This window comes from Phascolarctos cinereus, unplaced genomic scaffold (assembly GCF_003287225.1).
Source record: "Phascolarctos cinereus isolate Bilbo 61053 unplaced genomic scaffold, phaCin_HiC Scaffold_4;HRSCAF=312, whole genome shotgun sequence".
Lineage (NCBI taxonomy): Eukaryota > Metazoa > Chordata > Mammalia > Diprotodontia > Phascolarctidae > Phascolarctos > Phascolarctos cinereus.
The window spans coordinates 669,359,568-669,646,559 of record NW_027555847.1 but is presented as its reverse complement, the minus strand read 5'-3'; the positions used below and the strand labels follow the sequence as shown (position 1 = coordinate 669,646,559).

The 286,992-nt window shown below is 43.5% G+C and overlaps 7 protein-coding genes and 1 long non-coding RNA gene across 29 annotated transcripts in view; 5 read left to right on the top strand and 3 right to left on the bottom strand.

Moving 5' to 3' along the window:
• LOC110196136 (ultra-long-chain fatty acid omega-hydroxylase-like) overlaps nucleotides 1-43,185 on the bottom strand; it is a 53,949-nt gene extending 10,764 nt beyond the window's left edge. The window contains 9 exon segments of the mRNA XM_020969271.2: nucleotides 1-36; nucleotides 590-857; nucleotides 1,323-1,444; nucleotides 1,835-1,962; nucleotides 2,144-2,197; nucleotides 8,866-9,010; nucleotides 20,778-20,890; nucleotides 20,893-20,999; nucleotides 43,097-43,185. The exon segment at nucleotides 1-36 is cut by the window's left edge and continues 31 nt beyond it. Coding sequence (XP_020824930.2) covers nucleotides 1-36; nucleotides 590-857; nucleotides 1,323-1,444; nucleotides 1,835-1,962; nucleotides 2,144-2,197; nucleotides 8,866-9,010; nucleotides 20,778-20,890; nucleotides 20,893-20,998 — 972 coding nt within the window. The 5' untranslated portion in view covers nucleotide 20,999; nucleotides 43,097-43,185.
• Nucleotides 43,186-44,030: 845 nt separating this feature from the next.
• On the bottom strand, nucleotides 44,031-105,911 carry LOC110196138 (uncharacterized). Of its 2 annotated transcripts, none has more exons than XR_013486425.1 (3): nucleotides 105,821-105,911; nucleotides 50,207-50,383; nucleotides 44,031-47,076 (listed from the first exon to the last, which is right to left on the bottom strand). It is a non-coding gene; the product is annotated as an uncharacterized LOC110196138 (long non-coding RNA). The 2 variants fall into 2 exon arrangements; XR_002321137.2 differs by lacking the exon at nucleotides 44,031-47,076 and adding an exon at nucleotides 47,087-48,418.
• On the bottom strand, nucleotides 81,710-82,226 carry LOC110196137 (cytochrome c oxidase subunit 5B, mitochondrial-like). The gene is given in 2 exon segments (XM_078151960.1): nucleotides 81,710-82,118; nucleotides 82,120-82,226. Coding segments are annotated over 2 exon segments (378 nt in total). The 5' UTR covers nucleotides 82,155-82,226; the 3' UTR covers nucleotides 81,710-81,775.
• Nucleotides 99,692-107,409, top strand: PGLYRP2 (peptidoglycan recognition protein 2). Of its 12 annotated transcripts, none has more exons than XM_020969262.2 (8): nucleotides 99,692-99,792; nucleotides 99,909-100,013; nucleotides 101,397-101,499; nucleotides 102,133-103,128; nucleotides 104,319-104,529; nucleotides 105,921-106,129; nucleotides 106,533-106,742; nucleotides 106,841-107,409. In XM_020969262.2, exons 3-8 carry the CDS (start codon nucleotides 101,436-101,438, stop codon nucleotides 106,894-106,896), a joined length of 1,746 nt encoding a protein of 581 aa, XP_020824921.1. In that variant the 5' UTR covers nucleotides 99,692-99,792; nucleotides 99,909-100,013; nucleotides 101,397-101,435; the 3' UTR covers nucleotides 106,897-107,409. The 12 variants fall into 12 exon arrangements, with proteins under 12 accessions (XP_020824921.1, XP_020824923.1, XP_020824920.1 ...); XM_020969264.2 differs by having other exon boundaries at nucleotides 99,718-99,732; XM_020969261.2 differs by having other exon boundaries at nucleotides 99,734-99,821.
• Nucleotides 107,410-126,998: 19,589 nt separating this feature from the next.
• Nucleotides 126,999-146,274, top strand: RASAL3 (RAS protein activator like 3). Of its 5 annotated transcripts, XM_020969360.2 has the most exons (18): nucleotides 126,999-127,068; nucleotides 127,323-127,665; nucleotides 134,895-135,019; nucleotides 135,216-135,300; nucleotides 135,484-135,545; nucleotides 135,641-135,702; nucleotides 137,218-137,353; nucleotides 137,506-137,604; nucleotides 138,585-139,097; nucleotides 141,996-142,140; nucleotides 142,311-142,455; nucleotides 142,791-143,027; nucleotides 143,472-143,673; nucleotides 143,975-144,099; nucleotides 144,441-144,813; nucleotides 144,933-145,096; nucleotides 145,276-145,354; nucleotides 145,852-146,274. In XM_020969360.2, the coding sequence occupies exons 2-18, from the start codon at nucleotides 127,326-127,328 to the stop codon at nucleotides 145,978-145,980; spliced, it is 3,021 nt and encodes a 1,006-aa protein (XP_020825019.1). In that variant the 5' UTR covers nucleotides 126,999-127,068; nucleotides 127,323-127,325; the 3' UTR covers nucleotides 145,981-146,274. The 5 variants fall into 5 exon arrangements, with proteins under 5 accessions (XP_020825019.1, XP_078010167.1, XP_020825021.1 ...); XM_078154041.1 differs by lacking the exon at nucleotides 126,999-127,068 and having other exon boundaries at nucleotides 127,075-127,665; nucleotides 134,895-135,013; nucleotides 145,279-145,354; XM_020969362.2 differs by lacking the exon at nucleotides 126,999-127,068 and having other exon boundaries at nucleotides 127,075-127,665; nucleotides 134,895-135,013.
• A 7,905-nt stretch (nucleotides 146,275-154,179) lies between these two features.
• Nucleotides 154,180-198,012, top strand: WIZ (WIZ zinc finger). 5 transcript variants are annotated; one of them, XM_020969229.2, is made up of 13 exons: nucleotides 154,180-154,286; nucleotides 157,204-157,477; nucleotides 174,034-174,112; nucleotides 176,597-179,094; nucleotides 179,849-180,211; nucleotides 186,868-187,038; nucleotides 187,454-187,963; nucleotides 189,591-189,989; nucleotides 190,909-191,451; nucleotides 192,080-192,595; nucleotides 193,305-193,727; nucleotides 194,301-194,493; nucleotides 195,858-198,012. In XM_020969229.2, the coding sequence occupies exons 2-13, from the start codon at nucleotides 157,261-157,263 to the stop codon at nucleotides 196,012-196,014; spliced, it is 6,069 nt and encodes a 2,022-aa protein (XP_020824888.1). In that variant the 5' UTR covers nucleotides 154,180-154,286; nucleotides 157,204-157,260; the 3' UTR covers nucleotides 196,015-198,012. The 5 variants fall into 5 exon arrangements, with proteins under 5 accessions (XP_020824888.1, XP_020824885.1, XP_078010164.1 ...); XM_020969226.2 differs by lacking the exon at nucleotides 154,180-154,286 and adding an exon at nucleotides 156,478-156,808; XM_078154036.1 differs by lacking the exons at nucleotides 154,180-154,286; nucleotides 157,204-157,477; nucleotides 174,034-174,112; nucleotides 176,597-179,094; nucleotides 179,849-180,211 and adding an exon at nucleotides 184,542-184,836.
• A 1,978-nt stretch (nucleotides 198,013-199,990) lies between these two features.
• On the top strand, nucleotides 199,991-224,229 carry AKAP8L (A-kinase anchoring protein 8 like). The gene is made up of 14 exons (XM_020969383.2): nucleotides 199,991-200,385; nucleotides 205,012-205,086; nucleotides 213,429-213,461; nucleotides 213,960-214,200; nucleotides 216,672-217,110; nucleotides 217,348-217,444; nucleotides 217,541-217,611; nucleotides 217,903-217,966; nucleotides 219,125-219,233; nucleotides 221,046-221,187; nucleotides 221,524-221,629; nucleotides 222,041-222,171; nucleotides 222,875-222,970; nucleotides 223,297-224,229. Exons 1-14 carry the CDS (start codon nucleotides 200,373-200,375, stop codon nucleotides 223,663-223,665), a joined length of 1,986 nt encoding a protein of 661 aa, XP_020825042.1. The 5' UTR covers nucleotides 199,991-200,372; the 3' UTR covers nucleotides 223,666-224,229.
• Nucleotides 224,230-225,613: 1,384 nt separating this feature from the next.
• AKAP8 (A-kinase anchoring protein 8) lies at nucleotides 225,614-286,444 on the top strand. Of its 2 annotated transcripts, none has more exons than XM_020969382.2 (14): nucleotides 225,614-225,701; nucleotides 237,628-237,666; nucleotides 238,487-238,519; nucleotides 239,753-240,032; nucleotides 240,734-241,202; nucleotides 241,366-241,495; nucleotides 257,303-257,349; nucleotides 260,252-260,285; nucleotides 262,611-262,698; nucleotides 281,812-281,953; nucleotides 282,362-282,455; nucleotides 282,921-283,051; nucleotides 284,170-284,265; nucleotides 285,691-286,444. In XM_020969382.2, exons 1-14 carry the CDS (start codon nucleotides 225,629-225,631, stop codon nucleotides 286,114-286,116), a joined length of 2,082 nt encoding a protein of 693 aa, XP_020825041.1. In that variant the 5' UTR covers nucleotides 225,614-225,628; the 3' UTR covers nucleotides 286,117-286,444. The 2 variants fall into 2 exon arrangements, with proteins under 2 accessions (XP_020825041.1, XP_078010165.1); XM_078154039.1 differs by having other exon boundaries at nucleotides 257,300-257,349.
• Nucleotides 286,445-286,992: the final 548 nt, after the last annotated feature.

Below are 286,992 nucleotides of genomic sequence, written 5' to 3'. Positions count from 1 at the left end.
GATGTCCTCATCTGACAGCTGCTTCCCATCTTCATCCTAAAAGGGGTTCCAGTTGTGAGTGCTTAGCCCCACCTCCGCCCAGCACAGGTAAAGGCAATTCCAGGAGCAGACACCTGGCCTGCCCTCTAGAACCACCCTCCAAACCCCCGGGGAAGGGAGGACTCTACCCAGTGCCTTGTTGAGGAACCACAGAGAAGGAAGGGAAGGTAGGAATCTATCCACAAGCAATTGTTCAGAGCCACTGTGTGTCAGGCTGTGAGCAAAGACAAAGGCAAAACAACCCTTGACTTCAAGCAGATTAGATTTTAATGCGGGACAATGTACCTATACATAGGACAAAAATAAAAATGAAAGAGAAGTAGCATGGAAGGAAAGCTAGAAAAGGAAGAAGGGGGAAGGGAAGAGAAGAGGAATAAGGAAGAAGAGAAGGGAAAGAAAAGACAAAGGCAAAGGGGGGAGAGGCATGGAGAGAGGGGAGGAGGAAGAAAGAGGACTTGCTAGGAGATGATGAGTGAGGGATGGTTCAGAGAAATGACTTTGACCATGACTCCAGGCCCTTCTTCACCCCGCCTCAGCCTCCCTTGTTCACCTTGGCCAGCAATAGCACATCAATGAAGTCCAAGGTCTTGCCCTGCTTGGACTTGAGCCAGGCCTCTGCCCCCTGCTTGTTTAGGGACCGTCGTCTCTCCTGTATGACCTCGGTAGTGAAGTGGTGCACCGTTTCACAAGCCTCCTTAAAGCGCCGCCCATCCACTGTCCGGTAATAGATGAAGTCCAGATGGTGGTGGATACGGTACTGGCGCTTCACTACCAGGGCACTCAGCTCAATAATGGCCGTGATGTAATCACTCATCTTCCTGCAGGGCAGAGGAAGCACAAGGTTACAGCCTCAAGCATGAGGGGCAAGATAAGCTAAACTCTCCCAAACTGGTCATTCTGCCCTAAACCTATTCTAATCCATGAATCAGAACCATGAAATGTAGAATGTCAGAGCTGGGAGGACACTTAGAACACAGAATGTCAGAGCTGAGAGGGACCAGCAGGGAGGGGCTAGACTAAATGACTTCTAAGATCCCTTTCCATTCTAGAGTCATATATGATCCTATTTTCCTCCTTCCTTGAAGGGCCGGGGTGGGGAGGTGGGGGTTGGGGCGGGTGGGGAGGATAGGAAGAGCAATCCTGAACTCACATCTAAGGAGATACCTAAAGAGATGGAGTAAGCTTCAGGTTGCTGATGGTTTCCTTCTCCCCACCAGTCTTCATTCCCAATCATCAAGGCCCCCCCTGGGACAGGTGAGACAAAAAACTAACTAACAACTCACTCCTGGCAGTCACTGTTATAGCTGAAAACACATTTCTGTAAACTGTCCAAGGTCATGAGACTGACATGCTCAAACATGTCCAGGGAGACCACGGCTCCAGCAGCCAGACGATTCCACTTGACCTGTCCAAGAGAAAGGCAATATCATCAGTAAGGGATGGCATGCCTCCTGCCAACAGCGGTGCCCCAAGCCCAGTTGGCAGCAAGCCAAAGCATAACAGTATCCTCCGAGACCCAAAAAGTGTGAAAGGGATGGTACAGGAGAGAGCAGAAAGAAGAGATCTGAAAGACAGGATCGCAGAATCCTAGGTTTAGAACTGGGAGAGAACTTAAAAAGAAATCATCAGGTTCACAGACACTCCCATTTGGCAGAGTAGGAAACTGAGGCCCAGAGATGAGAAGGGACTACCCAAAGTTGCACACGTTGAACGGGTAGAGCCAACATTCAAACACAGGTCCTCGGGCTTCAAATCCAACATGTCAATGCTCCCAGGGAACAGGAAGAAAACTCACGTGCATGATGTCTGTGCATTGGTTGTAGATTTTCATGTAGGGCTTAAGGATATCAAAGTGGAAAGCCGGGGTCAGCAGGCGCCGGTGCCGGCTCCATTTTTCTCCTTTGCTCAGCAGCAGCCCATCTCCTGGTAAGAGAGAAGGTGATGGAAACAGACCAGTGTCAAGCAATTCAGTCGCCCTAAGGGGCACCTGCCACCATCTTGAGTCAGGAATATGTCAACATACCTGTCCCTCCCCTAAAACCCATTATTGTCCCGCCCAATCACATTGTCCTGAGTCAGAGGCCCAAACCTGCCCCCTACTCACCCAGCCAGGGTGTCAGGAAGCCATAGAAGAGCTTGTCCTTTGGAGCAATGGCCGCTGTGGAGAAAGAATAAGAAGTGTCTAAGGATTTTGTCACAGGTCTATGATCACACTCCTGTGGCTTCCAAGTCCCCCGTCTTCACCGGACGTGTGGCCTTTGCCAGCTCTGCTGGAGCAGGTTTGCCCTCCTTGACAACAGTCTCTGTATCCATCTCCAGACTGACTCCCTCAATCTTCACTCACCCAATCCTCCTTCCCCCCAAAAGAAATCCACGCCCTTAAATCCAAGCTGATAGTTTGACTCAGATCACCAGCAAATCTTAAAATTCAGCTGAACGTTTAGATCCCAAGATGGAGTGTACAGAACTGCAAGGCAGAAATTACATGTTGATTTCATCAATGGAGTGGATGCAACAGTGAGCAATGATTTTTAAAATTCTGTAGTATCATTTTAGTCATGTTTTTCTGATAAGAAAAATAGCATTTTCATTTTAAATAAAATAATGCAATTCAGGGAATCTTTGGTGGAGAAAAAATGTACCTGTGTGTGATACCATTTTAGGAAACAGTGTTTTGTTTTTTCAAAGGAAGGTAAAAAGATGTTTCGGATTTCCATTTAACGCTTGTAGTAATCAACAGGAACCCCATAGGGTTGCTTCTTCTCCCTTCCAGTGCTGATGGTAACATCAAATTTGCCTTTAGACTGGCCCCAGCATATGAAGCCACCAGCCATAAAGAATGCTGGGCAGATTCAGAAAAGCTATTTGGAACCATGCCCCCAAAGTTACTAAACCTTTGACCCAGTTATATCACAACTAGGCCAATATCCCCAAAGAGATCAAAGAAAGAGAAAAAATGCCCTATATGTACCAAAATAGTTCTAGTGGCCCTTTAAATATTTTATATTTATAGCATCTCTTTTGTGGTAGCAAAGAATTAGAAACTAAGGGGACGCGCATTGGCTGGGCAATGGCTAAATGAATTATGGTCTATGAATATAATGGATCATGGTTATGCTGTAAAAAAGGATGAAAGGGGCAGTTTCACAGAAAACTGGAAAGACTTGTACGAACCAATGCAGAATGAAGGGAGCAGAACCAGGAGAATAATTAAGATAACATTTGTAAAATGCTTGGCAAAACCTTAGAGGGCAGCTAGGTGGCGCAGTGGATAGAGCACCAGCCCTGAAGTCAGGAGGACCTGAGTTCAAATCCTGCCTCAGACCAAACATTTGACACTTACTAGCTGTGTGACCCTGGGCAAGTCACTTAACCCCAATTGCCTAAAAAAAAAAAAAACTTGAAGCACTATATAAATGCTACTTATTATTACATGCCAGGTACTATGCTAGGTGCTAGAACTATAAGTATAAAGGGAAAAAAAATCTCTACTAGAAAGAAGCTTATATTCTAGTGGATAAGACCATAAGAGGAGAGAAAGATACATATATACGCATATGCATATGCACATTTATATATATGGCATATATAATATATATTATATATGCAATAAACATAGTAAAGAGTGCTAAATCTATGATCCTATGACCTCTTCAAACTCAGTTTACCCATCTATAAAAAAGGGATCATGTATTTTTGTATACACAGACACACACATACTAGCAAGTGAATCAGAAAAAGACTTCATGCAGAAAGTCATGGCTGAACCTGCATCTTGAAGGAAGGAGGCAACAAGGTGATTCACTACAGGTATGAAGGATGGCCAGTGCAAAGGCATGGAGACAAAAGAAGAGGGTTTGTGTGTGAGGAACAGAGAGGAGGCAAATTGGGCTGGATCGCAAAGTATTGGAAGGGGGCAATGCCCAGTGAGGCTGGTGAGGTAGGTTGGGACCAGGTTGTAAAGGACTTTAAAAGCAAAACAGAGGAATTTACATTTGATCCTAAAACTGCCAATCCTAGAGGCAGTAGGAAACCATGGCAATTGACTGAATGAAGGTATCACTGGGGTTTTTTGGGGTTTCGGGGGGCAGTTGGGGTTAAGTGACTTGCCCAGAGTCACACTGCTAGTAAGTGTCAAGTGTTTGGTCTGAGGTCGCATTTGAACTCAGGTCCTCCTGACTTCAGGGCCAGTGCCCTGTGCCACCTAGCTGCCCCAAGGTATCACTGTTCTTATCCATGCTTAAGAAAAATTACTTTTTGTAGCAGTTGGTATGACAGACCAGGCAGCTAAGTGGCACAGGGGATAGAGCACCAGGCCTGGAATCAGGAAGATTCATCTTCCTGAGTTCAAATCTGGCCTCAGAAACTTACTTACTGGCTGTATGACCCTGGGCAAGTCACTTAACCCTGTTTGCCTTAGTTTCCTCATTCATAAAATGAACTAGAGAAGGAAATGGCAAATCGCTCCAGTATCTTTGCCAAGAAAACCCCAAATTGGGTCACAAAAAGTCAAAAATGACTGAACAACAACAGGATGGACTGGAGTGGGGAGGAACTGAGGCCAGGAGGCCAGTTAAAAAGCTGTCGTAATAGTCTGTGTGAGAGGTGAAGAAGGCCTGAACTAAGTTGGCAGCTGTAAGAGTAGAGAGGAGGCATCAGATACAAGAGATATCATGGAAGTGGAAATGGCAAGATTTTTCTGAACCTAAGGATAAGACTTTGTATTTATCCCGATTCAGTTTCATTACAAGTTTCCCAATTTTCACCTCTCTGCCTCTAGGACCCTGAATTGCTCGGAGACACGGGACCCAGATTTCCAGCAGGTTGGGGCAACTTTATCTCTAAGATTTTCCATCCTGACTCTTATCCATGGTGGCTATCTATCCCAGAAGTTAGTCATCTGCAGATGTGGTGAGGCTGACCTCTATGCCTAGGGTTCATCACTTCTTTTGTTTCACGAACCCCTTTGACAGTCTGTGGTGAAGCCTAGGGACTCCTTCTAAGAACATTTTGTTGCCTGTATTCTATAATTGAAGTCAATGCCAAATTGTATTACAGAGGTTAGTGAAAATAAAGATATCATTTTTTCTCTCATATAAGTTCAGAGACATCTTGAAAGCTAACTATAGACCTTATCATCTATAGATTAAAAATTGCCTCCATTGAAGTCATTGATGAAAATGTTAAACAGCACAGGGACAAACAAGGACCCTTGGTGCACTTTACTAAAGACTTCTTTTCAAGTTCATGATCCTTCCTGCTGCCATATACATTGTATATGTGTATGGCCCAAAGGACCTAAGGATAATCCCAGATGAAAACAATAATAATAACAAAAAAAAAAAAAGATCAGAACAGAGCTAGAGAAGATCTTCCCCAATGATTTGAGAAAATATGACTTGTGGACGTGATGGTGCTGGTCTGTGAACCCAGTTCCTGTCTGACTAGTGTCTGTCCCTGGAGCCAGCTAGGACCTGAGCTGAGCATTTGGAGGGCGGGGTTTTGGATGGTTGGCTCCACAGTAGGCTTAAGGCACTGTGCACAGAAGCCTCCGGACAGGACACCCAGACTTCATTCCTGTTCCCAGTGCTGACTCACTGGGACTTCAAGCAGGCCCACCCAGCAGATCTCTCTGGTTCTGGATTGCTCCATCAGTTTGAGAATATACTCACCCCAACACACCCAGTCCCACTGAGTCAACAGTGAGGCACAAATAGCTGGTAGAAGCAGTGAGTATAGAGAAATAATGTCTTGTCCACAGGAGGTGCTTAATAATTGCTTGGTAAGCCCAGTTCTAGCGCTGGAGGTGACTTAGTCTATGACCTTGGACAAGGTCCATCATCTCTCTGAGCTCATCTATAAAATGAAGACAGAATTCCTTGCCAGCTACTTCAGGAGTCCATTGTGAGGATCTGATAGGCAATAGTTCCAATTCAGCTGTTGCTTTAAGGTTTGCAAGATGCATTCCTCAAAACAACCTCACAATGGGAGATGATCTAGGATTTTTTTAGTTCCAAGTTGGAGATGAGAAAAGTGAGGCACTGAAAAATATTAAACGACTTGGAGTAGCCCCATAGCCAGTAAGTGTCTAAAGAAGGATTTCAATTCAGCACCCTTCTATGCTATGTGCGCTATGTGTATGGTATGTATATATGTGTATTTTATGTGTATAGCACTGTGCCATACCACGTGCACTCTTGTTTCATGTCATGAAGATGAAGTAGAGGGGAGGAGGACCTGAAATTTGTTAACATGGACCCAAAAACAGGATTATAGATGGCTGGTGCCAGAAAGCACCGTGAAACATAGAATATTGAGGCTCGGAGGGCCCTTAGAACAGAGAATATCGGGGCTAGGAGGGCCCCTGGAACCCAGAATGTTAAAGCTGAGAGGGTTCTTAGAACACAGAATGTCAGAACTAGGAGGACTCTTAGAACACACAATGCAGAGCTGGGAGGGCCCTTAGAACTTAGACTGTCAGAGCTAAAATGGATTTTAGAATACAGAATGTCAGAACTGAAATCAATCAATAGCATTTATCAACTAGGTGTCGGGCACTGAGTTAGACGTTAGTGATCCAAACAGAAAGAATGAAACAACCCTTCCTCTCCCTCCACAAGTTTGCATTCTAACAGGACAGGGCATAAAAACAATGTCCGAGGTAGGATTTAAACCAAGCATCCTGTCTACCATGCACAGTCCTCTTATAGAACATCGGAGCCAGAAGGGATGTTCAAACACAAAAGAAAATCCAGAATGTCAGGGCCAAGAGGGGCCTTTGAACACAGAGCATCGGGACTAGTGGGGCCCTTAGGAAAGACTGTCAAAGCTGCAAGGGAGAGAATCTAATCCCATCACCATTTTACAGTTGAGAATCCAGAAAGTTTCAAGAAGGTTAGTTTTACCCCAAAGTCACAGAACTAATACAGAGTGGTGTTCTCCATACTTCTAGCCCACAGCACCTCACTGTTTTCCCTGTAGCTGGGGAATGGGGGTGCAGTGGTCTAGAATGAAGCAGAATAAGTACAATATTATAACACAAAATAATTTCCAAGAAAGGAACAGCACAACCAGGAAAAGCCTCTCAGAGGAGATGGCCCTTGAGTCAAGCCTTGAAGGGATCTAGTTCCTTCTAAAACGTGGGATTCCAGACCTATGAAATAGGAAGCAAATGAGTAGACTGCCCAGTCAGGCCCAAGAAGGGGGAAGGCAGTTCCTTCTCAACAATGTGGCTGAACAACATGGGACACAAAACAACCATCTTGGGCAACAGCTCTCCATTGAGACACTTCCTGTGGCCTGGCCCAGAATTTCTAGTAGGTGGAGAGGCCCTAGGAACAGAGGCCCCAGGGGCTCACAGTCTACTCTGCCAGCAGGGTTCAAGGTCAACCCAATTTGACCATGGCCCTTGTACGTTAACCACAAAGTAGGGAGGGGGTGGAGGGAAGAGGTAAGGGGATGATTGGAAGACAGAAGGGGGAGTATAGAGAGCCTAGGCCTTTGGGAGGAGGAGACACTGGGCAATAGGGCAATACTATCTCCTTCCCTCTCCTACGGCACCTTCAGAGAAATGGGAAATTACCTCCAATGAGTCACATAAGACCCTCAAGCAGAAAATGAACCAGAACCCTGAAATATGTCCTACAGGTCCAATTCACACTCTATTAAGGTTCCCTTAGTACAACCAAGAGAAAAGACAGGCCCATTAATACACTTCATGGGATGATAGATTAAGACCTGGGAAAAACCTGAAAGACCATCCTGTTAGGATGACCTAGGTTGAAATCCTACTTACTACACTTATTAGTGTGACTCTGTACCTGTGTCTTCATCTCTAGAAGGAGGGGGTGGACTGGATACCCTCTAAGAGCATTAAATCTATGATCCTATAACCTCTCTGAGACTCAGTTTCCCCATCTGTAAAATAGGGGTAATCAGACTCATACCTTCACAGGATTGTCATGGGGAAAGCATTTGGAAAAATGTAAAGCACTAGAAGAAGGGTTTTTAAACCAGGATACGTGGATAGATTTCAGGGGATCCACAAACTTGGATGGAAAAAATACATATCTATTTCTCTTTTTTGTTTTATTTTTAATTTATGGGATAAAACAAGCATTCCCATAATTTACACATGAAACTGCCAATCTACTGTGCACAACTTGCTTTTCCTTTCAAATATATGATGAAATTATCATGTAAATTTCTTTTTTTTTTCTTCCCTCCCTCCCAACCCCCCACCCTGGAGATGGCTACCATTAGATCAATTGGGGAATGGTTGAATAAGTTGGAGTATAGGACTGTGATGGAATACTACTATGCTATAAGAAATGATGAACCCAATGATTTTAGGAAAACATGGAAAGACTTGCACTAAATAATGAAGAGTGAAATGAGCAGAACTAAGAGAACATTGTATAGAATAACAGCAACATTAACCATAAAGGACATATGAAGAAAGATACTATCTGCATCCAGAGAAAGAATTGATAAATAGAAATGTAGAATAATTTTACATACATACATACATACACACACACATATGTGTATATGTATACATATGTGTGTGTATAATTGGTTTCCTTCGTGATCCTTCGTGTTTTATTTTATGCATTTAAAGACTTTATTCTGAGGGGTCCATAGGCTGCATCAGACTGACTGCCAAAGGGCCATGCTGCAGAGAAGATGAAGAATGTCTGCACTAGAGGAACGGGGGCTTGTCGTAGGAAGCATAAAGGGAAGAGACAGCAAAGCTGGAGAATGAAGAGAGCAGGATCCCCCCTGGCCCTGGCCCTGAGCTTGCTAGATGAGGGCGGTTGTACTTACCTGAAGCTCCCAGGAGTGGTTTGATGTAGTCAGGATGCACCAGGACCAGCAGGGGCAGGAAGGGCCCTATCCAGACAAGGACAACATGGTGCATTTTGTTGAGGACCTGCATTTCGTCTCGGAGGCCCGTCTCATTGGGCAGGTACTGCAATCAATCACACAAATGGCCACCAGCTCCCCCAGGCCTCAAGGCTTAGGGGACTGGGGCTAACTCCAGTCTTCCCTTCCCATCCCTCCGCTTCTTACCCGGGCTCATCAGAGAAGCCTGGAATTGGACCAGGCTTTGGAAGGCATCCAAACCAAACTCCCACCCAATTCCATACATACTGTCATCTAGTTTCTCAAGGCACCAAGGTGGCCCATTGGATAGAGTGCTGGGCCTGGAGTCAGGACGACTTGAGTTCAAATCCATCCTCAAATATTTACTAGCTATGTGACCCTAGGTAAGTCACTTATTTGCCTCAGTTTCTTCAATTATAAAATGAGGGTAATAGTAGCACCTACTTTCCAGAATTGCTGTGAGAATCAAGTGAGGTAATACATAGTAAGTACTTAATAAATGCTTGTCTCCTTTCTTCCTACCTTCCTTGAATACTTCCAAGGAATGGGAGCTCACTACAGAACCATGGCAACTAATGAGATTTAAAACTGGGAAGGACCTTAGAAATTGTCTATGGCAAAGATTCCCAAACTTATTTGGCCTACCTCCACCTTTTCAAAAACAAAATTACTCAGCACCCCCCTGGAAATCTACTTTCTTTAACTCTTTAATGGTTTTCTTGAAATTTGCATCATTTCAAAAAATATATACATAATGTTTTTAAATGACGCATATTGTAAACAAGTCATTACACGCACATATTCCTGCCTATGCATGCTGGACTTCCCAACAATGCCTGACACCCTCACCTGCCAATACTTGCTTGTTAAGACCTGTCAGTGGACTTGACCACTGATCAGTTATAACTTGCATTTTGTGTGTTTATTTGGAAAATAATGTAATCACTATGACTTCAACTCTGGTGCACAACAGATGAAACATGTATGAATGCTTTTTCAAAATTTTCTTCTCTTTTCTTTCCTTATGCTTCTACCACCCCCTTATTTTTATTCAATACCCCCCCAATTATACCCAAGGCTACTACTGCCCCTCTTCCATTCTAGCACCCCATATCTATGGAAGGCCTCTCTGCAATTCATTCCATTGTCTAATTAATTTAGCCTTTAGAAAGTACTTCCTTGACTGTGATTGGTGATTCAAAACAGAATCTGAAGTCAGAGGACCTGGGTACAGATCTCATTTAGGCTTCTTATTACCTGTGTGACGTTTGCTCACTCACTTCCCTTTTCTGAACTTCCTCATCTGTAAAATGAGGGTCACTGGACAAATTGATTGCTAAGGTCCCTTTCAGCCCTACATCTTCCCAGTGCTACAGAGAATAAGTTTATCCCTTCTTCCATATGACAGTCCTGTAAATGTTTTAGGAGAGGTCTTATGTGCCCTCCCCAACCCCTAGGCTAAACCATACCCAAGTCCTCCTCATCTGTTCCTCATAGGCAGAGAATCTTTGATTTTGTCAGTTTCAGTAACTCCTGGTGTTAGAATGCCCTCCAGAATACAGATTACAACCACCTAGCAGAAAAGAGAAGTTATTTGGGGTGCTTGCCCAGGGATCCACAAGTAGTAAACATTGAGTAGGATTTGAACCCAGGTCTTCCTGACTCTAAACCTAGCACTCTATCCTCTATACCACCTGTCTTTCGTATTTGTATTTATTCAGCACCTGCAGTCTTCTGCCACGGGCCAATGCCAATGCTAAATAGAAGTTTGTTGAATGGAGAATTTACAGACTCCCCATTGTCACCCTCTTCTGAGGATTCATGCCTGGAGGGCACTCCTCTATCACCTCCATCCCTTAGAATACATAATTTCCTTCAAAAGCTCAGCCACAATCTATTTTGTATATATATCTGTAACATACCCATTGTCTCTCCTAGCTAGAGTAAGTTCCTGTAGAGTAGGGAATGTTTCATTTTGGTTTTGTATTCCTAAGGTCTAGCACAGTTTCTTGCACATAGCAGGTACTTAATAAATGTTTGTTGCTCAATGAGTGGTGCCTCTTACTAAAATGTAACATCCAGAACTGAATATAATATTCCAGGCTTCACTAGCACAGAGTACTAAGTAGAGTGGTTGAACCAAATCACCTATGATTGGGCTCCCCACCCCAGCTCGTAATGACCTTTCCCCTCTTGACTTTGCATCAGTCTTTGGCCAGGCTTCTTCTATGTATATATCACATATTACACATACTTCAGGAACCATGAATTAATCTACATGGCTCCATCCCTACACAAACACAGACAGCAGTTCGCCCATGTCTTGAGGCAAAAACGTCAAACTCAAATAGAAACGGGGCCACTAAACCACACACAAAGCTTCCTGCAGCACATATTAACATTATCTATGTTTTACTGTCTTTTTGTTTATTTTGTTAAATATTTCCCAATTAAATTTCAATCTGGTTTCTGCCAAGGGGAGGGAAGAGTTCATATTGCATGTTTGACACCTGTGCCTTAAGGGACATGAGTGACTGGAGCCATCATCAGGTGGATAGCTTCCTAGTGAGAACTTGCTCTGAATTGAGTTCATCCTATCCTTAGCTGACTGACATACAGTCATCTCCCAGCCCATCCTCAAAGGCTTTCTAGGTTGGAAGAACCTGCCAGCATCTGATCTCTGCTGACATAACCAGAAAGCACAGTGTCCCCTCAATACCCAAGGAGGCATCAGAGTAGGATTTAGGGGACTTCCTTCCTGTTATTTTGTATTATACTTAAGTATGTATCCTATCCCCCTACTAGAATGTAAGCTCCATGAGGGCAAGATCCATGGAAGAGCACTGAGCTTAGAGCCATAGGACCTTAATCCAAATTCCAACCCATTTATTTTACAGACAAGGAAACTGAGAGCTAGAAGGTTAAGTGACTTGCCTAAAGTCATACAGGGCAAGTCACTTAATTTTCTGGCTCTCAGTTTCCTTGTCTGTAAAATAAATGGGTTGAAATAGATGACCTCTAAAAAGGGTTGTTATTCTATGATCTTATGATCTCCAAAGCAAGAAAATAATATGTGCCCTACATGATGTGATGAATAGAGCTCTGGGCCTGGAGGCAGGAAGACCTGAGTTCAAATCCAGTCCCAGTCACTTAGTAGCAATATGGCCCTGAACAAGTCACTTAACCTCTGTCTGCCTCAGTTTCCTCAACTTTAAAAATGGGGATACTAATGGCACCTGCCTCCCAGGGTTGTTGTGAGGATCAAATGAGATGATATTTGTAAAGCACTTAGAAAAATGCCTGGCACATAGTAGGCATTTAATAAATGCTTGCTCTCTTCCTCCAGCCTCTAATACAACACTCTGTATATTAGAGGCACTTAACGTTTCTCAAATTGAATTAATACCCAAACATTCAAAGAGATCTGTGAGCTCAACGATTCTGGATACAGGTCACGACCCTTCTACACCTTCCTGTCCTGTACAACTCTGACTTAAAAGCTAGCCATAGGAGAGCCACCAAATGTGCTAGAGACCTTCCTTCCTTTTTCTCAACATTGTAAGGTTACCAGTGGAGCACTCTAGCTTTCCAACCGTCATTCCCTGCCTTTGCCACAAGGCCAGCCTATGTCTCTTCCTGTCCCCCAACTCCTCCTTATTGTCCTTTATTCCAGTTCTTCTCTGGAGTTCCAAGATTGCCCTCACTTGCCACATGCCCTTCCTTTGCCCTGTGGGTGATGCCCATCTTACATTCTACAGGACAGTGATATTCCACATCTTACTGCCATATAGCAATGTTGTCAATATGTTAGATTGTGAATACAGGCCTCTGCTTTTTGTACCCTGGGGCTCTAGCCTGGGCATTTCCATGATATTCTCCATATTTATGGAAAAAAAATGATTATTCTAGGCCTATGCGAAGGTTGAGCATGTGAGAACTTAGGAAAAAAGAGTTGCTTTTTTCCTGGCTTCTAAGGACATAAGCTATTTTGAGTCTTCTTCAATGAAAGGACCCTGGAGAAAGAGAAAAACTTGGGGAAGAAGCCCCAGCCAGCATGCCTTCAGCATCTTCCTATTTTCAGCTTTCCATATTAGAGAATTTGGAGAATTTCCCCTTGAGTACGATTGGAGACTCTTACTTGAGCTAAAATGTCTCACCTCCAAGAGAGTCCATGCACTCTGTGTATTGTCTGCTATATTCTAATCTGTAAAACTTCTCTGGTTTCTATTTGCTATTGTCTTTGAAAAGGGGTTTATCCTCTACTCATTCTTTTGATATTGTGTAACTAGCATTTGGTGGGAGGTGTGCCAAGCCTTTGGATATAGCTTGAGGAACTCCTTTCTGGTTGAGAGATGGAAATCAAGAAAGCAGCGTGAAGCTAAAAATTATCGTCCCTAGTTTAGTAATATTTGGGTGGGCAGAGAGATATAATTCTAGTCAGTATCCCCTCTCTGAGGAGGGCAGAAAGCTTCCAATCTCCTACATCCATGCCTCCCTACGGCTGCACTTTTTTTTCTTGCTTCACTTTTTTCCACTTCAAAGTATTTTATTTTTTCCAATTACATGTAAAGATAGTTTTCAACATTCATTTTTATAAGATTTTGAGTTCCAAATTTTTCTCCCTCCCCAAGATAGCAAACACTCTGATATAGGTTATACATGTACAATTAGGTTAAACCTATTTCCACATTAGTTATATTGTGAAAGAAGAATCAGAACAAAAGGGAAAAACCACAAGAAAACAAAAAACAAACAAAAGTGAAAATAATATGCTTCAATCTGCATTCAGACTCCACAGCTCTTTCTCTGGATGTAGATAGCGTTTTCCGACACGAGTCTTTTGGACACGTCTTGGATCATTGTATTGTGCAGCTGTACCATTGACAAATTCACAGGAACATACACATAAGCAATACCTGGAACCTTTCTCTAATAACAACAGCAATAACAAAAACAAAAATCTGGGTGTGGCACACACACACACACACACACACACACACACAAACGCACACATACATGCCCTCATTATACTTTCATGGGAAGCTTAGGGTCCGTAAAAGACCTTGCAATTTCCTGAAAGCCATTCAGCCTGCTCCCCTCCTCCTTCTCAACTCTGGACCCAGATCATCATCTACATATAGTGTCTGTCCAGAATATATACACAAGTTCTATAAGGTGTCCGTCCAAATGCACATTGAAATCCGAACAATAGGCATTCTTTATGCAGTTGGTGCTTTTGTTTGTTTGTTTTTTCCCTGCGTGGATGGACAGGCTTCAAGTTCTTTTGAGTGAACAATTATAAATCTCTTCCAGAAGACCGTGATATCCTGTGCTTTGCTGTCATTAGCCACAAAGTCATTAGCAAATATGTGCATAGTCTAGAGGACACCACCACCCACAGATAATCAATCCCTCTTTGACCTGAATTTTGTGCCAGATTGCCTTTGACGAGCATACATCTCTCTGCTATGTCTCACCTGCTATTTATTAGAAAGGGCCATTGGACAGGATAATTTTTGTTGCTACATCTTTGAAAGAAGTCTAAATGATTTTGATGCATGAATGGGAAGCATACCATTGGGTCTGATTTGTTTGGTTTTTTTAAGTCTCTAAGGCAATTCTACTGAATCAAATGCTTTCTAAAAATCCACAAGCAATACACACAATGGAATTTTATGTTCTCTACGTCTCTCAGATAATTGTGAAATGGTAAAAATGTTGTCTATCATTGTTTATTGCTTTTGAAAGCTTGCCTCTTCCCTACTAATATTCTTATTGAGAATGCCCTGGATTCATCTATGGATGATTCTCTTAAAGATTTTGGGTAGATGGGAGAGTAGGCACATGGGTCGGCAGTTATCAATGTCCAATTGGTTGCTTTTTTTTAAAATTCTCAAGATCCAAGAGACAAAATATAACAGTCTCAGCTCTGAGGGAGCTCACGGTCATGGCTCACAGGCTCATAGACACACAACTGGAAGGGCCTCAGAGCTCATCTAGTTCAGCCCCTTTATCATATTTATTAAGCTTTGATTTATATAAAAAAGTTTTTATTAAGTGCCTATTAATGTGCCCGACGTTTTGCACATAAGTGTTTAATAAATCTTTATTGAACTGAATTAGAATTCTCTCCACAAGACTGAAACTCCCATCTGTTCCCTGAGAAAATCACTGGCATCCACTTAATTACTGTTGAATTGAAAAAATAATAATAGGTCCCACCTACTAGACTGTAAGCTCTTTGAGGGCAGGAAACTGTTTCTTAGACATTTGGTATCCCCCACATCTTGCTCAGTGCTTTGCACAAGGTATATAAACATTAGTTGAATGAAAAAAAAGTCCCCGACCATCGGAAAGATCAGAGGCAACAGACCTGCTCATCTTGACAGTCCCTCCAGCATAAAACTATCATTGATAATATCAATGTCATTCACATCTACCGCAAGGTTTACAAGGTTCTCCTCCCACAGTACAGGATCATAGACATGGATCTGGACCGTACCTCAGTGACCATCCAGGCCAACTCCCTCATTTTACAGAAGCAGATGGAGGGAGGTGAAGTGACTTGCCCAAAGTGACACAGGTATTAGGCCTCTGAGACAGGATCCAAACCTAGGTCCTCCTCTTGAGCCAAGAGTCTTGGCACTGTACTATGCAGCCTATCTCCTGTACTTCCTATAATAATCCTTTATCAATAGAGACCATAGAATTCAAAAGGCCTTTAGAAGGTATTTAATAAAGCCTCCCTTTCAATACACAGTCCTTTCTTAGAGTATCCCTGCCAGCCAGTCTTCTGGTCTCTAGCTTGAGTACCTCTAGTTCCAAAGGGATCAATGGAAGGAAGGAAGGAAGGAAGGAAGGAAGGAAGGAAGGAAGGAAGGAAGGAAGGAAGGAAATAAACATTTAGATTACCCCTCCTACATGCCAGGCACAGTGCAAAGCAATTTATAAATATTATCTCATTTGATCCTCACAAAATCCTGCAAAGTAGGTACAGTTAATATGCTCACTTTACAGTTGAGGAAATTGAGGCGAGTAGACATTAAGTGACTTGCCCAGGGTCACACAGCTGTTAAGAGTCTGAGGCTGCATTTGAACTCGGGTCTTCCTTACTCCAGGCCCAGTGCTATATCTACCGTGCCAACTAGTTGCCTCTACTTCAACAAAACAACCTATCTATGTATTGCTAGAAAGCTCATTTTTGTGTTGAGTCTAAATTTGCCTCCCTTTATAACTCATGTGTTCATCTGCTTTGGGGATTTCATGTCAAGGACCTGTGATTTCATTGGTGTGGACACTCTGCTTCAATTATGTCAATAGCAACCCGTCCACACCTTAGTAGCTGGTCTTGGTGAGGTATTGTGGCTGGAAAAAAAACCCAAACAAACACATGAACTGGTGCTCAACCTTCTGATGCTGAGCATCCCTGCAATTATCAAGGCTGAGCCTCTGGTGACAGACACAAGCTCAACACCAGCTCAATGCTCAAAACCATTTGGCGAGGTCGGATTTGAAAGAGCTTAGGCAGCTGCTGACACAGCCTTTAATGAGCCAGGCTCAATTCCAAGCCCCGTGAGGCAGTCAGTGGATAGAGAAGTGGGATCTGGGATCCAAAAGTTTATCCAAAGTTTATCGACTCAGTGAAGAAATAATTCTTTTTCTTACTCTTGGTAGGGACTGTATGACTTTAGGTTGCCCTACGTGTAGAATTAAGGAATTAATCTTAGAATCTTAGAGCTTGGAAGGGCTGGGCATCTATCCCAACATATCTGTATCTGAATGGGAAGCCCCTCTACCTATACTCTATGGCTACCAAGTAGTCATTCTCCAGGGGTCGGGAGCCCACCACCTTCCAAAGAAGTCTATTACACTTCTGTACAGTTTTGCTTGTTAGGAAATTTCCCCCTTATGTTAAGGGTTCTTAACCAAGGGACCATGATAGATTTCAGGGAGTCCATGAGCTTGTATGGGGGAAAAAAATAACATCTTTCTTTTCACTAATTCTAACTGAAAGTTTTTTAATTAACTTCTAACTGAAATTTAGCATTTCCATCAGTTTTGATTTTTTAAAAGAAACATGATTCATGGGGCAGCTAGGTGGCACAGTGGATAGAGCACTGGCCCTGAAGTCAGGAGGACCTGAGTTCAAATCCGACCTCAGACCAAACACTTGATACTTACTAGCTGTGTGACCTTGGGCAAGTCACTTAATCCCAATTGCCTCACTAACAAAAAAAAAAAAAGAAAGAAACATGATTCTAAGAAGGGTTTCCAAAGAGGTCCAGTACACAAGGTTGAAAATACTAGCTTCATGTCAGTCTAAACCTTCTTCTCTGCAACTTATTCATTTGCCTCCTGATTTAGTCCTCTGGGGCCAAGCAGAACAATCTGCTTTCTGATCTACTCCACCATCTTCCAGAATCCTCTCCCCCAATAGTCTCCTAACAGGTTTCCCCATATCTACTCTTCTCCATTTTCCTAAATCATAAACAAGTATGATGTAGAAGAAACAGTGATGAATTTGGAGTCAGACAGTGTTGGTTTGAAATCCAGGTTGGTTACATGTGTATCTTTGGATAAATCACTTAACTTGACACTCACTTTCCTCATCTGTAAGGCTAAAACCAATGAATAACACCCTCTTCCATTCTGCTACCATCTGTGTGAGCTTGTCCCATTGAATCAAATTAGACAGGATGCTTCAATAAAACAGAACTTTTCCAAATGGGGTAGGGTTGATCAGAACTCTTTCTACCTGCCCCCATTTCCACTTCTTATTATATGTAGAGAAAAGTGTGATCATTTATCAGAATGTGCAGGAAAAGAACATTTCCACCAGGAGGGGTCAGGGCAGACCTTGTGAAGGAGCTGTATCCCCTGAAGTTGACCCTCGAAGGAAGATAAGGATTTTGACAGGGCAAGAAGGGAGTGCCTTCCCAACTTAGGAGGTGGTACATCCCTGTCCATTACAGGAACACATTTTGTAGCGGAATAAGGTAAGGTGATGTTAGAAATGTAAGGTAGTAATTGATAAATGGTCAAAGGATACGAATAGGCAGTTTTCAGATGAAGAAATTAAAGCTATCTATAGTCATGTAAAAAAATGCTCTAAATCACAATTGATTAGAGAAATATAAATTAAAACAACTCTGAAGAATCACCTCACACCTATCAGATTGGCTAATGTGACAAAAAAAGAAAATGATAAACATTGGAGAAGATATGGGAAAATTGGAATGCTAATGTACTCATTGTTGGTGGGATTGTGAACTGATCCCACCATTCTGGAGAGCGGTTCGGAACTATACCCAAAGGGCTATAAAACCATGCATACCCTTGACCTAGCAATACCACTACTAGGTCTGTACCCCAAGGAGATCATATAAAAAGGAAAAGGATCCACACGGACAAAAATATTTACAGCAGCTCTCTTTGTGGTGGCCAAGAAGTGGAAATTGAAGGGATGCCCATCCACTGGGGAATGACTGACCAATTTGTGTTATATGAATGTAATGGAATACTACTGTTTTATAAGAAATGATTATAAGAAATGATGAGCAGGCAGATTTCAGAAAAACCTAGAAAAGACTTGTATGGCCTGATGCTGAGTGAAGTAAGCAGAACCAGGAGAATGTTGGATATAGTAGCAGCAACACTGTGCAATAACCACCTCTGACAGACTTAGCTCTTCTCAGCAATACAACGTTCTAAGACAGTTCCAAAAGACTCAAGCTGAAATATGCTGTCTACATCCAGAGAAAGAACTATGGAGTGTGAATGCAGATCAAAGCACACTGTTTTCCCTTTTCTTTTTCTTTCTTAGGGTTTTCCCCTCTTGTTCTGATTCTTCTTTCACAACATGACTGATGTGGAAATATGTTTAATATGATTGGACATATATAGCCTATATCAGATTGCATGCTATCTTGGGGAGGGGAAAAAGGGAAAAAGGGAGGGAGAAAAAAAATTGGAACTCAAAATCTTATAAAAGTGAATGTTGAAAACTATATTTACGTGTAACTGGAAAAAATAAAATAGTATTAAGGAAAAGAACTGTAAGATAGTGCCAGATTGCAGAAGGCCTTGAGTGCCAGACTGAAGAGTAAATAATAGGGGGACATTGTAAGAGTTTTGAGCAGAAGAGGGCCGTGATGGGTCTGTGTCTGGCAGTGTATGGAAAAAAAGACTGGCAGTAAGTGAAAGATGAATTGAAAAGCGACGGAGAAAGGGGGTTCCAAGCAACCTACTTATAAAGGGGCTTTCAGAAACAGGTAACTGGAGAGGGCCTCCACATGATCAGGCTTGGGGTCTGGGCCCTCACTGGCCAGGATGGGAAAAGGCACTTCAGAAGCACATCAACCTGGAGTGCTAGTCCCCAGAATACGGAGAAATGATGGTTAACAGCTCCATGCTCTAATAACCTGTCATTATAACTTTCATCACCAGTCCATTCATCACTTACTAAAGCGTGTGTACATTTTATTAAAATGCCCTCTATAATGAATATCAATAACATAATAATGATTTGCCTTGGCTGGCTGCCTTCTGGCTGGCTGCCTAGCCACTTCCAGGCAGCTGGCCATGGCAAGACCTGAGCTTGTCTCCTGCATCCATTCTCTGAACACCCCTAGGGGAAATTCTCCCTCCCCCCCCACAACTTGACTCAGACCAGCCTCCAGTTTGGTCCCTTTCCCTCTGGGGCCCTTGAGACCAGCCAACAAGGCTAATCCTCTAGCCGGCCCTTAAGGGATAACAAGCCTATGGTGTTCCCAGCTCATTCCCCCTCGTGCCAAAGCCTAGCCATCAATCAGCAAGTATCAATTAGCTACCAATTACGTGCCAAGCTCTGTGCTGAGGGTCGCTGGAGCTACAGAGACTTTACACATGGACATAAAGTATCTACCGAATGTATAGAGAACGAGAAAAAAAATCATCTGTGAAGGCAAAGCCCCCGCAGCTGGAATGAGATGGCTGGATTTCAAGACAGGTCCTTAATTACTCAGCAGGCATCATAGAATGTGAGGCACGTCTGGGACCTTAAAGATTATGCAGCCCAACCCCCTTCTCACTTTACAGGGAAGAAGGCTGAGGCTCACAGGAAGGGATTTGGCCAACATCGGGTCAGCATAAGGTTAAAGAATGAACTGGGTTTTTTTCCAAGGAGGTGGTCTGAATGTGTTATTTCACTTGTGTCCTGAGCTCAGGGTGAGACATTTCTCTACAGGAATGCACATCAGCAACTGTTCTGCCACTCAGTGGGGCATTGAGAGGGTGAGAGACTTTCCAAGGGCCATACAGCCAGTAGGTGTCAGCAATGGGACTTGAAACCCACCCCCACTTCTCCCTTCCTGACTCCAAGACAAACTTTCCATCTCCATACTGCCTCTTACTAAAGGTCATAGGACAATCGATTTATAATTAGAAGAGATCCTGGAAGGCGCCTGATCTGACTACATCATTTTACAAATGAGGAAATTGAGGCCCAAAGAGATCAAGTGACTTTCCAAAAGGTAGTAAAGGGGAGAGGCAGGATTGGAACCAAACCCAACAGTTTTTTCCACTCTACCATCATTGTCCTCTAACCCATCCTCTAGTCCTACCCTTATGCTAGAGGGGAGAAGGGGGGGGGAGGTGTCTAGTCCTGGACTACACTGGTGAATTATAAAACATGAAGATGCTCATTTGAACCAGATCAAGGTAGTACCATAGAAATAAAGCCATGCCATTTGGGGCTGTGGAGGATAGGCAAGTGGGAGGCTTGGCTTAAGATTTGGGTGAATTCCAAAGGATACAGCTGCCTAACCTTTTCTTGGATGGGCATCCCCTTTCCCTATCCCAAGAGCAGCACTTACCATCCCCAAATGGCCCAAGAGCCAGTTCCTCCGGGGAGGTTGAGGGAAGCATCGTAATCGTTGGCAGGTGACATGAAATTGGTGGCATGCCTGGAAGACCTTCATGAGGAGGCGAAGAAGATGAAAAGCAGGGATAGGAGCAGTGCAGAGATGACATAGGTGCGAAAGGAGGTCTTCTCCAGCCTCAGCACCCTCAGTACTTGGTCCATGATGGGCAACATCCTGGAAAAGAGACACATGCAGGGGCAGCTAGGTGGTTCAGTGGATAGAGCACCGGCCCTGAAGTCAAGAGGACCTAAGTTCAAATCTGGCCTCAGACCAAACACTTGACACTTTTTAGCTGTGTGACCCTGGGCAAGTCACTTAACCCCAATTGCCTAAAAAATTAAAAAAAAGAAAAAAAAGAAAAGAGACACATGCAAGCATAAGGGATGCACAGAATTAATTAGCAGGCACGAACATGCCGGCTTTGTGATCCAGCCCAAGCAAGAAGAGGGCTCAGAGATCTCCAGAGTTCCCTTCCCTCCCCCCTCTCCCCACCAAAGAGCACTGAACAATCGATCTAGAGCACATTTCCAATGGCTCCCCAGGGCACACAGAGCTGTCTCCCTCCAGAAATTAGTTTGTAATTACTTCAAGAAAGCCTGGCATAGAAGCCAGAGATCTGGCCTCAGAGCCAGAAAGACCTGGCTTAATGTCTCCCTTTTGACACATACTGACTGTGTGACCCTGGCCAAGTCAATTAATTTCTCAGGGCTCCAGGCAATTATTTAAGACTCTACACAGAGAAAATACTGCCTTGTATTGGTAGAAATGGTTTCCTCACCTGGGAGTTCCTAGGCTAATAGTTCTCAAAGTGTGGTCTAGGGACCCCTGAGGTTCCTGAGACTCTTTCAGGTAGGGTCCACAAGGTCAAGACTTTTAATAATAATCATAAGATATTTTAATTTCTAATATGGTAAATATAACTAGATAAAACCTGAATAATCAAATTAATAACTTTTAAAAGTATATAGGGATTCTGAGACCAAAAAGACTGATGACTGCTGCCCCAGACCAATGAAATCACAGATCCAGTCCCAGAATCCAGTCCCTGCATCCCCTAGAATTTGTATTTACTTCTCTGGGTACTTTTTGTATCCTCCTCAAACCTCTCCTAGTAGACTTAAAGCACTTTATGTCCCCAGAACCTAGTACAATACCCTGCAAATAATAGGCGTTTAATAGATGTTTGTTGAATTTCATTTCATTGAGATGACCCAGACTCCTTAGCCTGGTATTTTAGGCTCCCCAAATTCTGGTCCCCATCTACCTCTCCACTTTTAGCTCCTACTACTCTACAGTATGTAGCTTCTGGACTGCTGCCTAGCCACATCCTGGCAGCTGGCCAGGCCCAAGCTCCTACATCTGCTTTCTGAACTTCGTAGGACACAGACCTGACCCTTCAGCCCCAAACTTCTCTGGGGCCCTGGGAGGACAGCCAGCATGGCTAATCCTGAACTTAAGATGCTTCAAGTCCTATGAGGTATGGATATATCATGGTGTTGCCATGTGTGAACAATCCATCATCTCCTGCTATCCCTACCACTGAACCTATTCTCACTCCCATTCTCTGCTCCCCAAATATCTCTCTCCCATAGAGGTTGGGTCCATCCTTCAAAGATCAGATCCAGTCCCACCTCCTTCACTAATTCTCCCTCCTAACAAGAAGCATGACTTATTTCGTTGGAATTCTCAAAGCCTTTATTTTCTCTATCATGCACCGGCCACAGAAACCAACAAAGCTGACAAGTTATGGATAGCTCTTTCAGGTTTTACAAACATTGGCATCATTATTTCACTTGATCCTTACAACAACCTTTAAGGCGGTAGATACAAAATTATTATCTGCATCTAACAAATGAAGAACCTGAGTCTAAGAGAATGTAAGTGACTTGTCCATGGTCAAGGAGCTAGTTAAGTGCACTAATGCTGGTGCCTTCCCTCTGCTGATTATCTCCAATTTACCTGTATATGGCTCCTTTGTGTGTAGTTTGCATTTTATCTCCCCGTTAGACTGGGAGCTCCCTGAGGGTAGAGATGAAGCTTTGCCTTTTTTCATATCCCTAGTGCCTGACACATAGTTGGTGCTTAATAAATTTTTATTGACTGACTGAACCCAGGTCTCTCCTGACTCCAAGTTCAGTGTCCTGTGTGGTGTGGTGAAGAAGCTCTGGCATTAGAGGAAGTGCGTTCAAACACCACCCATGACACTCACTACCTGTATGGCCAGTTGCCTCCATGGGCCTCAGTTTCCTTATCTGTAAAATAAAGAGATTGGGCTAGGATGACCTTTGATCAACTCCATTTCTACATGTATAATAATGATGATTACCACCACTAATGAGATTTCTAATTACCAGGGTTATAATTAGGGCAGGGCAACCCCACCCTCTCCCTGCCCCATCATAGCTTTTGCAATGGACCTGGAATCAACTGAATTTAGCACCAGCTTAGCAAGAATAATTAGTTAAAATAGGATACTAGCAAATATCCTACTTCCTTTCCTTTTCCAGGCAGTTTGGGTTAAGTGACTTGCCCAGAGGTCACACAGCTAATAAATATCTGAGGGCAGGTTTGAACTCAGGTCTTCCTGACTCCAGGCAGGATGCTGTACCTACTGCCCCATGTGGCTGCCCTAGCCTGCTTTCTTTCTCAAAACCATAGGCACTCTCTCAGCTCAATTGCTCCAGGTACAAAGTGGCTAGTTACAATCCTGCTGTTCAGAATTAAGTGTCCCAATCCATAAGATTGCAAACTCCCTGCCAGTACCTAGAATGCGCATGCACATACACAAATACACAGTATCAATTTGTTCTTATTTTGCATACATTAGTATCATCTTTCCACCCAGACTGAGCAGGGATTGAATTGTAGGGTGCCCAGATATCCCTCTCAGTAGCAACCAAAGTGCTGATTTAATAGGAAAAGGCTGGATACAAGGACCACTAGGCCTACCACTAACTAACTGTGTGACCTCAGGCAAAGTCCTTTCCCCTCTCAGGGCCTGAGTTTTGTCTCTCATGAAATGAAGTTTAATTAGATGGTTTTTCTGGTCTCTTCATTTGAGGATTCTGCATGCTTAAGAGGCAACAGAGGATCTGGGCTCAAACATATTGCACAAAGCACAACCCTGTTGGGCCTTAGTTTCTCGATCTTTAAAATGAGATGTGACTACAATAGGTGGCCTCTGAGGTCTCTTCCTACTCAAAATATATCATCCTATGAGCCGCAGTGGAAACCCAGTCATAGAAGGACCCTAGTTCAAATCCTAACTCTGACACTCACTATCTGTATAACGTTGGGCAAGTCCCATAACTTCCCTGGGACAATGTTTTCTCTCTTGTGAAATGAAAAGATTGGCCTTCATGGCCTCTGAGGTTCTTGCCAGCTCTAAATCTTTGATGCTATCATTACATCAGCCTCCCTTTCATTTCAAAGGACTCCCAGGCAATGATTCTCGGGGACTAGAGTTTTGGAAAACAGAATTGGTCAGGGCAGTTGTACAGAATCAGTTAATCCAGCTAGAGGAATAACCTTTACTGTAATCCTCAACAACTCAAAGGCACTGGCTACACTGGGTCAGGTAGATAGTGTGGATTCAGTGGAATGGAACCACAGGACAGACATATCTATGAATAAATAAGCAGATCGAATAAACAATATATATCTAGGCAATAAAACACTGCCCTTTGCATACTAAATATGGAGCACATTGGCCCACCTCCAAAAGGACAGGCTGTCAATTTTTCTAGGAGTAGAAAGAACACAAAAGAAATCTTCCTACCCCTTCCTACCCCTACTTTGTGACCACCAGCATCATTGATCCGCAGGCACGCTAAGAACACATTCTGGAGTGGGAAACTCAGCCCCAACTAACTTGCTGTAGTGGATGGAGTGCTGAAACTCGGAGTTAGGAAAACCTGGATTCAGATTTCACCTCTGACTTTTACTGGATAAGTCACCTAAGTCACTTAATCATTCTGAGGTTCGATTTCCTCATCTGTAAAATGGGGAAAATAATACCAGGAACATGTACCTCGCAGGGCTTTTGTGAGAACCAGATGTATGTAAGGTACTCTGCAAACTTGAAAGCTTTTATCTTGTGGGAGTCAATTAACATCCTTTCTTAAGTCCAGGCGGTGTGAAGAGAACTGATCTCAATGCCTTGGGTGAGATCTAACCAAAAGACGTCCATAGATACATGGGCAACGTGGTGTAGTGGTAAGGGTGCTAGCTGTAGGGCCAGAGCTCAAGATTCAAATCCTGGTTCTCCCACTTATTAGCCATATGAGGGAAAGTCACATTGGAACTCCCTCAACCTCAGTTTCCTCATCTGTAAAATGAAAAGGTCTGACTAAATGGGTTCCTAAATTTTTTGGACTATGAGGACTGCTTGAAGGTATTGTTTCATTCTTTGTTTTGTATTCTCCAACCTCTAACACAATGTCTGGCACACAGTAGGTGCTTATTGCATGCGTATTAGTTGACTGAAACTATTTCATGGACTCCCCACAGAAGCGTGAGATCACACATCTAGCAATGGAAAGGGCTTCAGTGGTCTCACCACTATACTATACTGCCTTCTCATGCTTCATATTGTTTGATTGACCTTGCACAAGTCACCTAACCTCTTACTGCCTAAGACTACAGTTTGAAGGAAATTTTTACATCCTTTATTTCTGGCATTAATAAAACCTCAGGACCAGATGAAAAAGTTTAAAAATTCAGCCCAATGTCCTAGACCTACCAAGATCTCCCTCCCACCCAGCAGTTCTTAACCTAGGGTCTGGGAATCTGGTTCCTTTTTAATTTTTTAATTTTTTAAAATGTTTTGATAAATATAAGAATTAGTCCCCTATGCTTTTTGAAATCAACTCAGCAAAAATTGCACACTTAGGTAAAGATTGGCAGTTTATAAAGAACTTTCTTCACAACAACCCTGCGAGGTAGAGGTATCTCTACTTCACAAATGCAATCTACCTCACAAGTTTAAACAATATTATACTCATTCTACAGATGACAGAAGGAAGATACTTCCAGAGCACCCATGCATGGGATTCAAGTTGGGGAAAAAAAAAAAAGAAGTTTGCAAGATAATGCTACAGAATTTATCTTAATGGCATCAATAAAACAATGAACCAGAGTTTTATTTTCCATTCTGGGAGCCACATTTTCAGGTTGAGTTAGAAAGCATTCAGATGAGAACAGCTAGAATAAAGAGTGCATGTCCCATGGAAACCAGTCGATGGAGCTGAAGATGCTGGGCCTGAAGAAGAGAACGCTTTCAGGTGAGTCTGATCACTATCTCCATATTAATGCAAGGAATATTACATAAACAATTCTTAGGTATAGGGCTCCTGGGCAAACATAGAAAACCATCTGAAGGGCTGTCAGGATAATTAGACTTGGTCCCAGAGAGCAGTGCAAGTTGTAGGAGAACCGATTTCAACTCAATTTGTAATGAGGAGAAATTTCCTATCAATTTGGGCTGTCCAGAAGTCAAATGGACTGGCTTATAAAGTAGTGAATCCTCTGCCACTGGAAGTCTTCTAATAAGATCACAGAAATGTCAGATGTAGGCAGGGGCCATCCAGACTAACCCAAATATGGACAAGAATCTTCTCTACAAATGCTTATCCAGCTATCACTTGAAGATTTCCACTGGGGAACCCATTCCTTCATGAAACAGCTCCCTAGACTTGTGGATGGCTCCATTTATCAAGGTTGTTTTGGTTTTGGTTTTTATATTAAGTGTAGATTAACTTCTTTGCAATAGCCACCTCCTGTTTCTAGTACAGCCTTTTGAGGCTAAACTGAACTTATCAAATCCCTCTTCCAGGTAAGTAAAATTATCATATTCTCTACTGCCTTTGAGTGTCCTCTTCTACAGGTCTTTCAAATGACTCACCTTCTACATTTTGTAGATACTTAGAGATGTACTTCTATATGTGCATGTTTTCCCTTTTAGAATGTAAACCCCTTGAGGGCAGAGATTGCTTCCCTTTTGTCTTTGCAACTAAAAAAAAAATAATTTGTTGATTGGCTGATTTGGCAGGAAGTAAACTAATTGACTTGTCAATTGTGTTGCAGAGGAGACTTATTTCAGGTGGGGATGTGGTCTAGACTCAGAGGACACGCATCCAGAACTGGAAGGGATCTCAGAAGCCGTCTAGTCCAATTCCTCATTTTGTAGTTGACAAAACTGAGGTCCAGGGATAATAAGTTACTGGCCCAAGATCTAACAGGTCAGAAGCATAGAGCTGAGCTTTGAACCCAGGTCCTTTGACTTCAGAACCAGTTCTTTCCCATCCCTAAATGCCACGCTAGATGACTTCTGAGGCTTCCTTCTAGCTCTGAGAATCTTCAGTTCTTCCTCTCCACTTCTTCCACATTCCTTCCAGTTACAATGTTTGTCATTTCTCCTTTCAAGTTCCCAGTTTGTCTTCCTGTGGGGCTTAGGAAAGACCCCTGATCAAAGAATAAAATTTGGGAAGGTGAACTTCAAGATACCGTCACTACAAAGAAGCCAGTGCCCTCTCCTACAGGCCAAGGTCAGGGCCTAATTCAATGACTGAGCATTCATCTCTCTGTGCCCTGGATTAATCTGCCTGGCAGACAGCCTTAAATGAAGAAAAAAGGTAACTTAGTGGACAGGAATGGGAAGACATTCCAAACAATGGTTAAGACCTAAAAGCCAGAGGCAAGAATTTAGCAAGAGAGATTTGCTTTCATTGGGCCAAGGGGAGTCTGTAAAAGAGGGGCCACTGTGTGGACTCTTATCTAATCCTCATGTCACTCACACATCGACTTCTGGGTATGTGTATATACTTAAATGGGTGACACATAAACACTCTCATACCTGCACACATGCGGGCAAGCATGCATTTGTGCACACAAACAAGAATAACACATTGTTATAATAGATGGGAAATGGAAATAGGCATTTATTAAGCATATATGTGCCAGGAAATGTGCCAAGTGTTCAAAATATTATCTCATTTGGGTTTCACAATAACCCAGGAGCTAAGTGCTGTTACTAACCTCATTTTACAATTGAGGAAACTGAGGTAGTCAGCAGTTAATTGCTGACATGCCTGGGATCCCACAGCTAGTAAGTGACCAAGATTCTAGGTTTAAACTCAAGACTTCCTGACTCCAGGCCCAGCACTCTATCTGCTGGGACACCTAGCTGCCTCTCTCATCTAAGACTAATAGCCCCAATGCTGCTAGCCCATTATCAGGGATAGAACCTACCACCTCAAGATTGCTGCCACCTTCATAAAAAAGGAAAAGGTCCCTCTTTTAATATCTAAAGCAGATCTTTCTATGGTGGCAAAAAAATTGGAAATTGAGGGGATGCCTATCAATTTGGGAATGGCTGAACAAGTTATGGTATATGAATGAAATGGAATATTATATTGTATTTTAAGAAATGATGAACAGGCTGACTTCAGAAAAACCTGGAAAGACTTGTATGGACTGATGCTGAGTGAAGTGAGCAGAACCAAAACATCACGCACACCACGCACAGTAATAGCAACATTGTGCAATACCAACTATGAATGACTTAGCCCTTCTCAGCAATTACAATGATCCAAGACAATGCCAAAGGATGGAAAATGCTATCCAACTCCAGAGAAAGAACTGAGAGAGTCTGAATGAAGATCAAAGCACACTATTTTCACTTTATTTTTTTCATGATTTTTTTCATTTTGTTCTAGTTTTTTTTCACAATGTGACTAATACTGAAACATGTTTTACATGATTTCATATATATAATCTATATCAAATTGCTTAGCATCTGGGGGGAGGGGAGAAAAATTGAAACTAAAAATTTTTTTAAATGAATGTAAAAAATCGTCTTTACATGTAACTGGAAAAAATAAAATACCATTTTCTAAAGAAAAGATTGCATTGCCAGTGAGCAAGTGAGAGAGGAGAGAATCTTCCTGCTCTTTAGGGGTATAAAACTTATGTGAGGGCTCTCTGCCTCAACTTCTTTGTCAAGGAAAGGTACAGCACAGAGAAGGAGTATTGGTCTATAAGACAGGAGACCCCAGGTGTGATTCTGGTTCTGCCAATAACTTGCAATGTGACCTTAGGTAAATCATTTCTCCCCTCTGAGCCTTCATTCCTTTCTTTAGAAAGAAGGGGTTCTTAGATAACTGGATATTTAAGGTTTCCCCAGCTCTAATATCTACGGTTTCATGTATGCCTCAGCCAAACAGGTCAGAATACTGCTAGCAGACATGACTGTGGGTCAGTACTTCACTGCTCCTCAAGACCCATGAGTTCATCCGTTTGAGTGCTCCTTCCACATTCCATGAATTGTCAGGGGCCCAAAAATGTCACTTCATGGCCAACTTTCTGGTGATGTCTTCCAATGCTTGACTAGGCAAGTCAATGTCCCCAACATGTATAAAGTAATCACTATGTTATGACAAAATATTTACTATGTTAGATATTCAGGAGATAAAAATGAAAAACACATGGTCAAAGTCTCAGGACAATGGACATAAGCAGTCCATCTCCAGGTCTATACTGCAAGCTTTCTCTGTTTGCAGGGCCCTGCCTGCTACAGCTTGTGTCCCACTGGCATAGACTCAACCACTTATGAATTGTGAGAACTTGAGCATATCAATCCACTTCTCTGGGCCTCAGTTCTCTTATCTGTAAAACGATGGAACTGGGCACAAAGTTTTTAATCTCGGGCCCCCAAGGATTATGTGGATAGATTTCAAAGGGTCCACAAACTTGGATAAGAAAAAAATCTTGACATTCATTGACCTTTGGTTTCCTTTGTAGTGTCTAGGTTTCTTGTAATCCCTTATGTGTTTTGCATTAGAAATTTTAAAATATTATTCTGAGAAAGGGTCCATAGGTTTCACCAGACTGCCAAAGGGAAGCATGACACAAAAAAGATTAGAAACCCCTGCATTAGATGATGTCTGAGGTCTCTTTCAGCTCTAAATCCATGATCCTAAGAACCTCAGGTCAATGCCCTGCCATGATGCGTGATCTATAGGAAACCTTTAATAGAAGCACAACCGCATGGTACAATGGATAGAATTCTGAACTTGGGGTCAGAACAACTTGAGTTTAAAGCCAAACACCTACTATCTGTGTGACCCTGGGCAAGTGACTAAACCTCTCTAGACCTCACTTTCTTCATCTGTAAAGTGAAAGTGTTGGACCCAATGGATTCTATGGTCCCTTAGAGCTCTAAAAATCTATGACTCTGCATCACAAGGTTTGCAGCTAACAGGGCATGCTCCTCAAATTGACAGATGACAACAACTTGTTGGATGGAGAGTCAGGATCCAAAAAGATCTTGACAAGCTAGAATATTGGGTCAAATCTTTTTTTGTTTTTGTTTTTAACTTTTTCATCTAGACCTGAGATTTCATCGGTTTCAGGAGCTAAGGATGGGGAGCCTCTCTCCAAACTACTTATAGTCTTATAGCACTACCCAGGACCTTGAAAGGTTAGGTGATTTCCCCAAGGCCAAACAAGATGAAATATAATGAGGTACCTCTCTTGACCTCAATTGCTTCAATTATTAAATGGGAAACATAATACTTGCACTGTTTTCACAAGGTTGTTAGGAAGACATCACTCTCCAACAACAATAAAACATTGTATTAATGAAAGTCATTAGGGAGAGGGACTAGACCTCTGATTTATTGGCATACAGAACTCCCACATGAAGAAATTCTTTGTATGCACATAGGTCCACACCTTTAATATAATTTATAGTCTTAAAGAGATTCCTCAAGCACTGATTGTCATTAGCCATTTCATGTAAAAGGCAGGATTTGAACTGGGATCTCCCTAGCTCCAGGATCTGCCCTCTATCCACTAGTACTCACTGCATCTCATGCAGTATTATGATAAGAAATGTCTGATCCAAATGGTACTTATCCGCATGGCCAGCAGGGTCATTTCAATTAGAGATTGCTAAGCCAAGATGCTACATGGAAAACATTTCTTTCTGGTCCCTGAAATCCTAGCAGACAGCCTAAAATAGAAACATCTGGCAGATTATAATAACTAACAGTAAAAAAAAAAAGCTATTGTTCCCTATTTCCTCATAAGTAAAGTTCAAGCTGTTTAACCTGGGATTCAATGTGCCACAACCATCCATTCCTTTACCTTTCTCTTATATTCTTATATGCACGTTGCTGTTGTTTAGCCATTTTAGTTGTGTCTGACTCTTCATGACCCCATTTGGGGTTTTCTTGGCAAAGATACTGGAGCGGTTTGCCATTTCCTTCTCCAGCTCTTACAGGTGAGGAAACTGAAGCAAACAGAGTTAGATGATTTGCCCAGGGTCACACAACTAGGAAGTCTCTGAAGGCAGATTCGAACTCAGGAAGATGAGTCTTCCCAACTCTAGGTTTGACACTCTATCCACTGCCACCAAGCTGATCCAAATTCCACCCAGTTTAGGACCTAACTCTAGGCCAAAGCAGCTGAGACTTCCATGACTTTTTCCTTAGCTACTCTGAGAGGCAGAATAGCGCAAGGGAGAGAGAGGGGCTAGTCTTTGACACTGATATTGACTATCTGGGTGACCTGGAGCTAGGTCTCCTAGCTGCACATCCAATGCTCTTTTCACTGTACCAAGCTGAATCTTCTACCACATTAATTTATGAGTGGCCCCAGTCTAGAGAGCTGATGAGAGTATCACGTGGAGATTCATCAACTCAGACTTCAACCCTTGTTAGGAGCCCATAAGATCTCATATTATAAATATCCATCTTTTTGAAAATAGAGCACTAAACTTGAGAAATTCTCTTTGCAGTGTCAGAAAATAGACAACCAGAGAGAGACTAAAGAGTTCCTCCTCTTTAATTCCACTGACATCCATCACAAGTGAACAGCTAAGATTTCAGTCCAGTAGCCACCCTGCTGAAACTTTGGCCCTGGCTTCATACCTTATTTGGTGCTCCGGGTTACCTGCCCAAGACCCAGAGTAGACCTGAGCTTTTCCATAAGGACACCAGACATCCTAGATCAGTAATCTTATGGCTATTCATGGTACATGGGCCAAATGTGGTACTCAAGTGGATTTCCATTGACAGCTGGATCCCACTTCCATACCCTCTCTTCCCACCATCTGTTCTTGTTGTTGTTGTTGTTGTTGTGGTTGTTGTTGAATTATTTCAGTCATTGGTTCTTTGTCACTCCATGTGGGATTTTTTGGGCAAAGATACTGGAGCAGTTTGCCATTTCCTTCTCCAGCTTATTTTACAGATGAAGAACCAAGGCAAATAGGGTTAAGTGTCTTGCCCAGGGTCCCATAGCAAGTAAGTATCTGAGACCAGCTTTGAACTCATAAAGGTAAGTCTTAATGTAGAAATATGTTTAATATGATTGTACATGTATAGCCTATATCAGATTGCATGCCATCTTGGGGAGGAGGGAGAGGAAGGAGGGAGAAAAAATTTGGAATTCAAAATCTTGTAAAAGTGAATGTCGAAAACTATCTTTGTATGTAATTGGAAAAAAAAAAAGAAAGTACTATTAAGTGGGGGGAAAAAAGAAAAGTGAATCTTCCTGACTCCAGGCCTGGTACTCTATTTACTATACCATCTAACTTCTGGATATCCTTTGCCATTTGCCCAGTTCTGCTTCTTAAGGCATTCTTCTCCTCATTGACTTTTTAGACCTCTTTTGCCATTTGGGTTCGTCTATTTTTTAAGGTGTTATTTTCTTCAGTATTTTTTGAGGTCTCCTTTAGCAAGCTGTTGACTCATTTTTCATTATTTTCTTGCATCACTCTCATTCCTCTTCCCAATTTCTCCTCTCCTTCTCTTACTTGCCTTTCAAAACCCTTTTTGAGCTCTCCATGGCCTGGCACTAATTCAAATTTTCTTAGAAGTTTTGGATGTGGGAGCTTTAACTTTGTCATCTTCTTCTGATTGTGTGTTTTGATCTTCTTTGTCACCAAAGGAAGAGTCTATAGTCTGAGGTTTTTTTCCACTGTTTGCTCATGTTCCCAGACAATTACTTGACTTTTAAACTCTTTGTTAAGGTAGGGGTCTGCTTCCAGTGTGGAGGATGTATTGTCCCTAGCTTTGGGGGTTTTGTGCAGCTGTTTTCAGAGATATTTCTAGGGACCTGTAAATTTTCAGTTCCTCCAAGGTGGTATGATCAAAGGAAAGGTGTTTACTCCTTTCTTGGCCTGTGCTCTGGTCTATGAGTGACCACAAGCACTCTTTTCTGCCTTGAAACTATGAGGATATCTCTTTACTGCTACCACAAGCTCTACCACACCAGTGCTCTTCTTAGCCCCAGGATCACCACCCAGGACTGTGACCCAAATCCAAGCATGGGCAAAGCAAGAGAATCCTGCTCAGCACCAGCAAAGAGATCCCTGCAATTTCCCTCTGATCAGCTTGATCCCTCCACCTTCTGTGGGCCAAGAGCTCCAGAAGCAACCACTGCCACTGTGGCCACTGCCTGAGCCTGTGCTAGGGCTGGGCCATGCTTTTCTCTCACCCAGGTCCTACAGACCTTTCCTATTGACCTTCTAACTTGTCTTTGGTATGTGTGGAAACTGCCACAGCTGCCCATGATTCAATCCCCTGAGACCTACTCCAGGTTCCCTGAGGCCAGGTCTTTGCCTGCACGACCATGCTGAACTGCATTCCTCTCCCAGCTCAAGCACAACAGACCTTTCCCTTCTACCATCCAGGTTGTCTTGGGCTGGAAATTTATTTCACTCTGTCTTTTTGTGGGTTCTGCTGCTCTAGAATTTGTGTAGAGTCATTTTTGCAGGTATTTAGAGGGGTTTGGGGGAGAGCTCAAGCCAGTCACTGCTTTTTCTCTGCCATCTTGTCTCTGACCCCACCTCAAATCAATTTTTTAAGACAATCTCAGATGAGCATGTGGGATATCACAAGACCTTCTAGAGTAAAGAGACCCCAAGACACTGCCTTTTGGGGCTGGGGCAAATAGCCAGAGACCATAAAATACCACTTAGCTGAAGACCCCAGACTACTGAGGGGCTGTTGCCAATCAAGCTTCTCCTGAAGGAGGAAGAAGAAAGGACCCAGCTGGACAGCTTACTTGTGCATGGCTAACATCCCCCAGTCTGGTAGCTTCCTGTTTTAATCAATTATTCATGCTAAACTCGATTGTTTCTATCTGATAAAAAACATTACAAGTGCTGTCAGCACCCTCTAAATTTTTACACCCTGATCGTTCCATCCTAGCCACAGCTCTGTTCCCTACCACTACAGTCATCTCCCTTGTTTTGGAGCTATTTGTGGACATCCCTTCCCCCTCCCCTAGGACAAACTCTCTGAGAACTGGAATTGTGTCTGACTTCCACTCTTCATCCCCAGAATTTAGCACAGAGCTTGGCACTGGATGCCTTGTTCGACTTCAGTATCTGCTATGTTTAAGCAACTATACTAATCAGTGGGGATACGGGAATGAATTACGACACCGTCCTTGCATCAGGAAACTACCAGTCTATTTGGGGGATACGTCAAGCCCACCAACGTTGAGGACTTTGTAGAGGGGATTTCTGTTCACACCCAGAGTGGACTATCTAACCCTCTGAAGACGCTTCTCATTGAGCACTATTCTGAGTGATTCTGAGTTAGTCCTTCTAGGAAACTCACAAGGAAACAGACTCACTAAGTGCAGGCAAAAGCAAACAGCCCACTCATGTCCCACTAACTGAATAGTTGAATGAGAAGATCAAAGCCTTGCTCCTTGATTCCTACAAACACATCCCTGGCAGGTGCCTCTCCCCGTGACCAACCAGGCTGCCGTTCCCTTTGTAGTCAGTGGTGCAGTTTAGTGGGTTACGTGCAGGTGAACTTCTGGAAAAACAAGTTTGGTTTGTTTGCCTCAGCCTCTGGTAGAGAAATCACACTCTGCTTCCAAGGCCCCAGAAAAAAACACCACAGGCCCTCCTTCTCAGGAGCGGAGCTGAACCAAAAATGAGCGCTTCTTGCTAAGAATTTGAGCAGTGCCGCCCACAGCACAGTCATGGAGTCTCCAGGGATGAGGCCACCCAGCCCCCTAATTCCTGTGATCCTCCAGGAGGGGGTCCATAAAATACTTAGGTTAGAGCTGGCTCCAGCTGGCCCTCATTCCCACTCTGACTCCAACCCCAGTTAACCATCGAGTCAACCTTCCCGACTAAGGGAGTGTAGAAACCTGGCTTCCATTTCTGCAACTGGGAAGAATTGGGCTGTGTGAACTTTCAGTTCAATTAATTGTTATTAAGCGCCTCCTAGGCACCAGGTGGATCAACTCTAGTGCCTGGCGCATAGTGGGTATTATATAAATGTTTTTATCCCCTTCTTCCTTCCCCCACTTACGCATGATAGCAGATGATATTTACATATATCGCCCTTCTTAATTTGCAAAATGCTTCTTCCCTCACAGCAATATTATAAGGAAATTCTTTACATCCTGTCCACATGAGTTATTATGTTCATTTTACAGGAGAGGAAACAAGTTCAGAGAGGGAAAGTGATTTACCCCTGTATCACACAGCTAGTAAGTAGCAGAGCTAAGATAAAAGCCCAAGCCTGGCATTCTTTCTATGAGTGTACACTGCCTCCCTCCCCCCACAACATCTAGCTGTGTTCTTCATTAACTTAAAATCACACAGGTGCAAACTCCCTCTCTTTTCAATGACTTGACTTCCTCCCTCTAACAGAGCACTTACCAGGTTTGGGGAACGTGCAGACTTGAGGTTATAATGTGGCCTTCTAGGTCCTTAAATGCAACCTGCATTGTGACCTCCAAGCCATAGGTTCCCCACCCCTGGCATGCACATGGATTTGTTGGGAAAGAAGGCCAAAATGCTTTCATCTCACCTCATCTCATCTCATCTCATCTCATCTCATCTCATCTCATCTCATCTCATCTCATCTCATCTCATCTCATCTCATCTCATCTCATCTCATCTGAGTCACAGGGTTTTTCATCTTTTTAGTGTCAGGCGTCCTTTGGGCAGACTGGTAAAGCCTATGGGCCCCTTGCCAAAGTAACGCTTTTATATGTATAAAGTAAAATACAGAGGCTTACAAAGGAAACCAATTATATTGAAATTAAGATGTCATTTTTTTCCCCATTCAATTTCACAAACCTCAATCTACTTCCTCACCAGCAGCCACTTTCCCTCCTGTTTTCTCCCTTTCTTATGAAGTCCACCTTTTCATCTCCCCTTTGTTTTATCTCCTACTATTAGAATGTGAACTTCTTAACAATAGTGATTTAGGTAGTGAGCTTACTAGAAGTACAAGAGCCAGGTTCACCAGGTACTGTAAATAGATAGCCAGGATCTAAGATGAGAATTTCAGTCTGTTGGAATACAAGTCTAGTACTCCCGCAACTTAGGGTGATAGGACCCCTTGCTCTGTTCACCCCATCAGGCAGGTATCTGGCAAAATTAACTAATTGGTTATGGAAGGGTGAAGTCATCCCCACCACACCTCCAAACCAAGAGCTCCGCTGCTATGAGGAGTTGCCGAATTGGCCCATTTGGCCCAGCCCAGGAATGGGCCTGGCATGACTAGGTCCTCAGGGAAAGCTAGGTGGGGTCATCTGGCCCCTAGCCAAGAGCACCCCTTCTCGGCCAGGCCCCCGGCCAGAGTCAGATGTTATCAGCCCATTCTGCATGCCCGTGCACAATGAAACAGCCCAGCCTTGCTAGGGATGCAGGGTAACACCCAAAGGGATCCATCTGGTCTGGCAGGTCAGGTACTCTAGCTTGTAAGAACACCAGTTGTACAAGGTGTTTGGAGCCATGCAGACAGGTGAAGGAGCAGGAATTCCGGGTATTCTTGTGTCCCCTGGCACAGAGACACATATTTCTTATTTAATAGGAGGCAGTGAGGGGGTGTGTAAAAAAGCTTTGGATTTGTAGTTAGAGAAGCTGGACTCAATGCCAGTTCTTCCATTTCAGTCTCCTTGGACAGGCCAATTCCCTTCCCTCCCCCGCAAACACACACACTTTGGGTCTTGGTTTCCTCATCTTTTAAATGGGGCAGGCAGGGGAGGGGGGGCGGCTAGATGATCTCTGAAATTTCTTCCAGCTCCAGATCTAAGATCCTGCAACCTTTGCTGCATTTAAGACCCCAGCCTTATAGTAAACCCGCTCTGCTCCAATCAGACAGCTCTGGTCTTCGCCCAGGTATATTCCTTGCATATTCTCATGGCAAGGCCATTCAGTCCAATACAAAAAAAAATTTATTAAGCACCTACTATGTACAAGGCACCAGGGATATGAGATGAAAAGCCAATCCTGCCTGTCCTCAAGGAGTTCATGTTCTCCAGGAGCATTTGTTCATTTTGGTCCCCAACTTAAAAAATACTTTCACTTACTTCACCACAATCTGAACTTTCTGCATCCTTCAAGGCCTGACACACTATCTAACTCCTCTAGGAAATCCCAATAATGCCCTGATTATATGTATTGGTGTCTTAACTCTCTGCCAGACTGTAAGCTCCATAAGTGCAGGCACTGTGTCTTACCTAAACTTTGTATTTCCCCTAGAACCCAGCACAGTGCTTTTGGCCTAAAGCCATTTAAAAAATAGTTGTTACCTGTACAGAACAGAAATTCTGTTCATTTACAATTCTTTTTTTTGGGGGGGTTGTATACTGAAATGTTGGTGATTAGTAATAGTTAACAATACCAACTGGAATTAATATAGCACTTTAAGGTTTGCAAAGCACTTTAGAAATATTATCTAGGGGCAGCTAGATGGCTCAGTGGATAGAGCACCAGCCCTGGATTCAGGAGGACCTAAGTTCAAATCTGGTCTTAGCCAATAATACTTCCTAGCTGTGTGACCCTGGGCAAGTTATTTAACCCTATTGCCTAGCTGGGGGGAGAAAAAAGAAAAAGAAATCCTCTACAAATATTATCTCATTTGATCCTCACAATAACCCCAGGAAGTAGACACTATTGTTAGCCTCATTTTACAGATGTAGACACTAGGGCAATTAGAGGTTAAGTGACTTGTTCAGGATCACCACAGTTAACAGGAGTCTAAGGCTGGAATTGAACTCAGGTCTCTCTGACTCCAAGTCCAGCATTCTATGAGCAAATGAATAAATGGCAACCCAAGCCCACCATGATCTCTTCTCTCCCTGAACCCTGCTAGCAATCATTGTCTGCCTTGTTTTGCTGGTTAAATTTTGGATAACAAGCATAGTAATAGCTTACTTTGGCTTTAAGGTTTACATAGTGCTTTGCATTCATTATTTCATTTGGGTCTTAAAGCAATCCTCTGAGATAGGTGGTATCAGTCCTGTTTTACAGATGAGGAATATGAGATTCCAAGAAGGGAAGGACCTCAGCCAAGATAACACTAGCTGCAAGTGGCAGAGTTGAGTATCAAGAGCGAGTATTTAAGATTCCAAGTACAACTCTCTTTCTCCTACATATAGCTGCTGAGCGCCCACTCTCACTCTCTCCAAACAAGATTGTAAATATCATATCCCAAGGCTAAATATGGCCCATGAGAGGTATTCAATCATGTAACCAACATGAAGTGGAAAAGAACGTCCAAGAACATCTGTCCAATCTCTAACCAGGCTCAACAAACATTACCTACTATGGGAAACAGTACCTACTATGGGAAAGGCACTGTTGGGTACTGTGTATAAAAAGATAAAAAATGGGTGGCAGCTAGGTGGTACAGTGGATAGAGCACTGGTCCTGGAGTCAGGAGAACCTGAGTTCCAATCCAGCCTCAGACACATAACTTCCTAGCTGTGTGACTCTGGGCAAGTCACTTAACCCCAATTGCCTCACCAAAAAACAAAAAACAAAAAAGATAAAAAATGAAACATTCCTTGTCCTCCAGAAGCTTGCATTCTATAGAGGAGAAACAATGCAGATAAGCAAGTACAAAGCATATACAAAGTTAATACAATGTAATTTCTGGAGAGAGACAGTACTAATGGGGAATCAGGAAAGGGGGCACTGCATCTGAGTCTGGAAGGAAACTAGGAATTCTAAAATGAGACAGAGGTGCGAGGAGGGAGTGTATTCCATACATGGGGGACAGCCTATGCGAAGGAATGGAGGTGGGAAATGAAATGACAAATGTGCTCGTTTGGCTGGAAAATAGGGAATGTGAGGAGGAATAATGTAAAATAAGCCTGGAAAGTAAGTCTGGAACCAGATTGTGTAATGCCTTAAATATCAAACAGGGGTGTCTGTAATTGATCCTAAAGGCAATAGGAGACACTGAAGATTCTTCGGGTGGGAAATGCCTCAGGCATATCTGAGCTTTAGGAATATAAATTCAGCAATAGTGTGGAGAATGGATTGAAGAAGGGAAAGTCTGGAAGCTAAGGGAAGTTATCATCTGTCCTGGAAGAATGGTCCGCTTGGAGGCTTAGCCTTACTAAGATTATACAAGTATCTCTTCCTCCAGGAAGTCTTCCATGGCTAGCCACCCACTGACCAGATCCCATGGGGATCTGATCCTCTGAACATAGTCTATTAGATCATGCCACTGGACACTTAGCAAATGGTGCCTTGAGTAATTAAATTTTTTTTTTTGTCACTATGTCTGATCTTCCCAACCAGCTCCTCCTTTAAGGTTATGGAAAGTAAAAAGTAGCATGGATTTTACAACATAGAATAGAACTCTAAGAAAATAGAATGTCAGGCACACAGTTCCTTAGAACATAGGATGTCAAAGCCAGAAGGCACCTTAGAACACAGAATGCATCTTGCACCATGCTGAGCACACAGCAAACTCTTTGTACACACTGGCTGAGTCAGACAAGTGAATAGATTCTCCTCCATGTATTCTGCCCTGAAAACAATTGAGATTATCCTCTCTCCCTGAAATTGCACTGCACTCTCACTTCCCTGTGCTTTTTATTCATTCATTCAACAAGCATTTATTCATTCATTTCAGTCATTTTTTAGCCTACTTCTTATGCCTGGAATCTCCTCTTCTTCTCTGTCTTTGTGGACTTCTTCCTACCCGTCATTTGAAGCCCAACTCAAACGTTACCTTCTCTGGGAAGTCTTCATGGATCTCCTGAGGTTGATAAGGTCCTTCTTCAAGACTTCATCTTATTTGGTGGTACAGTGGAAAGGGCACTGTACTCTGGACTCCTCTGGAGTCAGAAGACCAGGATTCAAAACTCTGCTTTGGATACTAACTTTGTGACCCTGGGTAAGTAATTAAACCTGTCTGGACCTTAATTGCCTCATCTATCAATGAGGAGTTGGGCTAGATAAACTCTAGGATCTCATCCTATTCTAAATTTACTATCCTACTGGATTGTAAATTCCTTGAGGGCAGGAACCAAATTTATGTCTTATCTAAACCTTATATCTTCCCGGTACCTTGCACACAACAGACCTTTGATAAATGATTGTATTATAACAGAAAGACAGGTAATACACCTTGTGAATAAGCAAAGGCACCAGCTAGAACCACCCTTTCTGGATTGAACTCTTGTTCTCTAAAGTAGCATGGGTAGAGGAAGTGGGATGGAGATTGGGATCACCAGCCACCCCTGACACAACTGGCCACCATCCAAAGCCGTATTAAATCCCATGACCCAAAGGAATAGATTCTGCCCTCCGGAGTCCCCCAGAGTCTCTCTGTGTGCGACCCACATTGGCAGCTCTTCCTGCTACCTCCCTTTAACCCGCAGACTTCTCTCCAAGAGTCACTAAAATGAGATGCATACAAACAGGTGGAAGACAGTCTGAGACCTTCCAGGGGGTTGTACACTCTGACTAGTGCTAGGCTGCAGAATCCACCAAGGGCAGTGTCATATAATGAAAAGAGTGCTAACTTTGAAATCAGAAGACATAGGAACATACATGTAAGGAACCTCAGAGGAAATGAAGCCTAACATCTTTATTTTACAGTTGAGGAAACTGAGGCACAGAGAAGTTAAGTGACTTGGCCACCATCACACAGCTAAGTGTCTGAGACAGGATTTGAACCCAGGTCTTCCTGACTCCCAAGTCCATACCCAACTACTATAAAACTCTGGCTCTCAGCCTGGGTTCAAGTCTGGCTGTTGACTCTGACACATACTAGCTATGCAGTCCTCTGAGCCTCACTTTCTTTCTATGTAAAATAGAGAACAATATTCATATTATCCACCTCACAAGGTTGTTCTGAGGAAAGTGCTTTATAACATTAACGTACCATAGAAGCGTGAGTTATTATTATCCAGAAAATGGATAGGCCCTAGTTGGCAAGCATCTCTAGAGCCCACCGTGGTGAATGGGACACCAAGTTGTACTTTGACCTATCTGGATTAACTGGTGGCTATTAAAGCCAGCTTTTAATAGTTAATGTCTAGGCTGAACCCCAAGAGACTTGGAAAAATCTCACTCTCTGAAACTGATCAACTGACCAGCCTAAGCCCCAGCTACATGAATGTCACAGAAGGTCACCTCTTCTGCACAGAAAAGGAGACTGTATGCTCCTCAGTCTGAATAACCCTTCCCTCACCCCTCTCCCCCATTAGTGAGCATCTCATCCACTCACACATTCGACACTCAAGCATCATCATTGGAGCAGCCACCAGGCAGCCACCCCAAACATAAGCCACCGGCAGCTGGCTTGGCCTGGGACACCCCCATTGCCCAGGGGCCTGCAGTAGAGATGCAGTTGATTCTGGGGGGATATTTGAGCCCTGTGAGATCTCTCTGATTACAAGTGATACCTGGGTTCATTGAGATCTCTCAGATTACATGTCATGGCAAGACAGGGAGAGTTTTCTCTTTCCTTATTTCTCCTCCTTTGTCTTTTTGCTCTCTCTTCCTCCCACTGTCCCTTTCCCTCCCATCACCAAAGGATTTTAGAGAAGCACCCTTCTGAGGGATAATCTCTAGTGGACTGGAGATGAGAGGTTGGGTGGATACTGGTCCCTTAAAGTTAGGTCAAGAAGGGAAAGAGACCTAAGGAATAGAGGGTGTGTGGGTGTGTGTGTGTGTGTGTGTGTGTCTGTGTGTCTGTGTCTGTGTCTGTGTCTGTGTGTCTGTGTGTGTGTGTGTGTGTGTGTGTGTGTGTGTATCTGTGCGCTGGAGGATGGGGGACATTTGAAGGGAAGCCTTGGACCTCTCCCTCCACACATACGGCCACCTCCTTCTTTAGACTTAACCCTCATCTCTACCCTCCAGCCCTGCCACCTAGTTTCTGAGAGTTCCCCCTACTCACCCCTCTTTCTTCAGCAATGCACCAAACTCCTGATTGCACCCCTTCTGCCACAGGAGAACTGACAGACTGGGTTTTTTAAGATGTCAGAAGGTGCCCTAGGAAGCTGTCTGCTCCACCCAGCAGTGACTTAGGCACTGAGCATTGGGACTGCAAACCCCAGGCTATAACCCCTTCCACTCACCATGCTGTGTCACCAACCTACACAGCCACCCCCAAGTCTGCTCACCAAGGGCACACCTTCCCCTGAAGGACACACCTACAATCCTACTCACTGGGATCAACCACCACTCCAGCTTCCTTGGCCAGGATTACAAATGGGCACCATCCCAACCTGATCCTGCTCCCAACAAAGAAAAAAACCTTTTCTGGGTCACATTCTTCTGCTTTGTGATATCAGGAGAAGTATATTGGAAGAGTGGAAAGTACCTCGGATTTAGAGTTTTGGAAGACTGGGGTCCAAATTCCAGTTCAGATATTTACTGTAAAATGAGGGTAGTAAAAATGTCTATGCTATTTACATCTAACAGTTGTGAGGAAAGTGCTTTATAAACTGTAAGGTATTATAAAAAGAGACCTATTATTATTATTATTATTATTATTATATCTGTGCTTCTCCCAACCCAGCCCTGACCCCACCCCATTAGGCATCTTGCCCCACCCCTCATCACCTGAACACCAACCTTCCGATCTCAGAGATCACAGCCTCACACCCTAAGCTGCCATCCCCACTCCTCTTACCACATTCTCCCTAAACTCCACCAACCACTGTTTTCACTGCATACGCCCTAACAAGAAATCTTCTCTCACACTCACTCATTGACTTCTCTAAAGAGAACTCTCAGGTGTTAACAGTGCTTCTTGCCTATAACACACTGAGGCCAGCAAGAATGCTTACAGGGGCCGGGATCCCCCCTCCACCAGAGGGTAGGAGTTAAGACCCTTTGTAACTATGCTCAGGTTGTCAATCAGCAATCCTCCACCCATCCTCATCCCCATCCCCATCCCTATCTCCACCTTCATCCCCATCCCCACCTCCAACCCCATCTTATTGGGCCCATAGGTGAGGATGGAGGAAGGCAGGAAGCCTACCTTGGCTGGTCTCCCACACCCAGTCCTGTCCGGAACTCCACAGCCTTATTGAAACTCACACCCCAGCTTTCCCACCCTCTCCTCCAGATGTAATTCCAAGCATGCGCAGCTGCACCAGTGTCCCCAGGGCATCGTCTCCCGTGAAAGGCTCTGGGACGCTCCTGCCCCCTGGTGACTTCCCAACATCACAGCTTCCTGGCTGTTGTCTTTGACCACAATGGCTGATCAGGTGTGCAGACCTGCACACTTCAACATTGCCTCCCCATTGGGCAGAGACCAGTAACAAATCTTCCTAACTGTGGGACAACATGATTCATTAATGAGTAAGTGACCTCAGACCTTACTCTAAACAACACACAGATCAATGGTGCCAGCTGGATAGACAAATCATGAGCCCAGATCAGCTTAAAGAGGCCAGGTCACATGAACTCATCCAAAAGAGAAAATTGTTGGCAAGGGTGACTGGCATGGAGTCCAAGAGAGAGTGGGATATGAACTCTCTACTGGAGCAGCAAAGTTGAATGGACCTATATGGGCCGTACCAGGAAGGGTCCTTTGAATCTTCTTCGAATTCCAAGGATGTGGTGATTCATTGCCAATGAATTAGCTGGCTGCTTCTAATATGTGGTGGTCCAGTGGTAAAAGAAAAAGGCTTGGCATTTTAGAATGAGTTATATATAACTAGCTATTTACATGATGCCTCCCCCATTAGAATGTTTTGAATAAATAAGTCATTTTGACTATTATAAATACCCAAATTAACTACAAAGAACGTATGAAGGAAGATGCTATCTGAATCCAGAAAAAGAGCTGATAAATAGAAGTATATATAGAATGATTTTATACACACACACACACACACACACACACACACACATTTGTGTCTAAAGGTAGCCATCTCTGGAGGGGGTGGATAGGGAAGAAAAAAACAAAATTTACATGATAACTTTATTATATACAGAAGAGGAATGGAAAGTTACATATAACAGATATGCAGTTTCGTGTGTAATCATCTTGTTCTTTTATTATACTATGTTATGGAAATGCTTGTTTCATTCCATAAATTAAAAATAAAACAAATTAACATCTTTTTAAAAGAATGTTAAAAATGTTTAAAAATGAATGTTTAAAAGCTTCCTGAGGGCAAGAACTACATCTTTGCCTTTCTTTGTGTCCCCCAGTGCTTAGCACAGGGCCTGGCTCATAATAACCAAGCCAGCATCTCCTAGGCAAACTTGTGCTGAGGAGGGGGCTGCCTCCAGTTTTTATCTTCTTTTCTCTGGTACATGACTTTGAGAGATTGCTTGAGGTAGCTGGGATCTTTCTCTTCCCAGGCATTTAAGCATCAGGGTAGGGGCTACTGGGAAAGTTGTGGTGGCCACAGAAGCAGACAGGCCTACAGAGAAAGAAAGAGGGAACAGCAGAAAGAAGGATCCCTGGGACTGACTGTATGCAATGGAAATGAGAAATTATTTGTCTGATACCATGACTGAAACTCTTGATGGGAGGGGGGGTGGATGTATTTGATACAGAAGCAAATTTTGTTTCAGCCTCTCATTTTGATTTTGTTTCTTATAAGCAAGACATGGCGAGGTTTTGTTTTCTTATCCTTTGTCACTCTCTTTGATTTTATTGGATGATTTAATCTATTCACATTGAAAATTGTGAGAGTGAAGTTTATGGTTTTCTCCATTTGAGAATCTAATTCTTTAAAATTGGAATTTTTTTGTTCTCCTGTCTCTTTTAGGTCAGTACATTGCCCCTTTGATTAATTTTGCTTAATCTGCTTTGATGCAACCCTATTCCACAAACTCCTTTGACCCAATTTTCATCCTCAATTGTCAATCCTTTCCCAAGTTTTGGAGCTTTATCTTTTTCTTTTTCCTTTTATGTAATTATTCTTCCCTCTTTTTCCTTTCTTTTCCCACTCTTAGTTAAATGGTTAGTTCAAAATCATTCTCCTCTCTTCTCCAACTTTTTGTTTGCTAGGTTTTTTTTTCTTTTTCTGTGCCTTTTCTAAGGAGGACTCCTTTGTTTTTTTCATTAATTCACTTCCCCTTCTGCCTGTTCTGAAGTTTTATTTTTTGATTCATGTTCTATATCTTTTCTTATTCCTTTTTTGGCCTCTTTATGCCTCAAATGGAGGTAAAGCTTCTAAAGTACCAAGTTTGGTTTCCTTCTCTTAATCAATTTTAGTTTTATTGACTTTGTAGATCTACAAAGAAACTGCTTGCAACTGATCCTATGATACTTGGCTATTAGCCTTGCAACTGAATGTTCTAGCATGGATAAGTTAGTAGATTCTGTTCTAATTATTCTATGGCTCTTTACTGCTTGGCAATTCCTTTTTCTATGTAGGAATAAAACTCCCTGTTCCATGGACCTGATTTACATGGGTGCTCTGGGTAACATTTTTATTTTCTTCTATTTTGGGTACTATAAAAATATGATAAAATATCCTGTTATTGGTAGTGTTATGGACAACTAAGCAGAAGTTAGAAACCCTGGAGGGAGGTGGGGAGAGGCCCAGGGGGTGGGTATTCTGAACCAATCTGGGTCTTCAACAAGGAAGTCAATGTCCCTGCACAAGGCAGATATCAGATAGCATGCTGGGTGGATCCTGAGTCTATCTCCCATGTGTAACACGAAGGTGTCTTTATGTGGTGTGAAGGGAGGCAGAATAGCTATCTCTGGTGACTCTTCTATTGTCTCCCTACATGGGCTTCTCAAAATGAGTCACACCTGACTTCACAGGTTGCTAGAGTCAGAGCTAGATTAGGATTTGAGAGATTATTTAGTTCAGCCCCTTTGTTTTGCAGGCAAGACAAGGGCAAGGCAGAGAAGAGAAGGGATTTGCCCAACATCACTGAAGTGCAGTTAGTTATTCCTTCCACATTTCACCTTTCCCCATTGTGGGTTTCCAATATATCGTGGGCCAGCAAGATGACACAGAAAAGTTTAGAAATGCATAAAACATGTGTGTAATACTATATAATATCAACATATTTTATGTTTTAATACTATAGTAATTCAGACTTCTTCTCTGGTATGAAGGGAGAGCCAAAAATTTTTATTTGAATTTTCTAAATCTTGGGGTGCGGCACCTTTGCCCCAAGATATGGAACGGATAATTGTAATTAAATAGAAAGGGCAGAATTTGAACCCAAGTCCTCTGACTCCAAATCCAGCATTCTTTCCATTGCATCACACTATCTCTCTTACAGAAAAGTACTATGTCGTAGGTAAAAGGGATCTTGTGACTGATTCAAGGCCAAGGCCAGGATTAAGTGTCCCTAGAGGAGGGGCCTCATGATTGTCCATTTGTTCACTCTTCCCTCTTGCAACTCCTCTGCCCTATCTTGCCCTGGATTCACTAGAAACAAGCCAGGAATGGCCTCTTCCTTTGCCCCAGGTCACCATGATGCCCCAGGGCTGCCAGGTATGTATGTCTTCAGAGGTAGTGAGCACAGCTTTATTTCTGACCCCAACACTATCAGGGACCAGAGAGCCCTGGGAGGCAGAGCAGGGGGAAGAGAGACTCAGAAAGGAAAGAGCACCCCAAATATCAGGCTCTTGGATTTTAGAAGTAGAGAACTGGCAGTAAAAAAACGGAGGGTCTAGCAGGGATGGGGAACCTGCAGCCTTGAGGCGACTTGTGGCCCTCTAAGTCTTCAAGTGTGGCCCTTTGACTGAATCCAAACTTCACAGAACAAATCTCCTTAATAAAAGGATTTGTTCTGTAAAACTTGGACTTAGTCAAAAGGCCATACCCAAGGACCTAGAAGGCCACAATTCTTGTTCTTCCAAATTACACCTTTGATATTCCTTCAGGATAGTGCTTACCTGGCTTCAAAAGTCCTCCAAATGGAAAGGGTGCTCAGACAGATAGTCAAGAGAGTGAGAGTCGATTCTTGACTCTTACACCCACCAAACTGGTGATTCTCAACAACAAAGTCCCCCTTCAACTTCAGCTTCTCCATCTGTAAAAGGGGGGTAATGCATAATCCCACAATTGGCCTGGGGAATATCCCTTGTAAACCTTGAAGTCCTTATAAAGATATGTCATGAGGACTTTTTTGTAGGCATGGATATTCCTCCAAGAGAATGATTCCTTCCACCTCTACCTCTAAGCCCCCCCAACCCACCAGAGGTAACAAGGCCCCTTCCAATTTGGAGATTCTACAGTTCTATGGATGATTCATTATCATAGGTTTATAGATGGAAGAGATGTCAAAGGTCATCAAGTCCACTCCCTCATTTTACAGATCAGGGGACAGGTCCAGAAATTAAGTCACTTGCCTAAAGTCACAGAATGGTGTCAACCCAAGTCTTAGATTCATCATTCTTTTTATTTTTCTTTGTTGTTATACGTTATTGTTGTTATTGCTAGCCTGGTACAGTGGACAGATCTTTGGATTTGGACTGAGGAGATATGAGGGTAAATTCCTATTCACTCTGATACTTACTATCTTTGTGGCCTTGAAACATCATTTCACCTTTCTGAGTCAGTCTCCTTATATTAGTTAAGCTTTATACACCTCTGTGTCTTCTGTAAAATGGGAACACTGGCCCTTGCAACACCTCCCTTACAGCATTGGTAAGAGGTAAGCCCATAAACCTTAAAGGGATATGGAGAAATGTGAGTCATCCTCATCCCCAGGACCATAATAATCCTAATTCTGACTCCTTCAAAACCATCAATTCATTCTTTCATTCAATAAACATTTATTAAAGGACTACTATATGCCAGGCACAGTGCTAATCAATGAGAACACAAATAAAGGCAAAAGACACTCCTTGCCCTCAAGGAGTTTACAATCTAATGCGTGGAGACAGCACAAAACCAAATATATACAAAGCAAACTATGTACGGGGATAAATAGGACATAATGAACAGAAGGAAGGCCCTGGAATCAAGGGACTGGGGAAGGCTTCCTCAAGGATATGGGGGTTCTGCCTGGAGCTGAGAGATGGAGTGTCTTGTTCTTGGACCAGCCAGGAGGATACTTCTGTCACCACATACTCAAGATTCATAGACTTAAAGGGACTCATCTAGTCCTGCTTCTCATTTTACATATAAGGGAGCTGTTGCCCAAGGTCCCACAACTCTTAAGTGTCAAATGGGACTTGAACTCAAGGTCCTTTGACTTCAAATCCAGCCATCACTTTTTTTCCCCACCATGCTTGGCTTTTCTTCTCCTTCCTTCCTCTTTCACTTTCAAGGACAAAGGCCAACTTTTGCTTTCCTCCTTAAATCTCACTTATCTTTCTCTTCAGGCCTGAGGGAGGTGAGGGAGGTTTCCAGGGTCTCCGTGCTGAAGGCTGGGAATGGGGAAGATAGAATCAAGGTCAAGGACAGGGGCAGGGATAGAGCCACTGGCTCCTTTGATTAAGAGTCAGAATAGATCTTTAAAATCATCTAGTAAAGTTTAACCTTCTTGTTTTACAAATGAGGAAACTGAGGCCCAGAGAAGGAAAGGAATTTGGCAGAAGCAACACAACACAGCACCATCAGTGGTAGAGCATAGGATTCTAAGCCAAATTCTCAGACTCAAAAGCTTGTGCTTTCTCCACTGAAGTATATTGCTCCTCCCACACCACACTCGCTCTCAAGCCCTGAGAGCCCAGAGCTGCCTGATATCCACGTAGCCTGCTCAGGTTAGGGCTGGCTCTACAATGGGGATGCAGAGAAGCTGTTCTCCAGTCTTGCCCCATAGCTATGTGACTCATTGGGACAGCTAGGTGGTACAGTAGATACAGGGCCAGGCCTGCACTCAGGAAGATCTAAATTCAAATCTGGCCTTACTATACAGGACACTTTACTAGCTGTGTGACTCTAGGCAAGTCATTGAACTCTGTTTGCCTCAGTTTCCTCATCTGTAAAATGAGCCATAGAAGGAAATGGCAAAATACTCCAGACTCTTTGTCAAGAAAACCCTAAACGGGGCCACAAAGAGTCAGGCGCAAAAACTAAACAACACGTGATTCAAAGCACTCCCCCAATTGCCTTAGTTGTTCCATTTATAAAATGAGAATAATGATCCCTGGGTTTTCTGAGTGTTTAGGAGTAATGAGGGAACCCTTGATTGATCTGGGTTTCTCAAAATGAGAGTGACACCTGACCACAGGCTCTTAGATTTAGAAGAGGATTGGGATTTTTAGAAATCAACCCCTTAGCTTTACAGGTGAGAAAATGGCAGAGAGGAGATGGGATTTGCCCAAGTTCATAGAAATAGTAAAGTGAGGTAAGATTTAAACCAAGTTTCTCTGCCTCTGAATCCAGCACTCTTTTCACTGTACCGGGCTAAGAAGCTCCACCTATCTACTTGATGAGATTACTCAGCATGGCTCATTGTTAGACTGGAATTCCTCCCTGTATGAGGGAAATGCTCCTCTAATCATCCCCAGTTACTGGAGCTGTCTCCTGGTGATCGATTGACTGGGGTGGGGAGGACAGATTCTAGTTGGAGGAACAAGACCCTTTGTGACCTTTAAAGAGATACTCTCTTTTTTCTTTTGGACTCTGCCAAATGCTTTCGTGTCTCTCTCTCTCTCTCTCTCTTCTCTCTCTCTCTCTCTCTCTCTCTCTTCTCTCTCTCTCTCTTTTTTAGGCAATTGGGGTTAAGTGACTTGCCCAGGGTCACACAGCTAGTAAGTGTCAAGTGTTTGGTCTGAGGCCGGATTTGAACTCAGGTCTTCCCGACTTCAGGGCCGGTGCTCTCTCCACTGCGCCACCTAGCTGCCCCCCTTCGTCTCTTTCAACAAAGTAGAAGAGGAGATCTCTTTCACCAAGCTCCATTTTTACCAGGAAGAGCCGTATCAGCTTGCAGCATAACCACATGGCCCTGGAGAACACTTTCTGTCACTTATTTCCTTTTCTCACAGAAGACAACACAAGCAATCTTTGGCAGCTTCCATGTTCTCATATGAATTGAAAGTTCTTAAGTTCAGAATTAGGATATCAACCCTCCAGAGGAATGAGATTTCTGTAGTAACACACTTCTCTGAGGAGAACACCAGCAGCACCACCTATACCCTTTACCCAAAAGCCGTGATCCTGGATCCTGGATCCTGGATCGGCGGGAGATCTGGAACCTTTATGTTATTTACCTTGAGCTGCTTGGCCAATTCGGATCTTCGGTAAATTCAAAATGTCTGTTCAGCAGTTCCGTACAGGGTCTTTACCTTCTGCAGACAGTATACTGAATAGAATGGGCTGACAGCGTAGTTTATGTTTTCTACACTTCTACCTGCATGCCGGTGGGTCCTTTGCATCTTGGATAGTTTCTGTGGAGAAGAACATAAATAGCATTTTGAGTACCTTTTCTGGAAAGGGCCCCACATTCTGGGAAGACTGAAGACAGGAACCATACCTAAGCTTTGTTTTAGAATAGGAATTCTTAACCTTTTGTTTCCCTATCCCTGGAATACTGTACCTCTTCCTCCCCCTCCTCTTGATTTCACTAGTTTCTTTCAAGTCCTAAATAAAATCCCATCTTCTACAAGAAGTCTTTCCTGATCCTCTTAATGCTAGTGTCTTCCCCACTCCCACCCCCATTGATTATCTCCAACTTATCCATATATAGCTTGTTTTATACCGAGCTGTTTGTCTGTTATTTCCCCACTTTAGACTCCTTAAAAGCAGGAGCTGTCTTTGCCCTTTCTTTGTATTCCCCGTGCTTAGCACCGTGCCTGCCACAAAGTAGACACCTAGTAAATTCTTAGTAAGAACCAATAAGCATTTATTGGTAGTCTGGTGAAGCCTAGGAATCTTATATCACAAATAATGTTTTTAAAAACACAAAAGATTACCAAGAAAACAAAGTAAAATGAAATACATTCTACAAAATAATTTTTAATACAAGTTTACAGACCCCTAAGGTTAAGAACCCTTGTAAGAGATTCCCCAGGATTGATTTACTCCTGAGCAGGGACAAAGACAGAGAAAGAGAACCTGATCTTCCAGGGGGATGGACCAGGATCTGTCTGAGCCCAGAGCCTGCGCTCTCAGCCACAGGCAACATAAGAAAAAAATACTTTGTAAACCTTAAACCCTAAGAGAAATGGGAGCTGCCACTATTATTCTTGCTACGTATAAAGAATTAACATGGTGTATAGTGAATGGAAGACTGGCCCTGGAATCTGCAGGAACTGAGTTCCAGGACTGCCTCTGACCCATACTAGCTATGTGAGTGACCATATGCAAGTCACTTTTACCCCTCAGGGTCCACAAAAGTCTCAAAGAATAGAAATAGAAGACAGTTGCTAATTTGCATGGGGGCAGGGAGTTTCCACACTGACGACCTGATAGACAAAAGGAAAAAAAAAAAGAATGATTATTGGCAAGTATGGAACACTGCTTTATTTCTAATACTGATGTCTGATGAAAGGGAAGAAATTTCCTTTTGTATCCTCCTGGAAGTAAAGAACAGTCCCCCAAATGAATATTAACCTGTTTCCACAATCTATTTAGCAGATTTTAAAGTTGAGAGAGTATCTCCAGAAATTTAAGTTAAATAGAACAGCTTAAAGACATCTTTGTTCTTTGTTGCTACTGCGACCCTGACCTCTGGCAAGACCCAGATGATAATATGTCACAGACTGGGCCCAAGGCCGTGGGATGAGCCATAGTCTTCTTACGGGCTTCCTTTTCTTCCTCTTTTAGCCCATCTCTACACCCCCAACTCATTGGAATGATCAAAACTGCTGAATCATAAATCTAAGAATGGAAGCCACAGACACCCCTACTCTCCTCAACATTCATTGCCCTGAAATCCCTGAGAATCAGGAGAACTGAGGAAACATCATTTTGTTTGCTTGTTGTCTCCCCAGTTAGATTGTGAGTTCCTTGAGGTCAGAGGCTCTTGCTTCTTTTTGTAACCCCAACACTCAACATAGTGCCTGACATACAGTAGGTCTTTAATAAATGTTTATTGGCTAAGTATCACCTGCCCGTGTCAATTTAATTCAATTTAACAAGCACTTATTGAAAGCCTACTTTGCGCTAGGTGCTAGGGCTACCAAGATAAAACAAGCCATCTCTTCAGGACTTTGCTTTCTAATGGAGGATTCAGCCACTGCTGTTCAGTCAGTCATTTTCAACTCTTCGTGACCCCCTTTGAGATTTTCTAGGCAGAACTACCAGAGTGTTTTGCCATTTCCTTCTCCAGTTCATTTTACAGATGAAGAAATAGAGGCAAACAAGGTTAAGTGACTTGCCCAGGGTTGCACAGATAGTAAGAGTCTGAGGTTGGATTTGAACTCAGGAAGGTGAGTCTTCCTGATTCCAGGCCCAGTGCTCTATCTACTGGAGCAGCTAGCTGCCGTTCTAATGGAAGACAGGGCATAGCTAAGTGACACAGTGCATAGAAACCTGGACTTGGAGTCAGAAGATGAGGAGGGTTTTTTTGTTTTGTTTTGTTTTCTGCCAAAAGCATGGTTTATTGAAGATTTGACATATTAGCCAGACTCTTAAGGAATCTGAGCATCTGTGGGCTATAGATTGTGAAAATCTGAGCCATGGCTTATTATAAGAATCCAAGCAGTGGCTAGATTATAAGAATCTGGCATCTTTTTTTTTAATCTGAGCATCTTTTTTTGCATATTTTATTAATTTTTTGATTTATCAACAATCACTCCAATATGCTTTTGAGTTTAAAACTTTTCTCCCCCTTCCTCCCCATCTCCCTCCCCAAAATGGTGCACAATCTGATATAGGCCATAATCCACATTCCTACCAAACACATTTTCACATTAGTGAAGTTGTAAGTAAAAATTAAACCAACAGGAGGAACCATCAGAAAGAGGAAACAAAACTCAACAGAAGAGAAAAAAAAGATAGCAATTCAACTTTCACAGTTATGATTACTATCTGTGTCTTTTTCTCCATCCTTTTCCCCGTTTATGCTTTCTTTCTCCTCTCTCCTTCCCCGTCACCAGTGCTTTGCTTTTGACACTACCTCCTCAGTCTCTCCTCCCTTCTATTTCCCCTCCCCCCCTTCCCCTTCACCCCCACTGCTTCTTCCCTCCCTTCCATCCCCCCTTTCATTTCTTTCCCCCCTTCCCTCCCACTGCCCACAGGGCAAGCTAGACTCCATACCCAACCAACTACATTATTCCCTTCTTGAGCCAAATCCCATGAGAGCAAGATTCAAACAATGCTCACTCCCCTCCCTTCTTTCCCTCTGCTGTAATAGGACTTTCTGTCTTTTCCTGTAATGTAATTTACCCTGTGCCTCCTCCTTTCTCAGTACATTTTCTAAGATCAGACTAATCCACTTACTTGGATCCATTTAACCCACTTGATTAGATTTTTTATCATTACATCAAAGTCAACTAATATCCACCCTTATGTATACTCCTTTAACATGGTGTAATAACAATACAGTTCTCAAGAGTTGCAAGTGTCATCTTCCTTGTAGGGATGTAAACAGTCCGCCCTTATTAACAACATTTGTATCTTTCTGTCCCATTTACCTTTTTATGTCTTTCTTGAATCTTGACTTGAAGATCAAATTTTGTTGAGCTCTGGTCTTTTTATGAGGAAGGTTTGGAAGTCCCCTATTTCATTGAATATCCATCTTCTCCCTTGAAAAATCATGCTCATTTTTGCAGGGTAGTTGATCCTTGGCTGCAATCCAAGCTCCTTTGCCTTACGGAATATCATGTTCCACGCCCTGCATCTTTTAATGTAGAAGCTGCAAGGTCCTTGTAATCCTGACTGTGGTTCCATGATATTTAAATTGTTTCTTTCTGGCTGCTTGCAGCACCTTCTCTTTCATCTGGTAATTTTGGAATTTTGCTATTATATTCCTTGGCATTGTCAATTTGGGATCTCTTTCAAGTGGAAGATGAGGAGTTTGAAATATGCCTCAGACACTTAATAGCTGTACCATCTTGAGCAAGTGTCTTAACTGATGTTGGCCTCAGTTTCCTCATTTGTAAAAATGGGGCTAATAATAACAGTTCCTTCACTAGGTTGTTGTGAGAATCAAATGATATTATATATTATACATATGTCTATATCACTTCGCAAACCTTGAAGTGTCATATACTATACGACACTTTTTTATATGGAGATTTTATAAGGAGAAAAAGGGAGGCTACTTTTTGTCAAAGTAAAAACTGGATCCATATGTTGTACTTCACAAGAACAGGGTCGCTATAGGCTGCAGGAACCTCACAGTCTAAGAAAGAACATCTCTCCCATGAAGAAGGCTAGATGAACCTATTACCACACTGTGGCAAGTTACTGTCCATGGTCCAGTCATTTGTGACTCCAAATATCCTTCAGTAAACTTGGTTCTAGTTACCTAAGTTGTCTTTCATTTCTCTGGCTTACCACAAAACCACCCATTTAGAAATCACTGCTGTGAACCCCTAAGCTAAATACAAAGAAAATGAAATCGTTTTCACTTCTTTATCCCTTAAAGGTAATACAAAGACCTTTAATTTAATTGATGGAATTGCAGGTTGGCTAGCCAATAGCTAGCTGACAAGTAAGCCATACCCCTTGGGCCAATAGGAAAAAGCAAGCTAGATAGCTCTGCAGACAGTAGACAGTCAATCATCTCTAGCACTCTAGAAGAGAGTTAGCTAGCTACTTCCTGTTTTGTCTACTTAAGATTTTAGCTTGAAAAGGCCAAGGTCCCCCACTGCATCCTGGGCCATCTCTGATTGTCTTGATCTATATCTGGCCACTTGGACCCAGATGACTCTGGAGGTGAAAGTGAGGCTGGTGGCTTTAAACTGCCCTCCCTCACTTAAATCTGGTTCGTTTGCATGTCATGGAACCACCTCTCCGATGTCATGGTCCTCTTCAAGGACGAAGGACAAACAACAACAAACTAGCTACAGGGAGAGAGATTCTCTCTTGAGAGGGAATGCTTCTTCCACTTGAACTTTTCCTTTATCCCTCTTCCAGATCACAGCAGGGGAAAGGACTCCTCTCTCCACCTTCTTCTACCCCATTGACAATGGCAACCTACCTAGTAGGAAATGCTGCTCTCAGCACAGAGCAAGCCCAGAGGGTCCTGTGGAGAAGCCACTCCGGCTGCCAAGGAGAACAACCTAAGGAGTCCAGTGGAATGGTCTGCCCAGTAGGACACTACAAGAAGAGAAAGACATGGGGGCTCTCCATGGTTGGAGGTGTGAGTTGCCTTGGCTGTGTGCCCTCGCTACACATATGTCTCTCTCCTAGAAGATTCCACGCATGCACCTATTCTTCCCACTGATGCTATGTGTAATTGTGGAAGATTGTTCCCTAGGCTTATGGGGGTAGTGTTTTGTAACTAGTATTGTTTACCTCAGTTTCCACATCTGTAAAATGAGCTGGAGAAGGAAATGGCAAATCATTCCAGTATCTTTGCCAAGAAAACCCAAATGGATTCACGAAGAGTCACACACAACTGAAATGACTGAACAACAACAATATTCATGCTATACCATTTAAAAATTTTTTAATTGTCTTTATTGATATATTTTGGTTTTATATCCTCTTCGCTTCTAAATATATCTTTCCCCAGAAATCCATTCATTGTAACAAAGTTTTTTTTTTTAATAATCTTTTTTTTTTCCTTCTAAGCAATGGGGTTAAATGACTTGCCCAGGGTCACACAGCTAGTAAGTGTTATGTGTCTGAGGCAGATTTGAACTCAGGTCCTCCTGACTCCAGGGCTGGTGCTCTATCCACTGAGCCACCTAGCTGCCCCTGTAACAAAGACTTTTAAGGGGTGGGGGGGGTAGGGGAAAGAGAAGCATTTCAGCAAAACAAACCAAGACATCAATTGTGTCTGGTAATATATGAAATAGTCCTGTGGTCTCAGCCCTCCTGGAAAGATGTGAAGGCGAATTTTCTTTCTTTTTCTTCACATCTTTCTTCCATCCTTGCTTCTCTTCTTCCCACCTCCTTCTTTCCTATCTTTTCTTCTTCTCTTTCTCTAATTTCTATTTTTACCAACACGTATTATCTCTCCCTCCAACTACCCCTACTGAACAATTAAAAAAAAAAACCTCATAACAAATATTCATGGTCCAGCAAAAGAAATCCACAATAGCCACATCCAAAAATGTATTCCTCATTCTGTATCTTAAGGCCATTACTTCTCTGGCTGGAAGTGGTTAGCAAGTTGTCTCTTCAGTCCTCTGGACTCATGGCTCATCATTGCGAAGATCAGAGTTCTGAAGTCTTTCCAAGTTTTATTTTATAATGTTGTCATTATAGAAATTGTTCCCCTTATTTGGATTAGTTCACTCCGCATCAGTTCAAAGATGCCTTCCAGGGTTCCTTTGAATCTGTCCACTTCATCATTTCTTATGGCACAATAACATTCCATTACAATTATGGCATACTCTATAATTTGTACAATACTATAATTTTAATGTTCAGTACTATAATTTCCTCAATAAGAAGGTACCCTTTAATTCTAGTTTTTTGACTACTATGAAAAGACTTGCTATAAATATTTTTATACATTTTACAAGTCCTTTTCCTCTGATCTCTTTGGGTATAAGCCTAGTAGTGGTTCAGCTGAGTCAAAGTATACATAATTTATTAGCACTTGGGAAATAGTTCCAAACTGCTTTCCAGAATGGCTGAATCAATTCACAGCTACACCAATAATGCACCAGCCTGCCTGTTTTCCCACAGCCCCTTAAAAATATGTCATTTTCTTCTTTTGTTATCAAGGACTGAGAAGTCATTTTTCACATACCTAATAGATGACAGAACTAGGACCTAAATCTAGGTTTCCTTTCCTTCCTCTGAATTCCTACATTGTATTATAGCTATTAGGGTAAATATCTCGCTAAGCTCCAAACTCTATAGGGACAAATAGTGTGATTACTTCCTTATTTTATCCTCAACAGTGTCCAGTATATAGTAAGTTTCTGCTCTTTTATCTCTATCTGCTGACATACAGGGCTTTAAAGTTTGCAAAACATTTTACATATACTATCTCATTTTATCCTCACAATAACCCCTTGAGGAAAATACTATATTATTCCCATTTACAGTTGATGAAACAAGACTCCGAGAGGTTAGAGGACTTACTGATGAGTCTGATGTAATGGATGGAACACTTCAGGGCACACCCTAACTCTCACATCAGTCTCCCTCAGACAAGCCACTCAAGCTTTAAGGTACTCTATAAGTCTACAGCCACACCTGCAAAGAACACACAAAGGCAGGTCGTATAAATAGAGAGGTCCGTCACACTGCTAATGGTTTCTGGTGATGACATTGTGATGCTTCCTATAGGTCTCATGGAACATGTTGTCTGTGCCAAGGGTGTAGTCTTGGCAAGGGTGGGCACATGTAATATGACCTTTTCCAGGCATTACAAGGTACAAGAAGAAGACAAGAAAAAGAAACTGAGGGAAGGATCACAGGCAAACAAGAAACATAAGTGTCCATTTTTGTACTCGATATGATGGTTCAATTAGAGAAGCCTAGAGCGTCAACTAAAAATTAATTGAAGTGACTAATAATTTCAATAAAGTTGCAGGATATAAAATAAATTCATATAAATTTCTGCATGTTACCAACAAAATCCAACAATAAAAGACAGAAAGAGAAAATGCATTTACAGAAAATTTAAAATACTTGGGAGTCTACCTGCCAAGACACACACAGAAACTATATTAACATAATGATAAAGCACTCTGCATACAAATAAAGTCTTAACTGTTTAGCACTGGCTATCTAGGCACCCCTAGTTTAAGGTTAAGACCACTGGTCTGGTGACCTTTACCTACCCCTGTTCTTTTCTCTTTTAATTTATTTAGTATTCTTGTCCAGTTACATATAAAAACAATTTTTAACATTTGTTTTTAAAACTTTGAGTTCCAAATTTTCTCTCTTCCTCCCTCCCCACCCCCCATTGAGAAGGCAAGCAATTCGATATACCTACTACCCCTGTTCTTTACCTGACCTTATCGTTTCATTGCTCTGGGGGACTACATTTCCCAGTACAACAATCCCACCTGCCCCCTACCCCAGATCCCAGAGGAACAATTCTATTAGGGGCTCTACTTTAAGAGATTCTCAAAAGCAAGGGAGAAAGAAGTGTAAAAAAAATTCCAGATTAATCAGATATGCAATAGGCATATTCCTACACAGGAGAAGAAACTGTTAAACAATAAAGAATCATAGAGTGATTACAATCAGTTGAGAGGCTGTGCACAAGACTCTGCAACATCTGTAATCACTCATTAGCCAATCTACATTTCACCTTCACTGAGTACAGCAGAATCAGGGGCTCTTTTCTTTCTGGTGTTTTCCTCACTGTCACAACCGCTCTGAAATCAGATACTCAATTGCTGTGTGGCCAGGAGAGAGGAAGATATCAACTGCCTTTTGAGATCTCATAATGCCCACCCTACCTGATACTAAGACACAGACAGGAGGTGGCCCATCCCAGACACAGGCTTGCCTAGAAAGGCATGCACGTGCTCCCACCTCAAGGTCAGCAGAAAGGAAAGACCTAAGGGGCAGAGGTTGCCCCTTTACATCCATGGAATTCTGACTCAGTAGCAAATTAAATCAGTTCTAATGGTGAACAGAAAAGACCCTTCCATTATATATCCCAAAGAGGGGTACTACACTTGAAAGAGAAAGAGTGGGTTCTCTCATCTGTTTTAGCTTCAAGGTCAGAGGTTTATACTACAGTTTTTTTAGGAAGGTATTAGACTAGGAAAAAAACTCTCACTTACTCTCTCTCTAAGGAAAGTCTGTAAGTCCTTCAAAGCCTTGGCTGTGATGGGCTTTTCCTCCCCCCAAATAAGAGTCCTCATGATGAGGGACAGGCTGTATGAAAGCTGAACAGCCACAACTGTGGTAAGGTTAAGTCACACCTATAGGTTTTAAGTCCTTTTTTTTAATCCTTAAGTTCCTGATTATAAGGGCAGTGTTTTTGTCCAAAGCTGTATCTGATTCAAGTTTGGAAAGAAAGTCCTGGTAACTCCCTGCTTAATGTCTGATTGCCAAACTGGAACCATTTAATGTCATTTTAGAGACTATCCTTCTCATACCTCTGAGTGCTATCTGGGTCTGACCCCATTCCCTCCAAGATTCTGTTGACTTCTCCTTGGAAGAAGAAAGTCAGAGGCATCAGAGCCCCTAGGTAAATCTACTCAGTGGCATCTCCACCTTCCTGTTAATACTTTACTATAAATTTCTGCCCTTATTATATGTACATGTGGCTAGCCTCAAACATTTTCAGGCATTGAACTGGACTCTAAACTAGTTTCAGAGGTAGGATTTGAGCCTGGTTCTCCTTATTCCAAAAAAAAGCACTCTATTCCTAATCTCTCTACCAAATTCCAGTCTCACATGGTCATTTCAACATCTCCAGCTGGATATTCTATGGACGTCTTGGACACATATTCAAAATAAACTCATTGTATTTCCTCCAAAATGCATTCCAAACTTTCCTGTTTCTTTTGATGACACTGCCATCTTCCCAGTAACCCAGGTTTGCACTCTGGGAGTCACCCTCGCCTCCTCATTCTTCCTGCACTCCCTCATCTAACCAGTTTCCAAGTCTTACTAATTCTACTAATACAACACCTCTGGTATCCAGCAATCAGTCCACAAGCCTTCAACCCTTCACTCACATACCTCCTACCCTAGTTCGGGCTTTTACCACCTCTCATCTGAATTTTTGTAATGACTACCTAATTGATCCTCTTGCCTCCTACTTCTTTTCTCCACTCTACACTCCACATACCTGCCAAATTGATATTCATAAAATCTGACTGTCACCTCCTACTCACAAAAAATCTTCAATGGCTCCCTATTGCCTCTAGATTTAAGTACAAAATCCTCATCATGACATTTAAAGCCCTCACCTTTACTTTTCCAGTCTTCTTTTGTGTTACTCCCCTTAGCATTCAGTCCATTCAACCTGCTGACTGCTCCCTCAACACAACATTCCTCCAAACTCAGGATCTTTGCATAAACATTACTACCCCATCCTATGTGTAGAACACATTCCCTCCTTACTTTCACCTCCTAAATTCCTAATTTCCTTCAAAACTTAGCTCTAGCATCACCTCCATCAAAAGGCCTTATCTCTTTCTATTGAGGGTACAACCAATATTCCAGTCATACAAGTTTGAAACCTATGAGTCACCCTTAGCTCTTCACTCCCAGTATTCCCCATATCCAATCAATTACCAATTTTTATTGATTCTACCTCTGCAACATCTCTCAAAGTGTTCCCTTCTCACCACCCACACCACAAGCAGCCAAAATGCAGGTCCAGATCACCTCCAGCATAGACTATTACCACTAATCTTCCAATCAGTCTCCCTGCCTCAAATCTCTTCCACCTCCAATGTGTCCTCCACCCAACTGCTATATGGATATTGCTGAAGGACGTGTGTGACCATCTCACTCCCCGGCTTAAAAAAGCTTCCATGGCTCCCTGTCGCCTCTAGGATCAAGTACAAACTCCTCTGTTTGGCACTTGCCAGCAAGTGCCAGCTACATGCCAGGCACTGCGCGAAACCGGTCACTGTCTTGTTCTGGTCCCTTTTCCAGTCTGGCTGCACATTACTTCCTGTTGCATATTCTACACTCCAGCCAAACTGACCTGTTTTCTAGCTGCAGCATTTCATATATAGTACCATGTCCATTTGAAAGACTCTCCCTAATGCCTTCCCCTTCACCTCACAGGATCATACATTTAGAGCAGGAAGGGGCCATAGAGGCCCTCATTTTTACAGATGAGGAAACTGAGACACCTCCACCTAGCTCACTTCAGAGCTACCTACTACAAGAGGCTTTGCCTAATTCCCCAAATTGTTAGCGTGCCTCATAATTCTCTTGCATTTTTTTCTGTGTATTGAATCAGATAGTATTTGTATAAAGCACATATCACAGTGCCTCACACACAGGAGGCACTATATAATATTTATTCAGCTAGGAGGCATAATAGATAGAGTGCTAAGCCTGAAGTCAGGAAGATCTGAATTCAAATCCAGCCTCAGAGATTTTCTAACTCTGTGAAGCTGGGTAAGTCACTTAACTTCTATTTGCCTCAGTTTCCTCATCTACAAAATGAGGAGAATAATAGTATCTACCTCAAAGAGTTCTAATGATGATTGGATGAGATAACATTTGTAAAGCACTTAACACTTCGGACACATAGTTAAGCACTATATAAATGTTAAGTATGATTATTATTCCCTTCTCTTTTCCCTTCACTATTTTGTATTTACTAATCTGTGAACTGCTATTTACAGGTAACATTGATTTTTCTAGATTTTCTGTAGATTTGTTGTTTTACAGCAGAACATCCAACATAGATCATAACTGCCAAATGTTTAGCTATGTAAGATAGCATATATCGTGCTGAGGTACAAATGGGAGACCTGATTTTGATAATAATAACAGCTAGCATTTATAAAATGCCTACTATGTGCCAGGCACTGTACTAAGTACTTTACAAATATTATTGCAATTGATTCTCACAACAACCCTGAAAGGTAGGTGCTGTTATTATCTCTATTTTATAGTTGAGGAAACTGAGGCAGACAGAGGCTAAGTGACTTGCCAGGGTCACACGGCTCGTAAGTGTCTGAGACTTGAATTCAGGTCTTCCTGACTTCAGGCCCAGTGCTCTATTCATTGTACCACAGGGCACTTAAACACAAATGTATAGTCCTACAAAATAGCGTTTAAATTAGATATTCTGAGTTAATCTTTCTTAGACACACAAGAACTATTATTTTCTCAAAGTCAATAGACTCAACCTACCAAACAATCAATTTTATTGTATTAATAATGGATCACAATAAATGAGTCCTTTTTTCTGGCTCTATACAAAAATGATGCAGATACCACTGTGCTGATTGCATGAAGCCCAGGACTTTGTAGAGCCTCCTGAAAGAAATCTGTAATCATTCAAAAGAGCTTGGCTTTTCCATCCACATAGGAAAGACCAAGTGGATCAAAAATGTCTATTGCCCAAATTTCAATATGCATTTGGGTGGACACCAGATACATAGATAGACAGACAGACAGACAGATAGATAGATCTATAGCTATAATAATACGTAGACATAGACATAGGACAGACAGTAAAGATGGACAATGAGTAAGGTCCAGTGTTGAAAAGGTAGAGGTAGAGAAAGGGAAAGGGAAAGAAGACGATTGCCTGCAGGAAATCGCAAAGCTCTTTTACTGGACTCCAAGCTTCCCACAAAGACAAAGGTTCCACTTTCCAGTGCTAACATTTTACTGCTGTTGTTTTATGGTGACTGGTACCAAAGATGAGCATTACACAAAAGCCAATGGAGAGGCCCATGGTGGGTGTGAGCAGACTTCACTATAGAACCAAAGAGGAACTCTGAATAAGTACTAGAGTAAAGGAAATTATCAAGGATTTGTATGACAGGAAGAAAAGATGAATTGGGTACATGGCAAAGACAGGGGATGATGAGTACAGAGCTAGAGTGCTCTACTGTTACCTTTGCAATGTTGAGAGGAAATGAAGGCCTCCAGCAAAATGTGTGGCTATTATGCGGCCAACCTTTAGATAAGAATTGCATAGGATGGGCAAGCATGGGGTGGATTTCAATTTCCATCAGGGAAGGGAACTCCTGAATTGGTGACATCAGACATCCAACTGAGCTTTTTTTTTTTAAAGCACATGTTTCCTGCAATAAAATCTAAGCTCTGAGAGGGCAAGAATTATTTTATTGCTGTCTTGCACATAGTAGACTCTTAAATGCTTGTTCAATTTAACTTTGCACGGCCCTGCCTCACTTAAATCCAATTCACTTGTAAGTCAAGGTATCACCCTCCTGATGTCATTGGTCCTCTTCAATAGTGAAGTACGAACAACAAGTTTCTCACAAATGGATACTAATAGACACAGAGAGAAATAGCAAGAGAACATTCGAACCTATCCCAATTCCTCAGCATAATAACTGAAAACATATATTCAAGGAGAACCAAAGCAGTTCAGGTATTTCCTAGTATTATCCTCTTCTATTCCTCAAATTCAGGGGCTCTTAATCTGGGATCTCTGAACTTTTTAAAAAAAATTATATTTCAGTATAATTGATTTCCTTTGTAAACTTATGTATTTTATTTTATTTGGGAGTGGGGGTGGGGAGGCAGTTAGGGTGAAGTGACTTGCCCAGGGTCATACTAGTCAGTGTCGGAGGCTGGATTTGAATTCAGGTCCTCCTGATTCCAAGGCTGGTGCTCTACTGTGCCACTTTGTTGCCCCTAGTATTTTATTTTCTATATTTAAAAATATTATTTTGAGAAGGGACCTAAAGAATTCACCAGACTGACTGCCAAAAAGGTCCATTACACACGCAAAAAAATTGAGAACCCTGCTCTAATTCCTTTCTTTTTATAAGGAAAAATCCTTTCTGACAAAGTCTCCAACACCCACACTGCTCTGCCCTGTACCCACCTCAGAAAGGAATTCCTTCAATATTTATTCCAAACAATCAATAGAAGAGATCACAACCTCTCCACATCTCAATAAACTGTCTTCAAAGGCTCTCTTCCCGGGGCAGATAGGTGGTACAGTGGATAGAGCTCCAGCCTTAGAATCACGAGGACCTGGATTCAAATCCTGCCTCAGACACTTGACACTTACTAGCTGTGTGACCCTGGGCAAGTCACTTAATCCCGATTGCCTCACCAAAAAACAAACAAAAATAATTAAAAACAACAACAATAGGCTGTCTTCCTGGGATGTTCCATACAACTCTCCCTAACTCAAAAAAAAAAATCATTACCTCTTAGTTAATCCTGATGATAAGACAGCCTCTCCTATTTGAGCTAGGCTTGTCCTTGGATGACAGACATGCTGCCCCTATTCAGGACAATCTTAAAAGCCCTGTCAGACCTTGGGCTTCACTGGCTCACCCTGGCCACCGAGGTCCCTTCCAGCCTGAGATCTGGGATGTCTTCTCAAGATAATACAAAGAAAGATGATCCTTAAGTACAGAGCCTTTAAGAGTCTGGGTCATCTCCCCACCACAGTGATGCATCAAAAGAGGATGTCATTGAAAGATGAAGAAATTAAAGGGATGGAGTGTGAGGAACAGACAAACAGAATCATACAACCTCCTCCAACACTGACTATTCCCTTTTTTGTCATCTTTGTCAATTTTCTAGTGTGAGATGAACCCCGAGTTTTTTAAATTTGTATTTCTGTTATTATTAGTGACGTAGAGCAATACATCATATAGCTGTTAATGGCTTTTGGTTTTATATATATATGTATGTATGTATATGTATATATGTGTGTATGCATGTATATATGTGTATGTATGTACGTATACATAGACATGTACATATACATGTACATGTACATGTACGTATACATATACATGTACATGTACGTATACATATACATGTACATGTACGTATACATGTACATGTACATATACGTATACATATACATATACATATATATACATATACATATACATATACATATACATATACATATACATATACATATACATATACATATACATATACATATACATATACATGCATTTGTTTCCTATAGAGCTTATATGTCAGACCCTTGTCAGAAATAATTGATGCAATGATTTTTGTCCCCTTTCTTATCTTAGTTGCATTAATTGTGTTTGTGTAAAAGCTTTTCAGTCTCATTTAATGAAAATTATGTATTTTATCTTTTGTGATTGTCTTTGTCCCTTTTGGGGTTAAACATTCTCCCACTAACCATTGCTGCAAAAAAGTATCTGACTGATCTGGTTCTCTTCTCATTTTTTTCTAATGGTATGACCTTTAATATTCAAGACACATATCCATCTCAAATGTATTATATCACATGTGTAAGCAGTTTGTTTAAATCTGGTTTCTGCCAAACTGGCTTCTAGTTTCCCAGCAATACTTGTCAAATAGGGAATTCTTCTCCAAGTAATTTATGTTCTCAAGTTTTCCTTGAACACTGGGTTGTTGAGCTAAATAATTTCTATTTTCTCCTTATCTAGTCTGTTCCCTTAATCTGTTTTCCTTTTTTTTTTTTTAAACCAATACCAAATAGATTTGTAGTATAATTTAAGGTCTGGGGGGAAAAACTGTTTCCCCTTTATTCCTACTGTTTTCATTATTTCCTTTAAGATTCTAGATAGAGGAAGGGGGTGGGAACCTGTGCCCTCAAGGCCACATGTGGCCCTCTAGGTCCTTGGATGCAGCCTTTTGCCTGAGTCCAAGTTTTACAGAACAAATCCTTTTATTAAGGAGATTGGTGCTGTGAAGTTTGGATTCAGTCAAAGGGCTGCACTTGAGGACCCAGAGGGCCACACATGGCCTTGAGGCTGCAGGTTCCCCATCCCTCTTCTAGGTCTTCTATCCTTCTAAATGAATTTTATTTTCATACAGATCTACAAGATTTCCCCTTGGGAGTTTGATTGGTATAGTACTAAGCCTGTAAATTTATTTAACTAGTATTATCATTATTCTTATTATCCCATGAGGAAGAAAGTATGTGCCTGACGTGGAATGCAGGGAATTCATGATAGATTTAGTCTGAGGGAATCTTATTCATTGAGAGGTCACCTTTTCTGAGAAAGCATTGTACCTTCCTGGAGAGTACCTTTCCACAAGAAAAGAGATTTGTGAATTTCTGCAGGAAGATGATTCCAAGAGTGAAGAGGATGAGAACATAAAGCCACAAATGAGATGGCACAAACTTTGGGAAGGAGACTAACCATGGGAAGGGCAGAGAGAAGGTCAGCTTGGTTGGATCACAATAAAGGAGAGGGAGTAATGTCTAGTAAAGGTGGGGAAAGAGGTTGGAGCCTGTTTTTAAGGGCTTTGAAAGCTAAATAGAACTTACATTTGATCTTAGAGGCAACAGGCAGTCACTGGCATTGATTGAGTAGGGGAGTGACCTGGTCAAATCGACGCTTAAGGAAAATCACTTTGGCAGCAGACAAACTGGAAACTAGAGGCAAGGAGACCTACTAGGAAGCTATTGCAATCATCTAGGTGAGAAGTAAGGAGAGGCTAAATTAAGGCAGTAGTTGCATGAGTAGAAGGAAGGGGTTAGATATGAATGATGCTGTGCAGGTAGAATGTACAAGATTTAACGATTGATAGATAGGTGAGGAGAGTGAAGAGTCGAGGAGAATTCCAAAGAGACAAACCTGGAAAACTGAAAGGCTAATGGTTTCTTTGACAGAAATAGGGGAGTTTGGAAGAGATGGAGGTTTGGAGATGAAGACAATGAGTTTAGTTTTGGAAATGTTTAGTTTGAGGTATATCCTGTATGTCCAGTTTGAAATGCCCAATAAGCACTTGGAGTAAGGGACTGAAGCTCAGAGGAGTGGCTGTAGCTGTATATATAGGCCTGGGAGTCACGTGTACAAAGCTAATAGTTAAACCCAAAGGGGAAAGTGAAGTTACTAAGAGAGAGAATGTAGAGGGAGAAGAGAAGGGAACTACAACAGAACCTTGGGGTATACTCACAGTTGGAGGGTTTGTATGATGAGCCAGCCAATGAGATGAAGGAATGGTCAGAGAGGTGGAAGGAGACCCAGAATAGAGCAGTACAACTAAAACCCAGAGAAGAGAGAGTATCCAGGAAAAGAAAGTGGTCAGTGGTGACAAAAGCAAGCAAATCAAGAAAAACAAGGAATTGGTATCTTTGAAGAAAGCAATTTTGACTGAGAGATAGGTCACAAACAAGTCACAAAGGGTTGAAGAGTAAGAAACAGAAGAGGAAGGGGAAACAGAGTCAATCAGTCAATCAATAAACATTTATTATGCACCTTTGTGCCACCGAGGACAGCTAGACAGTGCTGTGGATAGAGTGCTGGGCCTGGAGTCAAGAAGACATGATTTCAAATTCCTACTCAGACAATTATTAGCTGTATGACCCTGGGCAAGTCACTTAACCCTGTTTGCCTCCATTTCCTCATTTGTAAAATGAGCTGGGGGAGGAAAAGGCAAATCATTCCAGTATCTTTGCCAAGAAAACCTCAAATTGGGTCACAAAGAGTCAGAAACTGCTGAAAAAATGACTGAACTGACCGATATGCCACACAGTGTGCTAATTGATGAGGTTACAAAGAAAGGCGAAAGATAGTCCCTGCTCTCAGGAAGTTACCTGGAAAACGACATGCAAACAACTATGTATGATTAAGATATACACAGGATAAAGTAGAGGAATCAACAGAGGGAAGGCACTAGTATGAAGGGAATCTGGAAGACTTCTCCAAGACGGGGAGATTTTAGCTAGGACTTGAAGAAAGCCAGGGAAAGCAAAAGGCATGTGAGGAGGGAGAGAATTCTAGGCCTGGGGAGCCAGAGTCAAGAAATGGAGCGTCTTGAATAAGGAACAACAAAGAAGCCAATGTCAGTGAATCTGAGAGTACTTGGGGGATGGGGCGAGGGCTCTCGGGCAGGGAGTAAGGTTTAAGAAGATTGGAAGGGTACAGAGAGACCAGATTCTAAAGGGTTTTGAATACCAAACAAAGGATTTTATGTTCGATCCTGGAGGTGAAGGGGACCCCCGTAAAGGGAGGTGGTGATGATGACATGATCAGACCTGTGCTTTACGAAGACCTTTTTGGCAACCGAGTACAGTACGTACTACAGCAGGAAAAATTTGAATCAACCAGCAGGCAACAGTCTGGGCACGAGGTAATGAAAACCTGGACCAGGGTGGTGGCAGTGTCAGAGGAGAGAAGGGGACGTTTATGAGAGATGTTATGAAGGAAAAATCAACCGATTTAGCAACAGATTAGATATTGGGGGGAGGGGGGAGAACAAGGTAAGAGATAGCGAGTAGTTGAAAATGACACCTAGATTGTGAGCCTGAGTGATTGGGAGGATGGTGGTACTCTCAACAGTAATAAGGAAGTTAGAGTTCAGTTTTGGATACATTGACATACAAGATGTCCATGGGACATGCAATCTGAGATTTCCAACAGACAGCTGGAGATGTGAGACTGTAGGTCAGTGAGAGATGTTAGGACTGGATAAGCAGATTTGAGAATCATCAACATAGAGATGATAATTAAATATTATAGGAGCTAATGAGATCGGCATATGAAATAGTATAGAGGGAGATGAGAAGAGAAGGCACAGAGGAGAGCCCTGGGGGACATCCACAGCTGGTGAGCATGACCCGGATGGAGATCTAGCAAAGAAGACTGAGAAGCAGCAGTCAGATAGGCAGAAGGAGAAACAGGAGAAAGTAGTGCCATGAACACCTAGACGGTAGAAAGCATCAGGGAGAAGAGGATGATCAACAGTGCCAAATGCTGCGAAAAGGTCAAGGAGGATGAGGATTGAAAAGAATCTAATGGAATTGGCAATTAAAAGATCATTGGCAACTGGAGGGAGCAGTTTCAGTTGAACAATGAGATGGAAGCCAGACTGCAGAGAATTGAGGAGACAATGAGAGAAAAGGAAGTGGAAGCAATTCTTTTAGATGACCTTCTCAAGGAGTTCAGCCTAAAAATGGAGGAGAGATATGGAACTTAGCCAGCCAGCTGACAGGGGTGGATGGATCAAGTGACAGCTTTATGAACAGCAGAGAAAGATGGCAATGTTTATAGATAGTAAAGGAGCAGCAAGTAGACAGGGAATGATTGAATATGGGTGAAAGAGTGGGGATAATAGAAGGAGCAATCTGCTGGAGAAGACAGGATGGAATGTGATCATTTGTGCATGGAGAGGGGTTTGCCTTGGCAAGGAGAAGGGTCACCTCTTCATGTGTGACAGGGGTACAGGCAAAGATTAGTGAAAGAAGAGATGTGAATCTGAGAGGTGTGAAATGAGGAGAAAGAAAGAAGAGGAAGCTCTCAGTGAATGGTCCCATTTTTTTCCCTGTAAAATATGAGGCAAGTTTCTCAGCTGAGAAGGTGGAAGAAGGGAAGCTATGAGAGGTTAGAGGAGGGATTAAAGGATTTGGAAAAGATGTTGTGGTGAGTAGAACATGAGTCAATTAGGGAGGTATGAAAGGATTGTCTCTTGCTTCAGGGAGGATCCAGTTGAGATTATATACCACAAATTTGCAGTGGACTCACTCAGCACAGTTTCATTCTTTTCTCCAGTCTGAATTATCAGTGAATGATTAGGCCCCAAGGCAGTAGAGGGAGGAATGATCCCAAGACTGTGGCTTGGCTGGGTAAGACTGGTGATAAGATAAGGTGGCATGGGATTCAATAGAAGAACACCTGGTAGAAAGTAGAGTGAAGTTAGCTTTTTCAAAAACTTTGAATGAGAAATAGAGGAGAAAGATATAGAACAATTGTCTCAGATAGATATGGCATAATGAAGGCTTTTTTTTAAAGTATAAAATAGATGAGCATATTTGAAGGCAGTAGGGAAGGAACCAGAAGATGGGGCAAAGTTGAAAATTTGAGAAAAAGTGGAGATAATTGAGGTTGCAGTATGCTAGAGAAGATGGGAGAGGATGGCCCCAGGCACACATGTAGACAGAGGTTGGCTTTGGCCAGGAGAAGAGTTACCTCATTGACAGAGACTGGGAGAAAGGAAGAAGAGAGTGGGAGATGATGTCAAAGGATCTTGAGTTGAAGAAAATAAGAGAAGATAGAGCTCACATCAAAAGACCTCCATTTTCTCAGTACAAATGCCTTGACAAAGTACAACACTCATTTATGCTAAAAAAAAAAAACCACAGTAACAACAAAAACCTTTAGAAAGCATAGGCATAAAGGGTCTTTTTTAATATGATGAAAATATCTATCTGAAATGAAAAGCAAGCATTATATATAGCAAGGGATCACTAGAAGCTTTCACAACAAATAAAGGAGTAAAGTAAGGATCCCTTTTACCCCAACTATTACTTAACATAGTTCTAGAATGCTAGCAATAGCAATGACAAGAGAAAGAAATGGAAGGCATAAAGATAGGCAAAGTAGAGACAAAACTCTCCCATTATTTGAAGATAGGATGATTTGCTTTGAAAGTCCTAGATAATCAACAAAGACACTAATTGAGACAATCACTTTATTTTAAAAAAAGGGGGATACAAAATAAACCAACACAAATTAATATTTCCATGCAGCAATAACAAACCCAGGAAGAAGTAATAGAAATGAAAGTCCCATTCAAAATTAAAATGTAAAATCATCAATGTAGCCTTTCAATCCTGCCACTCTCTGGCTCCCATTTTCTAGTCTGATTCATTTTATTCCCCTTCACCTACACTCTCTTCAAGTCAAATTTGCCTGCTAACTGTTCCCCATACATACCATTCTATCTCCCTTCTCTGTACTCCCACTCCTTCCTTACTTCTATCTCATAGAATTTTTAGCTCTCTTCAAAACATAATTCAGGTGCTCCCAATTATTACCACTCCAGTCTCTCTTAAAATTAGTTTGTATTACTTTTCTATAACTTTTGTATTCACTTGTGTCCAAGTCTTTTCTCCAGTCAAATGCAAGCTGCTGTTTCCTTCTTAGGACTAACAATATCTTGTACGTGGTTCATTTGTTGTTGTCCTTCCAAATGAAAGAGTTCCAAAATGACATCGCGATGTTGGAGTCAATGTGCAGTATATCGGACTGTGACTGATCAAACCAACATGAGTTTGGAAGGCTCGAAGGCAGGTCAGAAACAAATAGTTGACATGAACATTTCAGAAGGAGATGTCTCTAAGTTTGTACATCTCACGTTTCTTTTGAGTTATTGCAATTCTGCTTTGCTCATAGAGCATAGTGCCCTCTTTGATGGGGGCATGCCATGCTGGATGGTCCTGTGCCAACATCTCCCATGTCTCACAATCAATTCCAAAGTTCTTCAGTGAGACCTTAAGAGTGTCCTTCTGACCTCCATATGAGCACTTGCCTCGTGTGAATTCTCTGTAAAATAATCTTTTAGGCAAACATTTGGTGTTCAGACTACATGGACAGCCCACCAGAATTGCGCTCTCTGCAGTAGAGTTTGAATGCTTGGCAATTTGGCTCAGGAAAAGACCACAGCGTCAAGTACCTTATCCTGCTAAGTGGTCTTCAGAATTTTCCTAAGACAATTCAAATGAAAGAGATTCAGTTTCCTGGCATGGAGCTGTTACACTGTGCAGGTTTCACAGGCATACAGCAATGAAGTCAGCACAACAGCTCTGTAGACCTTCAGTTTGGTAGGCAGCCTAATACCTCTTCTCTCACATACTTTCCTTTGGAGCCTCTCAAAAACTGAGCTAGCTCTGGCAATGTGTTTGTCAACCTCATCGTCTATATGTATATCCCTAAAAAGTATACTGCCAAAGTAAGTGAACTTATCCATAACATTCAGAATTTCTCCATTTGCTGTAACCAGTGGTTCCACCTATGGATGGTACAATTCTGGCTGGTGAAGAACTTCTGGTTGTTTTTTTTAAAGTTAATTGTCAGGCCAAAATTAGTGCAAGCAACAGAGAATCAATCTATACTCTGTTGCATCTCAGTCTCAGAAGCTGTATTGAGTACACGATCATCTGCTCACAAAAAGTGGTGCACCAATTCTCCCTCTAATTTTGTATTGGCCAGAACATTCACAAACATCAAGACTAGGTTGATGAGAATGATGGGGAAATCCAGAAGCTACTAAATGAAAAAACAAGAATTCCATGGGGTTTACCAGCAGGATAGTTCATCTACCTCTAAGAAGGCAGTATTTCCAACAAAAGTAAAATGAAAGTGAAGCTTAGAGAGAGATGCAAGATTCTTGGCTCAATAAGAAGGCAGATGAAATCCAGTTTTATGCTGATAGTAACAATCCAGAGCACTTCTATGATGCACTGAAGGCTATTTATGGGCCAAAGACCATGGTGCATTTCAACTATTCATCGATGATTGAGTCACACTGATCAGTGATAAGGACACAATCCCTGAGAGACAAGGTGAACATTTCCATAGTGTTCTCTTTTTTTTTTTGGTGGGGCAATGGGGGGTAAGTGACTTGCTCAGGGTCTAATCATAGTGTTCTCAACAGACTGTGTTATCAAACAATGCTGAAACCATTGACCATATACATCAGGTTGAAGTCAATCCCTCTATGCTCAAATTCTAAACAAAGAAGAGGTCTTGTATATGGTAGGTTCTCATCAAATGTTTGAGTTTTGTGAATTATTATCTCTATGTTGTGAATGAACAAAATGAAGCAAGGGAGAAGACCCAGTCCCAGGCAGGATTTGGTTAAGAAGCTCTGTAAGGAACTCCAGGATAGAGTAAAACTCTAACCCTTACTGCCCTCCCTGCGTCGAAGCTCAAGGGCTCTGCTACCTTTGTCTCTGAGACATCATAACTGCCTACCACAGAATCAACAAATATAAAAACTGGAAGGCCAATAGATGCCATCTAGTCCAAGGCCCCCCAACTTTACAGAGTAGGAAATAGAGGCCCAGAGAGGGGAAGGAACTTGCCCAAAGTCACACAGACTGTTAGCGTCAGAACTGGGACTAAACCCAGGTTTCCTGACTTCCACTTGAGGGATCTTGGTACTGTGGCCCGTTGCCTCTTGTTCTAACAGAGCATCTGCTGGGTGCTCCAGCATCAGACAGAAATGCAAGTCCTTGCTTGGTAGGAGCTTGATGGGGTGCTTGGGTGCTTGTACTTGGACCCCAATTTCTCCCTAGCCTCAGAAACACTGTCCCTGACAGTTTCTCCCCAGCCCAAGGACCCTGTGCTTAGAAATTACTCATGAGTGGGCCCCAGCAAGACCCTTATCTCTCTCCCTGGTGCAGCTCCAAACAGCACCTGAAGGATTTATTAGTTTAAACTGGCTTTGCACTGGGTCATAAAGACATTCTTACCCACTACTATCCTACCACCCTACCACATTATCTACATCCTGGGCTCCTCATTAACTGTATTCTAGACTTAAGACATATGTATAACTCCCTACATCGATCCTGTCAAACAAGACATCGATTGGTGGCAGACTGGACAACTCTCAGTTACCCTGAACTCTAGTTGACTTAGTGACGTAGCAGGCCTAAAACCACACCTCCGTGTGGTGCCCCTTGTGGGCTTTTCCTAATGAACTCTGGGTAAAACGCCTGTGCAGTAGGTACAAGAAGTGCATGTTCTTTTAAGAACTGACCACTCCTTAACCACTCCCTAATCCCACCCTGAATCCCCTAGTTAGCATATTTGGCACATGTTTTATTGTCTTTTATCCTATATAAACTTTAACTGTACCTCTCTAAGGTTGCAGGATCCTTTAAGAATCCTTGCCTGCTGAAAAGTGTAACAATAAACTTTGCCACCTTGGCTTAAAGAATACTTGAGTCTGTGAATTCATTCCAGATGACTCATGTACTTCAGTCTTTGAGGGGTCACAACCTCTCAACCTCTCAGCCCGCAACAAGCTCACTCGTGGTTCTTCTATTTATCTGATCATTCATTCTCTTGCTAGGTCATCACCCACATCATAACCTCCATTGAATTAAAAACAAAACAAAAACAACATACTCTGCATTTTTGGCCCAAGACTGGCAGAATTAATTTATTAATTAAAGGGAGAGGTCCAGAGTTTCTTCATGCCTTTGAAAATCTCTCTTGACTTCATGAAGAGAAGGTAGGGAGATCTGGTCAAGTAACAGTGCCCTTATCAAAACAAGAGGGGGAAAAAAACCCTAAGTTCTTATCCCAGCTCTGCTTCTGTGTCGATGTATAATTCCGAGATGACTCAACCTAAGTCTCAACTTCTCCAGTTCTAAAATAAAGCATTTCTTGCCCATAAAAAATAAAAGAATCTCTCACAGAAGTCATTTTGGAGCTACAATTTATGGGATTCTTGAAGAAAAAATTTCACAGTCAGAATTAAGCCAGGGTTCAGAGATTAGATAATAATCTCAAAGCAATAGCCACTTAAAATTTTGGAGAATCATTTTTATTAAAACCATTTAAGCTTTCTTTGATCACTGCCTCTCTAAGCATTAGTCAAAGGTGAATTCAAGAAGTACTTTCGTCAAAGGCTTCTTCCTTCTCTTGGTCTGATCATTACCTTAATCCAGTTAAGGTCATTACCCTAAATTAGACTTCTAGGTCCTTAGGTGAGGATTTTTGACTGAGCCCAAGTTTTGTTTTTATTTTCAGCCTTTTTAGTAAGGGGATTTGTTCTTCGAAGTTTGGATTCAGTCAAAGGGGCCACACTTGAGGACCTAGAGGGCCACATGTGGCCTTGAGGCCACAAGTTTCTAATCTCTGCAAGCCTGCTTCAAGAAGAGATGAGAGAATGCTCCTCAAGGCAATTAATGGAGAGCTTCTGACTCAGCTCTTTACATTTTTACCCATAGGGAGAACAGAATTCCTACTCAACTTTTACCCTATTTAATTAAGGAAATGGAAAGGCCTTTGCTGGAAGAGGAGGATATTTAGTTCCAGGCATGGTTTTTTCTAGAAGTGTGATTAAGTAATGGTGAGGTTTTCTTCACTGATGTAAGTCTGGAGAGAAAAGAAGACTGGAAAAATATGTATTTCTTAATATATTTTTTCAAGAATATATTAATGTGTTTTGTATTTACATTATAAATATTTAGATATTACTCTCACTCTCATATGAGAGATCTCTTGCAACAAAGCAAAACAATTAAGTAAAACTAATAATACAGTGACCACCTCTGAATGAGTATGAAACATTTCACCCCTGTATTACTCCTACACCTCTCCAATTTTAAAAAATTAACATAAATTTAAGTATAATATAACAAATAGTAACATAACATTATAACAAATAATAACAAACAATATATATTAATGACACAATAACACTAACAACATATAATAACAGACAATAATATAACAATAACAAAATAATAACATAACAAAAAACGTAATTTTTTAAAAATTAACATAAATCTTTTCTCTCCCTTATACTTCCCACTCCATTGAAACAAAAAAAAAACAAAAACAAATTTCTTGTAACAAATATACACAGCCAAGCAAAACAAATTCCTCTCCAGTCCCACACTGCCAACTGTCTATCGAATACTGCAAATTAGATATCCTGTGGGCATCTAAAACTCAATGTCAGTTTAAAACAGAACTCCTTACATCTCCCATCCCAAACTCTCCTTCTGAACTTCCCTCTTTCTGTTGAGGGTATCACCATTCTTCTATCACCCATATTCACAACATCAGAGTTGTATTCACCTCCTCATGCTAACTTACCCTACATACCCAAGCTGAAAGGTAACATAGAGGTCATCTAGTCCAACCCTCACATTTTATAGATGAGAAAATGGCCAAGAAAGATTAAATAATCTGCCCAGTGTCATACAACAAGTAAGCATCTGAGACAAATTTGAACCCAGGTCTTTGTGACTCTTAAGTTCAGTACTCTATCCACTAACATATGCTGCCTCTTGATCGTTGACAATCAGCCACTGAATCTTGTAATTTCTATCTAGGTTTACAGTTCCAGAGTTATGAGTTACTTCAAGAACATGGGCTTTCCTCATTCATTTATTCCCTGCCCAGGTTTCTATGAACATATACCTATTCTCTCCCACACTAGGTGGCACATTTGATAGAACACTGGCCCTGGAGTCAGGAGGACCTGAGTTCAAACACTTGACCACTTGACACTTACTATGTGACCCTGGGAAAGTCACTTAACCCCAATTGCCTCACCCCCCCCCCAAAAAAAGGGAAAAGTATCATTACTGTGAGTGGCTGGGTTTATGTAAATGAAACTGCATCAATAGGGGCTCAAGAACTAAAATGTTAACTAAGGAGATCATATTTCCCTTATTTACTAGAGGTAAAAATAGGGTTGCCCCCAGGACCCTGAGAGAGTTTGAATATAACCACATTGGGGTGGTCCTTCTCTGGGAATCTAGACTTGCCAGTGTAAGGGTAGGTTGGAGTGACAAAGCCAGCCCAGATAATAGTATATGTCTATGTGCTACGTGTGAAAGACGTAAGGCACTAGAGTGTGGGTGAGCACCCCACCTATACATTACATATGTATATCCTGTCTCTTCTGACAGAAATGTAAGTCAAGTCAACAAACACTTATAAAGCACTTCCTGCGTGTCACTGTGCTAAGTGCTGGGCTACAAACGCAAGTAAAAAGAAAGACCACCCCTAACCCCGAGGAACTTACAGTCTAATGAGGGAAGAGGGAACATAAAAGGGAGCTGAAAAGCAGAAAGGAACAAAAAGGGTGGAAGGAAGGAGTTCAGAGTAGAGAAAAGTCCAGAGAGGCAGGAGAGAAGCCCAGAGAGAAATGAAGACAAATGTAAGGCCCTGGAAAGAAGGGTCTGTTTTGTCTTTGTCTTTTTATTTCTGGTGTGTGGAACACTGTAAGTGCTTAATAAATGTTTGTTAGTTCATTGATTGACTGATGGGAGCTAGAGACTGACAGCTCATTTATCTGGGTTGGCCTGCCAAGTGTCTGTTTGTGTATGGAAGAAGGTCTTTGCAAAATTGGCCAAGGGTAATGAGTGGGTAATCATAGAATCACAGATTTAGAGATGGAAGGGACTTTACCCTGTCTAGTCCAACCTCCACTCATTTTACAGGCAAGGAAACTGAGGCCCAGAATGGGGAAGCAGCTTGCCCAAAGTCACTCAGGTAGCAAGTGGCTGGGACTTGAACCCCATCCTCTGATTCCAGACCACTTCACCACCTTTGTCCCTCCTACATCACAATAAGATGATTAACCTAAGGTCACAAGTACCTCCTCATCCTGTTTCAGGCAGCTCTTAGCCACAAAGAGTCAATTCTGTGTCTTCATCCTACCTAAAGGCCCAGCTAGAAAACCAAATACAAACAGTCACTATCTGTTTGCCAAACCATCGAAGACAACCATCGAAGACAGCCACAAAGTGCAAAAGCCTTGTATCCTAGTTTCCAGCTTTTGGAGCTGAGAAAGGAAGTTGTGGGCAGCCTTAGAGCATTATAGGAAGAAGTGTTCAGAGATCTTATCAACTCCCCAGACAACAGACCAAACAGAAAATTCCCTGCTGCCAAACTCCATTAGAATTTTCAAAAGAGCAAGGAAAGGAGGACAATGTTGGAAGACATGGATATTTACTTTGTAGGGCCAAACTAATGAGGCAGACAGTTCTGAGTGGGGACAATGTCCCACTCTTTCTCTAAGTCTGCTCTCTAGAGGAGCCTGTTTGATAAATTATGAATCATGTAGCCCATAAATGACTTATTATCATGATCAGCGATTAAAAATATCTTGTCTGTTTATAGCTTCTCTTTCAGAAGAAATTTCATAGGTCTGAAGCCAGAGGAACCTATAGAGTCACTTAGTCCAAGCTCTTCATTTTACACATGACGAAACTGAGGCTGAGAAGGGTTCACACACTTCCCACCAGAAGTGGGGGGAAACTTGGGCTGAGGTCACACAATGACTAAGATAATAAGTCTTACAGGCAGCATTCAAATCCAAGCCCTTTGGCTCCAAATTAAATTCTTTTTTACCCTATATGAAGGAGCTCAGAGCAAGCTCTCTATCCGAAATTATTCTGATAACCCTCCAACCATTTTAGGAAGGACACCAAGTAAGATCACCTATCTAGTAGGGTCATATGATGAATTGGGGGGAAAGATAGTACCAGGACCTAGCGCTTTTTTTTTTTTGCTCATGAAGCCATGCTGCTCTACATGCAGGGGAAAAGTAAACTATAGGTCATGGGCCAAATCAAGGAAGACCAAAAAATTTTGAACAATTTCAATAAATTTAAATAAAATTTCAATAAAAACCTTTCCATAATTGGTGGATGGGACTTATAAATCAGTGTCATGATTTAGAAAGCATCTAATGAGGTCAATGGGGCAACTTCTTCCATTTAGATCTACCTCTCTTTGACTAGGTAAAAGAGGCCATTCTGGGGCAGCTAGATGTCAAAGGGGATAGAGCACTGGCCCTGGAGTCAGGAGGATTTGAGTTCAAATCCAGCCTCAGACCAAACACTTGACACTTACTAGCTGTGTGGCCCTGGGCAAGTCACCTAACCCCAACTGCCTAAGCAAAAAAAGAAAAAAAAGAGGCCGTTCTTTGCTTCAATTCTTACCTAGCCTTAATCACTGAATAGGCATTGCCTCAGTTAAACTGAGATCTGGGAAAGACCTCAGTTTAAAAAGGCCAAGGTCTCCCATTGCATCCAGGGCCATCTCTAGTCATCCTGATCTATATCTTGCCAATGGACCCAGATGGCTCTGAAGGAAACAATGAGGCTGGTGACTTTGCACAGCCCTGCCTCACTTAAATCCAATTCACTTGCAAGTCAAAACATCACCTTCCTGGTGTCATTGGTCCTCTTCAATAATGAAGGATGAACACCAACAACAATCTTGGTGAAATATTTTCTTTCAGCTATGACGGTCATTAAAACTCAATATTGGAAAAATAGTAAAATAAAACCAGACCTTGGAATCATTTGATCACAAAATGTTAAACCAACATTTTTTTAAAAGAAGCATACTTAAAAATATTTTTAGTGAGAGCAAACAGTTTTGTACTACCAATAAATAAGATGAAATAAAATTATTTTAAAATACTATTTATTTCATCCTTATTTTATCCTTTTTAATTTCTATTTTTAGGCATGTTTTATCATGTATATAAGATTAGTACACTGGTGTTGCTCATTGTTTTTCAGTTGTGTTCAACTCTCCCTGACCCCATTTGAGATTTTCTTGGCAAAGATCCTGGAGTGGTTTGTCATTTCCTTCTTCACCTCATTTTACAGATGAGGAAACTGGGAGAAACAGGGTTAAATGACATGCCCAGAGTCACACAGCTAGTGTCTGAGGCCAGATTTAAACTCTGGAAGATGAGTCTTCCTGACTCCAGGCCCGGCTCTCTATCCATTGTGCCACCTAGCTGCCCAGTACACTAGTACATCTTTATAAATACATAAATGTATATCTGTAATGAGGTACTGGCTAATGAGTCTAGTTCCCAGGCTCCTAGAGTACTCATACAGCTCTCCACATGGAAGATGCTGTGGAGTCTATTTCCTGGAGATTCATGACAACATGTAATGGAAATGCGCTGGGGAGACTTTGGAGCACTGCAATGTTGTTTTTGTGACTGGTTCTGGTCTGTTAAACCACATGGTGAATAGCAGCCTCTTTGACTGATTTGCAATTGTGACATCAGAATTACAGGTGCCTTCAAAAGCCATTAATGCCAGCCTGTCTAAGATGGACTTCCTTCCTTGGCTTGACTTTTCATCATCTGACTTCTTCCTGCTGGATGTCCAATGAGAGACAGTGTTGTAAGAGGAGAGGCCTCAGGCCCTGTGAAAACAGGCTTGGGTCCTCTGCCTTCCTCTTTGTTCTCTAGCCTCAATGGGCTCCCCGGAGAATGAAGGTGCCTTGCTCTTTTAATGAGCCACAGAAGGGATGGGTAGCTGAGCCTTTTGTCAGCCAACAGCTAGCTGCCCTCTAACTCTATCATGTTTGACTGCAGAACTTCATATCCATAAGGATATCAGTGTGTATATGCTTTAAGATTTTAACGCCTCAACTCTGTTCCCTTACGTTCTATATCACCACCTGGGCTCCAAGAGAAATCCATCAATCAGAGGTGTCTTGACCAATTCTTCACGCTTTTCCCCCTACTATAACAACTTAGTAGAACCTGTTAGAACCTGTGCTCTGCTGCTAAGCCTTGGAGAACCTTCAATCCTAGCCACACCACCATAAGGTGGAATCTGTGGAAAAGACTGACTGCTTAGTTCTCATTATTATCTATAGGTCAGGGGTTGGTAAGCTATAGTCAAGAGTGCCCTCCTCCCGTGGTCTGGCCCATTAGAATGGATTTTGCATTGTAAAATACAGTAAAACTTCATTTTAAAATGTAAAAACCATTCTTAGCGTATTGGTTGTACATGAGCCAAATCAGCTGTTTGCACAGAGTATTGGGAAGGTGTTGCATTTTTATATTTTTAACCAATAGGCTAAAAGCCACGGAAATGCTTCATTTGGAAGATTTTTAAATGGATTAGAAAATTCTGTTTCCAAGATTTCTAAGGGCATAGATAGCAGAATGTGTTTAGGTACCATAACTTATGTGATTTTCAGCAACACCTACTTGTAAAATAAATGAATGAGAAAGCATTTACTAAGTGCTTACTTTGTGCTAGATACTGTGCTAAGCAGAGGGGACACAAAAAAACAAGACCAGTCTCTGAAATTGAGGAGCTTACTTTTTTCAAAGAGAAGGAGGACACATTTAGGAGAGTAGTGGCCACACACATATAAATATTGCTTGAAGGCAGGGGTGGGGAACCTTTGGCCTCAAGGCCACATGTGGCTTCAAGATCCTCGAGTGCAGCCCTTTGACTCAATCCAAACTTCATAGAACAGTTGAGGCTACAGGCTCCCCACCCCCACTTTGAGGCTTACAAAGTACTTTATATATTTCATTTCATTTGATCTTCACAACTCTTGTGAGGTAAGTGCTATTATTATCTTCATTATATAGTTGTGGAAACCAAGGCTGGGACACTTGCCCAGAGTCACACAGCTAGTATCCATGTTAAAATATGAACTCAGGTCTTTAACCCAGGGTGCAGTGCTCTACCAGACATGCTCTTGAGCTGCCCCCAATAATTTAATAATTTGATTATTGTTCCCAGAACTAGAAGTGGAAAAGCTGGGGGGGGGGTGGAGAAATACACTGTTGGTGGAATGGCAGAAAAAATGACCATAGAACAGTGTAGTGGACCTGGTACACACTGGAAATAGTGAACTATCACTAATTAGAAGCCAGGGGTCCGAGACAGAGAGTGGAATGCAGCAACATGTCAGGAAAATGGAAGGAGCTTGGTTTTAAATGTCTTACTGGTTACCTCGGCTTCATGATATCATTAGCAAATACCTCAAGGCACAATATACACTAAGGGGGAAGTTCATAGTTACCAATAGTGAATGCGGAATGGGTTGGGCTCATGCAAGGACCTCAGCTAATGCAACTTCTTCATATGGAAGATGCTCAGAAGGTGGCTTCCGGGAGAATAATAAAGGTGCAAGAGAGAAGCTGTGTGAGAAAAAGCCTTGGAGAAACCAGAGCATGCATCTATAGAATGAGGACATTCTAGAGCTGGTGATCCTCAGCTAATTGTATGGTAGAGAGAAAGTTCTTTGCTTGGCTGAGGAGACGTTCAGAAAGTCCTGTCAATGCTAGCTACTTCTTTGCTTTGATTGTCGGGGAACTTGTGGACTTTTTCCCTCAAGGAATCTGGTGAGAAACCAGGAAGTAAGAGGAATAACCTTGGGGCCTTCTTCCCCTCTGAAGCCAGATGGGCCTGATGCCTTTCCATTTTATTGATTCTTTTTTCCATTTTAGGTGAAGGCAGCAGAATCTAAAAGGTTGTTTTGAGAGTACTAGGGTGTCCCAGTGTTGCAGAGCTTGGGTTCCAGGCCAGGTGTTGTAGCCAGCTCAGCATTACTGCTTCAAGAACCAAGGAGCAACTTCTGAACCCATGCCAGTGAAAGCTGAAATGAGGACTCATTGAGGACTCATCAAACCACCTTTGGGACATGAACTTGGTAGGACCAAGGCTATGTAGGAACTGAGATAAATTTGAGCTTACTCTCCCAGAGACCAGGGTGGTATAGGGCAGAGCATATCCCAGGAGAGTTAAGGAAAATATTTTTTTTTATGGGAGAGCCAGGGAAATGGCTAATCTTTTATTGGAGGGAAGAAAACATTACAACACATCTCAAGTAAACCAGTCCAGGGGCTCAGTGGCTAAACTGGTGGGGTATCAGCTTGTAATGGGTTCCACAGTTAGGGCAACGCTGTGTCTCGCCTTTGTGAAGCCAGAACCAGATGACTGCACTGTTGTCCTCTTCACAGACACAGCCCACTATTCGCTTGGCTGTGATGGAAGGGACCAGGTTGGGTTCCTCCTTAGTCCCTGGAGCTGCCTTTGGGGCTAAGATATTGTATGGATCCAAATCATCCCTTGCTGCAATCATAATCTCTCTCTCCAAGCCAATAGCCTGCTCCTCATCAGAAGGGATACCTCCTCCAGTTGCCATGGAGCTAGCAGCCACCAGGGCAGGGCCACAGTCCCTCAAGGCCTAGACCGCCAGCGCCCCGCAGTAACCTTGAAGCCATCGCATCTGAGACAACTAAGGAAAATATTTCTATGTTTATTTTTGCTGTGTCTTTCAAATGAGTATCCCTTTGTGGTTAAGTGGAATTGGGGTGCTAATCACTGCCCCTTTTCACAATTGGGAAGAAGACAGCTGGTGAGAGCTTAAGGCAATGGCAGTAGAAAAGACCGAACTCAAAAGTACAGGGAATCTGGCCCTGAGACAGGAGTACAGCATATACTTTATAATGTAAATATATATTTCAAATAATTTTTCAAGTTATGTATTTTTCAAATATAGATTTCAAATACTCTTGAGAATTTTTAATGGGGGGAGGGGGCAATTTCTGAAATATTAGCTCTTCCATTTTCTGCATGTTTACTTGTCAGTGCATTCATTATCAGTATTGCCTTTAACCAGTGGTTTCTTTCCAGGAATCTTTTAAAGCTACTTCTCCATTTTGTTAAGGCTAGTTCAGCTAAAACCAGATAATATAACGTATAACTCCACTTAACTGAGCACATGTGAGCTACAATATAATGCAATGTGCTGAGAGCAAATGAATGAGAATGCTATTGCTAACCCTTCTGCATTATGGAACTCCCACTCTTCTTTCCTCAGGATACTTGACACATAACCATCTGACTTATGGATCAGGAAGGTAGGATGGCAGGTTCCATGGTTAATCTCTACATTAAATATTAGAAACATTTAATTTCCTTCCTGTTTTTAGATAAAATGACTATAAAGAGAAATTTGAATATTTTCTTCCTATCTCTACATTGGATCATCTTTGCTCTCCCTAGAGTATGTATACCGCACTTTGGAGACTACTGTGCTAAAGTATCTAAGATTTTCAAGCCATCCCCATGGGGGTAGTGCCCACACTAGTGAATTCATGTAACTTTAAGGTATAGATTTAAAAAGAACTAATATAGAAACAAGTTTGAATGCGGAAAGAGATGGGACCAGGATGGACACAGCACTAGGAAAGGCTTCCAGGAAGAAAAGGCATGTTTCTGAAACCAACCAGGTTCTCCCCAGCATCTTCCATTCCTTTGACAACTAGCCTACTGCCAGGTATACATTAAGAGCTAAATACATGCTCATTGATTGGTTGATTCTAAGAAAAGTCTTGAACCCAGAGTTGGTACAGGTAGGAACTATTTCTGCTCCCTCCCTCATTCCTCCTTTCTCCTCATGCCTCAGGCAGGTCATCAACCCCTAGAATAGGTCTAGCTTCCCCTGACCAGCCCTAAAGTGCTAAACAGTTCATTTTTTCTTGTTAAGTATTCCCCAATGATAACTACGGACTGACATCTCCCCCATGCTGCCTCCTCTTTTTTTCTCACCTTGGCAAGCACCTGAGGGGTGGCCTCACCTTTTCTCTGAAACATTCCAGTGTCCCTAGTTACAAAACTTCCTTTTGCCTTAGTCAAAAGTCCAGGTGCTGCCTGAGATAAGATCTTGGCTTGCTTCAACCTCAGGCAGTTGATCAAAACACTGAGCCAAAGGCTCATCTCAGTGCCTTGATTTGAGGCTAAGACACTGTGTGGAATCAATGTATGCCCACAATCTCCTCCAGCTTAGTCACTGCTCTGCCGAACACCTTCAATTTAAAAGTCTTACTTCAACGCCTCATCATAGCACAGAGGTGACTCTTGTTTCTCAGAGGGTATGTCCTCAGAACTCACACTTTGACAGGTCTCCCGAGCTAGAAAGGGGTTGAATATAGTTCTGGTAACAGACCAGCCTAACAAAGTATAAAGAAGGCCTCACTGGCAGGCTGGCTATGAGATGATGACTTCTTTGGCAACTCAGAAATGAAGAAAATTCTAAATGGCCCTCAGTCCTAGGCATCTTTCTCCTGTTTCCACAGTGACAGTGATGGAATGACCACAAAGTGGGGCAGATCCCCTTTCCTGCCATCCTACCAGAGACCAGGGGCCTCAAAAATACCTCCGAATCATAGGGGGAGGGGGGCAGGGCATGAATTTCTTAAGCATAATTTTTTGCCAAGAGCCAAGGCATAGGGAAAAAAAAGAATAGAAGGAAAAAAGCATTTATTAAGCACCTACTATGTGCCAGGCACTGTGTCGCTTTACCGTTATCTCATTTGATCTTCACAATAATCCTGGTAGGTAGGTACTATTGCTATTCCTATTTTACAGCCGAGGAAACTGAAGCAGATAGAAATTAAGTGATTTTCTCAGGGTCACACAGTTAGTAAGTATCTGTAGTTGAATTTGAACTCAGGTCTTCCTGGCTCCTGGCCCACTGTGCCACCTAATCAGAACCTTAATCTGACATTTCCATGGTGAAGGAGGGGATCCAGGATATCCAGAAAGAAACCCCTTCACTCTCTTCCCCAGCCCTTCGGGATGGGAGGAGAGGAGTAGTACACTGGGAATGCTCCTGACCATGGTTAGCCCCTCCCTCACTTTGCATTTATTGCTGTAATTTATTGACCTCAGAACCATTGAGACAAAGGGAATCCCCAGGGCAGCACAAGCTCTTTTTTTTTTCTTGGTGAGGCAACTGAGGTTAAGTGACTTGCCCAAGGTCACACAGCTAGTAAATGTTATGTATCTGAGGCTGGATTTGAACTCAGGTCCTCCTGACTCCAGGACCAGTGCTGTATCCACTGCACCACCTAGCTGCCCCCATTCACACACTCTTAGTGGGGCTCTAGGAGGCAAGATATTAAAGGGAATCTCCATATTTGTCTCTGTAGGTCAGCATTTAAGCATTTGAGACCTCAAAGATAACTTGTTGGTTGAAGTGGGATAGAGTTTTAGCTGTTTAACTGAAAAATAACCTGAGTCCCAAAACCCATTGGTATGGGATTCTCTCTTCATCGGTGGAAATCAATGCCCCAACCTGTGTAAGGGAGATGAGCAGTCGGCAAGAGCAGGAGAGAGGAGAGCTCCAGTCTCCTCAGTCTTCACTTTCTTAGATTCTCATCAAGTTTCTTTGAGCACTTCTGGCTTCCAGCTTCAAGAGAGAAGACGGACAATATCAATCCCACTTCAGGCCACTGAAAAGACTCTGGGAAGAAACTGACATGAGAGAGCTGGCAGTTTCCGTTCCACTCCCTCTAACCAGCCTGCCAAACTAGAGACTTAGGGGACTGTCCCCTTGAGAGAGATTGAAGGCCCTTTCGCTCTTGTTTGAGCTGAGTTACTTTGCTCGTAATAGGAGAGCACCTGTTCTGTATTGCGTGGTGTATATAGTCTCATATTTATACTTTCTCTGATTTCTGTTTTGCCACTGACTTGGATAACTGGGATTTTTTGCTATTTCCTATGTGTGTCCATTGTGGAACTGGTATTTGGTGGGAAGAGAGTTAAACCTTGGATATAAAGCTTGGGTCCTCCTTTTCTCCATTTAATGAACAGAGATCAGAAGTTTAGCCTGAACCTGAAAACCATATAACTGTAGCCCAGTACCCCTTGTCTCTGAGGAGAACAGAATGGCCAAGCTTCTTGCTCCAACCTCCTGCTTCCCCTCCTCACAAGAAACAAAATTTCCCTTGGGGAAAGAGGAAGAGGCTAGAAATGTCTATTCTGCCTCTTTTCAAGCCACACAATGACACTCTCATGCCACATGTGAGGGGACAGCTTTGCTACATAAGTAAAACTGATGTCTTTTCTGGGAGAGGAAAAAAAGGGCTCTCAGGACCATACCTCCTGGACCAGCTATCTAGTCATCAAACGTATTCCATTTCCCTACAGAGCTTGAATTAGTGTAGATCAGGGCCACCAGAGATGTGGCTCCCAAATGCCATAATAAAAAGCAAGAAACTATGATTTGATCCCCATTCTGAAGTGTGCAGTCTTAATACACAGTGATGAGAAATTGTTATTTTGTGATCTCTTCATTAAAAGCTTAGGGGAGAATTTTTTTTAAAGAAGTAGGGAGGGGAGAGAATAAGTGTATGGTGCCTGCTATGTGCCAGGCACTGTGTAAGCACTTTTTACAAACATTATCTCATTTGATCCTCACAACAACTCTATGAGGTTTGTGCTGTTATTATCCCCATTTTATATTTGAGGAAACTGAGGTAGACAAAAGTTAAATAACTTACCCAGGGTCACATGGCTAGGAAGCATCTGAGACTGGATTTAAATTCAGGTCTTCCTAACTCCAAGCCTGGAGCTTTTATCCACTGTAACACCCTGCTTTCTCAAACCCCCTAGCTGCTTCCTCACTCTACTCTAGGAACTGACCCATTTCGATACTGATACTCCCGCAATAAGCAAAACCAGAAAACAAAAGGAAGTTAAAGCTAAATTGAGGGATGACTCACGGCTTCTGCTTAGAGGAGCAAACAAAGGGGTTGGCACAGTTGTATCTTTCCATGTTCAGAGGAAACAAGAAGCATCATTTCATGGGACGGTTGGCTATTTCTTTACTTAATGCTTTTTTGCATAAGCAAAAATACCAACATGCAGGAAACTACAGCTTATGTCTCAATACATAGACAATAAAGAGGCAGAGAAACTGTGTGGAATTTAGCAAGCTTGGAGTCACCAACTAATTAAAAACACACGCTTTGGATGGAGGCAGAGCCAAAACGGCAGAAAAAGGAAGGGAGTCACCTGAGCTCTCCCAAATTGCCCTCCAAACAACTTTAAAATAACTCCTCAAAATGAATTCTGTCATGGCAGAATAGACACAAAAGGTCTGGTACGTGGGTGTGAGAGTGGAGCACAATCCAGTGCAGGCAACATCCTGGCAAGACAGCAGCAGGCCTGAGGGGCAACTGAATTGGCAGCAGCTGCTTTCAGAGCTCTCAGTCCACAGATGGTAAGGGGGCTGGACAACTGGTCAGAGGGACATTACAGAGATCCCTTTGCTGGTACTGAGTGCACGACTCTGCTGCATTGCCCATACACGGATCCAAGAAGGAGCCCTAGCACACAAAAGTTTGCAGTCTTCTTATGATCCCTGGTTGTTCCAGAGCAGAAAAGAGTACTTGTGGTCACTCAGACAAGAGCACAAGCCAGAAGAATAGTAAACAAACCACGCTTTAAAGCATACCACCTTGGAAGAAGGGAAAACTTACAGACCCCCAGAACCATCTCTGAGAACAGCTGCATAAAAAACCTGAAGCTTGAGACAGTGTTCCCTCCACCCCAGGAGCAGAGCCCACCTCAAACATAAAGTTAGATCAAGAGATAGGCTGGGGAAAAGGAGCAAACAAACAAACAAAGAACCTGATCATAGAAAGTAACTATCATGACAGAGAAGATCAAAACACAAACTTAGAAGACGACAACAAAGTCAAAACAGCTACATCCAAAGCCTCAAAGAAAAATGTGAATTGGTCTCAAGCCCAAAAAGAATCCTTGGAAGAGTTCAGAAAGGAATTTAAAAATCAAACAAGAGAGGGAGGGGAAAAAAAGGGAAAAGAGATGATGGAAGAAACTCATGGGAAAAGTGTCAACACCTTGGTAAAAGAGGCCAAAATAATTACTAAAGAAAATACCACCTTAAAAAACAATATTGGCCTAATGGTAGAAGAGGCACAAAAATCCAATGAAGAGAAAACTGGCTTAAAAAGCAGAATTGGTCAAATGGAAAGGGAGATACAGAAGCTCACTGAAGAAGATAATTCTTTAAAAATTAGAATTAGGTAAGTAGAAGCTAATGATTCTTGAGACATCAAGAAACAATAAAACAAAATCAAAAGAATAGAAAAATAGAAGAAAAGGTGAAATACCTCATTGGAAAAACAACTGACCTGGAAAATAGATCCAGCAGAGATCATTTAAGAATTATTGGACTACTTGAAAGCCATGATCAGTCCAGGTATCTTTCAAAAAATTATCAAGGAAAATCACTCTGATATTCTAGAACCAGAGGGTAAAATAGAAAATGAAAACTCCCAGGAATATTATAGACAAATTTCAGCGCTCCCAGGTCAAGGAGAAAATATTATAAGCAGCCAGAAAGAAACAACTCAAATATCATGGAGCCACAATCAGGACAACACAAGATTTAGCAGCTTCTACATTAAAGGATCATAGGGCTTAGAATGTGATATTCCAAGGAGCAAGAGAGCTAGGATTACAACCAAGAATCACTTATCCAGCAAAACTGAGTTTAATCCTTCAAGGGAAAAAAATGGATATTTAATAAAATTGAGGACTTTCAAGCATTCTTGATGAAAAATCAGAGCTGAATAGAAAATTTGACTTTCCAATACAATACTCAAGAGAAGGATAAAAAGAGAAATAAGAAAGAGAAATCACAAGGGATTCAATAAGGTTAAACTGTTTACATTCCTACATAGGAAGATGATACTTGTAACTCCTAAAAGACTTTCTCATTATGAGAGCACAGGTATGAGTTGAATATGATGGGATGATATCTAAAAAAATAAAATTAAGGGATGAGAAAGAAAAATGCACTGGGAGGAGGAGAGGTAGAGTAGGATATCTCACATAAGAGGTGCAAAAGAGCTTTTACAGAGAAGAAGACAAAGGGGAGGGGAGGAAGAAGGCTTGAATCTTACTCTCATTGGAATTGGCTCAAGGAGTAAATAACATACATACTCAGTTGGGTATAGAATCTATCTTACCCTAAAAGAAAGTAGGAGGGAAAGGGGATAAGAAAAGAAGAGGGGTTGATCGAAGGGAGGAGGGCAGATTGGGGGAGGTGGTAGTCAGAAGAAAAACACTTTTGAGGATGAATAGGATGAAAGAAGAGAAAGAGCAGGGTAAATAGGGGGGCACAAACAGGACACAATAATCACAACTGTGAAAAGAAATTTACAGCAAGTTTTTTTTTCTAATAAAGGTCTCATTTCTCAAATATAAAGAGAACTGAGTCAAATTTTTAAAGAATATAAGTCACTCCCCAACTGATAAATGGTCAAAAAATACAAACAGACAATTTTCAGATCAAGTAATCAAAGCTATCTAGATTCATATGAAAAAAAAATGCTCTAAATAACTACTGATTAGAGAAATGCGAGTTAAAACATCTCTGAGGTATCACCCACACCTATCAGATTGGCTAATATGGAAGAAAAGGAAAATGACAAATGTGGGAGGGGATGTGGGAAATTTGAGACACTAATGCACTATTGGTGGAGTTGTGAACTGATTCAACTATTCTAGAGAGCAATTTGGAACTCTGCCCAAAGAACTATAAAATTGTGCATAACCTTTGACGGAGCAAGACCACTACTACATCTGCATCCTAAAGAGATTAAAAAAACCCAGCTATTTATTCCAGCTCTTTTTGTGGCAGCAAAGAATTGCAAATTGAGGGGATGCCCAGAAATTAGAGAATGGTTGACAAGTTGCAGTATATGACTGTGATGGAATACTATTGTTCTATAAGAAATGATGAGCAAGATACCCTCAGAAAAAAACTGAAAGGACTTACATGAACTGATGTAAAGTGAAATGAGAAGAAAGAAAGAAAGAAAGAAAGAAAGAAAGAAAGAAAGAAAGAAAGAAAGAAAGAAAGAAAGAAAGAAAGAAAGAAAGAAAGAAAGAAAGAAAGAAAGGAGGAAGAGAGGAAGGGAGGGAAGGAGGGAAAGAAGATAGGAAGAAGGAGGGAAGGAAGGAGGGAAGGAAGGTAGGTAGGAAGGAAGGAAGGAAGGAAGGAAGGAAGGAAGGAAGGAAGGAAGGAAGGAAGGAGAAATTGACTGTATCCTTTAAAAATAGATTTTATTGGTATTTTTTATATTACCTATATTTTCCCTTATATTCCTCCTCATCTCCCTCCAGAGAGCCATCCCTTACAACAAAGAATATTTTTTAAAAGAGAAAAGATTTCAGCAAAACTAATCAAAACATTTTTAATGGACATTATATGCCGCATTCCATACCCCATGCACCCCTGTCCCTACAAAGGAATCAGGGAACATGCTTTCTTATATTCATCTTCAGGTCAGGCTTGCTCTTTTTTTCCCTTTTATTCCCCTAAACTTGTTCTTTATGATTTAAAAAACATTAAGTTCTGAATGAATCAGTTTTTATTTTAATTGAATTTGAAAAAAACAGCAACTATTTTTCTTTCAATTTACAAAATTTATCATATTTTAATAGAAAAAGACTGACTCCTAATGAGAATCCTATCAGAATCAACTTTCTGTGTGCAGCCAGATCAATGACTAGTGAGAGCTGAGATTTCAAGATCTATGTTAAGTTAGAAGCAAAGATAAAAATTAAATTGCAACAGCTTCAACCTATTTTATTTAAACAAACCCCCAAATGGGAAATTGAAAAAGCAAAGACATTAGCCTTGATTATCATTGTCTACAAAAGCTCAATTGATATAAGGCAATCACCAAAACAAGGAGGCCGAAAGAGCCTAGAAATCGTCTTAAGTTGCAAACATCAAATCTACTTGCTAAGCAAAGAGGTGTGTCAACCAAGAGTGACACCAGTTTCAAACACAAACTCATTTATAAAGCACTACAGAGGAAAATGCTGGAAAATAATAAGCAGTATTGCTTCACAAAACAGCAAAAAGCAATGAATGTAAAAGGAAAACAAAAAGTCTAGAGAAAGCTTGGCTTGAGACCCAAGTAATCCACATCATCCCCAAAGCATTTAATGGCAAAACTAGCTGGAGAGCAACAAGTAGATGACAAATGGAAAAAACCAAATCAACAGTTCTACAAAAATCTATTTTCATCAACAATGACAGAAGAATGATCACGCTTGGACCCCTATATCATATCCTAATGTGCTATACGGAAATTGAAATAGCACTGAAGAAGGTAAAGCCAGTATTTACAATTGGCTCAGACCAATTACACACCAAGGAAATCTGTGCCCAATATTATGCAATCTTTTTTAAACTAAATTTTATTTTATTTTATTTCCAATCAAAGATTTTCCTTTTATCCCTCCCATCTTTCCCTCAGTCCCCATTAAGAAAACAAGAAAAACAAACCCCTACTACAAGTGTGTATGGTCAAGCAAAAATCCCTACATTGGTTATGCCCTCCCCTCCAAAAAAAAAGTCTCAGTCTGCACTCTGAATCCATCACTTCTCTATCTGAAGGTGGATGGCGTGTTTCATCAAAAGTCTTCTGAAATTATTGTCGGTCATCGTGTTGATCAGAGTTGCTAAGTTTTTCAAAGGTGTTTGTGTTTACAATATTATTGCTATTGTATAAATTGTTCTGGTTCTGTTCACTCTGCATAAGATCAAACAAATTTTCCCAGGTTTCTCTGAAACCATCCCTTTCATCATTTCTTATAGCAAAATAGTATTTCATCATATTCTTACACCATAACTTATTGAATCACTCCCTAGTTGATGGATACTCCCTCAGTTTCTAATTCTTTGCCATCACAAACAGAGCTGCTATAAATATTTTTGTACATATGGGTAATTTTCCTCTTTCTTTGATCTTCCTGGGGATATAAAAAAAGTAATAATATCACTGGGTCAAAGGTTATGCATAGTTTTGGGGGGCATAGTTCCAAATTGCCTTCCAGAATGATTAGACCAGTTCATTACTCTACTAAAACTATATTAATGTACCTGTTTTCCCACAACTTCACCAGCATTTGTCACTTCCTTTTGAAAGAAGGGTGTCCACTTTGTCAATCTAATGGGTATGAGGTAGAACCTCAGAGTTGTTTTAATTTATGTTTCTCTAATTAATAGGTAGCGTTTATATCGTGCCTACTATGTGCCAGGCACTAAGTGCTTTACAAATATTACCTTGTTTGATCCTCACAACAACCCTGTGAGGGAGGAGTTACTATTATCCCCATTTCACAGTTGAAGAAACTGAAGTTAAATGACTTGCCCAGGTCACCCAGCTAATAAGTGTCTGAAGCTGGATTTAAACAGATCTTCCAACTCCAGTTCCAATACTCCAGCTAGAATTTTTTTCATATGAAGGTCATGCAGTCTTGAAAGCATTAGAAGATCCTTTCCCACATGGAGGGGAAACAATAAAAAAAGAAAGAAAAATATAAAAAAATTAAAAAATAAAAAGAATGTGGATTAACATGGTTGTGCTGAGGACAAAGTAGGAGTCAGTCCTACTGCCCCTTGAAGGCTGAAGATATAACTGAGTGAACAATCACTGCTGTCCTAACAAAGCAGGTAAGGGGCCACTGTGCTGAGGCAGGTTTGTTTCCTCAGCCATCAGCCTTGTGATACCTGCCCAGTACCTGAAGTATGCCAAGAGGCACCAGGGCTGAAGGACAGAATTGCTTGCCCATTCCTCCTTTCCCACTCAACTCGACAAGCATTTATTAAATGCCTACTATTTGTTAAGGAAGCACAGGGTTAGGTGCCGGAGATCCAAAGAGGTCTACTAGAAGGAAATAGCACGGACAGAGATAAGTAGATACAAAACGTGGACAAAATTAAGATGAAGTAATTATGTGGTGGTGAAGCACTAACAATATGAAAAATCGTGAAAGGCTCATGATATGGAATACGGTCTATGGGGCAGGAGAGAGAGGAGAGACAGACAGACAGATAGACAAAGTGGAGACAGAGGCGGAGGGAGGGAAGGGAAGAAAGGGGAAGGAGACAGAGACAGTTAAAGAGACAAGGAGAGGAGAAAGACAAAATGGGAGATGGGGGAGGGGATGGAGGGAAGGAGGAGACAGAGAGGAGAGGAGAGAGAAAAGTGGGAGATAGAAGGGGACGGAATGAGGGAGGGAGGGAGGGAAATGGAGAGACAGAGACAGAAAGTGGAGGACAGGGAGAGTGAAGGAGTATTTCACCCCAGAGGGTGAGAAACAGGAGTGTTATTACCTCATGTTTCTGGCATTACTATGCTTTTCGTAATCAAATTAAACAGATTGACTTTTGCTAGGATATGAGGTCTAAGTAATTTGTAAACAATTAGACCCAAACAGGAGCCAGCAAGTGCAGGGCAAAACAAGCTAAGCAGAGAACCAGAATAATTGGGAAAACAAGACCTTAGGGGACTGCCCAATCTCTTTTACATGTACATGCCTATCTCCTCATGTTATAAGCTCCCAGAAGGCATTACTCATTTTTGTACTCAGCTCAATATATTTAATTAGTGCTCACTGTGGGCAAGGACCCTTGAGTGCTGAGGATACAAGGATGAAAAATGCCCTGATCCCTGCCTGAGGGAGCTTACAATCTAAAAGACTGAATAGAAATAAGTATAATACAAGTTAGAATGTAATGAGCACCTGGAGGTCTAACAGCCACCTGAGAAATTCAAGAAAGTGATCACCTCTAGCTGGGGGAAATTAGGGAAGGTTTGGGTAGCAGCAAGCATGTGAGCAGGGCCCTGAAAGAGGAGAAGGATTTCAACTGTCAGAGATGGGGAGGGAGAGCAGGCCTGGGGTTTGGAGTACTTCGACTTTTGGCTTCTACAGAAGGAGAAGGAATGGGAAAGAAGGGAAGGACTCAAGTCAAATAAGAAGGAAAAAGAAATAGTGTACATGACTTGGAGGGTTGTGGACCAGTGAAGGAGGATAGACAGAGACAGAAATTTGGGCAGGAAATTCAATTTGGGTAGGAAGTTAGGAAGACCCAAGTTAAGTTGTCCAGAGTTCTTTACTTCGGTGCTGTTTAACCTTTTTATCAGTGACTTAGGGAAAGCAAACATACTGCATGACAAAATCAGGATCTAAAAGGATCTTCACAAGCTGGAACACAGAAATGAGCCTAGTAACGAAAATCAGTGAGTATAAATGTAAAGTGTTGCACTTGGGAGCAAAACATCAACCTTACAACTACAAGATGGGGGGAGGTCATGTTCTTTTTCTCTGGCTTTGCCCCCACCCTGGAGTAAATTCAGGGGCTTTTCTTAATCCAAGGGAGTTCTTACCTTGGCTGCCTGTGAATTTATTTTTCAAAATACTTTGATAACTGGATTTCGGCATAATTTGTTTCCTTTGTAATTTAATGTATTTACTTTATGCATTTAAAAACATTATTCTGAGAAGGCAACCATAGGCTTTAGCAGATTACCAGAATCAGTCACTACATATGTATTAAACGCTACTATACCAGGCACTGGGTTAAGCTCTGGGGATACAGAAAAAGGCCCAAGATAGTCCTGTCCTCAAGGATCTCACAGTCTAATTAATGAAGGAGACAACTTGCAAACAGCGACATACAAACTATATACAAGACAAATAGGAAACAATCAACAAAGGGAAGACACTAGAATTAAGAGTGATTGGGAAAGACTTCCTGTAAAAGGTTTGATTTTAGCTAGGACTTGAAGAAAGCCAGGAGGTAGAGATGAGAAGGCAAAGCATTCCAGGCATGGGGAACAGCCAAAGAAAATACCTGGAGTGGAGAGATGGAGCTCTTGTTCAAGGATCAAAGAGTATGTGGGAGGGTATAAGGTGTAAGAAAACTGGAAAGGTTGGTGAGGGGTTGGGGTGGAGGCCAAGTTATGAAGTACCTTGAATGCAAAGCAGGATTTTATATTTGATCAAGGAAGGGATGGGGAACCACTAAGGCACCGTGATGTGGCAGCCAAAAAAGCAAACGAAATCTTGGGCTACATAAAGACAGGCATAGTTTCCAGGAATCGGGAATTGAAGTGGGAGGAAGAGGAATAGCCCCATTGTGCTCTGCCCTTGTTAGTTAGAGCTCAAATGCAGTATCGCATTCAGTTTGGGGCGCCATGGTTGAAGAAGGACATTGATAAACCGGAGAGTGTCTAGAAGAGGGCATCCAGGTTGGCGAAAGGCCTGGAATCAATAACATATAAAGGGCAGCTAAAAGAACCTGGCAGGTTTAGGCTGAAGGAGAGAAGGTTCAAGGCAGGGACAGGAGAGCCATCTTCAAGGATTTGAATGGTTTCGATGTGGAAGAAAGATTATGTTTGTTCTGTTGGAGGTTAAAAGGCAGAACCAAGTGGAAGTTGCAGGAGATCAATTCAGTAAAAACTTTCTAAAAATGAAAGCTATCCCAAAAGTGGGACGGTTGTTTTTCCTTCTTTGGATACTTTCAAGCAGAATCTGCATGACTTTTGGCTCTATGGTAGGCATTCCTTTGGTCTAGGTCCTAAACTCCAGGATTTGGCAAACTTTTTCTGTAAAAGACCAGATTGTCAATATTTTAGGCTTTATGGGCCAAAAGCCAAATCAAATATATTATACAGGTACTTATATAACACAAGAGAAAACAAATTTCCACAATTTTTTATCAGTGAAATTCAAAATACAATAATAATTGAAAATACTTTTTGTAATACAGGTCCTACTAATAAGAATGGATTTCTTTTTTGGGGAGGATAACATTTTGCTTAATTGGAGTTGAAAGTTAGCGATCTCCATCATCAAAATCAAGGGCAAATGCTGTTCATCTGTTATTGCTGATCTGTAATGAGACTTTACATATTTTATCTTTGAAAAATGCATTTTCAAACAGATAGTTACTGCCAAATACTGATATCAATCCATGAGAATTTGGTTCTAATTGCACATATTCATCACTTGGAAAGCATTTACAGAATTCTTTTAGATTCTTCTCTTGATATTTGACTTTAAGCAGGTCATTACATTGCAGATTAATTACTTCCAATTGAGGATTAAGTGGAAATTCCTCAATTCTACAGTTAAATGAATTTTGAAATGTGGAAATTCCTTTTTTATTTTCACTGAGATCCAAAGAATGTTGCTGAAGCTGTAGTTTGAGCTCAGAAAAATCTATTCACTGCAAATTTGTATGGGAATGGAGATCTTGTTCTTATTTTAACTTTGAACAGAACAGGAAGTATGTGTTTCACATATAAGCTCTACTTTGTCTTGTAATTTTGGAGTGAATTCATTAAAAATACTACCAAATCTGCAGCAAAAGTTCATTTCCAAAGCCATTTAGTGTTGAATAATAGTGGTCAAGGATACTTCTCATTCAGAAAAACTTCAATCTTAGTTTTGAACTAAAAAAAAATATTATAGTTTTTTTTTCCTCTTCTTGTTTTGATATGATGTGTATGAACTGATAATTAAGAAAAAAAAAGTCACGGTATGGCTATGCACATGGCATTCAAAATGCTGTTGAGTTATAACTGCATCACTGATTTGTAGTACACTGAACAGCAGTGTGAAATGATGAAAAAGCCACATATGGTATCCTATACAACTATTCAGCTCTGCTGTTGCAGCAGAAAAGCAACCATAAATAGTGAGTAAACAAATGAGGGTGGCTGTGTTCCAATAAGATTTTATTTTCAAATGTGAAAACCATTCTCAGCTTACAGTCCATACAAAAACAGTGTGTGGGTTAGATTTGGCCCATGGGGCAGTTTACCAATCCCTGCTTCAGTCTGTGGGTTGGAATTGATGGTCACCGAGGTCCCTTCTGACTCACAAATTCTATAATTCTGTGAAGACTTGGGGGTGGGAAAGGACAGGATGAAGTGACCAGCCCAGTTTGATTAGAACATAGTTTGTGACAGGAAGTTGTATAAAATAAGACCGAAAGGTAGGATGAGCCAGATTGTGGAGAACCTTACATGTCAAGCTGAGAAGTTTTTATTTTATCCTATTGGTCATAGGTAGCCACTGAAGATTTTTCAGTAGCAGATGGCACATACTAACATTACTTTGACACTATGAAAGAGTAGATTGTAGACAAGAGAGAATGAGGGCAGTAATTACCAGTTAAGACAGTGTTATATAAAGGCGATGAAGGTTTATAACAGGGCAGTGGCGATGGAGTTGTGATAAATTTATGGATACAAGAGATATTGAAGAGATAGAAAGGAAAGGGTTGTCAGCTGATTGGACATAGCAAGAGAGGGAAGAGTCAAGGATGACTAAGAAAATGGTGGCGCCTTTAACTGAAGTGCAGACATTGGGAGAGGACACAGGTGTGTTGGGAAGAAGATGAGCTCAGTCTTAGCTATGTTGAATTTGAGGTGTAGTCAGGACATCAGGGTGGTGTACAGCAGGTAATTAAAAATGCAACTAGCTTTGGATCCAGGGATTAGATAAATCTAGCTGGAGCTAGAGAAATAGATCTAGGAGTTATCTGTATAAAAGTGATCATGATGCCACAAAGCCAAACTAGAGGGGATCTCAGAGGCCAGATAGTTCAACACCCTCATTTTTCAGATGAGAAAACAGACCCAGGGAAGTTAAGTAATTTGGTAAACAAAAGAGTAATGTGTGCACAAGGATGAAATGCCAAAAGAAAAAGAACAGGCAGAGAAGAGGAGATAACCTTTGTAGACTTCATACCAGCAGCCAGGAGGGGGAAGACCCACTGCTGAAGAAGACTGACTGATAGTGTTTAGACCAGTATGGGAAGCAGTCAATAATGGTAGCACAAAAGCCAAGTGAGGAGGCATCCTCCAGGAGGAGGGAGTGGTCAACAGTGTTGCATGGTGAAAAAAGGTCAAGAAACATAGGAATGGGAAAATATTATATATTTGTCCATTAAAAGACCATTGTAAACTTGGAGACAGCAGTTTCAGTTGGTTGGTGGAGACGGAAGCCAGTCTCCTGGCTGCTCCTCAAACAAGACACTCTATCATCCAGATTTAGGCATTTCCCCATGCCTGAAACAGTCTCTCTTCTCATCGACATCTCCTAGTTTCCCTCAAATACCAGCTAAAATCCCATGTTTCTTCAGGAATCCCTTCTTAATTCCTCTTAATTCCAATGCCTTCCCGCTGTTGATTATCTCTTTTTTAGCCTATATATAGCTTGTTTACACATAGCTGTTCACATGTATATTGTCTTCCCCATTCGACTCTGGGCTTCTCTCAAGGGCAGGGACTGTCTTTTGTCTTTCTTTGTCTCCACAGAGCTTAGCCCAATGCCTGGCATTGAAATATTTATTGACTGAATTGAGGTGGTGAAGAAATCAAGGTGCACTCCTCGGTCTAGAAGTTTGCCAATAAATGGAAGGAGAAAGATAAAATGATAGTTTGAAGGAGTGGTAAGGTGGAGTAAAGACTTTTTATTTTAAGCATACAGGAAATATGTTTGCATCTTAAGCATGTTTGCAGGTAGCAGGAAAGAAGCCAGAAACTCAGACACTCTGACAAAGGAGCAGAACAGCCAGAAGTATCAGGATTTAAAGCTGGATAAACTACAGAGATACAGACTAAGAACCTCATCTAAAAGATGAGAAAACAGCCCAAAGAGAGTTAAGTGGCTTACCCAAGGTCACACAGTAAAGGAGCACATAGCAGAGGAGGGAGCAGGGAGTGGAAGGGTCAAGACTCAGACCAGGTCTTCTGACCCTCTACCCAATGGTCTTTCTACCACATTCCACTGAGAAAAGGAGTTACTTAGGGATAGGAATGAGCAGATGAGAACAGCAGAAGGTCAAGGTACTCAGCTCAGTACCTTACACAAAACAAGCTCAGAAAAACTTGAATGAATGAACGCCTTTCTAGCATTAATCCTGTCCCAGTTCCAACCATAATCCCAATCTTAATGTTAAGGTAGCTAAGCATGTCTCTAACACAGGCCCTGACCTTGACCCAAATTCTAATCCTAATAGTAACCCAAACCTTAAACCTAACCTGAATCTAACAAATTTGACTCTGACTGGCAGTGATTTTCAACTTAATTCTAAACCAAATCCCAACCAAAATTTGTCATTCACACCAGAAAAGCAATATGGTAGAGGGGAAAGAGCCCTAAACTTTTGAGTCAACTGGGACATGGTTTCAAATCCTGCCCCTAGCACTTACTAGCTAGCTGTGTGACCTTAGACAAGTAACCTCACTTCTCTAAGTATCTAAGTACCCTCAGTATCCTCATCTGTAAAATGGGGGTATCTACCTGTAGAAGCAGCATAGGACATTGGAAAGAAGACTACCTTGGAAGCAGGAAGACCTGGGTCCAAGTCTTGCCTCTGACACATACTACTTTTATAACTGTGGGCAAGACCCTTTTTATCTCAAGACTATTAATTATATATTTATAATTAGTGACATTCAGAGAGCTCCAGAACATATCCAGGGGTGTCCCAGAACAACGAAATCTTCAATCTATGGGCCTCACAAGAGTTGTTGTAAAGATTAAATGAGGTTATGCATAGAAATCACTTTGGAAATCATAAAGCCAATATAAATGTCAACTACCATTAACCTAAACCAAATTCTGTCCCCATCATCACCCAATGACTCTGTCCCTGGTGCTATTTAGGAACTAGTTGGCCTAGGTACTCATAGCTGAAGAACCATTAGGCTACAGGTTCTCTACATCAAAAAGGAACAGCAGCGATGACCTAGTCCAATATGTACCTGGACAGGCATTCTTTCTCTATAGGGTACCTGTCAAGTGACCGTCTAGTTTCTGCCAGAAGACCTCTAGTGATGAGGAATCCAGCAGTCCATTCCAAGTTTTAGACAACTGTTGATTTTAAAGTTCTTTCCCACTTAGATACAAAGCCAGAGAACACATGCAGGGGCCCAGCATAGACTTCCCCTTATCCTGTCTTGAACAGCCCTTTCTGACCCTAGCAGGTGATTTCCTAGCATGCTTCCCCTCCCCTTGCCATTGCTATAGTCTCTTCTGGGCCACCATGGGAACTTCCCAGGCTCAAAGTCCCAGTGAGTGAAGAAATCTACCACAGTAACAGCCACTTGGGAGTCTGCTACCCCGCCTGTGACTGAGGATAAAGGGCAGACAGCTAGACTGACAGTGGGTATTCAGCCTGCAGAGACCTGAGACCAGTGTAGGGAGGGCTCTACTTTGTTCCGGGTGAGGCCACTTCTGCTTCCCAATTCGGGGTAGTTACTGGAACAGATTTGGTCATAGGATCTTAAGTTTTAGAACTGGAAAGAGAGATGATCTAATCCAACCTTCTCATTTTACAGTGAAACACTGGGGAGTGAAAGTAGGGGCCCAGGAGGCAGGACACCCGAGTCCCTTCCCAAGATCTCTGTTCTTAGAGTGAGCATTTTCAGCCATCAACAAAAGAGGTAAGGAGGGGTTGTTGGAGGGGTGGGGAGCACCCTGAAAGGGCAAAGGAGTCACAAGATAAATGCTGTTGTGGGGGAGGAACAGCATTTGGAGCTCTACTGTATCCTGATCCATGAAGAGTGAGGATTCTGGGGTCCTGCTCTCATCTCCAACTCGCTAGGTAGATGCCTTTCCTTCTCTGAGAAGGAAACTAGGAGAAGTCTTTGGGTTGCACCCTGCTCCCCTCACAATCAAGAAGACTGGTCCCCAAGTATCTGGGAGGTGCTGGTGTATGGTGACCTCCCCAAATCACAGGAACACCACCAACCCCACCCCCAGCCAACCTGTCTTTCCAGTTGCATATGCCAGGGCTGAACCCAGGATTCCCCAGGTAAGTGATAGCCCCTAATGGGGCTATATGGGAGGAACCTTATGTCCTGGTCTAGCTGTGCCTGACACATTTCACCCAGAAGCAGAAAGACCACTAGCAATGATAGACTATCTCTTTGTTTTGGCCTCTGTTTATCCCTTCTGGCAAATGGGGAAAGTCATCCTTAGCCTTATTGCCCAGAACTGGAGAGGGAGTAGGTTGCGTCCATGAGGAGCTTTGAGATCATTTGAACAGAGGGCACTCTCCTAGATGTGCAAGGAGAAGGGAGGAGACAAAAGACTACGGAATTAACCCCACTAAAATTGTTCATCTATGTAGGAGGGCTTAAGACTCAGATGAAGAAAAGGGATTCCCACAGGGATCCCAATTAAGCATGACAAACCAATGCTTCTTTATCCTGATCCCACCCTATTCAGGAAGGACTGCTGAAAGGAGAGGAGGAGAGATGTTGGGACCCCTCCCTGTGCCCTCAACAGGTCCATGAACTATGCCTGGCAGAGCAGGACATGACTGAGGAGGATGGGAGGAGCAGAGAGGAGAGGACGGGGAGTGATAGGAAAATCGAGGTCTTCCATAAGGTGTGGCCAGGCTCCACCTGGCCTCCTCTGGAAGCCAATGGCAAAAGGTGGCTTGGTACCAGGACATAAACTTACTCCTATACTGGGAAGAGGGGGAGATGTACATTTAAGCCCCTACCCATGCACCCTGCTCTGTCTAACTCAACGTACCCTCTTCAGGTTCCCTGAGCGGAGGTTGACCCATATGGGACCTCTATATCTTAGTTCCATGTCATCCCTAATCAGAAGAGGTAGGGAGGACACAAAGGAGAGGAATCCAACTCCAAGGCCATGGAGTTCCAGTCTGGAGAAGACAGAGTCCTTAATCACCTCATTCAATCTCCTCTTCTCTCCTGGAAGGAGTGGAAGCTTCTCACCCCCTATAACCCAAATCCTGTTACCAGGGTCAGCATCATACCCCTTGACTTTACCTTTAATTGTCTTGATTCTTGCAGCCTCTTCCCTGAGGAAGGCCCCTTTGCCAGGGCTCAGCAATGTTGCTCTGGGGATGCCTTTTCATCATGCTGGATGTCCTGCTGCAGCCTGAGTTCAGGGCAGGTGTGCTCAGGGAAGCACCCATGGGAGTCTCAGAGGAGACTCCCATGGTCTGTCTAGAGGGCTAGGGTTGGGGCATCTGACAGCTATTCCCCATGTTCTAGAGGAAAGTAAGTCCCAGAGGGATGTGGATTTGGGGTCAACATTAGGAATTTAAGGCCAAGGGTATGGGATCCATAAGAGCTAGTATGTCTAAGTTTGGGGATAGAGGTGAGTCAGGGGTAGAGGGATGTAGAAAGAAGGAAAGAAGGAAGTAGGGGTGAAGGGAATATTACGGAATAATAGAGAGATAGGCTCTGCCACTGATTTACTGTGTGACCTTGGGAAAGTCACTTTTCTTCTCTGGCCCTCAGGGTTCTTATCTGAAAAAGTATCTTCAGATCTGTGGCCTAAAGTCCCCTTTAGCTCTTGTATAAAGGAGTGGGAGTGAATAATCTCTAAGGCCCCTCCCAGCTCCAATATCCTATACCTCTGTGACTGGAAGCCTAGACCCCCACATGGTAATTAGTAAGAGTACTCCCCAATTCTTTGGATGCAAAATTCATCCAAATCCAACAGAATGAGGCAAAGAGGAGAGGGGAGAATTTGCAGGATGCAAGCCAGCCTCTGAGCCATCATCTTCCTCTTTCCTTACAGCATCCCTGCCTTTGCATATGGACTCGGTTATCCAGATTCTAGCACAAATAGAACAAGAAGCCCCCATTCTCCATCCCACAGTCCCTGGTCTACTTTTGATGTCTGGGAGTCCCATCGACTTCTTCCAGCATCAACTCCTTTCAGGGGTCCCATCTCCAGCAGAGCTCCAGCTTGACCTTCTTGGTCCAGAACTTCGAGCACTAGCCATCAGCTTAATCCAGCACCGAGTGGGCTCTGGGCAAGAGCATGGGGTAGTACTAGCACCTGATGGCTCCACGGTGGCTGTGGAGCCCCTTCTGGCAGGGCTCCAGGTTGGGCTCCACGGTCGGAGGGCTATGGCCATTCCCCTGGAGTTCAGATCTTCCCCTTCTGAAGTCAGAGATGCTCACAAGGAAAAAGGACTAACATTGGCCCCTCAAGTCAGCACGACCCTCCAAGATGTTGGAGACATTTCCCTGGACCCCACCATCCTCCCAGATGTCCATGCTAACTCCCCAACCAGTGTGGATAACCTCCTGGCTGTCACTCTGGCTAGAGCATTAGGCATAGCTTTCCTCCCAGGCCCTGGGACCCATACTCCCAAAGGCCTCGGGCCTGATGGCTGTTGGGACGAAATCTCAGCCCCCAAGACCTTTTCCCTGTTGAGCTCTGAGTCCCCTTCTGCCCTCACTGTAGCCTTCCTCAATGGGGCACTAGATGGGGCCCTGCTAGGGGACTACCTGAGCAGGGGTCCCAAGCCCCACTCACCACTCAGCCACATACTGACCCAGTACTATGGAGCAGGGGTGGGTGGGGACCCCCAATTTCGAAGCAACTTCCGCAGGGACAACGGGGCCAAGCTGACTTCACAGGAAGCCCTAGCCCAGCAGGTATGGGGCTCCTTGCTCTTGATACAAGAGTTAGAGCCCTCTCACCCCCACCTGGTAAATCTATCCCAAGCCCAATTGGCTGAAGTTGCTACCCAAGCTGCCAAGGAGTTCACTGAGGCCTTCCTGGGTGAGGTGGAATCTTTTTTCACATGATTACACACACACACACACAGGAACTATTGTTAAGCAATCGAAGAGGCCTTTCTAGTAGGAGACACCCCAGCTGTTAGACTCAATCACTTCCTGCCTATGGGGGGGAAGGGGAGGGTGAGAAGGAAGGAAGAAGTTGGGGGGGGTAGAAGGGAGTGGTTTCCACTGGGTTTAATCAAGATATATTCTGGGAGCTATCCCAGATAGACTGGGGTTACAATAGGTCAGACCTGGAATTTCTGGAACTTGCCTTGTTTTCAGATGTGGAAGACTCTTGTCCAGCTTGAATGTTTTGAGAAAGGCAAGACAGCCCTTGGTCACTGGGGCCTCACTAGTCTAAGTTCCAAAGTCCCTCTGGCTCTGTCATCCTGTGCTCTGCTTGATAGGAGCTGGATTTAGAGTCAGAGGGCCTGGGTTCAAATCCAGTTTCTGCTATCTGTGTGTCCTTAAGCAAGTCACTTAAACTCTTCAGGTCCCAAGTTGACTCCTCTGTTAAAAATAGACTAGAAGACTCCTCAAGCCTGTTCCAGATAAAATCTATGATCCTGTTTCCTAAAGTCCCCTTCAGCTCATACATTCCTTGTTGTAAAGTCTCTTTTGACGCTGACATAGGTATTCCGAACTCTTCATCCACTCTGACATCCTATGTACTAGACCAATTTCTAGAAGACCTAAACTAGGGACTAGACAGGCAAGCCAGGGCCAGAACCTGATGCAAGCAGAAAAGGAGGCCAAGATTCTTCACTGGAGCAAATTAAGTGAGAACAAACAGGCTGGGTCAGGACTGGAGAAACGTTTGGTCTGAGAGGCCGGGGCTGGGCCAAAGTGAGAGACAACCACCACAAGTATTAGGTTCTGTGCTTTCTGGTCAGCCCTGTCCTGAGGATGAGAGATCCATCCATCCAGGCCTAGGCTGCCAGGGGATCCTGGCTATACTGTGCCACTAGCCTCAGATGCCCTTGCCCCAAACACTTCCAATTCTCAGGCAGGAGGTCAAGTTGGGGCAGAAAGGGGGCTCTACCAGGGCTGGGTGTGTGTGGTCGACTCCCTCTGAGGAATTACTATGAAGTTTTGGGACACTTGTTATAGGTGAGACACCACCCCTCCCCTCATTTCCTCCTTCACCGTCAGAAACACATTGACGTTGGTATCTCATCTGTCACCCAGAATGCCCAGCCATCTTGCCCCGCTGCCGCTGGGAAGCAGCTCCTTACCGAGGGAGTCCCAGGATGCTGAATCTTCCTTTGGGATTCCTCTATGTGCACCACACCTATGAACCCCACAAACCCTGCACCAGCTTCTCCCAGTGTGCTGCTGACATGCGAAGCATGCAACGCTTCCACCAGGACACCCGAGGCTGGGATGACATCGGCTATAGGTGGGGAAGCAGAGGTAAAAGGGAGGGAGGCGAGAGGGGATGGAGGCTACAGTGAGGCTGGGATAATGGTGGATTGCATGAAGCCTAGAATCCAGATGAGGAAGATGATGACCCCACTGCATTTATTAACCAACAAGCATTTAAGTGCTTAGCACGTGCCAGACAATGGGTTAGGTGGGGATAAAAGCTGGGGATAAAAAGATAATAATGAAAGAGTCCTTGTCCTCAAGGATTTTACATTCCATTAGGACATATATAGATAAATAGACATAGATATAATGTACATATGTACATATATTTATATCTTATATGGAGAAGGAAATGGCAAACCACTCTGGTATCTTTGCCAAGAAAATCCCAAATGGTACATAACTGAAACCTATGTATATATATATATATATATATATATATATATATGCAAAATAAATAGAAGATAATTGAGGGGGAGGACAGATGAGGGAAGACCAGCAAAGGTGTCACACATGAGGTGAAACCTGGGTTGATCTTTGCAGGAAATCTTCCACTCTATGATATACAGAAACAGAGGTGAGAAACAGTGTATGGGGTGGGGAGGGGGGACACGGAGAAAGGAGAGGGATTGTGGTGTCTGAAGAACAGCTGCAGGCTGGTCAGAACTCCTCCTGGGGCATGGAGATCTGTTTTCTGGGCACCATATTTTAAGGATGGGGGCAGCAAAATCTTTTAATGGAATCAGAGGACCTGGTAGGAATCCTAGTTCTGACACTCCTGACTGTGACATTGGGTAAATCACCTAACCCTTCTGACCCTCCTTTTATGGATGAGGGGTTTGAATTAGAATGACGACTTTCAAGGTCCCTTCCCGTTCCAAATCCTATGACAAGCATAACAACCAGAACAAGGAGGGAAGTTGAAAGCAGACCATAAGAGGAGGCAGGGAATGTTTAGAAGAAAAGAGTTAGGGGGTATATGTTCCCTGTTTTTGAACAGCCCAGAAGCTGTCAAGGGGAGGACAGGGCAATCTTGTTCTATGTGGCATAAAGGGAGAAAGTGGGCCCTGTGGGTGTTAATTAAAGAGAGGCGGTTTTCAGGTCAGAATAAGCCCCAAGTGGAATGGGCAGTCTCGCTAGGCAGTGAGCTGCCCATCGCTAGAAGTGTTCCAGGGAGGCTCGATCACCCCTGCTCGATTAGAGGAGGGATGCCCTCTGAGCTTCTTCCCAGGTGGGGAAGGATCTGAACGCGAGAAGCGCAAGGACGGAGGAGGGGTACCAGGCGTAGGCTGTGCCAGATGCCCGCCCTCACCCTCCCGTACCTGCGCCCCGGCAGCTTCGTGGTGGGGACGGACGGCTACGTGTACGAGGGTCGGGGCTGGCACTGGGTGGGGGCCCACACCCGCGGCCACAACTTCCTAGGCTTCGGCGTCTCCATCATCGGCAACTACACTGCCACACTGCCCGCGGCTCACTCCTTGAAGACCGTTCGCGACACCCTCCCACGCTGCGCCCTGCGCGCGGGCCACCTTCGGCCGGACTACACCGTGCAAGGTCACCGGCAGCTAGTCCACACAGACTGCCCAGGGGACGCCCTCTACCGGCACATCAGCACGTGGCCGCGCTTCGGGGTGAGCGCCCCACACCCCCAACCCCGGCCCTTTCCCGACTGCGACCGTCTGATTTCAGGCTCCTCCCCCATGCCTTCCCCTGGCTCCGCCCCCAGCCCTAGCCCTGACTGCCCCATCTCTATTTTCTGTCTCTTGCCCTGGTCCCACCTCCACCCCTCAGCCTTATTCCTCCCTGACTCCGCCCACAGCTGGTCACAGCCAGTAGCCTGACTGCTGGCTCCTACCAAGACGCTGGTCTTCCTAAGCTTCATCTCAGACCGCTGCCCTATCCTGGCCCCATCCTGGCCCCTGACTCCACGCCCCACCCCCCACCCCCCGCCTTATTCCTCTCTGACTGCCCCAAGCTGGTCACTGCCCCTAGCCTTACTGGCCGCTCCTATCAAGACCCTGTTTCTTCTCCTAGTTCGTCTGAACCGCATTCCAGACCGCTTCTCAATCCTTGCCCCTGACTCCACGCCTAGAACTAGCCTCAACTTTATTTCCTGCACCCTAATCATGGCCCCATTCCGGTACTTAAACCAACTCTCTATGTCTATCCTCTCCTCCGATCTTCTGGTCCTATTCACCCTCCTCCCTACCTCAGGCGGAAGTCACAGGTCCAGCCCGTGGCCGGGTACGTAGATTTTTATGTCCTCCCCACACCCACCCAGCCCCCCTCCGCCGCCCGCCAGAGTCCTAGGACCTTCTCTGAGTGTTGTCCGTCTTTTCTAGGAGGTGAAGAAGAAAGCTTAAAGAAGAGGTACCTGTCAATCTCCTCAACCCCCTAAATACAGAGACTGCGAAGAGGGGAACTGTGTGCCTAAGTGTGCGAAGCAGGGTGTTCTCAGACCGCTAGCCTGGGAATCAAAGCTTGCGTTCCATTTCCAGCTGTCACTAATTCTCTGTATGACCTTGGATGAGTCATTTCCTTTCCTCTGGGGTCTCAGCTTCCTCGTATGTCAAATGAGGGTGGGGGGGCGGAGGGAGGGGCGGCGGAATTATGCAGGCTGTATCTGGTGATTTCTCAGTCCTTGAGAAGTCAGGACATTCTATGCTTCCTATTCTTGGGTCCCTTCCAGCTCAAATATACAGTATTCTAAGATTCCCTCCCTGCTCTGACTTTGCTCTCTAAGGTCCCCGCAAGTGGCGACATCCTGAGATTATTCCCATTTGCAAATACTTAAGTATGTACATACTTATTCTTAAGAAGGTACTTAAGTGTCTGAATGTGTTTCCTGGGGAGGAGGGTGAGGACACAATGGTCCATCGATCTATCAGTCAATAAACATTTATTGAGTGACTACCGCGTGCCCTGGTGCTAAATGCTGAAGATACAAATACAAAAAAGCCAGACAATCCCCCCAGTTAGTTTACAATCTAATGGAAGAACACAACACGAAGGGAAAAAAAAAAAAAGCTGGGGCATGGTGAAAAACTCAGAAAATTCCCGAAGTAGCACAGCCAGGTGAGAAATGAGATGTTTCAGGTGAACTCCCTCCACTTAATGGAAGTTTGGGAGTGAATGTCTCCACCCTCGAATCAGAGGGTGGAGATAGAGGCGGGGAGGGGGTAGGTGAGGAGGGGGCATACCAAGGCAGAAGGGATCTTGCTGGACTCATCCCAATAACAAGCTTCCTGGAGCATAGGTATCTCCTACGTCAGAAAAGTCAGAGGTATCCCAGGGTAGTCCAGCCAGGGTGAGAAATAGAGAAAGCATATATCAACACTCAGATTTATATCTGGATTTTTCAGGGCATGTCATCACCTCATTTGAGCTTTACAAAAACCCTATTATATAGGTACTACAGTTATTATTCTCAATTTACATATAAGGAAACTGAGACCCAGAGAGATTGTGATTTACCCATGGTCTCACAGCTAGTAAGTGTTGTAGTGGGTATTTGGACCCAGGTCTTCCTGACTCAATCCAGAAATCGATCTACTAAACTGCCAAGACAGAACCCTGGTGCCAAGGCTGCCACACACTCTCATACAGTCATCTCTGGGGAGTAGGTGAGCAGCAAAGATCATTCTCCTCGATTGGCAAACCAGCTTTCTCCTCTTCCACACGCCAATGTGGCTCTAGTGAGTTGTGCTGTGTCCATGAGGGTGGCCTAAAAGGTCACCTTGGAGGGATAACTTCCTTCTTTCTCTCCCCCCACCCCACCCCACCGTTATGTAATACGGATCTGGTGCATGTGCAGACCCCATCAGCCTGCTAATATGGCCTCTCCCACGTGGAAGACACTAGGCTTCTAGTTGAATCATGATAGCATGTGAGGGAAGTGTATACAGGGACGTTCCATAACTGGTTCCAGTTGATCTACCATGTGGTTGGGAGGAATTTTTTCCCACTGGCTATGTGCCTCTCTTTGTAGTCCAGACGGTCTGGTGACTCACAGTGTCCGGTGAGACTATACAGTAAGGAGCCTTAAGGACTGTAACCATCTCCTGGCCACATTGCCCTGAGAGAGAGGGTGCCTGAGTCCTTGGCCACCTAAGCAGACAAAGGATTAAGGCCCAAATTCACAGTGATGTGTCAGCCTCCAAGGGAGAGGGCCCAAGGCTTTTACCCTTACAGCGTTGTGTCTCAGTGTAGACAGCAAGGTTGTCAGACTGAGAGCAGAGGTCCAGCCAAGAGAGAGCAGTGGACACATCTAGTGTACTTTTTAATATCTCCCCAGCCAGTCAAAGAGCATCCTATTCACCATGTAGTTAGCCAACCAAAACCAGTTACAGAATGCTCCAGTCTCTCCAAGGCTATTACACATCCATTACAAGGCCATTACACACGTCCATTACACGTCACCACAACTCTCCTGGAAGGACACTCCCTAGATTCTCCATGTGGAAAAGTCATCTCAGCAAGCTGATGGACTTTACATATGTGTCCAATCCCCATTAGACTTGAAACACTAATTTACAATTTACCCATCAATAAAAGGAAAACTTGACGTAGGCCTTGAGGTTAACAAAGAACTTGTTTACATCATCTGATTTGTTCCTCACAATAACCCTTTTAAATACTACAATTATCACTATTCATTCCCATTTCAGAAATTAGGAAGCCAAAGATCAGACTAATTAAATTACTTGACCGTGGTCAGGAAGCCATTGAATTCTGCAGGTGAGATTTGAACAAAGGTCTCTTGACTCAAAGTTTAGCACCCTTTACATTGTTTCATAGAGTAAGACTATTCTACCCAACCTGGTGTCCTTTAACCTAGCACCTCCTAGAGCCAGCTAGCACTGCCATCTCTATTCAATACCCCTTGTCAACTGATAGCACCCCTGGGATCCATGAATATTACCAGCCCAGCCTGGGATGCTGGCTCTATGACCTAGTTGGTAACCCTTGAGGAAGGGAGAAAGGAAGTGCCAGAGATGAGGCTTGAATTGCCATGACATCTCTGCCTATCAATGCCAGGCTCTTTGCTGGCTCATTCCAGTCCCTATGTACTACGCCCCTCAACTCCCATCCCTGGTCCCTGCCACCCATCCCTGGAATCTACTATGATTCTCAGTTTATCTGGCCCCAGGGCTCACAAAGGGAGTGAGAGTCAGGAAAGAATTGTAGAACCAATTAACTCTTCCTCATGACCAGGGCAACCTCCATCATGGGATGGAAGACAGATTATGACGGGAAGGCCTAGATCATCATTGCTTATGGAAAAGCATCATTAAAAATAGCTCTACCCTAAGTATAGCAACTGTCTCAGTCTCTGCCTCTGCTTCCTAAGATACTTATGTGTGAGAATCTTGCCCAGTGGTCAAGGTGGGCATAGTACCAGAGGAACAGAATCATACAGACACTCTCACTATAAATGAACCCAGAAGGGATAAAGAAGTTGTAGTTAAATAAAACACGGCTCTCCTTGAAGAAGCAAGTAAAGGAGCTGGTGTTATCATGTATCCAAAGGTGGCAAGAAATATCATTTCATGAGACCCTTGGTTATCTCAGATTGCAGTACTACATAAGCAAAAAGACCACCACTCAAAGATTACCATCTTGTGTTTGCCAATGTATTTTGCAGAGGATGATTAAGCAGATCAATTGTATAAAGAATTGAATGAGACTCTCCAAATTAAGTCAACAGACAGAGACCTCAATACAAAGATGTGCAATCAGGGAGGACGGTGAAAAACATGTTAGAAAATGTAACTCAAGAATAAAAAATGAGAGATGCTGAAGGCTTGTAGACTGAACAGAAGCCTCACAGCCATAGAGCAGGAATACTTTCTTCAAGAAGTGAGTTAGAAGACCCTGGACATGGAGGACACCAAATAACATCACCCACCCCATCCCCCAATGAAACTGATTGAATCTTAGCAGAAAGGAAATGACTAGTTACCAATTTCAGTGCATAGTCATTTCCAGATCATCTGTGTACAGTCAGACCATTAACTTGATAGATGGTAAGCAAAATCAACACTAAATTGGAGTAAAGGTTGAAAGTGAGAAAAATATTTAGCAAACAATTAAAACAGTTCTAAACTGATCTTTTTTTGAATCATTATTAAATTTTATTTTTAATTTATGGAATAAAACAAGCATATACAATAAAAAAAAGATGATTACACACAAAACTGCAAATCTGCTATGCACAATTTGGTATTCCTTTCAAACATACAACAAAATTATCACCTTTTTTAAAAGTAGTTGACAAAAAAATAAGAAACAGACAGCCATATATAGACTGTCATCATTTACCATGGAAACTTAACTTATGTAAAGCAATCAGCCCAAGAAAGTACACAGATTCTAGAAACCACCTCACTTACCAAATATTTGACCTCCTTGCCAGAGAGATAAGGCAGTCAAAGGCAACAGTATTTTAGATTATTAACTCATCTGCTAAACTTTTCAGAGAAAGATAGTGGAAGATTACTAGCAATATTGCCTCACAAAACAGCAAAAAGTCGTGTTTGTGTTGTAGGGGACAACAAGACAAGTTTGCTGAAAGGTGATTGAGTAAGACTCAATTAAGTCAGAGCATCCCGAGAAGAGTTAAAGAGGAAAAGGGAAGGAGGAAAACAGATGCAAAATGAAAAAGATGTATCAAAATGTCATCTGTAGCATTGCTTTGCAGGCACAAGAATTCTTATAATTTATGCCATTTTGGAAAGAAACTTCGGGAGGCTGTGTGTGTAGGTGATTAGGGTTGTTTCCTAGACATTTCTCAGAAGGCAGAAGAAGAGAGAAAGATGAGATGCTCTAGAGGAGCAAGCACATTCTCCATCTGGAGGGAGAGAGACATGTAGGGAGTTTCCTGCCTTGCATTTGCATCCACAGCATACTTACGAGAACAAGGGATTGTGGAGGTCCTGCTGTGGTAGGTGTGGCCCCTGTATTGTGGACTGATTCCCATTTGGGAGAGACAGCCCCCCTCATAAATGTTTCCCCCTGCCCCATGGCTACAAGTGGAGGGAGAAGGATATGAAGAATTGTCCCCTTTGCAGGATCTAAGCAAAGAAATCACTGGAAATATTTCCTGCCTGAAGTGATCAATGCCCTGCCCTCCCCCCATGCCCAACACTGTGTTCTGCTTGCTCCCTCCTTGCCGTTCTGATTTGTTTTCCCTGATACATAAAAATAATTTAGCACGCTGTCCTTGGGTATGTGATTATTTGGAGAAGTAGGAAGGTAGAAAAGGTCTAGAATAAATGCAATAAATTTTCTCGGGCTCCCTAGATCGCTTACCAACCCCAAAGGAGTAGCTACAAATGCTTTTTTTTTCTTTTTAAAGCACCAAAAAAAAAACCCCCAGACATTTCCATACACACTTCAGGACACAAAAGAGGCTTTTCTCTGAAATCTTGACTCTCCATTTCATATCACTTTTTTTTTTTAAAGAATGTAATAAGGGCAGCTAGCTGGTGTAGTGGATAGAGCACTGGTCCTGGACTCAGGAAGACCTGAGTTCAAATCCGGCCTCAGACACACACACACACACACACACACACACACACACACACACACACACACACACACACCACTCAGTAACTGTGTGACCCTGGGCAAGTCACTTAACCCCATTGCCTATTCAAAATAATAATAACGTAATAAATCCTACACATTACTTGCAAAACTCTTGATTCTCTGTGCTTCCTTTTTGTTATCTTCTGTGCATTTAAAAATGTTGTAATGGTCTTGGGGGGGAGGTAATCATCATTGCTTACCATCCCCTTAATTCCCACCCCTCAATTAACAAAGAGAAAAAAAATACTCTTCTAACTAATAAGCATAAGTCAAGCAAAGCAAATCCACATAGTGGACATATCTACAAATGAATTTCTCTTTTTGTACCTTGCTTACCATCTCTCCTTTTTTTTTTTCAGGAGGCTGGGGACATGCTTTATCATAGGTCTTCTGGCAATGTGGTGGGTCATTGCATTGATCTGAGTTCTTAAGTCTTTCAAAATACTTTTTCTTTACGATGCTATGGGACTTGTATAAGCTGTTCTCCTAGATCTGCTAACTTCACTTTGCAACAAGAGTTCATACTTCCCAAGGATTCTCTCTAAGTGTCTCTTCCCATCGTTTCATGCTATGCAATAATATTCCATCACATTCATATTTAGGGACAGCTAGGTGGCACAGTGGATACCAGGTCTGCAGCCGGGAAGACATCTTTCTGAGCTCAAAATCTGGCCTCAGACACTCAGTAGCTGTGTGACCCTGGGCTAGTCACTTAACCCTGTTTGCCTCAGTTTCCTCACCTGCAAAATGAGCTGGAGAAGCAAAAGGCAAAACGCTCTGGTTACCACCATCCTTACCTTCCCATCCTGTGTCAAATCAAGAAATCCTTTACAGAGTATGGGAAGTATCTTTGCCAAGAAAACCCTAAATGACATCATGAAGAGTCAAACACGACTGAAAACAACCAAACAGCAAACAACAACATCTATATACTGAAATTCATTCATCTATTTCCCAGCTGTCGAGGAGGAGATATAAGGCGTGCTCTTAGACTCTAGTTCTCTGCTCTTCTTTTTTTTTCTTTTTACTCTCTCCCTCAGGAAGTTTGTTTTGCTTGTAACTATTCCCTCTCCACTATCATCTTCCCCCTTAGCCACTTTCCCCCCTATCCACCCTTGTCCCCCTCTTGAATTTAGTGTATTTCTCTGCTATACTCCTTGTATGTAACGTGTTTATGTGCTCAAAACTCCCTTGTCCGTTTCAGATAAGAGTAAGATTCATCTGATATCTATTCCTCCCACCCTTTCCTCCACGTTTGTATATTCCTTTTCAAATATACCCCAGTTATGAGAAATAACAAGCTCCTCTCCTTTTTCCTCCTTCTGATACTAGGATATTCATTCCTTTCACCTTCCCTTTTCTTTCCCTTTTTCAAGTCCTTCAGAACAGAACCAAGCCACCCTGCCCCAGGACCTCTGTTTGTCTTATTTAACTCTCTCAATACCTCTTGGTGACATTAAGGTTCTGAAGAAATACTTCTCCCATTAGAATGTTAGCAAGACAGCCCCTTCCAATTGCTCAGATAAAGTCTTTCTCTTGACTTCTGTGTTCATAATTTCAAAGTTCCTACTCAGCTCTGGTCTCTTTATTAAAAATACCTGAATACTTATTTCCTTTTTATACCATTTTTTACATTTTGGGGCTATGTGGGCTTTCCTGGGTTTCCCTCCCTCTGACCCTTGCCCCCTGTGCCATAGTTGGGGCACCCCTCCCTTGAAGCATTTACACAGGGCTACACAAAGTTCTCTGTCTCCTACACTATAAGAAGTTACTTTCTTCATCCAATTACAGTGGAGTGATCACATTTGCACTCTAAAAATGATAACTAGCATTTACATAGGACTTTAAGGTTTGCAATGTGTGCTTTGCAGATATTATCGCAACTGATTCTCACAACAAAACTAGGAGGTAGGTGTTATCATCATCTCCATTTTACAGGTGAAGGAAGTGAGACAGAGTTAAGTGACTTGTCTGGGGTCACACAGCTAGGCAGTGTCTGAGGTAGAATTTGAACTTGGTCTTCCTAAGGCCAGCACTCTTTATCCACTGCATGACCTGTCATCTAACACCACAGTGATAGATGTGCTAAATAAACGAGGGCGAGGCAGCTAGGTAGCACAGTGGGTAGAGCACCGGCCCTGAAGTCAGGAGGACCTGAGTTCAAATCCAGTCTCAGACCAAACGCTTGACACTTACTAGCTGTGCGACCCTGGACAAGTCGCTTACTCCCAATTGCCTTTAAAAAAAAGTGAGGGGGAAATGGCAAAAAAAAAAAAAGAAAGAAGGAAAGAAACACTACAAGGAAGAACAGCTGACCGAGATCAAATTCACTCAGAGGTCATCTATAAGGAAGGTGGCACAACTCTGAGGGCATTGAATGGTTACATAACAAGATATCTTAAGAGAGGTGATTACCTAATGGTGGGGGTAAAAACACAGGCAATATTACTCCAGAAGAAAGGAAATCATGTGTAAGTCATTTTTTTTTATAGAATAATACAAATCCTTATTGAGGTCATCCTTGAGGAAGGCATAAAGTGGGTTAGGTGGACATCCCCATAGGTAAGGGGCAGTTGTCCAGGAAGTTTTCTCCTCTACTGACACTGATGTATCTGCCCCCTACATAAGCACTAGAGGAAGAAAGACAGGTGAGTGAGACGCAATGCCCAGGAACCTGTCTAGATCTCTCTCTCTTAAGACCTTGGCACAGGTTTCTAACTTGGCTGAAACTAGAGTTTAAAATGTAAAGTCGTTATCAGTCAATATTTTATAAATTTATTACAAATTGGCTCATCTTCACCCCCATTTCTAATCCAGATTCTTACGTCTATCTCTGCTTTGATTGACCCCAAAAGAAAATAAACTGGCATTGTAGGTTAAAGTGCATTTATTTACTGCACACAATCTGACTTTTAAAAATTGTATTTAAAAATCAAAACAAACAAACAAACAAAAAATCCTCCCTAAGTAGCTGGCAACCTGCTGCTTCTAGTGAGATCTAAATTCCCAACTCAGTCTACAACTTCACTTTTGCCAAGGTAAAAAATGCCGCCAGAGGCCATGAGCAGAAGAAAGCTATTGGTCACTTTGTCCAATGGTACAGTGTAAAAGTGGTGAAATATACACGTTGGTTAGTTGTTGTCCTTTGTTCTGAAAGAGGACCAGAATGATATCCCTATGTCACAGTCAAGATACAGTGTGTCTGACTGTGGCTGATCAGGCCAATAGGCGCTCAGAAGGCTGTACCACAGGCTGGGCACAAATAGTCCACGTGAACATTTGGAGTGGAGATATCTCCAAATTCGCACATCTCACATTTCTTTTGAGCTACTGCAATTCTGCTTCACTTATTAGAGCACAGAACCTTCTTTGATACAGGTATGCCATGCTAAATGGTCCTTTGCCAGTGTCTTCCATGTCACAAATCAATTCCAAAGTTCTTCAGAGAGACCTTGAGAGTGTCCTTGTATTGCTTCTTCTGACCTCCATGTGAGCGCTTGCCTAGTGTGAGCTCTCCAGAAAATAGTCTTTTAAGCAAATGTAATTTGGCATTTGAAAATACATATAACATATGAATCAGGGATGTCTAAATATATAGAGGCTGTTCGTGTGTGGCATCAGAAGGTCTGGCTCACCTTTGTAAAAATGAGGAGATGGACCATGCACCACCGGACTAATAGCAGGGAGAAGAAGAGTCAAGGTGCAAGACAGTAGAGGTTGGCCAGTCTCTGCCAAGAAGGTCTCCATCCTCCAAGAGGAATATTAGGCTAGAATATATGCATAACATACATACATATGTGTATGTATACATATATACACATCTACATATACCCATATATACACACATACTATTTTATATTAAATCTCGTGTGTGTGTGTGTGTGTGTGTGTGTGTATGTGTGTGTGTGTGTGTGTGTATCTCTGATCAAGGGTTACAAGCAGGAATGTGCTGGAGCCAGCTCATTTGGACTTTCATGTTGTTAAATTTTTAGTGTGAGCATTTATACCTTGGAAACCAACAAATGCTACAAATCAGGGCTTGATTTATTGTTTTCTTGATTATCTAAACTTAAAGTGATGGAGAAAATGTTACTAACACAGATTCAGCTTAAAAATGGATCATGAGTACTTTTCTTTTTCTGGAGACCCAATTGTTAAACATTTACCAGCACACTCTTGGTTACAGCCTAGGTTCAAAAGAAAAGTTACCTTCGTGATCGCTTAAGGAAATTAGAAGCCTTTAGCTTACACTTACTTGCCAGCTTATTCCCTTCTGATCAAATGTTAATTACATAAAAGATCATTACAAGTCGTGAATACCAACAAAAAACATTTATTCAAGCAAAACAGGAAAAGAAATTGGAGAAATTCCAAAGATTAGAATATGCCAGGAAATACAGAAGAATAAATGAGCTCCTCAACTGAAACTGAGAACAGATCTCAGTTCAAATCACGAGAGTTCAAGAACAGCCCCACCTAAGGGAGGTCCTCTCTCAGCAATCTCTAGAACTGTAGGCCTTGGGGGTCAGGTACATGATAGGGCTGGCTCTCATTCATATCTATGGCTCAAAGAGCTGTAATCTGCCATTCAAAGTCTTCCTCTTTCCACCATTTCCCTGGAGGTCCTTTCTCCATGAGTCTCTCCCAAGAGTCTCTGGAACCCACTCAGCATGTCCCTAACACAGCATCATTCTTGCTATTCTCTCAATCACTCATACCTCCTTCAATGTATGCAGCATGGAACAAAAGGCAGTCTTTCAGGGAACTTCCCCAGGCCCACACAGGCAAGGATAGGACTATACTGTATACAGTCTCACAAAGCTGAAATTGGCACCTGTCACTCAGTCCTACAGATACTGAGAACCGTAACTCCTCAATCACTCCCTGGACAATCACCAATCAACACACTGCTCCCTATAGCACCAGAAAGTTTCTCTGATGTCTCTGACATGACCCTGTGCTGTCTTGAGTTGCAGGATACCATGATCTCTCCCTATAAGAAAGATGAGAAGAAAATAGGCAGGTATTTCCAAATTTTACAGTAGACTACATCTTCATAGTCATTGTTTTTGTTTAGTCATTTTCAAAAATGTCCAATTCTTGGTGGCCACATTTGGGGTTTTCTTGACTGCAATGGTTTGCCATTTTCTTCTCCAGTTCATTTTACAGATGAGGAAACTGAGGCAAATAGGATTAAGTGACTTGCCCAGGGTCACACAGCTGACAAGTGTCTGAGGCCATATTTAAAATCAGGAAGACTCATCTTCTTGACTCTTGGCTTGACATTCTATTCACTGCACCACCTAGTTACCCTTAGTCATACAGTTAACTGAAAATGCAAGAAATTCAAGAGCCTGCTGAGTCCTTATTTTCTACTACAAAAAACCCCACTTGATTCAGTAGAATAAAATATAATCTTAAAAGGTTCTCCTCCAGGGTGGTATCTCCCTACATTTGTCAAGATTGTGTAAAGTTCCTTGAAATGTGCAATGGAAAAACTTGGTTTACCAATTCTCTGATTGCTCATATCAAAGGAGGCATGAGACAAAGAGATGTAGCCAGAAGTGTAATAGGCTTGCTCATCAGGTAGTGGTTTTCCCTTTCCTAGAGGTCTTGAAGTAAAGACAGGATGACCATTTGTTGGGTTTGTTATAGTGGGAATTCTTCTGGGAGTGGCATCAGGTGAACTAGATGACCACTGAGGCTCCTTCTGACTCTGAGATTCGGCATGCTTGTCAAAGGTACCTGCTGCTGTCATGGAGGATGTCCACAGAGAGTACAAACAGAGAAAAGATTCCGTATAGACCAGGGGTTCTAAACCTTTTTTGTGTCATGGACCCCTTTGGAAACCTGGCATTGCTTATTGACTCCTCAGAATAATGTTTTTAAATGCACAAAAACAAACGAAACTTATTACACTGAAACAAAGATAAAGGGTTTTTTTCCCCATCCAAGATTTCAGACCACCCCCCAAAATCTATCCACAGACTCCATATTAAGAACCTCCTTTATAAGTGGAACTAAGATGTGGATTAGGGGCAGCTACCCAACTGAAATGTCCCAACATTACCCTCCAAACAAATTTAAAATAATGCTGCAAATCAAATTTCGTAGTGGCAGAGTCAACAAAAAATTGGGGTGAGATATTTTTCTGGCCTAAGAAAACTTAAGAAGTAGGTAAGAAAAGTCTGTAACAGCAGGGTGGAGGTCGGGTGGAGGTCTGTCCAGAGCTCATTCACGGCACAACGGCTTCTGGGGTTCTCAGCCCGGAGACAGTGAGGGGGTAAGGCACCTGGTCAGAAAGAGATTATGGGGGACCCTTTGCTAACACTGAGTGTGGCTGGTGCTGACTGGCAACTCTATTGCCCATACACAGTTCTGGGTCGCAGGTCAAGGGTAGAGAGGAGCACTATTGGCCAGTACAAGGAAGCAGGGGTCTTGGTCACAGTACCAAAGCAGAGAGGAGCGCTAGCTTGCAGCTTCAGAGGACCGGGAGCTTTTCCTGGGCAAAGACCAGGGAGCAGACCAGAAGAGCAGTGATCATGCCTTTCCCAGGATCACACCACCTTGGAAGCACAAAAAATTTGCAGACTCACGGAACTGGCTCTGAAAATAGCAGCACAAAAAAGCCTAAAGCTTGGGAAAGTGCCTCCCCATCCCCAGGTAGGCAGGACCGAACTTTAACATAAAATTCAAAGGCTGGAAAAATGAACAAACAACAACCACAAAAAAGAATTTGACCATAGAAAGCTACTATGACATCAGGAAAGACCAAGACATAAACTCAGAAGACAATAGTGTAAAAAACAACTACCAAAAAAGCTTCAAAGAAAAATTCTAGTTGGACCCAAGCCCAATAAGAATTCCTGGAAGAGTTAAAGAAAATGTTGAATGTCAGTGGAAAAATTGGGAAAAGCAATGAGTGATGCAAGAAATTTATGAAAAGAGAATTAATAACTTAGTAAAAGAAATACAAAAAAATGCTGAAGAAAATAACAACAATATTGGTCTAATGGTAAAAGAGGCACAAAAATTCACTGAAGAAAAGAACTCCTTAAAAAGAGAATTGGCAAATGGAAAAAAAGAATGCAAAATCTCACTGAAGAAAATAATCCCTAAAAAAATAGAATTGGACAAGTAGAGGGTAATAACTTCATGAGACATAAATAAACAATAAAACAAAGTCAAAAGAATGAAAAACTAGAAGAAAATGTAAAATATCTCATCAGAAAAACAACTGACCTGAAAAATAGATTAAGGATGGATACTATAAGAATTATTAGACTACCTGAAAGTCGTGATCAAAGAAAGAGCCTAGCCTTCATATTTCAGAAATTATCAAGGAAAACTGCCCTGATATCTTAGATTGAGAGAGTAAAATAGAAATTGAAAGAATCCTCCAATCACCTCCTGAAAGAGATCCCAAAATGAAACCTCCCAGGAATATTATAGCCAAATTCTAGAGGTCTCAGGTCAAGGAGAAAATATTGTAATCATCCAGAAATAAATAACTAAAATATCATGTAGCCACTATCATGATCACACAAGATTTGCTGGCTTCCATGTTAAAGGAGTGGAGAGCTTGGAATATGATATTCTGGAAGGCAAAGGAGCTAAGATTACAATCAAGAATCATCTACCCAAATTGAATATAAAATAATTGAGTATAAAATAAAATAATTGAGTGCAAAATTGAGTATAATCCTTCAGGGGGGAAAATGGATATTTAATAAAATTGAGGGCTTTCAAGCATTTCTGATGAAAAGAACAGAGCTGAATAGAAATTTGACAGTGAAACACAAGACTCAAGAGAAGCATAAAAAAGGTAAACATGAAAGAATAACCACAAAGGAGTCAATAAAGTTAAACTATTTACATTTCTATATGGAAAGATGATACATGTAACTCTTAAGAACTTTATCATCATCAGGGCAGTTAAAAGAAGTTTACATAGACAGAGGGCATGGGTGTGAGTTGCTTATGTTGGAATAATCTCAAAAAAATGAAGAGAGGAGAAAGAGAGATGTGCTGGGAGAAAGGGGAAGGGAGAGGTAGAATAGGGAAAATTTGCCACATAAAAAAGGCACACAAGGAAGAGCTTTTACAATGGAGGGGGAAATGAAGAGGTGATGTGCAATACTTGAACTTCACTCTCACTGGAATTGGTTCAAAGAAGGAAGAATATATATTTTTATAGCTATAGCTGTAGATAGAGATATATGTTCTTGTTTTATCATTGTCAGTTGTGTCTGACTCTTTGTGACTCTTTTTTGGGGGGAAAGGGGGGTTCTAAGCAAAGATGCTGGAGTAGTTTTCCAGCTCATTTTACAGATGAGGAAACTGAGGCAAACAGGATTAAGTGGTTAAGTGACTTGTTCAGGGTCATGCAGCTAGTATCTGAGGTTGGATTTGAACTTACGTCTTCCTGACTCCAGGCCCTAGCTATAGATACAGATGTAGATACAGATATAGACATAGACATATATAAATATACCTAGATGTGTACACACACACACACACACACACACACACAGAGTTATATATAGAAATATAACTTACCCAATAGGGAGATAAGAGGGGAAGAGAATAAGAGAAAGTTGGGGGATAATAAGAGGAAGGCAGATTATGAGAGACAGTGGTTAGAAGCAAAACAGACTTTTGAGGAGGAACAAGATAAAAAGAGAGAAGGAAAGAAGAAACAGAAGATAATGGGATGGAGGGAAATGCACAGTAATCATAACTGTGAATGTGAATGGGATGAGCTCACCCATAAAATGGAAGCAGATAGCAGAAAGGATTAGAAACCAGAATCCAACAATATGTTGTTTACAAGAGACAGAAAGTTTTTTGTTTTTTTCTTTTTTTTTTTAACACAAAGAGTTAAAATAAAGGGCTAGAGAAGAATCTAATATGCTTCAGCTGAAGTAAAAAAGGCAGTAAAAAAAAGGCAATCATGATCTCAGATGAAGTAAAAGCAAAATTAGACCTAATTAAAAGAGATAATCAGGAAACTACATTTTGCTCAAAGGTGCCATAGATAATGATGGGAAACTAGGTGGCACAGTGGATAGAGCACTAGGCCTGGAGTCAGGAAAATCTGAGTTCAAATCTGGCCTCAGACACTTACCAGTCATGTGACCCTCGGCAAGTCACTTAACCCTGTTTGCTTCAGTTTCTTCATCTGTAAAATGAGTTGGAGAAGAAAATCTTAGCCAAGAAAACTCCCAAATGGTGTCAAGAAGAGTTGGATATGACTGAAATGACTGAGCAATAATAACACCATAGACAACGAAGCAATATCAAAAATTTTTACAGCAAGTTTCTTTGATAAAGACCTCACTTCTCAAATGTATACTGAGTATAGAACTAAGTCAAATTTATAAAAATAAGAGCCATCCCCAATTGACAAATGGTCAAAAGATATGAACAGGTGGTTTTCAGAAGAAGAAATCAAAGATATCTACAGTCATATGAAAAAATGCTTTAAATCATTACTGATTAAAGAGATGCAAATTAAAACAACTCTGAGGTACCACCCCATACCTATCAGAAATGACAGATACTGGAAGGGATGAGGGAAAAATAGGTACTCTAACAGACTGTTAGTGGTGTTATGAAGTGATCCAGCCATTCTGGAAAACAATTTGGAACTATGGCCAAAGGGCTATAAAGCTGTGCGTACCCTTTGATCCAGAAATGCCACCACTAGTTCTATATTCCGAGAGATCAAAGAAAAAGGAAAGTGACCTATATGTACAAAAATATTTATAGCAATTGTTGTAGAAGCAAAGAAATCAAGGGGCTGCTCATCAATTAGGGAATGGCTGAACAAGTTCTGGCATATGATTGTGATGGAAGGGGGTAGTTTCAGAAAAACATGGGAAGACCTCTTTGAACTGATGCAAAGTGAAGTGAGGAGAAGCAGGAGATCACTGTGCATGGAAGCAGCATCATTGTATGATGATCAACAGGGAACCACTCGGCTACTCTGATCAATACAATTATCTAAGACAATATGATGAAAAAATACTATTCACCTTCAGAGGGACAACTGATGAACTCTGAATGCAAATTGAAGTGTAATTTTCTCACTTTCTTTTTCTTGCTTTTGTCTTGTAATGTGCTTGATATGGAAATATGTTTTGCATGATTTCACATGCATAATTAATATCATACAGTTTGCCTTCTCAGTGGGTGGAAGAGGCAGTGGGAGGGAGGGAGAGAATTTGAAACTCAAAATTTAAAAAGAAAAGAATACTAAAAATAAATATTTCCCCTGCAAAAAAAAAAGAACATTCTCTATAAATGGTGAGTTCCTTCTAGTGTTATTTAACAGTATGCTCATTTCATCAAACCTCAGAATCTGTGGAAAATTCTAAGTGAGATTTATGACCGCTCAAAATAGCAGTGCCTAACAACAATCTACACAGGAAAAACCAAGTGGAGAAGAAGTGTCTATTATCCAGGCTATGGTGGTAGGTGAGATCTCTGTCACCAAATAAAAATTACTCAGTTCCTATTTACTTGAGCCCCTGAGACTATAACCAATGAGATGAACCTCTCCAAGGTCAGTGGAAGAAGGGAGGGCTAAAATCTCACAAAAAGAGCAAAATGGGTAGTAAGCACATGAAGGGGTGGCCATCAGGAGCTCTGGAAAAGCTGTGCAGCTACAGCAGAGAGGGCGATCACAGGAATGACATAGTGGGGAAAGAGGACAATTCGTCCCTGCTGTAGCCTCTGTGCCCAATCAGCTTCAACCATGAAGCTACAAGCTAATTTCCAAAGTAGCTTTGACTGGAGTCTGACTAAGAGAGAACAGGAGGCTAGCCATACTGGGAACCCACCTAAGTGTAGCCACTGCTGCTGGGCTGAGATGGAAACACAGAGCAAAGACCTAGCTGACTTAGGTAGAAGCCACATGGGACAGATGCAGATTGGCTGTGACTGCTCTGTTTCTAATAACAAAATTGACATCACTCCTCCTCTTCCATCCTTTATATTGCTCTGGCTCTCACCCCAAGCTTATGTCCCCAGTCTTTGTCAAGAGTTTGTTCACTTTATGCATTCGCTATATGTTTTCAGAAGAAACTGGTTTCTCTAAGATGCTATTATTATGTGCATCTGTGCATGGATGGGTAGATGGATGTGTGCCTTGGAAATTAAATACAGATAAGAGAGAGGTGACGGTCTGTCAGGGATTCAAAGGGAGAGAGAGAAATAGATTCTCTTTCTAATCACTGTAATCACTGGGACTACCAGCTGGGGGCTCAGGCTGAACAAAAGAGATTTTATTGATCCCTATTATTATAGCTCCCCAAAGAAGAGAAAAACATGTGAATTCAGACCATCCTGGACATAAAGGTAAGCCAGCAGTTTTCTGGTGGGAGGGGGCTTGATAAGTGAACTGGAGGCAGCCCTTTCTCAGGTAACTTCCCTTCCCATGGTGTCTTCTAGGGCCTACTGTGTCCCTCCATCCTCAGGGAGAATGAGGCTATTGATTAAAGATAAAGCAATAAAGATAAAGAAGGAGCAGAACCACCCACATGAGGGCAGGGCCAGAGAGAAAATAGATAGTTCCTTGGCCAAATTCCTTCAACCCCTAACCACTGCTATACTGTGACATACATTGAGCTGGTCTATCACTCGCTATATCTTATACTTAGATACTGCAGAAAGTAAGCCAAAATTAAACAGGAAGAAGAGAGAAGGCTGTATTGCTCTTGGAAAATGATACACTGTTTTTAGTGATTCCTACATTTTTCTTTGAAACAAAATCCCATGTTTTAATGCTACTAGAGTTCTGAAAAGTCTTAGTGTAGTTTTAAACTATTAAAGCTCATAAAACAGTAACCTGTATTCTTCTGAATATTATCAACTCTCTAAGACTATGTATCACAGAGAAAATGCCAGTATGCATTGGTAGAGGAAGATCCTCCATGGGGACTCTTTATGATGATGAAATTACAGGTTTAACAAAAACGAAATCTTCTAATGTGCTATATAGCTACATACAGTGGAATAGCATAATCCCTAAGGAGTCAAAATTGTCATTTACCAAAGGGATTATGAAAAGACAGAATGGGTGTAAAAGGCTGCAAAATATCATCAGTGATGAATTGTGCACAAGAAATGTACTGACTGAGGAGCAGCTAGGTGGTGCAGTGGATAGAGCACTGGCCTGGAGTGAGGATGACCTGAGTTCAAACCCAGCTTTAGACACTTGACATTTACTAACTGTGTGACCCTGGGCAAGTCACTTAACCCTGATTGCCTTGCCAAAAAAAGAAAAAAAAAAGGAAAGAAATGTCCTGACTGAAAAAAGAGTCAGGCCAATCACATATGGAGAATAGAACTGATCGTAAGCTCCTTGAAGACAAGCCTGAAAACTTTTGTCTTTTTGTAGCCTCAGTACTGAGTGCAGTGACTGGCGATGTGTGATTGATTGAGAATGAGGGATGATCAATGGAGGTCTTCGCCCACCTGTCACAGAGGTTATAGAGGAGATTCTTATTTGGCTTGTTAGATGGTTTCTGAGGTTCCTCCAGCCCTGAGATTCTATGATTCCATGCACACATAGGTCTTCTCACCATGAAATATCGCCGCTCTAGGCTGGTCCCCTTCTCCTATTGTTAAGTTCCTCTTAAGGCCTCCATTTTGTGGAGGGACCCATGCCAACCATCCTTCATTTCCTTCCCAGATCTGCCCCTGACTTTCTGGATTTCAAAACCATGCCCCAGCTGTGGTCTTACCCTGGAACTTCCCTTAGTCCCTGGAGTCTCCCCTCCCTGGAACACCTAACTTTCCTGCAGCCTTGTCACCCTGGAATATCCCTCCATCAGTCCAGTACCCTTCTCCCATTGGTGAATACCTCTTGGCGCCTTCATTTTGTGGAGGAGCCCTTCATTCTTCTTCTGGCTCTGCTCCTGATTTTCTGTACTTCAAGGCAATGCCCCTTTGACAGGCACCTTCATCTATTCTCCCACCTTATCTCTCTCTTATCCATCTCCCACTTTCCCTATTTCCCCTTCACCTTCTCTTCCCCCATCCTTTCTATTTATCCTTTCTCATCTATTCCTCATACTCTTTATCCCTTACCCCTTCTAGCTATCAACACTCTCCACTTATTTCTCCACCCTATCTCTCTCTACCCTCCCTATTCCCCATGCCCCCCCTTCCCTTAGCCTCTCTATCTTCTTTTCTATCAATTCCACACCCTCTCTATTCCCTAAACTATCCTATCTCCATAATTTCCATTTAACAAAATAAATAAAATATGACACAACATAGATAATGTTAATTTGTGGTTTTCTAAGTCACTGTGTGATTCACAGGGATCCCTTTCTATTTGGGTTTGACACCACTGCCCTACTCTATCCTCATCCTCTCTGCCTCTGCTATCTCTATTCATCATTTCTTATTCTCATTATTTATCCTGCACCCTTTCTACCCTCCACCCTCTAAATCTGTCCACTTTCACTCTTCTCCCCACTCTACTTCCTTCACCTTCCCTATCTACCCTTCTCTATCCATTCCCCACATCTTCTATACCCTTCCCTCTCTAGCTATCTACACACTCTCTCCATCTGCTACCTCACCTTATCTCTCAATACCCTCTCTATTCCTTTTGTCCTTTTCTATCCTCTCTTTCTTTTTATGAATGCCACACTCTACCTGTCTATTTCCCTACTGTATCCTGACTTCTCTATCTCCATCATCTCCGTTTGACAAAATAAATAAAGATACAACACAATATACATAATGTTAATTCGTGGTTTTTAAAGCTAATATGTGGCCTGAAGGGATTCATTTTCTATTGAATTTGAAAAACTGAGATACCACGATTTCCTGAGCTCAAAGATCTCACCATGAAACTGCTACATAGCCCTATTCTACCTATCCCCATTGTCTCTATCTCCACCATCTCTATCCATCACCTCCCATCTCACAATCTATCCTCCACCTTTTCTACCTTTTCTTCTCTCCTCTCTTCTAACCCTTTATGTCTCCCTTCTGTATTATTCCCCCCATTCTATCAATCCCTCTTACCCCCTCTGTTGCTCACCCTTACCTTTTCTATCTATCCTCCCTCCATATCTATCTCCATTCTCTCTTTCCATTTGCCACCATTTTGATCTATTTCCCTTTCTCTGTTGCACATGTCCTCTCTATCCACCTCCCATGTTCTAAACAAAGTACCTTCTTTATTAGTCTACTTCCCAGCTCTGTCAAGTTGTCTTCTCTGTCTATTTCCATCCTCTATTTTTTCATGGTGTGGTGGAAAACACATTGGACACAGAGTTAGGAGAAACTTGAGTTCAAATTCCATCTCTGGCATTTACCGGCAGACTACCTAACTACCATAAGCCTCAATTTCCTCACTTAGAAGATGGGGTTTATACTCATCAAACCTACCATAAATTTGTTATGAGGAAGAAGTGAGAAAAAGTATGTCAAGCAGACGTTGTTACAAACCTTAAAGTCTTATATATATGACAGCTCTTATTCTCTACCTATTGCCCTCACTATTTCTATCTATCTCAGATAAACAAAATTTTAGATGAGATAACTAACACAGTGGCCCCCTGGAGTAAGAGAGGCTCTTAACAAGTACTTCCTTGTTAGATTCATGAGGAAACTGAGGCTCAGAGGAATTAAGTGGTTTGCCCAGGGTCAAACATTTTATAAATAGCAGAGCCAGAACTTGAACCCAGGCCTAAGGACTCCAAGATCTTTCCACTATGCCTTGAGATTTACGCTCCTCTATCACCTTGGCCTCAATTTATCCCCCATCATTCTTTCTATCATCTTTCTTAGTGTCAGCCTCAATCATAGTCCATTTTCTCCCTATGTTCTCTAAAGAGCTCTAGAGCATGGGCAGGGGCGGGGCAAAGCAGCGGGGTGTCACGTGGGGTCAGGGCTCACTTGCAAGGAAGCCAGGCAGTTCTGGGTGGCTGACTCAGGGGCACAGCAGGAAACAGAGGTAAGGATAAGTAGGGCAGAAAAGGTTTCCTGGCAGGGGCCTCACAAATGAGCCCTTACAGTTGAACAGAGATCTTTGGATGGGGAGCAGGACGAGAGCTGGGACATGAGCAGAGGAGAGATACAGGGTGGCTGAGGATTGACCTCTCAGAACTGATGTTGCCCTGTTTCATCTTGTTATTGACCCCCATAGTGCTGCGTGCTCATCATCTCCCATGTCTGACTCCTCTTTCTTTTACCTCCTTGTCCCTGTAGGAGATGGAGATGCCTGCCCCGACAGGGCCCCAGGCCAAGGTTGCTTCCCCACTAGGCTCCTACCGCTGGCGGCGCGGAGGAGACAAGTCAACCGGGGCCTCCAGATGGGGCCGGCTTCAAGGCTGGGGCCGAGCTCTGAGTAACCCTGAGACCTCAGAGCCACCAGCCAGCAGGCCCCCTCAGTGGTCCCTGTTCCGCCGGGCTGTCTCTGCATCTGCCAAGGAGTCAGGAGGTGGCTGGAATTGGAAGCTCCCCAAGTACCTTCGCCCAGGGAATCAGCAGCAGGCACCTGAGCATGTGCCTGGATCCGAACAGGAGGTAGCACCAGAGCCAGATGCATCAGGTAAGGATGACTTAGCCCACAATGTGCCTGGATACTCAGGCGTAGGCCACTATGCTCTGCCCTAGAGATGACTACCTTTGGCAGTCCATCTCCAAGGATTCAGGATCCAAAAGATCCCAGATTAACTCCATCCTCTGATACAGTTTTCCCCATCCACCAGGGACCTGCTCTAAGGGTCCAACATGGAGGTGGGGAGCTCTCTGGGCTCATAAATCTCCAAGTTTCTGTGTACACCCCAATAGTCAAGACATAGCCAAGACTTAGAGAATTCTCTTCCAAGACTTAGAGAGGTCTCTTCATGGAACCTTGGCCCCAGACACCTTGCCCCAAGGCCACAGCCCTTGCCCCACTTAAGAACCTCCCTACATCAAAGCACAGGTCATTCTAGGTTTTTACAAACCAAAGAAGCTGGCTGGGAAGCCTGATGCCTGGGTTCCCTCCTCTCTGAACAGGATAAGAGGAAAGAGCCACTTCATCACCCTTTCTAATACACAGGAAGTTGTGGGGAGAGCTAGGAGAGGAAGTGGTTGAGACTGAATTTGTCCCTTCTCCTCTACCTGTCTTTGGCAGGGTGTCAGGGGAAGGTAGAGGATGAGAGGGTAAACGCCTCCAATCTGGACTCCTCTCGAGGGATGATAGGAAAAGAGAGAGGACGCCTGGGTGTCTCCCTGTGGGGATAATTGTAACAGCTAGTAAATGAGGCAAGCTGGAGGCAGAGGGTCCAAGTACTCTGATTCAGTTTGTCATCATACTCTAAGGGAAAGAGGTCAAGAAGGGCCAAGAAACTGGAAGGAGACTCCTAAACCATCACCTACTGCTAGGAAAGTCTCTTGATGTCTAAAAGCCAGGGAGTGGGGGAATAAACTTATAGAAGAGTAGTGATTGGCTCAGTGTCAGGACTCCACTCTTTTGGCTGAGGTATAAATTTCTCAGATGATATTTAGTCAGGGGTCTGTGTGAGCCAGGCTGCCCACCTGCTCATCCCCATGAGGTTCTGGCTGGGCATCCTTCATCTATGCCTCTGTAGTAGGGTTTCGCCTGTAGGGGCCAAGGCTGATTCATCTGCTTAGGAGGATATTCAGGAAAGGAGGCCCTCTGTCCTTATTCCACTTGATGATACTGAATATTGAGGCAGAATGGCAAAGGCAACTTAACCGCTTCCCTTCCCCTACTTCCACAACTCCAAGTGCTACCAATTCCATGTTCACAGGTCTCTCCCACATATTGCTTCTTCTCGACTCTCAGGACACCATCCTAGCCAATACCTTACCACCTTTTGCCTGGACCGTTTATTGCAGGTGCCTCCTAACTAGCCTTCCTATCTCTAGGAGCTCCCTTCTCTGACCATGGAACCACAGATTCTAAGCCCTTCTGCACCAGCTGCCAGAAGCATCTTTCGTAGACCCCCTTCGTAGGACCTAGAGTTGGAAAGGATCTCAAAAATCATCTGTCCGAGGCCCTCATTTTATAGATGAGAAAACTAAGGTCCACAGACAGACCTTAAAGGACTTACTTGTCACACAGTTAGTAAGTAGCAAGCCTGTCATTGGACTTGTATAATCCAGTGCTCTAATTCCAGCTCTAATCAAGTCCCTCTCCTATGCAGATACCTTTTATGGCTCTCTGTTGCCTACAGGATATTATTACCATTATCTTATTTCCTATGTGCAAATTGAGTATCATAGGTGCTTAATTAAATGTTTTTTAAAAATTTAATTTAATCCTCTACTCTACTCTTCCCTCCTCTCCTTTCTTCTTCTCTTCCTCTTCTCTCCCCTTCCTCTCCTTCCCCCTTTCCTCTCCTTTCCCTCTCCTCTCATTTCCCCTTCCTCTCTTCTCTTCTCCTCTCCTCCCACTTCCTTTCCTCTCCTTTCCTCTCCCCTTCCTCTCCTCTCTTCTCTCCTCTCTTTTCTTCTCCCCTCCTTTTCTCTCTTCTCCTCTTCTCTTTTCTCCTCTCCTCTCCTTTCCTTTCCTCTCCAAGTTCTACCCATTCTTCAAGGCCCAATCTAAAGCCACTTCCTCTGGCAAAGCCCTCCTCAAAAATTTTCTGGTTTTTTTTTTTATAATCATGCAAAATAACTTCCTGCATTAGCCAAAAAGAAAAGAAAAGAAAAGAGGGTACAATTTGCTCTCTAAGTCCATCTGCTATCTGAAGGTAGAAAGCATGTTTCACCATAAGCCCTTTGGAATTGTGATTGAAGACCCCAAAATTTTCACTGCTGATGTTACCACTTTCATTTAGGCTCTTATTAATCTCGAACTCAATGATTGTAATAATCTTTTAACTGTTTCCTTATATCTAATCTTACCCTCTTGCAACCAATCTGCCCTTCACGTCACTGCCAGATTATTGTCACTAAAGTATGGGTCTGCTTTTGGGATCACTCCAGTGCTCAAAAACTTTCCATGACTCTCCAATGGAATCAGCAGGTGCTTCTGTGAAGGGCCAAGGTTGGCAGGGCAGGGCTTTCATTCCTATTGACTGGAAAATGGAGAAGTTAATCCCCTTCCAGAACACACTTGTCTCATCCAACTGGGCCAGTTCAGGGTGTATGTCATCTTCCCATTGGTCGCTGCCTTCTTCACCCCACTCCTCTCCACATTAGAGGCTGGGGGTTTTGCCTGGAGCTCTTGCACTCAAAACAATTTAGTTTAGCTACAGAAAAAAGGGGCAAAAATCTCCTGTGGCTTTAGCCTAGGGGCAATGGCCCAGATCAACATGGATCTCTTCATGTGCTATTTTAGGGAGCTTAAGTGTACAGGTTATTAATAAAAGATCATTATCATTAAATCTTTCAGCCACATAGCTTTTAGTCAGGCAATAAACATTTATTAAGCATTTTACATGCTCTAAGAACTGTGCTAAGTGCTGGGGATGCAAAGAAAGGCAAAAGATAATTAGTTCCTGATTTCAGTGTGCTCACAGTCTAATGAGTGAGACAACATGCAAAAAATTATTTACAAATGAGCTATCCATGGCTGAAAAGGGAAATAATAAGCAGTAGGATTAATAAGGATTGGGAAAGGCCTCCTATAGAAAGTGGGATTTGAGGGAACTCAGTTAGGGAACTCCTAAACATTCAGCCAGAGAAATAGATCTCCAACCTGTTTAAATTCTGTGTATTAAATCTAGCCACTGGCACCCAAGCCCCACTTGGACTCTTTATATAGAATTAAAGATATGCATGACTCGAAAGCAATTAGTATCAATCTTATCTTTATCTAGAAATTTTGAAATATGATTGAAAACAGCAAGTTGTGCCCCATCATTGCTGCTGCCACCACTCTCTTAATTCCATCATAGATCTCTGTCTCTCTAGGCTCTGTCCCTTCATCGAAATATCACAGAATGATGCCAATGCTCCTGCTCTGATAGAAACCTCACTCTCTGGCTCAGACCTATGATAGTACAATTTCTCGCTGGCCTGGGAAGACCAAAAATTCCAAAGGTTCCTGTTGATGATTCCAAAACTATTTCTTCTGCCTGCAGGGGCCATTAGTCTGACCCCTCTGAGTAGCCTGTTACACTCTCTCTTGGTTTAGAATTTTGAAGGCCCATGCAAAATCAGCTTTAGTACATTTGACATCTGAAGTTATACCACATGGTATCCAAATACACATCATCACTTAACAGAAAGAGGATGACTAATCCTTAAGGATAATTAATCACCTTAAGATAGCATTGACAGGGGCAGCTAGGTGGCACAGTGGATATTGCTTCGGCCTTGGAGTCAGGAGGACCTGAGTTCAAATCCAGCCTCAGACACTTCACACTTACTAGCTGTGTGACCCTGGGCGAGTCACTTAACCCTGATTGCCTCACTAAAAAGAAAAAAAAAAGATAGCATTCACAGCAAACATGCCTCAACAGTACTTACAATAGACATAGAATGCAAACATAATATAAATAAATAGACGTGCAAAGCTTGTCTTGACAGGCTGCTTCAGTGGCTACAGGTCTAAGTTATAGGTACAGCATAATACATATACATATCACAAGAGTACATGCATATCTATGTAAGGCAATATAATGGCACTAACACTTAAAGCAATGATACCATTAGTAATTTGACAAAATGGAAACATATGCAACCAGCAAAACTATGTGCATGTTGTTAACAGTAAAACTAACCAATGGAGCTATGATGATCCATGCAGAATCCATGCAGAAAAAGGAAAGAGGCAGAGAATTTAGGATTTAAACATCTCTGAAATGGACAGAAAAGACAGAAAGTAGGGAGAGTCACATCAGCAGTCCTCTGAATTCTTCGAATTCTGTCAGCTCTCAGTAGGATTCTTTCAATGAACACTAGACATTCACTGTCAGTCCCCGTTCAAACTGTCCCTCCTCCTTGCTGCTGCTGCTGCTGCTGCTCTCTTAACTCCTTCACAGATTCCCGTCTTTCTCTCTCCACTCCCTCTGTCACGGAGACCTTCCAAAGCTCCCACTGTGGCAGAAACTCTGCCCTCCAGCTCAAACCCATAAGAGTCCAGCGTCTTCCTGAGCTCGGAAAGACTATAAATTCCAGGGTCCCTAGCAACAATGAGTTCTTCTGCGGGAGAATCAGTCGGATCTGTCTGAACACCCTGTTATACCTATAGGATAACAGCAACAACACAAATTTATCAGCCCGTATTTTAAGGTCCTTCACAATCTAGCATCAATCTACCATTATAGGCTTATTTTAAGTTACTTCCCATAACACACCTTGTTCCACCAGACTGGCCCTTATCTGATTTCATCCTCTCTCCCACCTCCATGCATTCCACAGGGTCACAACCCTCCCTCCCTCCCATTGTCTAAACTTTGCCTTTATCCCATTCTGTCTTGTGCCAGAGTTGTCTGTGTACATGGTCTTAACCTTCCTATTGTGCTAAGGGACTATATATTACCAGCATCTAGCACAGTGAGTGCTTTGCACAAAGTAAGACCTTAATAAATATTTGCTCAATGGTCAGATTATTGGGTCAAATCGAGTAAACAAAGTTAACTAGCATTTGTTAAGGTGTGTACTATGTGTCAGGCACTGCGCTAAGGTCTGGGGATACAAAGAAAGCAAAAAGCCAGTCCCTGTGTCAAGGAACTCATAGTCTACTGGGAGAAACAACATGTAAACAACTCTGTAGTAACAAGACACGTACAGCATAAAGTGGAGATAATCTCTAAAAGTAGGCACTAGAATTAAGGGAGGCTAGAAAAGTTTCCTTGCAGAAGGTGGGACTTCAGTTGAGCCATAAAGGAAGCCAAGAGGCAGAGATAAAGAGGGAGGTCATTCCAGGCATGGTGGACAGGCTAATGCAAAGGCACGTAGGTGGGAGATGAAGTGTCATGTTAGAGGAACAGCAAAGAGTATGTCACTGAATAATAGCATATGCAGAGGAGAACAAGATGAAACATAATAGGGATAAATACAGTAAAAAAAAATCAGCTTCACAAGTACAAGGTGGAGAAGGTATAGTTAAGCAACAGTTGTTCTGAAAAAGAACTGAAGGTGGTAGAGGACTGCAAGCTAAAAATGAATCGACATGGTGATATAGCAGCCCAAAACCCTGTTATAATTTTAAGCTGCATTCAGAGAGGTATAGCTTCCAAGGCTATGACATACTGCCCCCTGTCTTGCTCTGATCACATCTGTTCAGCTCTAGAAAAGGCATTGGGGATGAGGTGGAAATCATCCAGAGGACAGTGGCCAGAAAGGTGAATGCATGCAGCATGATTGCACACTCTCTGAGGACTGTTTAACCTGTAGAAGAGAACGCTTAGTGGAGGCATGGCAGCTGTTTTCATGTTATGCAAAAGAGAAATAAGACTTTTTTCATTGGCCTGAGAGGGTGAACCCAGGAATAATGGGTGGAGATCCTCTCTGGAAGTCTTCAAGCAAAGGTTGGGTGACCACCTGTTGGGTATGTAGCAGTGAGGACTCCTTTTTGGGGGTTGAGGTTGGATTACATGACTGCTGAGATGTCTTCCGGCTCTGTGATTCTTTCTGTTAATCGAATTGAGTCTTGAATGCGTAGACGCAGGCATAGGAAGAGAGTAGATAGAATCTATTTGATGAGAGCAAAGTATTCACATCGATGGAGCAATAATACAGCTGGAGAAGTATTAGGTGAGGGGGTCGTATGATGGAGAACCTTGAATGATGGGCTGAGGAGTCTGGATCTTGTGTTATATAGGCAAGGGAGACCTGAGTCCCACTGAGGTAAGGCAGTAAGCAATCATTAAGCACTTACTATATGCCAGGTCCTATACTGAGTGGTGGGGATTCAAATACATGCAAAAGGGAAGAGAGGGCCAGGGCCTGGAAAGGCTACATTTTAATGGGGGAAGACAATATACCAAAAAGAGCTGAAAACCTTGTGGGGGAGAATGGGGAGAGAAGGGTGTCAGTCTGGAAAGTTAGGAGCATATCCATGAGGGGCATAAGGGACAGCAGGTCTGGGCCCCTCCCCCAAATGGAGGCCCAATGGGAGAAGGGGGCAGTGGGATACTCCATGGTGAGAAGGCTACAGTGGGGGATGGGTGGGAGGGAAAAGTCACAAGGTCGGTTAAAAGAAGATACTGGACAAGAACCCAGGTCCTCCGACTCCCAGTCCAAAGTTTGTTTCTATCACACCTCTGCTCTTGGAGGACAGAGACTGTGACGTCTTGCATCTTTTGGGCAAGTCACGTTGCCTGTCTGAGATTCAGATCCCTCATCTGTAAATTGGAAATTCTACTTACCTCATTGTGTTACAAGGAAAGCACTTTGCAAACCCTACCTCATTATCTAAATGTTGGCTTCCACTTCCCATACCTCTCCTTGCTAGCATCACCCACTTCCCCCCTCACCTTGGATGATAATAGCTCATGGGCTCTGAGCGGAGGCAGAGGCAAAGATGAGGCCAGGGCAGGGAGCAGTCTACTTAGGAACTGGGCAGTACCTAGCAGGTGGTAGGGGATAGTCTTTTCCTGGAATGGTTTGCACTGGATGGCTGCTGAGTTCCATTCCTATTCTGAAATTCTGGAATTCTGTGATCTGGTTGAGCTGACAGCACTAGAAGGACCAGAATTCCAGAATACTTTGAAAGACCAAAAATGGGGATCTTCGAGCCCTCCCAGGGTTATTTAGATGATAAGATGAAGCAGCAAATGCGAAATACTTTGCCAGCTTTAAATGCTAGCTGTTGTTGTCCTCATCACTGCCATTATCCTCATTGTCGTGGTCATCTGCATGTTCTCTGCTCAGACCCCTTGCCTGTGACTCAGCGCATCCCCGAGGCTCCCACTGCCGATGTTCCAGTCTGGGACATCAGTGGCTTCACCCTTCTGGATGGGAAACTGCTGCTTCTGGGGAGAGAGGAGGAGGTAAAGGTGAACATGGCGGGGGTGTTGCTAAGAGGAGGGGAGATCAATGGTGTGGGGGAGGGAGAGGCAGAGGAAGGATGAGGACGGGGAAGGGAAGGAGAGCTGAAAGAAGGCTTGGGTTCAGAACTGAGAATGAGTGGGTGATGGGGGAAGCTGGACCACATGCAGAAGGAAAGAACGGAGTCTGTCCATCTGTAAACAGGCTACAGGTAGAATACTTCCCAGGGCTGGCAGTGTGGGCTCCGAGGGCAGTGTGCAGCTGACATCCGGAGGGTCCAAAGAGCCAGGTAAGCTGTGTTGGGAGAGAGGGGTGACTAAACTGAGTCATGATGGGGTGGAAAAAGGAAACAGAGGTGGGCCTGAGAGGGGAGAGATGATACATATACACCAGATTAGGGGAACTAGGTAAAAGAGGCTGCCAGGACCCTGGACATCTTCCTCCAGGCTCCCAATTATACTTCCCTTTACAGAGCAAAGTCTGAGAAGAGGTGAGTTGGAGGCTACCAGTACCAACCAGGGCCACAACGTGAGGGTGAGACTCAGATGCAGGGATGGGTAGGTGGAGACCCTGGGGGGCCCTATAGCCCAACCCCTGACCTCTTCTCCCTACCATCCTATAATCCCCAGGGTTTGCTATGGAAGAGGCTCAAGGAGAAGAAGAAGGGGAAAGCTGGAAGCACTGGGACAGGGTAAGGACTTCATGGGGCAGTGGAAAGCAAAGGACCTTGGATTTGAAGTCAGTAGATCTGCCTTTCAAACCTAACCTCCAGAGCTGTGGCTCTGAGCAAGGCACTTTGCTTGTTTAAACCTCAGTTTCCTCATCTGTAAAATGGGAACAATAATGCTTGCACAATCCACTTCACATAGTTAACATTCACCCACAGAACTATGAGATATGACTCTGATGAAGTCAGGTGGGAAAGAAAGGGAAGGGATGCCACCCCCAGGGCATATTGAGCATGTGTGCCCACAATCCCAGATCGCTGAGGTCGCACAAGGTAGGGCAGTATAGCTGGCTACCTGGCTACCTTTCACCCAACACACATATACATAGACACACCTAGATTCTTTTGTACCCTCGAACATATGAGAACCTGTGCTCCAAGCCCAGAGCCAAGAGCAGAAATGTTTGTACCTGGGCAAATAGCAGAAAATACACCCTCCATTCAGTTGGGGTGGAGGAAGGAGTGACAGAGACCCCCAGAGTACCAAAAACTAAAGAGGCTGCCACTTTGTATATGGAGGTGGGGGTGGGTGGAGAAGGCTGGTCCTGGAGTTGCTGACCTAACCTATCTGGCAGCTTCCTAGTTCAACCAATTCTTTTTGCTACCAAGATGCTAAACTCAGTTGTTTGTAAACTGCTGTAGGCCTGAAAGTGGTGTTAGTGCTTCTGTAAATTCAATTGCCCTGGTAAAGCCCCCATGCCCCAGCCTAGCCACAACTCTGTTCCGCCCCTCCCTTCTGAGTCAGTCCAACCCTCCCAAGGGCAGTAATTGCTATACTACAAGCACAGTCAGTCAATCAATAAGCAATTATTCAGCATTCAGCTTTTCTGATCTTCCAGACCGTGGGGCACTAGGATTCCAAAGGCAGAGCACAGATATAGACAAGGCAGGCAAACACAGAGCTGTAGGGCAGCTATTTGGTGGATTAGATGAACTTGGATGTAGTCTCCTGCCTTAGATGCTTGCTAGCTGAGTGATCCTAGACAAATCACTTTACCTATGTGAGCCTCAATGTCCCTACCTGTAAAATGGGGTTGTTATGAGGATCTGATAATATATGTGAAGTTGTTGTCCAGTTGTGTCCCACTCTTCTTGAGTCCATTTGGGGTTTTCTTGGCAAAGACATTGGAGCGCTTTGCTATGTCCTTCTCCAGTTCATTTTACAGACAAGGAAACTGAGGCAAACAAGGTTGAGTGACTTGCCCAGTCTGAGGCTGGATTTGAACTCAGGTCTTCCTGACTCCAGACCAGGAAATCTATCCACTTTGCCACCTGTATGTGGCATAGTACTTTGTAAATCTTAAAGAGCTATATAAATATGAGCTGCAATAATAATAATAATAATAATAGCTGTTATTATTATAATAAATCTGGAGGGTTCTCTCAATGGGTGGCATCTATGCTGAGGATAACTGAAGAGGCCCAGGAAGGATATGGGAGTATTGGCCCCTTCAACCTCAGATCCCACTCCTCTACCAGGTGCCCTAGTGCCCGGGGCTCCCAAGAGTCCCTGGTAAATGAAGGACCCATCAAAGAGCTGGACCTGAGCAGTGAGCAAAATGTGCAAGTGTGGCCCCTGCACCCCAGCCTCCTTGGGGAGCCCTACTGCTTTCAGGTATGAGAGGAGAGGGGACCATCTGGGCATGCCCCGTCCCACCCTTCCCCCGCAGATTATCCTTCCTTTAAGTCTTGTATGCTCACCCCTTCCATCTCCACTTCCCCTAGTTTCCATTTCCCTTCTAAAGGGGCTCCCTTCCCTCCTCTCAGGTAACCTGGCCCAGTGGGAGTCGCTGTTTCTCCTGTGGCTCAGCAGCTGAGAGGGATCGATGGATTGAAGATCTGCGCCAGAGCCTGCAGCCCCAGCAGGTCAGCACTTGGGACCCCCACCTGGCTTCGGCTCTGACTTGGATAGCCAACCCAAGCCCCAAATTCAGTGCAGAACTCAGGAGCCAGCCTGTCAGGAAAAAATACTGTCTTAAGTGCTGAGGTTTTGAATCAGAAAGAGAAATCAGAACCTCAGAATGCTTGGCGGTACAACAGCACACAGAACGTCAGAGCTGGGAGGGCCCTTACAACATACATCAGAGCTGAGAGGGACCTTGGAGCAGAGGGTGTCAGAGTTAGGAGGGCCCTTAGCGCCCAGAATGTCAGAGCTGGAAGGAGACTTACAACATAGAATGTCAGAACTGGGAGGGCTTTCGGAACCCAGGGTGTCAGAGCTGAGAGAGGCCTTAGAACAGGGAATGTCAGAGCTAGAGGGAGACTTAGAACAGAGAATATCAGAGTTGGGAAGGCCCTTGGAACAAAGAATATCAGAGATGGGAAAAACCTCAGAACACAGAAGGTCAGATTTGGGAGAGCCCTTAGAACACGTGGTGTCAGAGCTGAGAAAGTCCTTAGTACACAGAGTATCAGAGCCAGGAGGACCTTTAGAACAAATTGTAAAAGCTGGAAGGGTCTTTAGAATACAGAATGTTCATGTTACAGACAACTTATCTAGTAAATGAGTTGTGGAAACAGTAGATTTATCCAGGCCTTTGGTGGGTACTGAGAACAACACTGGACCCAATGCAGGATTGCCTTTTAAAATATGTCCTGAGATGGTCACCTAGCCTCTACTTGAACACTTCCAGTAATGGGGAGCTCACCACCTATGGAAGCAGTTCATACCATTATTGATGACCAGCTTTCATTGTAGGAAGTTGTTCCTGAAATTTGCCTCCCAGTAACTCTGCTCCCTGCCCCTTGCCACCATTGTTCCTAGATCTCCATTCCAAATTGAAGCAGAAGACTATTCCCTTTTCCCTCTGCCTAGCTCAAAACCATCCTCTCTCTTCTCTCTCTAGGAAAGCCAAGAAAGGGAAGAGACATGGTTGAGTGTATGGGTGCATGAGGCCAAGGCACTCCCACAGGGCAGCTCTCCAGGTCTTCGGGTGGAGCTGTGGCTGGATGGGGCCTTGTTGGCCCGTACTGCTGCTCGGCCCGGGCCTCACTTCTGGGCAGAGCGCTTCCACTTTGAAGCACTGCCCCCAGCCCGCCATCTTTCCCTTCGATTGCGCCAGGCTGACCGGGACCTGGGCAATGTGTCACTGGCACTAACTGAGCTGGGACCAATGGGAGGGGGTCTGGAGCGATGGTTTCCTCTGGAAGGCGGACCTTCAGGGGCAGCCTTGAGGGCACGGGTTCGGGCACGCTGTCTGCGGATACTACCCACTGAGCGCTACAAGGAATTGGCGGAGTTCCTCACTTTTCACTACCCAGAGCTGTGCCATGCCCTGGAGCCCCAGCTGTCTGCCCAGGCCAAGGAAGAGCTGGCAGCCACCATGGTCCGGGTGCTGCATGGCACAGGAAAAGCCCAGGTAGGAGAGAGGGCATTGAAGCTGGCTGGGGAGAGGACTGGTCCAGAGGAGCTGCCCCTGCCCATCTGGAAGCTTCCTGTTTTAACTAATTATTCTTGCTAACCAGATGCTAAGCTCAGTTGTTTCTATATTACTGTAGACCCGAAAGTAGCGACTGTGGCCGTGTAAATTCAACCACTTAGACAAAGTTCTATTACCCCACCCTAGTCAGTTCTGTTCCAATTTCTCTTCTCTCCCCTTCTCCACAGTGAGTCAGTCCAACCCTCCAAAAGGCGATAATATATACTCCACTACAGATAAAACACAGACTATTGGCAAGCTAGGCAAAGGGAAGTAGGGCAGGTGTTGGTAAATTGGTTTGGTGTGGATGTTGTATCGAGCTGTAGAATAGTGGCTATAGCACCTGGGCTAGAGTCAGGATGATCTGGTTTCAAATCCAGCCTCAGATACATGCTAGTTCTGTGACCCTGGACAAGTCACTTAACTTCACTGAGCCTCAGTTTCCCCAGCTGTAAAACAGTGATAGTTGCAAATTTTAATTCAGTTTTATAATATTGGTCATGGAGGATTAGAACTGCAAGGTTCCTTATCTTTTCTACACCCTCCCCTACTACACTGACGAGGACCTCTTCTCATACTTTACCACATGATCTCCCTCTTCTCCACATCTCACAGACTCTTGATCTACTCCCCCAATTTGTCTTCCTTTATTCCAGTCTTTGACTGGCCATCTGTTGATGGCCCTTCTTCTTGCTGCGCCTCCTCTATATGTATCTTTAATCCATCCCTCTCCTGTCTTCTTCAGCAAATTACCCCTATAAGCATCTGCTCTCTCTTATCTTCAAACTTCCCCCATTGCCAAGTTCTTTCTCTACTGCCTGCAAACATGTCCAAGTCTCTCCCCTTCTTAAAAATCCTTCTCTTGACCCTATCCACCCCTCAAGCTACCATACTATATTTCTCTTTCCTTTCTCAGACAAATTCCTAAAAAAAAAACCCCACTATTGCCTATACTTTTCTCTCCTCTCACCCTCCTCAGACTTTTTTATTCTGGTTCGAATTTCATCTGTCAACAGAAACTACTCTTTCCAAAGTTACTAGTGATCTCTTAATTGCCAAATCTGATAGCCTTTTTTCAATTCTCATCCTTCTTGACATCTCTGCATCATTTCATGCTGTTACCCATCCTCTTCTCCTAGATTCTATCTCCCCTCTGGGTTTTTTGTGAAACTGCTCCCTCCTTGGTTCACTGCCTACCTGTCTGACTGTTACCTGGTCAGTATCCTTTGCTGGTTCATCATCCACATCCCATCCCTTAACTAGGAGTGTACCCTAAGGCTCTGTCCAAGCCCTCATCTGTTCTCTCCCAACACCATCTCTCTTTGGGGACCTTATCAACTTCCATAGGTTTAACTACCATTTCTATGCTCATCAGTGTCAGATCTATCTATCCAATCCTAGACTCTCTCCTGACCTTCAGCCTAACAGGATGTAATGCCTATTAGACATTCAAAGTGGATATCCTATAGACCTCTCCAATTCAACACATCTGAAACAGAGCCCATTATCTTGCCCCTAAAACCCACCCCTCTTCCAAAACTTCCTATCATTACCAAGGGCAGACACCACCATCCTTATGATCACTCAGTTTCAAGATCTCAAGGTCATCCTTACTCCTCATTCATTCTACATAACTGGTCAGTTACCAAATTTTGTTGGTCCTATCTCCACAACATCCCTCACTTTCATCCTTTTCCTCTAGTCACAATGATGTCACATTAGTTAAGATCTTAATCACCTTAATCCTGGACTGCTGCTATATTTTCCTAATTAGTCTTCCTGCTTCAGGTCTCTCCCCACTACAATCCACACTCCACATGACTACTAACGTGATTTTCCTAAAGCGCATGTCTGACCACGTCACTCTCTTATTCAATAAACTTGAGAGCTCTCTATGTGCCTTTAGAACTAAACATAAATGTGTCGATTTGGCTTTTAAAGCCTTCTGCGACCTGGTACCACTCTACCTTACTAGCTTAATTGCACATTACTCCTTTTCATGTACCCTATAGCCAAATTGGCCTTCTTCCTGCTCCTCACACATGGCACTTCATCTCCTTTCCACTTATTCTACTGCATTCTGGGAATACTCATCATCATTTCTGCCTCTTAGAATCCCTACCTTCCTTGGAGGCTTAATCTGAGGACCAGCCTATGCATGAGCCTTTCCTGGTACCCCCAGTTGCTGGTGCCTTCCCTTCAATATTCTGCATGGCTACATATGTGCATGTTGTTTCCTCTAGGTAGATTGTAAGGCAGGGACTGTTTGACTTTTGTCATTGTATATCCAGCACCCAGGTACAGAGTAACAGCTCAATAAATGCTTGTAAATTGATTGACATAAACTGTCACAGCTAGAAGAAACCTTAAGAAATCAAGCATGTTATTGTTGAGTCCCTACTGTGCTGAAGGGGATAGTCTCTGGAAATACAAAAGCAAAAATGACACATTTCCTGTCCAGAAGGAACTTCCATTCTAAAAGGAGAGACAAACACAAAATAAATGCAGAACAATTTGTGGGAGAGGAACCTAGCCCTGGGAGGATCAGGAAAGGCCTTAATGTATTTGATAGTATCTGAAGAAAATTAGGGATTCTATAAGGTGAAAAGTAGAAGGGAGGACATTCCAGTCATGGGGTTGGGGAGAGAGATGGGAAATGGAATGTCATGTAGTTCACAGTCCTGGGACTGGTAGGCGGGGTAGGGTAGGGATGAAAGGCCCAGGCTTTCTGAGGATGGCCTGGTGGAGACCAGTGTACCCAGGGTGTAACCACTGTGCTGGGAGATAGGGATGTCCCTAGCTGTGTTCTGAGGTCATAGCCCACATTCCTGGCTACAGGCACTAGTGACAGATCTGGGCCTGGAGGAGCTGGCCCACTGTGGAGGGAGAGAAGCGTTGCTGTTTCGAGAAAACACGCTGGCCACAAAGGCCATTGATGAGTACATGAAGCTGGTGGGCCAGAGCTACCTGCATGAGACACTGGGTAAGGGGTTGGAAGGGAGAGCAGGGGCTATGGAGCAACTTCCAGGGGACACTGGGGAGGAGGGAGGTGCCTTGGAGGGCTGGGATCCATAGGGAAGGAAGGGAAGGGCAAGAAGAAAGGTGCTGAGTCTGGACTCCACCTGTCCTCCCCACCCTATCTCTGTGCTACAGGAGGAGCTGTGGGACGTCTCTGTGCCTCTGAAGATGGCTGTGAAGTAGACCCTAGCAAGTGCCCTGGGCCAGCCCTGGCCCAGCACCAGGCCACCCTGAGGCAAAGCTGTGAGGATGTCTTCCTCAGCATCACCCGTTCCTCTGAGTGAGCCCAGACCCTAACATCTGCCACTGGCCCCCCAGGGAGAAGGGGTGGTCAGGCTTCTTCCCACGGCTCCTCACTCTCAGCACATTCGTGGCCAATCTGGCTATTTCCTCAACCAGCATTTCCCCTTGTACTCTCTCATGCAGTGACCCTGATCTCTGATGTCTGATCTCCTTATCCCTTGACCTCCTCCAGGTCTTTCTGCCTCCCGCCCTTCTCCTAGCCCCTACTCCCCTTCCTCTTCTGATTTGTCATGCATCCCTCTAGACCCTAACTCCCTTTCTCGATACAGTGCACTCTCACCCCCTGACCTGTCACCCCTATTGATCCCACAGCTGGTTCCCAGCTGAGCTGAGTGCTGTGTTCTCGAGCTGGTGGACAGCATGCCAGGAGCGGGGGGCTGAGCCCCTGGGGGAGAGGCTGGTCTGTGCTTCACTCTTTCTGAGATTCCTGTGTCCAGCCATCATGTCCCCGAGCCTCTTTGGCCTTGCCCATGAGTACCCAGGCCCTGGCCTGGCTCGAACCCTTACCCTCATTGCCAAGGTCATTCAGAATCTTGCCAACCGAGCCCTGTAAGTCCACAGTTAGGCAACAAGTTTGTATTAGGCAATTGCTATGTGCTAGGCATTGTGCTAGGTGCCAGGGCTACAAATAAAGGCCCCACATTCTAATGGGGGCATCAGCATGTAAATAAGGAGATAACATGCAGGATATATAGAGAATAGATGAAGATAATCTGACAGGGGAAGCCAATAGAGGCTGGGATGGGGGAGGGGATGGGAAAGGTCTGCTGCAAGGAAAAACCAGGAGGTAGAGGCATTCCATGGAGGACAGCCAATGCAAAGGCACAGAGGTGGAGGAAGGAGTATCATGTCCAAGAACTGCAAAGTAGGCCAGTAAAGCTTGAGAACGGGTTTGGGGAAGAAGGACGAGCTTGGAGCTGGGGGCAGGTACAGGTGAAGCAGACAGGCTTCCCTCCTGACTCCTGTCGGGGAACTATCTCTTACTACCTCCAGGTTTGGGGAGAAGGAAAGTTACATGAGCTTCATGAATGATTTCTTGGAGCAACACAACTCAGCCATGCAGCGCTTCCTGGTCCAAGTGGCCTGTGGGGATGGGGACAGGGTCCCTAGGGGCTACCAAGGCAGTGGAGACCTGGCCAGAGGCCTGGCCATCCTGCACGTTCAGCTCCGCACCATCTTCTCCGATCTGGACCAGGTACCCACACCCTGCTTCTGGCTCTCCTACCTCACCACTCAGCCCCATTCTTTCCCCTGGCCTCCTCTCATGGTCTCTCTGATCTCTAACCCATGGATTAACCTAGTCCAGTCTAGAGCTTAATACCCCAAATTCAGACTCTTGGGACTGGAGCTTAGAGGCCAGTCTAGTCTAGAATCTAGAGCTCAGAGCTGAAGCTAGCCCAAAGTCTAGCCTGGGACTTCCTGAAATGACCAGGGGACCAGTGGTAGGGAAGCTGAGAAGGTTGGCCAGGGCTCCCTAATAGTGATCTCTCTGGTAGCCAACACAGGAAAGCCTGGAACCACTGCCCACCATACTTCAAGCCATTGAGGAAGGCCGTCCCGTACCTGTGTCTGTTAGCATGCGCCCCCATGCTACCAATATCAGGGCCCAGGTCCATGCAAGGTAACCAGGCCTGGGGACAGCAATCATGGAGGGTCTTCTGACTGGGAACTTTGGGAAGAAAGTTTGGTTTATGAATGGAATGGGGGTCAAGATCAAGGTTGGAATTAGGAGCAGGGTAAGGAATTGGGTTTAGGGTCAGGGTTTGGGTTTTAATTAGAATTCTGAGTCCAGACTGGAATCAAGATTTGTATTGGCATCACAGTGACGGTAAGGATTGAATTAGGGGTTGGATTTAGGGTGAGGGTCAAGCTTGAGTTTAGGTTGGAATCATGGGTCAGGGTTACGGGTTGGGTTGCTATCTGGATCCCAGGTCAAGAACTTTCTATTGGGACCTATTACAGCTTCTCAGAGAAGCCAGGCTTCCTGGCTCCCAGGGACCTCTCCAAGCATACCCCTCTCATCTCCAAGAGCCAGTCCCTCAGAAGCATTCAGGGCCAGGGCCAGTGTGAGGAACAGCCTGCAAAAAGACTACGTCGCCGTATCCAACGTACCCAGAGTGTCCCTGCCTCCCGAACTGCCAGTCCCCATACCTCTGGGCCCTTGTCCCGGACCAAGCCCAAGGACTCCCTTCAAAGAAGTTCCCCGCCCCAGGGCCGCTCTAGGCTTGGAGTCTCTGCTTCCCTGCCTAGGAAGTCCTCTGTACCCTGGCAGCGATTCCTGGAGAAACCACATGAAGTGGACCATAGCATTTGCACCCACCGACTCCCTGGGAAGGTAACGACTCAGCTTGTGACCTACAAACACCAGACAATGAGAGGACTCTGGAGGCTAGACCCCTCCTATCTTACTCTCTGGGCTCTCTTCCCATTAAACATTCCTCTCCTCTCTGCCAGGGACAGCTGGCAGAGCTTCGGCAGGAGATAGTCTCCCTGTGTGACCAGCAGAGAGTGTTGGCTGGACAGCTGGAAGCCCTAGCCAGTGAGACCCAGGCCCTCGGGGAACAACAGAAGAAGCTATTTGGCCAACTGGAACAGATTCAAGGCCAATTCAGGACCAGGTGAGCATCCTTCCTGGTTCCACCCCCACCCCCATCTGCCCAATCTCTACCCTTCCTATTCCCATCCTAGAACCTGAGGTAGGAGAAGCCCTGAATAGCTTTCTCCCTCTCCCAGTCACCCAACTCCTCCTCCTAGAGATTGGGGAAGTTTGAGGGTCTAAAAGGATTGTCTCTTGAAGCAGGGCTCAGAAGCCAGATCCTGGGCATAGCCCAGGCCTCCAGAGCAGAAGCAGTGAGAATACCAGGCTGGAAAGTTTGGTAAGAATTCTATTCCATTCAGCAAACATTTATTAAGGCACTGCATTAGGCTAGAGGAGGATAGTGGAAAGTGGGAATGGAGACAAAGATGGGACCCAGTTTCATCCCTCCAAGATCTCACAATCTTCTTGGACGCATGATGCAAATATACAAATTAGTATAATACAAGGCAGAGGAAAGGCAGCTCAGGGGGGCAGAGAGAGGCCTGGACTGGATCTGGGTATAAATACTAGTTCTGCATTTACTAGCTGGGTAAACTTGATCATTCTGCTCCTCTGGGTCTCAATTTCTCATCTTCAAAAGATCTCTTCCAGCTCTGACATTCAGGGACTCTTGGAGAAGTCTATACAATGGGCCTTAACAAAATCAGGGTGGGGAGAGAAATAGAAAAAGGGGCAGGCCTTTTGGAGGCCTGGGCAGCTGGTCTTGAGCCTTCTATGCTGCTGCCCCCACCCTTTTTCTTATCTTATTGCCCCTTCCTACCTTTCTGACCCCAGGAGCACCGCCTGGCTGACCTCGAGAGGTCACATGCTCAGCTGGTGCACTGGATGCAGGATCAGCAAAAAACTCCTAGGATGCAGATTCAGCCCCCGAAGATACCCTGTGCCAATGGAGATGCTACTTGACCTTGTCCAGGGCCAGTCTGGGCTTCTACATGGGCACTGACATGGACAGAGGCAGCTTGCAAAGCATGGGAACCAAGATGCAGACCTGGGCTGCCAGCATTTTCCTTCTCCTCTGCCAGTCCACCTTCCCCACTCAGTACCCTGGGCTCTGCCCACTTCTGTCCCTATCCTTTTGGCCTCAAGAAGGGGAAAAGGGGCAGGACTGGGCATGATAGCTGTGACTGATGAGGTCCCCAGCACAGAACTTTGCACCATAAAATTATGAATTGAAATAAAGGTCCTTTCTGAGCAGCATGGGGCAGCATGTTACTGACTTGGGGGTTAGGGAGTGGGTTAGAACTCCCTGGATCTCTTCCTTCTTTGGAGGCCACCTTTGTGGCTCACTTTTCACGTGGCTGGTCCAGGACAGCATTGGAAATTCAAGGTCTACACAATCCAAAGAGCTGTCCAAACTTAGTAGAGTGGAAGGTATACTGGATTTGGAGTGAAAAGACCTAGGCTCAAATCCTGATTCTGCCACTTGCTAGCTGAGCAACACTGGAGTAACTCAACCTCTCTGGGCCTCAGCAAACTGAAGTATGGGCTAGATGGCCTTCGTGATCTTACAAAGGGGCTAGTTTGGGAGGCATTGGGCGCTCCCACAGAAGAGGTCTTCATTCAAAGCCTGGGCACCACTTGTCTTGCATGTCACAGAGGGGATCCTTATTCAGGGACAGACTGAACTGAATCCAGGCTGCTGAGGATCCAGTATATTCTAATTCAGTTGGCCTGGACAGGGTAACAGCTCAGTGCTGCCTCTCCCAACCTCTAGAAGGGGCTGTTGGTAGAAGACTCCTCAGCCCTCTCCCTGTCACCACCACCCCCTCCCCTGCTAAAAGCCATTCTAATCGATTCCAATAAATACTCATCAAATTTATAGAACACTCAGGATGTGAAAGACCTTGGGCTCAGTGCTAGGATACGCAGATAAAAATGAGACAGCCCTTGCTCTCAAGCAGCTTACACTGCAGGGAGGGGAAGGATACTAGGCAGCAGTTAAGAATACGTGTGATTTGAGGAGGGAGAGTTACCAACTAGGGGAATCAGGAAAGACTCCCTGTAGGAGGTGGTCCATGAGCTGAGCCTTGAAGGAAGCTAAGGCTTCTCAGAGGTTAGACGTGCAGAGGTACTGATGAAGGGGAAAGGACAGATCAGAGAGTTCTTTGGCTCCTTCTCTCACCGCATGCCTATGCTGTGTTCCTCTGACATCCCGTGATACCTCATTATTCCACATTTACATGGCACTTGAACATTTACAAAGCTTTTTCCCCAACAGCCCTCTGAGGTAAGTGGTATATCACTGTTCTCATTTTACACATAAGGACATTGGGATCAGATGGGGGAATTGACTTGTCTAAGGTCACAAGGATGGTAAATAGATCATTGGGTACTTGAATCTATAGTGAGATTCCTATGGCCTTTCTCCTGGAGCATCTTTGTCCATAGACCTATACCTGTCTATCTGTACCTCCCATGTCCCTTTTCACATTCGGCCTTATATTATAATAATATGACTAAGTTACTTGTATTCGTGTCTTATTGGGCCTGAAGACTGTTAGTTCCTTGAAGGCATGGGCAGTGCCATATTGATCTGGCCTCCTCATTAGTGCCAGTGCAGGGACCTGCAGCCTAGATTGCCAGATCTGAGCTGAGGGGGTAAATGGGGGTAATGACTCAGACCAGGTACAAAGAGCAGCTGAGAACCCATCCCCTTCCCCTCCTGCATCTACAGGAACTTATAAAGGTGCATGTTGGACATAGGGCGGTAGGAAGACAGGCTCCCCTTCCCCTCTCTTCTCGAACTGTTCAGGCAGGCAAAAATCAGATGAGAACCACTTAAGTCTGAAGAAGGTCAGAAGGAGACTGTGGCTTCAGAGACCTGGGGACCACAATATGGTGCTAAGGAAAGTATACTAGCCTTGGAGGCAGAGGAAAGCTCTGTGGCTAGATCACTTGTGTAGCCCTGAGCAAGGCTTTGAACCTCTTGGGTCCTCAGTTCCTTCACCCAAAAAAATGGGTAGAAGGCTATTACTTCAAGGAAAAGGCCTTTTTTTTTTTATGAACTGGGAGGGGGAAGGGCAGAATGGCCCGTATTAGATTGGATTATTTTGGATTATTTTGATTTTTTGAGGTAACAAGAGCCCTGATTGAACCAGTTGCATTTCCTTGTTTTCCCAGCATTATCAATCAAGTTAATAATCAACAGACAAATACACACACACACACACACACACACACACACACACACACACACACACACACATATATATATATATATATATATATATATATATATACATATATATATACACATACATATGTTAAGTGATTATTCTGTGCCAGTCACTATGTTAAGCACTAGGGAGGCAAAGGAAGGTAAAAAAGGGTCCTTGCTGGGGGGGGCGGAGAAAAAAAAGAAATTTACATGATAATTTTGTAGTATATTTGAATGGAATAGCAAGTTGTGCATGGTAGATTTGCAGTTTCATGTACAATCATTTTTTTTTATTGTATGATGTTATGGAAATGCTTGTTTTATTCCATAAATTAAAAAAAAAAAGCTTCTGCCCTCAAGGAGCTTATAGCTTAAGGGGCTGAAAACTGGTAACTAGGTATAAACAAAAAAAAGATGGAAGGTAACCTTAGAGGGGAGTCTCTGCCAGCTGGGGAGACTGGGAAAAGCCAAACTGGTGGATAAGCTGAATTTTGAAGGAAGCTAGAGACTCTAAAAGGCAGAGGTGAGGAGGGAGGGCTTTCCAGGTAAGGGGAACAGCCAGGGCAAAGGGAAAGAGGTGGGAAACTGAGGGCCTTATATAAGGTACAGCAGGGAGGCCTGTGTGGCTGGATCACAGAGTGTATGGAGGATATTAAAATATAAGAAGACTGGGAAAGTCTGAAAGGCCTGGGTAGTAAAGAACTCTAAGTGCAAACAAAGGATTTCTATTTGATTCTGGATGTACACTTAGAGTTTACTGAGCACAGGGAGAGGTGCCAAAGTCAGCCCTGTGCTTTGGGAGCCCACCAAAATACCTGAGCAGGGTTCCTGACACAATTCAGCATGAATTTATTAAGTGCTGACTCTGTGCCAGGCATTGTGCTAGGCACTGGGGATACAGAGCTAACAGTGCAAAACGGAGCCTGTCCTCCAAGAGCTTCCGATCTCCTGATGCAGGACAGCTATGACACATATGCTGATATATACAGAGGCGACACAAAGTGATTTAAGGAGGAAGAGAGACCTGATAACTGTGGGGAACTGGGAAAGATTTTGAAGGAAATCTGACAGGCTCCAAGATGGAAATGACGAGGGAAGGTCTTCTAGGCATGGGAGACCAGCTGTGTAGAGCCAGGGAAATGGGAATGTCACATATGAAGTGTGGATAGGCCAGCTCACCTGGAAGATGGAGGGCATGAAGGGGAATAATATGAAATAAGACTAGAAAGGCAGGTGGGATTTAAAGTGGAGGGATTTCAAGCCAGGCTTTATCGAAGAGTAAGATTAGAAGCCACTGGAGATTTTTTAGTAGGGGAATAACATGATCAGATCTGTGTTTTAGGAACATCAAATTGCTATTTACATAGCGGATGGAGATGAAGATGGTAAGAGACTGAAGGCTGGAAGACTAATTAGCAGGATATTAAAGTAGTCCAGGCAAGTGGTGATGGGAGCTTAAATTAGGGTAAAAGCTCTGTGAGTATAGAGAAGGGGCATGTGTGGCTAGGTAACACAGTGGACAGAATGCTGGGTCTGAATTCAGGATAGGTTCAAATCTGGTCTCAGACACTTACTAGGTGTGTGACCCTGGGCAAGTCACTTGACCTCTGTCTTGACCTCAATTTACCCATCTGTAAAGTGGGAATAATAATAGCATCTACCTTTCAGGGTTGTTGTGAGTTTGAGATAGTATTTGTAAAGTGCTATATAAATGCTATTGTTGTTACTATTATTATGCAAGAGATATTGTGGAAGTGTTAGCAAAGACCTGTAACTGCTTGTACCGCATAGGAAAGAAGAGACAAGAGTCAACTATGTGCCAAGGTTGTGAATCTTGGCGAATGGAAGGAACCAGGGCTGCCTGCAATAGAAACAGAAAGGTTTTTGGAGGAAAGATGTTGAGGTAGTGATGCCTATAGGACATAATACAGGACTGCAGTTCTGGACCGAGATTAAGGCTGGAATGTATAGACTTGGGAATCTAGAGCCTCAGGGGACAAGGTAGCAGGAGAAATAATGACCCAGCAAAGGAGACTGAGGAGCTAACACACAGGAAGAGAACCCATTTCTTAGAATCTCTGGCTTCCTTAAAGACTCAGGTGAAATACTCCCAGTATTACTAGTGCCTCATCTAGTATCTACTTTGTACCCATCTTATAGATAGCTATGCATGCATGTTTTCTTCCCCAACAGAATGTAAGCTCCTTGAGGGCAGGGACTCTTTCTTTCTGCTAGTATTTGTATCCCCAGTGCTCAGCACAGTGCCTGGAGAATTATATTGTGCATCACTGAATAAGGGGCCATCAAAAGGTTCAAAACTTTCCGGAAAGGTCCATTAGGAGGAGGACTGAAAAAAGGCAATTGGATTTAGCAATTAACAGATCATTGCTAACCTTGGAGTTGGCTCTTTACATTCAGCAGTAGTCAGAAGCCAGATTGAAAAGGGTTGTGAATAGAGTGGGAGGTGAGGAAATAGAAGCAAGGAGTATGAGTCTTCTCAGGATTTTGGCTGTAAAAGGGAGGGGAGATTTAGGGTGATAGTCTGAGGGGAGGGCAAGGCCAAGTTAAGGTTTAAAGATTGGGAGATCTGGCCAAGTTCATAGGCAAAGAGTAAGAAACCAGTGCACAAGGAGTGACTGAAGATGAGAAGAGAGGGCTAGATCAATAAGGCAAGCACTCAGAAGAGATGAGGAAAATGGGATCAAGAGAACAAGGAATCGGGTTGGCCTTGGCAAGGACAAGGGTCACTCCTTGTGCCATCTGGGACAAAGGGGACTCCTGCAAGAAGAGGAATGGGAGATGATGGAGGAGTTTTGAAGTGTAGTGTAGGGGAGGAGAGGAAGTTGGTCAACAGAGAGCTTCTATTTTCTCCACGAAGGAGAAAAAGAGATCTGCTGAGATTAAGAGACAAGGAAAGAGGCTTGGGAAGGGAAAGGAGGTTTGGAATAGTAACTGTGGAAACTGACAGCCAATCAGAGAGAAATCAAAGTTGCCCCCAAGTTGTAAGGATCCAAGTGAAATTTAAATCTGAATGGCCTAACTCAGTAGTGAAAGCAGTTGACACAGCAGTGTAACCCTTTCCAGTAGCAATCAGCAGCTGCTCAAGAGGAAGAAGGTGGATAGTAGAGGTAGATGAGAGCTGGGCTTTAACAAAAACAAAGAAGTAAGAGATTTAGAGACAAGCAAGAGATTCACGGGCAGAAGTGTGTGGTTGAACATGTCAACCATGAGGTCAAAAATGGGATGGGAAGGAACTGGAAGTCACAACAAAGACTGAATTAGAGTAAATTAGAGGGAGAGATGGAAGGATTGGATATAGCAATCAGGGAGAGGAGCATGGGGTCATAGTTCTGGAGCTGAAAGGAACCTCTGAGGCCAGTTTCAGAGTTTAGGATCATGAAGATAGCTCAATTAGGGGCCACAAGCGAGAGCAAGGGTTATCTTGATCACACACTTACAGGTAGTTGCTGTGGATTAAAGGCGGAAGTCTTTACAGTAGCTATTTAATAAAAGTTTTCTGAATTAAATGCCCTCAAGAATCCAGAATAGAAGATGGTTTAGTGGAAGAACCATGGATTTGGAGTCATAGGACCTAGGTTTGACTCCTTGCTCTGCTACTCACTAATTGTGTGTACCTGAGCAAATTCTTCCCTAGGCCTGTTTCCCCACTGGTAAAATGAGAGACTTGGACTAAACAATCTCTTCAGGTCCCTTCTACATTTGAATTCTAAGATATGCCTTCCTCATCTGAGTGCCACATGGCTCTGGGCTCGTGAGAAAGTGGATGAGCTGAGAAACAGGATTGGTACTATAGCCAGATTAGAATAGTGTAGAGTCCAAGTTTTATAGAACAAATCCTTTTATTAAGGGGATTTGTTCTGTGAAATTTGGATTCAAAGGGCCACACTTGAGGACCTAGAAGGGCCACATGTGGCCTCAAGGCTGTAGGTTCCCCACCCCTGCTTTAGACCTTATAAACTGGGACCCACTCTGGGAGCTGAGCAAATTTTCTTTTTATTTGAATTCCTAATGACATTTCCCTGATGACACTTCTTAGAATCATAGAATCTCCGAGCTGGAAGAGATCTCAGAAGTCACTGATTTCACCTTTAGCCTAAACAAAAATTCCTCTGCCATTTATTTGGTGAGTAGTCATTTAATCTTTGCCTGAAGACCTCCAGCAATGAAGACTCCTGGAGGGAAGGGGGTTCAAGAGACTTTGGGGCAGCTCTAATTGTTAGGAAGGCTTTTCTTACAGAGAGGCAGCATGTAGTGGTCTTAAGAAGACCTGGGTTCAGAGAAGAGAGGGGGGAGAGATAGAAGAGAAGGCAGACCAGGTGAAGGGGTATTCAGAATGCATGCCATCTTGGGGTGGGGGGAGGGGTGAGAAATTTGGAACTCAAAAACTTGTGGAAGTAAATATTGAAAACTAAAAATAAATAAATTTATATTAAAAAAAAAAAAGACCTGGGTTCACAACTAGCCTTGGATACATTCTGGCTGTGTGACCCTGGGCAAGTCCCTTAAGGTCTCGGTGAAGACTTTAAATTTCAAAACAGATGCAGCCCTTCCTTGGGAGAGAGTTTCTATGCCAATGAAATCACACACACACACCACACACACACACACACACACACACACACACACACACACACACACACGGTTCAAGAATTAAATTTAAATCTGCCTGTCTGCAATTTCCCCCTGCTCTCCCCTTCCCCCAATGATCCCAGTGATGTGTTCTGGGACCAAGCAGAACAAGTCCAATCAGTCTTCCTTGTGAAACCCTTTCCAATACTTGAAGACAGCCCCCTTTGTTTCTGGTGGGATGTGTTCCCTAGGTACTGATGGAATGGAACTCTCGTTCTAGGATCTGAGCACTCTGAGAACCAAGTTCCGTCGCTTCGATGTAGAACCACTTCTCAGATTCCTTTTTGAGGTGGTCTTCTTTCCCATTAGAATGTAAGCACTGGAGGGCAGGGCATAGCTTTTCTTTTTGTTTGTATTTGTAGCCGCAGCCTTTAGCACGGCACCAGACACACAGTAAGCATGGAACATAAATGCTTGGAGGCCCCAGTTGTATTAGATGACACTTAAGAGCTCTCCCCACCCCCATCTCTAAGTTCGGGATCCCCACGTCCTCCTCGCCTTCCTCCATGGGCTCCCTATGTGGTGACCGGACCTGATTACAAGAGTCCAGACGCGGTTCTGAGCCAGGCAGAGGGAGGCAGGAGCACCTCCCTGGACGGGCGCACGATGCCTTTTGGTTGCCATGTGCCACGTGATGACTTTCCTACATGAAGGAGGGGGGGAAACTGAGGCATCCCCCCCCAATTCTGCTGTCATTGTAACAGATGCCATATTTTTGGCTTTGGGAAAAACAATTGGAGGGGGGTACGCAGAGAGGACCAGGTACCCCTTTTTAGACCCTTGGAGAAAACCCAGACAGGGAGGAGGAGGGTCCAGGAGGCTGGGTCTGGATCTGCATCTGGAGCTCAAGGACTTGGTTTTGAATCCCGGCTTGGCCACTTACTTGCTTCATGACCTTGGGTTAGTCACTTCCCTTCCTCTGGGCTGCACTTTTCTGCTCTGTAAAATGAGAGGGTTGGACGATCTCTTAAGGTCCCTTCCAGAGCAAGGAGCATCCTAAAGTACAGCGGCCCCTTTAAGTCGGCAGATGTCCTAGCCACTCCGAACATGGCGTCGTGCTACCTGCCACACCCCTTCCCTCCCTCCTACCCCAAAGGGAAGCCGCGGCAGCGGCTGGGGTGGGGGGGAAGGGGGAGAGTGGTGACCCCGACCTCCCCAACATGGCGTCACGACGGGGCTGTCGCGCTGAGGTCACGGCGGCGCGCCGGGGGGCGGAGCGGCCGGGCCGCGGGGCGGGAGGGGGCCGGGGGAGAGATTTAAAGGGACAATGTCCCCGGCGCGGCGGCGGAGGCCGCGGGACCGGGACAGGCGGCGGCGGCGGCAGCGGCAGCGGCAACGGCAGCGGCGGCCGCGTTGAACGGAGTCCGGAGCGCCCCGGGCCGGCCGGCAGCGCCGCCCTGCGGTGAGTCTTGCCCCGGGACCCCCGCCCGCCTGGTCCGACCCGGCCCGGCCCAGGGAGCCCCCGACGCTGCGGGCGGGGCGGGGCGGAGCCGCCGGGGGAGGGAGAGGCCCCGGCCCGGGCCCGGCCCCGACCCCGTGCCCGCCCCCCCCCGCCCCTGCTCCGGCCCGGCACGGCCGGGACCCCCGGGGGCCAAGGGGCGGGGGGCTCGAGGGCCCGGGGGCGGGGCCTGGCCGGGGGCGGGGCTGGGGGGCGGGGTCCGGGCAGGTGGGGAGAGGGGCCAGCCGGGGCCGGGGGCTGGGGGAGCCCCGGGGCAGGTGTCCCCGGGAGGCGGGGCCGCTTCCCCCTCGGCTGGGGGCTGGGGGCTGGGCCGCACTGGGGGCTGGGGTGGGCCCGGTCCTGAATCTACTCTCCCCTGGGGCAGAGAGCCCGGGAGGCCTGGAGCCCCCGGGAGACGCGGGCCTGGGTCCTCGGACCCCTCCCCCCATCTCTACCTCTTTCCCTTTCCTTCTCTCTTCCTTCCTTTCCCTTCCCCCTTCTTTCCCTTCTTTTCTCTCTTCTTTTCCTTCCCTTCCTTTCTTGCTTCGCTTCCTTCCCTTCCCCCTCCCTTCCCTTCCCCTTCCTTCGATCCCCCTTCCTTTCCATCCTTCCCTCTCTATCCTCCCTCCCCACCTTTTTCTTTCCTCCTTCTTTCCCCATCTTCCCTCCCCATTCCTTCCCTCCCCTTTCTTTTCTTGCTTTCCTCCCTATCTTCCCTCCCCCTTCCTTTCCTTCCCTCCCTCCCTAACTTCCCTCTCTCTTCTTTCTTTGCCCCTTCCTTTCCTTACTTCCCTCCCTCCCTATCTTTCCTCCCCCTTCCTTCTCTCCCCCTTTCTTTCCTTCCTTCTCTCCTATCTTCCCTCTCTCTTCCTTCTCTTACCCTTCCTTTCCTTCCTTCCCTATATCCCCTCTACCTACTTTCTCTCCCCCTTTCTTTCCTTTCTTCCCTACCCTTCCTTCGCTCTCCTTTCTTTTTTCCTTCCCTCCCTATATTTCCTCTACCTTCCTTCTCTCCCCCTTTCTTTCCTTCCTTCCCTCCCTATCTTCCTTTCCTTTCTTCTTTCCTCTTCCTTCTCTATCTTCCCTCCCATCTTTCTTTTCTCCCCTTCCTATCCTTTCTTCCCTCCCTTTCCTTCCCTGTCTTCCTTCTCCCTTTTTTCTTTCCTTCTCTCCCTCTTCCTTTCTTTCCCTCCCCTTTCTTTTCCTTTTCTCTCCCTCCCTCCCTATCTTCCCTCCTCCTTCCTTTCCTTCCCTCCCTCCCCATCCCTTCCCTCCTCATCTTTCTTTTCTCCTTTCCTCCCTATCTTCCCTTCCTCCTTCCTTTCCTGTTTTCCCTTGCCCTTCCTTTCTTCCTTCCTTTCCTTCCATTCCCCTTTCCTTTCTTCCCTCCCTATCTTCCCCCCTAACCCCTTCCTTCTTATTTTCCTCCCCCCTCCTCTGTCTTCACCCTCCCTCTCTCCCTTCTCTTCCTTCCCTCATCCCTTGTTTCCTTTCTTATCCCTTTTTTCTTCCCTTCCTCTTCCCTCTCTTCTCCCTTTCTTTATTTCTTCCCCTTTTCCTTCTCTCCTCCTCTTCTCTCCTCCTTTCTTCTCTTTCCCTCTTTGTTTTCCCCTTTGCACCTTCTCTTTCCTTTTTCCTTCTGTAGACTTAGGATACTGAAGAGATAGTTACAGGTGCCAACCTGGCATAGCCCAGCAGTTATCGGGTAGTATGGGTTTGAAGAGACAGTGCTTTTGCTGCCTCAGCCCCACCACCCTACCTCCCCATCCCCACAGGCCATCCAGGCATCATCACCCAAGGAGCCAGAGTCTCTGAAAGTCTTGGCCCTGCCAATTCCAGAAATGATGATGGCCTCCCAGTACCAACTATGCCCAGAGAACCTGGAGCCTACTCTCTAGCTAATTGTTGCCCTTCTCCTCAGAGAAGAAAGCTTGCTTGTCCCTAGATTGGGGCAGGAGACTATGTATCTTAACTCTGCCTCTTTAGCATCTTCATGGGGCACCATTTTTCTTCTCTTCTGATCCCTTGCTTTTGGGCCAGGATCAGTTGAAAGCCAAGTCCCTTATTGCCTGGACCTATTTTTCTGACACAAGGACAGTTATCAGGGAATAAGGACTTGGGTCTGCTTAGGCCAGGTTGGGGATGGCCCTTTGGAGCTCAGTCGGGGGTGCTCAGCTTTCCTTAGGTAATACCCAGGGATGTGCCAGGCCTCTGGTCCTGTGGGTTCTAACCCCAAAATAGGGAATGGAGACTCCCTGAACCATGAGACTGGGAGGAGGGGGGTAGTTCTGCTAGCCTTGCCCCAGGAGTCCTTAGTAATCTATACTGCTTTGCCTGTTCCCTGTTCTCTTCCCCCAAAACCACCCCTCCCTCCCCCCGTACCCCTCCCTGGCCTCAGTCAGTGGGCCCCATTCCTCTCTCTTCCCAACCTGTCTCTTGAGACAGTGCCTCATTCCTGTCCTTCACTTTCTGCTGTTACCTTGAAGGTATTTATAGGAAACTGGCTCAGATCCCCCCACCCCCACCCCCCGGCTAACTCTTTGTTTCTGGACCAGTGAGGCCTCCTGCTCTTCTCATCCTTCTTCCGGGGCCTCCTGAGTCTGACCTCTAATCTGCTTACCCACTGGCATGACATTGGGGCTGGGGGTACTAAAGTGTGTCAAGGGAGGGTAGATGTCTGAGGACTAGGGACACAGGAAAAGCAGAAGTGGAGAGAGAAGCCTGGAGTCCTAAGGGTTTCTTGCTATCCCTTTGACCAGGAACTTTTTCATCTTTCCCTTCGGCTTCATGATCTTGCTGTGTTCTATCCCTCTGCCTTGTGGGTCCCTGGGAGCTAGCTCCTTCTCTCCTTCCCTAAGCGTTCTCCATTCTCTCCTGCCAGATTCCTGGTGAGCTGGATGCCCGTTCCAATGTCTTGCTGAGCCTCCGGAGCCCAGGGATGGAAGGCCCCCCTGGGGGGGGCACAGCCCCACCACCCAGGCCTGCTGCCCCTGAGAGACCGCCTAGCCTGGTCCTGAGATCAGAAAGTGAAGAAGATGTGGAAGCTGAAGATGGTGAGGAGGGTAGCCCTGTGGCAGCCCTGTATCCAGCCAGGCCCCCTGGTCCCAGAAGCATGGAAGGCCTCAGGGATCCCCAGGATAATGATGGTGTTGCTGGTAAGGGGGTCTAGGGGTACAGTAACCAGGAGAGCATGGCATGCCTCCAGCTGGGAGGTGACGGGAGGAGGGGGGATGGCACCTTGTTAGGCAGAAATGGCTTTGGTTCCACAGGGATACAAGGCAGAGCAGGAATGAAAACCTAGCTCTGCTTGTTGGCCTGCTCAGGAAGAGTGGCCCCATCTGAATCCTTGCTCCCAAAGTCTGGGGGTGAGGGTGGTAAGTGAGAGTTGGTCTGTCTCCTAGCTCCCATGGGAATCCTCCTGGTCATGCCTAGTGATGGCTCATGTGACCTTTAACCTGCCTTATATCTATGGTCCATGGGTCTTTGTTCTCTCTCTAGGGCTTCTTGCCTCTCTGTGGATCTCTAAGCATATAGCATAGACTCCCAGGGGTTTGCTCCCCTTCTTTCCATCCTGCCTTTCAAAAAGACTGACTGCTAGCTACACAGTGGGAAACCAGGGACCAGAGAAGGGAAGGGCTATTGCTAAGGGAAGTGAGAGCCAAGTGTCTGGACTCAGCTGGGTCAAGGTACCTGGGGCTAAGCTGGGCCTAGGCAAGGTCTGGTGTGTCTTCCTTCCTCACTGAATGGAGGGGCAGGGGGGCCAGGGCTGCTGAACTCGTAGCCTCTGATGGCTGGATGGCTGGGTGTGTCCCCTTGCTTATGCTTCAGTTTACTTAACAGGAGGGAGACCAGCATTGACTGACTCCTTCACTTTGGGAAGGCTCTCAGTGGGAAATGCAGCAGTCCCTTCCATAGGAAGCCAGGATGCTGGGGTCCTGGTTTCTGCCTCTCTCCAGGTCTCACCCCCCTATGTCTGAGGGATCTCACAGAACTCTTCTTCCTGACCTCACTTGGGAATTCTGGGATAGGGGCACCTCTACCCCTGTTGAACCCATCACAGCCCGGAGAAAGTCAATGCCGCTTACAGAGAGGCATCCAAGCTCAGGGATCCCTGCCAGGGTTGGGGGTGGGGGACAGGAGAGCTTTAATCCTCTATCCCCAGCAGGGTTTTCTACTCTGCTGTTCTCTACCTATTCACTCTTTGGTGAGCTCACCCTAAGAACTCCTGTCTGCAGCCCCCGTCTTGGTCTTTGACTAGCACCCCAGGCCCCCGTACTACCAGTGGTGTGTGAGTGTGTCTTTGTCTCCACGATTTTGGCTCTAAACTACCTTTCTGGCCTCGTGTCATACTGCTTCTGTCCTTCATACATTCAAGTAAGCCGGACTGCTTTCTGTCTCCCCTTCTCCTGCCCTCTCCCACCTCCTGGACTTTGCTTCTCCTGTCCTCTGCGCCTGAGTTTTTCCTCCTTGGGAATTACTCAGTCATATACCTCTACTGTGCCTTTTGTTCAGTATATTTTGTGTATCCGCTCTGGGCAAGACCCCGCTTTCAAGGGGCTTATGATCTGATGGGAGGGAAAGCCATGCCCAGGGTGTGCTGGTAAATTTTAACAACCAACTCTGGGAGGAAGAGGGAGGAGAAACACATACTTTGAAATTTAATCTACATCATTAACATTTTCTCCACTTTCTTAAGTCTAGATGATCAACAAAACAATAAATCAAACCCTGATTTGCTGATTTCTGAGGTATAAATGCTCACACGGAAAATTTAATAATTGGCAAGAGCCGGCTTGAGCTGGCTCCAGCACACCCCTAAATATGTACACATGTAACTGTGACACTCAGGAAAGTGGACAAAAGGGCAGAGACGAGTGATCTGAGCAAAGAGGAGGGGCTGGTTATTGGGGGGGAAGGGGAAGGGGTGGGATAGGGAGGGCTTCAGTGGGTTTTGAAAGGAGGTAATTGGATTGCAGTGATTCAGAGTTTAATGACTGGAGTCGGGGTTGGGAAGGGATGCTGCAAGCACAGGCACAGAGATGAAATCAGAGGATGGAGAACTTGTACCCCAAAGGGCACCCAGGATGGTAAAAGGCCTGGGGACCATCCCATGCAAGAATCAGTGGAAAGAAATGGATGTATTTTTGCGTAGTGAAGAGAACACGAAAGGGACAGGGTTTGAGGATGGCTGAAGACCTGCCCAGTGGGGAGTGCTTAGGCTCATTCTGCTTGGCCTCAGAAGACAGAGCTGGTTGGGGGCAATGGCAGACAGTCACTGAAAGGTAGATTTGTGTTTGATGTGAGGAGAAAGCCCTAAGGATGAGAGCCCTTTAAAGGCTGAATGGATTATCTTAAAAGGCAGTGAGTTTCCCACTGGGAGGTCCCTACGCAGGGGCTGACTTGTCAGGGATGTTATTGAGAGGACTCCTGCTTAGGAATGGGTGGGACTGAATGCCCTCTGAAGTCTCCCCAAGCTCTGAGATTCTAAGCCATTCTCTTTTTCCTGGAGCGTAGAATACATAATAGGGAGTAGCGTGGGATAAAAGGTTGGACCACTTACGTGACACCAGATTGAGGAGGGCCTTGAATTCGAGGACCAATTCAATTAATTAAATGCTTTATTAAAGTACCTCCTATAAATATAATATTGCCCTGTTACTGCTGGGCAAGAGATAAAGCTTAGAGAAGACAATGTTGTGCCCTTAGGGAGTTTTCAGTCCAGTCTGGGGCAAGGCACTAGCACAGATAGCAAGAATATCCAGTATTACATGATAGGCATGGTAGAAGGTACAAACAAAAGGCCATGGGAGGTCCTGGAGGGCAAACTATGCACAAGGGATAGGTAACTAGGATCAGAAGTTTATGCTTTCTTTGATAGGCAGTGGGGAACCACTGATTTCTGAGAAGAGTAGTATGTTGTAGATTTCTTTTGGTGATTTCTAAGTACTTATCTCTGAAGAAAGAGGACTGGGCTCTCTGGGTCCCTTGTACAGTGTTGGAAACTGAATCAGTGACGAGGGAGGGTCCTAGGAATCAGTCCTGCCGAGCAGCAGAGAGAGAAATGGAGCTCCAAGAGTTGATCAACAGCAGTGATCCCTCCCTGTCTTTTCCCATCTTTTCAAAAGATTTACAATCGCCTGAAAGTCTCTGATGCTTCTCTTGTGCTCTGATGCCCTTGGGAGCCCATGGTGGAGGGAGGAGGGGCTTTGGGGTGACCTGGGTTCAGGAAGGGGAACAGGGACCTAGGGCCCTCAGGAGGGAGTCCAGCACCTTGGCTCTTGGCTCCCTTGGCCTGTCTCATCCCCAGGGTCAGTGACTGAGTGTGCTCAGTCGGCTCCCATGGTGCCTGCAGCCAGCAGAGCTTCCTTCCCTTCGAGTGGGGCCGGAACTGTGGGCCTCTACAGCTCAGGCAACCTAGCCCAGCTCAGCACCAAGGAGGGGGTAGTCAGTGGACATACAAGAGTGGCTTTTATATGGCTAGCTTCCCAGAGCTCTCTCTTTTCCTGATGCCTTTCCATCCCCCCTACCCCGCCCCTTACACATACACACACCCTGATCACTGCCTTGCCTGGCCCCTCTTTCAGCCAACACCTGCCCTGCCAGTCTTGTGGGGTCTATAAATAGGCCCTAGCCCCGGGAAGATTCCATGTTGCCAGCTGCCCTAGGTGCATCAGCCCCAGAAAGCTTTCTATCTGAGCACCACAGCTCAGCCCAGATACTGAGGCATTCTCTTCCTTCTGTACCAGATTCTGGGGAATCTACTTCCTCTGGCCTGACAGCCTCTGTGTGCTTCATCTATATATTTCTGTTATTTCAACACATCTTGCCTGCATGGATGTTCTACTTTAAATGATTGTCTTCAGTAGCTATGACCCTGTAAGCCCCCAACTTCCCAATGGGCCAGACTCCATCTGAATGACAGTTAGGAGTCTATTGGACTAGGCTTCCCTGACCTAACCTTGTTTATCTCTGGAGTCACAGAATGTCAGAGGAAGGGGAGGGGCCCTTAGAACACAGAAGATCAGAGCTGAGAGGGCCCTTGGAACACTGTCAGAGCTGGGAGGGCCTTTAGGACAGAGAAGGTCAGAGCTTGGAGGGCCCTTAGAACAAGGAATGTAGGGAACTGGAAGGATCTTAGAACACAGAATGCTAGTCCTGAGATAAAACTTGGGACACAGAATGTCATAACAGGGAGGGCTGTTAGAACATGGAATGTCAGAACTGGGAGCACAATTAGCATATGGAGTGTTAGAGCTGAGAGAACCATTAGAACAAGGAATATCAGAACTGGAAGGGACCTTAGAACAAGGAATGTCAGCAGGAAGGGCTCTTAGAACATGGAATATCAGAGCTGAGAGAGCCTTTAGAACATGGAATGTAGACAGGAATTTCAGAGCTGTCAGGCACCTCAGTACACGGAATGTCAGAGCTGAAAGAGCCCTTAAACAGGGAATATCAGAGGAAGATGCTTAGAACATGGAATATTAAAGCTGAGAGAGTCCTTAGAACATGGATATAGGAGCTGGATAGGCTTTGGAACATGGAATGTAGGAACTGGAAAGGCCTTTGAATGCAGAGCTGGGATGGATTTTAGAATATACAATGTCACAGCCAGGAGGACCCTTAGAACAAGAAGTGCCACTAGAAGAACCCTTAGAATATGAAATGTCGGAGTTGAGAGGGCCCTTAGGATATAGAATGTCATAGCTGGGAGGCACCGTAGAACATGAAATGTCAGAGATGGGAAAACCCTTAGAACACAGAATGTAAGAGCTGGAAAAGTCTAAGAACACTGAATGTCAGAGCTGAGAGGGTCCTTAGAACATGGAATGTAGGTGCTAGAAAGGCCTGAGAACACAGAATGTCAGAGCTGAGAGGGCCAATGGAATGTTAAATGTCAGAGCTCGAGGTGGTGCTTAAAAGCCTGTAAAGTCAGAGCTGGGAGGGTCAACTGGAAAGACCCTTAGAAAACATGATATCAGAGATGGGAGAACCTTTAGAACATTTAATATCAGCTAGGAGAGTCCTCAGAACAAGAAATATAGGAGCTAGAAAAGCTGAGTTCTGAAAAAGTTAAGTGAGCCATGTGGCATGCTTGGCTCAGTCCAGAGAATCTAGGACTTGGAGTCCCAGGATATGTACGGGCTTTAAATGTCAGGCTTTCATATTCTTTTTTTTTTTCCCCCACAATCCCCATGAGTTTGGGCAAGTCCTTTAACTTCTCTGGATCTTGGTTTCCTCCTCTGTAGAAGGAGGATGGGCCTGGGTTTGGGGAGGGATTAGCCTGGATTACCTGTAAGGCCCCTTCCGTCTCTGAATCCAGGATTTTATACTCCTGTGATTCCTAGTCTTGTGTTCTTTCACCCCCACCACTGAGGGTCTTTTCAGAACAGAGACTAAGTGGGTTCCATGTCCTTGCAAGGCTCCTGGGAGGTGGGGGATTGGCTCCTTCCCCATTGAATCCTTCGAGCTCTGCCCAGTGTGGTCTGATAACCTGATGTTACAATCAGAGTCCCAGCATGATGTTTCTTTGGCTGCAGGTCTCTGCTAACCTGGGCTTCTTCTTGCCAGAAATAGGGAGATTGCTGGAGTGAGAGGCTGTGGGGTGCATGGGAGGAAGGCACCTGTTTGCTCGGAATGAGAAAGAGATGGGAGGGGAGGGCATAGTTACTGATACAGTGCCTACTAAGTGCCAGGCACTGTGCTAAATGCTTTTTTTTAAAAAACAAATATCTCATTTGAGATGCTAGACTTAGACATTTTGACTTCATTCTTTGTCCTGCCTCACTGTGATAGGGTAAGGAGACTGGGTGAAGGAGAATTCCCTTCCTGACCTAGATATGGGCTCATATCAGAGAAGGAGTCTAGGACTTGTCATCCTAGAAGGTGTAGGCTTTACTTGTTGGGTTTGAAGAAAGGAAGAAGGTTCCAGGGCCTTAGGGGAAGGTTCAGGTGACCAAGGCTTTGTCTTGCGGAACCTTGGGTTTGGTTCTTAGCAATGTTTTTGACTTGGTGTCTGACCATAGACGGTGTTCTTTTAGATTCTCAAAGGATAGGTGGTAGAGTTTGGAGGTATATGTGGGGTTAGGATTTTATGGAATGATCCAGTGGAAAGAACCCTGAGCTGTGAGTTAGGAAGCTTGCAATCACTATTAGGTCATTGAGATGTTGAATAGATCAGTTTGTTTCCCTGGACCTCAGTTTCTCTATCTGCAAAATTGAGAAAGGATACTTGCTTTCATTGTGAAGGGAAAAATAGGAGATGAAAATGATTCTTGCATGTATATGGTCCTGCCGGCCCAGGACAATTCCAAGGCGGACCCTATCAGTCTACCTGAGGATTTCCGCTCTTTTCCCTGGTACCTGTTGGCTCCCTAGCAAGTCTGGCTGCACCGGGAGCCCTAGTTCCTCCACCCATGCCAGAGGAAGGCGGAGATCCCTTTGCTTCTGTTTGGGGGGTGTTGGTACTATGCCTGGGATGATCCCTGACACCACTCCTCATAACCTATGTACTGTAGAGGTTTACTGGTATGTTTGTGGCCATGAGTTCCATCAGTGCAATCAGTACTGGTCAGTCACTCAGGAGCTGCTTGCATCTCTATGGCCCTTTAAGGCATTTTTCTCACAACAGTCCTATGAAGGGAGAAAGTGCAAGCATGGCATCTATGACCCTGGACAAGTCACTAAACTCCATGCCTGAGTTTCCTCATCAACAAAATGAGGGTGTTGGGCTCTCTGTCCTCCGAGGTTCCTTCCTGCTCTAAATCCATGATCCTGTAAATCCAAGGTGAGACAACTTGCCTCCCATCCACCCCCAGCCCTGAACTAGGGTTTCAAAAGGTACAGTGTGCTCAGCTGGGAGGTAGGCGAGCCAGTCTCTGGTGACTCTGCGGGGCTCCAGGGGAGACAGTTGGATAGGTGAGGACAGGAAGTCAGACTGGGAAGATAGATTGGTACTGGGTAATGAAGGCTTAAACACCAGACTCAAATTCTGCCTTCTGCAAGTGGTTTTTCCTGGTGTCTCCCACTCCTAGGGCCATTTTCACTGGGTGTATCTTCTGTGTAGCCTACATAGCTACTTGTATGTTGTCTTTTCCATTAAAATATAAGTTCCTAGAGGGCAAGGACTGGGTTTTTGTCTTTCTTTGCCATTCCTGACACACATAGGCACTTAAAATGCTTGTTGAGTGACTGACCAAGGACTTGAAAGTCAACATAATCCAGTAGAAAGCCCTGAACTGACAGTCAGAAGGCTCTGCCGCCAACCAGCTGAAGGGTCTTGAATAGTCCAATAAACACAGTTCAGTAAACATGCACCAGGCCCCTAGTTGTGGGCAAGGCATTGGGCTCAGTGCAAAAACAAAAGGCTCCATTGATGAGGGCAAGCCACTTTCCCCTCTGAGCCTCAGTTCCGTTGTCTGTAAAGTGATGAAACTGGACTAGAGCATCCTAGAACTGGAAGCTGGCATCATGGGACCTGGGTTCAAATCCCTGCTCTGCTGATTATTTCAGTACCCTTGTCACCTTGAGTAATCACTCAGTTGGCCACCACTTATTAGGCTCCTACCATATTCCAGGGACTGGGGATACGCTTCAAGATGCTTCCATTCCAGCTGGGGAGACAGCAAGTCCCTATATAAGTACAGCCAGAAAAGAGGGTAACTGTAAGGCCCTAGCCACTTCCTCTGGGAGGGAGGCCACTGGCAGTGGGGGCGAGTCACTTACCTTCCCTGTTTCCCAGTTTCAGGAGGGAGGTAGCAGTGTCCTGGAAAGATTGTTGGCCTGGGAGTTTGGAGAGCTGGGTTTGAGCCTTGGCTCTGATGTTCATCAGCTGTGAGACATTGGGCAAAGTCTTATCTCTCTAGGCTTCAGTTTCCTCATCTGTAGAATAGAGATAATTCTTATACTACCTTGGTAAATCTTAAATGGCTATAGGAATATGCATTGCTGCTACAGCTGCCAGTGTTCTGACATTTTTACTGGTCTCTGGGCCCCTGCCAGTCCAGGTTTCCACTGGTAACGTGTGTCTAGGAACTTCTTCTGTACTTTCTCAGAGAAGAGCCTGCAGGCCCTGGTCCTATGGCTAGAGCACTTCCTCAAGGCACCGGGGAATAGAGGTCATTTCCCAGTATACTCTGTGGGTCCCAGGCCTTTCTGTAGCACTCTGAGGGAGTGGGAATGGGGTAGATTGGAGCCCCAGGTTGATTCTCTTTCAAAAAAACCCTATCTTCGCTTCTCCCCTCTCACTTCCCACCCCTGAGCATAGTGGAGCAGCTTTGGACTATGTCCTGGTACTTCTTGGGTGGCCAGAGACTCGTCCACTCAGTTTTTTGAGAGATGAGAGATTATGATGTTAAGAAGAGAGCCTATTTCATAGTGTCATAATGGGGAGCCTTTGCCCTTGTGCTGTTTGCTGTCTAGAAAGGAGAACTCATATTTTGATAATGCTTTAAGGCTTGCAAAGTTATTTCCTCACCATAGCCATGTGGTGGACAAGGCAGGGCAAATATTAGTATCCCCATTTTGTAGATGAGGAAGCAGAGACTCAGAGGAGTTAAATGATTTTTTCCAAGGTGTTATAGCTAAAAGGTGGGAGTCTGATAGATGGAGCTGCACCTTGAACTCACAAAGCACATTCCTGGTGTCTGAGTCCAAAACCAATGTGTTAAAAAGCTGTAAAACAAAATGTGATTGTGAAGGCTGATGGGGACAGTTATTATTGACTGGGAGATCATGAAAGATTTCCTGGATGAGGAGGCATCTGAGTTGGTTTTGTTTTGTTTTTTTTTTTAATCAATTTGTGTTGATATCTTTTGTATTTATATCACCTACCCATTGTGTCCCTCCACGTCCCAAAGAGCAGTCACTTATAACAAAGAATAAAAAAGAGGAGAAAAAAAAAAGGAATGCAACAGAACTGTCCAGCATATTGAAAAACATTTGAAATTCCATGCAGTGTTTCACACCCATGGTGTCCTCTCACCTCTGTGAAGAAGCAGGGGAAGGTGCTTTCACATACCTCTTCTTTTGGGCCAAGTTTGCTTAATACAATTTCACATCATTGTTTTGATTGTTTTGTTGTTCCTTCCATTCATATTGTGGTAGCTATTGAATATATATTTTTTTCTCATTCATTTTCTTTACTTTGTGTCAGTTCACATAAATCTTCCCATTTTTTTCTGTGTTCATCATATACATAATTTCTTACAAAACAGCATTATTATTCCATTACACTCACGTACCACCATTTGTTTAGCTATTCTCTAACCAATGGACATCTACTTTGTTTCCAGTTCTTTGCTATCACAAAAAAAAATGCTGCTATAGATATTTTAATGTATATGGGTTTTAAAGGCTAGCTAAAACTTGAGCCAGTAGATATGGGTTGGGAGCACATTCCAGGCATAGGAAACTGTCTCACCAGCTAACAACGTCTGGGGCCTACAGGTGGAGGGAAATAGTCCAAACTTGGGGTGGGCTGGAAGCAGGAACATTCATTGCAGTGCTCCTGGGCAGGAATTGGAAGGGAAGAGGGAGGTACAGTGGCGAGGAGGAGAGAGCGCCAAATGGAGAGTTGGAGCACGTGGGCTTGAATTCTAGATCTGCTATTTATTATTTCTGTGACCTTGGTCAAATGGCTTAGGCTCCCGGATCCAGTTTCCTCATCTCTAAAACCAAGGAGTGAGTTGAAGTCCATAACATCTAAGGTCCTTTCCATCTCTAATTCTGTGATGCTATATCTGGCCTTCATTGGGGTGGGGGTTAGCTGTGTGGAGGCCTTTCCTTCCCCATCTAGGCATTCATTCTTCTTGCAACAGGGCAGCACAAACCCTGGTCAGTGATATCACTACCAAACAACCACAGTGTTTCCAGTTCACTGTCAAGACAGCTGCCATATTGATTATGCCCTAGGTTCTCATGTGAGTGAGTTTCTATCAGGACCAATCTAGGCAATGGAGCCCAAGGCTGCCCCTCAAATACCTCCTTCCTTGTACCCATGCTGTCACTTTCTTCTCCTTTCCTTCCTTCATCCTCTCTCCCCACAGTAGCATCATAGAATCTTAGAGCCAGAAGGGGCCTTAGGGGTCATCAAGTCTTAATGTGGTCATCACTCATCTCTAGGTTGCTCATTTTTTCTGGGAAAGCTCATGGGTTCCCAAGGGCAATGGATGGAATCCCAGAGAGGGGTCTTTCCTGAGCCCCTTCCCCTCAATTCTGGCTTTGCCTTCTTGCTGGGGTGCTTCTTCTCTATCTTTCCTCATGGGGCCATATGGGCAAGCTTCCCTGCTGTGGCTGCACTCTGGCTGTCCTACTGTCATTGCCCGATAATACCTTAATCCCTTAACTCTCAAGTGCTCTCAAATCCTTATTGTCTCCTTTGATCCTCAGAATAGTTCCATGAAGCAGACAAGGCAGCGGGGGATCTCACTTCTGTTTTACAGATGAAGAAACTGAGGCTCAGAGAGAGGAAATGACTTAGCCCCCTAAGCTGTTGAAGCTGGGTGGGACAAGAGCCATATAGGCCAACCCCTTGTCTTTGCAGATGAGGAAACTGACCTCATAGAGGGGAACTGACTTACCTAAAGCCACACAGCTAGTTTAATGGAAGAACTAGGCCTTGAACCCTCGAACTTGGATAGCTTTCTTCCCAACCTATGTCTTTCCCTGTGACTTTGCTGCTTCATATCCCTTTAGCCCCAGTCTCTGGGGTAGATGCTTCTTGTCCTTTCCTGCCCACTTGCTGCAACACCCCCGACCTTTCCTTGTCCTTCAGCCATGCCCTCCTGCTTTCCTCTTGTCCCCTTACATCTGGGCATTGGTCATTGAGGTGAGACAGTTTCCTGTGCCTGGAATGTGCTCCCAACCCATATCTACTGGCTCAAGTTTTAGCTAGCCTTTAAAACCCATATACATTAAAATATCTATAGCAGCATTTTTTTTTTTGTGATAGCAAAGAACTGGAAACAAAGTAGGCTGAGGAAGGGAACAGGAATTGCTAGCTCCTGGGGCCTGAAGTACTGGGCCACAAGAACAGGACTGGATCCAGCCTCTCCTATTCAGCCACCCAAAGCTAGCTGCTTCCCAGCCCAGAACCTTCTCTCCCTGACTCTCCAAGAAGTCTGTCTTCCCATGGAAAACACCCTAGATTTAGAGTCCAAAGGTCAGAGGCCTGGGTGTCCTTTGAATCTGTGCCTTCCCACTGGATAAGCTGTTGGACACTAGCAAGCAAATCCCTTAGCATCTATGAGCCTTGATTTCTTCATCTGTAAAATGAGGCAAAGAGTATTGCAGCACATACTATACAGGATTGTAAGTGTGTGGAGCACTTTGAAAATGTTAAAGCCTATACACGTGAGTTTTTTTTTTAATTTTATTTAATATTTTATTTTCCCTCAGTTACATGTAAAAACAATTTTTAATGTTTTTTTAAATTTTGAATTCCAAATTCTCTCCTTCCCTCCATTCCTCCCCTCCCCCTCATTGAGAAGGCAAGCCATTTGATTCAGGTTATACATGTGCAATCATGCAAAACATTTCCATATTAGTCATGTTGTGAAAGAAAACAGCCTCAAAAAAAAGAAAAAGAAAGTTTAAAAAATATGCTTCGATCTGCATTCAGATTCCATCAGTTCTTTCTCTAGGGGACAGATAGCATTTTTCATTATAAGCCTTTCAGAATTGTCTTGGATCATTGTATTGCTGAGCATAGCTAAGCCACTCCCAGTTGATCATTGTACAGTATTGCTGTTATTTTGTATAATGTTCTCCTGGTTCTGCTCATTTCACTTTGCATCAGCTCATGTAAGTCTTTCCAGGTTTTTCTGAAAGCATCCTTCTCATCATTTCCCACAGTACAGTACTGTTCCATCATAATCACATACCACAGTTTGTTCAGCCGTTACTCAATCAATGGGCATCCCCTCAATTTCCAATTCTTTGCCACCACTAAAAGAGCTGCTATAAACATTTTTATAGAACTAGGTTTCTTTTTCTTTGGTCTCTTTGGGATATAGACCTAGTCAGTGGTATTGCTGGGTCAAACGGTATGCATTATTTTAAAGCCTTTTGGCCATAGTTCCAAATTGCTCTCCAGAATAGTTGAATCAGTTCACAACTCTAGTGTCTCAATTTTACCACATCCCCTCCAACGTTTGTCATTTTTCTTTTCTGTCATATGAGCCAATCTGATAAGCATGGGGTGATACCTCAGAGCTGTTTTAATTTGCATTTCTCTAATAAATAGTGATTTAGAGCACTTTTTCATGTGACTATAGATAGCTTTTATTTCTTCTGAAAACTGCCTGTGTGTATCCTTTGGCTGTCAATTGGGGAATGACTCTTACTTTTATATATTTGACTCAGTTCTCCATATATTTGAGAAATGAGGCCTTTATCAGAGAAACCTGTTATATTTTTTTTCACAGTCACGATGACTGACTGTATTTTCCTCCATAATATTTCCCCCTGCTTATCCTTCTTTCTCTATCCTTTCACCTTGTCCATCCTCCAAAGTGTTTTGCCTCTGACCACTGCCTTGCCTAGTCTGCCTCCCCTTCTATCAGTGCCCCCTCTGCTTCCCCTCCTACTTTCCCTTAGGGTAAGATAGATTTCTGTACTCCACTCTGAGTGTGTATGTTACTCCGACTAGTTCATGTGCTTTCTACCCAACCACCTCCCCCATCTTCCCCTCCATTATAAAAGCTCATTCACATCTCTTTTATGTCAGATAATTTAGCCCATTCTGCCTCTCCCTTTCCCCTTCTCCCAGTGTATCCCTTCTTTTCACTCCTCAATTTTAATTTTTTAGGTGTCATCCCATCATATTTAACTCACACTTGTGCTCTCTGTCTATGTATATTTGTTTTAACTGCCCTAATGATGACAAAGTTCTTAGGAGTTACAAGTATCATCTTCCCAAGTAGGAATGAATGTGAGGAGTTTAACCTTATTGAATCCCTTATGATTTCTCTCTCCTGTTTACCTTTTTATACTTCTCTTCGGTCTTGTTTTGGAAAGTCAGATTTTCTATTCAGCTCTAGACTTTTCATCAGGAATGCTTGAAGGTCCTCTGTTTCATTGAATATCCATTTTCCCCCCTAAAGAATTATACTCAGTTTTGCTGGGCTGGTGATTCTTGGTTATAATCCTAGCTCCTTTGCCCTCTGGAATATCATATTCCAAGCCTTCTGATCCTTTAATGTGGAAGCTGCTAAATCTTGTGTTATACTGACTGTGGCTCCGTGATACATTAATTGTTTCTTTCTAGTTGCTTGAAAAATTTTCATCTTGAGCTCTGGAATTTGGCTATAATATTCTTGCAAGTTTTCATTTTGGGATCTCTTTCAGGAAGTGATCAGTGGGTTCTTTCAATTTCCATTTTACCCTCTGGTTCTAGAATAACAGGGCAGTTTTTTCCTGATAAGTTCTTGAAAGATAAGGTCTGGGCTCTTTTTTTCAGGTAGCTTAATAATTCTTAAATTATCTCTCCTTGATCTGTTTTCCAGGTCAGTTGTTTTTTTCCAGAGATATTTCCTATTTTTTTCCTATTTTTCCATTCTTTTGATTTTGTTTTATTGCTTCTTGATGTCTCATGGAGTCATTAGCTTCCATTTACCCAATTCTAATTTTTAAGGAATTATTTTCTTTATTCAGATTTTGTACCTCTTTTTCCATTTGGTCAAATTTACTTTTGAAGATCTCTTCCGTGAATTTTTGTACATCTTTTTCCATGTGGCCAATTCTGCTTTTTAAGGCATTCTTCTCTTCATTAGATTTTTTTGTGCTTCTTTTACTATTGGACCTGTTCTGTTTTTTAAGGTGTTTTTTTTTTCTTTTTTTTTTTGTGTGTGTATGTGTGTGTGCTTCCTTTACCAAGGTGTTGACTCTTTTGTCATGATTTTCTTGTATCACTGTCATTTCTTTCCCCAGTTTTTCCTCTACTTCTCTTATTTGATTTTTCAACTACTTTTGAATTCCTTCGAGGAATTCTTTTGGGCCTGAGAACAATTCACATTTTCCTTTGGGGGGCTTTGGATGTAGCAGCTCTGATTTGGATGTCTTCTTCTGAGTTTGTATTTCGATGTTTCCCGTCACCATAGTAACTTTTCGTGGCCAGGTTCCTTTTTTGTTTGTTTGCTTTTGCTCATTTCCCCAACTTATTTCTTAGCTTTTAACTTCATATGAAAGTAGAGCTCTGCTCCCACGATGGGGGGGCACTGCCCCAAGCTTCAGGATCTTTGTACAGCTGTTTTCAGAGCTAGTTCTGGGGGTCTCTTAAGTTCCTAGTTTTTCCGAGGAAGTATGATCTAAGGAGAGGCATGTTCATTGCTCCCCCGGTCTGTGCTCTGGACTCTGAGCAATCACAAGCACTCTTCTCTGTTCCAGAACTGTGCCAGGGTCCCCGCTCCCCTGTGGCTGCACGGTCCGGTGTGCTAGTGTACTCGTGTTCCTCCTTGCCCTGGGACTGCGACCCAGGGCTGCGGCCTGCCAGTGCCAGCAAAGGGAGTACTGTAATTTCCTTCTGACCAGTCGTCTTGACCCCCTTCCCTTCTGTGGGCTGAGAGCTTTGGAAGCCACCACAGCCGATTCGGTCACTTTCAAGGCCTGCTGTTGGTTTCCTGGGGCATGGCCGATGCTGTGCCTGGAGTGCGCTCCACTCTCACCCAGGTGTAACAGACCTTTCCCACTGACCTTCTAATGTTTTAGAACAGAAATTTGTTTCACCCCATCATTTTGTGGATTCTGCTGCCCTAGAATTTGTTTGGGGGCACTATTTAAAGTTGTTTAAAGGGGAATTTGGGAGAGTTTAGGGGATTTTCTCCACTATCTTGGCTCCACTCCCTCCACATGAGTTATTATTGATTATTAAACAAGCTAGTCTTCCTACCCAGCAGCTGGGGCAGCTCACTAGGCACAGTGGACATAGTATCAGGCCTGGAGTCAGGAAGACTTGCCTTCCTGCATTCAAATCTGGCTTCAGACACTTACTAGCTGTGTGATCTTTAACAAGTCATTTAATCCTGTTTGCCTCAGTTTCCTTATCTGCAAAATGAGCTGGAGAAGGAAATAGCAAACCACTCCAGTGTCTTTGCCAAGAAAACCCCAAATGGAGTCACGAAGAGTTGGACACCACTAAAAGAACTGAACAATAAAACTACCCACCCAGCCTGGGACCCCCCAAAGGAACAGCTCTTCTCTCCTGTGCTTAGAGCATCTCAGGCTTTATTCTCTGACTTTCTTCTCAGTTGATCCTAAGCCTTTCTTTCACATATTCATTCTTTCTCTCCTTTTTCTTACTATTTGCTCTTCCCTATCTCTCCTCTTTCTAATTTAGTTTCCTTTGATCTGTGGTTTGGTTGGACCATCATGCCCTTCAGGCTTTTGGTCTCTTACTTAACCCCAAAGCAGATAATCATAGGCGGATAATTTGAGTTTTTTGTATTTCTCTAGCTGACTCTCTTAGAGAAATAACAAGGTAGATAGTGAGCTGGACTTGAAGTCATGAAGACCTACGTTCAAATCTTGTCTCAGATATTTCTTAGTTGTATGACATGGGCAACTTAGCTGTCCTCTGTGCCTTAGTTTCCAAATCTATAAAAAAGGGATAATAATAATGCCTAACTCACATGGTTGTTATGAGGAACAAATGAGACAGTAAATGTAACAGCTCTCTGTAAACCTTTAAGTGTCACTTATCATCATCATCATCATCATCATCATCATCATCATCATCATTATAATCATCATCTTCTGCATTGTATGATGAACTATCTAAGGGAAAGTAGGCCTCAGGGCCTGGCCTCTGGCATGGCATGACCCCAGGGAAGGATGCCAACATTTAAATAAGGGGTGAGGTTATCCCCAAGCTGATGATGTCCGGGGCTGGGCACCCATCAGGACCCCTCTGTCTGATACATGCCTCCTTGAATATTGATCTGTGCTTGCCGCCTTTCTCAAGGCTGAAGAAGAAGCTGGCAGTCTGCCAGATGGGCATAGATTAGACATGGCATTTTAATGGAAGAGCCAGAGCAATATGGAAGCCGCAGTGTTTAGATGTCACATAAAGATGTCACGTAGTGAAGAAGCTTCCTAAACACCCAATCATCTTATTGAACGAAGTGTAGATAAAAGTCACCCTTCTAAGTTAGTGGGGAGACTTCTCTGGGATATGAAGTAAGTCATGAGTGATGACATGTGCATTTTTTGGAGCCTGCTGTATGTCTGTGGATGTATGCTGCCCCGTCAGCATAGTGTGGTACAAAAAACTCAGGATTTGGAGTTAGTTCAAAACCTGGCTGTGTCACTAATGACTTGTGTGACCTTGGGCTTCCCCCTCTGGGCCTCAGTTTCTTCATCTGTCAAATGAGGGAGTTGGACTAGATGATTAGTTTGGTCCTTGCTAGCTCTGAAGCTGTGACTGTCTGGACCCATGTGGATGGCCACTGAGAGGACGGAGTGATTGGACCCTCAGCACTGGGTCTCAGAAGAAGACAGGGCGTTGGGTTGTGGTTTGGAGGGATTCCTGAATGTAATTAGATGTAGAAATAGACCCCTAAGTCTTTCCTCTCCTCCTTTCCCTGTGGGTACCAGTCCAGGGGTGGAGGGTAGGGAAACAAGGGACTGGGGAAAGGTCTGGGCATCCCCAGCTTGGAGCTGGGGAGGGAGTGGGAATGACCCTAGAGCCCTCAAGATTTCCCCATCTTTGTTACAGATGGGCCACCCCATCATGGCCTCGGCGACACCCTCCCCTCTGCCTCTGCCGCCACCACCGCCCACCGGAGCAGCAGCCGGTGAGTGCCAGGCTAGTCTGCTTCTCACTTCCTGGGGGGATGGAATAGGGTGGGCTCCATGCCTGAGGACAGCCTCTTCCCTTTCCCTCGACCCCTTCCCACTTCCCTCTAGCCTCAGACTGCTTCCCTAGAGCCAGAAGGGCAGGAATAAGTCTTTCCTAGTATGAGGGCACTGGAGACCAGGATGGCCAGATCAGAAGGGGTGCCCAAGGCGGGGGAGGGCATCTCTAGATGGGATTCAGAGCAGATACCTATAATCAACTCATTTATCTGAGCTTGTGGAGGAAGCAGTGGTGTGGATCAGTGGGCAAGTAACGTGCTTGGCTTTCAGTTCAACGCATCACATGTTTATTAAATACCTACTTTGTGTAAGGCCTTGTGCTGTGGGGATGCAGTGTGCCTAGGTAAGGGGGGAGAGCAGAGAGGTGGAGGCAGTCTCTATCTCCCAGGATGGCTTCCAGGCTCCCCAGCCTAGACTAGACCCCGAGGATGAGAAGAGTAACAGCATGGTGTAGTGGAAAGAGACCTGGGCCTGGAGTCAAGAAAGATGTGGGTTCTAATCCTGCTCCAGACACTTCATAGCTGTACGATTATGGGCAAGTCACATAACCTCTCAGCCTCACTTTCTTCATCTGTAAAATGGGGTATAGTTTTGTACAACCTACCTCACAGGGTTGTTGTGAGGAGAGTGCTTTGTAAGCCTTAGAGCGCTAACAATATGTGAGTTATCATTACCATTGTTACACAGGTGGAAAGTAACAACCTCTATCCTCAAGAAGCTTACTCTCTAATTAGTGGCCAATGCAGCATGTGCAGAAACAAATAGAGTGGAAGGCAGAATGTATAAGAGCAAGGGAGAGGGGTTGCGACCCACAGTTTAAGAGGCACTGAAGGGGTTGCGAGTGGAAAATGTTTAAGATCTAGTCTAGATGGTCCAGATGAAGGGCCCTGAGACCATTTTAGGAAGAAGAGATCACTTCCCCTTGGGGGAGGACATTCAGGGAATGCTTCATGGAAAAGGGGGCTCCAAGTCAGGTCCTGAGAAGGATTTTAACAAGTGGAAGTGAGGAGGGGGTGGGATACAGGGGTGGACGGTGCTTTGAGCTAAGAATCGTAGACAGAGCTTTACAATCATGGAATCTGGTCCCCTAATTCCATGGGTGAGGAAACAGAAACAGAAGAGAAAGTGACTTGCCCAAAGTCACATAGTTAGCGAAAGGCAGGATAGGACTTCAACTAAAGTCCTATGGCCCTACTGGTCCTCCTTCCACTTCACCATGCAGTAATGGTCTTCTTCCCGCCTCCCTTCCTCTCTTTCCTCTCCTTCCCTCCTGTCTTCTTCCTTCTTCCCCCATCCCTTTCTCCTTCCTTCTTTCCCTCCTTCCATCCCTCCTTTCCTCCCTTCTCTTCTCCTTTCCTGAACTCTATGTGAGCTTCCTAATCATGCTTTGAATGAGCCCATAATAAAATGGGCTTGGAGTGCCTTGGGGGAGAGGGTCCTGGAAGAGGCCTCTAGAGCTAAGAGGAAAGAAGGCTGGGATGTACTTGTTCTGTGGGGAAGCCGCTTCCTGGGGATAGTGGAGAGTTGCTGCCTGCCTTGAAGCATCCCACCAGGTCCAGGCGTGATGTAGGACATCCTTGGCCTTTGGCATCTACCCAGGAAGGGGAAGGTGGGGGAAGGGCTGGTGCTACCAAGGAGAAGCCTAGGGACACAATCTCAGGGGCTACAGATTCCAACATGTACTGGAGCCAGTTCATGTGGGACATTGCATGCTGGGACCCATGCCCTCCCTAGAAATAGATGCACCTGGTGTAGCAGGACAAAGTGCCCATGTGAAGCCCTCTTAGACTGCAGCTGGGAGGTGGTGTTAGTGGTGTTGGAGGAAGCACAACTGCCTAGGTGGCTTCGGGCCACTTGGGAGGACCTTCCAAAATCAGGCCCCTTGGTCTCCCAGCCCTGCCTTGCTATGTATGTGCTCTGAGTCAGAGACATGGCCCAAGGCAGGACAGGTAGTCCCTGCCCTCCTGTGGAGGGAAATCCCAATGGCCTGAACTTCTCTGGCAGTGATGGGTAAGGGTAGTAAGAGGTAGTGAGAGGCAGGAGAGGTGGGAGCTGGGGCTGGATACGGCAAGATGCCCAGCATGTCAGGCAGAGCTAAGCCAGGAGGCTTCTGGGGCCTTCTTTCCGTCCTCCACTAGCTCATCACTAGCTGAGTCAGAGGGACTGGGTGCAGAACTCCATTCTGCTACTTACTGTGTGACCTTGGGCAAGTCATTGTCCTCTCTGGGCTTCCATTTTTCCTCATCTGGAAAATGAAGAGGTTGAACTAGATGATCTCTGAGATTTCTTCCAGTTCTTAATCCCGTTATCCCTTCTTAGCTCCCTTCGCCCCCCTTCCCTGATCCACTAGGGCAGCTCTTAGCCATGCTGGCCTTATAGTAGATCAGCTCCTAACCTGTTGGTGTGTTGGTGATTCTTTGCAGCTACCGGGATGGAGGTGGTGCAGAATTCCCTCTGGGTTCACCACCGCTGCTGCTCCGGGGTCGGTTCCCCAGCCCTTCGGATGGGAGGGGCAGCCGGGCACCGTGGGAACGCCCTCTCTGTGTGGACAGAGGGGCCGATGTCAGGGAGGAGAGCACTTTAGAGAGGCCGTCCAGCTCCAGGGAGTCTGGGGCCCCATTCTGTCCCCGGGAGGCCTCCTCTGTCAGCGAGTCCAAAGCTGTACACACTGTGAAAACTCACACTGAATTGGGAGGGGGGCCGGAGCTCCGAGGCGCTCCTGAGATTGCAGCTGAGTCCCCTGCTCCCCTGGGGTCCTGGGAGGACAGGCGCCCCTCTTCTGAACCAAAGCCCCTTGACACTTTCCACAGAGAGCACTTATCGAAGAACAAGAAGGGCATCGTGAGGTTTGATTGGTTCTCAGACCCTGACGAGCATGCCCACTATAGGGAAGAGGGCCAAGGACTAGACGGTGGGGTCGGGCAGTCCATGCGAGTCCAGCCCCTGCGAGAGGCGGCTCCCCCGCTGGCCCTTCCGGGTTTCAGGAAAAGCCCTGCTCCTGGGTTAGGCACGATCAGAACCCTGGAGGCAGCAGTGGTCACTGAGAGGAAGGGGCTGGTGGCAGAGCCAGAGGCGTCTCAGAGGAGCCCTCTTCCTGAGCCCCACCCTGAGTGGGTCCTGCCCAGGCCGGGTCTTCAGGCCGGCCCCGAACTGGCCATCAGTAAACAGACATGGACAGTGAATGAGGAAGACTCAGTGGAACGGCTGTCCCTGGAGCCCCCACCTCGTGGCCCCTATGACATTGAAGTGAGGCCCTATTTCTGTAACTTGGTAGAGGAGGTTGACAAGGAGGCACTGGGGCAGGAAGAAGACCCTGCTGTCTACACTTGCATTGAGTGTAGCATTTACTTCAAGAAGAAGGAGCATCTCCTGGATCACATGATGCAACACAGCCGAGGCCCCGGGCAGGACCCTGTAGGTGACTCCCGAGGGGGACAGGGGCAGTTCTCCTGCAGTGAGTGTGGCTGGGCATTTGGGGACCCTGGCACTCTGGAGCAGCATCGCCGGCTCCACCAGGAGTCTAGGGAGAAGATTATTGAGGAAATTCAGAAATTGAATGAGTTCCCAGATGAAGGACGAGACGCTCGACTCCAGTGCCCCAAATGTGTGTTTGGCACCAATTCTTCCAAGATCTTTGTGCAGCATGCCAAGATGCATGTCAGGGAGAGGAGGGACCAAGGGGCTAAGAGCCTGGGCCTCTCTGGCCACTCAGGAGGTGAGGCCCAGGACAGTCCTGGCCACCTTGCCTACAAACACTTCAGACCCAATGAGCCACCAATAGCCCAGGGACCATCCCTAGGGCTGGGAAAGGGCCTCCACAGTTGCATCCTCTGTGGTTTCCCGGCCCCTAATGAAAATGTTTTGAAGGAACATGTGAAGTATGCCCACTCTCACCAGCCCTGGGGAGATGTTGAAGCTTTCGAGGATCCAGCCAGCCAGCCTGGAACCAGCCGTGACACCTACAGCCCTGCTCGGCTAGCCCGAATGCCTGATGTGGACTATTTTGGCAAAGCAGACCGGCTGTTTGCTCCAGCATGGCAGGAAAGCTCTGTTCATTATGATCCCACCCCTGCCTTTGCCCTGGGACACCACCGGCTGGACAGGAGTGGTCGGGTAAAGAAGGGTTTTCCCACCCCTAGCTTCCATTCAAGAAAAATGCTTCCTTATGGTTCCACCCACAAGACCTTGGGAATGTTGCCATTCTCCTCGGCCAAAGTTTATAGCCCCTATACCTTGCATCCTAGTAAAAAAAAAAGTATGGCCCACCTGAAGGACCTGGAGAGTGACATGGGTCAAGACTTCCTCACTGGGTGGGAGGAGCTCAGGCCCCCAGGGTCATATACCAGTGACCTGGGGAGCATGGAGGAGGAGATGTCTTTAACCACTGAGATTGACTTTCCTCAGAACCGAAGCTTTAACCCTGTCACCATCCCCCAACCTGCCTTGGAGCTCAAGAGGACTTTTCGAGATGCCTTACAGAAGGCCAAGTCCTCAGAGGCACAGCAGCACCAGCTGCGGAAGATGGTCCCCATCGTCCTTGTGGAGGAGATGAATCTGCAGCCCCCGCGGGGAGCTTTTCAAGCCCAGGGTCGGTTGACAAAGGCCCAAGGGGCCCCCTCTTCCACAGAGCTCATGCTGGATGGGCCTATCCCACTGGATTTGTTGCTGCTGGACTCCCCGCTCGAAGGGCCCTTGGGAATTGACGACCTCTTTGACTCAGATTCCCCCATGCTGAAGAATGAGGAGAGGAAGTGCCCTTACTGCCCAGACAGGTTTCACAATGGGATCGGCCTGGCTAACCATGTTCGTGGCCACTTGAACCGTGTAGGGGTGAGCTACAATGTCCGGCACTTCATTTCTGCAGAGGAAGTGAAAGCAATCGAGCAAAAGTTCTCCTTCCAAAAGAAGAAGAAAAAAGGTAGTATGTAATCAATTTGAGAGTCTCCTAATTTAAAACAAGTATACAAAAACAAAAGTGGGATTAATTGGCACCCTCCTTTCCATGGAGATAGGTATGTATATGCTGTCCAACTGGGGATATGGCCTTACTCCAAGGCGTGGCCCTGGGTATGGCTCTAGACCTGGACAAAAGGTCACACTGTTATACAGGGACCATCCAAGCTTCATCACTCAGTGGGAAGGGGACAGAGGGGGAGAGATTGGGCAGAGCAAATTTTCCATGTCTTATGTGCTGAGCCCCACTCCCCCTCAACAGAACTAAGCTGGACAGGACCCCAGATAAAGGAGGAGTGAGGGGAATCTGTTGTTGGGTATCATATCATGGGCAGGAGAAACCAAGGAGCATCTTAGTTGCTGGGTTATCCATGACTGCTCCAGTAAGAAGGAAGGCTTGAGAAAGGATTTGAAAGGGGATGAAGGGAGAAGTATTGGCAGGGGGACCCAGCCAGCCCTCCTGGAACCAGCCATGATGCCTACAGCCCTACTCAGCTGGCCCAGTTTCCCAGCAGGGACTATTTGGGCAGGGGTGGGGCAAAGGAGGGCACAAAGGACTAGAAGGTCAAGGGGATATGGGGAGTGTGCACAGCTGAGTCCAGGGAAGAGGTGCCATCGGGGGGAGAGGGGGAGGCAGATAGAGGCTACGTTGTTAGTCCCCAGAAGTGGTTCAGGGCTAGGAGATCCATGTCTGACTGGCTGTCCTGCTCTTCTCTCCACAGTTGCCAACTTTGACCCCAGCACATTCAGCTTGATGCGCTGTGAGTTCTGTGGAGCAGGCTTTGACACCCGAGCAGGCCTTTCCAGCCATGCCCGGGCTCACCTGCGAGACTTTGGCATCACCAACTGGGAGCTCACCATTTCACCCATCAACATTCTCAAGGAGCTGCTGGCGGCCTCGGCGGAGCGCCCTGTGTTGGTAGCCCCAGGCCCAGGGGAGCCTGGGTCCCCAGGCTGTGAGCGGGAGATGCTGGGCTTTGGCCCACCCAGCCTGATGACTATGTCTGAGTGCAGAGGGCGGGGCTCGCCACTCTCTCCCTTCCCCCAAGCCTGGGGTGATGACTTGGGGCCAATCTACCGAGATGGTAAGAGAAACCCGGGCTTCCTCCTACAGCAAGATGTGTGCCTCCTGACTGGTTCCTGGGGAAAGGGGAGGGAGCCCAGGCTCTTTGACTCCCAGAGGTTCCTGACTAGCTTTTAGTCTGGAGCAGGTTGGTTTCATGAAGTAGAGGAGGCCCTGGTCTAGAGAAGAGACACCGTACAAGGTGGAGACTAGATTTTAGGAGTTTAGGTTCCTTAGTTATTGGTCTTCCCTAATTCTAGTATCTCCCACATTTGCAAAGAGCTTTTCCTACACTTGAGCCTACAGTCTCGCTTCTCTAGATCATGTCCATTGTACAGACATCTTTAAATGCAGATGGCATTGGGCAGGGAGGCCCTGTATGCTCAGCCCTGAGTTGGATACTGTTGGGGAGGCAGAAGGGGACATAGTCCTTCCTTCCCATTTAGTTTGGTTGGAGATTTGTAACACAATTGGAGGCCGAAGCAAGGTTGGCTGTGGTCATAAGTCGTTAAGAGTAGGGGCAATATCACAGGGTGACTGGACTGTTGAGCCTGGAATGCACCTTCTCAGCCATCTACTCACTTTACATGTAAAGAATTCAGGGCCAGAGAGATTAAACAGCTGGTCCAGGGGTTGCACAGGTGGTAATTAGCCAGTATGCAAACCAAGGTCCTTGGACTGCAAACCTTATGCTCTTTTCCATTGTACTGTACAGATAATGCATGTGGGCTGTGGGAGTCCAGGGATCTTCATGGAGGGGTGAACTGGGACTGGAAGTATGGGTAGGATATGGATAAGGTAAAGAGAGGCTGTGGAGAGCCTTGAATGCCCCTGACGTGATCAGCTGGGTCTTAGGTGATTAGGCCAGTAGCCTGGGGAAGATGAGTTGAAGGGGGAGAGGCTAGAGACAGAGAGAACTATGAAAAGGCTGGTGGATTAATCTGTGTGAAGGAGATGAGGGCCCTGACTAGACTGGGGATAGTGGGGATCTAGGATTTAAAAAAAAAAAAAGGAAAATGGCCCTGAGCCAAAGAAGATAATGGGGCTGTTTACAGCAGAGATACCTGGAAGGGGAGGCCTGCTTTGGGATTGTTTTGGGGGCATAGGGGTGCTTCTCTCGCATGCCAAGGTGACCCTTCTTGCCTTAACCTCTTGGTGGAGATGGTATCTCTCCAGGCTCCCCAGCAGGACTCTCTGAGGTATTGGCAGGGGCCTCACTAATCTCTGGGCCCTCTCCTCTCTAGAGACCATCAGCAGCCCTGGTCAGGCCCTTCCAAGCCCACTTGTTTGTGGTGGTGCCCAGGCTACTTCTCCTTTGGTTTTCGGGGTGTGCTTGCTTGTTGATCTGGAAAGCCTAGTCTTGTCACTGAGCCCTGGGATAAGACCTACCCTAGCTTGGAAACTAGATGAGGAATTGCAAAGATGTTTTCCACAACTCCCAGCACTAAAGTTCTGTGACCCCTCACTAAAGCTTGTAACCCTAGGGCACAGAGCTGGAAGCTGCTTCCTCCACATATGGATATCAAGTTTTGGCCAGTGGTCAGTCAACTAGCATAGAACCTACTATGTGCTAGGCACTAGAGATACAAAGAAAGGCTAACAAACAAACAAAAACAGTTCGGGCTCTCGAAGAGCTCTCAGTACACGGAGCCATCTTTCTGTAGCTGTCCTTGGCCCATGCATGGAGGGTGGGAGTGCGCAGTGTCCCAGGGGTCTGGGGGTGTAACACTAGCCCTGTAGTGCAGAGGTTCTTAACAGTTTTTGTGTTAGGGACCCCTGTGTCAGTCTAGTGAAGTCTGTGGATGGACCCCCTCCTCAAAATTTTGTTTGTTGCCAACATCTCTAAGTAAAGGAAATGCCAAATTTCAGTTAGAGGTTAGGGAAAACAAAGATTTTTTTTCTTCCTTCTCAAGTTCATGGTAGATCCCAGGTTAAGAAGCCTGTTCTCAAGCCACCTGAGTACCTGGCTGCCCAGCGCCATCTGCTGATCCTGAAGAAACTGTTGGGATTCTTGCCTTGCCTAGGGAGCTGGCTTCAGGCCTGCAGGGTATTACAGTATTTTAGAACTGAACTTTTAAAACCATCAAGTCCAACACCTTCATTTGATAGAGCAAGGAGCTAAGGCCCAGAGAGGGGAAGTGATTTTCTGAAATCTCACAGGTAACAGTGGCTGAACTAGGATTAGAATGCAGGACCTCCAACTCCATTTCTGCTCCCCTACCAAGATCTGACTTGAGGTCTTAGCTTCTTCCCTGTGGAGTTATTGGACCCTACCCTTCACCCAAAAAAATCTAGAGAACCAGTCCCTGTGTTTCAGCTGCCCCTAAGCAGAACTGTGGTATTTTCCTAGTGAATCAGTTTTCCCCTTTCTCTCTTGCTGGGACAGAATTTCCAGAGTTTGGGTTCTGATCTTAGCCCTCATCTGAACAACAATTTCAATTTTTTCCTCCCATACCCAGAATTGCCAGGCTTATTGGAACTGGTCAAGAGCTTAAGTTGATTATCAGTCTCAGGTCCTTGATACACAGGGGCAGGCCAGTATCTCATTCTTTGGGGATTTGTGATCCTTCCCTTGGGATCGGCATGCCAGCTTCCTTTGGTGGTGCTGGTAGATTGGATGGGGTATCCGTTCTCAGAGGCCTGAGCCCCAGTTTCTCCCACTACTGTGTGTCAGTCTTCCTTCCTCTGTGGACATTGTCTCCCCAAGCCAAGGGATGGTGGCAGCTCCCTCTGGCTGAGAGCCTTGTCTTTACTGCCAACCTCCAGGGGAGTCAGCTCACCCTCAGGCTGCAGGCTTCCTGTGACATCCTCTTCTCAGACTCTCAATGAAGAGAGGGTGCGTGGCTTCCCAGAGCACCAGGAGGCTGCTTTGGGAGACTGATGTCTTAGGGCACAGGGAGAATCTGGGGTCCGACTTTTAGACTTACTCTTGTGGGCCTTCAAGGGCAGGAACTGAGAGCACTCAGTGGAAGTTGTAGAGAGGCAGAAAGGCCGGTGGTGACAGAAAGAAAAAACAAACAATAAACTTTCTAACGATGAGAACAATCCAGAGGTGGAGGCAGGCTACCTTTGGTGGTAATGTGTGCTCCTTAACTGGTGGAGGTACTGGGCAGAGGCTGGATGGTCCCCGTTGGGGTTCTGGTAGAAGGGATTTCTAATCAGGGGGTGGGTTGGACCTAGATAGGCAGAGGTTCTTTCCAACCCAGATTCTGTACCAGATGTCTCCCCCCCCCCACCTCTTTTCTTGAGGATTCCACAGGTGCCTCAGGAAACTGGGGCAGAATTGTGGATCTGTCTAGAGGTGATGAGCTTGCAGTCGCCTGAGGTCTTCAAGCAGGGGCTGGATGGCCACTTGCAGGGTCTGCTACTGTGGAGGTTCCCTTTGTGGATAGGTTGGACTAGCCACAACCACCTTCCAGTTCGGAGACTGTGGTCAGAGACTTAGGGCTGAGAGCATCCAGCTTACGGGGCCTTGACCTGGAGCCCCAGTAACTGTTTTTTAACGAGTGGTTTGTTTTTTTTTTAATAACTGTGTTTCCATATAATTGTTATCCTTTGTAATCCTAAGTATCTTATTTTGTATTTTATTCTGAGAAAGGGCTCACAGGTTTTAAAAAATTGCCAAAGACGTTCATGGCACAGACTGTTCTAGCTCAGCCCCCTTATTTGCAGATGGAGAAATTAAAGCGCTTGGGGGGTGGTGGTGACTGCTAGTATCTTATATGGGACTAGCCACGGGTGTCCGGCGGGGCGCACCCCGGGGAAGCTACCCACCACTGGTGGGGGGAGGGAGCGAGGGAGGAGGCGACCTCTTTGTTCCAGCCTCAGGGCCTGGCCTTGCCCTGCCCAGTCCTTTATAGTTCACAAACAGTAGCTCAAAAGCATTGGGTTTGGAGTCTGAGAGGGCCTGGGTTCAAATCCAGTTCCATCCGAGCCCCTGCCTTTGTGACTTCGGTCACTTTGTGAATTCTCTGTGTGCCTCGGTTTCCACATCTGTAGAAGAAGAGGAAGGTGGACGTAGTTGACTTGTGAATTCTAAGAATGGCTTTTCCCTCTAGAGCTGGGCTGGGAGGACCCGTGTCTTCTAGGCTGGGGGCGAGGCGGGGTAGGGTAGGATGGAGTTGGGGGAGGGAAGGGAGAGGAAAGGGAGGGGGAGCGGCCCTCTGGCGCTCGCTTGCTCCTGGCTGGCGGCTAGCTCGGTGCTCGCTCTCTCGGGCCTGAGCTGCTCAGCGGGTTTCTCCCGCCCCTAGCTTCGGGTGTCCAGGCGCCGGGGCGGGGCGGAGGAGAGAGGAGGGAGGAGGCCGGCGCTCACTCGGCGCTCGGCTGCTCCCGCCTGGGGCGGCCGCCCCGCGTGCGCCGGACCCAAGATGGCCGCCTCCACCGCCCAGTGCCGAGTGACAAAAGCGGACGGGAGGGCGGCGGCGGCGGCGGGGCCGCGCGGGGGGCCCCGGGAGCGCGCGCCCGCGGGGGGGCCGCCCCCGTCCCTCTCCCCGTCCCCTTCCCCCTCCCCGCCGCCTACACCGCCGCCGCCGCTGCTCCCGCCACCGCCGCCGCCGCTGCCGCCGCCACCGCCGAGGGACGGGCCCGAGCCGGGGCTGGGAGCTGGAGCAGGATCGGGCCCGAGCCCGGGCCCGCGGGCCGCACCGGGTGAGGAGGCCGCGCCGCGCCTCGTGGGGACCTGGGCTCTGGCCCTAGTCGGGGCTGGCGCCGCGGGCCGCCCCTTCCGGGAAGGCCTGGGCTACCGCGAGGCCCCGCTGGAAGAGAGGCGAGCGGCCCAGGGTGGGAGGTTGTGCGGAGCAGCCAAGCGAGCGCCTGGCTCTGTCGCCCGGGCAGGGCCTGCAGAAGAGGTCGGGATATTAGCCTGGAGCGGCTCTTGCGATCGCACACCCTAGGCGCCTCATCTTACAGGGAGGAAACTGAGGCCCACAGGTCAGGAGGGGCTTTCCTCTCCTATTTGTATTCCTATTCCTGTCCGAAATATAGAGCTTCCTATCCTTGCTGTTTCTGCTTCGATGATGGATGGAGCGTGGTCAGGCCGAACCTTTCCTCCTTTCTCAGTCCCAGCTTCCTGATCTGTAAAATGGGGGGAATTGGTCTGGATCACTTCTGAGCCCCTTCCCTGACCCAGAGCTCATCAGTCCGGTGCCCAAGGAACCCCACTGTGCTTTGGAGATCCTCAGTTTTCTCTACTGTAAAACCAAAGGGTCAGACTACCCTGGAATGGGGCGGTTCACCTCCCTCTGGGACGGGCCACCCCCTCACCCTGCAGGTCTCTGCCTGCCCCCAGTGGCGAGAAGGTGCCCAGAACAGAGGGAAGGAGGGAAGAAGGGAGGGAGCAGGAGGAGGAGGGAGGGAGGGCTGGCTGAGAGCGTGCAAGCAAGCCCTGGCCTGGGACGCAGAGGCCCTGGCTTCTCAGCTTGGCTCTGCCCTTTGCTACCTTTGTAGTCTCGGGCAAGTCTCTTTTTGTCTGTGGGCCTTTCATCAGCTCATCATTAGAAGATTTAAGGGTTTGGCTAGATAAACTCTAAGGTTCTTTTCACCTCTAAAATCCTGCTGATCATAACTAAGGTTGAGTTGGTTCTCCCTCTAACCTGCTGTAGACTATGTTATCTGATATCGGGGAGGACCTTCTCTGCCTTCCCTAGTCCCTAGAAGTTCATCATTGTGGCCTTACCTGTCACCTGATGGAATTGTTTGTCCCAACTTTTCCTGACAGATCTAATTACTATAGAAGTCACTTATTTACTCAGGGCTGCCTTCCTACCCCATGGCCCCAGCTAACTATTGTCATGCTTCTATTGGAAGGGCCTTGGGAGTGGGCCTTCCCGGGTGAAATGGAAACAGGGAACAATCCTAGTAGGGAAGATCCAATCAAAGCATGTAGGGTTATAAGATTTTAAAATCAGAGCTGAGATTGACTAGAGTTCATCTAGTCTAATCTCGTGACTTTGGATAAATCAGTCACCCTGTATGGGACTCAGTTTTCTCATCTGTACAATGAGGGGGTTAGACACGATGTTCTGATTTAATTGCCCAAGGTCACGCAGGAAGTAAGTAGTAGAGGGAAGATATATCTAGCTTCACTAACTCCAAATTCAGGACTCTTTACATCCTGATGCTCAGCTGGGCAAGGTATACAGGAGTTGGCTAGAGAGGAATGAATTTAAAATTTGTTTTGGCTGCGATAGATGTGGTACTTTGCAGCTCTCAACCACTCATGCGTGGTGTCTGATTTTGTGTAAGCCTATTGCAGCTCGAAGAGAACATGGGAAATGTAAAGTTCCCCCCTTTTTCTTTGGGTAAAATCTTGATTGATAAGGGTGCTTAGATTCTTCTGGCTTAGAGGTTTTCATTGGATTCTAGCTACCAATCCCAAGCCCCTGCCTTTGTTGACTCCAGGGTATTTGGGGCAGACTAAGGCTGTAGGGAGACAAGATGAAGAGATCCAAGTCTTTGACACCAGGACCGTAGGCTTGGCTGATATCTACCATGTCAATATAGGGATGCATTGGGTCTCGTGGGCACCAGGAGAAAAACATAGGTGTTCTGTGATGGGTAGCACTTGGTTAATGGTTGTCTTCTGTGTTAGCCTAGTGTGTTTAATGTTCCTTCACCCTCTTGACTATTCAGTCTGAATACATGTGTGTGTCTCTCTCCTAATATTCCCTCCGTTGGCAGTTCTGGCCTCTGAGGAAGAAGAGATGGTGGCTGTGGAGCTGGCCTCACCCCCGCTCCCAAAGAAGAGTGCTCTTCCACCTGGGCAGCTAGAGCAGACCACCAGCAGGTTGGGTAACAAGATGTCTCCAGAGATCCCCCATGGGAGCAAACAAGAGCCCCCAGATCTCAAAGGTGAGTTTCTTCCTCATCTGAGACTACTGAGGAGGCTATTGACTGGAGATTCTCCATTCCCTCTATCCCCCACATATGCGCTTTGCTAGCGAGGGTGCTTTAGAGGTTGTTAGAGTCATTTATTTTGGTAAATTCTCACTGAGGACTGGTCATGTAGGGATTTCATTATGAGGCCACCAGCCCTCTGCTTAGATATTCTCCTCTTTGCCAGTCAGAGGGCTTGGTAACCAGCCTAAGAATTCACTTCTATAGCAACTCTGGATTGAGTCAGTTGATCATCTACTGTATCATCCTCATGTAAATATGGCAGTCCCCTGGGGCCAGGCCTCAAAGGTGCCACCTCAGGTGTTTCTCTTCCCAGCCTGACCTCATGTGCCTGCCTTTTCTATGTCTGTGTCTCTTTCTTGATTTCCAGCTCAGAATCTGACAACATGTGAGGTGTGTGGTGCTTGTTTTGAGACTCGAAAAGGCCTTTCCAGCCATGCGCGCTCCCACCTTCGGCAGCTAGGCGTGGCTGAGTCTGAAAGTAGTGGAGCCCCCATCGACCTGCTGTACGAGCTGATGAAACAGAAAGGAAAACCCGACAGCAGTCCCCTGCCCCCACCCCTGGCCAAGAAATCCGGCTCCCCGAAGGAGGCAGCTGCTGCCTCTCCCCGCCCAGGCCTGCTGACCCTCAGCAAGGCAATTGACAGACCCCCCGATACCCCCATCAACAAGGCCATCAAGTCACCCCCTGGCTTCTCATCTAAGGGCCTTTCCCACCCACCAGGCTCCCCTCTTCTCAAGAAGGTGCCGTCTGCCTTGTCGGGGTCCCCCCCACCCAAGAACCCTGAGGACAAGAGCCCCAAGCTGCCCCTGAGCCCCCTATCAGGCTCCCCGAAGGCGCAGTGGCCCCAGCCAGAGGATGAGGGGCCCCTGAACCTCAGTGAGTTGGGATTTTTTAAGCTGGGTAAGGTCAAGGAAGTTTGGGAGGTGGGACAGTTGGGGGAAAGGGATTGGTGGTGGGGAGGGGGCTATGTTGCTACTAGGAGGCCAGATTTCAGACAGCAGGACTGGTGCTTCTTCTCCCCTAGAGGGAGTTTCAGCTTGAGCACTTGCAGCTCGTGTTAGCCTGTGCATCTGTCTGTGATTGAGGGCTAGGATAGAGCAGTTTGTCCAGTGGTACCATAGGTCCCACTTGTTCTCATCCCCCACTGCTTTTCTTTGCTGCTGGCCCCCTGGGCTGCAGCTGCTGAGTGGGGCCATCTCTCATATTCCTGATCTTCCTCTGGGCCTGAGACCGGGGAGACAGCTATTCAGACATCCAGATTCCCCTCCTCCTGGATTCTGTCTGTTGATCCTTCCCTGTCCTGTGGCCTGGCTTTTCATTATGCATCAACTTGGTCTTTTTTCCCTCCAGGTCTGTGTGAGGCTAGCCAGGGCCCCTCTTATACTACCAGTAGCCCAGTTTTACCATAGTGATGCTGGAGGCCTTAGAGGGCCCATGGACTCATTTGCACAAAGAGAACCAGAGTCAGGGCAGCTCTTCCTTCTCATGGGCCTCTCCGCTGGCCTTCCCATGTCTCTGGAGAGCCCTTGCTGGGGCTGTGTGCTCCATGGCAGACCTCTTCTTTTGAGAGTTGGCTACGACCTCCTGGGTTGGTTGAGCTCTCAAAGAAGAGCCACTGGGTCTGACTCCTTGTGGGGGCCCAGGGCAGCTCTTGCTGAATCCCACTAAGTCCCCTGTTACAGCTTTACTTCTACTTGGGGAATACATAGGTACCCCACCTAAGAAGCATCCTTTATGAGGGTAGGACAGCAGGGCCAGCTGCAGGCTTGCCGTTTGCTTGACCCATTGAAGAACCCACCCTAGTCCTGAGAGGGCAGCCGAATACGTACAGCTCTGTCTCCTTTACCCTGGGCCTGTCACCCATCTAATTCTGCCTCCTTAACTCCTCCAATACAGTGGCTTTCCAATCATTCCATTCCCATGGGTGTGTGGGGTTCCCTCTGTCAGCTGTTATGCTTGGCTCTGTACCATTCACCAGGTCTGGGTTCTTGGCTTTGACCCAGGCAGCACACCCTGCCCTGCATGGCATCCCATGACTGGAGCCCTGGGCCTAGGGTCCAAGTTTGTATGGACATGGTGAGGGGCTCAGACTTCCATTCAGTTGAGCTACTGCGCCTCACTCTGAAATCATGGAGCTTTTGTCTTCAGACTCTTGATGTACAGAGTTGGATTCCCACCTCCCCTCCCCCGTTTGGGGGGGGGGGATTGTCCCTGAAGGACAGGTCAAAAAAACTCTCCAGAAATGAATCTTTGGTTAAAATCTCTAGTCCTGAGTGTCTCCTACAGTCAAGGAATCAGCCAGATTCTGTGGCTTTTACTGTTTTTTTGCCAGGAACTCTGGCATAAGTGGCTGAAACAGACTTAGTCTTCTGGACCTTCCATTGCTGTGGCTCCCCAGGGCCTGGCTGGGGTGGGAACAATAGTTTCCCCTTTCCTGGGGGACCAACAACATGGCCCCAGGGGAGCGGGCATGGTGACCCCCCCCTATGTTTTGTCTCCGCAGCTTTAGATAGTGATTCGGGCAGAGAGCTTGATTGCCAGTTGTGCGGGGCCTGGTTTGAGACCAGAAAGGGCCTGTCCAGTCACGCCAGAGCCCACCTGCGCCACCTGGGGGTGAGCGACCCGGATGCCAAGGGATCCCCCATAGACGTGCTTCACGAGCTCATCAAGAGCGACGGCTTCCAGACCCGCCTCCCAGCAGAGCGGGAGGTGCTGGCAGAGCCTGGGCGGTCTGGCCTTTCGGCCCTCCGGCCCTCGGCCACGGCTCTCTCACTGCTCTCCCCCCCGCCCGCCAAGAAGCCCAAACCGAGGGCGTCGGGTGAGGCCAGCCTTCGGGGGAAGCAGGATCTCTCTGCCAGCATATTCTGGGCCTCAGACGTGGAGCTGTCTCCTCTCAATCTCTGTAGGTTCTCTCTTCCACTGTCTCTTCTCCCCTCCAGTCCCTGCCTCCCCCTTGGGGGTCCAGGGAAACTTTTATCACTTCCCACTTGAGGGAAGGGAACAAGAAGGTCCATCACGTGGCTGGGCTTTTCTTTACCCAGGGGCCTGGGTTGTCACTGACTAGGAGGCTATTAATTGCCTGCCTCCTCTGGGAGGGGACACCATGTTTATGGGGGCTCTCCTGGGAGGGGAACCCTTGGTTGGGTCTCCATTGAGGGAGCCATTCCCCTGTCTTTGGAGTTTCCCCTGCTCAGGTTCTTATCTTTGCCATCTGTGGCCATTCTTTGCCTTCTGAAGTCCCCAGGGCCCTGTGATCATTTGGAGGGCGGTGTGGGCAGTTGTATCCTCTACTTCAGAGGTCTCTTCTAATGACGGCACTAGCTGCTCATTCAGGACCCACCACATTTTAAGGAGTTTGGTCACTATGGAAGAATCTGAGTCTCCAAAACAAGAGCAACTTGAAGGCTACTGGCACAGTCCTATGAGACGAGAGGCCTAAAGCTGTATCGGCCTTCCTCCTGTACTCCAGTGGCCCTCCTCTGGTCCCATTGAAAAATGGGGAGATAGGTGGAGATGGCAGGAACTGTCTTGCAGGGGCAGCTTGCTTCAAGTGCCTTCCTATGGGGAGCATCTTTCATCCCCGTCTCCTCCTGAATCCCTATTCTCTCTGTCCCTCCCTGCTTCCTGCCACCCTGCTCAGGTAGCTTTCTGTGACCCTTTCCTGTTATAGTCCTGAATCGGCTAACTGATCTCCTCTTATCCTTGGTTGGCTAGGACCATCTGGTGAGGGGCTGGGGGTGGGGGAGGAGTGGTCAGGATTTTGATGATCAACTCCAGCCACAGTTCCCAGTAACCTTTCTTGCTTTCTCCTCTTCCTGTAGCATCAGGCCCGGAGCCAGTCAGGGACATCCGTTGTGAGTTTTGTGGTGAGTTCTTTGAGAATCGCAAAGGCCTGTCAAGCCATGCACGCTCCCACCTGCGGCAGATGGGAGTAACAGAGTGGTATGTCAACGGCTCACCCATTGACACCCTGCGAGAAATCCTAAAGCGCCGGACCCAGCCTCGAGCTGGAGGACCTCCCAACCCAACCTTACCAGGCCCAAAGGGACTGGCCAAGGCAATGGGTGGGGGTCCTGGGGGTTCCCTGGAGGCCCGAAGTGCATCAGAGCTGCATGTAGCTCCCCCGCCCAAGAAGCTGCAGCCATCTAGCAGTCCCCTGGGCCACTCACCAACCACCTCTCCGCCCCCAACTGCTCGGAAGATGTTCCCTGGTCTTCCACCTCCCTCCCTCCAGAAGAAACTGAAGCCTGACCAGATGCGGATGGAGATCAAACGGGAGATGTTGGCTGGAAGCCTGCATGGTGAAGGACACCCATCTGATGGACCCTGGGCACCTCGTGAGGACATGGCACCCCTGAATCTGTGTAAGTTATTTCATGAGTGATGAGGAGGGAAGTAGGAATAGAAGAAGGTAGTCAAGCCAAAGGCAGATAGCGACACAGAAATCTGGGAGCCTGCTAGGAATAGGACTGGAAGGTGCCCACCTTCTTAATGGCCAGGAGATCCAAGACAATGAAGAGAACCCTTTCCCTATTAAGGTAAATCTGCTAAGTTAATGCTTTCTAAATCTGGTTCCCACTGACCCAGGGCCCCATAGGGGTTACTAATTGAGTATGATTATGGTAAGCACTAGAAGTCCACTAGACAAGGGATTGGACATGCTTTGTCCTACTCTCTTTGACTAGAATCTGTTGAGGCTCTTCTGGAGTGCTTGGACCTGTAAAGGGCAGGAAACAGGGCCAAGGTTAGGTCCAAGGTTCAGGGGCAGTTAAGTCAGTCAGACACTGAAGGGAGAAGAGGTTTGTTCTAGAGAATGTACTGGATCAGAGCAAGCCCCTAGGAACTCTTCCTAGAACAACCACCAGCCTGTCAGGAGGTCAAGGCCTAGATAAAAGAGCCCAGGGAAACATAGCTTTCATACCATTAGGTGTGCTTGGCACCCTATACCTTTGGAAACTTCCTGTATCCATCGTCCTCCCTCTTTCCCTGCAGCTTCCCGGGCTGAGCCGGTCCGGGACATCCGCTGTGAGTTCTGTGGTGAATTCTTTGAAAATCGAAAGGGCCTGTCAAGCCACGCACGCTCCCACCTGCGGCAGATGGGGGTGACCGAGTGGTCGGTTAATGGTTCGCCTATTGATACTCTTCGAGAGATCCTGAAGAAGAAGGCCAAACCGTGTCTCATTAAGAAGGAGCCTGCTGCAGGCGAATTGCCCTCACCCCTGGGTGAGGATGGGCCCAAATCCCCTGGGAAGGTGCTTCAGGCCCTGTCTCTGACCCCATTGGCTGGTCGTCCTGGCAAACCTGGGCCTGGCTCTGCCAATGTACCCCGGGAGATGAGCCTCTCTCCTCTTGCCACCAAACCATCTACTGGTTTCCTCACCCCCATGGCGGCAAAGCGGCCGCTGCCTGAAGACCGACTTCTCTCTGGGGAACTGAAGCCTAAAACCTATATACAGACGGAGCTGCCTTTCAAGACTAAGACCATTCACGACAAAAGCTCACACACTTGTAAGTTGGGAGTTGGTAGGGTTGAATGAGAAGTGGGAATTCGCATAATTTTAGCTGTTGGTCACCTATCCAACCTTTCATTGTTATCCAGAGGTGAGGGTAGGTGTGTTCTCTTCACGAGTGGTGAGACCCTTGAAGGTGGGGGAGTAAGGGCTAGATATCCAGACCCTGCCTAGTTCATCTCTCCACCTGCCTTGTAGCAGGCCTTCTTTCCATCCCATATACCTACCCCTGGTCCTTCTAGAGTGGTAGTATCTCTCCTAAGTATCTCTCATCAAGCCTCAGAAGGGTCTGGGTATCCTGTGAATGGTATAGTGCCAGCTGGAAGTTGTCTCAGCAGAGATAACTTTCTACTGTCAAAGTTACAAAAAGGGCCTAAATATGGTGCAAGAGGGGTGAGTCCAGAGTCATTGGAACACTCTTGTTTTCTCCAGGTGTATGCTGTTCTTTGTCTAGCTTTCTTCTGATAACTGACAAATGCTTTAAGGATTGCAAAGCACTCGTTCCGTTTTATGTCACAACACTTCTGTGAGGCAGGTAGTACGAGTGTAGCTGCCTTCATTTTGTAGAGGATAAAACAAGCTCCCAGAAATCAGGTTGTCCTTGGTCCCACAGCTAGCAGGGGCTAGAGGCAGAAATCAAACCCAGGTGGTTCTGGATTCTTCAAGTGGCCCTGTATGCTCATCCTCCCCTCCTTTTCTGCCCACAGCCAGCGAGGCCTGTTGCGAGCTATGTGGCCTCTACTTTGAGAATCGTAAGGCATTAGCCAGCCACGCTCGGGCTCACCTGCGACAGTTTGGGGTGACAGAATGGTGTGTGAATGGCTCCCCAATCGAGACCCTGAGTGAGTGGATCAAGCACAGACCCCAGAAGGTGGGGGCCTACCGCAGCTATATCCAGGGTGGCCGGCCCTTCACCAAGAAGTTCCGTAACTCAGGCCACGGGCGAGACGGGGACAAACGAGTGCCCCTCACGTTGGCTCCCAACAGCCTCACCCTGGTGAACAAGAACCTGGGGGGTGAGCTAGGATCTGGGGAAGCAGGCCGGACTGGAGATGGTGGTGAACGACCCCTGGCATCCTCCCCTCTGGCTTTGGTGAAGGCCGAGGAGCACCAGCGTCAGAATATCAATAGTGAGTGTTGAGCTTTGATTAGCAGGGTGGGTAGGAGGGAGGCTTTTTCGCTGCTAGATCTGTTCTTAGTTGTGTGAATGGGGAACGAGTGTTTCTCAGCAGATCCCCTCCCTTTACAATGTTCTAGCTGCTATTTTGGGGTGGGGCTGGCATCTGAAAAGTTGGAGAGAGGGACGTGAGGGATGACTGACTTAAACATGGACATGATAGAGCTTGTTTGAGTTAGCTGCCCATCTCTTCTTGATCTAAAAATTCAGATCTTTTCTTACATTAGCATGGAGCTCTCCTGCTATAGGGAGCCAGTACCAAAGTGGCTTTTTCGAGTTGGGGGTGCTTTTCTTCCCTTTCTCTTGAATGCAGAGCTTTTCTCCCAGGATCTGGGGCTCTTACCTTTCCATTAACTTTGAGGGTCCAAACCTGGTCTCCTTGCAGGCTCCTCCTGTCTTTTCCCCATTTTGTAGGAGTCTGATTGGAGAGTTTGTATGCCTGTATGTGTGCATGCCTGTGTGTGGATATGGGGATCACAGACCTGCCTTGCTTGTCTGATGTTGATTCCATCCCTCTCCTGGGTAGAATTTGAGCGCAGACAAGCCCGACCTCTGGATACAACCTCGTCTCGGGGTGAGGAAGCCAGTGACTTTCAGCAGAAGCTAGAGGAAGTGCGACAGCCACCTCCCAGAGTAAGGCCTGTCCCCTCGCTGGTCCCCCGCCCTCCCCAGACGTCTTTGGTGAAGTTTGTGGGCAACATCTACACTCTGAAATGCAGGTGTGTTCTTCTGGGGACATTGGATCCAGGGGCAGGGAGGACTTGAGGGAGGATTCTTTGGGGCATTTAAGCTCTCAACTGTGAGGGTATGGTTCTGTGGTGTTACAGGCATAAGGGTAGCCACACAGCTCTCTAGGACCTAAAATGGTCGTATGTACTCTGCCAGTTTATGTACTTCACTTTTTTTTCTGGGCCTTTGGGCAAGAAGTCGCAGTGCCATCCCAACTCTGTAGTTCTTGTAGTTCTGTGCTATAGACATCAATGGGGAACCAGCTGGGGGCTCCTTAGATGTAGAGTCATTAATGCCCAGAGTGGCCCACCTGTCAAGTGCTCCGGGATAGATTAGAAAAGGAAATTTGGCAAATCTACACGCCTGGGAACCCTCCAGGCCAAAAACAGGTTCAGAAATGCCTCTTCCAATAATTAATCAGCCCTATTTCTGCTTAGAAACCATTAACTGTTCTTCCCTAGGACTCTTGTTCCTTAGGCTTAAAGTGAGTCCTCAGTTCCAGTCAGTTGTCATAGGAATTATGCCTTCCCGATTTGAATCATTAGCTCTTGTGTGGCAAAGCTAATATTTGAATGAGTTGGAACAATTCCTCTCATATCCTCTATATCCAGTCTTTTATTTGTCTACATCTGGGGGTCCATGAACTTATTTTTTAGTATTATTTTAAAAACCTTTTAATTTCCCGTTCCAAATTCTGTCTCTTCCTCCACCTTCTCCCCCACTCAATGAGAATGCAAGAAATATGCTACCCATTGTGCATATGAAGTCATGCAAAACATATTCCTACCTTAGTCATGTTGCAGGGGGAGAAAAGCAAGAAAAATAAAGAATGTGAAAAAAAATGTGCTGTACTCTGCACTCAGAGTTCATTGGTTTGCTGTCTGGATAGGGATAGTATTTTTCATCATGAGTCCTTTGCAATTAATTGCATGAACTTATTTTTAAAAATTTTTTTTATAATTGTGTTTCACTATAATTAGTTCCCTTTGTAATAGTATATATTCTGTTTTATGCACTTAAATTGCACTTTTATTTTATGCACTTAAAAGCATGATTCTGAGAAGGAGTTATTGGTTCCACCAGACTGACAAAGTAATATGATAGAACTACCCTGTGTTTTATGATGATTCTGGTACGGTAGCTCAGTCTCAGGCAGAGGTAGAAAGGCAGCAGAGGTGCCACCTTCAGGCAGGTAAGGTTACCTGTTGACCTTCAGAGCTGAGGATGGGGTGTGGGGTATGCCACATGTGCAGGTCCAAGGCAGGTGTGTGGGGAGGGCCAAGGTTTCCCTGCCCTTCTGAGTGTTCGGGAGGGTCTGGGGCCCCTCCCTGAATGACCGAGTTCTCTTCCACAGGTTCTGCGAAGTGGAGTTCCAGGGTCCCCTCTCCATCCAGGAGGAGTGGGTACGGCATCTTCAGAGGCACATCCTGGAAATGAACTTCTCCAAAGCAGAGCCCCGGCCAGTGGAGCCTGAGGCCCCTGAGGCACAGACAGTGGCCGAGGCTCAGTAATGGGAGGCAGTGTGAAGCATTCCAGAGCCACCTCTCTTCCTTTCCCTCTCTCTGTTGGTTTCACCCTTTCTCTCCACCAACCTCCTCTGTTCCGTTTTCAAAGGAGCAAGTCACAACCTCAACACTCAGGCCCAGGCCCTGGTGCCCTAAGCGTGAACACTACAGATGATGATGAGTTGTTTTCCTAGCCTTCCCTTCCTCCGTTCCTTTCTTCCTTGGGCTTGGAAACTACCCTAGCCAGGGTATGATAGTGCAAAGAGGACATTTCTCCCCACAGGTTTTAGGGCAAAACTCGTACCCATGAGCACTCGAGTATTGCTTATGCCAGGAGGGAGAGAGGTGGCTTGCTTCTTTCTGTCTGTGGCCAAGCAGATTAGAAATCTGCAGAGAGCCATAGAGGATAGTTCCTCTGTTGGGACCCTGAGGGCTGGAGCCAGAGCAAGGCAGTCAGTCTCCACTCAGTTAATTGTGTGTAGAATCCCAAAGCCCCTGTCTGTTTGCTGCCTCAGGAACCAGGTGGTTATTATTAACCACCTGGTTCCTCTTTTGCCCCAGGTTGGCTGCATGATAGTCCTCACTACTTCTGACCTCTCCCCAAACTCCCAGACACAACCCACCCTCCACACACTCCCAGGGCATCTTGTTTCATGGGGGAATCTGCCCTTCCCTACCCTCCTCCCTTCTTCCTTCCTTTTTTCCCCCGTTCACTATCCTATTAGATGCCCGGTCAAACGAGTGCATCATTCCCACGGTGCTTGCTCCAGGGCCCTCTCATGCCTGGTGTGGGGGTCAGCGTTGGCCTCAGGCCTTCCACAATGCCCAGGCGGGGGGAGCACTGATAGCCTCCAATGCCACGGAAATCACTGGTGGCCCCCTAAGCAGCCTGAGGCCCCGAGAGGGGTTTTCCCTGAAAAGAATTAAGCTCAGAGCTGACAGCTTTCTCCTGCCAAGTCATGTCCCCAAAGATCAGCAAGGGGGTACTTTAGAGGCCCCCTCCCCCTACCCCCACTCTGGGATGGGACTCTGTTTTTCCCCCATCTCATCCCTTCTTTCACTATTGCTTTTTATGTATAGCTTCCTAGACCTTCCACTTTTTTAAACTAGTTTTGTGTAGAGAATAAGGAGCATTGATTTTTATTTTGGAGTCCTGGGCCAAGTAAAGCCGGGAGGCAATTGACCTTTTAACTTTTTTCAGTGGCCACTGGTTATTAATGTACCTAGAAGTATGTAAATTAGATTAAATTTCTCTTCTGGAAACACATCTGGGTAGCTGGAGGGGTGTGTGTGCGTGTGTGTGTGTGCGTGTGTGTGTGTATGTGTGTTTTTCTATAGGGGTGACAAAAGAGAAACATACCAAGGTCCTTTCTAAGTTAGTGAGCCCTCGATGGGTCTGAGGGTGGACAAGTAAAAAGACTTCATTGCTTGGGAATTGCAGCCACTGATCTTTTCTAGAGACAAGTTAGAATTGGACCCAGGCCTCTAGGGGTCTTTGGACTCAAGTGCTAGGGGCATTGGAGGTGTGAAAGAGCTGCTGTACTTTTCTGAGTAATGAGGGGCAAAGCCCAGAGCATTTCTGTGCTATAGAAATGCCATCACTTTGGCAGAAGGGATCTGGCCGGTGGGCAGGAGTCCTGTGGTCACTTCATACGGAAGAAGGAACACTCCCCTTCCCCAGGGGGTTTATTGGAGTCTGAAGACTAGTGCTGAGAATGAAGTTAGCATTTTTGACTCAATAAAAGAAAACATTTTCTAACAATTAGAACTATGCAGTAATGGATGGAAATGGAAAGAAGCCCGCCATCCCCAGAGGTGAGAGAACAGCCTGCGTCCCTGCATAGTGGAAAGAACACTGGATTTGGAACCCAGCCCTGCTGCCTATTACCAGTATGACCTTGGGCAAGTTACAGTCCTACTTTAGACCTCAGTTTCTAATCTTTATTAGCACTGTACTTGGCACTTAGTAAGCCCTAAATAAAAGCTTTTCATTCATATGTAAAATGAGTGGGACTGCATGGTCTCAGAGGCCCTTTCCTGCTCTAGATTCTATTGTCTTCCATCTGGTGTCAGGTGTCTTGGAGGGGGTGGGGTGGACTTCTGAGGTCTTTTCCTCTTCTTTGAATGAGCCTAGATAGACTGCTTAGATTCTCTTCTCCAAGTAGGGGAATTGGGAATTTTTTAACCCCTTCTTGTTAGCTCCCTTCCCCACCTTATTCCCTTGACTGCCTCACCCAGAATACAAGACATACCAGGCAGGGTCAGATTATCTGAGTGGGCTTGGAAGTCTAGTATGGGTGCCAAGGGATGGTTTATTATGGTGGTCTATCATCTATTACATCCATCACCTTAAAAATCACTTCCTTTGGTAACCCACTAAGGACCTATGACTATATAAATAGTTTTTAAAGCCTAATTTTGCCTATGTAATATTTGAAGATAACATTCTCTTGGGTATCTTAATCCTAAAACCATTTTCCTTCATTAATTGTGCTATGACTTATAGTGTTCATGGATTTGATGAAAAGAGCAAATCTTCACCCTAGGAAAAAAAGTAATTAATTCGCTTGAAACAAATAATGCATTTAATTATTGGGTACTCTTAGAAATTCAGGCAATTATGTGTGACTCTAAACCCCTTCTAGTTACTGCATATGGCTCTCAGGATGTTAAACCCTTAGGTGGTATATTCTTGAACATTGATGATACAGATTGTCCTTCCTTATTTGTGAGAGAGTTATTCCATAGGACCTAGAGAATAGTGTAATTTAAATTCTGGGAAGTAGAGGAAAGCTTTTGAGTTTTAAGGACTAAACTACGACGTGTTAAGGAGATAACAGTTCTTGTCCTAATAGGCACATCACTACAAAGGGATAAAATATATGGCCTTTGGGACAGAACTTAGACATTACTTTTCTTGATGAATTACCATCTACACTGAACATTTGGAATCTTAAATAAACTGTCTTAAATGTATAACCATTATTTGTTTAATCGAATTAGGAGGGTTTTCTATTAAAATAGACAACTAGCATTTATTAATCATGTTATGTGCCAAGCACGGAAAAGTAAAAAAGAAAAAAAAAACAGCCCCAGTTTTCAAGGAGCTCACAGTTTAATTGAGGAAAATAATAGTGCTTTGAGATTTGCAAAGTGTTTTACGATTATCTCTTTATTCTCACAACAACCCTGAGAGGTAGGTATTATCCTCATTTAACATGAAGACATTCGAATTGAATTAGGAAGGTTTTTCTACTATAGAAAATCTTAGACCAGTAAAATATCCTATGCTGGAAAAATGGGAAAAGAGCTGCTCTTTCTGAGCCTATTTCCCCTTTTATAAAATGGGAGAAAAGTAGATAAGTTTACAGTTGTCTTAAGCTATATCTGAGTCTTCCTGGTGCCAACCCTAGATTTGGAATTGGGTTAAGGGTTCAAAGCATGGTCTCGTCACGCCTGTGTGACCACGGGCACTTTGGGGCTGGACTATATGGTCTCTATGGTCCTTTTCAATCTATGATCTTAGCTGCTATGAAACCCATCACAAACTTCAGAATCTGCATATAAAGGGTCCTCCAAAACACGCATGCGAGGAAAAAGAAGGGGATGACCGGGGGAAAGTTCACCCGATCTCCACAGAACTAGGGAACTGGGTGGAGCCCCCGGGGAGGATTTGGGGCCGTGTACCTGGAAAGTCGCTCACTCGAGCAAGCGGAGATGTTCGTTCCCCTGAACGTCCCAAGCAGCGTGCGTGGGATACGAGACAAGGACCTCGAACTGAAAAGTTCGAAGAAGTCCTGGAATCCAGTCGGAGGCTAGGGCTGCCCTCGGCCAGTGGTGGAATGGATTGCTGGAGAGTGTGGCCTGAAGCTACCCGCCACCTACTGGACCTGACCGGGACGTCTAGTTAGGAGATTCCACCTCGCCCTCTCTAAACTAACCTATGCCCCGCCCCCGCAAGCCATTGGCTTCTCAATTTAACTACCACCTACAAAAAAGACGTCACACCCTTCCCCCTCACACACCCGCTTGGAGCCTTGGGCGCACCCGTAGTGCGCTTGTTAAGGGCCAATGAGGTCTTGTACTCCGGGGAGCCTCTCAGCCAATCACGGCCCAGTGGACGCCAGCGCAGGGGAGGAGGGAGCACGCAGCTAACAGATTGGCAGGACCTCGAGCCACTGACCTCGGATGACGACCTGCAGTCCTATTGCGGACGGTCGAAAGAGCCAATAGCGTTGGCAGACTTGGCAGACAGTAGCCAATTCAGGCGGGAGGCGGGGCCTTTGCGGGGGAGGGGAGAGTGGAGCACAAGAGGCCGCCGAGGCAGAGAGCAGCTGTGGAGATTCCCGGAGCTGTTGGCCGCTATGAGTTACACAGGTAAGGACCGTTCCTAGTCGAGGAGAGCCAGATCGAAGAAGTGAACCCGAGCTCCAGCAACAGCCGCGAGTCTCAGACGACGAGGCCTCCACTGTGCGGTCCGAGGCTTTAAGATGGCGGCGTGCCCAACTTTTCGACCTCCGCCCTCAGGCCTTAGGTTACGTCGGGCCGGACGCCCTTCACCTGGGACCCGGCTTTGATGACGCTGCCGCCCGGCCGCCGGGGCTCTTCGCTGGAGGGGCTTCGTTTCTTTTTGGGGAGTGGGCCCTTCGGCAGAGAGCGGAGGCTCAGGATTCAGAGGACCTGGCTTCAAATCCTGGTTCCGTGACTTGCTGTCTGGGCGACCTTGGGCAAGTCCCTGAGCTTCTTCGGGCCTCAGTTTCCTCTGCCATAGAACTGAGGGCCGGGAGGGAGGGGTTGGACCAGAAGGAGACGCTGGGGCATCGGGTGGGGGTTGAGCTTCCCTGGCCCCTGAGAGGGAGCAAAGCTGGGGACCGGGGCTCCGGTTCCCCGCGGACCTGCAGATCCAGGGCATCAAGGACGTAAGGATTTGGCGCAGGAGATGCGTGGCGGGGGGGGGGTCTACAAGCCCCAGCCTGTTCTGGACCGCGCGCCCCGAGCAGACGGCCGGATGGGCAGGGGCAGACTGCCGCCCCGACTCTCCAGCCTTGGGTCAGCTCCTTTGTAACGCTCGAGTGGGCTTATCCAGTTACTTGGGGGTGATCCCGTGATTCTTGTAAGCAGCTTCGGTTGCCGGGTGTCACACAGACACTTCCCTGCACCCTTACAAGGTGGTGATGCCATCTGCCCAGCCCCGGGTCTCCTTCCACCCCCACGGACTGTGGTGTTGTTGGTCATCCAGGCAGGACCCTTAGACAGATCCGGGCAGTCTGGGGGGTTCGGGCTTGGCTTTGAAATTGGGAAGTTAGGAAGTCAGGAAAAGAGAAGGAAGGAACCTTGACCCTGCAGTAGAGAGAGGGGCAGAATTAAGAGGCACCATCCCATGAAATTGTGGCATTTTAAAAGCCAGAAGGGTCTCAAGCATTGGTCATCTAGGATTAGAGATTTAGGTCTGTAAAGGACCTTAGAGGTCATCTAGAGTCCACTTCCTTCATTTACCCTTGAGGAAACATACCTAAGAAGTTAAATATCCAAGGTCAGTTTGTCAGTAGATGGCAGAGCTGGAACGTAGTCCAGTCCCTTTAGTTTACAAATGGAAAAATAGATCCAGGGAAGTTGTGTCTTCTTAAGTGTCCTGTAGGACAGCATAGGTCTAAGGTCCATTTAACTCACCTAAAGAAAATCATTGGGGGGGGGCAGCTAAGAGCACCGAGCCTGGAGTCAGGAGGACCTGAGTTCAAATTTGGCCTCAGACACAAAACTCGCACTAGCTGTGTGACTCTGGGCGAGTCACTTAACCCCAGTTGCCTCATATTAAAATAAAAAACAAACATAAAAAAATCATTTGGGGAGGGGTAGGTGATAGTTATGCCAAACAGAAGTTACTGTGAACACTAGAAATTATGACCTAGAGAAGTTGAAATGTGAGATGGCATGTTTTAAAGTGCAGAAAGCTGTCATATTTGAGTGGATCTTGAAATCAATCCAGTGGCTCTCTATTACCTCCAAGACCAAATATTAAATCTTTTTTTGGTCTTTAAAAGCCCTTGATAACCTAGCCCCTTTCACCCTTTCTAGTCTTATGCCTTACTCCTACCAACCCCGCAAGGACTTTGCAGTCCCCTGACATTGATTTCCTTGTGCTTCCTCCTACAAGGCACTTCAAATGTGGATTTTTACTGCTCTTCCCCCATTCCTGGAATTTCCCCTCATCTTCATCTCCTGTCTTCCTTCAGATCCCAGCTAAAATCCTGCCTTCTACAAGTGGTCTTTCTTGATCCTCCTTAATACTAGCATCTTCCTTCCTAACATTATCTCCAGTTTATACTCTGTATATTTTGTTTGTCCATAGACATTTGCACGTTGTTTCCCTCATTAGAGATTCTTGAGAGCAGTGGCTCTTTTTTGGGTTGTTTTTCCCCACCTTCCTTTATGTCTTAGCACAGTGTTTGGCACATAGTAGGCACTTAATGCTTATTGAAATGACTTGAAACAACAAGCATCAGTTAATTAAATTTCATAGACTAGGCTCTGTGTTCAGTGCTAGGGCCACAAAGGGGAAAACAGTCTCTGCCTTAAAGGGAGCGAACTTTCTAATGGGAGAAGTGTGAGTGTGAGTAAATACACTCTTCTGGGAGGCCGAGACCCACAGTTTACGAAGCCCTGCTCTAGATGATTATAAAGTAGAAGCAACTGACTTAGATAGTATCTGCTGCGCAGAGTTATTTTTATGTGGCAAAGTTAATGAAGTACTGATTTGGTTTTTCTAGTTCTTTAATAACATGTTTTTATGAAAAGAGGAAGGAATTTTCAGGTTCTGGGAAACAAACTGTACTTATGCTTCTAACCTTGAGGCAGATCTTGTTTGCTAATGCTTATTTACACAATAAACTGTTAATTCTAGTTCCTTTGACTTTATTAGCTTTTACCCTTCCTCTTCAGACCTGCTGGAGGCCTTTGAAAACCAAATTGCTTTCTACCTTTGTGGCCTCACAACTGCTGAAAGAAAGGCTTTGTTTGGCTTTTTGATCTTGAGAAAATTGCAGGTGCCTTTGTTCTTATAGTCTTCCTGGAATAAACAAGGTTTATGAAATCAACAAAACATTTATTAAACTTTTAAAATCGAGCCTATTTTGGAGTAAGACCAGAATTTAGTAGTTCAATTTCTTCACCCATCAGTTCCCTAGAAATGGTTGATGTATTATTGTGCAAAAACAAATTATGTGCAAGGCTTAGTGCTAGATGTTGGTGCTGGGATAAATAAAGCATGGTCCCTTGACCTTAAAGAGCATATAATCAGTGGAGATTTGAGTTTGTTAAAACAGTGCCATGATACATTACAACTAAGTCAATAAATATTTTCTTATTATGCTCAAGGCACTTGAGGGAAATATACTTGTGTAATCTTTCTTTGAGCTATTTTATAAATAGACTCTAATAGGCCAGGTGCTAGCTCCAGCTCATTTTTTGCCAGTGTTCACAGTAGTCAATGCCAGGATTACTCCTTAAATACTAAAGAACAGTTGACTATAATATATGTATATAGCTCAGTTCATAATATTAATCACATTTCTAGACAAAGGGGCAACTATTGAATAACGAGATTTAAACAAAGTCATATTAATTAGTTTACCAAAGTTGATTCAAGCACCTGGATTCATTGTTATAGTGACTCTCTAGGTTTTAATAGCACTGGCATTTTCTACACATTTAAATAGAATATTTTCTTTTGGATTAAGTTGAAAATTTTGAGGGGAAAATTGAAAAATACAGTAACATTTACACAATCATCAATAAATAAAAGAGACTACTTGAATCTTATTTTGATATGGTTGAATGTCCTTTTTTCTCTCATTGATTTTTAACAAAATAGTTTAAAATGTAAAAACTTGCTTGTTGAAATACATATATGTTTAAAATTGGGAAGTCATGATACTGATGTTTCTGGTCGTCTTCACCTACCTTAAATTTAAATTTAAATTCCTCTTAAGTTAAATGAGTATAAGTGGTTGATCATGGCCATAATACTATTTCAGGGATACCAATTTTTTTTCCTTTTAATAGTTTGATTCTCTAGTAATTTTATAGATGTTAGCTTGTTATTTTTGCTGAATGAAGTAACCATATCATTGGAGGAATTCTTGATCTGAAAGCATCTGCACATATATGCCTTTTCCAACATCTTTTTTATCTGTTCAAAAGACCTCCAGTGATAACAATGTACTCTGATTCAGGGGTGGGGAACCTGTAAGCTCCAGGCCACACATGGTCCTCTAGGTCCTCAAGTTTGTCCCATTGACTGAATTCAAACTTCACTGAACAAATCCCATTAATAAAAGGATTTACTTATTCAGTAAAACTTGGCCCCAGTCAAAAGGCTGTACTCAAGGATCTAGAAGGCCACCCGTGGCCTCGAGGCCACAGGTTCCCCATCCCTACTAACTCAAACTAACCCATTTCATTTTTGGACAGCTCTTAATTGGCCAGAAATTTTTCCTTTGTAATGAAGGGAAATCATCCTTGTACTTTCCTTCTGTAATTCCTGTGTCTTCCCTCTGTGGCCAAACAAAACAAATCTTACAATTTCTTCCTTAAAACAACAATTATAATTCTCCTTAAGTCTCTTTTTCTGTCCTAAGTATTACAGTTCCTTCATATGACATGATTTCGAATTATAACTTTGTTTGCTATTGAAGCTACCAAATTAATTTTGAAAGGTACTTTTTAATGCAAGCCCCCTCTTTTTTAAAAAAAAATTATATAAGGTGTCTACTTTCTGGTTCAAATGTACTTCTATAGTGAGGTCATTTTACAAACAGGAATACATTTATAAGAAAAAAATTAAGTTTGAGTCTTCCTCATTAATGATTTAAAAGAAATTCCTTGTTTATTGATATGAGTGTGTGTGTGTGTGTGTGTGTGTGTGTGTGTGTAGGTGTAGGAAAGGGATGGTTATCAATTCCATGCATTTCTCTTGAGTGATGATGCTACTTTACATGTCTCTAGGTTTTGTTCAAGGATCCGAAACAACTCTACAATCCACATATTCTGATACTACTGCCCAGCCCACATGTGACTATGGTAAGTCTAGATTTCTCATATTCAAACTGGGAAGAAAAGTGGCCAAGATTGGGATTTGGTGGCCAAAGACAGCAGATGACCCTTGCTTCATTGGCAAGGTTAAACTTTCTGCATATATAATGCCTACCTGTGTAAAAGTCTTAAGATTTTAGTTAGAAATTTTATGCTTCTGTGTTGGACACTTGAAGGAAATACGTTAGTATTGATAGGATGGAAACTTTGAGTCCCTCTCTACTTCTGCCAGCCTCCGGGTACATCTAGCAAGGTAGGCAGGGATGTCCTTCAAAGTATTTCTGCACTATTAAATATAGAACAATATCAAGGTAATCATTGAGAAAATCAGTGTGGGGGAATGAAGTAATTGGTTAAAGTTTAGGAGATTGGTTCCAGTAGACACCAAGTAATTAAATTTTGCCCAGGGTAGTAAACTGACCTCTTGAAATGGAGACTTTTGCTTTTCTGTAAAATGAGGTAAAAGAGCCAGATGGCTTTTTAGAGATAGAACTGGAAGGAGCCTCAGATCCTATGATCCAAGCTAGTTAACTTCTGAAACACTTCTAAGAGTGTTTCATAAACTTAGGGTAGTCCAGCTATGCCAAATCATTAGAGCGCTTTTTACTGCGTTTTACACATGATCTAGATTGAACTCTGTACTATGAATTCTCTACCACTAGAGTACAGCAGTTAAATTCTTGTCCAAATGTAGATCAGCTCTCTAATATTCAAGTAATCACATGATTGGCCCCTTATCAAGTTTATGGTCAGCTAAAAGAAGATATAGTCTCCTTCATTATCTGTTTGTGAAGTTGATATTTTTAAAAATCTAAATATTTATTTCAGTGGATCCCCAATTGCATTAGTGTGGATATTCTTTTCACTAGTACCCATTGCAAATCCATCATACTTTCTCATTCTGAGAATTTTCTGCTCATGTCTCCCTCTTTGTACAGAGAACCTCATACTCTGCCCCTGAAAGGAGGATCTCTAATGGGTGAACTTTTATTTTATAAAATTAGGTATTTGCAAAGTGCTGCTGTCATCATTATCATCACCATCATCTTGCCTAGAGCCAAGCCTCCAAAACTTCCTGGTGTTTTGAATGCTTTCCCCCCCCCCCCCACTCTTCCCCTTCCTTTATTGGAATGTAAGTTCCCTGAGGCAGATACTTGTCTTGTCTGATTGCTTTTGCATTGCCAGCACATAACACTGTGCCAATGCTTTATTTATTCCTTGTCATCAGTAAATCTTTTATAGAAGCTTTGTACAGTGCATAGGAAACCTTCCTCTGTTTTTTCAATAATCCTTTGAGAACATGTGGCCTATCCTTTGATGATTCCCTTGATCTTGCTGCAGGAAGGGCCTACTTCCTTTTCTATACTCAGGCATAGACTTAGAGCTGGAAGTGACTTCAAAGGTCATCCAGCCCAACGATGAAATGATTCATTCACGATCTCACAGGAAGTATTTGAACAGAGCTTTTCTGACTAAAAAGCAATCTTCTCACTGTACCATGCCTCTGTTTCTAGCTCTGTCATAGGATGTAGGGGTTAAAAGGGTGTTGGGGTCATCTAGTCAGAATCTCAGATTTGGAGGAGACACCATAGGTAATCTTGACACACACACCACACACACACACACACACACACACACAACACACACACCACACACCCACCAACCACACAACCCCCCCCCCCATCTAGTCACCTTGCCTCTCTTGCTGTTGTGGCTACTGCTGTTGTTCCTTCATTCTTCTTTCTGTTCCTTACACAAAGGCACTGTTTCCCAACTCTGCATTCTTTCACTCCCTGTCTCTATCTCCTGCCTTCCTTCAAGTCCCAGCTAAAGTCCCACCTTTTACAAGAGTCTTTCCCCAGACCTCCTGAATGCTAGTATGTTGTTGATTTTCTCTTAATTTATCCTGTATATAACTAATGTTTATATATTAACTACTGTGTGCCAGGTACTGTGCTAAGTCCTTTACAAGTATTATCTCATTTGATCCTCAGAACAACACTAGGACTTAAGTGCTGTTGTTATTGTTCAGTCCTCTCAGTCATAACCAACGCTTAGTGACCCAATTTGGGGTTTTCTTGGCAATGATAGTGGAGTGGTTTGCCATTTCCTTTTCCAGCTCATTTTACAAATGAGGAAACTGAGGCAAATGGAGGTTAAGTGACTTGCCCAGGGTCTCACAGCTAGTAAGTGTCTCGTGGGAATTTAAACTTAGTTCTTCTGATTCCAGGCACTGCACTCTAACCGCTGTGCCACCTAGCTGCCTGGTTTGTACATAGTTGTTTGCATGTTGTCTTCCCCATTAGACTGTGATATCCTTGGAAACAGGAGCTGTTTGGCCTTTCTTAGTATCTCCTGTGCTTAGCACAGTCCCTGGCACATAGTAGGCACTTAAATGACCTGACAAACAAGACTTCCATTCTGTGATTGAGTTTGTCATCTAGCCTTTGCTAGAAAAACCTCCAGTGGGGGTACGAATTCTTTGCCCAAGGCAGCCCATTCACATTCCAGTTTTGGATAGTTCTAATTGGTAGGCTTGATTAAGGAAAAACTTCCTGAATTTGCTTTTCTATAACTTTTGTCTTCTATTCTTACCTCTCTTCTCTGGGGGCAAGCAGAACGAGTCTAATCCTATTAGCATAGAACAACCCTGTAAATGCTGGGAAAGGCCTCCGATGGGGTAATTCCCTCTGCCTCCTTCCCTGCTTTTGCCCCTATTTTCTAAAACTGATGTTTACAAGTCATGAACTGCAGTCCAACTATCTTGGTTGCCCTCCTCTGGCCATTCCTGAAATGTGTCACCCAGAACTGAATGCTGTTCTGGAAGTGGTCAGACCAGGGCAGAGTTGGTTGGTTGATTGTTGTCCTTTGTTCTCAAAGAGGACCAAAATGACATCCCTCTGTTGGGGTCAATCAGACAATACGAGCTTGGAAGGCTCTGTCACACATTGGGCACAAGTAGTCCATATAAACATTTGGAGTGGAGATGTCTCTAAATTTGTGCATCTCATGTGTTTTTTTGAGTTACTGTGATTCTGCTTTGCTTAGCGAGCACAGTGCGTTCTTTGATTTGGGCATGCCATGCCGGGCCATCCTGTGCCAGTGTCTCACATGTTTCACAATTGATTCCGTAGTTCTTCAGAGAGACCTTGAGACTGTCCTTGCATTGATTCTTCTGACCTGCATGTGAATGCTTGCCTTGTGTGAGTTCTCTGTAAAATAGTTTTTTTAAAAAAAACTCAAATGTTATACTTTATATTTATCCCTATTCTATTTGATTTTATTAGATCGGACCCAATACTCTAGCCCAGGGGTGGGGAACCCGTGAACTCAAGGCCACGTGTAGCCCTCTAGCTTCTCAAGTGCGTCCCTTTGACTGAATCTAAACTTGCCAGAACAAATCCCCTTAATAAAAGAATCTATTTTGTAAAACTTAGACTCAGTCAAAAGGCTGCAGCGAAGGACCTAGAAGGCCACAGGTTCCCCATCCCTGCTCTAGCCTTTCACAATCTTTTCAAATCTTAAATCTGGTATATAATATGTTAGTAGTTGTCCCTTCTAGCTTTGTGTAAGCATGCCATCTTATACCTTTATCCACATTGCTGAAATGTTAAACAAATAAAAGCTGCATAGAGACCCCTGGAGTACTCCATTAGATACATCCGTCTGCAGAGACATCTGACCGTTATCTCTGTGCCAATTCTTTCAGAACATTCAGTCATTTCATCTCAGACAAGTGACTTGAAATTATTGAAGGAAACAGAATGTTCCTTCGTCGCTCTTTGTTTATCTTGGTTATCAGCTGCTATTAGCTATTTCTATTCCGTCCCTCCTAGTCCAAAGTTCATTTTCCTTGGAATACAAAAGCAGCAAAATAAGACTGGGACAGCTCTTCCTCCACCCATCCTTACTTATAGTTGTCCTGTCCTTTTTTTAGAGGTTTTTTCCTTTTGCAGCTTAAAAAAACAAAAAACAGTGCAAATCCTTTTTTTATTCTAACCATTTTTCTCCATCCATCCTTAGCTCATTTTGAACTTCAGCACTTCTGACTCTTCTTGCAGGACCATGCCATGTTTTCATATTCACTGTATGTACCTAAGATCAGTCAATCAATACACATTTATTAAGTTCCTGCTGTGTGCCAGGGACTGTGCTAAGTGTGGGCAATACAGAGAGGCAAAAGACAGTTCTGCCCTCGAGCTAATGAGGGAGACAGCATGCAAACAAATATGTGCGAAGTGAGCTATATATAGGATAAATAAATTATTAAAAGAGGAAAAGCACGAGAATTTAGAGGGGCCTGGGGAGTCTTCCTAATAGTAGTTTTCTCCATGTGTGATAGTTTACCTAGAGTTTTTTTTAATTTAATTTATTTTTTTAGTCTGTAAACAATTTTTTCAACGTGTGTTTTTAAAACTTTGGGTTCCAAATTTTCTCCCTTCCTCCCTCTCCACCCCCCTCATTGAAAAGGCAAGCAACTCAATACAGGTTATAGATGTGTAGTCATGCAAAACACTTCCATAGTAGTCATGTTGTGAAAAACTAAGTATATCCCTTCATTGTATCCTACCCCCCATTTATTCTATTCTCTCTTGTGACTCTGTTCCTCCTCAGAAGTGTTGCTTCTGATTATTCCCTCCCCCAATCTGCCCTCCCCTCTATCATCGCCCTGCTTTCTTATCCTCTTTCCCCCTTATTTTCCTGTAGGGTAAGATAGATTTCCATACCCAATTGTGTATATTATTCCCTCCTTAAGCCAAATCCTATGAGAATGAGATTCACTCATTCCCTCTCACCTTCCCCCATTTTCCCTCCACTGTAAAAGCCTTTTCTTGTCTGTTTCATGTGAGATAATTTACCACATTCTACCTCTCCCTTTGTCCTTCTCAGTATAGTCCTCTCTCACCCCTTAATTTTATTTTCCAGATATCACCCCTTCGTCTTCAACTCACCCTGTGCCCTCTATCTGTGTGTCTGTCTGTCTATCTATCTATCTATCTATCTACACACATACATATAATTTTTCCACTCCCACTACCCTAATACTGACAAAGGACTCATGAGTTACAAATATCATGCTTTCCATGCAGAAACTAGTTTCCCTAGGTTTTAGCAAAGCATTTGACATAACCTCACATAATGTCCTTGTACACAAAATGGAGCTTTGTGGGCCAGATTGAGTAGACATAAAGTTGAGTCATTAATTGGTCAAGTTGAGGGATTTCGCTAATACAGGGGTTCTCGGACTTTTTGGTCTCAGAACCTCTTTACACTGTTAAAAAATTATTGAGGATCCTCCTCCCCTGCTTTTGTTTGTGTTGATTATATCTATTGATATTTACCGTAGTAGAAATGAAAACATTTTAGTATTATTATAAAAATAACTTTGACCTCATGGATCTCCTGAAACGGTCTTAAGGACCCACGTCGTAGGTCCTAAACTAAACTTTGAGAACTTGCTGTTCTAATAGGATCCGTCAGTAATCTGTCTTTGACCCTGTGCTGCTTAATGAAAAGTAAATGGATAAAGCAGATAACATACTTATATCTAATTTGCAAGTAGTACAAAGCTGGGAAGGATCTGTAACTTGTTGGATTATAGAACCAGTTTCCAAAAAGATCTCAATTAACTAGAATGATAGGTTGAATCTAATGTGTTGAAATCCTATATTTGTGTTTTTAAGTCGACTCCAAGAATAAAATGGGAGACATATTTAGACATTAATTTGTGTGTTTTTTTTTAAAGATCCTGGGAAGTTTGTTGAACTGCAAAAGGGGGGATTAGCAAAATGTGGCAACCATTAAAGCTAATATAACTTTAGTCTGCTTTACGAGAAGTTAGTATGGAGGCAGCTAGGTTGCCCAGTGGCTAGAGCACCGGCCCTGAAGTCAGGAGTACCTGAGTTCAAATCTGACCTCAGACCAAACACTTGACACTTACTAGCTGTGTGACCTTAGGCAAGTCACTTAACCCCAATTGCCTTTAAAAAGAAAAGAGAGAGAGAGAGAGAGAGAGAGAGAGAGAGAGAGAGAGAGAGAGAGAGAGAGAAGTTAGTATCTAATAGCATGGAAGAATTATAGTCTTGCTGTACCCCATGTTGGTCATAGAGCATTGTGCCTAGTGCATAATGTTCAGTTTTGGGTGCCATATTTTATTTTATTTTGTTTTTGTTTTTTAAATTTATTTATTTTCAGTTTTCAACATTCACTTTCCTTAAGTTTTTTGTTGTTGTTATTGTTGTTTTTCTTTTGTGAGGCAGTTGGGGTTAAATGACGTTCCCAGAGTCACACAGCTAGTAAGTGTTATATGTCTGAGGCTGGATTTGAATTCAGGGCCAGCACTCTATCCACTGCGCCTCCTAGCTGCCCCCATAAGGTTTTGAGTTTTCAATTTTCTCTCCTTCCCTCCCCTTTTTCCTCCCCAAGATGGCATGCAATCTGTAACGTATTTTTGCATTAGTCATGTTGTAAGGAAGGATTAGAACCAATAGAAGGAACCGCAAGAAAGAGGAAACAAAACAAAACTGAAGGAAAAAAAATAGCTAATAGTATGCTTCCGTCTGCATTCAAACTCCATAGTTCTTTCTTTGGATGTGGATAGCATTTTCCATCATGAGACCTTTGGAGATGTCTTAGATCCTTGCATTGCTGAGAAGGGCTAAATCTATCAAAGTTAGTCATTGTACAACGTGGCTGTTACTGTGTACAACGTTCTCTTGGTTCTGCTCACTTCACTCAGCATCAGTCCATACAAGTTTTTCCAGGTTTTTCTGAAGTCAGCCTGCTCATCATTTCTTATAGCACAATAGTATTCCATTACATTCATATGCCACAGCTTGTTCAGCCATTCCCCAGTTGATGGGCACCCCTCAATTTCCAATTCTTTGCCACCACAAAAAGAGCTGCTATAAATATTTTTCTACATGTGGGTCCTTTTCCCATTTTTATAATCTCTTTGGGGTATAGCCCTAGAAATGGTATTGCTGGGTCAAAGGACAATTTTATAGCCCTTTGGGCATAGTTCCAAATTGCTCTGCAAAATGGTTGGATCGGTTCACAACTCCACCAACAGTGTTATTACTATTCCAATTTTCCCACATGTTCTCCAACATTTATCATTTTCCCGTTTTGTCATGTTAGCCAATATGATAGGTGTGATGTTGGGTGCCATATTTTAGGAAGGACTAAGATAAGCTGCTCCTATATTAATAAACTTAGAGGAGAGTAGGATAGTGTGACGTATTAGCTGTCTTAAAGTATTTTCACATGGAATAGGAATTATGCATTTTTCCTTGGCCCCTGGAAACAGAACTAGAAGCAAGGGAGAAATCAGATCTGTCACTTACATGGTGTTTTAAGGTTTGCAAAGCTCTTTACATACATTTTTTCATTTGTGCTTTCTCACACCCCTTTGAGTTAGATTACTGGTACTATTATTCCAATTTCACATTCGAGGGACATTGAGGCTCAGAGAGACAAGTGACTTGTTCAGGGTTATATAGTGTCTAGTAAATGTCAAGATGTGAAAGCTGTTCTTTCCAACTGTGAGATTCTGTATGAATGAACAAATACTACCATCTTGTCCTTAAGGACAGCAGGAGAGACTTTCCTGCTTTGCAGTATAGATTGATTGCTCTTCCTTATTTTTTTCTGTACTGAATTGGTTCTTTATAACATGCTGCCAAAGCAGTCATTTCTCCCTTAATACTGTCATTTCTATAATGGTTCATTTTTCTGGTCCAGTTAGGTTCTGTTCAATGATTTATCTTGATGATTTGATTAGCAAAATTTCTGAGTTTTATATATATTCCTGTGAAATTATTATGTATAACTTAGAAAAGTGAGCTATCCCATTGGATCTCCTTCCCTTAGTTACTGCTTTGGATTAGTAGTCTGAGCCTCTTTACTTTATGTGAAGGTGTTGCTGGGTTTAAGGGAGGCTCAGAGAGCTACAGATTCTCTTTGCATCATTTACCAATTGAGAACTGGAAGGGTGTAGGGGAAGGGGCAGTTGTGCTCACCAGATGGTGGCAGGGTGTTTGAGGCTGCAGCTTTTATACTATATGTTATACTATCCTATATGTTTGCTGTACTGCTATGTATATAAGCATATAGTATGATCTATGTCAGTCTCCTGACTTGTAAGCTACCTGATTTTGTTCTGTTGTTTCTTTTTGGGTGGTAGTTTTTATATAACTGATGCGGGGATTATGACATGTAGATAATCTCACTTTGCCAGTTAGCATGTGTTAATAAAATATTTAGATGTTGAGCTTTGTTCATTATAAACAGTTTGGAGTTTAATTAGTGATGGTTTTTGGTTTTTGTAGGATATGGAACCTGGAACTCTGGGACAAACAGAGGCAAGTATGATGTAAAAAAAAATTTTTTCCCTTGAGACTAAACCAGTGGTATATTCACTTTGGCTCTTTTGTCCCAGGTATAAATATAAAAGTTCTTGAAGAACTAAGTGGTTTCTAATGTGATTTGGCAGTTAAATCTGTGCCAGAGCTTGCTACATTCAGATTTCTTCCTCTTCTCTCCCTCCTCCCCCCACCCACCCGCTCAAAAGCCTATTTTTATAAAACCCAAGTCCACCATAAAATTGTTGTATTTTCCAGTATACATGCCATTATGTTTTCCTTTTGAAGAGTTATCCTTTTAGGTCTGTAGTTGATTCAGACCAGTTTGGTGATGAGCTTTTGGATACACCACTGATCTCTTTCTGTGGAGCTAATATAGTTCCTTAAGTGAGTTTTGACCAGAGACTCCAGGTTGGAATAGTTATAAACCAAGAGGCCAGCTTAAAATGGACCTGCCTCAGATTGTGTGACTGGAGTTGTCCATATCTCTTGTTACAGGTTACGAGAGCTATAGTTATGGATATGGATATGGTCAGGATAACACTACCAGTTATGGGTATGGTATGGCCAGTTCAAACTCTTGGGAAATTCCCAACTCCGACACAAATACAAACCCTAATGCTTCTGCTAGCACCGGTACCGATAATGTTCTGTCCAAAATTAACCAGCGCTTTGATGTGGTGTCTCACGTAGAAACGGACATGATGCAAGGAGCACTATATGGCTCAGGTGGAGACAGGTGAGTGTAGCTGTCAAGGTGAGACTGTTCAGTAATAGGATGTAGTAGTCGATGATTTCAGTCAGCTGTTGCTCCCTGTGTACTTTTTTCACCACCTTGGTTAGGTTTTTAGATTAGGTTCAGGCATATTTTTTCTTTTCTTTTTTTCCCCCTTCTTCTTACTTCCCAAGTGTGGCATGAAACCCAAGCAGAGGTGGTAGATAGTCTCCATCTCAACTTAGAGACAATAACAGATTATAATCTGCTTTCCTTCTTCCAGAGAAGCAAGGACCATGGATTTGGCATGAATGGTGACGTCAGTTTAGCATTCTAGTTCCATTGAATGTATATGAAATCAGTAAAATGATTTGTGTTTGCTTAGTTGCCAGTTAATCCAGGAAGTTGTAACATTAAGACCTACTTTGTGCAGAATCATAGGTGGTGCAGCAGTTACAGTGCCGGGCCTGGAATCAGGAAGACTCATCTTCCTGAGTTCAAATATGGCCTCAGACACTTACTAGGGCTCTGGGACCCTGGGCAAGTCACTTAACCTTGTTTGTCTCAGTTTCTTCATCTGTAAAATGTTCTGGAGAAGGAAATGGTAAACCACTCCAGTATCTTGCCAAGAAAACCCCAAATGAAGTCATGGAGAGTTGGAGATGACTGAACAACAAAATGTTAGACAATAGGGAGATGTAAAATTAGTACTTAATCTGTGCTCCTAAGGGTTTTGGGGGGGGGGAAGGTGTAATTTATCCATGTTTTTCTAAAGATTATTTGGAATTTTCTTGGAAACCACGTGTACCATCAAAGTCAAATTAGAAAAAGGCTGTTCAGATTAGGGCAGAGCAAAGAATGTGGAGAAAGCCCTAGAGCCCTAAGATAGTTTTAAAGCATCGGCAGAAACTGTCTCTGTTGTTTTGAAGATGAAACACTAATTTATAGTGGATCTTGCACAGAAGCTTTCCTTAGTTTGGAGGTAAATTGGAATGCAGGGCGTCCTGGCCCCAACAAATGGGTCTGACACTTGGTAGTTGGGGTTATCCTTGCATTGCAATAAAGCCAAATGCCTTGGGCAGCCTCTTGTGTTTGTTTTTGTAATAATGACCCTCCTTCCCTTTTGAAACAACTTCTTGTAGAGATGAGACTGGTAACTGGGTCACTAACTTTTAAGAAGAAACTGGTTGGACAACGTGATGAATTTGAGCCAAGTTTCTGCTTCTTTCTCGGCACTCCTGCTTGGTTATTGATCACACACTGGTTGTTTATGTTGGGTATTAACACAGCCAGTCTTTGTTCTTGTAGTGGCACACCTTGAGAATCTGGTTTGAGGAGAATATGCTTCATAAGCTGTTTTCAGAACTTTGTTTGTGGTAGATAAATGGCAGGGTTCTTCTTTGGTATTTAGGCCAACTTTGAAGTCAGAAAGAGCTATGCTTCTTACTCAGCCATTGTGCTTTTCTTATTTTCGTATCCTTGCTGTTAAATTTAGCAGCTATTAGGGTTTGTAGCCTTGTTAGTTTCCGATAACGAAATCATCTTTTCTATGCCTGTGTTTCATGAACTTACTGGAGAGTCTGGGCTTTTAGGAACAGTTAATCAGCCTTTTCTGTTGGTCTTCCACAAGCTGTGCTGCATTCTTTTATTAAACAGTTGATGATATTTAGTATCTATAGTATGTCTTGCTCAGATGAAGGTAAAGATCTATCTCAAATTGTTGGAAAGGCTTTGTGAAATTTGGAAAACAAGATTGCTCTTTCTGTCATTTCCCTACCATCAAAGGGAATTCTTTTGGGTGTTAGGGCTTTACAATGTATGTAGGAATAGCCCTAGAGTTCCTTTATTGAATTGGAATGGGAAGCTGAAGCTTTTAGGTTTAGAATGTTTCTTTTACCTGTTATCTTTCCTAGGGAAGGTTACCATGACCAAAGTAGCAATATATACAGTAGTAAAAAGGGCCTTGCTTCCTAAGTGCTTGATTTTGATACTGTCTCTTTAATTTGTTTCTCTGAATATTTAGAGCTTCTGTGGAGAAGCAGGGAAATTGGTCTTTGTAAGTATGGGAATAAAAATTGTAACTCAGATTTGAGTTGGTAGAAAAAGAATGAAGCTGGTCTTTAGTAGCTTAGGGATTTCTCTGCCTCTGCCATCTTTGAACTGGCCAGAAGCATTTGACTCTGCTTTTTAGGACTTTTATTTTCCCTCTGATCTAGCAACTGAAGGGTTTGATCATAGAGATGAAATTTTAAAGTGAGAACATGTCACTTGGGTGCTGTTGAAGCCATCAGAGCTCTCAGATGATTTAGCTACAATGTCTGTGTTGCAGGTCCTTCCTGCTTAGTCTGAAACTGCTCAGTTTTACTGTTTATGAGGGGAAAAGTAGTTTTTGTTCTGGTAGGCCACTTAGCTATATATTTGTTGTGCACTGTCCTGGCCTCTATATTCTTGAGTCCTTCCCAGGTCACTGACGCAATACTGTGCGCCTCTTGCAGGTATGATTCCTACGAAGCATATGACTCCAGGGCTGCACTGAGTGACCGTGATCTGTACAGATCCGGCTATGACTACAGTGAGATTGACCCTGAAATGGAGATGGCCTATGAAGGCCACTACGATGCCTACCAGGATCATTTCCGAGTCCGTGATGCTTTTGGCCATCGGGCACAGGGCTGGGCCAGAGATAGCCGAACTAACCGGCCTATGGCTACAGGCTATAGGCACATGTGGGATGACCCCATGGGGGCCCGGGGCCAATGTGTGCCAGGTTCGTCCCGCCTCCCATCCCTCTTCTCTCAGAACATTATTCCTGAATACGGCATGTTTCAGAGCATGAGAGGCTCCTATGGGAACATGCGATTTGGCTTCGGACTTGGCAATGGGATGAAACAAATGAGAAGGACCTGGAAGACCTGGGCTACTGCAGACTTCAGGGTAAGGACTGTTAACACCCCTTAATTGGGCACTGAAGACAAGGACAACTCATTGAATGTGGAACAGCTCAGTGTTATATACACGCATTTGTCGTTGGCCAGGCCCTGTCTAAATCAGGAAAGTGGCTCTATCGTGTATACTTGGCCCCATCACCGTTTTAAAATTGGGCACCATGGCTCATTTGGTGTATTAACTAATCCTTTTTACTCAATGTTGGGTTTTCCTTTTCATCTGCAGAATAAAAAGAAGAAGAGAAAACAATCCAATAGCATCGATGAGCCTGACGGCAAAGCAGCTAAGACGGATGGTTCTGAGAACAGTGACTCCGACAATGGTGAGATGCTGCCAGTCAGTCGCTCGTTCCTCACTTGTTCCCCTTTTGCATAATAAGCTGAATCCTGACTCCTGAGATTCTGCACTCCTCTTTCAGATGAGGGAACTGAAGGTGAAGCAGCAGAAGGAACAGACGCCCCTGATATGGCCAGAAAGAGCTCCAGAGGAGTAAGTGGTTCTTTGGGACACTTGACTTTCTTGCCCCATGTGTTCTCCTAGACAAAAGGTGGCCCTGCCTGGGTGCATAGCCAGCCAGCCAGCCCGCTGCCAACTTGAATTTGAGCATGGAAGCATAGAAGAAAGACTACAAACTGGGTAGAAGAGACCTCTGACTTTGGGAAAAGCTTATTTGTTATTATGGTGGACAGTCCCCAAAATGCTGGCCCCGTTTGAGTATAGAAACCTGTAGGATTTTATAGAGCCTGTTTGTGCATAGGTTTGGATCTTTTGAATTTTCAGGAAGGAGAGGTGGAGGAAGGAAAAGAAGATGGGAAGGAAGAAGGGAAAGAAGACGCTGAAAAAGGTGGGTGTATGTTTGAGAGCTTTGTAGTCATAATTGGACATTCCCCTCTTAGAAAAGACCATGTAGGTACTGGCAGCTTAAGTGGGCACAGCTGTGGGGAGGTGGTTCTGGGACTTGGCAGGGTGTTGATGCTAATACTTTCAGCTTGCCTGTGACCCACCCTTCTGGGCTGGTTGTACTGTTGTATGCACTTAAGCATAAATCCTCTTCTCTATTGAGCCAGAGGCTAGGGCTAGTGTTGGGCATAGCCAGCCACCTCTGACCTATTGTCTGCTCTCCAATATCTCCAGATAAGCCAGGTAGTTTGGGGTAGCCCAAGGAATACATACCCCTGCCACAATCAGGTACATGGCCCTATGACTCCTACCATTCCCTGGTCCCATAGTGACACCCACTTGCAAGTTCTTCTCAGTGGCTGGCAGTTGTTGACGTCCGAGCCGTGGCCCCCTCGTTCCAGTTTTTACGGCTCTGGTTTGCGTGTCCTCTCCCTTAGCGCCTCTCCAGCCCCAGTTGGGAGTCCGTGTCCCCCCACCCGTGTGATGAGCACCAGCAGGTACCAAACAGCAACTCCAGTGTTGGCCACTGTTGCCTCGCTGACTGGTTGGGGTTGGGTGGGCGAGGCATTTTAAGCGTTTCCTATAGCTATCATTGGCTGCTACTGTGTCACTCCCTGTGGCCTCCATCGTGCTGAATTGGCCACTGAACTATCGTCAGGGTTGTCATGAAGCTACCCACTAACCCCTTTGAATTCCCGAGCTGCTGTGTTTTGGTAAAGCTGTGGGGTTGGGAACTTGGGCTCAAACATGACAGAGAGTGGGGGTTTCATAAGCTCTCTGGGGCCCACTAGAGGTCCTTCCTAAGCGCAGCAGGAAGAGAGGTGGGTGAAGCACCTTGGGAAGCTGTGGGTAGCACAGAACCAGGACAGGGTCACCTCTCCCTTTTCCTCCCCAGCTGTTATCTCTACATTCAGCTCCCTGGACGTGGAAAGGTACTTGGGGTCCCCTGACTCTTCAGGTTGGACTTTAGTAGATGTTATCAAATGAATGCCACCAGCTCTGGTTGGTAGCTGGGAGGAAGAAGGGCGATAGAATCTGCCTTTTATGCTGCAGAATAGACGTGATGATTATCCTGATTTTCCTATCCCTCTTGATCTCACAGGAGCATTGACCATTCAGGAGGAAATCAGTCAAATCAAACGCAAATTACAGGCTGGCAAGAAGACCCAGGAGAAGCAGAAGAAACGACAGCGAGACCGCATGGTGGAAAGGTAACACTTTGTATTTTTGTTTCATCTGCCAACCTCTGCCCTAGCAACTCGGGGCTGGCCAGGGGTTCCAGCAAGCGCCGTTTCCTCTTCCCCATGGCTAGCCTTCCTGGCAGCCACAGGCAACCCACCTTCCCAGGGCAATTGGGGTCTTTCAGGAGATGAATGATGTACTCCACTCCTGGCCTGGCCCTGCCTCTTCGTCTCTCCCTCTGGCCTTTCAGTGGGGCCCAGTGTTGCCCTGGCAGCTGGCACCTGCTCTTCTGTGCATGGACCCTGCTTCCCACCAGTCAGGGCTTACAAGGCCCTGGTTGCATACCTAAGAGCCTGAATTGTCCCCCCTGCCCCCCAGAGGCCGCCTTGTAATGTTTCTGCTTCTCCGGCTCGGGACCTGACACTGCTTGGCATTGTTGCCCAGAAGCTCCAGCGCTTAGGTCACCGAACATGCCCAGAGGTGCTGTGGGGGCCCCTGGCCCCCAAGGGAGGGGGCCAGCTCATCAGAGACTCTGAGGCATCTCTCCAGCCCAAACCTGTGGCCAAGTGGCTACTACCATGCCTGGGAAAGACTGAAACACCAATGGGGGAATCTCGGGAGCTTTGGGCCCTGCCCTTATGCCCAGTCTATGGCAGAAGTTCCCACATTTCCGTGACTTGGTGCTGGAGGGGCCAGTCTGCCTCAGGCCCGTGTCCGGCAGGTGGCTGAGCCCTTTACGCCCCTGCTGTCGGGTCTATTTGCCCTCAGGGCCCCCGAACTGGTGTTTGCCTCCGACTCAGACTCTTGCTCTTGCTGGATCTTCCTCGGCCAAGCCGGCGCCGGGCCCCTGGGCTCTCCAGACAAAGCTGTTCCCGTGGCCCAGATATGGACGGCAGAGGTAGGAACCCGTCCTGAGGCCTTGGTGGAGGCCAGCTTCCTCCGTCCCCTGCCACGGCCACCGTTGCCTCTCGGCTCAGGCCCCCAACCCCCCCCAGGGGAACCTGCTGTGGACAGCCTGGCCCTGACCACCTCAGTATACAGGTGGCTTCCAGCTGCCATCATGCTGGGCACCCTCCTTCCAGGTCAGACTTTTTTTGTTCTTGGAAGAGGAAGATGAGGCAGCAGGCACCAGAGGCTGGGCTGCATCCAGCCCCTCCTTCCCTCCCTCCTTCCACCACACCTAGGCTCTCTGAGCTGCGGATGGGGTGGGGTGGTGAGCCGCAGGAAGACACAGCACCTCTCAGCGGGCAGTGGCTCAGGACTGATCTCTTCTCTCTGCACCATGGGGCCAGATCCTCCAAGTGTGGCTGCCCTCCCCTCCCCTCCCCTGGCCCCAGTTCCTCCTAGGTGTTCTGCTTACTTTCTTGGAGAGATCTACCCGACCACCCTGCTGGCACCTTTCCAGCTAGTCTTTGTCTCTCTGAGAAGTAGCTGATTTCCCTGAGTCTAGACCAGCCATAGCATTGCCTCCAGTGATTAGCTCTTCCTGTCTATGGGAAGAATATTCCTATATTATCCCTTAGAGAAGCCAGTAAAACCTGCTTTATTTAGCTAGTAGTACAGTTTTAAAAATTCTCACCTGTTCTCCACTCTGCACTGTGACGTAATTCTTCCCTCATGGTGTCAATGTCCCTTCTTGAAGAAGAATGGGAACTGGTTTCAGAACTTTTGAGATTCCCCCTCCTGGGGCCTCAGAGTCCCATAAAGAAGCAATTTGAGTATCAGAACCTGTAGCCCCAACCCATTTCTGAGGTTTGCTCTCTTCGTGGTTCAGGGACCTGGTGCTGGTAGTAGCACCCTTGATGCAGACGTTGTTTGACCTCTGTTCTTTCTTCTACCAGGATCCAGTTTGTGTGTTCTCTCTGCAAATATCGGACCTTTTATGATGATGAGATGACCAGCCACTTAGACAGCAAGTTCCACAAGGAACACTTCAAGTTTGTAGGCACTAAATTGCCAAAACAGACTGCAGACTTTTTGCAGGTGATCTTCTCTTTTGATTCTGGGGTGCATTGGGTATTTATCATCTTTCCCCTTTTTTGCTGGGGAATGGGACTGCTTTGACCTCTTTCCATTCTGCTCCTAAACACAGAGAAAACTGCAAATTTTAGGGTTTATTATCCAGACTAGGCAGGAGAGATCATCATCACAAAACCAAAAGGAAATGCCATGACCAAGAGAGTGCCCCACGTACTTGATATAGAAGTCTGTTTCCTTCTTTTTTGTTTTTAGGATTTAAACAAAGCAGATACACACTCCCTGTCAATCTTGGCTTTTTCAGTTATAGATATCCTGATAATTCCTGTTTGGCACTTCCAGGAATATGTTGCTAACAAAACCAAGAAGACAGAAGAACGTCGCAAAACCATTGAGGACCTAAATGGTGTAATCCAGCAGATCTATAAAGATCAAGACCTTACTCAAGGTGAGTGTCAACTCTCCTCTTTCCACCATGGTGAGCTAAGGGATAGCTCGGTCTGCCTTAACTTGGGCTGTCCGTGTAAGCCGTTTTTTGGCCCTTATTTTGGGTCCAAGTTAGAGAAGATTCCCATGATCTTTATGATAACTAAGAAGTCTTTCCTGAGCCTGAAGTACCTGGGGTTAATTCTTGGGGTGAAAGGGAGGGAAGAGAAGACTAGGTTTGTTGAGGCCTCTGATAGAACTAAGGCATCTGTTTTGTTAGAGTTCGGTGACTGGGCCTAAAGGGCTCTCTGTTTTTGTAATTGGAGAGGGACTTTGTAGTAGCAATCAGTGGGCCCCTCTTACTTTTGGGATTAAATCTAGCCCAGTAGGGATACTGGTGGGAATTGGACATCAGCAGCTCTTTCTCTTGCAGAGATTGCTATGGAGCACTTTGTGAAGAAAGTGGAGGCAGCTCACTGTGCGGCCTGTGACCTCTTCATTCCCATGCAGTTTGGGATCATACAGAAACACCTCAAGTCCATGGAACACAACCGAAACAGAAGAGTGAGTGGAATGCTTTGGTGCTACCCTATACCTAGTCAAGAAAGCATTGAATTGTGGTGGTGGCAGTGTTAGATTTAAAGGCAGATAACTTGGCTTTACATCTGTTTACAGCACTTCCTGATTGTGTGACCATGGGCAAGTTGGTTTTCCTCTGCATTTCCTTTTTTTTTCCCCCTGTAAAATTAGAACAATAATTCTTGCCCTCTACTAAAGTTCTACTCTGATATCTTTTTCGAGGTGATTAGAGATTCTCCAAGGCCAAGTGGACAGAGCCTCCCAAGTTGGAAAGACTTTAGGCTGTGGGCCTACTGACAAATTTATAAATCTTTAAGGATCGGCTACACTTGGAGAGGCACATCACCAGATTACCCATAGGGTGATATACTTTTAAGCCACAGCAGAGACATCGTAGTGTAGTAGAAAGTGCCGAATTTGCAGTCTAGTGACTTGGATTATAATTTGGCCTTGAACACCTACTAACTTTGTGAACGTGGGCAAGGCATTGGAACTCTTATCTGAAAATGTGCTACCTACCTCACGGGCTTGTAAAAAAAAAAAGTGCCTTATAACTTTTACATGCTATAGAGATAATGAATTGGGTTTTAGTAGTTACATGAAGCTCCTGACCTTTGGCTTCCTGGGAATTGAACTGTTAGGATGGTTCCAACTACTCAAATGGGTTCTATTCTTTTTTTTTTTTTAGCTCATGATGGAACAGTCCAAGAAGTCCTCACTCATGGTAGCTCGAAGTATCCTGAACAATAAGCTCATTAGCAAGAAGCTAGAACGCTATCTTAAGGTAATCAGGCATCTGCCCTCCAACACGTGTGCACTTGCACATCTATGTTTTTGGCCCAGTACTCTTTCTGGGCTAATCTCAAGCTTGGGGATGGAAAGTCATGACTTTCCTCACGCCTCCAATTTGGTATATGCCTTCAGATCTTTTGGGAAAGGGGTAGGGACTAAGAAGATCCTAGTCTTTGTTGAATGGAGGCAGATGGGATCCTGGCTTTCCCCCTGGTGAGGGCAGTAGAGATGATGGTAAAGGGAAGGTTTGGTAATTTAGGGAGCAGGATTGCTTGGGAAAGTAGTACCAATGGACTGGTGTGTGTTTGTCGTCCTCAGGGTGAGAATCCCTTCATGGATGACCCCGAAGAAGAAAAGGAGCAAGAAGAAGGAGAGGGCAGTGCTATAGAAGAAGGAGTGGCTGAAGGGGAAGATGAGAACAAAACCAAGGAGAAAAGCATTGCAGGACAACTTGAGCTTCAGGCTGGGGACCAGAACCAGCAGCCTGAAGTAACAGCAAGGGCTGGTGACCAAACCCCAGCCAAGAGTTTGGTAGAAGAGCAGTCAGGCTTGGAGCTACCCCCAGAGGAGGAATCAGGGCCCTTGCTAGGGGTTGCCTTGCAGCAGCAGGTCCGGGGCATCCCTGGCCTGGATGTGGAAGCTGATGATGATGAAGAACGAAGGAACCATGCTTCAGGGAAGAAGTAGGAGAGCACTCAGACCTGTTTTAGAGCCATCATTAAATCTTTTTAATGGGGTGTGAGAATTGCTAACACCCACCTGGATACTGATTCTTATTCTGGCCCTTAAAAGCCTGGCCTCTTTTTTGGTAAATGGTTATGGAAATAGGGTTTGGGGTTTTTTTGTTTTTGTTTTCGGTTGTTGTAGCAAGGGGTAATGGGGCAGGAAGGAGTATAGAGGATTGAGTGTTTTGAAACCCCATCTACACTAAATCTCAGTTTTGTGCCCCTTGAGTTCTGAGGTATCTTTAGGAACATCATCTTTTATTGTATCTGCAGCAGGGTATGTGAAAAACTGTTGGCTCCTGGTCCTCTTCCTTAGGCAGCTTTGTATGTAACTAAAAGGTAGGTTGGTTCTGGGTTTGAAAGGGCTCTTTCCTGTGTTTTAGTTCTGCCCTAGGTCCCCACAACAGCACTGCCTATTTCGTTATTTTGTTTTAATCTCTTCCTTTTGCTGCAAAGTCAGAGTCAACATCATATTGTTTGTAAAAATTTTAAATAAATGTTCAGTCACAACTGATAAAAGTCTTAACCTTAGTCTTTTGCTTGGAGGGAATGATTGAGGCTGGGCAGTCTTTGGGGAGAAAAAATAAAAAATACTTGCTTTTAATGATTTTATTAAGTGCCTACTCCTCAGAGCTCTGTGCTAAGGTTGCACTTAGAACCCTAGCTCAAACTAAGGTGTTTATCCAAAAAGAAGTTACAAAATAAGTATGGAGAAGATTGCATTCAGGGTCTTATGAGGAAATGCTTCCTTAGATAGTTGAGTTCTGAGTTGGGATTTAAACATGAATAAACAGAAGCGACAAGCAGAACATATAGGTGAAGTGGAGATAGACTAGGCGTAATGTCCTTCCCTACATTAGCTTTGACAGAAAAATCAGAATGCCCTTTAGTTAGTAGAGCTTGCTTCTAATGAGGTTTGGCTGCATTCAAGGGAGACACACGTAAGATAGCCTAGGCCCTAGTGAAGGTGTGGCACAAACAAGGGCATATGTAGTCATGGGGTGCGATTGAAGAAGGGGGTTCTGGGGACAAGGGGCTGACATATGATGGCTAGCTTCCAAGGCATGTCATGTGGAAAAGAGAAGAGACTTGTTCTGCTTAGTCTGAGAGGAACATACTTGAAGCACTGAACAGAGACACATTTAGCCTGGAGCTAAAGAAAGATTCCCTAACTGCCCAAAAGTAAAATTATATTGCCTCATCCAGAAGGTGTAATGGGTTTCCCTTCACAGGAAGACTTTTTTTTTTTAAGAAGCTGACTGGTCCCCTCTTGGGGATGCCTAGCATCGTGTAGGCATTTAATTAAAGTTAAGTTATGTACTCAATAGCTTAGTCACGACAAACCTCCCTTGCTTAATGCCCCCATCTAGGGGCAGCTCAACCCTGTCCTTTAACTCAGAACCCTCAGGTCTGAAGGATGCTGTGTGGGAAAGGTCCAGGAATTGGGAAGCACAGCAACTGAGAAGGTTGTGGAGGAGCCGAAGCCTGACGTTGCATTCCAGGGCTGGGCATCGGTAGCAGTGAAGGGGGTTCTGTATCGTTCTGTCCCCTGGGCATCATAGGAAGGAAGAAGAGATGCTGTTGGCTCCAGACTGCGGGAGCAAGGGTACTGTAGTTTTGGAACAAGTTGAAAGTAAACTTTTCTGGAAGAAAGTACGTCGTTCCTAAGGCCTTCCTTGCCATAGTTTCCACGACGCCGTCTCCCTAGCCCAAATCCTGTCCTGCCTGCAGGTAGCGTTGCCCAGCCTGGAAGCGCCGCTCTGCCTCCCCAATACCTGTGGAGACTGCGCACTCGAGCTTGGGAAGGCGGGGCCAAGCGCTAGGAGACTGCCAGGGGCATTTCGGACAGGGGAAGGAGGAGGCGGTGCGTGGAGCACCCAATAGCCTTTCGGCGAGGGCGGGGGGAGGAGAAGAGGAGTTAACGCATGCGCAGTGTTGCTGTCGAGGAACAGGAACTCTTGGCTGGCAGTAGACTCGACATGGAGACAGGATACGGAGGTGGGTTCAACAGGAGGGAGTTAGCGGCGGCAGCCGGAACTCTGTCTTGCAAGCTCCCTAGCCGGACAGAGATGCAGGGTACCCGAGGGGTTATCGGGGTGGAAAGCAGGCAGTCGGTGTCGGGGTTATGTCAGCGTTAGGGAAATTTTAATCTTACGGGGCGGGGGTGGGGATGGGGAGGGTGTTAATCGGCTTTCTGATTGGTAGGGATGGCTGTCTCTCCGCTAGACCTCGCTTGGATTGGCCCGCTGTGCGCCGAGGTGGCCTGGCTGCCCTTGCCGGGCCTTATTGCCTGAGAGCTGAACGGCGGGGAAGGGAAGGGGATGTGCCACGGCATGGCTGAGGAGCTAGTCCAACCGGTGATGCTTAGCGGCCTAGGCTGCCCTCTGCTCTCCCCGCGGGCTCAAATGGACGCCTCCCCTTTCTGGAAGGGACACAAAATGGCGGCTGCGGAAGGCCCCTCCCTCGAGTCCGACTCCGCCTCCTTCACGTGTCTCCTTCCGCGTGCTTCGGGAGTCAACGGGAGACCCGAGAGGAACCGAACCGCTAGTCCTTTTGGTAGATTGCAATTAAGGGACTTGCCTGGGCCCACCCAGCTTTTAAAAGTCTGTGTCCATTTATTCTGAGTAGATATATAATCTTGCGTAAAGGATTGCAAAGCCATGTACGTGTTCTTATTTTTTCCTTACAGTCTCCCCCCCCCCCAGGTAGGTGCTATTGTTATCCCCGTTTTTTGGATGGGGAAAGTGTGGCACAGAGATTAAAGGACTTAAGCAGGATCACGAAGCTTAGTAAGTGTTTTATGCAGGACTTGAAGTCAGATATTCTTTGAACTGCACATCCTACCCTCTCAGACGAATATTTTTGCACTCTGGGTCGATTCAAAAAACAGAATCCTCCTCTCTAATATTGGGGTTGAAGGAGTGGGGACCATGATGAAAAGTGAGAATGAGCATGATATATTGAGTCAGAAAAGAAATTGCCGTGATTGGAAAGGGGCGAATCCCTGTAATTGTAAGAAGAAAAATGTTAGGTAGATTGAGGACAGGTCAAGGAGGAGCTTGAATACCAGTCTTAATCGCAGTTTCTGGGAATAGATTTAAGATTAGTGGGAGTGTAGAGATCTCTAGTCCCATTATGCGCGTGGACAGACTGAGGTAGATAGATAAAAGACTTGAGTAGGGTTGCAGTTAATAAATGTCTGAGGCTGGATTATATTATACAAATACCAAATTTTTTCTGTGGAGGTATGGGGAGGCTAACTGGGGATCTCATGGAAACCTCCTGAGTTGTGCTTTGAAAGAAGGTGAGGGTTATTCTTTGAAGTTTAGTTGGGGACCGAGAGCATAACGCCAGTATGGTAGCCAGGTAGGTTTTGAATTCAAGTCTTTCTCCAAGGCCTCTTGCTATGCTGCCTCTTCACGATATAGAAAAAAGAATAATGAGAGGACAAGTAGTTCACTTAAAAAGAAATCCAGCAATGTAATCCTTGCCGTAAAGGCACCAAGTTTTAGTGTAAAGAGTACAGGTTTGGGAGTCAGCAGACCTGAGTTTAAATTTCAGTTCTGTAGCTTGCCATTTGTGTAATTTTGGGCAAATTATTTAACCTCTGATCTTCAGTTTTCTAATCTGAAAAATGAGGAAGTTGGACTAGACCATTGGTCAAAGTCAAGTAGAAATGAGGCCACTATATATGTAAGGATCCCTGCGTGCTGCATGTTGACTTAGGAAACCACATATTTACATTATTTATGTTCTATCATATTTTATTTATTTTGTTAAATATTTTACAAATTAATTTTAATCTGGTTATTGCTGCTAAAAGGTGTGTGTTTGATACCTGTAGACTACGTGACTTTGAACAACATTTCTAAGTGTATGATCCAGTGACTTGGAAGTATGTATACAAATAATAAGCAGAATGGGTACTAAACAAGGTAAATGAGTTAGTAATGCAAAAAAGGTAAATTTGGCCTCATAGCTATCCTTGTGAACTAATGAGATGGGTCTCATTATTAGAATAAGGTACCATATGGGTATAATCTTGAGAAGAAATTTGAAACTGTTTGGAAATTTTGGATTGCTTCTAGTATCTAATACAAAATGCACTTTTTGGCATTCAGAGTCCTTCAAAACCTATCCGCCTCTTACCTTTCCAGTCTTTGTTACACCTTTAGTCCCTAGTACTGGCCTACTGGCTGTTCCACAAACAAGGCATTCCATTTCAGCTCCAGGTGGTTTTTCTGACTGTCTTCTGTGTTTGGAATGGTCTCTTTCAACACAGCCTACTGATTTCCCTGGCTTCATTTAAGTCAGTTAATCAACTAAAATCCCATCTTTTACCAGCAGCCTTTCCCAATCCCTCTTAATTCTTGTGCCTTCCTTGTTAATTATTTACTATTTATCCTGTATATCACTTACTTTGTATATATTTGTTTTCTTGTTGTCTCTCCCCATTAGATTGTAAGCTCCTTGAGATCAGGAACTGTTTTTTACTTCTTTTTGTATGCTTATCACTTAAGCACAAGAGGTTTACAAATAGAGGGTGCTTAATAAATGTTTATTGCTTGATTGAATCAAAGAGAGAAATTGGTGGGTTGAATGTGGCAGAGCTGTGATCACCTAGAGGGTGGTTTTTGAATCCATGGGAGTTGATGAGATTACCAAGTGAAGGAAGAAGGACCCAGGATAGAGGGAGAAAAGAAGAGGACTCAGGATAGAGCCCTGTGGGACACTTGTTAGCCTGCATGACTTTGATGAAGATCCAGGAAAGGAGACTGAGAAGGAATTGTGTCTGGCTGGAGAACCAGGATAGAGTAATATCATGAACATCTAGAGAGAATAGAATATCAAAGAAAAGAGGATGCCAGATAGTGTCAAAGACTGCAGAGAAGTCTAGAAGAGATTAAGGCGTTATTAGAGCAATTTTGGTTGAATGATAAGGTTGGAAGCCAAAACATAGAATTAAGAAGAATGAGAGGAAAGAAATAAAAACATTGGTTATAGAGAGCTTTCTCCTAGAGTTTAGTTACAAAAGGGAGGAAAAATATAGGATAATAGCTAGCCAGGATGATCAAGTGAGGGTTTGTTTGTTTTTTGTCTTTTGAGGATGGAGGCAACATAGGTATATGTAGTCAAATAGCCAGTAGACAGGGAGATTGAAGGTGAGAGGGAGCAGTGTGCTGGAGATGGTAAGATTAGATGGAGTCCCTTGTGCCTGTAGAGAGGGTTATCTTGGCAAGAAGGTCTACCTCTTTATGTGAGGAGAGTGATGGAAAAGAGAATGTCAGAAGACAAATTGTTGAGATGAGGAAAGGAGGAGAGGGGAGCACTTGGTGCATGGCCTCAATTTTTCCAGTAAAATGAGGCAAGATTCTCAGCTAAAAGGAGGTGGGAAGCCCTGGAAGATTTGAGGAGGGATGAAAAGCTTTGAAAGAGCTACCGTGGTGACTGGGATAGTGTAGTGAGTAGGGAAGTGTAAAAGTATTGTCTTGTAGTGTGAGGGCCCAGTTAGGTTATATGACAAATTTGTAGAGTACACAGCATAATTTTGTGGTTTTTCTCCAGCTTTGTTCAGCAGCACATGTGTAAGTGGGAAAGCAGTAGAGGTAGGAATGAAAATTGTTTATTTTTTCTCCTGTGAACTTATATCTTCTGGTCATGAATTTCTTCCATGCTTCTCTTTATAATATCATCCTTTATGCCTAAATCATGGGCCTATTTGGAGCTTGTCTTAGTATATGGTATTATATGTTTTTGTAGACCTAATTTCTGCAAGACTGTCTTCCAGTTTTCCCAACAGTTTTTGTTGAATAGTGAGTCTTTGCTCCGATACTTGGGATCTTTGGGTTTATGAAACACTAAGTTACTGTACTCATTTTCTTTTGTATATTATTTACCTAATCTTTTCCACTAATCTACCTCTTTATTTCTTATCCAGTACTGAATTGTTTCTACTATTTTTGCTTTGTAGAATATTTTGGGATCTAATACTATTAGGCCTCCTTCCTTCCCACTTTTTTCCCCGTTATATTTATAGAGGAACCTTTTGTTCCTCTAGATGAATTATTACTGTATTTTTCTGGCTGTATAAAGCAATTCTTTGGTAGTTTGGTATGGCACTGAATAAGTAAATTAATTTAGATAGTGTTGTCATTTTTATTACATTAGTTTGGCCTACCCATGAGCAATTGCTCATGGGTAGGCCAAACCAACATAATGATTTCTCCAGTTATTTACATCTCTGTTTATGTGATGAATGTTTTGTAATTGTGTTAACACAATTCCTATGCGTATCTTGGTAGGTAGATTCCCAGTATTTTAACCTATCTGTAGTTATTTTAGATATAATTTCTCTTTCTGTCTCTTCCTGTTGGATTTTGTTGGTAATAAACAGACATTGGAGGCCACTTGTGCCCAATAACCTACTGCCAAGTGTGGAGGGAATACCTCTTTTATTTTGTTTTTGGGGTTTTTTTGTGTTTTTTTTTTTGTAAGGCAATTGGGGTTAAGTGACTTCCCCAGGGTCACACAGCTAGTAAGTGTCAAGTGCCTGAGCTCGGGGATTTGAGCTCCACTTTGCCACCTAGCTGCCCCAACCTCTTTTATTTTGGGTCAGCAAACCATTTTATTCCCCATTACCACAAGTGGGTGGGGTTCACTGACATTTGGTTTTTTTCCATCACTGAACTTAGGAGTGTGGACCCCTAAGTGAACTCCTGTGGACTGCTGTAACCCCTTCTTAGGGTTCTTAGAGTCTATACTTGGAAGTACACTCACTCCAGAACTGTTACATGTACTATTCTTCTTTCACACTTTCCATGTTCTTGCACTTGGAAAAATCTGGTTCCCTCCAAAAGATATAGCATCCGTGGCTACCCTTTTCAAACTGAAGGTTCTTTTTCTTATGACCCTGAAGGAGTAGCAAGTATACTCATTGCTTCTTACTGCCACTTGAACTTCTTTCTACCATCTCTCAGCAATATTCCCTTTTCTTTATCACCTTGACCAGATCTTTGCTGCAGGTGTCATCTGGCCTCCAGGCTATTATCATCTCTTTTCTCATTTCTTTTTGCTTCAGTACCTGTATAATTTTTTTTAATCCACCCAAGTCCTGCACCCTCATACTCATCACTATGTGCATTCCTGTCATCTTGAACAACTGGCGTCTCAATTTAATCACATTCCTGTTTCTATGGCTTATATTTTCATCTCCCACAGGGGTCTCACTGTTACCCATAAATGTCTATGATCTTGAACTCTGAAATTCTCTCTGATAGTTAAGTTCCTATTGTTCATTTCTTTTTCCTTCATCTCAAAACTCCTCTAAAACTATTTTTAGTACTCACTGGAACCACCAGCCCCATCTCCTTGTTCTTTTAGTTTATCATCTCTGCTCTAGTTTCACTTTCCTTAAGACTGCATAGGTCTAACCTAATATTTCGGGGTGGGGATTAGATCTGTGATTTCATTGGTATAGAAGAGGGCTGTACAGGTCAGCACATCATGCACAATTTATAGTCTTAGAGAATTGCCAAGACCAGTGGTGTTAAACTCTAATAGAAACTGATCCCTTATGGTTGCACATTAACTTGGAAAACCACAAAAACACTATGTTGTATTGTATTTTTATTTATTTTGTTAAACATTTCCTGGTTAACATTTTAATGTAGTTAGGGTTGTACCCTAAAGTTTGACACCTCTGGCATAGATCACTAAGAGGCTAATGTTAATAGATTTCCCTAATAATAGGCCTGAATGTCAGAGACAAACCTCTCATCTCTGAGGCCATCTCTCTATTCATTGCAGTTTCTAGTGTTAGCTAATTAAATTAGATGAAATCATCCACTTGAATGCTTTACCAGACTCAACCTCTGGAGTAACCCCACCTCCTATACCTCCTACCCACTCCCATTCTTGCCTGCTACTGAAGTCACCTGAAGACTGTGCCCACTACTCATTTATGCCATCTAATATCAGCTGAGCCTTCACTGCTGTAGAGCAGTCTATTTAATTCCCTGATCAGCTTTTTGTTTATTTTGTTCTGCCTTGTTTGTTTTTTAAAATTACATTTTTATCAGTCTCTTCTTCTGATATCACCTGCATTTCTCATAGTATTTTTTCCCTCTTCCCCTCCCAAACAACAAAGAATTTTTTAAAAGAGGAAAAGCAATTCAACAAACCACATTAATATATGTAAAAGTCTGACATATGTAGTGTTTGAAAAAAGGGAGAAGACATTTTCTCCTTTTTTTTCTCCCTTCTTTAGCACTGAGCTTGGTCATTATAATTTAACAACATGCAACTTTATTTTTGTAGTTGATCTTTCCATTTTCATTATTATAGTCATTGTATGTTCTACTTATTTCACTTTGTATCAGTTCATATAAATTTTCTCATGATTCTCTTTTCGTCCTAGTTATTATTTCTAACAGCATAGTAATATAGCATCATATAAACCTTGTTAAGACTTTCTGCAGTTGATGGGCATCTACTTTGTTAAGTGATGCTATAAATATATAGGTATATGTAGAGCTTTTCTTTTTGTCATTGATCTTCTTGTGATGTCTTCCCAGCAGTGAAAGCTCTGGGTCAAAGGGTGTGGACATTTGAGTCACTTTCTTTGCATAATTCCAAATTCCTTTCCAGAATGGTTGGACAAATTTCATAGTTTCACTATTGGGCCATTTTCCCACAATCCTGACTATTTCTGCCTTTTTCATCTTTACCAATTTGCTGAGTGTGAGGTGAAATGCACAGTTGGTTTACATTTCTCTTATTTCCTAATTGACTTTCTCTCCCACTCAGTCCGGTGGCTGTTCCAGACTTTCACTGCTGTCCTCTCCTAACTCCCTTTCCACAAAACCTTTTTACCCTAACATAGAAAATCGAGGTCATCTGCTGGGGAGCTCCTTCTTGCCTCTGTTCAGCACTTCAAATTATCCCCTCTTCTTTTCTTCTTTATTCCAGATTTCTGAGGAAGAGTTTTATACTCTCAATCTCATCTTCAAGAGATTGACCCTTTGATTATTCCCATTCCCTCATCTTTAATCTATCTGCTGGTTCTCTTCCTGTTGATCTAGTCTTTCCTACCCATATACAAGTATACACAAAATCCTCCATTGGACCTTGTCATTTCTTTGTTGTCTTATTTCTCTATTCCCTTTAACAGAGAGATTCCTATTAAAGATTATCTAAAATTTGTAGCTTTTGTTTCCTCATCTCCAACTTAATTTTCAAACTTCTGCAATTTGGCTTCCAGCCGCACCACTCAACTGAAACTGTTCTCTCCAACGTGAACATCAGCCTCTTAATTGCTGGATCTCTGGCCTTAATATCCTTGATTTCTCTATATTTTCTCAAGAAATCTAGAGATTTCTTGATTTTGCAATGTTTTCTTCTCCCTTGGTTTTTGTGATGGGCCATCTCCTTGTTCTCTTCTTTCTTGTCTCACTATTCTTTCCTTTTCTTGTTTGTTGAATTCATCTCCCAACCCCTCAACATGAGTGGGTATAACCCAGAGCTTTGTCCTGGGTCTTTCTTTACTCCATCCTCTCCCTTGGAGATCTCATCAGCCTCTGTATTCAAATATCATATTTAATATATCTCCTGAAGTCTGGTTAGTCATATGTTGTCAGGTTCCTGCATGTGTCTAAGACAATACACTATTGTCTTGCTGAAACCCATCCCTCTTCCAAACGTCTGTTTCTGCTAGGGCACCTGCCATCCATCCTCCAGTTAGCCACGTTTATGTCCTTGGAGTCCTTTCTCCCTCTCTTATGCACTATATTAGTCAATTGTCAGAGTCTTGTCAAATCTGCTTGTACCACATCTTTTATGTCCTCATCTCTTTACTCACATAGCTACCGCTCTCATCATTTCTTCGTAGAATTATCATAATGGTCTCCTAATTGCTTTCAGGAGGATAGGACTTCATGAGGCAGAAGTAATGTGTAATCAGCCTGTAAAGAAAGATAAGACTGGAGTCAGATTGTAAAGGACTTTAAATGCCAAATAGAAAAGTTGTTTTAAAAAAATGAAAAGAAAAGTATATCTATGGGGAGATACACTTAAGCTTCTTGAGCAAGGGGAGTGACATGGTCAGACCTGTGCTTTAGGAAAATGAATTTGTCAGCTCTTGGGAAGAGGAATTATAAAAGGGAAAGACTGGATGCAGAGATGAATTAGAAAGTTGTTGCAGTACTCCAGATGACAGGTGGTAAGGGTCTTACTGTAATTTGATTATCAGATTTATGTTTTATGTTGAGTGCTAGGCGCTACATTTGAGGAAAGTTGAAAACAAGCTGAAGAGTGTTTAGAGGATGTCTACCAGGATGGTAAAGGGGATGGACACCATACCCTATAAAAGAACTTAGCCTAGAGAAGTCTTAGAAGGACAAGAGAGGTGTCTTCAGGTGTGAAGGAAGGACTGTCGTCAGTTCCATTTGATCCTGCTTGGCAGAATTGGATGCAGTGGGCAAAATTGCAGTGTTTCAAATTTAGGCTCTCAATATAGGGGAATATTTTCCTTAGCAACTTTCTCTGGAGAGGCAGTGAGTTTCCATCACTGCAAGTCTTTAAGTGATGATTGGATACACACTTGTCAGGGGTCCTTGAGACATTCTGTGATTCTGCTTGTAGGAGGTAGACCACAGTGTTCCTTTACTTTAGTAATAATATAATCTCATAAGGGATCAGTCTGATAAAAGGGCCTGCTATGGAGAGGCAGGTACAGGCAGTTCCCAGTTTTTATCATTGTTGTTATGAATGATTAGTTTGTTTAGAACTAGTAATGCATTGCTAATAATGTTTTGTCCCTTAGAAACAATGTTAAAAATGCTGGTTAGTTGGCAGGTTGAAGTACTTGTATCCAAAGTAACTTTTGAGTTGGGTGACCCATATAGTTTTGATAGGCCAAGCATGGAGTTCTTTCTCCTGAGTCCTGATAGCAGGTCTGGTAATAGCAGTGGGAAAGGGTATTATCTTATGGAGTAGTAGCTATTCCTGTGGATGGATCATTCCTTCAGAATTGGTGTGAATGCCAAGACTGCCTGCACTCATAGCAGTTCTAGGTTCTTGTAGCAGAGAGCCCTGTGTTGCCGGAAAGAGGGAGAGAAAAAGGATTTTTTCTTTCCTTTTCTCTAGAATCAGAAATGGCTTCAACTAGCATTTTGAAATGCACAGTTTGTTGTTACTCCTCTCTCACTTTCCTTTTGACATGATTTCTAGGTTTCTGAGAATCCCGTTTGTGATCTCTGGCTTCCTTAAAACTCCTATAGCCCACCTGTCTAGGTCTGAGCTCTTCCACTAAGTGCTTATTGTAACCCTCCCACTGTTAGTGATTTCATTTCTCTAAAGTCATATGTTGGTATTTTGGACACCAGCCAGATTTATCCGTTACTTTTCTCTTGAGGCATACTGGTTCACCAGAACAGGTACTAGGCCCTGAAGTTGGAGGAACTGGGTTCAAATCCTGTCTTTGACATTTATTCTACATGTAATCTTGGTCAAGTTACCTAACTTTCTTGGGTTTCATTTTTCTCATCCATAAAATAAGGGGTTGGACTTAGATGGCTTTTGGGGTCCTTTCTAACCTCTATATCTCTGGTCCTTCTAATAATGTACACTCCTTGAATGATGGGGAGTACAATACAAATGTTCACCTTGTCACACTTCTTTACAACATTCATCGTAGACGTCATACAGTCATGGAGAATGTTTGACAATGGGTCATCTGCTCCTTTCCCATTTCTCCCATCAGGTAATATTGGTTTTTTAGCAACCCTAGGAAAAGGACAGGTTGACTATTATGTGAAGTGACTACAGTGAAGTCTTGTTCTGTTTTTAAATCATGTTGAAATATTCAAGAAAAGAGTCAGGAAGACCATTAAAGTTTCCTTCTTTACCATTCATTCTGATGCCAAGGGAGACAGGAAATGATGGCTTGAATTGGTGTTACAGTGGAAAGAACACTCACTTTGGAGTCAGAAGACCCGGTTTCAAATCCCATTTCTGATTCTTACTGCCTTTGTGGCCTTGAGGAAGTGGGCTTGTTTCCTCGTCTGTGAATGGATGGAGGTAGTATTTTGTTCAGTTGTATCTGATTTCATGATGCCTTTTGGGGTTTTCTTGGCAAAGACACATGAGTGATTTGCCATTTTCTTTTCCAGCTTATTCCACAGATGAGGAAACTGAGGCAAATAGGGTTAAATGACTTGCCCAGGATCACACAGCTAGTAAGTGTCTGAGGCTAGATTTGAACTCAGGAAGATGAGTCTTCCAGATTCCAGGCTCCTCACTCCACTGCTTTACCTAGCTGCCTGTAATCCAATCTCATCACCATGTTGCTAACTCAAGCCTTGACTGACTCTACCTACCTCAGCCTTCTCCACCCTCTGATTAGAGGGCTGGGAGGACTGAGTATCAAGCTCCTCCTAATAATTCCTTCCTCTGTAGAAGGCAGAACCTGGACTTCCCTGCCCACTCCACTGTGTATCTGCTCCCTACCTGGTTCCAACTCCATAGAAAAAGATGTCCCTGTGCCAGTTACCCCCTAGGCTCTTCCTCCTCTTCTCTTCCTCCTTTTGTGTATCTTCTTCCCCTATTTTGTAAGCTCTGTTAGGGCAGGGACTGTGTTTTTATTAATTGTATCCCTAGCATGTAGAGCAGTGCTTGGCACGTAGTAGACACTTAATATATGTTTATTAGATTTGTTAAATTGGATTTCACGTCCCTGAGCCTCTGTTTCCTCTTCTGTAGAAAAAAAAGGATGGTATTAGATACATAGCCCTTCCAGCTCTGATCCATCATCTCCTTGATATGGTGGTATTGTTGAATGGAGGCAGATGGTACTGAATTTGTTTAAAGGAAGGCCACCTTGCTTCAGCAACACACCTCAGGTAGGCAGGTGCCTGAACTTAGATTGCTGACAGTAATAGTGGTATACAGGAGTTTCTTTAGAGTGAGGGAAAGCTGGCTGGGTATGTTTGTGATAATCTTCTTTGTATTGTTGAGATTTGAAGTCCGTTTCCATCACTACCATGTAGTCAAGATTCAGGCTTTCTCTAGAAATATGAATTTTACTTGAATATTTTGAAAGATCTGTCATTTTGTCCATTCACTGAGGGTCCAACCCATCAGGAGTTGCCACGGCTGAAAAATTCATCACCTGGTGGCCTATCTTAGGGTGATGACCATGTAAGGCATCACCTAGGCAGTCTGTTGTCTATTACTTGAAGCTTTCCAGCCTAGTAGGACTGCTATTACCTAGTCTTCATGAAGCAAAGATTATCTGTATACCATGATGAGGATATAAAGGAAAACTTGAATAGAAACATAAGAAGTTGGAGGGAAAAAATTAAATTTGATACTCTTGTTGCCCACCTGTTCCCCTCTCTTCCCCTCCCCCCGTGTCCTTAGGCCTTTACCACCTTGGGACAGGCCCTGTTGTTGCAGTGGCCTGCTTTTGGACAAGTCTTGTCTGTCTCTCCTCCCCTCCCCCCTTACCTCTTTCTTGATAAACCTTGCTCCTTCCTGTTTCCACTGAGAAAAACAAGTTTTATTTTTTTTCTGAATAGAGGAGCATAGATCCAGAGAAGGAAACTTGGTTTGCTAGTAGAGGCATCCAGCAGGTCAGTAATGGAGCCATCTTATTTAGTCATTGAGCCCACTGACCTGCTCCCTCCTTTCTGTTTCATCTGAGCCATGTCACATGGATTAATTTTCTGGCCTACCATTTTCTACAGCAGTAGATGAGAGTTAAATCATAGAAAGATAAATGTAGTGACATAATCCTAGAGTTAGCATCTAATAAAATAAACCATCAAAAAGTAATATTTAGATTTTTATCATTTTTAGGCATTGTATTCCTGAGTGATTTCTCTTTTCTCCAAAAAATGTCCATAACTTTATATCTCTTCCCATATAGGTTATGGGGCGTGGAGCGCTGGAGCTGCTAACACCCAAAGTGAGTTTTTCTGCTTTGTTGAGACTAGGGTTCTTTTTGTACTTTTTCTTTTAGTTATTTTTTTGACAGATATGGTTTTGGTCTGGAAATCATTTAATTGCTTGGCTAGATAATTAGCAAGTATAACTTCTTTTTAGAAGGCTATTTTTTTCAGAGGAATGACGTATATTCCTAGTGCTATGTGTTACAAGTATCTGGTTTTTAACTTTTCATATAATACCTCTTCTCTTGAGGAGAATTAAGATAACTTCATGTTCTTGAATATTGTGGTATGTATTATTTAAAATATTGTTTGGTGTCATTCTTACTTTTTCCATGGTCATTTTCTGGTAACTGAGTTTGATAAGGCAATGTCATGAAGTGTCTTTAAGTTAGGGAAGTGCTTTCTTTCTCTGTTCCTCTCCAGAAATAAAAAACAATACTTAATGTTGTCAGCAGCTACTCATTTTTTTTTCTTTGTTGAAAAATGGGCCTTTGTTCATTTGCTGTGTTTGTGAGCCTTCAGTCCAACTGCCGGGAGGAATTGGGAAGTAGCCTAAAACATTGGCTCAAACTTGCTAAGCTTTTTGGTAAGCCTTCCTGGTTCTTCCCACTGGTTTTACGAGAAATGTAGTTAAAACTTCTACATGCCTTCTCTAGTTTCAGTGAGTGACATGATGACATTCTTTTTTGCCCTGAGATGCCATTGCTAATTAGAAGCTTGTACCATTCCTTATGTGAAAATAAAATGGATATGCATAATTGTTCTGTAAAATGTGTTTTCTGATGTCTGCTCTGAAAACAAAGATTTTGTGTGTTTTATTTCCCCACTTCCTTTAAGGTGCATATGGGACCAGTGCAGCCAACTGGCAAGGTATGTGCTTTTGTTTATGTTTCCGGGGGGTGAAGTTCCTTCCATGAGTTTTTAAACTTTGGGTTTAATTTTGAGAGTTGCTGCTAGCTGTGGTTGGGGTCTGAGTTTCAGGAAATAATCATTTGCTAATGTAGTTCATAGGATTATAGATTGAGAAATGAAGTGACCTCCCTCCATTTGTCAATAAGGACTTAACAGGCTCGGATTATAGTTTACATAATTTCTTAAAGAGCCTAGACTCAAACTGAGGGCCTCTAATTCCAAATCCAGTGGTCTTTCTAATGTATCCCATTAACTAGGTCTTTGAGCCAATGCACGTATGTGGGATGACTCAGTCTGCTGTGGCTCTGCCCTTTAATAGGTTAGAAAGAAACTGAGATGGGCCTTCTCCTTCATACTTAGTGCTTCTTCCACTGTCCTATTGAATAATGGGCATAAATTGAATTAGATTTGATTGGGAGTTCTTGCTTATTTTGTTGGTCCGCAGAGACCTATCCTCAATTTTAGAGTAGTCCTCAGGACTTCAGAAAAGAGAGGGAAAGATAATGGTAAATTTTTAAGTAGGAATTTTTTTTTACTATATTTTTTAGCTTTGATTTTCTTTTTTTAGGATAACATTAAAAACTTGAAGATAGTCCTTTTGGAAAGAATAGCTGTCTTAGGAACATTGTAACATACATATATCCAGATTATCTTGGTAAGGGAATCTTTTCCTAGGCTACTAAAGAGGCTAAAAAATGAGAATTAACAGTCCATTCACAGGAATGCTTAGGATTATACTTAGCTCCCAAGAGTAGGTATCTTTCCTTAGTCAGCCCCTTCTTCTTCTTCTTTTTTTTGGCTAGGCAGTGGGGTTAAGTGACTTGCCCTGGGTCACACGGCTAGTTAAGTGTTAGGTGTCTGAGGCCGGATTTGAACTCAGGTCCTCCTGAATCCAGGGCCAGTGCTCTATCCACTGCGCCACCTAACTGTCCCTGTCAGCCTCTTTTTAATTGTCCCTTACTATGCTGATCCTCTGTGCTGCATAGAATGAGTAGTAATTCTTGAGTCACTTAATGCTGAACTTCTCTGTAGAACTTGGCTGCTGAGCCATTCTCTTATATCTCAGAAGTTGTGGGTTCTGTTGAATTATACCTGTTTCGTTCCCCGCCACCAAACCCAGTTCATCTGTTTGAAGCAAAGACCAACCTCCTGTTGTTGAGCTGCCGTTCTAATGCTCTCTTTTTCCATTAGGCTATGAAGGTTACAATTATTATGGTGCTCAGAACACTGGTGTTACCACTGGGGCTACATATAACTACAGCACAGCCTCATGGGAGGCTCCCAAGACAGACAATGCAACCCTTGGAGATGGGAGTGCTACCATGCAGATTGCCGCCTATGGAACAGAGACTGTCACTGATAATTCTGATTCCCTCATTGCCAAGATCAACCAACGCTTGGACATGATGTCGAAGGAAGGAAGCAGGGGCGGGGCCGGCAGCAGTGGGGAGGGCATGGAAGACCAGGAGAGGTGATTACAGGCTTTCTTGTTCAAGGAGCAGCACCAAGTGCTAGCCCGTACCAATTACATCAATATGGAAGCTAGACCCTTGCATTTCCTCTTGGGAATAAGTGGGTTCTTTATTCCTAAAAACAGTTTTGTGCTTCTTGAGTCCTCTTCAGTTTGGAGTAAATGAATTGAGACCATCTGACCAGGGTATAGGCATTTTAAGCAGGTCAATGTTAAAGATTCATTAACCCTTGATGTGGCTTATTTAGCTTTTGGCTGCTGCCTAATCTACATCTAAAATTCTTAGTTCTGGATCCTGAGTTTACTAAATTCATATAATGTCTCCACTGTACACCAAAGCCAGCGTAACTGAAATCAAATGTAGAGAGGAATACCACCTGCTTCTGCACTTGTCAGTTGAAGAAACTAACAAATTGAGTATGTTGGGGGTGAGGTTTGGGAGTGCTGCCTGTTATGTTTCAAGCATTTTGGCTTGTAGGTGTGATTTATTTGATGAAAGAAAAATCTGTTTTTTGATGAGCTCTCAACTAGTCACAAGCAAGGCCTAATGAAAACAGTCCTTTTGGAAAATCCAGTGCATTTGGCTCATGCTTTGTGTTGGGATGTTGGTGTGTGTGCCATGATGAGGCCAACTTTCATTTTCTCTGAGCATTTTCTTTAGCAGGATTAGTTATTGACCTGGCTCTGTGCTTATTCTTCAGCTCTTTCAGATTTGAGTCTTTTGACTCCTATAACTCCAGGGCTTCAATGACTGATCACAATCTCTACCGCTCAAGCTACAATTATGACTATGACCTCAGACCTAATCAGAATGATGGCTTTGGAAGTCAGTATGATGACCACCAAGACCTGTCTCACAGCCGAACATCTCTGTATGGCATTGTTCAGGAAAAGTGTCAGAATCAGTTCCGGGATCGGGGTCATCCCAACACCTACATGCGCAGTGACCACTTCATGCCATCCTCAAGCTCAGAGCGTTTGTCTGCTCGCTGGAATGAGCTGAACTATATGGGTGGAAGGGGAATGGGAGGCCCCTGCCCCAACAGACTACCTTCTCTGTTCTCACAAGCTGTGGTCCCCGATTATGGCATGATGGGGGTGCAGGGAATGAGCAGGTTTGGCAACATACCTTATGGATGTGGCAGGTCAAGGAACAGAATGAGAGACCGGGTGAGTTCTGTACTTCTTAATCATTACCAATTACTTAATAATCATTAATTAGGCTTTGGTTTTTTCCTTTTTCATTGTGATCCCAGTTCCTTGCTTCATTTTTTCTTTGGTTGATTTTGCTCATTAGTTGAACAGTACTATTTAAATTTATTTATGTTTTTAGTCCAGAAGAAGGGGGTTTAATCACTCTGGACAAGATGGCATAAGCAAGAAACGTAAGCAGTCCCAAAGTGCTGAAGAGCCAGACTACAAGCAGGCCCGAACAGACAGTGAAGGAGATGATTCAGATAATGGTAAGTTCCAGAACCCTATTGTGGTATAGATACTTTGCCTGTTTTATTTAATGTCTTAGTTTAATTTTTTAAATTTAATTTCTTTAAAAGAATTTAAAAATTTTGAAATTAAACCCTCCCCAAATAAACATTTACCTAAACACAGCAAAGCACAAAATGAAGATTGTGTATGAAACCATTAATCTCCATTTCATAGAGTTTACTTTTTAAAAAAGTGTAATAAATTCCATACATTACTTTCAAAATTATCCTGCTTCTCTTCTTCTAAACTTCCTTTTGTTCTCTTCTATACATTAAAAAACTGTTTCACTGGCACTGTTTCTTTGGCATCAGTATTACTACCAGCCAACCTGACCCTCTTTCCCAATTGAAAACTTAGAGGGGGAAAAATAACATTTGTAGCAGATAAGCATAGTCAAGCAAAATGAATCCGCTCAGTGACCATGTCCAAAAATGTCTGTCTCTTCACCCTGTGTCACTCCCCTCTCTGTCACAAGTCGGGGGAGAGGGCGTAACATTATCATGAGTGCTCTGGAAATGTGATTGGCCATTGCTTTGCTAGAGGTCTTGTCTTTAAAAGCTCTTTTACTTTATGATATTATAGTCCTTGTATAAATTATTTTGTTTCTGCTCACTGGATGCCACGTCAGTCATACTAAAAGATTTGCTGAAATATCTCTTTCATTGCATTCCTATGCTGCTGTCGAATCAGCCTTCATACATTCCAGTTATGAGAAATAGCCAATTCTACCCCCTTCTTCCTGTTTTATTCTAATGTATTCCTTTTATTCTCCCTTCTCTTTTATCTTCCTATAATCCTCAGAACACAATCGGTGGACTCCCCAGAACTGTTGTAAGTTTTTGCCTGGCACACAGTGGGTGCTTAATAAATGTTTATTGATTAAAAGGATACTTTTTTCTTTGCTATTATAATGTTAGCACTACATCATCATACAGCTCCTTTCCAGTTGCTCAAATAAATTTACCATTCTAGCTATCTCTGCATTCATGTTTGTATTTCCTGGTTCTTACTCAGCTCTGTTCTTTTCATCAGAAATACTTGACAATCCCCTTTTCTATTAAAGGCCCCTCTTTTTTTTTCTGTATGGTTATATTAGCTTTGCCTTTTGGAAAATTATTTACCAAGATATCTTGTGTACAGAAACTGTCAGGTATTGTATAAGATTGTTTGTAGTTTTTTGGTGTTTAAAATCTTTGTTTCTGGGTGCTTGCAGTACTTTTAAATGAAAGTTCCAGATTTTTCTATGACTTCCCAGGACTTTTCCTTTGGGGGTTTCTTTCAGGAGGCAATTAGATTTTTTTTTTCCTGTTTTTACTTTGCCCTCTTCTGATAGGCCATCTTTGTTGATGATTTCTTGAATTAATAGTGCCCTGGGGTTGATCATTAAATAGATCTCTTTGGCCAACTTTTCAGGTCAGTCTTTTTTTTTTTTTAATATATCAGCTTGCATTTTCTTCTTTTTAATTTTTTTTATTTTATTTGAACATTTCTTGCTGGTTTACAGAAACATTGGTTTCTATTTGGTTTATTCTAGTTTTCACGGAGTCCATTTTTATGTGTGAGATTTACTACCTCCACCTATTTAACTACTTGTCTTCCTTCCACTTTGTCCTACAAAGTATTTAATTTTTTTTCTTTTTTTAATTAATTTATTTTGAATTATCAACAGTCACTTCCATAAGCTTTTTAGTTTTTAATTTTTCTCCCCCTCCCTCCTTACTTTCCTCCCCAAGATGGTGTGCAGTCTGATATAGGCTATACATATACATTCGTATTATACATATTTTCACATTAGTGATGTTATAAGTAAGAATTAGAACTAATAGGAGGAACCACCAGAAAGAGGAAACAAACACAACAGAAGAAAAAAAATAGCAAATAGTATGCTTTTATCTGCATTCAAACTCCATAGTTCTTTCTTTGGATGTGGATAGCATTTTCCGTCATGAGGCTTTTGGAGATGTCGTAAATCCTTGCATTCTTGAGAAGGATTAAGTCCATCAGATTAGTCATAGCACAACGTGGCTGTTGCTGTGTACATTCTCCTGGTTCTGCTCACTTCACTCAGCATCCATCTATACGAGTCTTTCCAAGTTTTTCTGAATTCTGCCTGTTCATCATTTCTTATAGCATAATAGTATTCCATTACATTCATGTACCACAACTTGTTCAGCCGTTCCCCAGTTGATGGGCATCCTCTCGATTTCTGATTCTTTGTCACCACAAAAAGAGATGCTATAAATATTTTGGTACATGTAGATCCTTTTCCCATTTGTATGATCTCTTTGTCATATAGCTCTAGAAATGCTCTTGCTGAGTCAAAGAGTATTTTTATAGGCACATTTTTATAGCCCTTTGGGTATAGTTCCAAATTGCTCTCCAGAATGGTTGGATCATTTCACAACTCCACCAGCGATGCATCAGTGTTCCAATTTTCCCACGTCTTCTCCAACATTTATCATTTTCCTGTTTTGTCATGTTGGCCAATCTGATAGGTGCAATGTGGTACCTCAGAGCTGTTTTGATTTGCATTTCTCTAATCAGTAGTGATTTAGAGCATTTTTTCACATGACTATAGATAGCTTTAATTTCTTCATCTGAGAACAGCCTGTTCATATCCTTTGACCATTAATCAATTGAGAAATGACTTGTATTCTTATTAATTTGCCTTAATTCTCTATATATTTTAGAAATGAGGCCCTTATCAGAGAGACTGGTTATAAAAATCCTTTCCCAATTTTCTATTTTCTTTCTAATCTTAGTTGCATTGGCTTTGTTTGTGCAAAAACTTTTCAATTTAATGTAATCAAAGTTACCCACTTTGCATTTCATAATGTTCTCTGTCTCCTGTTTGGTCATGAATTCTTCTGTTCTCCATAAATCTGATAGGTAAACTATTCCTTAAAGCATTTAATTTTTTTATCTCTTCATTTCTTCCAAGTCTTCATGTAGTCCTTGTGGAAAACCCATGTTTTCCTATGGCTCTTTGCATCCAATTCCTACAGTTAATTGTCTTCTAGGCGAGTTTTTGGGACATCTCTAGATTTATGATAAATTTTGTGTGCTGGTTGATGTTACCTTTGCTTTACTCATATCTCCAGCCTCAGTTCCTGAATTGTGATTTTGTGCTTCCCTTGATTGCACTTGTGATTGGGATGGTTGGTCAGTCCTTGGCTCGGTCTTGCTGATTGCCTGAGTTCCTTTCCTGAGCTCTGCCTCCAGGCCTTCCACACACCTGGACCTGTGAGGTTTAGGGTCCTAGGCCATCATAATCTGAGCACTATTACTTTCCCTCTTGCTTCTTTTAGTACCTCTCTGCTGGTATAAGTTGCAGAGAAGGTGTTGGCCTGCTTTGGTAGAGGTAGCTCCCTATATCAAAGAAATGGCAGGTCTGTTCCTAATCTGATTTTTTGTTTCATAAATTCTATACTTTGCTTTCGATTTGCAATATGGAAGAAATAGTACTTGTCCAGGAAATATATGAAACCTTTTAAGGGTAAATTCTTGGCAGTTTTTTTTAGATGTTCAATTTGGAGAGTATTATTTATCATTATTACTTTGTATATCGTGTGCTAGAGTCACCAGTGTAAGTGGTTTGGTTTTCATTGTGCTGAGGAGGTTTCTTAGGCCTCCTTTTCTTTTCTAAAAAATGTATTTAGTATTTTATTTTTCCCCAGTTACATGTAAAAACAATTTTTAACATTCATTTTTAAGACTTTGAGTTTAAATTCTCACCCTTCCTCCCTCTCTACCCAACCCCTATTGAGAAGGCAAGCAGTTCCATATAGGTTATACACGGATAGTCATATAAAACATTTCCATAATAGTCATGTTGTGAAAGAAAACACAGACCAAAAAAAAGCTCAAGAAAAATAAAAGAAAGTGAGAAAGTACGCTTCAATCGGTATTCAGACACCATTGGATCTTTGTCTGGGGATGGATAGCATTTTTCATCATAAGTCCTTTAGATTGTCTTGGATCATTGTATTGCTGAGAATAACTAAGTCATTCATAGCTGATATCTTACAATATTGCTGTTACTTTGTACACAGTACATTTCACTTTGCATCAGCTTTTGTCTTTCCAGGTTTTTCTGAGAGCATCCTGCTCATCATTTCTTGTAGCATTAGAGTATTCCATCATAATCACATAACACAATTTATTCAGCCATTTCCCAGTTGTTGGGCATCCACTCATTTTCTAATCCTCTGCCCCAAGAAAAGAGCTAATATAAATGTACAGGTACATACAGGTCTCTTTCCTTTTTTTTTTTTTTAAATCTCTTTTGGGCTGCATACCAAGTAGTGGTATTGCTAGGTCAAAGGGTATGCGTGTTTTTTTAGCCCTTTGGGCATAGTTCCAAATTGCTCTATAGAATGGTTGAATCAATTCACAACTCCACTATCAGTGGATTAATATTCCATTTTTCCCATATCCCCTCCAGCAATTGTCATTTACCCTTTCTGTGCTATTAGCTAATCTAATAGTTATGGATGAGGCAGTACCTCAGAATCGTTTTAATTTGTGAGTTAGAGCATTTTTACATGTGACTATAGATAGCTTTGATTATTTCATCTGAAACCTGTTCATATCTTTTGATGATTTATCAGTTGAGTAATGGCTCTCATTTTGATAGATTTGACTCAGTTTTCTATATGTTTGAGAAATGAGGCCTTTATCAGAGAAACTTGCTTCAACTTTTTTTTTTTACAGTTAGCTGTTGCTAAATGTATTTCTCTTCATCTTATTTCCCCCTCTGCTTATTCTATTCTCTCTCTACTTTCATCCTGTCCCTCCTCAAAAGTGTTTTCCTTTTGACTACTCTCTACCCCGATCTGCCCTTCCTTCTATCACCGCCCCCCCCAATCCCTTTCCCTCCTACTTTCCTGTAGGGTAAGATAAATTTCTATACCTAGTTGAGTGTGTATGTTATTCTCTCTGAGCCATTTCCAATAAGAGTAAGGTTTACTTACTCCCTCTCACCTTCCCTATCTTCCTGTCTACTGTAAAAGCTTTTTTTTGCCTCTTTTATGTAAGATAATTTACTCTGTTCCACCTGTCCCGTTCCCTTTCTCCCAGTATATTCCTCTCTCACCCCCAATTTTATTTTTTTAGGTATCATCTCTTCATATTCAGCTCAAACCTGTAGTCCTCTTCTAACTGCCCTAATAATGAGAAAGTTCTTCTCTGAGTTACAAGTACCATCTTCTCATATAGGAATGTAAATAGTTTAACCTTATTAAATCCTTTATGATTTTCTTTTCTTTTTTATGCTTCTCCTTGAGTCTCATATTTGAAAGTCATTTTTTCTATTCATCTCTGGTCTTATCGTCAGAAAAGCTTACAAGTCATTTATCTCATTGAATATCCATTTTTTCCCTTGAAGGATTATGCTCAGTTTTGCTGGCTAGGTGATTCTTAGTTGTGATCCTGGCACCTTTATCCTCTGGGATATTATATTTCAAGCCCTCTGATCCTTTAATGTAGACGCTGCCAAATCTTCTGTTATCCTGACTGTGGTTCCATGATGCTTGAATTGTTTCTTTCTGGCTGTTTGCAGTATTTTCCCCTTGACCTGAGAGTTCTGGAATTTGGCTGTATTCCTAGGAGTTTTCCTTTGGGGACCTTTTTCAGTATGTGATTGATGGATTCCTTCAATATCTCTTTTACCCTCTGGTTGTAGAAGAACCAGGGCAAGTTTCCTTCTTGAAAGATGATGTCTATGCTCTTATTTTGATCTTGGCCTTCAGGTAGATCCCTCCTGGATCTGTTTTCCAGGTCAGTTTTTCCAATGAGATTTCACATTGTCTTCAATTTATTGTTTCTTGATTTCTCATAGTTATTAGGTTCTATTTAGTCCATTCTAATTTTTAAGGAGTTTTTTTCTTCAGTGAATTTTTGTGCCTCTTTTTCCATTTGGCCAATTCTGCTTTTTAAGGCATTCTTCTCCTCATTGGCTTTTTGTACCTCTTTTACCATTTGACTTAGTCTGTTTTTTTGGTTTTTTGGTTTTTTGCTAGTCAAGGGGGTTAAGTGACTTGCCCAGGGTCACACAGCTAGCTAGTAAGTGTCATGTGTCCGAGGCCGGATTTGAACTTGGGTCCTCCTGAATCCAGGGCTGGTGCTCTATCCACTGCGCCACCTAGCTGCCCCCAGTCTGTTCTTTAAGGTGTTATTTTCTTCAGTATTTTTTTTGTGCGTGTCCTTTGTCAAGCTTGTTGACTCATTTTTCATAATTTTCTTGTGTCACTCTCATTTCTCTTCCCAATTTTTCTCTACCTCTCTAACTTGATTTTCAAAATCCATTTTGATCTCTTCCGTGGCCTGAGACCAATTCATATTTTTCCTGGAGGCTTTGGATGTAGGAGCTTTGACTTTGTTGTCTTCTTCTGAGGGTGTGTTTTGATCTGCCTTCCCAGCATAGTAACTTTGTATGGTCAGAATTTTTTTTTGCCTGAGCAATTTGCTCATTTTCCCAGCTTATGGCAAACTCTTTTAAACTCTTTTTGTTGAAGTAGGGCTTGGCTTACAGGGTGGAGGGAGCACTGTTCCAAGTTTCATTGGTTTTGTGTAGCTGTTTTCAGAGATGCTTCTAGGGATCTGTACATTTTCAGTTCTTCAGATGGTATGATCCAAGGAGAGGTATTTACTACTCTCATGGTCTGTGAGTGACCACATGCACTCTTTTTTGCCCTGGAACTATGAGGAGGATCCCTCCTACTGTGGCCACAAGCTCTGCTATTCTAGTGCTCCTCCTTGCCGTGGATCTGCCTCCTAGAAGTGGGACCTGGATCCAAGTATGGGCAAAGCAGCAGAGCCCTGCCTCAGTGCTAGCAGAGAGGCTCCTGTAATCCCTTCTAACTAGTTCGATCCCCTTACCATCTCTGAACTGAGAGCTCCAGAAGCTGCGACTGCCACTGCGGATTGAGTGGCTCCCAAGGCCTGCTCCTGGTTTGCTGGGGCCAGAGCTATGCTAGCACAGCATGTACTGGACTGTGCTATGCTCCTCTCTCACCGTGTTGCAGTAGGCCTTTTCCTGCTGACTTTCCAAGTTGTCTTGGCCTGGAAATTTGTTTCGCTGTGTCTTTTTGTGGCTTCTGCTGCTCTAGAATTTGCTTAGATAATCATTAAAGGTATTTGGAGGGGTTTGGGGGAGAGCTCAAGTGAATCCTTGCCTTTACTCCTTTATTTCACCATCTTGGCTCTGCCGACAGTTTCTTAGGCCTCGTGCCAGAACTGGAAGTCTACTGATAGCCAGATAGACCAAGAGCTACTCAAAAGATAATGGAAATAATTAAAATTTTGCATTTGGCTTTATTGGCAACTGCCCTTCTTTCTAAATATCTGTAGCATTAGGTACTACTATTTTCCCCTGAATGCCATGGTGCCCATATAGCAGTTCTGCTATAACACTTGTTTTGAAAACTCAGATTTGTTCCAGTGCAATTAATACATTAGGGAACAGTTTGAGCATGGTATGATCTTTGCGTATGCTTATGTAAGATTTTTTTAAATGTAAGATTTTTCATCAAGAGAAACTGCTGGGACAGCTAGGTGGTACAGTGGATAGAGCACTGGCCCTGGAGTCAGAAGGACCTGAGTTCAAATCTGGCCTCAGACACATAACACTTAATAGCTGTATGACTCTGGACAAGCCACTTAACCCTAATTGTCTCACCAAACCAAAAAAAAGACAGAAAGAAACCAGTGGTGTACGCAGAGGTAGGGCATACATCAAGGTGGGCAGGGACCTCTACTGTTGAAGGAGGGGCACCAGCATATGATGGGGCCTATGGGAAGAAGAGATGTCTGGCTCCATCTGGGAGAAAAAGCTGTAATGGTCCTCTTTTCTTGACCCAGGATTAGGTGAGAGCTGCTGGGGGGAGTGGGGGATATAACATTTGACAGTGAGAGATGGAGGCCCAGAAAGGCAGACAAAAAAGGGAAGAGAATATAGGGAGACTCTTAACAGATGCAAATTTGACCCCTGCTATCCCTGAGCCTCCTGCTTAGGGAAAAGCGCATCCAGAGATGGTTTTCAATGCACCACTTTCATCAGAAGGGTCTGGGTTGGAGCCTGGGGATTTCTCCAGGGCACCTCATCAAATAAAATCCTTTCAAGATCTCCCTTTTGTAGCCATAGAGGGATGCCTTCCTCAGGACCGAGTTTGAGGGTTGTGTCCCCAACCCTATTTTCTTCCTAAGTCCTTTAGTTTTTATTGTGTGATTTTGCATAGCTGTGCAAGTGTAGTATTGATTGCTTGTATGTGTGTCCTTCTGAAATGCTGCTGAAGTTGTCATCAAGGGCTGTCTTTGTATAGACTTGACTCCTTGAGCTGCCCACATGCATGCATCACTAATGACCACAGTCACTACCTTCCCAAGATGGTTCCCACCCTAGTGCACAAATGTGTAAGAGCCATTTTATTTAATTCTCCATTCCCCTTTCATCATCTGTCTTAGTTTAAGAAATACAGTGTTATGAATTTAGCACACCCCTGAGTTAGAAAAGACTTTAGTGTTTTTGCATTTGCATAGCCACACCCCACAGAATTGTGACATTGTTCTATTCTAGGGAATGTGAGGTATTTAATGCCAGTCATGAAGCAGGAAAATAGTAGAATTCCTGAATCAGTAGTGGTACTGTCATCAGGTGCATACACTCTAGAGGAAATGATCAAAACAGTAATGAACATAACCAAGTTTTCAAAAATGACTCCTATGTAATGAAAATATAATATTTAACAATAATCCTAAAGGTATAAGGCACGTGATTAGATCTTCAGAAGAAAAGAAGATCACGATAGAAGCCTCTCTATACCCAATTGGATATATCTGAACATGTAGCCATGTAGGCTGGCCAGTACTGCTTAGACGAAAAGAGAGGCTGCAAAGCCAGGCCTCCACGTCTAGGTTCAGTTCGAGGTCAAACCAGATACAGGATTATCAACAAGAAATGGATGGATAAAAATCCAAAGCCCAATCCTGGCTGCCGTTCTTGAGGGCTATTGAAAGAAAAGGTGAGGGATGAGTGGTACCTAGACATGACTGCCATCAGGCAAGAGAGAGAGAGAGAGAGACCAAAAACACCATCAAGAACCAGACACTCTGGAAGATCTTCCTGCTATCTCTGGTCAAACTAGTTTACCATGCTTACAGGCTCCCTCCACCCTCCAAAGATGGTAGAACTTCTTTTCTATGCTCTAGCCAAGTCTTTTATAACTCAAGGAGGCTTGACCCTATAAAAAAAACCAAAAGCTGTTTGCAAAGCAATCGAGCTCACAGAAACCATTGAGGAATCATGTCCTGTGGGGCAGAGGAGTCCTCCCATCAGTTGAAGATCCATTTGGGAACCATTTCCACAAGCTAGAGCTGTGTTGAGGCTGAGGAGGGCTATTCTACATCCTTCACAGCTGGAGGTATCAGATATTAACCCACACCTTGGCAGGGGAGGCATTAGTGAAAATAGCCATACTAAGATGTCAGTTATTAACTACAACATAACCAAGGAAAGCAAGATGCTGATATGACCTCATGGCTCTTCCTGGGAGATTGATGGATTAGTCATACTCACACCATACCTGTTGTCTACAAATCTTATCAGCAAGTCTAATTGGTGAGATGAAAAGTAATTCACTGATGGTTGACACATAGACATGAAGAGATAAAAGTGAGTTAGGCAGCTAGGTGGTACAGTGGTTAGAGTGCTGACAGTCAGGAAGACCGAACTCTAAATCTTGCCTTAGATACTTTCTGGCTCTGTGACCCTGGATAAGTCACATAACTTCTGCCTGCCTCAGTTTCCTCATTTGTAAAATGGGATATACCTATCTCTCAGAGTTGTTGTATCAGACGATATAATATTTGTCAAGCACTTTATAAACCTTAAAGCACTATTTTAGCTATTTTATTATCTTTCACTAACATAATTCCTCCTCGTTCCTTTATTAAGTAACATTATTCACAAATATAGATTAAAAAGACGTTTGTGACATTGTGTGTAGAGAAGTAGTTCTTTAAATGAAATCATTACATCCATCATTTAAGTCTCTGTAATGACCAACATCTTTTATGTTTATGGTCTTTTAATGTCATAATCCATTGCAGTAGTCTTAATTCTAAAAGAGGCCTTTAGGTACCTTTTAGGTCCTCTGTTTCTTCTCTAACAGTGGCAGCTTTGAGGTTTATTCTTGGTATTAAAGTCATCTTTATTAGTTTTTTTTTTCTTTTTTTTCTTTTGGCTTGGCAGTGGGGTTAAGTGACTTGCCCAGCGTCTCACAGCTAGTAAAACGTTATGTGTCTGAGGCCTGATTTGATCTCAGGTCCTCCTGACTCCAAGGCTAGAGCTCTATCCACTGTGCCACCTAGCTGCCCTTATTAGTTTCTTTAATGATGCTTTTTGTTCTGGGTTGAACCTGACTCGGGCCATTCCCCTGGTAGAGTGGGTTTGATATTTATACAGAATGAGACACCGAAAGGTCATTCAACACCTAAAAAAGGGGATTTATTTAGCCAGAGCAGAAGGGTATTCAAAAAGGATAAGCATTGAAGACACCGCAGGTTGATTCAGCTGAGCCAAGCAGAGCTCCGCTGCCTGAGTTGCCCATTGTGGTCTCCCAGCCAAGCATCAGAGAGGGCCTAGAGCCCCTCAAGGCTGTTTTGCACTCAGGCAAATAGGAGTACTGACAGTCTAAACCCTTAGTCTCTTGAGCCAGTCCAATCTTGAGGATGATCACAGTACTGTTGTTGTTGTTGTTTTAAGGCAGTTGGGGTTAAGTGACTTGCCCAGGGTCATACAGCTAGTGAGTGTCAAGTGTTTGGTCTCAGGCCAGATTTGAACTCAGGTCCACTGGCTTCAGGGCCAGTGCTCTATCCACTGTGCCACCCAGCTGCCCCGATCACAGTACTTTTAAAGGAAAAACTAGCCAAACTTGAATAAGCCCAGAGGTTAGGGTATTGCTCCTACCACTCTTATTAAAGAGAGCATTGCTACTACTGCAAAAAGTATTGCTATAAATACTTTGATATATGTGGAGTATTTCTTTCTGTCTTTGACCTTCTTTGGGCATATGCCCAATAGTGGGATCTCTGGATTAAAATGTTATAGACATTTTAGTCATTCTCTTTGCATAATTCAGAACTATTTTCTAGAACGGTTGGAGTAATTCATAGCTCCCTAAACCATGTATTTGCCTATGTTTCCCCAACCACTGAAACGTTAATTATTCCCATCTTTTGCCATCTTTCCCAATTTGCTGAGTTTGAGGTGAAAACTGAGAATTATTTTGCATTTTTCTCATCAGTAAATTAAATGAATGAAAAAGATAATTTATTAACCTGTGTGTTAGATACTCTGCTAAGTGTTGGAGGTTAAAGAAAGGGTGAGGAGATAGCATGAATAAGGAAAGGATGGTCAGGGAAGAATGAAGTCACAAGGATGGTGAATAGAGCCATCCAGTAATCTATTGACATGCCTGTTCCATAAGGAATGGTAGTGTTTATCTGGTCACTGTTTGCAGAGCTAGAATTGAGCAGTGGAAGGTTGGGGGATGGTGGTGCAACTCAGCTGGTAAGTCAACGTATGTTGTAAGGTGTAACTAGATGTAATGAGCTCTGACCAGTAAGCATGCTTGCTGATTGGTAGCTGAAGTTCCTTTGAGAAAAGGGTTCAGCATAACAGGAAGGTACCCTTTCATATGATTTCTTAACAATTAAAAGTATTTTGAAAACTGTTATTTTTTTTGACTGTTTATCCAATGGGGAACATTTCTTAATCTTGTGTTTCCTAGATTATCTAGGCTATCAGGCCCTTATTGGAAATAAGGTCCTTCCTTATCAGAGATATTTGATGTAGAGACTCTTCCTAGTTCACTGTGTTCGTTCTTGTCATAGTTTCATTAATTTTGTTTATATGAAAGCTTTTCAGTTTCATTTAACCGCTTTCTCTTTTGTGATTGCCTCTATCCCATGTTTGGTTAAGAACTCTCAGCCTAGTCAAATCTATGAAAATTACCAGATCTCATTCTTTGATAGTTTTTGAAAATTATATAATCTTTCATAATCATGTCCTATATCCAGTCTGAAGATGTTTGGCTAAACGTTTTTGCCAAAATGCTTTCCAATTTTCTCAGAACTTCATGTCGAATAGAGCATTCTTCCCTGTGTATGTCTTTTTCTTTTCTTTTCTTTTGGCTAGGCAATGGGGTCAAGTGACTTGCCCAGGGTAACAACTAGTTAAGTGTCAAATGTCTGAGGCTGATTTTGAACTCAGGTCCTCCTGAATCCAGGGCCTGTGCTCTCTCCACAGCGCCATCTAGCTGCCCTCCACATGTCTTTTTCAAATCTATGTTCTTTGGTAATTTCTCTATTAAATCAACCTCAGCATCATTTAACAACTGTTCTTTCTCCTCTTATTGGAATTATGTGTCTTTGGAATTTCATTTTTGTAAGCTTCCCATCGCACTCAAGCTGCTTTCCTTTATAGGATTTTGGTCCACAAGATCCTATCATTGCTCTGAACCCTTTGAAACCTATTCTCCTAAAATCCTGGGTTCATATTACACATTTTTCTCTTCCTCAGTCACAAATTCTAAGGTGATGTAATCACAAAAGTCTACGTAATTTCTGACCTACCTGCTAGTTTCTTTTTGTTGGTGAGAAACAAATCCCAAACAGCAGTTCACTTTATTGGTTTGTACCCTTTTGAAAGCTGAAGCTATTTATTTTTTTTTTAATTTATTTTGATTTATCAACAATCACTTCTATAAGCTTTTGAGTTTTAAATTTTTCTCCCCCTCCCTCCCCATCTCCCTCTCCAAGACAGTGCAAAATCTAATATAGGCTATACATATACATTCCTATTAAACATATTTTCACATTAGTAATGTTGTAAGGAAGAATTGGAACTAATAGGAGGAACCACCAGAAAGAAAGAGGAAACAAAGCAGAACAGAAGGAAAAAAAATAGCGAATGGTGTGTTTCGATCAGCATTCAAACTCCATAGTTCTTTCTTTGGATATGGATAGCATTTTCCATCATGAGGCCTTTGGAGATGTCTTAGATCCTTGTCTTGCTGAGAAGGATTAAGTCTATCAATATTAGTCATCGCACAGTGTGGTTGTTACTGTGTACAATGTTCTCTTGGTTCTGCTCACTTCACTCAGCATCAGACCATACAAGTCTTTCCAGGTTTTTCTGAAGTCCACTTGCCCATTATTTCTTATAGCACAATAGTATTCCATTACATTCATATACCACTACTTGTTTGGGCATTCCCTTAATTTCCAATTCTTTGCCACCACAAAAAGAGCTGCTATAAATATTTTTGTACATATGGGTCCTTTTCCTGAGGCTGTTTATTAAGACAAGACAATATTAGCAATGCTGTTTTGAACAGAGGGAGTGAGAAACTATGTCCAGAAATGTCCTAATAATCAAAGACCTCCTCTCTGCTGTGTCATACCTCTTTTTACCAGAATTATAATCTCATTCCTAAACTATTTCTTTGCCTAGGTGGTCTCAGGTATGTTTCATGGACAATATTCCTTCTGTTTCTTTCTCCACTGCTCTTCATCCAAATGTTTTCTCCCATGCATTATCCCTTCTCTCTTGGTTCCTGTTTTCTCTCATAAATATATCTTTATTATGCGTTGTCATTCTTTCCTCTAATTTTACCTATTCTTTTCCTTTAGAAAATGTATATGCTCCTAGCAATACAGTGCAGTCATGGGTGCCATCCCACCAAGTGTCAGTGATACTTAGGAGATCAAATTTACCAATTTTTGTTGGTATCTCTAGAAGCTCATTACAAGCAGGAATTGTTTCATTGTATCTGTATCCCCAGCATTGAACTGTGGCATATAAATGTTGATATATTATGTGTAAACTTCTTAAGCCATAGGATTTAGTGATGGCTCCTTTTTTGGAATCAGGCTCCCATGGACGTGGGTATCTTTCCTGCTATTCTTCATACATTATAACTATACTATGTATATTTTACTTGCATACATACACACACACACACATACACACACACACACTTTTTTTTACTACCATCCCCTCCTTTTTAGTTTAAAATCCTAATGCTTCCATTTGCAAGACCATTTTTAAAAATAGAAAACTGTACTCTCTTGTGTTATTATAACACCTTCATTTCTAAATATTTCCTTTCCCACTCCACAGCCGGTTATCCCTTGTAACATGGAATAAAAAAGAAATTTTTAAAAGATAGCCCAGTAATATTTATGTTCTACATATATAGAAGGGAGAGAGGTACATTGGTCATTTTAATTATGCAATATTTGTTCAGTTTGGGATTTTATTCTTTTCATTCACATTCTTGTAGTCATTGTGTATATTTTTCTGTTTTCAGTGACTTCACTCTGCATTAGCTCATAAGTCTCCCCATGCTTCTCTGAATTCTTCACAGACATTGTTTCATATAACATAGTAATAATCCATTATGTTCATATGCCACAATTTGTTTAGCCATTCTCTGGTTGATGCGAAGATGCCTTAGGGAATAAGCATTTATATAGCGCCTACTGTGTGCCAAGTACTGTGCTAAGCACTTTACACATATTATCTCATTTTATCCTTAAAACAACCCTGTGAAGTAGGTGCTGTTCTGCCTATTTCCTAGTTGAGGAAACTGAGGCAAACAAAGATTAAATAACTTGCCTGATTCTCACATGTAGTAAGTGTCCGAGGCAAGATTTGAACTCAAGTGTTCCTGATTCCAGGCCCAGTACTCTACCCACTGTACCACCTATCTGCCATTTATCTGACGGGCATCTCCTTTGTTTCTAGTTCTTCTTATATTTTAACCAGTGGTCCAGAAATCCAGGTCTCATTCTCAGATGTGGTCATTTTTAATAGCTGTTGCTTCCTCTATCTGCATTTCTGGTTTGAAGCCCTTACCTTCGATTGGTGGAAATGGTGAAAATGCTATCCCTCTGGTTAAGTTTTCTGTTTCTTTCCTAGTTCTTTGATCTCATTCATGAGGCTTCCTGCCATGCTGGCAGCAACATTTGTGCCAACATGCATCATTGGTTTGACCAGCCTTGGGAGAGTCTCTTTCACCTGATGGCTGCGCACCACATATCAGACTTTAGTGTTGTGTTCTTGACTCTTTGAGGACTACTTAGAAAGTATTCACCAATCACTACTCCTGGTCTCCTTTTCAGGTTCTTCCTGAATGTTCTCTCAATTGATAAGCAGTTGTGAATCTTCATCATTTCTTGGAGGACAAGTATCTGTTTCTCCCTCTTCAGGTTTAGCCTTCTCCTCTTTGGCAAGAGCCATATGTTCTGTTTCTATTTCAACTATTCCTACTGTTCTTATGTCAGTACTTCAGACTCCCATGATTTTGTTGGTGTGAGTACTCCTTTTTCCACAGATTGCATCTCATATACATCTTTGTAAAAGTTTAATGAAGTGCCATTACCAAAAAATTAATCACTGTGTGACTAGCCTTCTGGTCGTGAGTCACTCCAGAATTAGCTTGGCTGCTCTTAGCTTGGTCTTGCCACCAACTCAGTCTTAAAGTCTTTAGTTTGACAATAACTACCAAAACTTATTTCCTACTAGCATAAACTTTGAAGCGCAAGATTACTTTGTTCTATTAAATGTATATTTTTTGTGCACCTTCTTTGACTATTTGACAAGGAGAATTACCATTTATTATTGGATAGGGAGCATATGAAAGCAAAGCAGAATTCAGTGTTTGGTTGGAAAGAACTAAAATCCTTGACTCCATGTTGACTCTTTTCTTTGTGTCCAGCAGATGGTGGAGATGGTGATTACCAGTTGGAAGATGAAGGCAACAGGGGTGTAAGTGATCTTTATAGATCTTCTTCTTTCCACCTCTATCTTCCAATTTTTCTTAGCTCTTGCTTTATTCTTACTTGGATTTCACTCACAAACAAACAAAAAAGGAATAGTTATTGGTGTAGACTTCCTTTTGTCTCGCTTTCAATGGACTTATTTGCAGAAATAAATCCATGAGTGGATCTTATCCAACCTTGGAGGCTAGATAGATTCTAAAGATTCTTTTCAAGATTGTAGGAGTCATCATTGTCCTGACAAATTTTCCCTAGCTCTTCAGAAAGACAGTATTGAAGGAACAGTGCATTAGGCATCAAGCATTAATATCAGCATGACAGAATTATATTTTCTTTTTTTACTAATATTCTTAACTTGCCTGCATGTTTATCTCTTTTAGGCCCAGAACTGTAAATCTCTATTGATTTACTAATTGCTACCTTAATCTTTGTCTTCTGCAGCTGTTATATTTATGTTCATTGCCTTTCTATGATACTAACATAAAGAACTGTAGTCTTCTTAGAGATTTTGTTGAATATGGCTTTTGTATCTTGACCTAATTTAGTATCTTCTTTTGTCAGCATGCAGTTCTTCTAAATCCATAAATGATATTTAGCAAATTTGGTGCATCCTGGCCCTCTGTCAATTATTATGGATTCTGAATTCCCAAAACCTTGAGAAAAACAAGGGTCAAAATCAGCATTCTTGCATTCTTTTCCTCACTCTGTGGCTTACTGTTGGACCCTTACCAAATCATTTAACTTGGGCTCCCGTATATTAAATGAAAATAATTTTCAAATACTACAACATATCTTCCCAATGATGGTGGTAATATCAATTAGCTGATATCTGAAACATAATATAACTTTCTTAGCCCCTTAGATGTTCTACCCATTGAGTATCCTTAGGCCATCATCTGTAAGACTTTTGCTCAGCTCTTCTCTTTTTCTGTAGTGGTTTTCACCTTCTCACTGATCCCTGGAGCACCAGCCAGCTGCTTTTCTATTCTTATCCATACCTCTTGATTGGATCAATGTGCCGCCTTTGACCTTGAAATTTATTGATGAGATTCAAACCTGTGATGGGATCTTTTTTCCTTCTATCCTCAAGCCTAAAAGGTAGCTTTGTTGTAAAGTTAGAAATTTCCATTTTAAAAATACAATTATGTGGGTATATTAGTTATCAGTAATCCTGCTGCCTAGGTACTGTGCAGTAGAAAAGGCCTTAGGTTTGGAGTCAGAAGATCTGGGTTCTAGTCCCAGTTGTTCTACTAACTGACTTTCTGATGTTGAAGGAAACACTTCCTCTGCCTGGGACTCAGTTTCTTCTATTATAAAATGAGAAGGCTGGACTAGATAGTATTTTTAATTTTAATTCAATTTTATTTTCAATTCTGAATTCATTCCTTCTGACCTTCCCCTTTCCCCACCTGTTGAGAAAGGAAGAAAAATAAACCCACTAAAAATATGAATAGTCAAAACAAATTCCCACATTATCATGTTTAAAAAAATGTGCTTTAATCTGTACTCTTGAGTCCATCACTTCTCTATCTGTCATGAGGAGTTCCTAAATCTTTCAGAGTTGTTTGTATGATATTGTTACTGTATAGATTGTTATCCTGGTTCCTCTTACTTCACTTTGTATCAGTGTTTTCACAGTTTTTTCTAAAACTGCCCCCTTCATCATTTCTTACAGGACAATAACATTCCATCACATAGATATACCATGAGCCATTTCCCAAGTGTAGGGTACCCCTCAGTTTCCAGTTCTTGGCCACTAAGAAAAGAGCTGCTATAAATATTTTTGTACATATAGGTCCAATTTCTTTGAGGCATAGACAACTAGGTAATATCTGAAGTTCCCTTTTAACATTGTTAACAATCTTAGTTTCAGTAGCAGCTTTACAATGTGGAATGAATTGCTGCCCCAGGGTTACTGGGATGGCAACTGATGCTTCAGGCCAAAGATCTGTTGGTGCTGGAAGATGCTTGCATTAAATTGTTTAGATCTGGCAGCATTCTCCACAAGAAGTGGGGGGAGAGAGAGAGAGAGAGAGGGGGTGTGTGTGTGTGTGTGTGTGTGTGTGTGTGTGTGTGTACGTACATATATACGTGTATATAAGGCATTGTTTTTGCATCTGTTCAAATTACGAGTGAAGAATGATCAATGAGAAGTTAGATTCTCCCTCAGGAGATCCACTATGGGAACTCTTTTAACATATCTGTATGTTTATTGTACATTTCTGAAGGAAGCTTTGTTGTGTTTTTTTTTTGAGCTCCTTATTTCCACATGTTTGTAGTCTGGAGTATCTGATTTTTTATCTATTTATCACCTACAAATTTCCTTGAAATTTTTGTGTCTGCTAATCTTTCCTAATATCTAGAAAATAATTGGGTTAGTAGTCAGAGCTTCAGGTCCTGGCTCTGCTACTTATTACTTGTATATTACCCTAAGTAAATCACCTCTCCTCTATGGACCTTAAGTTTGTTCATTGATAAAATGAGGGCATCAGACTGAGTGTTCTTTCTAGCTCAAAATCTTCTTTTTCTTTAATTGTTTATGAGAGCTTAGTTTATTGATGTTACTTTAGCAAATGAGCATCAGAACTAGTATGAGGGCTTTTCATTTAATTACCAATTCTGGATTCTCTTGTTTTCCCAATAGCTTTATTTGGAACTGAGCCATACTGTCTACAACCCCATTAAAAACCTGTGGCCATGCATTTGCTTAATTATTGTATCAAAGTTTAGCAAATACCAAGATCCCATAATTTATTTCATGAAGGTGTTAAAGTTTGAGGTAAGAGGTACTAGAAGAGGGAATAGGCTAGCAGGTCTGAGATTCTTGTTCTCTGTAGGGAGTTGGCTGTCTAAAGACACTGTGTCATTCTCAAACTTTGTATCTTTTTCAGGATGAGGAATTGGATGAAGAAGGAAGGAGGAGAGGTAGGAGTTACCCAGGATCTTCCTGCTCTTAGAGTTTCTCTGTAAATTAACTTTGCACCACCCCTACCCTACCCTCATGCCCCTGTACTCTCCAGTTCTCTCTCCCTGTCTGTCTTGTAGTGGGGTTCAGTGGTAGGAGATGGGTTGGTATGCAAGTATTGGGCCTGGCATGGAGCTGATGTTCTGTGAAATGGGACAGAGAATGTGTTACAGTTGCTTGGGCAAGGCTGTGAGGGTAGGGGGTTCACACAAAGGCTTTGCTCAGATGTCTTTGATGTGGCACCTACTGGAAACAGTTTCATTTGTTCCAACAATTGATATCAGGAAGCAGATTTGTCATAGGGTGGTAGAAAAGGAAAGCCCACCTCACCTCGTCTGAAGTAACTTTTCTGTAGGAGTGACAGAGGAAATCACAGAAATCAGAGAGAGAAGAGGTTCCATCCATCCCATCCAGTCTGTTTTCCCCCTTGGCCAATGCAGGTTCCCTGAACTATTTTTTTTTTCCTGAGCTTCATTCAGTCTGTTATTTCCTTGGTTGCTGGTTTGAATTTGATTTCCATTTTCACTGCCATGCTTTGGTGCAGTGTGTTGAGCTACAGTGCAGGGGCCTCTGTCCCTTTCCTTTGTGTTTAGTGGCTGTGGCGGGAAATACCTGCCCAAGCAGGGGTCTTGGGGAGGGCAAGTGGACTTGGATGAAGTCCTTTCCATCTGTCCCATTGGCTTCTCCCACATTTTCCTGCTGGGAGCCAGAGAGGGCCTACCTCCGGGGTCACAAGAGACAACTAACTGTCTGGTAGTTTTCATCAGCCCCACTGTGGGGAAGTGGCACTCGAGATTTCAACTTAAACTGCAAGACCAGACTAAGCAGTGCACCCTTCAGAGGTAATAGAAAACTGGAGCTTGGAGATGATGGTAGTCTTTCCAAACACCCCTTCTTTCTGCTTTCCCTCTGGGCCCTCTCTAGATGAACACAACTCGGAAGAACCACAGGTTGATTCCTTCTTGACCCTCCACTCACATGAACCTGTTTCTGTGCAGGATCCTCCCTTAAGACTTTCCTTCTCTTATATTTCCAGGGCTTAGCTGACCCTTCTGAGATTCTTCCATCCATGTTTATTGAAGAGGTTATGTCTATAGCATGGGACCATACAGAGCACTAAACAGCTCTTGCAGTGGGGTCTATGCTAAAGCGAAGGTGAAATGTTTATTGCGCACAGGTCCTGGTACCCGGAATGACTTTGCTATTTAACAGCAGTAATAGTTTCAGGCAGTGACCTCTTGCCAAAAATCCCACGCCCTTTTGAGAGGCTTCTGAGCAGCGCACGCCGGTCGCCATCTTCGTGGGACAGTCTCGTGACTGGCATCAGGGGTAGGGGTTACAGTTCAGATGCTTATTGATCCTTTTTCCAGTTTCCTGCCCCATTCCCCGGCCCTCTTTGTGAGATCCTGGTCTTCAGGGTCTTCCCTTATCCCTGTCACTGGCTTATGTGAGTTGAGCTCCTTGACTCTGGGGCGTTGGGCTATACCTTTCTTAGAGGGGGCTTCCTGCACTGGCCCCAGGGGATGGACTGGAGGACCTGTTGGTCTTTTCCATCTCTTATTTCTAGGATTACTCCTCCCTACCCCCGATGACCTCTGACCCTGGATGAATCATAGATTCATAACTTTTATGAATGGAAGATACTTATTGGGCCAGCAGATGTTGGCCAAGCTGCTGTAGTTCAGACTGAGATCAATTGGAAGAATAGATGAGGCCTGACTTGGGGTGGGGAGGTGGTGTGTAAAACAGATGACCTCCTCAAGGCTTTGAAGCTACCATCTTCTTATCTCCAGGGAAATTTGGCTTTCTCTTTAAATGTTTTTAAAGGAAATACAGTTTATACATTTCAGGCCTGGAAAACTGAAGTACTATATTGTTAGGCTTGGAAAGCAAGAGAAGTGAGATAAGTTAGCATAGGGGAAGAATAAATGATGGGAGAAAGAGGAATGCACAAGGCTATAGAGGCATCTAGCTGAAAGCTGGAAGACACCACGTGTTTGAGGAGGGTTGGGGATAGCAGCCTTGGCAGATCCCTAATGTTCTAGCATCTTTATGATTTAATCAATTCCATTGGGAAACAGAGGATTTCTCATCAAAATCCCAGAGGAGTCCAAGCCTTTAAAAGTACCAAGTATTGGTACCAAGTGTTCTTGACCCTGCTATTAGAGGAGAATCTGTCTTTCCAAACCCTTAAACAAATCAGGGAATAAGGTGACAAGGTCCTCAATGCTTAGCTTGCCTTTATTTCTATTCAGACTGACTTGCAGTGGGTTTCTCTGTTGCAGGGGATAAGGGTGATGAAGATGATGAAATGAAAAAGAAGAGAGAGAAACAGCGAAGAAGGGACAGAATGAGGGACCGGACAGCAGACAGGTATGAGAGAGGAAATGAGTCAAGGGCTAGACGATTGCTCATAATCCTAGGGCAGTAACTTATGCTTGCCTTTTCAGGTGTGGAAAAATGAAGATTGAATTTAGGAATAAGGATAGAAATTGAATCTGAATGGATCTATTAGCAATTCTGAATTTAGCATCTTAATTCTTTAGAGAAAGTGATGTCAAGTAATTATTCCAAGAATCAGGAAGAAATTTTACTGTGCTCTACAGGAGCAAAAGCTGAGTTTGGTTGTGAAAGTTTAGTTTTTAAGACATTCTTGTGTGGATTAATCCTTACTAAGAATTAGAATCACTGTTTTAAAAAATGTGTTTATTTTTATATGACCTATATTTCCCAAAATAAATTTTCCACTTCCCCAGAACTGTCACTTACAACAGAGAAAAAAAAAGGAAAAGTATTTAACAAAACTCATACGTATAGAAAAAAATCTGTCATTTTTATGATGCTCTACACCCTGAGTCTCCCCACCCTACTACTTCACTTCTTTGTGACAAAGTCTAGTAGTTACCATTTAAAAGCATTTAGTTTCATTTGTTCTTTCCGTTTATATCACAATAATCATTATGCTTATTGTTTTCCCCATTCTACTTATTTCACTTTGCTTCAGTGTGTTAAAGGTATTTCTATGCTTCTGTGTTTTCATCATAATTGTTTCTTATAGCACAGCAGTATTCCTTCATATTCAGATTATCATAGTTTGCTTAGTCATTTACCAGTCAGTAGGCATCTACTTTGTTTCTAGTTCTTTGCTACTACAAAGAGTGATATGATAAGTATCTTTATGTATATGGAACCTTTCTTTTTGTCATTGACCTCCTAGTAGAATATATTGGTCAAAGAGTATGGACATTTTAGGCGCTTCATTCATGTAATTCCAATTGCTTTGCAGAATGGTGGGATCAGTTCGTAGTTCACAGCTCTACCAGTGGTATATTAGCATGCCTGTCATTCCAAAACTCTTCCAGTATTGACAAGTTCAGTCTTTTGTCATCTGCCAATTTGTTGATTGTGAGATGAAACTTCAGAGTTCTTTTGTTCTGCATTCCTTTTGAAAACTGTTCAGAATTTGTCTTTTTACCATCATCATTTGACTTGCATTATTCAACTGAAATTGTTGAAGAAACCTTTTCAAAGGTACTAATGATTTCTTAATTTCCACTGTTGATCTCCATCACTTCCTGGATCTCTCCTCTTTTAAGTTTTCATGATATCACTTTCTCCTAATTTTCTCTTTCTGCTCATCACACTGCTGCTTCTCAATCTCCTTTGCTGGATCTTCATCTGTGTCGTACCTACTAACTGTGGATGTCTTCTTTTCCTTTTTTTTTATTAATTTATTTTGATTTATCAATAATCACTTCCATAAGCTTTTGAGTTTTAAATTTTTTCTCCCCCTCCTTTTCCTCCTTCCTCCTCAATAAGGCACACAATCTGATATAGGCTATATATTCCTATTAAAACATTTTCACATTGGTGATGTTGTAAGGAAGAATTAGAACCCACAGGAGGAACCACCAGAAAGAAGAAACAAAACAAAACAGAAGAAAAAAATTAGCAAATAGTCTGCTTTGATCTGCATTCAAACTCCATAATTCTTTCTTTGGATGTGGATAGCATTTTACACCATGAGACCTTTGGCGATGACTTAGATCCTCGCATAGCTGAGAAGGGCTAAGTCTGTCAACATTAGTCCTCACACAACGTGGCTGTTACTGTGTACAACATTCTCCTGGTTCTGCTCAGCATCAATCCATACACATCTCAGGTTTTTCTGAAGTCTGCCTGCTCATTATTTTTTGTAGCACAATAGTATTCCATTACATTCATATAATACAACTTGTTCAGCCATTCCTCAACTGATGGGCATCCTGTGGGTGTCTTCTGAGTCCCTGGCCACCTTCTCTTTTTCCTCTATACTGTCTTACCAGTTACTATAGGTTTTAATCTATGTAGGTAATTCCCAGATCTATAGATCCAGCCCCAGTCTCTTTCCTGTTCTCTTATCTAGTCCTGCAAACCAACTGCCTTTAGAACATCTACAACTGGATTTCCTGTGGCCATCTCAAACTGAACATTTCCAAAATAGAACTCATTGTCTTTTTTCCAAAACACAACAACAGTCATTTATTAAATACTTACCATGTGTCAAGTACTCTGGTAAGTACTAGGAATAAAAATATCAGTAAAAAGAGACAGTCTGTGCCCTCAGGGAGCATACATTCTAATAGAGGAAGACAAAACATTAAAAGGAAGCTGAAAAGAGAGGGAGGGATTTAGGGCAGAGGTCTGTGGAGCAAGGTACCCACTGAGAAGTCTAGAAAGTTAGGAATGGTCAAAACACTCTCCTCTTTCCAACTTTGCTATAGTTGTCCAGATTACCACTGTCCTTACAGTCTCCCAGGGTCTTATTTCCAAATCCTCAAGAATACTTATTTCACTTATCTGATCTGTTGTAAGGTCTTCTCCTTTCTTCATAACATCTCTCCTAGAGGCCTTCTTCTCTCCTTTGACACTGCCATCACTCTGGCACAGGCCCTCATCACCTCTTGCCTGAACTATTAGAATAGCCTGCTGGTGACTGCCTGCCTCAGGTCTGTCCATACTCCAGTCCATACTCTGTTTAGCTGTCGAATTAATCTTCCTAAAGCAAGTTTGACCATGTCGCTCACCTATTCCATAAATTCCAGTGGCTCCTTATTAGCCCCTACCATTCTAGTGTTCTTACATTTTCTTCCTCTCCATTCATTATACCAGCTGTACTGGCTGACTTTCTGTTCCTCACGCACTGAGCTCCATTTCCTGCCTCTGTTCCTTTGTGTTGGCTGTCCCCTATGCCTAAAATCCTTTTCCTTCTCCCTTACCATCTTTTAGTTCCTCTGGAATTCTTTAGGAGTTGGCTCAAATCCACCTTATGCAGGTTTTCGCTGCTATCCCCAGTTGCAAATGCCTTTAGTCTGAGTTTGCCTTCTGTGTCTCTGTATTATATCTTGTATATACGTAGCACTGATCTGATTCGCTTTTTTGTTGTGTGATCAAGATATTGTAAACATAATTTCTACTATACTGCTTAATGGTTTTTCAAGTGGTTGTCAAATAAGGAGGTCTGAGTTACTGAGTTCAGTTGTTTCTAAGAGAATCACAATCTCTCTTAACTTTAAAGAGAGCTACTGATTTTCCTGGAAGAATAAACATTGAAATGCTTTTTTACTTCCATGCATTTGATGAGAGCATTTCCTCTCTTATGTTTTTCAGTAGTGCTGGGGACAAGAAAAGGGTTGTTTGATTAGCATATAAAGAAAACTTCAGGGGATCTCATTTTAATGGCAACAGTGAGACATTGCCCCAATTTAAATTTTCTCAGTTCCATTGGGAAATTGAGAGAAGCCTATGGGTTCCTCAGTACACTGCCCAAATGTTTTTCCATAGACTTCTTCAGCTTCCATGTCTAAAATGATTCATTCCAGCAATGTGCGCCCCTCCATCCCCTGATGTTATCCATTGTACTTTCTTTACTGGCAGATTGCATTCTCCACACTTAGCTAGGCAAGTCTTCACTTGGTTGAGGCATTATCTTACTGGGTCTGTTGTACTCTATTAAAGGCTTAGAGAGGCCATTTAAATCAGAGTAATGTAGGATTTCAGGAGACTGTAATTTGGATCTGACCTCTGACATAGAATAGCCAACTGTGTCATCCTAGGTAAAGCATTTCAATAACTAGCGTATGTACATAGCACTTGAAAATGTGTAAAATATATTTCGTGTGGTATCTCATTTAGTCCTCACAAACTTTTCAGGAGATAGGTGCTATTATTATCCCTATTTTACAAATGAGAAAACTGAGGCAAACAGGTCAGGTGACTTGTTCAGTGTCACTTAGCTAGGTAAGTTTCAGACGATTCAAATTCAAATCTTCCTGACTCTTCAGAGTTCTCTCCTTTGCACTACCTTTTACCTCTAGGACCTCAGTTTCTTCTATTTTAAAAGGAAATAATAGTTGTTGTAGTGCATACCCTGTAGAGTTATGGTGAGGGAAATGTTTCTTCAGCCTTAGAGTAGGGCAGCAATCTGAAATAGCAGTAGTGATGTTGTTATGAGGGCCTTTGCGGCATGGTTAGGTGTTAGAGGAGGCCTTTGGTTGGTAAGTTGCTCAGCACATGCATTATGAACTGGCAGATAACATTCTTTCCTCCCTAGACTGAGGTCCAAAAAGGTTATTCTTGATGACATCACTGCTTCCCTTTCTTGTAGAGGTGACATCCAGTACAGAATTTGGAAAGCACCTAGGACTATGTGAGGGGATAGGATGCTGAAGTCCATAATTTTGCTCATCTTGTTCCAGGATCTTTCTCCTGGTGGGTTGTTTGAGGATGGAAAAGCAAGTGGCTTTTTCCAGGCATCTGCCCTGTGGAAGTAGTACTTATGGAGATGTTTTGGGCCAGGCCTGATTTGAGCCTATCCTGTAATTTAGGCTTGGTATTAGAATGAAACGAAACTTTGATAAACCATCTAACATTTAACAAAACATGAAAAGGGGAGGAAGCTGCGCTAGTTCAGAGAGATGCAGTCCCCCTTGTCCCCGTCCAGAAATGTGGTTGGTCAGAGAGGTGTGTTGAGTTCAAAGCAATATGACTGCTATTAAAAAGAAGAGGCAGTAAGTCCCCCTGGGCTGGACTTTTTATGTGCTGCCACAATTGACAGGCCATATCATTGGCTTAAACCCTGGTTCTGTGCACCAGTTGGAACCTCAGGCTTCCTTGCCTTTTAGGGGAAAACTGGCCCAGCCTAAATGCCTGTGGTCCTAGTAGATGTTGCTCTTTCCACAGCGGCTGATTATTCTGATGGTGAGACCTAGCTAGACAGTCCAGCAGTCTCAGAGTTCTTGGTAGAAGAGCCAACTGTAGCTAGGAAGATTATTGTGAGTGTGGAATGTATTCACTCAAAATAATAGCCTTTAAAGTTTTCTGTAAACTCATTAAAATTCAAATTTTATACAAAACAGTGTCTCAAATGGATGTATTTTATGTGCTCCAGAGAAAGTAGACTAGACCAGAAACATGTTTTAGTGCCTCCTTTCCTTTTTAGGAAGGAAAATTCTTAGACTGAGATAATAACTTGTAAGTAACTGCAGATCTCAAACAGAAATCATTCCAAGAAAATGATACATATTCAAATGAAGATACACAGAGAAAAAAATTAATTTCTCAAGTTCATCATGTTGGTCTCTCTTAGCCATGGGACTCCCAGAAAATTTATAAGCCATTAGTTTTTAAAAGTTAATTAATGAAAATCCACATTTTTCCCCCCTCTGACCTCTTCTCACCCTGTCACCACCCCCTAAATAGAAAAGAAAGAACGACAAACATGCATAGTAAAGTGACACAAATTTCTACATTGGTCATAAAAAAATTTGTCTTCTCTTAATCCTAAGTTATCACCTCTCTCTCGGGAAGTGAATACCATATTTCACCATTAATCCTCTGGAATTATGCTTGCTGATTTGCATTCATCAGAATTGTTAACTCTTTCAAAGTTATTTGTCTTTACTATTGTAATTATATAAAATGTTCTGGTTCTGCTCACTTTTACCCTTCATAAATCTTCCCAGGTTTTTCTGAAACCATCCCCTTCATCATTTCTTACATCACAATTCCATCACATTCCCATAACATAATTTGTTCAGCCATTCACCAATGGATGGGCCCTCCCAAGTTTCCAATTCTTTGCCACCACAAAACAGCTGCTATAAATATTTTTGTACATTTGGGTCTTTTTCCTCTTTCTTTGTTATTTTTGGACTGTCCATTTGAACTCTTTTCTGGCTCTTATTTGGAATTAAGAGAGGATTCCCATGGTCTTTATGAGCACTAAAAAGCCTTTGCTGAAGCTGAAGTACCTGGGGAACTGGTTCACTCATTCTGGAAAGCAACTTTAGAAGGCATGAAGCTTCGTATTTATTTGCCAAAAAAAAACCAAACCAATAAACACCAAATAAATTTGAGGTTGCTGGGCTTCTGTTGTTGTAACATATTGGAATGCAGCCTCTCCAAATCAGGGCTGAAATTATTTCAATCTCAGCACAATATCCAGGTAATGATAACAGAGCAAAGAGGAATTCCATTTCACTCTCATAGTAAGTTCCTACAAACTTAAACCTCTAATAACTGCTCCATGACAAGAAAGCTAAGGAGCTATCTATAAAACTACCGAATATGGCTCATAGCACAGATCATCTAGTGTAACTCCTTTCTTTTACAGATGAGGAAACTGAGGTCCAGGGAGGTTAAGAGACTTGCTCAAGGTCACACAAGTACCAAGTAATAGTACTTGAAATTAAAACCTAGTCCTTTTGACTCCAAATCTAATGCTCATGCCTTCCCACCATGCTGCTTTCCTCATGTCATTGTTTCCTTGGATGGTTATTATTTCTTTGTGCTATTTCTTTTCAGTTCAGCTAACATTTATTGAGATCTTGCTTTGTGTAAACACTGTTAGGCACTGGGTATACAAAGACAAAGATAAAAAAATGTTCTAGACATTTAAATTCTTCTATGTGATAGTATTTGCACACACAAATAAATACAAGTTAGTTTGATCTGGATGAGAAAATAGCATTTGAGCCTTAAAAGAACATGGAGATTCTGAGACATAGATATGAGATGTAATACCTTCCAGGCATGGAAGATGGTGGCATGTGAGAAGGCTTGGAGGCAGGGTATGGAATATCAGGGTTAGGAATTTAGCTGGGACAGATGTAAAGGGAAAGAAAGGGAACAGTAAGAAAAAAAGTAGAAGCAATGAGTATAATCAATTCTTATTCAGAGTTTTTTTATTGAAAGGGAAGAAAGTTATAGGATAAGTCAACATGCTACTTTACTCAAGGTACTCCATTGGTCACTGGAGATACAAAGAAAAAAATCAAACAGTCCCTGCCCTCAAGAAGATCATCTTCTACTGGGGGAGATGACATGTGCAACAGTATACACATGTGAATATAAATGCAATATACATGTTCAAGCAATTACCAAGTGTCAGAGTGAGAAGCACAGATGACATTTTTAGGGTGTAGATCAGAGTCATATTTATTAAGGAATAGGTAACTCCAGGGAATCAGATGGAGCAATCCTCCACTCCCAACTGGACATTTAGCAAGATTTTATACTCTTTAAGAAAAACAGATTGCTTTTGTTTATGGCCAGCCTTACAAACAGAGCAGTACATCTTATTTCATGCTGTGGTTGGCTTTGCAAATGGAACAGGGCAAATTGTTTTTCTCTACTGTGGATGGGGTATGTCCAAATTCTAAGACGTAGATGGTACCAGGGAACCAGTTTTGTGGTGAAATCACTCCTGTCCTGAAAGGGAAACAAAAGGCCTTTCTCTGTGGAACTCTATCCAGTCAATCAAGAAGCATTTATTAAACCCTTATTGTGTGCCAGAGCACTCTGCTAAGCACTGGAGCTGCAAAGAAAGGCAAAAAGTCACTGACACCAGGGGGTTCACATTCTAATGGGGAAGGGAACATGTAAATAGGTACATAAAAAATTAATACAGAATAGGTGACTGTAATTGAAAGAGGAAGGCATTAACAGCTAAAGGGACTAAGAAAGCTCGGGATTTGAGCTGAAGCTTAGAGGAAGTCAGAAACTAACAGGCGGAAGTGAGGGGGCAGAGCATTCCCAAGCATGAGGAGTAGCCATTGCAAAGGCAGAGTCAGATTATGGAGTGACATATTAGAGGAACTTCAAGCAGGCCAATGGATCTGAATTGGAGCAGGGTCAGGGGACAATAAAGTATAAAAACACTGGAAAAGGAGGAAGGGGCCATGTTATGTTATGAAGAACTTTAAATGCCAAACAAAAGACATGTATGTGTGTACATACATACATATACACACATGTATTCTGTAGGTTATAGGGAGCCCCTGCAGTTTATTGAGAGAGTGAGGGGTGAAATGGCAGGGAGCTGGACCTAAGTCTCCCAAATTTCATTCTAAATAACTTTAAAATAATGCCTGAAAATGAAATCTGGAATGGCAGTCAACAAAAGGTCAGGGTGAAACAATTTTTTATCTGAAGACAATTTACAGGGGTGGGGGACCTCAGGCCTTGAGGCCACATGTGGCCCTCTAGATCCTCAAGCGTGGCCCTTTGACTGAATCCAAACTTCATAGAACAAATCCCCTTAATAAAAGGATTTGTTTTATAAAACTTGGACAGTCAAAAGGCTGTCCCCAAGAACCTAGAAGGCCATAGGTTCCACACCCCTGATTTAGAAAGTTGTCAAAAACACTGGCATGAGATTGACATGCACTGCCACGAGATTTAGCAGCTTCTACGTTGATGGGTCAAGAATCACCTACCCAGCAAAACTAAGTGTAATCCTTGAGGGCAAAAATTGCTGTTTAATTTAATAGAGGACTTTCAAGTATTCCTGATGAAAAGACCAGAACTGAAATATAAAATATGACTTTAAAATACAAGACTCAAGAAGCATAAAAAGGTAAACAGGAAAGCAAAATCATAAGAGATTCAAAAAAGTTAAACTTTACATTCGTTCCTGCATGGAAAGATGATATTTGTACCTCTTAAGAACTTTATCATTATTAGGGCAGTTAGAAAGAGTATACATAGAGGGTATGGGTATGAGTTCACAATGGTGGAATGATAACTAAAAAAAATTAAGCGGTGAGAAAGAGGGATGCATTGGGAGAAGGAGAAAGGGAGAGGACAAACGAGGAAAATTACCTCATAAAAGAGGTACAAGCTTTTACAATGGTGAGAAATATAGGGGGTGGACAACACTTGAATCTTACTCATTGGCGTTGGCTCAAAGAGAATAACAGACACTCAGCTGAGTACAGAAATCTATCTTGCCCTACAGAGAAGTAGGAGGAGAAGGGGAAAACAGAAGAGGGGGACCAGTAGAAGGGAGGCAGATTGGGGGAAGGGATAGACAAAAGTAAAACACCTGAGGAGGAACACAGTGGAAAGAAAGAGAGAGAAAGATAAATAGGGAAAAAATAAGATGTATAGAAACACACAGTAATTATATATGTGAATAGAATGAACTCACTCATGAAACAAACAGATAGCAAAGTGAATTTAAAACCAGAATCTGACAATATGTTATTCACAAGAAACACACTTGAAGCAGAGAGAGGCACACAGAGGAGAGGTAAGAGACTAGAGCAGAATATGCTTCAACTGAAGTAAAAATAGCAGGAGTAGCAATCATGATCTCAGACATAACAAAAGTTTCAAAAATAGATCTAATAAGAAGGGAAACTACACTTTGCTAAAAGGCACCATAGACGATGAAGTAATATCAGTACTAAACATGTATGTTCCAAGTGTTACAGCATAAAAAAAAAGAACCAATTACCAGTATCAAAAATGAAAAAAGTGAATTTACCAATGAAGGTGAAATTAAAGTACATATTAGGAGCTGTTTTGACTATATGCCAATAAACCTAAGAATGTAAGTGAAATGGATTAACAGAAGAGGAAATAGAATACTTAAATAATCCTATATTAGAAAAAGAAATTGAACAAGCCATCAATGAGCTCCCTAAGAAAAAATCCCGAGGACCAGATGAATTCACAAGAGATTTTTACCAGACGTTTAAAGAACAATTAATTCCAGTGCTATATAAACTATTTAGAAAATTAGGCAAAGAAGTCCTACCAAGATCCTTTTGTGACACACATATGGTACTGATACCTGAACCAGAAGAAGCAAAAACAGAGAAAGAAAAGTATAGAACAGTTTCCCTAGGGAATACTGTTATAAATTTTTAAATAAAATACAACCATGAATATTATACCAATATATTACAAAGATCCTACACTATGACCAGGTGGGATTTATAACAGGAATGCGGGGCTCCTTCAGTGTTAGGAAAACTATTAATGTAAGTGACTATATCAACAACAAAACCCAACAAAAATCATATGATTATCTCAATAGATGCAAGAAAAGCTTTTGACAAAATGCAACACTTGTTCCTATTGAAATACCAGAGAACATAGGAGTAAATGGATAAGTAATACTGAAAACCATTAGCAAGTGTCTGTAATGGAGATAAGCTAGAAGCCTTCCCAGTAAGATCAGGAGGGAAACAAAGATGCCCATAACCACAACTTTTATTCAGTATTATATTAGAAATGTTAGCTAAGAAATTGAAGGAATTTGAATAGGCAATGAGGAAAAAAAGCTATCACTCTTTGCAGTTATGATATGATGGTATACTTAGAGAATCCTAAAAAATATCCAAAAAACTGGTTGAAATAACCACTTTAGGAAAGTTTCAGGATATAAAATAAACCCATGTAAATCATCAGCATTTCTGTATATTACCAAGAAAGCCCAGCAGCAAGAGAAAGATAGAAATTCCATTTAAAATAACTAGACTATAAAATACATGGGAGAATACCTGCCAGGCAAAGCCAAGAACCACATCAACTTGATTGTAAAACACTTCTCACAAAAAGTAATATCTGAACAGTTGGACAAATATTGCTTGTGGCTAGGTCAAGCCAATATAAAAATGACAGTGCTACCTAAGTTAATTTACTTGTTTGGTGCTATACCAAACTACCAAATATTTTATAGAGCTGGTACATAAACTCAAAAACTACTGGGAAAACTGGAAGGCAGTTTGGTAGAAACTAGGTATAGACCAACTTATACTGTATATATCAAGATAAGTTCAAAATGGGTACAAGATATAGACATAAAGTAAATTAGGGAAGCATGAAATATTTTACTTATCACATCCATCTATGGATAAGGGAAGCATTTATCACCAAGCAAGAGTTAGTGAGCATTATAGGATGCAAAATGGATAATTTTGATTACATCGAGTTAAAGTTTTGCACAAACAAAATGCAACCAAGATTAAAGGGAAAACAGAAGGGGGAAGGGGAGGTTTGTAGCCTATGTCTTTGATAAAGGCCTCATATCTCAAATATATAGAGAACTGAGTCAGATTTATAAAGCTACAAGTCATTCCCCAGTTGATAAATAGTCAAAGGATGTAACGAGGCAGTTTTCAGGTGAAGAAATCAAAGCTACCCATAGTCATACAAAAACATTCTAAGTCATTATTGATTAGAGAAATGCGTATTAAAATAACTCTGAGGTACCACCCCTTACCTGTCAGATTGGCTAATATGACAAAAAAGGAAAATAACAAATGTTGGAAGGGTGTGGAAAAACTGAAATGCTGATACACTCACTGTTCGTGGTGTTATGAACTGATCCAGTCATTTGGGATTATGCCCAAAGGACTGTAAAAGTGCATGGCCTTTGACCCAGCTATACCACTATCAGATGTGTATCCCAAAGAAATCGAAGAAAAGGGAAAAGGACCAATTTGTTGAAAAATATTTGTAGCAGCTCTTTTTGTGGCGGCAAAGTAGTGGAAATGGAGGGGTGCCCATCATTTGGGGAAAGGCTGAAAAAGTTGTAGTATAGGATTGTGATGGAATAGTGTTGTGCTATAAGAAATGACAACTAGGATGCTTTCAGAAAAATCTGGAAAGATCTACATGGAATTGATACAAAGTGAAATGAGCAGAACCAGGAAATAATTGTACTTAGTTACAGCAATTCAGTGATCTGGTGTAAATGATTTAGCTATTTTCAGTAATACTATGATCTAAGATGGTTCTGAAGAACTTACGATGAAAAAAGCCATCCACCTCCAGAGAAAGAACTGATGGAATCTGAACATAGATCAAAGCATACTTTTTTTTTTACTTCAGTTTTTTGGTCTCTCTGTTCTTCTACTATATGTGGAAATGTTTTCTGTGATATGTATAAACTATATCTTAACTGCTTGCCATCTCAGCAAGGGACTGAAAGGAAGGAAAGAATTTAGGAACTCAACATTTTTAAAAATGTAATTTAAACATTATATTTACATGTTATTTTTAAGAAATTAGAATTTAATATTTAAAGAAAAGAGGACTTGAGGTGATAAGGTCACATTTACACACTGGAAAAATCACTTTGGAAGCTGAGTAGAGGGTAAATGGAATGGAGAAGGTTGAGGCAGGGATACTAATTAGGCTATTGCAGTAGTCCATTCAAGAAGTAATGAGGCCCTAAAGGTTGTAGCTGTATGAGTGGAGAGAAAGGATGTATGTTTGTAATGATGTGAAGATAGAAACAAGATTTGGCAGTTGATTGAATTTGGGTTGAATGTGAATGAATAGTGGAAGATGAGGCCAAGGTCCTGATTATCAGTGATTTGGAGGATGGTGGTGTTCTTAACGGCATTAGGGAAGTTCTAAGGAAGGAGAATTTGAGAAGGAAGATGTGTTCGGTTTTGGACATGTTAAATTTGAAATGTCTACTGAATATTTTGAGATGTCTATGCTGTTGGAGGTGTATGACTGTATCTCAGGATGGAAGCTAGTAGACCTGTAGATCTATAAATGGTTTTCACAGAGATGATAATTAAACTCATAGGAGCTTATGAAATCACCAAATGAGATAGTATAGATGAAGGATTCATAACCTGAGGTATGTAAACTTTTTGATAACTGCTTTTCTGTATAGGTGCTTTCCTTTGTAATTCTTCATATTTTATGCATTTAAAAATATTATTCTGAGAAAGGTTTCAAGGCTTCACCTGACTGCCAAAGCAGTCCATCAAACAAAGAAAAAGTGAGGAACTCCTGATTGAAAGGGAAAAAAGAAAGGAATGCAGGATGTAGTTTTAGATGTGTTCTGGATGAGAGTCCAACCAAGGAGACTGAGAAGGATCTGACTGATGAAAATCAGGAGAGAGCAGTGTGATCAAAACCTATAAAAGAGAGACCATCCAGAAGGAAGCAGTAAGTGTCACATGCAGAGAAGCCAAGGAGGATTAGAATTGAGACAAAGCCAGCAGATACAGCGTTTGAGAGATGATTGGTGACTGGGCAGTTTCAGTTAAACAATGTGGTCTGAAACACGACTTTTGAGGGTTGAGACTGGTGAGAGGAGAGATAGTGATAGGAGTACATGAAGACTTCTTCCTCAGGCAGTTTAGCCATGAAAGGGATGAAGGTTCAGGAAATAGTCACAGATAAGAATAATGCAGGGTGAGAGTGGGGATAATTTGCAAGAGATTAGAAGATTGTAGGAATCAAGGGCACATTTACACACTTTTGCCTTGGTAAGGAGAAGGGCCACTTCTTCATCTGAGACCAGAGTGAAGGAGATAGTGGAGAGATGTCTGAGTGAGTGAGATGAGGAGCAGCTTTGGGCAAGTGGTTAGCTTTTTCTGTGACGTATGAGATAAAGCCCTTAGCTTAAAGGTTATCAGGAGGGGATACTGTGGGAGACTTGAGAGAGACTTGAAGAGAGACCAGAAGCTGTGGAACAGTTGCTGCAGAAAGGATAGAAAATAAATAAGAGAGGATTAGAATATTTTACTTGTAGAAATTAGGGCCTAGTTAAAATTAGATAACAAAATGTTAGTAGGTTCAGTCAGTTATTTCTTTTAGCTTTTCAACAGTATGTAAATAGGAGCAAAAGAGGATGGAGGACAGTGTAAAGTTGAGTTGGTTCACCAAGAGGTCAATATAGGGAACAGACAAGAGTATGGTCAGTGCAGCAGTGTTGGTCTGGGAAAGAACTCTGGTGCAAAGGAATGGAGGTCATAGTGAACATGTGAACAGGGTTAAGGATTGTAAGCAATAGGTAAGGATGGAGTGATAAAAGCATGATCAGATAAGGGAGTTTCAAAGTTCCTGACCTCAGAAATGGAACATTTGTGGGTGATAACAAGGTCAAGGGTGTGACCATCTCTATCTGGAGTGGAAGAATACATCATGGGAATGGAGTACATCAGGATTTCTGAGGAGCTATCAATTTGTATGTTAAATTCCCCTAAGTATAAAGTAAGGAGATGAGGAAGAGAGAGACTGCAAACCAGATACCTAAATCACTGAAGAACAAAGAATGTTCTGAGGGCTTGCTATACACAACCTTGAGGTTCTGAATTTGGATAATGTTAACTTCAAATGAGGAGAAATTGATTAACGTGAAGGTGGTTGTGCTGGCAGAGTGGACAGAAATGGTGGTAGAGAGTAGTTTAGCTCTTCCACCACTGTCTGATTTGGGGGATATGAAAGAAAAGAAATCGCAAATAGGGAAATGCTGTGGTTAGGAGGTGCCATGTCTGAGTGAGAGTCAGAAGATGGAAGGGGAAAGAAAGACATTTAAGATGAAAGAAAGTCTGTTCTTAGAGCAGGAGTTTCAGAGGGCAGAAATAAAGGGAAGTGCTAATCTGGAATGGGTTGAGGTATAGATGAGAGGGGTTTTAGAGTCAAGGAGCAGCCAGTTGAGCATGGGGATTAAAGTTTGTATATTGACAGCCATGGATTCTGAATCACTCAAATGGAGTGTCAGTATAAGGGATTTGCATGCCATTTTGCAGTGATAGTCTATGCACAGCATCAGGGGTTGGAAAGAAGTTCATTGAGGGAGGCATGAGATTAGATTGTTCAAAGCCCTTGCTTTGGCCTCGTAGCAAACAGATGTGTTCTGTGAAGACCCAGTGTGGCATGCCTAACAACTTGAGCACATAGAGCAAGCCTGCACTACTTTCAGCCGCCAAAGGATTTCCTCTACATACAAAGGATGTTTTCCTCTACATTTTTCTGCAGGCTGCCTGAAATCCTTTGGTGTGGAGCAAGTGGCCCAAGGACCGTTAAGTTGTGCAGGCCTGACATAGAGGTAAAGGAAACCCAGACAGGAGATCAGAGTGCCTTGTTTGTCCCAGATAAGGTCATTTGGGGAGGTAGAGAGAGATGGAAGAGGTGTTGTCTACATGACATCCAAGAGGTGAATAAAGTTGTGGCCCAGAGCAACAGTGGATCAGGTTGTGACCTCCCCTGGTTTTGGCTCAGAAGGCAAGAGAAACTTTCTGTGATGTTGAGGGTCTGGGACCTCAGTGTGTGTGTGCAGGTGTGCAGGCACGCATGCATACATGCGCATGCACACAACACACACACACACACACACACACACACACCCATGGGCATGCGTATTTTCATGTATAGTCAGGCACTTGGCCGAGCTTTGACTCAGGGCTTGATAGGAAAGATCAGGAGTAGTGCCAGGCAGTTTTCCCCCCTCACACATAAGTTTTGTCAACCCTACCCCCCTAACATCTTTCACATCTGTCCTCTGTCTACTCACAACTACCCTCGTTTAGGCCCATATCACTTCTCATCAGGCCTATTGCAATGGGCTTTTAATTTCTCTCCCTGTCTTCAATCTCTCTCCTCTGCAATTTGTCTGCTATGCAACTGCCTGTTTGTTTTTGCTTTGTTTGATAGTATGATTTTTGCAATTCCTGTTTCTTCTTCTTCTTTGATTCATAGTAAACTTTTTCCCAGGCCTTAATTTCTATTTTGTCTATTTTTTAAAGGTTTCTTAAAAGCAGCAGATTTGGGGATTTTGTTTTATTACCCAGTCTATCACTCTTTTTCATTTTCTTGGGTTGTTTAATCCATTAACACTTAAAGATATGTGAGTTAGGTCTATATTTTCCTCCATTTGTCTCTAAAATTTTTTTTCTAAATTAGGATTTTTTCCCCCTTTTATATAAACATGGTACAGTGTCTCTTCAGTTATTTTAATTCCAGTCTTTAAGATAACTCTTTTCTTACTGGCCTTCTTTCTTTCGCCTTCACATTTCCTTATCCCACATTAAACTTCTTTTGTTAGGTTTTTAAATTTGAGTTTCTGTGCCTTTTACTAAAAAGGATTTCTTTCATTCTGTTTATTATTTCTCTCCCCTTTCTGTCCATTCTAGACTTTTATTCTTTGATTCATGGCCCTTATACTTATTTAATCCTTCCTTAGTATCTGTGTTCCTCATGGAATTAAAGCTCCTAAGGTAGCTGTTTTGAGTTCCTTCTAAACAGTTTATGTATTAGGGGCAGCTAGGTGGCACACTGGATAGAGCACCGGCCCTGAAGTCAGGAGGACCTGAGTTCAAATCTGGCCTCAGACCAAACACTTGACACTTACTAGCTGTGTGACCCTGGGCAAGTCACTTAACCCCAATTGCCTAAAAACAAACAAATAAACAGTTTATGTATTATTGCCTTCTAGATCTTGTTCCCCAGCCACCTTTTTTCTTTTGTGCCTCACTCGTAGAAATAACTATCATTCTTTTTTGTTTTTTAATTAGGCAATTAGAGTTAAGTGACTTGCCCAGAGTCACACAGCTAGTAAATGTCAAGTGTTTGGTCTGAGGCCGGATTTGAACTCAGGTCCTCCTGACTTCAGGGCTGGTGCTCCACCCACTGCGCCACCTAGCTGCCCCCGAATAACTGTCATTCTTCAGTGCTGCCCCTACCACCACCACTGAAACAAGATTTCTGTACTTTCTCCCTTTTTCTATCCCTCCGTTTGCTTCCTCACCTTTTCTTTTTATACTGTCTTCCTGAGAGACTACAGGAGTTATTTTTTATTCATTGTTAGCCTTTGGGTACATGACATATTTCCCTTTATCTTCCTTCCCTCCCTCCACCTTTTTACTTAACAAAACAAAACAAAAGCGCTATTGATTTATTTGTATGTGGGAACTTGTGAGATTTAGTTCATGATTTTTCAGGCCTCTTTCTCCACCATCACTTCTTTGGACTTGGCTTTCATCCTTGTGTTCATTTTGAAAAAAAAATATTCTAATCTTAATGATCTCTTAGGTTGTTGCTTGTTGCTGTATTTGTTTCTTCTTATATATCTATATTTGAGAAACAAGATGTTTCTTCAGGTTTGGTTTTCTGTCTGGGAATGTTTTGAATGCCTCTTTAGTAAACATTCCTCTTTTTTTTTCTTTTTTTTCCATTAATGGTTAGATTCACACTTGAAGTGTAGGTCACCTTGGTTTGCATCTTGGGCTCCTCTGAGCTTTGGAATGCATTTCGTTTCCTTTTGACGTTTTTGGTGGGTGCACAATAGTCTTAGGTTATTTGAATTTCTTTTCCTTTGTATTTGAAGGTCACTTGTTGAATTTGTTAGCAGAATTGTTAAATTTAGCCATGGCATGTGTTGAAGTTTGCAGCATAGGGTTTTTTTTCCCCCTTGGAGACAATCTATTCTTTCAATTGGCACTTCATTTTCTTTGTTTAGAAGTTTCTCTGGGGACTGGACCTTAAAGATCTCTCAGCCTTCCTTGGTTTCTACCCTAAATGATTTCTGGGATAACAGAACTGGGCCCAGCTGGATGTTGGGCTATTTTCTCTCTGCCTTAGTGGAGTGCCACACAACCAATTAGACATGTGTCCTGCCCTACTTTTTTCTGTTCTTCAGTTCTAGCTGAGCTCTGTTGTGGCACAAGAGCACTTGCCATCAGGGCCTGAGCAGGCTTCTGCTCTTTGGGTTTCTGTTGCCTTGGAGAGGGGTGGTGTGTAGAGTTGATTACTCTGACAAACCTTCAGGTTGACTTATGTAGCCCTGCTGCTGAAAGCATGGTGGCTGGGTAGAGAGGGGTTTTGATTGAGCACAGTAGTGGCTGGCAAATAGTCTTCTTTGCTGTTAGTTCATTGAATTGTTACTTCATTTGGTTTCTTGATATCCTAGTCTATGGAGACAGCTGAATTTGCTTTATCTCTTGCACACAATTTCTATTTTGGAGAGGATTGAGAGATCATGAGGATTGGAGAAAATGTCTAGTCCTCCATCTTGTTGGTGTTGTGATCTGGAAGTCCTCTTTTGTATTTATTTTCTGAACACTCATGTATGTATGTGGTACTTTACCAAATATAATATAAGTTTTTTGAGGTTATTGGCTGCTGTTTTTGTTTTGTCTTTGTATCCCAGGTACCTGATGTAAAACCCAACACATAACCAGGTATTTAATAGTTCTTGACTGATACATAAAAATAAATATATAAAATAAAGTGTAACCACTATAGAAAAAGGATGGCCAGCAATACATTGTGTTCTGGGAAGCGGGTTTTCTTGAATGCTAGAAGATGGAAGGAGCACAAGAGAAATATGTGTAAGATGAAGGGAAGTTTAAGTATTGAAAGGAGATTCCAGAGATTGAAATGGAGGGGCTCTAGGATGCTCAGTTGAGGGTGTGCCAGGGTAGAGTGAAGGTCTTCTAAGAGTAAGGGAGACTTAGTCATGTTTATAGGTAATGAGGAAAGGAACTAGTAGAAGACTGAAGAGGAAATAACAAGAAAGAATGATTGGCATAGGCTTTCTTAGAGAGTACAATAGATGGTTGGCCTTGGCTAGATAAACGTCCTCTTGCTTGGAGGCTAGAACAAAGGAGTAGAGAGGATAGCTGCTGATGAGGAATGTTTTTGACATATTGAGTAGGTAAGCTAAGGTCATAATTTTCTCAGTAAGTAATAAGCTCTTGTAAAGAGTAGAGATAGGTGGTGTTTGGGGGCTGAAGTGGAGGTTTGGAGCAGTTGAAATAAGTGTGATAGGGAAGAATAGAAGAATCCTTGTCCAGCTGAGTTGAAAAATTACTTGAACTTGTGATGGATCTATTAAAAAAAATGTAATGACTTTCTCCACTAGTTTTCAGTAGCACCAGAGTTGGAATAAGCAACTTGCTGATGCCAAGGGATTACTAGATTGTCATAATGCTTTATTAATCTTCATAATTCTCAATGTGATGTTTTTTATCCCATTTGCTAGAAGTGAGAAACTAAGGTAAAGAAGTGTCAGTATGGCAACCCATCAACAGAGGGGTTAGAAGTCATTTTCTTCTTCTCCCTCTTTACCTAGGTCATTTTGTTGTTTATGCACCCAAACTGAGGAAATATTTTGGTTCAAGAAATTTGTCTAAGTTAGATGCTATGGGGGGTAGAAAAATGAAGTAAGACACCATCCATAGTCCCAAGCAGCTTCAATGGCTATGTAAAAGTGTGCTTGTATTATAGCTAGTAGAGGTGTTCATAATGTGGTCTTTTATCCCCTGAAAACTACCCAGGATCTTCATAGGTTCTTCATCTCTTTTAGCCCTAATACATTCACCAGTATAGGTATAGTATTGCCAGTATAGGAAGAAGACTTAGTTGTTGGCTTACTGCTGTGCTTAATATTTCTTCATTCTCTTTTAGGATTCAGTTTGCCTGTTCTATATGCAAGTTCCGTAGTTTTAAAGATGAAGAAATCCATAAGCACCTACAGAGCAAGTTCCATAAAGATACACTTCGTTTCATTGGCACTAAGCTGCCTGACAAGACAGTGGAGTTTTTACAGGTGAGGTATAACATAGGGCAGAGGATCTTCTGACAGTTGTTGATGCAAGTAGCCCAAATGATCTGAAGGAACAAAACCTGCCCATCTTTAATACAGGTGTCAAGACGCTTCTTAAAGGAATCAACAATGCATATTTAATGCAAATATTTAAGTCAAGGTTTTAACCTGACATCTTCCAACTTGGTGGTGGTGTTGTTTTTAATATTCTGATAACTATGTTTCAACATAATTGTGTTGTTTTTTTAAATCCTCTGTGTATTATTTTACTCATTTACAAATGTGATTGTGAGAAAGGGTCTATAGGCTTCACCAAGCTGCTGGACATAAAGAAGGTGAAAAGCCATCTTGAAGCTGCTTTTGTGTATAAATTGCCCTCTTCCCCTTTATGTTGTCCTTCAACCTTTTTAGGAGTACATTGTGAACAGGAATAAGAAAATAGAAAAGCGTCGTCAGGAGCTGGCTGAGAAGGAAAGTGTAAAGCAGAGACCAGATCCTTTCCAAGGTGAGCTAAGAGGCGTTAGTGAGAGAGGAGCTAGAAGATCCACATATATGTCATAGCATGTAGCACTCTCAGAAATTTGTGTCAGCCTGAACATAAATGCAGTGAGAATAGAAGGCTAAAAAGTGAGCCGAGAGCTCTGATTATTTATAGTCAGTATTTATTGTTAAGCAGAAGAAAAACATCCACACAGACAACTATGGAGAGAATTTATTATTTTCCAAAGATCTTTTCAGAATTTATAATTATTCCTTCTGGACAAAAGGAGAAGCCAAGGGAACACATATTTGATTTTATGTATAAAACAATTTTAACTTATGTTCTTTAGTTAGATGGTATCAGGATGCTTAAGGAGAAAGCTGAGTGGAAGGTGAAAGGGTTACAAATTTTATATGATCATAGAACCCTATAAATGAACAACTCCAATCACATGGGCAGTGATTAAATAACCCTCATTTGGATCTACAGGAATTGGCCAGGAACACTTTTTTAAGAGGATTGAAGCTGCGCATTGTATGGCTTGTGACATGTTAATTCCTGCTCAGCATCATCTTCTTCAGCGGCACCTTTATTCTGCTGACCACAATCACAACCGCCGTGTAAGTGCTCCCTGCCCTATTCTGAAATCAGCTGTTATAGTATAAAAGATAGAAAATTGATGACAGTCTTGATCCTTGTGGTATTCTCATTACCAAAACATCTTGTGGTCATTTTGAGGGATTGTGTTGGAAGGGAACTTTTATTTTTCTAAGGTTGAAATTAACCCTATCATTTGAGGTTAGACATTTTACTGAGGCTTGGTTGAAATTTATGAGATTGAGGATTTTCTTCATGTGAAGTTAAAGAGATTCCTTAACATCTTCTTGAAATGTGTTATATGTAACCTGACTTTTAAATTGCTAAGATATGTTTATCTGAAGGCATCATGCTATATGCTCTTTGAAGGTTGGGGATATTTAGCTTTTATCCTTGTATTTGCAGCACCCAGCATTATAGCTTGCAGACGTGATAGTACAAATTCCTAACAACTCTAACCTCCATGTCTTGATGGTTGCCTATAAATACTCATAGTTCTGTAGTGCTTTTAATATGTAAAAAAACTTTCCTCTTCCTACCCTCCCCCTCACCTCCATTTAAAACAAGGAAAACCTGACCATCAGAGTTTAAGCGACTTACCTGAGGATGCATAACTAAGTTAAATTTGAACCCAGATCTTCTGACTATAAGGACAGTGCTGTTATCACCATGCCCTTTTGAATCCCTCTGTAGAAGAATGATTCTTTTTTGTTTGTTTTTAGATAATAGCCAACATTATTTAGTGTTTACTATGTGCCAGGGACTGTGCTTAGCACTTTTATTCAGAACAACCCTGGGAGGTAAGTGGGGGTGGGGGCGAGGATAATAGTTATCCCCCTCTTACAGGTGAGGAGGCAGAGGTGAAGTGACTTACTCTCAGGGTCACACTTAAATGTGTAACGCTTGATTTTAACTCAGATCTTCATGACTCCAGGCCCAGTGATATATCCACTGTGCCATCTAGCTGCGTCTAAACAAGACTTGTGATGTCAGTCTTATATTGATTTCTCAGTGAGGAGATTGCCCCTGTCAATGCAAATCAGCACCTTGGTAACCTAAATCTTTTACAGCAGGCCTGTAATCTATTTCCTTTCCCTCAGTGCAAGTTTTTCAAAAGTAATCTGTTTGCCTTCCTCTGTAGCTTGCTGCTGAACAATTCAAGAAGACAAGCCTACATGTGGCTAAGAGTGTCTTGAACAACAGACATATAGTGAAAATGCTTGAAAAATACCTCAAGGTTTGTGGTTTGGGGCAGGGGAAGACATGTCAGTGGGTAAGCAGAGCTTTTGAAAAAGAGCAGGCTTGTCCATTATGTAGATGTGCCCACGATGCAATATTTGGTAATTATTGAATTTTCTAGAAAGATGTATCTGGGTTTTAGCTGTGAACAAGTGTGGTAACATGTGACTTCACCCAGATCTTAGGGATTCTCTGAGAGAACTTAACTGTTTTTGTATATTCCATAGTTTAAGATAATAATAAAAAATAATTTAAAGTTATACAGTGCTTTAAGTTGACGACTGTTTACCCAGGAACAACTGAGAAAATTTCTGCTACAATAAAGACTAGCATAGTACTCTCATGTGTCTTCCCAGTGATTTTTAAGGTAATCCTTTTAAAAATTCTCAAACTATTCTGGGTAGGTGGCTTATCTCTTAGCTCCAAAGTACCCCAGTGGTTCATTTAGTTAAATTCCCATTAATTTTGGAATTCAGAAGTTGCAGGCTTTGAGAGAGGTTGCTTGTAGAAAAGAGATCAAGGAACACATTGTCATTAGAATGCCAATCTTGCCAAATAATACACACTGGGAAATTTAGATTAGAGCCTTTTTAATGAAGTTCTGGATTAGCCCAGTTTGTGCAAGTTTGAGAAATTAAGACTTTTAAAAGCATGTCATCTGATGGTCTTTGTTTCTGTCCTTTTTCAGTTATTATGGTATGGCCTCATTTCTTGTCAGTAATTCTTACGATCCTCCAAGTATACTGAAACATTTGTGTGGATGCCTTAGAATGTACAAAAATATTGACTCAAGTCAGGTTCAGATTTGAACCTTCAAGCAATTTAAATATATTTAGAAATAATTCAGGTGGAAAGTTAAAGATGAACTTCATGTTCTGGTCCTAAATTTGAAAGGAAACATAGGAAAAGTGTTTTTAAAATCTGTTTTACCCCCTATATTTTAAGTACAAAAGCCCCTAACCCTATTTATAATACTCTATAATGTCCTGGCCTTTGTTTTCAAATGCAGTATTAAAGATAAGTGGATGATATATAAATCCATTCATGAAACCATTAGGTATAGGTTCTTGTGATTTTTTCCTAAGGTCACTTATTTATTTTACAGTTTTTTTTAAGTTATATCTCTCAGAAGAGATGGTTCTGATTTTTTCTTTTGTAAGGAATTGATGTATGTTTATAAACTGTATTACAAAAGACTTTTGTTTTCCCTAAATTTAACTCAACTGCTTTAGCAATATGACCTTGCTCAGACTATTTGTTATTCTAGTTCATGTTTTAGAAGGTAAAGTCTCCTAAGTTTTTCTAACTAGATCCAACAGCTTAGGCCCTATCATGATTATTTTGCAGGTCTAGATTTCTGGCTGTTATTTGTGTTCTGTTTTCTATGGCAGGTCACTGATGTTGTTTCTGTTCATTCACCAAGGGTGAAGATCCCTTCACAGATGAAATAGTGGATCCAGATGTCGAAGGAGATGAAGACAAAGAGGAGACTGCTGAAGAGGTTGTTACAGCAGTGTTAGCAGAGGTTATTGCCTCGGCAGTCAGGGCAGTCGATGGAGAAGAAGCAGTACCACCACAAGAAAACAGTGAAATGAGGACCAGAGGACAAAGCACTGTTGATACTGGGGAGGCTAGAAATGGTGATATTTCCAGCCAGCCACTCGAAGAGGAAATAAGCAAACCAACATGTGAGAATGGGAATACATGTGTAGGAACCAGCAGTGACAACAGCCCGAGCACAGAGCAGAACCCAGAAAGGAATGGCATGGAAACGGTCAGTACTCACGAAAAAGAAGCCAACATAGAAAACTTTGGTGCAGAATCAGAAGATGAGATTGTGGTAGAATAAGTTGTTTTTTGGGGATTTTTTCCCCTGTGAAGGTGATTTATTGGGCACTGTTATAGAATTTGTGGATTTTTTTTCTTTGGATGCAACATTCAAGTATGTTGCTGGAAGACATTATGGCATTTAAGAGAAGGGACCCATCAGGGCTGTTTCACTGGTGTATTCTGTAGATTTGCTTAGTTATGCTATGCTTTCTACATCCTTTTATTTTGGGTTGAAGATTGCACAAAGTTGTACATTTCTTAAGAAATAATAAAACTGTAGTTCTCCTTTTGACCTTTAATTGAAAAGCATCATTTAAAAATAAAACTTAGTAAGTTTCATCACTAAATACAGCTTCTGAACTGTTCATTTCTTTTTTACAAAATCATCTTTTTTACAAGCACTTACTATCTCGCCCTACTGCCCTTCCTCCCCATTTAACAATAAAAAAATTTAAAAAAAAACCCTCACAACAAATATGCATAGTCCAAGGCAAAACAAATCCCCACATTGGCCATTTCCAAAAACACATGTATGTTGCGGCACTTTAAGTTCATCATTAAGTGGCTTGTTTTCATCTTCACTCCTCTGGATTGGGGGTTTATCACTGTATTGCTCACAGTTTCAAAGTCCTAAAAGTGGTTTTTTTTCCCCCATGTTGTTCTTTATGTCTTGTTGTTCCATTTCTGTTGCCTTCACTCTGCATCTTTTCATAGAGATCCTGAAACTATTTCATCATTTCTTATGGCATAACAGTATTCCATTACCTTCATCTATCAATTTATTTGGCCATCCTGAACAGGTGGGTACCTTCCTTTACTTTCGTTTTTTGGCTTCTATGAAAGAACCACTATAAGTATTGTGGTACAAATGGACCACTTTCCTTTTTCTTTGTTC

Excerpts from the sequence above, each read along its gene's own strand:
- WIZ (XM_020969226.2), top strand. The coding sequence starts at position 156,521 with ATGTGCCAGGCCTCTGGTCCTGTGGGTTCTAACCCCAAAATAGGGAAT. Across the intron at positions 179,095-179,848 it reads AAAGAAGAAGAAAAAAGGTA|TTGCCAACTTTGACCCCAGC; the intron begins GTATGTAATCAA and ends TTCTCTCCACAG. Across the intron at positions 192,596-193,304 it reads CGACAAAAGCTCACACACTT|CCAGCGAGGCCTGTTGCGAG; the intron begins GTAAGTTGGGAG and ends TTCTGCCCACAG.
- AKAP8 (XM_078154039.1), top strand. The coding sequence starts at position 225,629 with ATGCGCAGTGTTGCTGTCGAGGAACAGGAACTCTTGGCTGGCAGTAGA. Across the intron at positions 238,520-239,752 it reads CAGTGCAGCCAACTGGCAAG|GCTATGAAGGTTACAATTAT; the intron begins GTATGTGCTTTT and ends TTTTTCCATTAG. Across the intron at positions 257,350-260,251 it reads AAGATGAAGGCAACAGGGGT|GATGAGGAATTGGATGAAGA; the intron begins GTAAGTGATCTT and ends TATCTTTTTCAG.
- RASAL3 (XM_020969360.2), top strand. The coding sequence starts at position 127,326 with ATGGAGATGCCTGCCCCGACAGGGCCCCAGGCCAAGGTTGCTTCCCCA. Across the intron at positions 144,814-144,932 it reads CCCACCGACTCCCTGGGAAG|GGACAGCTGGCAGAGCTTCG; the intron begins GTAACGACTCAG and ends CCTCTCTGCCAG. Across the intron at positions 145,355-145,851 it reads ATACCAGGCTGGAAAGTTTG|GAGCACCGCCTGGCTGACCT; the intron begins GTAAGAATTCTA and ends TTCTGACCCCAG.
- PGLYRP2 (XM_020969262.2), top strand. The coding sequence starts at position 101,436 with ATGTTGCTCTGGGGATGCCTTTTCATCATGCTGGATGTCCTGCTGCAG. Across the intron at positions 101,500-102,132 it reads GCAGCCTGAGTTCAGGGCAG|CATCCCTGCCTTTGCATATG; the intron begins GTGTGCTCAGGG and ends CTTTCCTTACAG. Across the intron at positions 103,129-104,318 it reads GTTCACTGAGGCCTTCCTGG|AATGCCCAGCCATCTTGCCC; the intron begins GTGAGGTGGAAT and ends TCTGTCACCCAG.
- AKAP8L (XM_020969383.2), top strand. Across the intron at positions 213,462-213,959 it reads GAACTCTGGGACAAACAGAG|GTTACGAGAGCTATAGTTAT; the intron begins GCAAGTATGATG and ends CTCTTGTTACAG. Across the intron at positions 214,201-216,671 it reads TATGGCTCAGGTGGAGACAG|GTATGATTCCTACGAAGCAT; the intron begins GTGAGTGTAGCT and ends CGCCTCTTGCAG.